Source organism: Rhamphochromis sp. 'chilingali' (assembly GCF_963969265.1).
Source record: "Rhamphochromis sp. 'chilingali' genome assembly, chromosome: 9".
Lineage (NCBI taxonomy): Eukaryota > Metazoa > Chordata > Actinopteri > Cichliformes > Cichlidae > Rhamphochromis > Rhamphochromis sp. 'chilingali'.
In genome coordinates this window covers 16,584,030-16,864,446 of record NC_137936.1, presented here as the reverse complement: position 1 = coordinate 16,864,446, position 280,417 = coordinate 16,584,030, and the positions used below count along the sequence as shown (strand labels likewise).

The window sequence follows — 280,417 nt, the reverse complement described above, 5'->3', positions numbered from 1 at the left end:
GCCTCCTGCGCTCCGCGGTCTTTGTAATACACTCTGTTTCAGCCTAGGTGGTTTTTTGTTCCAAATGAAGGAGGAGATTTGACTATTTAGATTATTAAAAAATGACTTAGTTAAAAAAAATTGGAAGACACTGGAAAAGATATAGAAATTTAGGAAATATAGTCATCTTAATGATATTTAATCTACCACCCAGCGAAAGAGGCAAGGACTCCCACTTTCCAAAATCCTCCTTTAGCTCAGACAATAAAGGAAGATAATTAGTTTTATACAACTCTCTATGGTTCTGCGTAATCCAAATGCCCAAGTATTTGAACTTGTTATAGCTGAGCTTGAAAGCTGCTAAAATAGACGAAAGTTCCCCGGTTATTGTACCTAAAGGCATTGCCTCGCTTTTCCCGAAATTCACCTTATATCCGGAAATTGTCCCGAATTCCTTGAGTACATCTAAAAGTTTAGGGAGGCTATTTGAAGGGTTGGAAATAAACAAGAGCATGTCGTCGGCATAAAGAGAGACTTTATGCTCGATATCCCCACAACGTATTCCCTCAACCTCAACACAGTGTCTCAGAGCAATAGCTAGCGGTTCAATTGCAATGGCAAAAAGGAGAGGTGACAAAGGGCACCCCTGTCGTGTGCATCTGTCCTACCTTTAAGATTAAAATGTACATAAAATATTTCAATTTACCAAATCAGACTGTACCATTAAAACATTTAAGACTAGAAGACCTTCTAATGTTTAAACTCATTGCTGCTTAATATCTGCAGTACACTAAAAATAAAAAAGAGGACGAATTTATTGCAGACTATTATGCAAATTAACACTTGAAGGAGCCCAAATAATAGACTAAATTCAACATATATGTGAAAAAAAAATTGTAGGTATAAGTGCATTACACAAGCATGATGAGCTCTACCTTTCTATTCTGGCAGCATGCTGTCTAGAATGGGTAAAATTATGCTAACCTAAACAAACACTTTGTCTTAGAACATTAAATTTTATGTTTATAATAGTTTTAAGAGAAAATTCTGTATTCAAATCAATAAAATGATCATTTTAGATCACATTTCAAATGTGTCAACCATTACTTACTTACTGTACAGTCAAAGTCAACATTTACCAACACTTAAATGAAGTTGCAGGTGGAAGTTAGACAGTTTAGGGTTAACTAGGGTTAACTAGCTAACTTGTATCCGTTTGTGTTGAGTTTCCTGCTTTATTTTGCTCATGTTCAATTCTCATCATGAGTCAATGTGAGCTTTTTATGCTCATAGCTACATAATATTTATAACCACCTCAAGACTGACTGGACAAATACCTTTTTCAGACTGTACTCACACCAGCCCCCCACCCCCAACTGTCCTGCTCTCACAGATCCAAGCCAAGTACACTTCTGTTTGTCACAGCATCTCAGCTCCTTTCCTGCTCTTAGCTCTCTCACTATGCATTCGTGAAAAGCACTTTCGCAAAGCACAATGTGGTTCGTGATTTTATGCATTTTGTGGCTTACTTGGGGAAGCTGTGACATACTGTCCTGTCAGATATTTGCTGTTTATCTAACAAGGAGATTTTCACTGTGGCAGCTCTCAGTGAGGAAGCCTTAAGATGTAATTACAGCAGTTATGCATAGCATGTCCGGTACACCGTCATCACACTCAAACAAACTGAACTCAAGCGAAGAACTGAACCCCTGGTGTTAGCGCACCATTAGAGAGGAAATGACAAATATTACATGAAATTAACCATAAAAGTAAATGTCTTATTTTCTAACATTATAAACATTAAAACAATACATGCTAACAACGTTAGCCTGAACATTATTTCACATTATTATATAGCTTTTTTAATTTGTGTTTTTTCAGGAAGTTAATGATGTTTGTTAGTCCTGGAGTTCACCCAAAAGCTTTTACAAAATCTGTTTTAAGGGGGGGGGGGGTTGTTGTTGTTGTTGTTGTTGTTCTTTTACTATTGAAACCAATTTTATACATGTTCAACAGTTCAGAGTAGACTAAACATTTGCTCTTGTTCTTTCTCTTATCTTTCTCCTCACCCGTGACCAAACGTGGTAGATGTGTGCCGCTGCCTGATCCTGCAAGTTTTTTCCTGTGAAAACAATATTTTTCCTTCCCAAAATCACTTAATGCTTTTGCGTTTTTCTCTCTAACACTGTAGGGTGTTTATCTAGCAGTATAAATTGCCTTGAGGAGACTGCTGTTGTGATTTGGTGTTATATACGTAAATTGAATTGAATGGAATTGGATAAGCTAAGTGTAAAAGCAAAGATTACCATTTAGTTCTTGTTTAAAAAATGGTGACCATTTTAAATTAGATCGTAATATTTTTTGGGTTTGTTTATGTTGCACTTACTATACATGAAAACTATAATTGTAATAAATACTGTCACCCGGATGTCAAGAGGGAAAATGCTGATACATTTATTTTTCGTATTGTTGTCCTAAAACTACTAAATGTAACCAAATTGAAAATGAACCTTTAAACTTGCAGAAATTTAAATAGGATAAATAGATGGATGGAAGTTCTTAAACGGGCTATGCAAACCTAATATATAAATAAAACAAATACAGAGGACAGGACCTGCTCAGTAGTAACAAGCAAACACACTCCTGTCTTCCTCTAATGCGCACACACACACACACACACACACACACACACACACACACACACACACACACACACACTTGCTTGAGCAGCTGGTGGCATCCTAATTCTTGGTTCATAGTGACAGGCCGCAGAGGTGGCAGGAAGCAGATTCACTGCGAGGCTAATTGGTGAAAGAGAGCACTTGCAGGACAAAGGTTTAGTGTTGGGGTTCGACTTGCCATTATTTGGATTTCATATAAAATCCAGCCTGACCCAATTAATATGCCACCTGATAGGAGGGCCTCTCATCAACCTAATTTAGAGAATCAATAGGGGACAAACGAGAGTGAGAACGAAGCTTTTTACGGATGCAAACAGACAAAGACCACCCAGTACAAGCTCGAGGAGCCCGATGCCAGCAATGACATAAACCTTTTGACAAATCCTCACTCGACATAAACAAACATTCACACAGTCCCCTGGCCCTCAAGTGCGTCAATGCACCGTACACATCATCAGTCATAAGCGCCCTACATAGACAGGGACATTGATGGATGTTTTTATTGTTTTGGCACATAAGAAGGGGTTGTTCAAGTTGGACATGAAGTGTTAAGGGCTGAATGCTGCACTTAGAGCCTTAAACCCGCTAACATGATGAACTCTGACCCAGCTTCATTAAATAAGAACTAAAGTATGCCATACTGGCTCTTATGGAAGGAGAAGAAAACGTACAGTACAATGGGAGTGCTGAACATGTCACAAAGATCTCAGGGTGGTGGGGGCTGGGAGGGTTTAGGAGGAGTTTTATGGCAATTATAGCCATAAAGTTTAGAAAGAAGGTGAAGTGGGGGCAGCACTCAACAACTTAAATTGCTGGACACAGTTATCAGTAACACCTTTTTGTCTGGCTTGGAGATGGGCTGCTGTTTAGAGAGGGGGCCTGTTCAAGAAAGGTCACACACTCAGAGTCTCACGTGACAATAAAATGAACGGTCACACTGAAAAATCCTCATTAAATGTTATAATTATCAACACTGCAATAAACCTGACTTTTCAAGCTGATCATAAATATTTTTTTCTTTTTGGTTTGGTTCAGATTTTGTCATATGGTTCACTTTTATGAGCTGTAAATCACCCCTAACCTCTCTAAATGCAGAGAAAAGAATAAAACCGAAACACTTTTATTGTACATTTATCATCTTTTAATATAAAGCTCACACTTAGTCATACATCGAACTCCTGAGTTTGTACCTTTGCATCGATTTTAGTCTGCTTCACGTAACCTAACCCTGCCACCTTTCTATTTTGATGCAGGGAAACACAGTTACCAACTTCATTTAATCTATTTTATTCTCTCCTCCGGTGCAGCTTGCACACATTAACTCACAGCTCACTACAGAGACTCTTTCATTCCCATGAATGACAGCTGTCACTCTTTTGTGCTCCCAGCACACCATCTGGTTCAAAGCAGACAATTGCTGGCCCTGATGGTGAGATGGTGGAGGTGAAGTGCAGCTTTGCTCGGGCATGTCGCAGTACAGTCTCACAGACCCACAGAGTATACCTGGGGACAAGATGACCAACCCCAACCCTGAAGGATTTCCTTTGTTTAAATACAAGGCACACGTAAGGAAGTCACAAATGTTTCAATTATAAGTCTGAAAACCCTCTGCAGTCAGACCCTCTCATTCTCCTGAATTCAGCAAGTGAAATGTCAGTGAGTGAAATGCATTTTACTTATAAACCTTGGGAAATTGAAGGTAATTAATTTACTATGAGTTAATTATTTGGTGTGACCTCGGACAAGCTGTGGCTTTTTAAAAAGTTTATTTTTACGTTTTTCTCAAGCTTTTGAAAACTGCTGATCTCTGGAGCTGTGAAACTTTTCAATGTGTGTATTGTATTGTAAAACAATACACACACGGTTTTAAATGTTCTACATAAAAAATACTTGAGCTTTCTTCTGAAAGCTGCTTCACCTCAATGTAGGACATGAGAGCATTTTTATTCATCAGTTGTTTAAAAAAACGGGTGTTTTTTTAAGAGCACACAATACAAAATGCAGGCATTAATTACATATGCATCGATGTGAAATATCATTTTACATTTCACACAGAAATTGTAGGTTAACTATCTAGTAAATACTTAACAAATTACTACCTGCTGATGTTGTTTGTTTTCATTTTATTCCCTGTTTTTCCTTTTCTCCTCATGTCCTCATTTCACCCCTCATCCCCCTAACCATAATATGTGTTACAGGATTTTTGCCAAAATGGAGACAAATGCTTAGAGGAAGGTGTATCTATAAGAAAAACACATAAAAAGCAGATAGTTTTCTTTCTAGTCCTCACAGGTACGACGTCTTAATGACATCCTCCTCTGCCAGTAAACAGCAATCAGCACATTTGCTCCATTTATTTTGAATGCTCCTCACAGCAGCGTGTGATTGCTTGAAAGTCAGTCGGACATCTCTCTTTTGGCAACAACAGGAATCAGCTTAAGAGTGAAAAACAAAACCCCACACTCTTGCCCCTGCAGTACCACGAGTATTAATCCTATCACTGCAATATCTTAAATCTGTGGATCAACAGGAGACAAAAACCCAGGAGTAAGAATCTCAGAAATATTATGTAATACCATTAATGAATCCTGCAGCAAATAAATTCAATAACATAACACAAAATACCCAAAACACCAGGATGCCGTGTCTCTATAATCAAGAAAACGTACAAAAGTTGTTCCTCTGTTGAGTTGCTTCAGATGAATTTCACTGGGATGATAAAACAGGAATAAAAAGAAGGGGGTTAGATGAGGACACAGCTGCACTCCCTCTCTAATGGTAAGGCTGGACACACCAAATATTCCAGGTCACTGACCAAACCTGCAAAAACACAACACTTAATCAACTTCCTCTTAACTCTCCTTTTACACCAATAGCTAATGTGGGGGAAATACAAACAAAATAAAGGCCTCATTTCAGGCTCTTGACAACTTAAACTGATTGCTTCATAATCACAACATCTTAAACATTTTTGTTTTTATTTTTTTCACATTTGCTTTATGCAGTGTGTTCTGCTGATGTTTTGTTTTTTGCTCTAAAGGGTAGCATTCTCCTTTGGTTAATATGTAGGATAAAATGTGAACGGCCTGATAAACAGTCGCATGTACTTATCTATATCTTTTTATCTCCATGTTTTGTTTGTTTGCCAGTTTTAAAGTACATCCCTTTAATATACTAATATATAGAGAACACCAAAAGGGGCAGGGCTGTTTGGATGAATTTGAGCTTTAATGCCACGGGTCAGCCGACCTTAAGAGTTCACACGGGATGAAGTGAGGAGGAGTGAAAGGTTAAAAACGTGAAGGAATGCCCCCACGTTTATTTCTTGAAGATTAAAATCCCAGAACTTCAAGTTTTGGGGTGTAATGAAGCCAAGTACCAAACTGAAGCATTAATGAGCTGCCAAAATATGAAACTCGGGGGAAGAGGTGCCATCGGTTACAGTGCCGACCAATAAAAAAGGCTTGAGGATTTCTTTGGGGCTTGAGCAGTCAGTGAAAGGCACTGTGGGGTCTCCATAGTTCACATGGCAAACTCTCAAACACCCACAGGGGGGTGGGGGTGAGTGGGGTGTGCTCCCTCCCTCCCCCTGTCATGCCTTAACTGAGGCTAGTGTTGACACAGTGCTGGCCAATCTAATTTTGATTGTCAGGAGCAAGGAATGGTGATCCTCCCCCCGCCCCCTTGAGATCATCAAGTTCATTTCTCTGGTTGCATAGGGATTTTTTTTTCCTTCCCTCAAACCCCACCACCACCCCACCAGCCCCTTCTCCCCACCACTAGAACAATATTCAGCCGTTCCTGGGCCTCTCAGAGTGAGCTCACTGGAGTTAATCTCTCCTCTCTATTGCTGCCTCTCTCTCTCTCGCACTCTCTCCCTCTCCTTCTATTCAAAAAGCCATTCGAGAACAGCTTGAATTAGTGACAGTTATTATTCAGGCTAATGAGTAAAATCTCAAAGGCAACAAAAGTGGACTGTGACATCAGCTATACCAGCATTCATAAATCATTCATTCTCAGCGAGAGCGATTTATTGATAAGTGGGTGACAAATATAATTTTCTGCAACTTACAAAATTCTAATTATCACACCCGACAGCGGTGACAAGAAAAGCAGATGTCTGTTGTGGTGGTGTGAAACGTTTAGAGGCAAATCTGTGAAATGTCACGAAGCCTTCATTGTTATCCCAGATCTGCAGCATCAGAAAAGACAGATGGCCCACTGCACATTTGTGTGTGTGTGTGTGTGTGTGTGTGTGTGTGTGTGTGTGTGTGTGTGTGTGTGTGTGTGTGTGTGTGTGTGTGTGTGTGTGTGTGTGTGTGTGTGTGTGTGTCCACATCACTCACACACTGAGGAATAGAAAAAGGTGTGATTCATGACAATGTTATTTTACATTTGAATGCGTTTTTGGGCATAATTCAGCGTTTATTTAACATAATAAAAAAAAACATAAAATCTTAATTGATTTACTTTTTTATTAATGAATAAATGACTGATAACTATGGAGTTAAATATATTCATCCATTATTCATGCATACAATTATACACTAATTTAGTTCAATGCTTTCCATCATTTTAGATTTAGGTATGCATGATGAGTTAATGCAAAAAAGGGTCATTTAATATCGTTTGTGCAGCACAGAAAGTGGGGGAAAGCGCACAGTGACAAGCCGTGACATTTGGTGGATGCCTCTGAGCCGGTGTAATCAAATTCAAGCAGTTGGAGAGACATTAAGACAGATGTTAATTTTCTCAATGAATTCTGTGCCAATGAGATGCATCACCAGTCTGTTGTCAGGAGTGGATGTGTCAAGCATCAAAGAAGAATGGAGATGATGGTTCATAATGGTGCGCACCAGTTTGCATGATCTTATTTAAATGTTGGCTTTCAGATAATGATCACGTTTGTTGTTAATAAATACGTGTCAAGTAAAGGTTTTTAATTGATATGTGCAGTTCCTGTAAAGGTTGCATAAACCAGCAGGAATAGTTTTAGTTGCAAAAGCTGCACATGGACGATTTTAAATGCAGTATAACAACTTGACCAGAGGGGGGCACTACAACTAAAGGTCAAAGTTTAGACTTAACACAATCAGTCTTCATACTTACTTAATCTTACTGTTACTCTACCATAATGGTTAAAGCATTTTTATCAATCTATTTTATTCTGATAGATAGATAGATAGATAGATAGATAGATAGATAGATAGATAGATAGATAGATAGATAGATAGATAGATAGATAGATAGATAGATAGATAGATAGATAGATAGATAGATGAAGAAAGAAAATGAAAACTAAGTAACTAACAAGAAAATGAAGTTCTTGTTAGTAACAAACCTTAAGAATAAATTGAGGAGTGGTTGCTGTTGGCGTGCAGGAATCAGTATTGTGACTTAATGTGTAGTTCTACTTATGCAACAACCTTTAATACTCAAATATATTTCAAATCAAAGTTCGGAAATGACTTTTAGCTTCGCCGCAGTCAGAGTTACATAAATCACATTGATGTTTGATGGTGACATATAACATTCATCTCTGTATATGACACAGTGCTCAGTGTCATATAAACCACTAATAGTCTGACAGCGTGCTGATAAAAAAAGTTGCCCTAAAGGGGATTAACTGCTGAGACAAAACGGAACTTTAAGCATGACATAAAAAGAAACACTCAAGCTGTGAGTTCACACAGTAAAACAACATTTTGTTGTTTCCAACATTTCTGTCAGTAGCATCTACTCAAAACAGTTAGGTACAAATTTAGAACACATGACAGGGGGGCTGCTTGTAAACCTTAAACACTCATTCCTTAAAATGACATGTTTGCACTTGAGCTGAGAGCGCAACTGCAGCTTGTCAGAAGCAATCTTGACATCATGGAAAACTTCAAATTGAAAGTTCAAAGGTGAAAGACCAGAATTGCTCTGCCAGGGGTGGTAGGCTCACTGAGGTGAAAAACTGACCAGACCAGACCTTCAACCTTCAAAGAAAACAGAAAACACATTTTATATCCCTCAGAAACTGGACGCAGCTCTTTTGTGATTCAATGAAATGCATGTTTAAAACTACGGATAGGGTGGAAATTAAATGGGGGGGGGGGGGGGGGGGATTGAGGGGTCGAGGTGCGTGATTTGCAAGCTGTCAGATGATGGCCTTGCGGACGAAGAGCAGTAGGCCCCCATTCTCTGTCCAGTGTGAGGTGCTCCCCACCCCCCTCACTCACACGCCTCTCCATACCCCATGGGAGGAGGTCTGTTGCGCTGTGGCCACACTAAATCAACATCGTCCTAATGAGGTGTCACACTTGACCCCCAGCAGCCTCAGCCCCTCACACGGGTGTCAGAGCCACAATGAGCGACCCTCCATCTCCAGCGACTGGCTGACACATTTTGATTCATGAGAGAGCCTGGGCCCTGTCAGGTCAAAATTACCCCTATCAAAATGCCACCATCAACACATTCATCAACCCCACCTATGAATCCACCCCCTTTCTCTTCAGAAAACAATTCTTCTGCAAAATCAACAATGCATCCATGCTTGTGCATGTCCCCGCCCTCTTCCTACCTAAAAGCACACATTTGCTCACATTCATGCCAGGGGCGCCTCCAGAATTTTTTCATATGGGGGCCACTAAAAATACTGGCACAGCACACTAAAAACAAAAAAAAAAAAAAATGGCAAAAAAAGAAGGAAAGAAAATAATTATAAGCCTAGTTCACTGTCTGCTATTAAAGTTGATATCACTGAAAATAGGTTGACATAAATAATAATCTGTTCTAACTGGCTGAGTGGAAGTCCCAACCACTGCTTTAATAAATTCAGAAGCAGAAGCATTCACTTTCCCAGAATGGAGTTAAGTTTAAGAGCAAACTTGTTCAGGAAAGACGAGTAAGTATCAGATCATGTAAGAGTGTGAACTGTTGCCTGTCTCTGTGTTGGCCCTTAGATGCACAAGTGATCTGCCCTGGGATTGGCACCACCTTTTCTACAGCCTTATCACATTATTACCAACATAGATCAGTCTTGCTGAGGGGGGGCAGCAAATTGTGGGGCGTGGCAAGTGCCCCCCCTGGCCCCCACTTGGTGGCGCCCCTGATTCATGCCTCTAGACAAATGCATGTTCTCTCTGATCACCCCCTATACAAGTGATAGGTCTGTCTTTGGTCTTGTTCAGACTTCTGTTTCTTAATGGCTCACTGAGTGATGAACTCTGTCCCCCAGGTGTTGGGGGAGCCTGTCCTCTGACCTTGTGACCTAAAACACTCTGGAAATGAACAGGTCTAAACAGCTAATGACAAAACTGAGAATGAAATCTGTTCTACTGACAAAACACAGAGTGGGAACGGTCCCAGCTCATAGAAAGTGAGACACATTATCGCCTCACCGGGAGGCCGGTAGTTCTGCCAGCTCAGATGGTAAAAGTGCTCATACTGACAATAATGATAAGGAAAACGCTTATCATTGATTTCAGAAGGAAAGTGCTTGCTCCAGAGGTGGGAAGTAACGAAGTACAAATACTTTGTTATTGTACTTAAGTAGAATTTCCAGGTATCTGTACTTTCCTTGAGTATTTGTTGTTCTGACAACTTTTTACTTTTACTTTCTTAACTTTTAAACAAATATCTGTTCTTACATTTTCAAAACAGACTAATTACTTTAGGTTTGATGGCATCATTTATAGGGTTTATACTCTGGAGTCAAAGTAGGCCGGACGAGTGCAGGTGTCCGCAAGTTGTGGTCGCAGTACTTCAGAATAGCTAGCATTACAGAAGAGGAGGAAGCATGAAGATAGTGACAGAATTATAGGTGTCAGGTAACTTCAAATTTAGTGTATCTATCATACAAAAAATACAAATAAAATACAAAAAAATACAAAATAAATAAGATAATACACTACATACAACGGTAGCATACACCGTATGTGATTATGGATAGAGGGTTGTGGAAATATGCAAGAAATAAATTTAACTATTGTATCACTACTATTACTATAGATATCTAAATAATAGATATCTATAAGTATCTATGAGTATAGACATGTACACACACACGTACACACTACATATACATATATATATACACATATACATACGCATATATCTGCAAACGTCCATACATATAATTATGCATTTTCATTTTGTGAAACGTCCTGCAAAACAAACTAAGCTATACTAACTTTGTGTTATTGAAATGTTGCATGAAAACTCTGGTTAGTTTTACCCTGGATAAACTGGTTAGCTTGCATTAAAGCACTGCGTTGGTGCACAGTGTCTCTGGTGCTTATGGTTAGATTTAGATTTTATGAATTTGCATGTAATTTGCATTTAAGATGCAAATGCTTAGATTAATTCACTGGAAACGAACTTTATACCAACCATATACTGTCTAGTATGAAGGCAGTATAAACTCTATACTGTCAGAGTAGAGGATAAACATCAGTCAAGATAGCTTGTGAAACTGCTGACATCTTGCTCAGATTAGTTCTGTGAACCCACAAAGAGCAGCAGGTCAGCTGATCACAGCCTGTACACCGAGAAAATCTACTGAAGCTCATTTTTTTGTTTAGGTGTGGAGGAAAGCCATTCTCTTCAATGTGGGTAAATTGTTATTGTTTAAAATTCTCTTTCACTGTATGTGTCCTACATAACAGATTCATTAGAATTAGAATATTATTTTATTATTGTAATAATATAGCGCAAGGTTCAAGGTACCTGCAAAAATGTCAGGTCAAAAATGGTTAGTAAAATTTTCCTTCAAAGAGCTACTTTTTACTTTCTTTCATTCAATTTCATTGCTTGTACTCTTTCACATTTACTTTAGTATAGAAGTTGAATCAGTACTTCTACTTAAGTAAAGAAAGTCTGTACTTTTGCCACCTCTGGCTGGCTCTGTCTCTATTATCATGACCACAGCTCAGGCTTTCATCGTTCTCGTATCACCCTGGGATCAGATTGGGTTACAGGTCTCGTGACAAATGTCATCGACCAATCGTGGCCTGTTTTGCTGGTCAGTAATCAAAAGCATTGTCACATCTTTTGTTACATTTAGATAAAACCTTGTTCTTCATTTTACAAGGGCAAACTATAGCATGATGGCCCCTTGCTGAGAAGATCATCTACTGTTAGCTAACACTCGTCCACTCAGGCAACCATCTGCTCCTAAAAATTTCCCCTGGGAGACGAGGCGAAACCAGCAGGAGCACTATACCTGTAAGCCAACAAACATCCACAATCTCATTGCTATTATCATTAGGAATGAGATTGCAAATCTGTTGCTTTTTATTCCCTTAATTATCACCAATCTGCTTGAAGCTGATTGAAGTTTACACAACATAATGACTAGATTATAAAGTGTCTAAAACAAACCGATTAGGGAATATGCAATATGTCTCCAATGGACTCATAAACTGGACTTCATGCAGAACTTAAGTGAAAAGTAATAAAAGTTACAACTTAACACCAATAACATTAATTTAGTCAATAAAATGTTTGTGTTTCTGACTTCAACCAAGGCTTAACTAGAATAGCACAATAATTAAATCAGTCTAGAATTCATTAATAACTGAATCTTTAATCCCTTTTTTTTAGGTTACTTTTAAATGCTAGCTATACTTTAATTGTCTATTATGTTCTTTGGGATTCCTCCTGGGATTTTTATTTGTTTTAGTCTATTTTGCTGTAGAGCACTTTGTGACCAAATGTGTTTTATAATTAAAACACTGTGAGACTGTAGCGAGAGATCAATAAACAAATGCACAAATGCTAATTTTCTTTTGCATTATTTGCACATTTTTTAATATATGCTCATCATGACAACATGACATGATGTTGTATGCACATTATGAAACTGCTGAAATAAAAATGTGATCCGGCTGAAAGAGTTCTTTGCTCCGTCCTCTCTCGTGCCTGCTTCTTATGTCAAAAGCAGATGAAACATGACTCCCTGAGTGATTCAGCAGCATGTATGCTAAATGCTGGGGGATGAAAATCTAACCTGTACACATTTAAGCTTCCAGTCCATATCAAGTCACCTTGAGTCATGTAGCTTATTTCCCGTTTTGCAAAAACAAGCAGGTGGATTAGCGTCATTAGTCATGTTCCTTGAACTGATCAAAATAAACAGTGACATGCATGGCATGATGAAAAAGGTTAAAGCAGATCTTGCAAAATCAAGAATGAAAAAAAAATTCAAATAGACGGCAGTCTTCTTTCCATTGCATCATCATGAAGAATAGCAGTAATAGTGTTGTATTCCACTTGTGGTCTTTTTATTGGTGTTTAGTCATTACATTAAATTCAGCCACAATACAGTGCCATCAAACTAATGACCAACAACTTCAAAAACAAACCAAAAAAGTCCCTCATACATGAACCAATATTTACTCATGCAAGGTGCCTTTGCTAAAATTAAATTAAATACCAAAACCTCTCTGGAATGTTACATATAATGACCATTTTCACTGCTTTAGATACTGTGACCAAGATAGCAACAAGGTTTTGGGGGGGGGGGGGGGGGGGGGGTTGACAGATTTCAGTAATTATGTTTTAATGATTGTGATAACTCACACATACAAATACACTGTTATTCTAACATGTATTCTTTTTTCTACACAGTTTATAGAAAGGAGAAAATTCCCATCCACATTTCCCTGTCACTACTACTTTGAACCAACTTCTTTGTTGGTAATGAATAAGTGACTGTGGGCACAGCTTCAGTGTTCACCTAATGACACACTCACACTAACCGGGTATCTTCAGATATTTACCACCCCAGACTACATCGCCACTAATACTTTCAAACTAAAAACTAGAGTAAAATGTGGATATTATATTAAAAACCTAATTAACCACCTACATGACCGAATTTATGGAGCCAGAAAATGATTAAGGGCCAAACATTTTGTAAGTGTTAGTAGTGTTTCTATTAAGATGATGATGGTTTCTCTTCTCTAATTGTCTTTTTTTTTTTTTTTTATCTTTTTCAGCAATCTGTGTTGATGGGAAGACATTTCAAAGTAGGGCATTTGCAGGGCAAGTTCTCGCATTACTATTTGTTGGAGCAAGTAATGCTGAACATTCATTTAGCAGTTCTACAAATCAGTTAGCTACTTTGTCAAGCAAACTATCGCAAATGTAACTGCATGGTTCTTTTATTGTGGCCAAAGGAAATCCCCAACACATTCACGATGTAGGCTTTGTAAGAGTGTATGTTAAGGTCACCTAGCAAGCTGGCACAGAGGGCAGTCATTGCACTGTGGAAACATTCACATTATTTTACAACCAAGCAGCTCCACTTCAAATCTGAGGAAGTTTGTGCACATTAAGAGCAGATACACAGCATGGGCGTTGAAGAGGAGAATGATGCTGGTACCACAGCTATCTTTTAGATGTTTAAAGATGTCGCTCAGGGGAAAAACACGTTTTGCTCATTTTTTTATGTGGTGGAAGAAATTCTACTAGCGTGTATGCAATGAGGTCAGTGTGCTCAGAGGTAAATGTAGCTACAGCTGGCTACACAGGAAAAAAAATAACCAACATGTACAAGCTAAACTGATTTTCTCTAATACCTACCTCTCACTGTAGGTGACATTGTAATATAAAACATTATTTCTAAATGCTCCAATTATCAAGTGACTATTAAAAGTAACTTTAGCCAACTTTGGGAGTGTGACTAGTCTCTAGTCTGCTGTAATAGTGGGAGAGAAATGCACTACTCGCGATATGACATGAACTGCTGATAAAGAAAATGCATTCTTAACCTGCTGTGGGCCTGCAGGCCTCACTTTGACAGCCCGGGGAAAAACATCTACTGTTGTCTTCTGTTACTCACATTGCCAACTCTTTGCTTGGGTCGTGAACTCTTAACAATGACAGAGGAGAGTCAGACACCTGGGAATTGTGCTTACATGACATTTAACCCAAGTTTCACAGGAATGACTCTTTTAGTTGTTTTTGACTCATTTATCCCCCACACTTTAAATCTACGTAATCACGTATATGTGAGCATTCAGATGTTATTCTGCGTTTTGCATCATTTGGTTTTGTACGTAAATGAGACAAAAAGTGGGTTAAAACTGTGGAGTATTTCAGACATCAGGGATCAGGTAAAATAGAGCACTGGGGCTGCGCAACCCTTTGTGTTGGGGGAACTTTTGATTCAGTTAAACTGCTAAAACAAGAACCTTTCACACCCAAACAATGGACTCCCTTCTTAAACGTAACACTTGACAAATGAGGAGCAAATTGTACATCTGTGTGTGTGTGTGTGTGTGTGTGTGTGTGTGTGTGTGTGTGTGTGTGTGTGTGTGTGTGTGTGTGTGTGTGTACAAGAGCGCACATGTGTGCATGTGACCCCCCACCACCACCACCATGTCTAACAATCACCCTGACACATACCACCCTTTCTCTCCTCGAATAAAAACAGAGTAAAAGGAAAAGAGAAATCATCCACTGTTGAAGTACTTTACGAGATCCTCCTCCAAACAGAAAAAGGACTGAGTATCCATGGGAATCTTAGCACGTTAGGGAGGCCTTTTTCCCTTCCTCTCATCCGCTCTCCCCCGCTGCACCCATGGACCAATGCAATTGTTTATTTTCTCCTATTGAGGCTGCTCCATTCACTGGCTCTCACATTTACTCTGCTCAATTGGAGTGAGACAGCACTTATTCGAGGAGAGGAATGTAGCGTTCCACTGACAGAGCAGCAAGAATGCAGGAGAAATAATTAAAACTTTTCCATGGAAAAGGTACAGCTGAGTGTGAGGGAGAACAACGTCGAACCAAACAATGAGCACTGACAGGATTTTCTGCCGTGATGAGTATATCCACACATCACCTTGACACTACAAAGTGAAGGAGTGTTTGAATAACGTACAATGCTAGAAAGTGGAGCAGGGATCCCATAAGAAGGTCATTCACTCACTGCGCTTTCTTAACTGAAACTCTCCGCAGAACAATAACACATTCTCCAGGCTCCTATAAGATGTGGCCAGCCTCACTTTTTCTGGCTCTAACACAACAGCAACGAGCCAGACCAGGGACTTCGTTTCACCTTTGGTCTGCCCTGTCGTGGTCGAGGTAGTCGTGATGACAGTTTCCTTTCCTGTAACAAGGGTCCACTCAAATTCCAAAATCAAACTCTGAAGTCCATTTATTTGACAAAAGTGATTTTCAGTGTTGCTCATGGTCGTTTTTTGTGGTTATGCGTGGAAACATCTGTGCACAATGTACACACATCTCTTTAGTGTCTGCTTGGTTTTATGACTAATATCCTCTGCTGACTCTGTTGGTATTCAGGCGTAACCGAGTATATCTCTGGTTCGCGAGATACATGTTTTCGTTTTTGTTCTTCTTCTTTTTTTTGGTTTTGAGGTTTTGGTCATATACATTTCCTTGGCACTCTGAGGGTTTCACACAAATGTGTTTACAGTTGTACAATGAAGAACTTCTATATCTAAGTTCAGACATGTAGGTCAGCTGCTTCCTAAAATTCAACAGTATAATATGCTGTCACACAATTACAAATGTGTGCACTTATGCAGTCACATTGTCTGAACACAGCATAACTGAAATCATGATCACTATACTGTTTAATGAAAGATTTGGACTTAAATAGTAAGAGTCGTGCAGGCAGGTGTAAGCAGGTTAAAATCCGCAAAAATCTGCACAAACAAAGATGAATGCACCGCTGAATTTTAAGTAATGGAAAGCTTACTTTCTCTATAAAACAAAATAAAACAGAGGTGAGATCAGCAGTTCAAATATCAAGTCTGACAGGAAAAAGCATAGAAACAAGAACCAAACAGTGTATATCCTGTCTGTTTCTACTGCTTTGAAGTAGATCAGTGGCATTTTCTCAGGAATCACAGCCCCTGACATTAAGTGGGAGGTCACCACATACAGTATCAAACTGCCCCCTACTGGTGTGGCACATCAATACACAATTTCTTTGATAAAGGAAAAAGAAAATGCGCTCATGTAAAGCAATTTAAAGGTGAAATCTGTCCTTTTTTATGAATATAGGCACCATCGTATAACAATCTAGAGTAGAAAGTTGCATAAATATGTATAAGACTTCAAAGTTTTTCAGAAGGAAAACATTTGTAGGAGTTCTATACTTTAAATGCAAAAGTTTTGCACTCATACAATCTGCTGTACCCATAATAATGCACTGTAATATTGGAACATCACGTTATTGTATAGCAAGTTTGATTAATGTGTGTCAAGTTTTTTTGTTTGTTTGTTTTTGGCAGACGGAGAGACGGAGAGACGGAGACGCAGCACAGTAAAGTGAGAGGAAGAGAGCTGAAATAGGATTCTCTGTGGTTAGCACTTGTAATATCAAGCAGCTGCATGCTGACATGGTTAGATTAACCACTCTGCCACAATACAACGGCTGCACTACAGAGCCTCTGTGTGATCTTCCAGAATGGACGGATACACAACTCCTGTAGACTATTTGTACATTTCTGAGAACTACACTGACAATTTTTCGCTTTATGATCTCCAGGAAGAGTGTGAACAAACCCTTAATGGCTCAGAGTACTTTTTGCCTACAATTTATTTCCTGATATTTTTCACAGGATTTGTGGGCAACCTCCTTGTGATCCTAGTGGTGGGAAACAAGAAGAGAGGTGGTCGTCTCGTGGACACCTTTGTTGTCAACTTGGCCCTGGCTGACCTCATCTTTGTCCTGACGCTGCCACTGTGGGCCATTTCTGCAATGAAGAAAAATTACTGGAACTTTGGGCAATTTAGCAACTTTCTCTGCAAGATGAGCAGCTACATGATTGCTGTGAACCGCTTCTCCAATATCTTCTTCCTTACCTGCATGAGTGCTGATCGCTACCTGGCTGTTGTGAAGCTGATGGATTCGAGGTACCTCAGGAGTAGTTTGTGCATTCGTGCCACTTGTCTTGCAGTGTGGGCAAGCTCCTTGGTGCTTGGCATCCCATCTCTGGTGTACCGGAAAGTAGAGAAAGATGGCAATTTCTGTACAGAAGATCGAAGTTCACCTTTTTTTCTTGGAATAAGCCTGGTCATGGCCTTACTCACCTTTATCTTCCCAGTGTTTATCATTATGCTCTGCTATGGCACCATCATCATGCACCTCAACAAGCACTGTGCTGCTGCGGGAAATCCTCGTGCTGAAGCGCGCCGCAAGCACTCCCTGAAGATGGTCCTCTGCATCATAGTGGCCTTTGTGGTGTCCTGGCTCCCCTACAATGTTTTTAAATCCATCACAGTTATTTTACGTCTCGCAGACGTTGAAACCAGCTGTGAAGTTAACTCACAACTTAAAAACGGGCTCATCATCTCCTGCTGCCTGGCATTCCTCAACAGCTGCGTGAATCCAGCCATTTACTTTTTCTTGGACCATCACTTCAGACGACGTGCTGAGATGATGTACAAAACCTGCTTGGGAAAGTCAAAGATGCTGCAGAGCTTCAACTCTTCAGCTTCATTCACCAACGGCTACACTTCAGAGAGCAATGGAACAACTGGTGGGAGAAGTCAAACTCAAATGGTTTAGTAGGAGGAAGATTGATATGGTGAACTCTGGAGGTGTTAAAGTAATAATGTTACTGCCACCCTTAAGATCAATTTAACATCTTGTTTGTGCATCATTATATGTTTTGTTTTTTGATTTTTATGATACTATACTTTCAAATTTGTTTTTGGCCTTTTATTGTATTTAACATATCAAGCATGCATATATTACTTGGAAAAGTATGATATGGATTTTTCTTAAATTGCAATTTTCCCATAATATCTGCTTTGTATGAAATGTATTAATGTTGTAAATATTTTGCATTAACAGACAATATCCTACAGTTGCATTAATTTAGAAATGTAAATAACATTTAACATTTGTAGCTGAACAGATCATTTGGAAAAGTGGAAAATGAAAATCAAAAAATATTCTGTGTCTTCTGTGTATCATTTTTATAACTATTATAATTATTTTCTATATTTGCATAATATGGTTGCAGTTAATAAATAAAATCTGAACAAAAATGTTGTGGGACTTAAAACTGAATCCTCTTTAATAAAGCCTCAGATTTCTCTGATGAATTGATACTATGACTAAAAATCTGCTAAAAACAGTAGTTAAATTTAGTTACAGTTACACTTAATTACAGTAGTTACAGTAGTTATGGTTAATAGCGCTAAATGACATAATTTATTATTTTGGTTTAATTTAAATATAAAATTAAACCAAAATAAAATTAAATTAAAATATAATGATCTGCAGATGTATTTCGTAACTTAATTAAAACTCAACAAAAAATTTGTCATCAACATAAAAGGCTGCACACTGAAAACTTTTATTAAAAAAACTCTCCCCAGAGTTTTATTTAATTTTCACAGTTAATTACATAACACTAAAAATAACAATAATAACTAATATAAGTCACAGCGGTACAATTTCAGTTGAGCCAGTTCACTAATGAAGAGTAGATAAATAAGAGATGTCTGTGAAGGTTCTGAGAGATGAGTTCACTGTAGAGTAAAAGTTTGTCTTGTCCTTACAGAGGAAGTGTGTGTTTTCACACATTATTTCTCACACGTTTATTAAAGCTGGCTTTGTTTTGGTTTGGGGGTTTTTAACCTATAATGATAACGCATATTTTGGCACAAAGAAATTACACAACTGCATTAAAATGTGAACAAACAATACTTCTCTAATTGCAGCAGAGCAGCATAGTTCTGCTAGGTGTGAAGCTTAGGGTCTTACAAGGGACCCAACTTCCTTGTCTTGTTATGTTATACTTTGTCTTTTAACTCTACCTAAACAGTTTTATCATTTTAGTACTGATATGAATCAATATCTTCTTTTTCATGGAGCCCAAATAGGTGATAATATATAAAATAAATTTTTAAAAAAACAGAAGTGATGTGGGATTCTCGCTAAAATATGAAGTATAGGGTCAGTGATCTCCATGTGAACTGCAACAGAAACCGAACAGAGATGAGAAGGTGAACATGAGAAAAAAGTGCGCTGACACATATAAGGAGGCACTGAGCTGGCAACCCGAGGTCAACCAACACAGAAAATTGCAACAGGAAGCAACAGTTTGGTTTTGTTGAGTGAGTGGGGGTTGCTTTTTCCTTTTTCTTATTTTTTTCAAATTTTCTTTTACTTATTTATGTTCATGTGTGGTGGAGAGGTCAGGTTATCTGTAACACAAATGTTTAAAAGTTGCATATTACATATTACAATCGTTTTTACATTTACATTTGCATTGTAGCCCCTCACCCACACACACACACACACACACACACACACACACACACACACACACACACACACACACACACACCCTTTTGACCCCAACTCAGACATAATGTGCCCCAAATGCAGTTTCTCAGAAGTCAAATGCATTCGCACGATGGCAAAGGGGACGTCAGGTGTGTGAAAGTTCAAATGTTCATGCTTGCCCACTTGTTTTTCAGTTGTATGAGTGATTTGAATCATGTGAAAAAACAGACTCAGTGCTGGCTGTGAGAATAGGGAAGTCACGAATTCCCCTTTCCTGCTTTTAGATATATCTTACCAGCTTTGGTTATAATGCTGGCACAAATATTTTACCTGCTGTTTCTGGCATATAAAAATCACAGCTGTTAGACAGCTGTATCTTGTGTGTGGAGCGCACATGCACACACTTGAGAAACATTAGTCTATTCTATTCAAATATATAGACACAGTGGACATGTATGTTGCCTGATATAGATAATGGTCTTTACTAAAAAATAGGTGTATATATACTGTGAGTGAATCATGTTTAGGTGGTTTGCGATCTAAAAACAGTCAAAATCCAAACCCTTTATGTTAATATGCAGTTATTTCTGTGTTTTTTGGTTTGGGTTTTTTTTTTTTTTTTTTTTGTTGCACCAGTTTGCCAAAGTCATTTCAGTTAAACTTGTTTTTGCATTTATTGCACAGGTTGCTTTGATGAAATGTTTGCAGATAATCACAGACGATGTGCAAAGAGGGAACCAGAGGTGCCAAGTGCTGCAGCTCTCGGGCTCAACGAACAGCTCTGGGACACTTAGTCATAATATTTTTCTTAACTGACTAAATGTGAAATGTTTCACAAAGATGACATGTGTTCTTGAAAATATATAATGATTCATTCCCTTTTTTGTTGTCTTATTTTTAAAGATGGCATGGGTCGTGTGGGTAACAGGAGATGCTTCTCACACTTCGCCTATGAAGTCAGCATACAAATGCTAAAGCATGCTAATGATGGAAAAATGTTTTCTTCAAAGATTAAACTTTATTTGCAAATAATTTTTTCTTAAATGCAATTAATTCAGTGCAGCCCATGTTGTTGTTAATGCTAAAAGTCACGTGGACTTAACCTGTGAGGTCAACGCTAACTAAATGCTATTTTCACACAGCCAGATTTTATCTCTAACCCAAAACTAAAATACATTTCAAATACGAAATGTTATCAGATTATTTTGTCTACGCTTCAGTTAAAAGCTGTGAACATTTTGCAATGTATCACTTTTATATGACACAACTATAAAAGAAAATCATAAAATAACTTTTACAGGCAATGTCTGCTACCTGATATCTACCCCCAACTGATTTAATTCTGACACTTCTACATTCACAGCAGAAAATCTATGGAAGAAATGCAAATGTTAAAGCTCAAACTCTTCGGGTAAGGAAATGACTTAGTCGTCATTCTGCCAGTCAAGCACACGCAAATTGAAAGGTGAGACCTTGGCACTTGGTTTTTATCAAACCTTTCTTACGTTTGAACTGCCAGTTTCTCTTTCTAGTGTTGGCGTGACTATGAACTTGCAGTGTTCTCATAGCATTATTGCAGTTCTTTCCCCTGCACTTGTTACAAAACCCCTATGGGCTAAAACAGTCGTGCCCTATGCCGTGTGAACGTTTCTGTTCGTTTTTAAAATTAAAAGTAAGTTTATTCTTGAGCCGTTAAGTCATTTTAAGAAAAGAAAATATAATAATAAAACAGTGGTGTTGTATTTTAATGCTGACATCAAAGCTAACTAGAACCATTGTGGCTGTTGGTCCGTGAGTGTAATCTTCAAAATATTTTTGGTTAATGTTTCAGTCTTCACAAAAAGGCCATTTATGTAACTTCTGCAAGTATCAGATTGATTGATTACTCAACACAACTTTCTACTTATTCTTTCAATTATGCTGGATTTACACTTAATATTAGTTTTTATTTTTACTTTATTTTTCCTGTAGTTGTCCCTTGTTTTGGCTTGGATCATAGTTTCTTTAAAGAGTTTTAATGAAAGAGGTTTCAAGGCAAAAACGGCAAATAAATGCATTTCATTCAAATATTAATGTTACTAATTGCAAAAACAAATATAAAATGAGTATGAACGTAAGTACATGCACAGTAGTGTCAAAGTAGCCATCACTTTTTTTTCTTTCTTTTTTTGTTTTTGCCCCACTTCAAGCAGTACCGCAAAATAACGGTGAGCAGCTAAAAAATGTTTACACCCCCTTTCGACCACAAACACATACAACATTTGCAATGAGATCATGCCAGCATTGTAAGCCTCAGATGAGACGACTGGCTGTGGTTTTTATAATCTCATAAACGAAGCCTGCATGAGCAACATTTGATAAACAAGGCGTCTCAAATAAACACTGAAAGATTTAAAATCATGCACCTGCACAGATATGCCTTTGAGACTTTCCTGTAAGGAACCCTGATTAAGATTTAGCAACTTTCTTTCCTTTGCTAACAGGAATAGATCATTTGGCTTATACTGAAAGTTTTCATAATAATTCTACATGAACTGTGTTTCTGAATAATGTGTATGCTATGTTTTTAAAGATAGCTGCTGTTAGAATAAAAAAAGAAAAGAAAAACAAAGGGTAGATGTTTCAGATTTTTTCTGTCTACCTGAAAAATGAAACAACACCTCAACTGATGTGGTTACATGTTGTTGATTACAAGAAGCAAGGAAGTGCTGAGGAAAAAAGAAAAAAAAGACAGACAGACGTTGTTTACTATTAAAAACTGGCTATATCCTCTTTCAATAACACATCCAGATGAAAACATCATCTGCTTTACACTGACTTACAACTCAGGATTTTATTGTGATTATGTCACTCAGTGTTCAGGGCACATAATGGCTTGATGTTTGGGATTAAAAACCACCTGCAAAATCTGAACAAAAACTTAAAAAAAAAACTATAAAAAATCGACTGGTTACATCAGTTAATATTCAGAATTATGTTATTTAGCAGCGCAGTGGTTAGCACTGTCACCACGAAGCAAGAAGGTCCTGGTTTTGAAACCACTCACTTGTGTAGTTTGCATGTTCTTCCCACGCCTGAGTGGGTGCTCTGTTGAAACTCCAGCTTCTTCACAATACAAAGACACACACGTTAGTTTACCTGATGATTCTAAACTGGCTACAAGTGTGAGTGTCTCTGTGCGATGACCCGACAATAGACTGATGGCCTGTCCAGCATGTACTGCCTCTTGATCTGTGACACTGATGACCCTGAATTTAAAATGTAGTGGATATTCAGCTGGAGATTTTTATTGTGGTTGTCCTAAACTGTCATGGTCCTGGGTCGGTGACCCAGCGCTTTTAGTTTATTATCATTTTCTAGTTTATGATGATGATGATGATTATTATTGTTTGAGTTCTATGTATTATATTCGGTCTGCCTTTGAGTCTGCGTCTGTGTCTCTGTCTGTCTATGGTGTCAACCCGTCTATTTGTGAAGCTGTCTGTTTAGTTCTGTGTCTTGTTTGGTTCCCCGTGTTTGAGTTTCCTGCTTTATTGTGAAGGTCTCTGTCTGATGTGAGTGTGTTCAGTTTACGTTTCCCCTGTCCCGTCAGCTCCGATTCCTCCCAGCTGTGTTGCCCTCCTGTCTCTCATCCCCTGATTACTGGTGTGTGTATTTAAGCCCTGTGTGTTCTCCTGCCTGTTACTCGGTGTCAGTCTGTGTTACTCGGTGTCCTGCTCGACGTCTGCCTCTCTGCCTCTCTGCCTCTCTGCCTCTCTGCCTCTCTGCCTCTCTGCCTCTCTGCCTCTCTGCCTCTCTGCCTCTCTGCCTCTCTGCCTCTCTGCCTCTCTGCCTCTCTGCCTCTCTGCCTCTCTGCCTCTCTGCCTCTCTGCCTCTCTGCCTCTCTGCCTCTCTGCCTCTCTGCCTCTCTGCCTCTCTGCCTCTCATCCCTTTGTCGTATGCTCCCAGGTCTGTTATTTTAGTTCTCCCAGTTTAGATGTTTTCAGTTATTTGTCATGCCCCCACTGCTTGTTTGCCACTACACCTTGTAAATAAACTTCACTAGCGTTTTCATCCACTGCTTGCATCTTGGGTCCTCCTTCCTCCACACCACACGGCTCGCCTTCCCAGCCGTGACAGTAACATTTATTAGACTTACCGGAAAATTGTCTTCTTCGAATCATTCCTTTTTTTTAAATAAACCTCATTTGTTGGCCTTTGTTAGTTTTGAAACCTGCTACGCAGGCATAATATTTTCTCCTACACGGAGGGACTCATAAGAGGAAATATGTTATGAGTGTAATGTAGAGTGATAAGAAAAAGAAAGCTTTCACAGGACTCTATGCGGTCTATACAGTACAGGACTCTGTGAAAATCGACGTTGCCTTATCATACAGTAATAACTTGACGCAACGTGAAGTTTCTGTATGACTTGAACAGTCTCTCACATCATTGTGAAGGAATTTTGTTCCACTATTCTTTGAGCGTTGCTTCAGTTCCTTGAGGTTTGTGGGTATTTTTCTATGCACAACTCTCTTAACACACCACAGCATCTAAACAGGCTTGAGGTCTTGACTTTGAATGGGCAACTCCAACATCTTCTTTTCCGCAATTCTGTTGTAGATTTGCTTGTAGCACAAAGCTGTAGCTGTTGCACAGCTCACATTGGATTCTAGAATACTTTGGTATGCAGAGAAGTCCACGCTTTACTCAATGATTGCAAGCTGCCAAGGTGCTGTGGTTGCAAACAAGCCTAAATCATCACCCCACCACCATCGTGCTTGACACTTGGTATGAGGTGTTTGTGCTTATGTGCTTTTGCTCTCCCCAAATGTACCACTTTGCATTATGGCCAAACATCTCCAGCTTGTTTGTGGATCCAGATGAAACTTTGCAAACGTAAGACATGCTGCCAGGTTGTGTTTTTTTTTTTCTTCCAAACAAACCATATTTGTTCAGTCTCATTTTCTTATCAACATGCTGAGTCCTGCAGCGTCTTAGAAATAACTCTTGCGTTTTTGCAATTTCTCTGAGTATTTCAAGGTGTCATCTTCCAGTGAATTTGCTCAACATCTATTCCTGGAAAGACTGTGGCATTGCGTTAACACAAGCCTGAATGCTTCAGGCCAGCAAACTGACAGAACTTCTGCAGTTATAGAGGTGGTCACACTTACTGTTGATCAATGAATGAAGTGCATTTAATTAGCAGCGGCCACTTACCTTCTTAACCCTAGAACACTATCGTTATAAATAGTAACACAATCACTAATGCCAGGTGATTTTTACCCGATATAATATGACCAATAAAAAGTACTTTTCATCAAAATATATCAAAATATGACAACACATGACAAGTTAGAGTTGTCTTCTTTTACTTTCAACTGTACCATGTCTAACAAAATGAAAAAGTGTCATGGGTGGACCCTAAAATAATGCTCCAAAATTACAGAAAGATTAGGAATTCAAGAATAAAAAAATTCCTAAAAAAAAATAATGACACTGGAAAGCTGGTCTTTGGTCCACCCATTAGTGGGGATATTTGAGACTTCCCTGGTGAAGGCACAGTCTCTTTGACACGCTAACACCTGTGGGAGAGAGAAATCATGTAAATGTATTTGCTCGGGTGAAAATCACCCAGCGATAGTGTTCTATCGTAAGTACACTCTCTTAAATGAGAGCGTACTTAGTTTTTCACAGGACTGCATTGTTTACAGGGAACTCAGAGTAAGGTGCGGGTGACCTCTAGTGGACGTTTCGATAGAATTCTAATGTATGTGTATCCTACCTCTTATTAGTCATCCTAATAAAGATTCACAGTGAGAGTTTTGTTGTTGTTTGGTTTTTGGTTTTTGCTTTTGTTTCTTTGTTTGTGACTTTAAAAAAAAAAATTTGATGACCAATACATGATTCTTTATGAGGACTCATGCATTGGTCATCTGTAGCTCACTACCCGTAAGTGGTGCTGCCTTCACAATCCTATCTAACATTCGGAATTTCTTACATCCGAGTGGCTGACACAGCGTGTAGGCCAGTGGCGGCTGGCCCATAGGGGGCGCTCGGGCTCCGCCCCCCCAAATGTGGAGGAGTAAAAATATATATTTTTAAAAAATTCATCAATGATAGTTTTACTATGTGTGTGCCCATATACAGCCAGGCGTATTTTAACATTTTCACCAGCTGACTCATTAAAGTTCAACCAACAAACGGTGTTTTTCTTCTTCTGGGGCGCTCGTCAAAGCGCCCTTGATATGCAGCGAAATAGCCTATCATTAAATGGTTGCCAGGGGAAAATAATAAATATTTGACCTATCAGCGTCGCTGAATTAAATGGTTTGGGGGCGCTTAAAATTGCGCCCCTGCAGAAAACGCGCGAAGATTTGCTGTTCTAGAATTTTACCTCAGTCAGTAGCCTAAGTGAGCTATAAGGTCAGAGAGAGACGATGGCAGCGGTATTGTTAACGGTTGAGGCACAGCCTCCCCCAAATTCGGTTAGATCGCTTCTAACCTACCCTTTTGCCAGAAGGACAATGGCAGAAAAACTGCAAGTTAAAGAGTTGGGACCTGACAAGCCCGAAATTCAACTAACCCAGGCAACGAAGGAGAAGTCAAAAGCATACAACAGGACTTTTTGTCGGAGTTGGTTCCAGCGCAAGTCGTGGCTGACAGGCTGATAGAGAGACAGGCTGCTCTATCAGGTTCTGATGGAAAACAACCTTCAAGACACATTCACCGAAACTGTAAGTCTTCTTAACATCCTCATCACCACACCAATGACAACATCAGAATCGGAGAGGTGTTTCTCTACTTTAAAGAGGATAAAAACTTTCCTGAGAAACAATATGGCTCAGGATCGGCTCAACGCTCTGGCTATGCTGTCCATAGAGAAAAAACTCACACAAGAACTTCCTGATTTCAACACCAGGGTCATCGAGAAATTTGCCACTCAGAAAGACAGACGAGCAAAGTTCTTGTACAAATAAGAACCCTTAACCATATTTACTCTCTTTCTCCATCCCTCTCTCTTTCTCTCTTTAGCCCACCCCCCCAATCAGTTTACAGTTGTTGTTTTCAATAGTTATTTTTCATTCATTCAAAAAAAAAATAAAAAAATCTGTTCATGTTCATTTTTACAAATCTATACAAATGGCCAGAATATGGTTGTTCATTTTTACAAATCTATACAAATGGCCAGAATATGGTTGTTCATTTTAAATTTAAATTAAAATTGTGTTGTTTGATGTACTCATTAAATGGGTCATTTTAGTCGATATCATAAAAATTGCCCCCCCTGAGATTTTTTTCAGGAGCCGCCACTGGTGTAGGCCCTTTATTTTTATTTTATTTTAGAACATGTAAATACTGTGTTTCAAAGAAACATTTTGCATCATCTTAAAAATTTTATTATATGTTTCTTATCTTCTGTCCCTTTAAGTGGACATCAGGTCTTGGTTGATCACTGGATGAAAAAAGGCAGAAGAATGTTTTATTTTAGTATCGTATAAGTTTGGGCTCTGGCGTTGTGAGATTTGGTTTCTCAGCTGCCGCACAGGACACTAACCTGTGAAGGGAATCCGTATATGTGAGCCTTGTTTCATTATATTTGAGAGAGTTCTCACTTTCCAGATGACACTACATTCATTTGATTTTTGTTGTTGTTGTTGTTGTTGTTGTTGTTGTTGTTGTTGTTGTTGTTGTTGTTGTTGTTGTTTTGGGGGGGGAGGGGGGGGAGGCGTTACTTAACTTTCCTTGCAGCCACAAAATATGGAAGCTGTAATTTCCATCATTTTGAAAAACTCTGTGTGCTATATTAGCCCAGTCCCTACACATTTGGCATCAATAGGAAGCCCAGGATGTCCCCGTGACAACACAGCAGGAGTCATGTAAACTGCAGAAGTGTTGCTGGACATCTCAGACTTAATTAACTGCTGGTGAAGGATTGCTCAACACTGCGGCTTTTTTTTCTTGCTATATTGTTTCATGTAAGAAACACCAAACCAGCAGGGCTGAAACCACGAGTAGTTCGTGGCTCGAAAACAACACGTAAATGTATGTGAATCATTGGTAACCATATTACCAATGATTTCCGGTATTTGCCAAAAAGCCATTGTCTGTATTTAAAGTGGTATAAATAACTTGTTTGGCAATAATATGTAAAACAAATGTTAAACGTATCCATCATGAATGATATCGAATCATCTTGAGCCACAAACAACATTTCTGTTGCAAGGTAGAAGCCGAAATCAGTTTTTGGCAAAGTGACTGTAATATATCCTTTATTTAAAAGCCACGTAGTAAATCCTGTTTATTTAGTCTATTTACCAATATAAGTAAAGACATTGCATATAAAAAAAAAAACACAAATGGAAACACTGGAAATCAGTTTTTAGAAGATGATCACTTTTTGGCACAACGCGGTTACCATGGTATTTACTTGTTGTTGGCTCGTGTGCTAACTGTTTCCGACGGTACCTGAAGGCAGCTCGGCGTTCCTTTGCCTCAGTGAGCGCTCGGTGTATGCTTTCCAACAAAGTTAGCGGTTTGAGAACTCAGCTTCAGCTTAATGGTTGTTTTCCTGTTAATTCAAGCGGCTAGACTACACTGACGTAACGCTGGGACTCGATTCTGTTTTCTTCCACTCCTTTTTTTTCACTGTAGCTAAAGTAAACTTCCAGCTCAAATCTGGGAGGCTGCGAGCCAATGGAGCGCAGATTGTATGGATGTAGATGAGGCATGCTGCTAGCAGGCTAACTAGCTACGAAGGTAAGAGCAAGAAAGCTAAGAATTATTATCTTACTTTAACTAGTTTTGTGAAGCATGTTGTTTATTTAGAACTGCTGAACCTAACTTAATGCTGGGTAACAGTGAGCCGAGGGTGAAAGTATTTTTGGGGAAGAGCTGACCACTGAAGCGAAGAAGTTCCTAAACTTTGAGAAACTCTAAAGATGAGGCCCAGCAAACTCAGTGCATCTGACTGAGCGAGTGGATGATACAGTCACACTCTCCTTTCTCAGTTAGATTTACTTTTATTTGTTTTTGTATTCAGTGTGTGTGTGTGTGTGTGTGTGTGTGTGTGTGTGTATATAAACCAGTGATCCTGAAACACTAAGTATCACGGAGTCTGTTTATCTTCTTTTTTAAAATGTGAATTAATTTTTTATGTGATACTTATTTACTTTAAAAAGCTGTTTAAAAAAAATATTGGTGTGTCAATTGTTTGCAAACGAGAAGTCAAGCTTGAAGGTGAACCATAAACTGTCTACAGATCCCTGACTGTACACAGAAGTTGTCGGATTGCAACATCCTCTTTGACTGGAAGAGTAAACATGTCTGATCATAAAATGCAAGCCTAATGAAGTACTTTTGCAAGCTTTTTGAAATGTGCACACAGTTTACAGAATTGTTAATACTAGGCATACTCCCAAGTTTGATGCTATTATGCTCCGATCCATGCAAAGGTTATCTCCTGTGCAGTCGTCCCATTGGTTAGTTTCTCATTTCACTTGATTGAAATTTTACCGCAGTCACACATTCCTCAGCATTGACCCAAGGGCAAAAGACAGAAGTGGCTTAACCCCTACTACTTCACTGACCCTCCAGTGCAGCAGTAATTACAAACTCATGCTGTGCCGCCCAGCATTGTTTAAACCCACATAAAACCTTAAAGTTTCCTGATGTGTCAGTCACCCCTAGTTGAGTGTTAGAGAATGAGTGTAAAATTTACTAAATGTGTGAGGCCATAAAAAACGTGTTTGGTATTTGGTGTAAATATAATATAACACTGGGATTTAAGAGATAAAGAAAACTGAAACAGAATATACTGTCATGGTAAAACCACCTTTACCAGAAGAAACACCTTTAATAGTGATAACTTGAAGTAACTTCAGGTTTCTGTATGACTCGCACCATTGAGGTTAGCAATGATCCATTTATATACAGCTCTCTTGTATTCCGCCACAGCGGTTCAATTGAGTTGAAGTCTGGACTTTGACTTTCACAAACACCTCCACAAACACCTCCACTAGACATTAGCTGTCAAGCACAGTGGCGGAGGGGTGATGATTTGGGCTTGTTTTGCCAAATAACTCCAAATAATCCAGGCGTCTAGCAGTCACCAAGTTGACCATGAACTCCTCTCTATACCAAAGTATTCTAGAGTAAATTATGAGCCCACCTGTCTGACAGCTGAAGCATGGTGAGCATTGCAGCAACACAGCAGCAAATCTATGTTAGAATGTTTGAAAAAGAAAAGAATCAAGGTTTTGCAGTGGTCCAATCAAAGTCCAGACTTCAAACCAATTTAATTAATCTAGCAGGACCTGGAGTGAGGAGAGCTGTACATAAGTGTGGGGGGGGGGGGACTCAATGAACGGAAGCCACGTTGTAAAGATTGCAAAGAAAAGTGGGCTAAAATTCCTCCGCAACGATGTGAGAGACTGATAGTCATAAAGAAACTAAAAGTAATTTCAGGTTACTGCTACTAAAGGTGCTTCTGCCAGCTACTGAATCGTGGGTTGAACTTCGTTTTTCCACACATTGCTTCTCAATTTTGATTTGGTTTTTGTTAAATAAATAATGACACTGTGTAATATGTCATTTGTTGCTGGTTGTTTTTACCTGCTAAGGGTATACGTTTTTCCCTCTTTAACCATAACTGTATACTCATCTTTTTAATTGTAGTTTTTAATGTGTTAGGCTTGTTCCCTCTCGGCCACAATTTTAATGCTTGGTTTGCATGTGATAAACAAATTGTTCAGTGATCAAATCAGGGACTTTTCTTCTGCCAAAGTGTGCATGTAGTGTTTTGTTTAGGGTTTTTTGTTTTGTTTTGTTTTTTCTCACATGTACGTTAGTTTGTTGGAGTTTGAACCAACATGAAGCTTAAGTTGGCTGCAGGCAGTGAGAAGTGTGAAGGTTTGAAACAGGATTCTCTTCCTGTGCGTTTTATTTTTTTGATTTTCTTTTTTTTTTAGGGTTTGTGGTTTATTAGTGCAGCTTAAAAAGTGTTTCACTGGCACACATTTGTCTTAAGTTTTAAAGTATTGAGGACTGGCACTTAATAATTCTGCATTGGCAGCGGCGGTCTAGCCCATGCACTTATAAAAAGGACTCAAGAATATTTAAAGAATTTGTTTTGCCAGCTGCTATGTTTCCTTTACAAAGCCTGCTCTCTGTCTCTCTGGGACTTCTGGTTTATATAAACTACCCATGATGACATCCACCAACTGGCTACCATAACTCTGGATGCTGTGTGTTTGGTATCTTTGTGGGAAACAGTTTTACTAATCATCACATCAAGCATGATGGACTTAAACACACTGTTGGTGGACAGCTGCGATGTGACTAATGCGCTTCTGACTGTGAAATGTTACACTATAATTGCATCTTTGACTAGTTGTTAAAATGTGGCTAAACATTTCTCATTTACAGCTTTCTCTCAGTTCCTCTTAACTGTAGTTTCCCAGATCAGTGCGGGGTATTATATGGGCTCAGACGGTCTTGGAAAACCTGTGAGAATCCTAGAATTTAACAGTAGCGTTTTACACGAGTACTTAAAAAAATATGAATTAATTTCTTGTATATGATTTGATGCTGTTTTGTTGTTGTTTTGTTTTTGTATAATGTGCTGCTGTATTGTACTAACAGGCGCTGGTAATAGGTAGGGATGCTTCATCACTACTAATTTGATCATTATTCTCATGGCATTATTTACTCATTAACTATGGATGCATTCATTTAACTTTATAACTGATCTTTGATTTTCCTTGAGACTTAAATATTGTGTATTTTCAGTTGTTAAGTGAGTAAATCTTAACTAAACATGCAATAGGGAAAAAGCCATTTCTATAAAGAAATGAGGTGCACACATATAAAGTAAAAGATGGGCGTACCCACTGTAGGTTTGACCAAAAAAAAAAAAAATCTAAAGCCTCATATTAATAGATACTAAAATTAATATCCAATTAAGATCGCCATTTGCAGCTGTACAATTTCACCTCACTGCTGCTGGATGACAGACACAGGAATTTCAGTGATCAGTAAAGCTTCTGTTTCAACAACAGTGAAGTATTAAACTGTTATTAGAAATGTTAACCTGGCCTGTGCACACTTTATCCATTTAACTGTTAGCAATTGCCCGATAGCGACATTATCATCATGTTGTCATTGGGAACCTGGAGGGTTGCTTGCTGTGCAGAGCAGCGAGGAAATCAAAGTAGAAATAAAGAGTGAAATCCAGAGCAGAACAGCAGAATCAGACAGGTTTCATGCCTGAAGAGCGGAGCTGAGGATGTAAAAAGATGCAGACTGAAACAGAGCAATGTGAACGGTGGATGACAGGCTGCAGGCACATGTGGACAAGATGATTAACTTTGACTTTTTTTCCTTTACAATAATTTATTAAAATGTTTGTTATTTTGTTGTAGCCAGCTGTGAGGTCAGTTTTAAAATGCAGGCAGTGGCCGGTGGTTCAGTCTTTCACAGTGAACATAACACAACTAACACCACACTTTAAATGTTAGGTGTTGTGTTGTTTTCTGTACCTTTTTTTCTAAGTAGGTTCTAAAATATATTTAACTTCATGATCTCTAATGAAGTTTTCCAATTTTAAAATGTAATCTTAAATACTAATTTTGTTCAATCTAACTTATAATTTGGATAATTAAACATTAAAAAATGAACACTTTCTAAATATCAGTTCATTCCTTCTGTTTTTGCTTAAGGGGAACAAAATCTTTGTCGTGGTATTGAAAATGCTGTTGAGTGTCGAGTGTTTTCCTGTGTATCGGTATCGAGTTTGTAATTCTAGTATTGTAAAAAGCTAACCCTCTATGACATCAACCAGTGGTTTCTGAAGCCCTGTTTTAAAGCCTCGAGATGATGATGTCACTATTTTGGTGTTTTGAAAGCCGATTCGATGAGAAACCACACACTTATTGGCTTCTCAGTAAGTAAATAGCCAGGGGGTTATTTATTCAAACTAAACTTCGTGCTTTATTCAGTATGACATGAAATTAGTGACTTAACCCATAAACTCATATGTTTACTGATGTTGGGGTGATGTTTTCCCATAGATGTCTATAGGAGTCAAGGTCACTGGTGGAAGTTAAAATGAATACATATTTAAGGGAATTCCATGTTGCCTTTACGTTGCAGACCTGGAAGCTATGCCCATGTTTAATACTGTTTATGAGTGCGCTTTGAAAAAGACAAAATCTCAGCTGACTGAAGTAGGTGGTAAGCACTGTTCCCAACTACAACCTTTATTTGCATTATTATTAGGTCAAACTAATGCATCTAATATAGCTTAATATAGTCATACAACTAATACATCTAGTGCTATAATAAACCATAAAAAAGGCTGTTGAACTCATATTTATTTAGCCTTAAAATAAATGGGATGGGCAAACTGTCAGAAAGACCTGTCTGATCAGTTGAGCCACATGAGAAACTAGATTTCCTGAAATTCCCATTTAGAAAACATTTGAAGTCTATTAGGCTGCATTACCTAATAGGCTTAAACCTTTTGATACTGCAAATTCTAATTCAAATTTTATTTGTCACGTACACAGTCATACACAGTACGATATGTAGTGAAATGCTTGGACAACTGCTCGTGACCTAAGAAAAAAAAGGAAAAGGCTATGAATAAGATAGGAAATAAGAAGAATTGTGTTTTAAAAATCATTTAGCTTTTGTTTTTGAAGGAGACACCAAATATCGTCTGTTTGTGTATGCAGTTTTCCACGTGAAAGGATAATTACCACTTATTTCTTAAATAGAAATCTATGCATTTTCCTGTTATTTCTGATGATTTGATATACAAAAATGTAGATTATACTTGATTAAATGAATCCTAAATGAGCAAAAGCATTTAAATGGGAGGAGGGTATTTTTCCTGGGTCTGAGTTGCTCAGAAATCTTCAGTGCAGAAAAACCCACCTAGTCAAAGGCAAACTTGAAAGTCTGACATGGCTTAGTATCTGTGAAATGTGTTGAGTAGTGCTCACAGTGTGAAGTCTTAAGTGTAGAAGTCACTGAACCAAAACCTTGCTGCTTTCTCGGTGCCATGTCATTTGAGATCTGATCCCCGAGTGTCTGGGAATTGCTGGACCTTTTTGCGGGTGTCTGAGCACCAACATTCCTGGAAAGCCAAACTGAATATTGAGATTCAGAATGAATGTGAACCATGCAAAGCAGGTGCTCTGTAAATCACGTGAACTATGCCAGTACCATTTGTTTCCCTCTTTTCAGTGCAGGAAGAAAGAGGTGGATGCAAAAAAGCCTCATGGGTAGACCGGAAGTAGGTAGACAGGTGGGGGAAGTTTAAGGGGACACACGAAAATCTATGCTAGTAAAGTTTAAAATTCATGATTGCGTGTTGTTGTTTTTTTTCTCTGCTTTTAATCAACCAGGAGATGGCAGTAAACATGCACTGACTCTGGTGTTCTCATCTTTGGTCTGTACTACCTCAAACTCTCACAGTTATTAGGAATAGTTTATAATGATCATAGTGAGAAAATAGAAGCCCAACTCTGTGAGCGAGTCATTTAAATGCAGTTATGAAGTCATAGAGTCATTTAAACCAGATATGAGCTCTGTCCCACAAACAAATTTCCAGCCCTTAAACAAATCACAGTGAACCAGGATCTTTGACTGCTGCAATCCGGCTGCTGATAAAGATAAACTTACTAATAAATAATGAGCTCATGATTAATCTCTTCAATGACTTTGGTGCTAATTAATCTTTTGGTCTATAAAATGTGAGAACAGAAATTTGCAATCTTTTGAGCATGAAAATAGTATTTTTTTGCTTTTTTGTTTTGGCTAATAACAGTCTACCGTCTTTTTTTTTTTTTTTTTTTTTAACAATTTGTTTATCAATGAATTAAAGTGTTATTGTCAGGGGGCCAATCGATATTGCATTTGTCATGAGACGCACGTTTCAGTCAAAGATGGCCCCACCCATCTGTAAGTGGACTGATAAGAGCATGAAGTGACTTGTAATTTCTCGGTGTGTTGGTCATTGTTGTTGACACAGTTTCAAGCTCACACAGGAGTCGAGTTATGTGATACCATCTCAAGTGTTCAGCCCTCGCTGTCCGAGGCCACACCTCTTCAGCAAGCAGCGCTTTCTTAGCGGTGAGTCTCTCGCTCCTGCCCAGATTCTGTGCGGCTCAGGTTTTGTGTATCGCCGTTCAAGTTGGGAATTCTGTTGGACACTTTTCACTGGTTGGATTTTTGAGTTTTCCATGAAGTAAAGTAAGTTTTTTTGTTTTTTTGTCCTAATGACATTCTTCATAAAACCTACAAACGTCCATGTGCGTTAACTTGGATTAATGTAGAATATCTGTAATTGTACTATTAATGTGAATGCTTATACACAATGAAATTCTTTTACTGAAACTGTTAATTAGTTGTCCTCAAGGATGTAAAGTTGTTCAAAAAATATTACAAACAAGAAAAAGATGTTTTACCGGCAGGTAAATCACACCAAACCAAATGCCTACCTGTAAACACTTGACAAGTTTCAGTTCGCTTGCAACTGAGAATGCAACTTCATCCATGCGTGGAGGATAGATGAGTGCAGATTATTTCCTGGGGATTTTAACTTGACTTCAACTTGCCATGTGGGAAACGGAAAACTCAAAAATGCTCCAAGGCATATAACTGGACTCCCCAGATTTTAATGTAAAGGATATGCTTTGGTGTATTGTTGGAAATGAAAATCAACGTTGAATAATCATACCGTTGATTAAAATGTCTCAGAATAAAGCAGACTAATTGTTTCAGTAACTGAATTGTTTGTACTGACATTATTTGGGCTAATAGAATTAGTGGTGGCTGTTAAGGCTTCATTGAAAGAACATTGATTGATCAGTCCAGTGGTTCTGAAAGGGGCGTCTTTGGCATACTTTGCTATAAATCTTAAAGTTTTGCTGCATCATTTAAGTCCATTTCCACAGATTTGGACCATTAATGTGTATAAAATGAGAATGCTGTGTTCGTTGCTCCCTCCTTGGTTATCTCTGGGCTAGAAACTGATAAGATTGTGACACATCGCTTTAGTCTCGTTCACTTCTCTCAGGGATGTAACGAGCTGTTCCTGCTGCTGTGCAGCGTTGTTTATTAGTCAAACAGCTAAATCAGTGTTAGGATTATGGAGATATCCTTGGCAAATCTTCTTCCCAGTAAGGGGTCTGTTTTGAGGCCCAATTAGAAGTGGGTTTATTTATCATTTTGACTTGCATGTACTTTAACAGTATGCAAGTGTAGTTAAAAACAAAAAACTGTTGTGTACTGTGTATGATTATGTTGGTCCAGACAGTCGCATGAAATTTGGTGGCACTCCTGACCTATGGATTTTAAAGATTGTGTCGGTGTATCTGCCAAAGATGTGTGGCTGCGTCTATTTATTTATTTATTTTAATTGCTTGGTTTGAGATGTCAGTGCTCAGTGATGAGGTGGCTTTTTACTGTTTTGCTGTAACTGTGCAAAAACACCTGGCAGTTATCTGTGATTCAGAGGTGTGGAGGTAACAGTCACAGGTTTGTGGATGTATGTCATGGTTATGTCATTTTTAGAATAGGATAAGATAATGGGATACTTTTATTTTTATTTAATTATTTTTGAAGATCTCTGCATGTTTCCTGGTGTTTACCCAATAGATCGACTAACATTAAACTGGTTCTTGTATGACATAGCTGACTTTACCTTGGGTAGTTGTTCCTTTGCTTTCTAGTCTTAGCTGAAGTTAACCAAGCCTGTGTGCTGGAATGCAACCACAGTGGCATTCCTCTGTTCACTCAGTTAATTATTAAACTTCCCAGTTTTTATTTGCCACCAGATGGATTTATAACTCATGCATTGTGAGCCAGCTATGACACGGAGTGAGTTAGTGGCAATCATGACATCAGAGCTTAACAAACAGGCCGTCACAGGAAACACCCTAGACTTGACAACACATATGTGTACTCATGCTACACAAACGTGTGCTGTGGAAGACTGTGACTACACCTAAGAGTTCAAAGAGGCAAGTCACACCTGAATCACTTAAGTAACAGGTCACAGATTACGTAATGGGCGGTCTTTGCGAAGCTTGTGTGTTAATGATGTTTTCCTTGGTTTTAGGTTTTTTGTTTGTTTTTAATTACGCTATTGGTTTTATTTGAAGCATAATGTCTAGTTATTTAGGATTATTCTCAGTTTTTTCTCCTTGCTGTTGGATTATCTTAGGTCGCAGGCTTTGTGAATAAACTCCCAAATTCTGTATCAAATTTGCCAACACTTGCTTTGTCCAATTCAGGGCTATGACACTAAAAAGAAAAAGAAAAAAAGAGGCTGTCACTTTAAATTAAATGAAAATGAAATTCTTACTTACGTAACAGAAGGACATGGTATGTGACATTATCTTTTGCCTCCACTGAAGAACAGGAACAGGAAGACCATCTACTGACATGGAGGGGAACGGGGAGATCAGCGACACTGACAGCGGCATCATTCTTCATTCAGGTAAAAACAAACAAAAAATCAGTGTTTCAGCATTTATTTATTTTTAAATGTCATAGCACGCTTAGTAAAAAAAACTATGCACTCTAATCATTGCACATTGCAATATGATCATTACATTTGATATAGAGTTGAGATTTCAAACTGTTCCCCTGAGTCTGTGTCAGTATAGAACAGCTACAGGCAGGAGGAACAAACTGGGCAACTTTAACAACCTCAAATGCTTTCATTAATGTGAAAGTAGGAAGTAGAGTTAAGTGCTAGACAGAGATGACAGTTGTAACTCAGCATGAAAAAGCCATGTGAAAGACCACTTTTAATTTCTTCACCTTTTTTTTTGTTTCCTCGCATTTCAAAACAACTAACATACAAAGAAACTAATTTCAGTAATGACTCTTTGTTGTTCTGTCTTTTAGTTTTTCACTTGTTTTTTTTTTTTTTTTTTTTACTTGAAGATGTCAAACCGTGTCCATTCTTTGAAATATTGTGGTTTAGTAACAATGCGAATACTTAAAACTATACAAAACTGTCAGTCAATTACAATCCACACAGCTTTATTTCCACAGGCTGAAGACTGAAAAGTCATCGGCCTCACTAACTGACTAACTAGTCCAGGGGTGTCAAACTCAAATACACAGTGGGCCAAAACTCAAAACTGGAACAAAGTCGCGGGCTAACGTTAATATTTATTGAAATATATTTATTCCTCCAGATATAAGAATGAATCTTTTCTTATGGACTCAAACACGTTTTGCTGAAAAACTGAATATGGAACAAGCAAAGCTTAATACTAAACAATATATATATTAGCTGTATAATACCAGTAGGCCAGCTCTAATAGTAATTTGGTTTGGCTTCGCGGGCCAAATGTAATTAGGCTGCGGGCCAAATTTGGCCCGCGGGCCAGAGTTTGACACCTATGAACTAGTCAGGTCGTACTCCTACATGTGTGTGACTACACTGAGCACTGATGTTCCCCTCATGTCCAGTTTGCTGGGCGAGGACCTGTAACACAAGAGTGCTTCGTTTGCAATTTATACGGCAGTAAACTACTTTTTTTTGTGGGGGGGGGTAATTGAGAAATGCAAAAAGAATCATCTGATTTCAAAGGTAATGGACCTTTGCAGTAAGATGGAGTAAACTTTGTTTGACATACAAGGTCAGGATCTATGTCAATCTATGTCCATGCAAACTCCATGAATCCCCTCTTTTTAACGGTGTGTTTCGATCATTACCAGTGAACGGATGCAGAATTAAAGCACTTTGGAAGATTCTTTTGATACACCCTGTATTGCAGACAGTTAAAATAAGATCAACACTGTAACTACTGGAAAGTACGGTTGTTCTTGATTGCATCATTGCAATGATTCTCATCTGCGTCTTTGCTTGGTTTTTCCCATGCAGTGTGTCAATTATCAAAATGGTAATAGACTATTTCGATTTGAAACAGGCATTGAAACCCACATCTGACCTGTAAAGCATAAAGTCATTTTTCCCAGTAAAGCCTTGCTTTTGCCGTAAACGAGTGCTGAAACTGAGCAAACACATCAAACCAGATAAATTTATCACAGCACATGCTTTCAAGTCACTCTTAGTAAAACCTAAAGTATATTGTATTTTTAAGCAACAGTGTCGATGATTTCTTGAGATCACTGCTAACTTAGCAAAACAGTATCCTTTTAGAAAATAACAGAATTCATCCAAACATGGACTTATACCCTGGTAGCAGAAAAATCAGTTATGTTCTCGATAAAATAATCTCCACTAACTTTTCACTTTTAAGAAGTCATTCCTTCCCATTCAAGGTCAGGTAGATGTTATCTACCAAGTTAAACAAACAACAGGATGAAATCAGTGCAGCAGAGACCATAGTTTTCATTCTTCCCATTCATGGAAACCTTTTGCTGCCTACAACCTACACAATGCAACCGCTGCTGACACTTGGGTCAGAAATTTGGACGGTATGCTTGTAGTAGCCATTGTATTCAGAGATGTAAACAGAGATGAGGAATAGCTAAAAGAGGTTATGTCTGCCTAACTCTATAACCACTTTTTTGTTTTATTTACACATGAAAGCATCTTATTTCAGTTGTTACAGTTCCATAACTTTAGGGTCAATTCAAACAACTTTGTGAGTTTTGAAATATGAGTAATGCCCCTTAGGAGGACATAATGATATGTAAAAACATTTTCACTTGTCAAGATCTAATAATATCTTGTAACAGTGAGTAAATAGACATTTTTGTTATTGAACAACTTTAATAAATATCCAGCTACAGCTTTCATGAATTTGGTGCAGTAGGAATGAAGTCCAACAATGCAGCGCACATACTGATCATAGCAGAGCAGGGCGAGTTGCTTGTTGGTCACAAATGCAGGGTGGAAGAGGTTAAACAATTTGCCTGCCCAAAGGCGCAACTGGGCATTTTAAGTTCAGCCCTGGTAAACATGCGGGTCTTTGTATTCTGTCATTTTTGGGGGGAGGATTGCCACAGTTTACTTCAGGGTGTCAGTAAAGTTGCCTCTCCACTTTGGTTATCTTCCTCACAGTATCATATAATTAACGGCAAACATTAGCTGTTTTGTTTTTGCACACACATTAGTTTCTGCTGATTTGCTGTGGCCCCTCTGAAATTCCTCACGCCCTAATTGAGCCGCATGATCTTTGTTCTATACAATGAAAAAATGTCACACCAGAAAGAATAGGGTGATTATGACTGTGAGGAAGAGGAATTTCTCAGCCTATTGTAGTGCTGTCACTCTTTTTTTCTTTTCTTTTTTCTCCTGTCGCGCCTCATATGTTTGTCAGTACCTGCAGGGATTCTGTTAATAATCTCTGAAGGTATGTGGTGCTTAATGGATGATGCCTGAAACCACTCCCATAAGCCGGAGACCTAATGGCATTAGTCACCAAGGCTACAGACAGCACCAGTCGAACGCTCGCGTTGTTTATAGTTACAGAGAAGCTGACGGTTATTTTTCTTCAGTGTTACTAATTAAAACAGCAGATAAAACAAAGGATTCGTTCTTCTGTCCACTGTTATTGTTGCTTTTAGTTTCAGTGGCCTCCATTGTTAATCTGCTTCAATGATATGACTGAATAGATTTACAGACATAAAAGTATACATCATAAACAACCCTTTTATATACACACCAGGAAAAAAACTAGATTTAAACGGCACAGTACAGATAAAATATGTGAGTACAATTGAATTTGTATCTCCATAGTAGTCTGACTTCTCTGTAAGTATGACATTGAATGATTTTTAGTGTCTTTAATCAGTTTCTTGTTTTTGTGGTGAATTTCTTTTAAGATCCAGGCATTTTTGTGCACACAGAGTTGTCACTTTAGCACAACACATTTCAGAAGCAAAATGAGGATAGTGCTGAAACCACACATCTGCAACACAATGTCAACAGAAACTGAGCATGTTAAGCTTCACAAAGGCGGGAGTTGTTGCAGGACTCTTCTTTGGAATCGAATCAAATTTGTCTTGGTTCAGCCAATGAACCAGCAACGTGTATGTGCTTTGGTATCTTTAAGAAGAGCTGACTGTTTTTTGTATTTACCTTTATGAGTGATGTCAAATATCAGGTGAAAATAATTAAATATTGTGTGTTTTAGACGATTCACTGCTTTTCATCTATTTTCCTTTAGTTTATTTGGACAGGTTTATTTGAGTTCTTTAGCCATCCATCCATCCATCCATCCATCCATTCATTTTCTGCTGTTATTCCGTTTTGGGGTCACAGGCCCACCACATTTTATGAAATTAAATTCAAGATGTTTTAAAAGTTGGAGGCTGACTCATCAGGCTGTGAATCTTATGGCTGTCCCTGTTTGACCTCCATTGGAGTTGGACAGTAGCATGCTTAGATGTTTCTTTAGCTCTGAAGTTTACTATTCCTCTCCCTGCATATGTGTGTAATTATTGTACATGTTGTGTAACCGCTGTTAAGATTTCAAATCTCGGTCTAAGATTTCAAATCTCATTTTTCTCGGGTGTTCTTGGTAGTGTTTCTGTCATCTTGCTGATACACAATGACAATCATCACTGAGTTTCTGCTTAAGTTACAGTTGTCACAGGTGCTTTTAATTACTTTTTTTTCTTTTGGATTTAAGTGTCATTGGAGATTTAAGCTTTTGCTTTACCTTGTAAAGTCTTAACCATCAAGTAACTGACAGAAAATTATTTTTCTTTGAAAGTGGAGTGTTTATTGAACCTTTTAACACATTTTTCTAAAAAAAAAAAAAAAAAGAAATTAAATATATCTCAGATTTTTCTGGGGGGGAAAAATCACATCGATGATGCTGAGGTCCCAAAAACACATGCATCAAATATAATATATTTTGTATTTATTATGTATTTAAATAAAGAAATACATGAATGTCACATCATCTCAGATTTGTTCATATGCTCCTTTGCTATTGCAGGGTCTGACAGCCCAACAACCCACACAAAGGATGTGACCACACACACACGGGCCATAAAGATCAAACACCAGGAGCTCCAAGAGAAGTTAGAGATGTGCATACATGAGCTGAGGAAACTGTGCATCCGAGAAGCTGTAAGTAACGCTTACTCCACTGGTCATCCACAGATCAACCGTTTAAAACCTGGCGAGGCTGCATATCACAATGAAACATGTCACAGAACAAATGAGTCACATCTAATTCATCTCTTCATTAAAGTCTTAATGGTTTAAGTAGATCTACACAAAGTAAAGACAATTGTTAGGAAATTAAGCAAGCTGTCACAAGTACAGCTTTTGCTCACACTGGAAGCACACTGCAGATGATTCAGCCTCCGTTTATGAAGGATTAAAGTGGTGGGGCAGTTTTCTTGTTATGTTTTCGTGTTAAGTGACCTGCAGGAGGGACATTTCGTGTTTGTTTAATGACAATATTGGTAGCACAAGTGGATGCACAAATATGTATGAATGCAAAGTGACTGAGGATGGGACGCTAATGCGAAATCACAGGACAGTCATAGGTTGCAGTTTTTACATGCTCCATTTCCAAATCAACCCTTCCATCCTTTTTAATCACTTATCTAATACATGGTTGCAGATGAGCTGGAACTGATCAACAATCACCTCTGGTTTTAAAACCAGAGCGACGGGCAGTTAGGAGACCCTGGTTAGAGGATCACAGCTAGTTTTTGTTAGCAGCCTAGCTGCTATATTTTGCACCAGTTGGAAATAATCTATGAAGGACTGAGAGATGCAAAATTGAAAAGTGAATTGCAATAATCAAGGCAGGAGAATATTAAAGTGTGAACTAAAAGTTCCAGGAGATTGAATGACAGTAAAGGTTTGATTATTTTTTTTTTTTTTTTTTTTTTTTTTTTTTTTGTGAGTTGAAGTAAACAAGATCTGGTACACTCTGGTCAGGTCTCCAGTCCATCACAGAGAATTTTCAAATCACAGGAAAAGATATGAAATTTTAGCCGATTTCAAAAGTGAGTCATTCAAAATAGTTCAGTGCCGCAGTGAGACTGAGACGTCATCTCAGCTATTCTCTCTTTTCCTTTTAGGCCATTTAAAAGGAATAAGGCCAACACCAATTCTAACTAATGCATTTTCAAGGTTATCTCCGTTATCCATCGTACCTGTTCTGTTATCCCATTTCCTTTCAGATAGACCGTGGAGAGAAATCAGTCCATGTAATGTGGCTGTAGTGTATGAATGCATTATAGCTGTTAAAGACTTTTAAGCAGTTTCAGCCTCAGTTTGGATCCAGCATGAGACTTTTTTTCACGTCGTTATTTTTTCACGTCGTTATTTTTCATGTTAAGTCTTTTCTCTTTTCTATGAAATGAAATCTAGAAATTTCCCAACTGGACACACAGATTCAGGCATGTTCATGACGTGCATGGGTGCTCCGGGGTAAAATCCCAGGCCAGATCATTCTTTCCTGCTGACACTTGGGCAAGGCAGTCCTGTTGGGACATGCTCTAGGCGAACTAATGAGAGTCATGATACCTCTCCCAGAACTCGGTGACAAAAGAATAAGTAAGCTCATTGGCTACACGTGAGATTTTGTCTGTCTGTAAAGGCGGTTGACTTTGAGTAACTCAAAGTACGAGCCTCTTTTGTCTGATCTTTAATGAAATCGGAAACAGTGCTTTGCTTTTCTCTGGGTTCAGTGAAGACACGGGTACTTAATACAGTGGGAAAGTGAAACCCAAAGAATGTGTTGTGAAAGAAAATCTCTGCAAATGCAAAATTGTGCAACCACGTCTCTGCACCTATAAGTCTGAACATGTAAAGAGATAAGAGGTAGATACTTGTACACCATTTCAGAACTACAACATGGAGATGGTTGAGTAAACTGAATGGGGAAAAAAAAACTGCCAGGAACAAAACTGAAGAGATTTATCGGTGTTGATTTTTAAAAGAAGCCTTGTTTTGATTGACCATTTAACCAAGCTTCTGTGTATCCTTATAAAAATAAACTTTCATTCATGCTGAGATGTTGCTTTAGGGACATTTGGATTTTAATTAGTTACATATTGTTTAGGAGCTGACGGGCCGGCTGTCAGAAGATTATCCTCTGCAGCCAGGAGAGAAGGCCCCGCAGGTTCACCGCCGCGTTGGAGCTGCGTTTAAACTTGACGAACTCAAAATCCCTCGAGGAGCAGAGGTATAAGCCAAATTTGGAGACTGCACAATGGAATAGTGTCCTCTTGTTGTTGTCTGTCTCTCTGCTAAACTGCCGTAACCTTTGCAGGATTCAAAATTGAGTTCAGTCGACGCTTCTCTAGCGCTTCAGATGAAGATATATGAAGCTGCACGGAAGCTCTGTGAAGAGGAAAACTTGAGCAAGTCTGTGAGGAAGAGCCGCCTGCAGCAGTGCAAAAGAGAGGAGAAGAAACTCGAGCATCTACAAGAGACGGCCTTCAGCCTTCGACTGGAGCATGGCCGATCATCACCACTCCCTGCCCTCAGTGTTACGCAACAAGGTAAGGTGACAATTCAAATCATAACGGCTCTTCATAGAAATGTTTAATTTTAATACTGAGTGTCTTTCGGTTTTGTTTTTTTTAGATCTTGGCACATCTGATGACAGCTCTCTATCTGATTCTGTTGTGCAAGATGAAGGTAAGGTTTTTGCTTATTTCTTTGAAAGCACTTTTTTCCTTCTTTCATTTTCTTTGGTTTAAAACCCTCACAGAGTTTATTAGATGACTAGTTAACCACAGAAACTTCACGAGAATTCAAATGTTTCCTAAATAGTGTCATTCACAAAGGTAGAGAGTCTGTGGTGACAATAAATGTTATCCATGCAAAATTCTTTACCATGCGCATCATTTGTGGGGGGGGTTTGTTCTGTTTTTTCCTAGAAGTCACAAGTCAGTCTTCACAGCCTTCTTCAGGACTCCCTTATCCAGCAGAGACGGATCCTCCCCAGCTGCTCCCTCTGTCCACGCAGTCTTGCGTGGATGGCGCCTACATTTCTCCATGTGTGACTCCGCAGTCCCTGCAGCTGAACCTGAGTCACTCTCCCCATCCAAGCGTTGACTTGAGCTTTACCTCGAGGCCAGCGTATGACCTTCCTCCCATCGAGCACTCCCCATGGACCGAGTCAAGTCTTGACCAGCCCTACCAGAAGAGCAAGAAGTCGCACTCGTCCGTCAAGATGAGGTAACCCAGGCTATCCATTATAACTCCTTTCCTGTTTATCAAGTTGTGAGGATTGGAATTGGAAACACAAATTATGATTTGTGATGTTATGTAAACGAACGTTGGATTCTTTGGAAGGAATCCAGTTGGATTTTTTCCAAAGAACCCGACGACCAAATGAGATTTAAAAAAACAAAAAAACATCCTTTCACTTCTAAAATCTAAAAGGAAACTGTTAATTAACACGTTAACAGTGTAAGAAATTCCTTTACTTCAAAACAGGTCATCTTCATCTACTTTAGAGAAGCCATTTTTAAAAAGTAACCTTGTTTTCACTACAACCATTAATGCTCTGAATTAAATAGAACATGTCAATACTGCCATTTGTTTTTGCAGCAGTCAGTGTGCAGAGCCAACTGTAACTCTTTACATAATTATATATAGAAACTCCTGCCCCTGATAATGTGTATTCTTCTATTTGTTTTCATTTCTAAAAGGAACAATTGCTGTTTGCCACAGTATTAAATCACTCAATGTTTGACATGTCAAAATGCATTTATCAAAGTGTGTGTGCGTGTATATGTCCACACTGTCCACCCTTCATGTAGTACCCACATTAACCATTCATAAGATATATTGTTATATTAATTAATTACTCTCCTATGTTGTGTGTTCAGCAGCCCAGCCAAACCTGAGTCTTTGCCACCCTTGGAAGCTTGTTTAGCACAGTTGGCTCTGCCTGTTCAACTTTCCCATCTAAAGCTGAGTCGCACCCAGTCAAACAGTACACCCTCCACCCCAGAGATGCGAGTGCACAGACAGCTCTCCCTCAGGTAGCTATACCTCACACACATCTGCATGTTGAAATTGCACCCTGTGTGGTGCTCCTTTACAGAATGGATTATTTAAGAATATAGTTAAAGTTATTTAAGCCTCACGCAGTTTCTTTGCAAAGTAGCTTTGTTATTGTGTTTGTTGGGGCAGGGATAGCTCAGTAGGTAAAGTGGTCGCCCCATGATCGGAAGGTCGGCGGTTCGAATCCACTTAACGGCTACCCTGAGGTACCCCTGAGCAAGGTACCGTCCCTACACACTGCTCCCCGGGCGCCTGCTTAGTGGGCTGCCCACTGCTTCACAGAGTGAATGGGTCAAATGCAGAGAAAAACAAGTAATTTCCCCATGGGGATCAATAAAGTATCCATTATTATTATTATTATTATTATAATTATTGTGGTTTGCACAGGCTGTCCTCTCCTGACTCTGCATTTGAAAAGGAGCGTGGTCGCCCCCGAGGCCCGAGGAGGCGGCTGACCGAATACTCAATAACTTTACCAGAGACTCCATCTCCTACACTGAACTACAGAAGCCATGCTAGCTCTGAGGACAGCAACTCTGAAAACTCGTTTCCTTCTTACAATAGCTCCCCGTGTCGGGAATTGACCGGTGATTTGCCCAAACAATTTCCATCTGCATTCCTGCTCCCCAGCCCAGTTGGCAGCTATGGACCTCAAGCTTTCCCGCATGCTGGCTTTTACCGTAATCCCCGGCAGCAGCCCAGTCCTGGTATTCCAAAAGCCTATTACAATGAAGAACTGATCTACAATGAGATGGATATACCACGGAGCTATTTCCCCCAGCAAGCTCCTTGTTCCTCGAATAGATATGATTATAGATATAAAGACACTGCAGTACCTCACCAGCGAGTACAGAGGCCTTTTGCTCCTGATATTAGAATCACCCCGCCAGCAAATTGGGACCATCCACACTGCCACGCTAATGGTCTCCCACGACAAGCAGTGAACGAACAGCTAAAGTCGTGGCACAGACGCAGTCAGCAAAGAGCGCCCAGGTCTCGTTCCCTTGACAGACAGGGAGCAGTGCGGATGAAAAACGTGTTTGTCGGAGAGTCGCCCTGCTACCAAACTCAGCAGTACCATGAGCAGGTAAATGAGCTAAGCTTATTCTTGTTTTCAAAGCATTTCATTCTGCTTTCTTTAATAGAGTCATAAGTAGGTGAGAAATTGAACAATACGTAAATGCTGATATGATACAGACAAAATGTTTGCATTGTGATGATCTGACACAGTAACACTGTTCACCTGTCTCAGTTTTTAAATGCTGGCAGCTGTTTGAAGTGAAAGTGAACAATTACTTTGTGTTGCTGCGACAGGGAGAATACGCTGCTTTTCACTGCTGTACGTACGTCTCAACATGTTCATCTTTTCTTTCTGTTGATCATTTCCAGGTTATTCAGAGAGGAACTCTCCACAGAGCTGTAGAGGGTGCTCAAGGCCGCTGGTTTGGAGAGGACGCCTCTCACTTTTACAGCCAAGTATAAAGAGAAGAAACTTGGATGCCAAACTTAACTCTGTTAATGTAAAGGCAGCATATTTTCCCATTATACCAAAGTGAGATAGAAAATTGATATAGAGGAATTTTTTATTTCTAAAAGGACTTCTCATGAAAGTTTTTGTTATCCTGGAGTAAAAAATTGGAGCGTCTTACAAAACAATGTTACATGGCACAGCACTAACTATAGTTTCCAGGTTACCATAAATCAGACATCCTCAGAAATGTGAGTGCAGTGTTTGTTTGATTTTCTTTGTTTTTTGGCCATTTTAATATTTATAGGTTAAGCATTGATCTGAATGCCAGTGAATCACTATTAATGAAGCAGCCAGCTAAATTTAGGTCAATCCATTGATTAAACCTTGCAGGTTTCTTATCATTCCTTCACATCTGAAGCAATCGAACAAAATGAAAAATGGAGGAAGAGATGACATGAGATCCTACAAAGAATCAGCTACCAAAATGTGCATAGTGTAGTCAGATGTAAAGTTGTATTAGAAATGAATCTGGGATGAATTGATAATGCCAGATTGGTATTGAACTACCTTAGGTACTTTAGATCCACACTAACATGTTTTTGTTTTAAAACACAATGGATGTGCGTCCTGCATCTATAACATGCAGAATTAAACAGGGTTAAAAAAAATAATGCTTTATGGTGCCTTAAATGCAGTAATGTGGACATGATGTATAAATGTATTTAAAACAAGAAAATACACGTGTTAGCACGGCCTTAATGTAACATAGATGTGGTTATCTCTAGCTTAAAACAAACCAAATAATTAATCATTTTGAGAAATGTACCCCCAGACAGAGAAACTAAGTTTCTGCTGTTTGCTAGTTGGAAAACTAATATACTCATTTTCATTCTACCTGTATGAAGGAAAGGAGTCTACCGTCAAAATAATGTAAATTAGCAACACATCCTTTAATTGTGTGTTTGGGTTGTTGTTGTTTTTTTTTTTATCATGATGCCTGAGATTAATGAAGTCACAGTTTTACTGAACTTGTGCTGCTTTATTTCAAGATCCCAGGTTTGACCTCTTTATCACATACTTATGCAGGCAAATTTGTCTCAGTGTTATACTTGTTACAACTGGCACAGCTACAGAAACATTTGACTTGAATTAACAGACTTAATCAGCTAGTTGAAACTAGACACTAACTCATCCATGTGGGATGGTGGCAAATTGAGCAGAGGCTTGAGGCTTGGCAGCTATTAGTGTGCCAAATTGTAATGTTTTGAACTTATCCGTGCCTTTACCTGCGTCTGAGAGAGCAGCTCACTAACCTTTCTGTTAGCAGCAGTAATAGTTTGACACTGAGGTAGACACAAACACTCCAAGCCCACCACTCTCAACCAAACAAACTTCAAATAATAGATATTTGAGAATCCGAGTCATGTAGAGCGAATTCAGCTACAGATACACACTGACTGGTCTCTCACAGTAATCTATTTATCTTAATTTATTGTGATTTGCACCACTGGACCTGTGAAAAGTCAGACTTGAAATTAAATAAAATATGGACCAGAGTTTGCAAAACGAATCAGGTGTCTAGTTTACAAAAAGAAAAACAGACCACAATCATGTTACCCTTTGTGTCTCTTTTTTTACTGTCTTTTTTATTTATCATTTACAGTAGTTTAAGTGGAGTTATTGTGTTATGTTGCTGTTTTAAAAAGAAATCTGTGAAAGTGTTTTCCCTGTGGAGATAAATAAAGATTATTGTTTGAGTATTGTTGAGTTTAATTAGCTTATATTGTGTGTTGTGACGGAATCTTTGTAATACAAATACTTCCTGAAGACATTCTGACATGTCAAGGTAGAAAAAAAATTGATGTAAATGTACGCAATTATGGCCATATCGTTGCTTGAATTATTAATTTTCAAGATGCTGGCTCACTATCACACTCTCTGGTCGTCCTCGGACACAACTGATCATGTGCCTTTTGTGCCATTTACCTTTGAAAGAGCAAGGATGGCATACGATCATACAAAATATGACTGAGAAATAAGAAGAGGAGCTAACAAAATATTAATTATGAAGTTAAGTGTTTTGGTTTTACATTTAGAGTAAATGTGCTGATGCTAGAATTTTTATATAAACTTCACAAATACAGAAAACGGTGTGAGATGAAGTAACACACTACTTAGTCATTTATGATTAAAGACATCCTCATTAATGTGAGTGGAATGTTTTTGTTTTTCTTTGTTTTTTGGACACTTTAATATTTACAGGTTAAGCATTGATCTGAATACCAGTTACTATTAATTACTATTAACATTAATTATTATTAACATTGAAGGGAGAAACCCAATTTGATAAACTGTAAATAGAAAATTTTGCATTAATATTTGAGACATTACCCATAACAGCAGGTGTTTTATATCTGAGATGGTAAAAAAAAAAAAATATTACCATGTATATTCTTAGTGTTTCCAAAAAGCTGCACAAGTCTACTTTTAATCCCTCTGTCATAAAAGGCTGATGGGTTATTATCATCACCGCCTGGCAGGCGGCGTGGACACCCACATTTGTGGACATGATAACTGGTAAACGAGGCAACGTTAGGATTTTTAAATTGCTACTGTAGATGCAATAACTGAAAATTACAATTTTGGTTAATTGAAATAAAAATAGATACTGACCAATATTGTACACACAAATTATACAGAAATGTCCTTATATTTAGTGTTTGACACAACACTTCAAAAAGTGTTGTACAAACAATAATAAAATCCTTCCAAAGTGGAATAATTATAAAGAGTTAAATTATTGCTGAAACGAATAAATGGCTAAACTCAAAACAAAAGCTAATTAGAAGAAACGAAAGTGTAATAGTTATACACGATAGTAAATTAATTTTGATATCATTTAGATTTAAGATTAAGATTATTTATTTGTAATTTTAAAAAAATGCAACAAAATCACGTTTGGTGACTGTCAACGGACGACGTGGGATAAAATTAGATTTTAAAAAAGACAAGTAGACAAGTATAAAAAATTGCAATAAAAGAGCTATATGCAACAACAGGAGCATATAAAAACATTTTCTTGACTGTTATGGCAGCAGACCGCATCAGGACATCGGGACTTATTTTGTGCAAAAATATCGACAAGTCGATGAACATCATTTACAGATATATTGGGTAAATGCCCAAGACATCTACAGAAATGTAAATCGCCAATGCAAAGATTCCAACACTACGCATTCGCCTATGTATCATATCAGTCCTACCAGTTATTGTGTAATGGGCTGGGGGTCTGCACTATTGTCTGTTTTACATTTGTAAACATTTACATTTAAAAACAATATTTTTACATTGTTTAAGTCATTTTGGAATTGCACTGACTAAAATTAATAATTTAAAAACCTTTTCTGACTTCATGAAGACGTCTGACTTGTTCTCGACATTCGAATGGATGCTTTTATTTTGGAAGGAGAACTGGATTCGGCTTACAAAAGAGATTTCAACTTCCGGAAAGAATTGTGTTTCTTGTCGGTAAATAATTCACCTTCCTGGTTTGAAGGCTACCCTGCCAGGTAACTTTTCTGCTTTAAATGAACTTGTCATAAAGAATCTTGGGACAGTAAAGCTTCTAGATAATACTTCAGACTGATGAATTCGTAAATACTTTTATTATTAAGTTAATTCTCTGAAAATTGTCCCCTCCTCAGCGACAGCTCGGCGCTAGCTTAAAGGAAACGTTAGCAACCTGATATTATAGCACCTCAGACCAGCTCATTATAAGCGTTGTCGGAGAAGGTTACAATTAATGCTTTACTCTTTAAAAAGTGTAAGAAAGCGTACTGATACTGAGAATTTGTATCAAATCCTCTGTATTTTGGTGTTGTTTACATTTTGTTGTCCCTGTTTCGTCTGACGCTGTGCTAACGTTAATCAACATCCGTCTGGGAGCCTGGGCTAAACAGTAAAATGGTTAAATGTGTTATGTATGCAGTCAGTATTAGGGTTACATAAATCGTTATCCTGTCTGAAATAAGAATTGCCGTCGTGCTGTACTTGTCCGGAGACGTACAGCTAAACAAGTTTAGCTACTTCTTTTGTTTCCTTGTTGTTATTTTTTTGGTCAGTAACACAGGGGTTTCATGCGAAGCTCACATTAATGTCCTTTGTTTTCTTAGAAGTACTAGACGTATTAATTTCTTCGTGAGTGCTAATTATTGAGCTGTTGAAGCCCTATGAAATGACAAGTAGATGGGTTTATGGCATAGATGAGTTATTGAGAACCTCTTAAGAGGTTTCATTTAGAGTGAAAGTAGGAAATCAGCAGCATTTATCTGTAATAAAGTGATTTTTTTCTAACCAGTTTTGTTAAGCGGGGCTCATTTCCTGAAGCACAGGACATTTTGTTTATCAGAAGTGCAGAAATAACCGTTAAACTTTAATCAAAAAACAAGGCATCACAGACAGATTGCGTTCATTGTTCACTTTGTTTTTCTACAAAGGCTTATTCTCAGTTAGGCATAAACCTGAAGCAAGGCAATGCAGACTATTTATACTAAATGTTTTATAGTAATATAATATAGCAGCTTACTAATAGTGACACAGTAACATGGAAAGAGAAACTTCACTTACAAATGAGGTCAATTGAAGCAAATTGGACTGATGGCTTTATTTTACTGCAGGCACAAAAAAAAGAAAAGTGTTTAACATCAGCGTCAGCGTTCATAGGATATACCCTTCATTTGATAAATGTAAACTTAACATGTTACATTCAAATCCTGCTTATTTAAATATGTAGGTTAAAGTCAGTCACCTCTTTTCTCCTTACTGGCAGGCTCTGCTTTTGTGTTCTCAGTTACTTAAAGCTGATCCCCTTTCAGACCAGGTTTTAGGTGACATCCCTGGTCTAGAGCTCCATATTAGTTGACATACTTGTCAGGTTCTAAATACAAAACACAACATATCCTGATTTTCTTTGTTTAGTTCTTTTAAATATTCCGAATTCAAGTCGTGGACAAAGCAGTTCATTTTTATTTCTTCCGGTTGTGCTCTGGGTGCTTCGAAATGAGTCTTTTATCCTGTACAACAGAGATATCAGCCAATAATACTGTTGGCCTCTTGCCTCCACAGTTATCATCTCATAATTAATTCTAGCTCATTTGCATTGTGAGGCATTTTTGTCTGTAGATAACGTAATATCAGTCTTATCATAGATATTCGTTATTTAATTGTGGTTGTTTTTACTTTTCTTTTATTAGTTTATTATTTTTGTTGCAGTCTTTAGTTGTGTAGTTTTAATCACTGAGTGTTTCGAGGACTGAAGAGAACTGGAGTCAGACTACATGAAGGTGTTGACATACTTAGATTGTAAAGCTGATTGCAATTCTGGTGCCCCCCAGGAGGAAATTCAAGTATACCATCTGAAGCAGAATACATCGACTGTGAGTGGATCATCAGGCAGTCTCCCTATGTCAGGCCGAAACGGGTCTGCCAGTGATGCAGACTGCCGGATCTCTGAGGACTGCCAGGTCCCAGATGTTGAGCTGATGGAGCTGGGGCCATTGCTGGAAGAGGGAGGGGCACGGCAGGGAGTATCCAAAAGTGTCCATTCTGAGGTAGGACTGTTTCAGAATAAGCAACAAAGAAAGAAGCTGTTATTTCTCTGTAACTTCAGTAGTGTCATAACCTCTTTAAAGGGAGCCGCAATGCTTGCTGATGAGGAAGAGGAGGATGATGAGGTGGGTGAGGTTCTGACCTTACCGCTACAGGCTCACCATGCTATGGAGAAGATGGAGGAGTTTGTACATAAGGTAAAACAAAAAAACCAAAATTGTCTTTTAATGCTTAAACAGAACTCGTTGAGGGAAAAAGACTAATGAATTGGCTTATTAAGAATATGTCAGTGTTCTTAATAAATCACAAGAAACTGTGTTCATTAAGTAAGTAGTCCACACAAGAGCAATGATGAGCACTTCTTTTTTTGTACTGAAAAATGTCTTTCATATCTAGGTCACAGTTCTGTAACAACACATTTACAGAGTTTTTTTTTTATTTTTTTTTATAATATTGGTCTGTTTAATTTTGCCTTCAAACTCTCAGACATGTTTCCATATTTGGTTTTTGTTTTTTTGTTTTTAATTCATACACAATCTTTAACATGCTGAATATAACTCCTGTATTGTTTTTCATTTTTCTGTGTGTTTTATTTGAAGACCCTCACAATAAACTCAGAATTTATGCCTCTCTGAGCAAAAGTTATTCTTGTTTTTCAGGTCTGGGAGGGGCGCTGGAGAGTAATCCCTTTTCATGTCCTGCCAGAGTGGCTGAAGGACAATGATTACCTCCTGCACGGACATCGACCACCCATGCCATCCTTCCGGGCCTGTTTCGGAAGCATCTTCAGAATTCACACTGAAACAGGAAACATCTGGACTCACCTGTTAGGTGAGTGTTACAAACTGATTAGCAGCAGATAAAAATTTTCATTATGGTCAAAAATATTTTCATCTGAGTCATTCTGCATATTTCCTGCCTGTTTTGTCTTTCTCAGGGCTGATCTTATTCCTATGTCTGGGCACATTAACCATGCTGCGGCCCAACATGTATTTTATGGCCCCACTGCAAGAGAAGGTTGTGTTTGGGATGTTCTTCCTGGGTGCTGTGCTTTGCCTCAGCTTCTCCTGGCTTTTTCATACGGTCTACTGCCACTCTGAGAAAGTGTCTCGCACATTCTCCAAGTAAGGCCTCACACTGTCAAATGGTGCTTTGCACATCATGAACGATTAATTTCTGTCAGACTAAATAAAATTTCATTTGTTTATGGAGGCTGTTAAAGTTCAGTCGCATCTTCAAATCACACATGCAACTCGTACTTGTCGCCTTGAGTGTTGTGTAATATTGATTAAATATTTATAACGCTATGCTAAATCCTCTATAGTTTTTGTTTAATCATCAAGTGACTTTAGTATTTATTTTAAAACATGTTTCTGTTTGGATGTTTAACTGATATATATATACACACACACACACACACACACACACACACACACACACACACACACACACACATATTACTGTAAGAACAGGGGGAGCTAGTTATTTGATGCCAACCCTTTTTGTCCATGTTCCAAGGGTCATTTAACAAGAACCTGACCCCAGAGTTTGTCAGTGCTTTTATTGATCTGTGGTTAAAGATGCAGAGTATTTATTGTGGCAGACTTGAAGCATCACTATACTTAATATACCCACAGCTCATGTTTACATGGCAGTTATCATATTTCAACAATATGTTTTGAATAGACCTGGAAACAAAGTTCTGTTGTTTTCCTTTTTCAGAAACATGAAAAAGTTTTTAGTTTTTGCTTCTTCTAGATTATGGGTGTTGCAGCTTAAGGCCTGGGGCCCAGAATCAGTCCGCAAAAGACTCCAATCTAGCCCACCTGATGGCTTTGAAAAATGTGAAGCACAGAATGCATTTTAGACTTTTAACTGTATTTTCACAGGTTTTACATCCTTTCCTACTGATAAAGACCTCCACTATATCCATTCATACTACACCAAAGTAACTAAGTAATAGATAAACAATTAAATGACAGAAAGTTCCTGTTTTTTCACTGTCTACTAACAAAATGTATGATTTTGTTTGAGGGTTTGTTTGGGGATTTTTTGTTTTTTGTTTTTTTACATTGGGTTCACCGTAAAAGGAAAAAAAGAGGACATTCTCTCAGTTAACAAAAATTATCTGTTTTATTATTGCAGGACAGTCTGCACAGTGAGCTAACAGAACTTTTTCTGTAATTTTACAGATTTATTTGTTACAATTTAAGACCAAAGCAGCATTTCGTTCTCATCTAGAAAAACTTAGAGGCATTTCTGAACTTGCACTTTTTTTTAATATTAAAATATTTCAAAACTTTCTAAACCGACAGAAAGAGGAGTGAAACTGGTGCGTTCCACTTAAGATCAAAGTGGGCTGTATGTGGTCGGCAGTGTAAAATGAGTTTGATATTTCTGTTGTAGGTCTTCTATACAAACACTCATTTTCTCTCCTCAGGCTTGACTACTCGGGGATCGCCCTCCTAATCATGGGCTCCTTCGTGCCCTGGCTGTACTACTCATTCTATTGTTCCCCTCAGCCTCGCCTTATCTACCTCACCATTGTATGTATCCTCGGCATTGCCGCCATCATTGTCGCCCAGTGGGACCGATTCTCTACACCTCGGCACAGACCTACAAGAGCAGGTGGGCGCCAGTAAAAGAACATACACACTGTTTACACTTGCAGCAGTTTGTTTTGGTTGCAGTTTTATCACACCTCCATTTATTCCTCTTCTGAGCAGTGGGGATATTTTCAGGAAACTAATAACACGTAACTGCAATCCATGTTTCTAGGCGTCTTCATGGGTCTCGGACTAAGTGGCATTGTTCCCACCATGCACTTCACCATTGAGGAGGGCTTTGTTAAGGCAACCACAGTCGGCCAGATGGGTTGGTTCTACCTGATGGGGGCCATGTATATCACTGGCGCTGGTCTGTACGCAGCCAGGATCCCTGAACGCTTTTTCCCTGGCAAGTGCGACATCTGGGTAAGTTTTTCCTCCCTCAAACATGCACGCAGTCAGTAGTGGTCTGAGCAAGTTCAAAGCTCAGTATTTACAGTCTATTGTAGGTTTAGAAGGGAGTGAGTGACTAAAGGAACAGTTATACTCAGCAGTAGCCTCTGGATGTATCTTTGGTAGTTTGTTTAAATACCAAGCAAATGATAATAAATGCTGCTAATATGCACATCTTTCTTTCTGTCAGTTCCATTCTCATCAGATTTTTCATGTTCTGGTCGTGGCAGCAGCGTTCATCCATTTCTATGGCGTTTCCAACCTGCAGGAGTTCCGATACGGCCTCGAGGGAGGATGCACAGATGACTCTCTGCTCTGAGAGGCTTGACTGTGACTTAAACTTTTCTCTATAGCCCCCTCTTTCTCTCTCTCACACACACACACAAACACAAAATGCTGCTGGAATTCAAAACAGTCACTTATTCCTCCTTCTATACTTCTGATGTTTTTTAACATCTTGTTTGGGTTTTTTGTGATCTTTCTGCTTTGGCTCCTTTTTGCTTCAATAAAGTAGCATTAACTAGCCAATGTACCATGGTGGAAACAGGCGCTACTTGTTAATAAAATTGTTATTAAGCTTAAAATCTGCATTTTCAGCTAAGATAAAGGTGGGATTTTAGCCCAAAAAAAGTCATGTATTCCTGAAACTGCAGCTTACTAGTACCCCAGCCACTTTGTCATTTATCACCAATTTGTGCTGTAGAAGAAGGCACATACTGTAAACCATTCCTTTCCTATTTTCCATGGAAGCTAGTAGATGAATGTGCTGTCCAGCAAGAGTTTGGTGTAGAGCAACTGAAGACAGCTTAGCTGGTTGGGAGCATCTAGTTTTCGGCATGGTTGTCAGCACTTGTTTTTTGTTTTTGTTTGTCTGTTTTGGTGTGTGTACCGGCACATATTCATTTATCTGTTACATAAGCCCACTCAGCAATAAACCACAAGTTTATCTGAAAGCCCGGTCAAAGCTTAAGTGTTACGTTCTTGTGTGGTTTTAGGGTGACTTTGAACCATATGCCTGGAGGAGGAAAACTGCCTCTTGGCTAACTCCAGCTCATCCACAGCTCATTTGTTCATGTGGAGACTCCCTGCTCAGCAAACGGATAAATAATTTTTGAATAAAGCTTAGAGCTTAGGCCCCATAAATAAGAGCTACGCACAGTAAGTGTCTGAATAACACATGGATTAAAGCTAATCAGATCCACACAGGGTTGGATGTTTCTTTTCTGCTTCTGTTGCGTCATTTAAATCAAGAAAAATCCCAAATGGATCATTTTCAAATCATTTAATGGCACAGAAAAGCCCTAAGAGTTTGTAGCTGCTGTATAAAAATAAATCAGCTTAGTTCAGGTTAAACTAAGATGCTTGAAACATTGAGGTGACAAGAACTACCCAGTCATTATTTATCAGTCACCCAGCACTTCATGGATTAATTTCTAGAGTTAGTTCCTGGGCTACGCACAATGTACAGATATGGATTGGTTCAATTGCGTTTTTGTCAGAGGTTTTTCTTTTGTGCTAGATCTCAAATGAAATGAGAGGTATAAATATCAAATACACCTTAGCGTACATTATTAAATTAAAAAACTTAGAATCCATATGAGGAAACATGCTCTGTATAAAGTTTTAGTATTCCTGTGCCTTAGGCCAATGGAAATGTTTTTAAATAAAATGGCCTATCTTAAGAGTCAAGGGAGTATCAAGGATTTCCAGATGTTGATTTTTCTTGTTTTTCCTTGCCATATATATATATATATATATATATATATATATATATATATATATATATATATATATATATAAAAAATAACAATTTTTGTTTTTCTTCTTCTCCCAATCGAATCATTACTGGATTTGCATTACACTTACACTTCCATTGATAGGTTGTATGAACTTCAATTTAAGACTCCTTTTTCTAGATGAACTTATTCAAGCTTTATTACAAAGACTAAAACAATGTGTATTCTTGACTTTGTGTAATGTCCTGTGTAGAAAGTGATAAATCATACATTTCACAGAAATGTAAACCTAAATATTTATTAATGGTAATCTTGGAAAATTATTGTAATAAATTCTTTTCCACACGTGAAAATGTGGTGTCCAGTTTTCTCCAGTGTACATTTTAAAGGTTCAGGGACTACAAGCAGCTGATTACATTAACATACATTCAGCAGGTTCAGCATCAGTCACAGGAATGTATGACTTGAAAATTCAAATGACACATCACCAGTTTAAAAAATGAAGACAAACGCATTCATGGTCTACTTCTTCTCAGTTATGTCGAGAATATAATCTGTACCATGTTTCAGTGCTTTCCTTTGTGGTTTGATGTTTGTTCAAACATAATTTGATTGTATCATGTCGTCAGTGGTACAAATTAAATGTAAACTGCTGTGTTAGCAAAACTGCACTCCTGAACACACTTAATATTTTTAATTCACAAATGAAGCCTCAAACTTACTGAAGGTGATAAATGTTTAGCTATAAAGTATATGCAGTTTGACATGTTTTGTTTTTTTTTGGGGGGGGGGGGGGGTGCGGGTGCGATATTGTACTACGCAGGAGCCTAAAATATTAGTTCTTTTTCTCAGGTCAGCTGCATGTCAGCAGGGATACTTAGTAGACGTAATTTGTTTACTTTATAGTACTCCTACAAATATTTTATATGTAACCCTCTTTTTTATTTTATCCATCATTTGCTAGCTATAATTATACTGCAGCACTGACTCAAAGAAAAATACACCTGTAATAACAGAATATTATTTTTGTGTTCTGATTGTATTTTTTAAACCCTGTGGCTTGACTAGTTCAGTTTCTTTTTACAATGTTAACATTTCATGACAATTTTAAACTGCATTTCAAAACACAAGTCAAAACTCCATTGGGATTCCTAAGGTAAATTTGAGAGCCAAAGGATTTTATCCTCATCTGATCTTATAAAATTTATTTCATAAGGATTGTCATTTGATTCAGCATATATGAGTGCATCTTATCCCATAGTTTTTTTTTTTTAAAGTTATAGTACTAAGTACTACATAAGATCTACAAAAGTACTACATGAGATGGTAATAATGTGGTAACAAAAAGCATTCATGTTAAGGAGCAGCATGAAACTGCATGTACATCATCGTGACTTAGCTAAAAATAGGCAATATTGCAAAGAGAATTCGAATCATTTGAAGATATTGATCATTAGCTGTGATATTATACACCAGAGAAATGATTGCAGAAAGAGAAGGTGGAGGTGGTTGAAGTCAGTGTCTATTGAGGTTCAGTGTTAAGGTATTCGTAAAGTAGCTCCATCTCAGTCTGTTTGTCCTACCACAGGGCAACACACATGGTGAGAGGGATTTCAGGCAATTGAATTATTTATACAGGAAATTACCTCTGACGGCTCACTTGCAAGATCGCGGCCCACACATTGGAAACAAGGTTATTATAGTTAACTAAAATAAAAACTAAGTGAAATGATTTGGGGAACTTTTGGGGAAAACTAACTTGGGCAAGCAGATACTTGTTAATTTGTTATGATAACTGATGAGGCTTTATTATAATACCTGTACTGATTTTCCTAATATTCAATACTCAAGTAGGCTCTGGTATACATATGAAGGAGTATCATTTTGAAAATAAAGTCAAAATGTGGAGATTACAGTTTTTGTTTTAAGACAAACTGCCACGGCTGTTATACCCTCTACAAAATGCCTTGTGTAGATGGGATAGTGAAATCTTACTTCGGATTCGGTTTTAGTTACAAGGAAATTGTGGCGGTAAGTATAAAGAAACTGAAGAGAGAAAGCAGAAAGCTGCATCTGGTGGCCGGATTTATAGAAAATGAAATGGCTGGCAATGGTCAGATGCAAGGATAGCCATAATCCACCCGCTTTGGACTCGATGATCACGTCCTGTATGTTGTAACACAGGACACGATAAGACAACTGATCATTTTGTTTCACTAACTCATCTACACGTTTTGTAGAGGGCATAGGAGCCGTGGCAGCTGTTTGGCTTAAAATGACAAATGGAATCTCTACAGTTCGTGTTTGTTTGTTTGCTATTTCGAGTTTAATCTCAAAATCTTGACTTTAATATTTAAAATGGACACTATTTTTTAATGTGGTCCTAATACTTCTTCGTACGGAAAGTAACCTAAACTAAGCTGATTTTGTTTGTTTGTTTGTTTGTTGGTTGGTTGGTTGGTTGGTTGGTTGGTTAGGTAAACAGTGAAGAAAAAAACAACATAAAATAAAATCTAACTGGGAACCAAGTCACAGCTCCGTGTTTCAACACGGGAGCATTTACTGGTTGGCACACAGAGACCCAGATTGTTTGCCTAGCTTGGGCTAGCTTGCTTGTCTCATGCAGTTTTGTTCAGAGCATCTTCTGCAGCATATAGGTACGCGTTATTTGACTTAATTTAAAATGCATGTGTCTAAAACATATGTCTCTGCTCTGTAGCTTTATGTCTGTCAGTGTCAGATCCGGAGTTAGCGCACATGAAGATACAGGTCATCCCGTTGGACTGCATTAGGTTAAAATTATCTTTTTAAATGTATTTTTTAAGCTGTGGTTTAGGAATATGTGTGACCTGTATTTGGAACGTAAAGAAAAATGAATTAGGATTAGGGACTTCCGCACGGCTCGTAATTCCGGTGCACCCTTTCTGTTCGTTCCCTCCCTTTATTCTTTTTTTTTGTTTGTTTGTTTAAGATCGCACTTTAGTTAACATCATCTCCTTAACCGTTACAGTTAACGGAGATCTCTTGGACCAGCCTGGTTTTCTTGGTGGAAGTCTCCCCTGAGCCTCTTTGTGCTCGTTCGTCCGAGTAAACCTGCTCTTCTTTGGGGATCGACATGGATCAGGAATCGAAAGAAAGCACGGACCGATCCAGCCTGGTTTCTGATGACGGCAAAAACAGCAAGTCTGTGCTGTGTCAACGCTGCGGGTCCAAGGTGCTCTGCCCCGGTACGGCCGTGTTAGCGGAGAAGGAGGTATGGCGCATGCATTCAGTCTCTTTTGACATTGATCGTTTTAATATCAGTGAGTTCCTGTGTGCTTCAAAGGATAATAACGCCAAACCAAAGTGCTGCTGAAACAAACCAATCAGAGGCAGATATGCACTCACTGGTCATTTTATTAGGTACAACTTGCTAGGACCAGGTTCGACCAGTTTTTGTCTTTAGGACTGCATTAATTCTTTGTGGCAGAGATTCAACAAGGTGGAAAAATTCCTCATGAGATTTGGGTCCATATTGACATGAAAACATCACACAGTTGCTGCAGATTTGTTGGCTGCAGATCCATGATGTGACTCCTGTTCCACCACATCCCAAAGGTGCTTTTTGGGAGATCCAATGACAGTGGAGATGATTTGAGTACAGCAAATTCATTTTTATGTTTAAGAAATCAGTTTGAGTTCATTTGAGCTGTTACCGTACATTGAGTGTTATCCTGCTGTAAGCCACAATCAGAAGATCGGTAGGTGTTGTGCGTTCAGATTCTCTTCTGCATTCTTATGCTCAGTTTAAACTTCAGCAGGTTGTCTGCTGCCAGGTACATGTGATTGGTTGATTAGCTATTTGTATTAATGAGCGATTGAACAGATGTACCTAATAAAAAATGACCAATGATTGTAAACACCAAAGTCATTACGGTACTGTAGTTCTTGCTAATTTTAGACCTGTTTCCAAGCTTCCGTTTCTGTCAAAATTTTTAGAAAGGATTGTATTTGAGCAGCTACAAACCTTTCTAAATAGTCATAATATTTTTGAGAAGTTCCAGTCGGGCTTCAAAACCCACCACAGCACAGAAACTGCCCTCCTAAAAATACTTAATGATATTTTATTAATCACTGACTCAGGAGACCCAGCTGTGCTCCTGCTCCTAGACTTAACTGCAGCCTTTGATACTGTTGACCACATCATTCTGAACTCCCGTTTGGAGCAATGTGGTATCAAAGGTATCCCCTTGGAATGGTTTAGGCCGTACCTCTCCGAGAGGACTTTTTCCGTGAGCCTTGATGATTTTATTTCTTCTCCAGCTCCTTTTACTTGTGGTGTCCCGCAGGGTTCCGTATTAGGCCCAATTCTTTTTTTCAATCTACATGTTGCCCATAGGCCTAATCTTTAGGAAGCATAACATTTGCTTTCACTCATATGCCGACGACACCCAGATTTATCTTCGGTTTAATAGAAACACCTCCACGCCCATGGAATCGCTAGTCAAATGTCTTGACGAAGTTAAAACCTGGATAGCCTCAAATTTTCTTACCTTCAATGAGGATAAAACTGAGGTAATTATTTTTGGACCGAGCTGTTATTTCAATGCCCCAGATCTGGACTTATGCAACCTAACATGTGCTGTTAAAACGCATGTAAAAACCCTGGGGGGTTTTCTTGGATAGCAAACTTACATTTGAGAAACAAATTAATTCAGTTGTCCAGCGGTCCTTTTTTAAATTAAGGCTCCTATCCAAAGTGAGATCTTTTTTTATCTTTTAGAAATTTGGAACGAGCAATTCATGCGTTTGTTTTATCTCAACTGGATTACTGCAATTCACTATATGTGGGTGTCAGTCAGTCCAGCTTGGCCCGGCTCCAACTTGTACAGAATGCTGCAGCTCGCCTTTTGACTCGTGTGAAGAAACACCAACATATTACTCCGGTGCTTGCTTCCCTTCATTGGCTTCCAGTGCGTTTTAGAATTAAATTCAAAATCTTACTTTTGACTTATAAAGTGCTAATTGGCCAGGCACCAGACTATTTGTCTGACCTATTGCAGCTTTATACGCCCTCTAGAGCCCTTCGATCAAGCGATCACCTGCTCCTTACCTTACATAAGTCTAGGATGGTTCATAGAGGAGATCGGGTATTTGCGGTTGTGGCACCGAAAATGTGGAATGATCTACCTCTCCACATTATAAAGGCCCCAACTGTTACTTTTTAAATCGCATCTTAAAACATATTTTTTTACTCTGACTTTCGAAACTGCATGAGAGTTACCAATTCTTTTATCTTAATTTTCCTTTAATTTTCTTACCTGTCGTTGTTGTCAATGTCATTGTTTACCTGTTACTCTGTACAGCACTTTGGTCAGCTCCCTGTTGTTATTAAACGTGCTTTATAAATAAATAAATTAATGAAATTACTGATTCTTCAGGGTGCTTTTCAGTAAATATACTGCAGGTGCTGCTACTGAATTAAGAAAGGAAACAGATGTATTCTTTAGGCCTTAGTTACTAAAGACAGACTTGGCTCTGCAGATGTGTGAGCAAAAGGCACATGGATATTTAGGATATGCTGACTCTTTGAAGAGCAGAATACAACTGCAGGTGCTGGAGGTTTTTATTAAAAAATTTTCATACTCGGCTAATTCTATGCAAAGAAAAACATCCTATTTACGCTGAAATGCAAAGTAGAAAATCAGGGATTTAACTCTGTTTCTTCAAGATGAGCTGTATTTGTGCTCAACAGATGAGAGAAACTTAAATCTGAGCTGGAGGCTGACACAAACCCCTTCATGCTTACCCTGTTTCACTCCTAATTTTGTGCTGTTTCACAAGTTTTTTTTGTTTTGTTTTTTAAATCATCTGTTCCTGTGTTTTCTGCCACCAGCTGTTCCTGCCATCCATGCGGAAAAAGAGTGGCCTCAGCAGCACAGAGGCCTCAGTGGACGGTGACACACTGACTGCCCACTGGTTCGTGGATGACATGTACACTTTTGAGAATGTAGGCTTCACTAACGACGTGGGGAGGATCAAGTACCTCATCTGTGCAGACTGCGAGATTGGACCAATCGGCTGGCACTGTTTGGATGACAAGAAAAGTTTCTACATTGCTTTGGACAGGGTGAACCACGCATAGTTTGAGTGCATATGTAAGTGAGTGCACGAGAACTTGAAAATCATGTGTTGGCAGGCAGAGCATCGGTTCATGGATTTACTCCCAGAGGTGACCCCAACTTCATCCACCACACATGCTTACAGATACTGGTGTGTATGTCTTTAACGGTGACAGGACTGTGTTGTGTTCATTCTCATGTTTCATGTTGACAAGTTTCACCATCTTGTTCTAATAAAAAAGGTTTTTAGGAAATTGATGTTGAATGCAGTCTTTTGCAGCTTCCTCCTGAAAGAAAATTTGGTTTCATCCTTTATTTTAGCATATTCTTTTATAATCAGTTAAAAGATGCCAGTTGAACACTGAAACATTATGGAGCACAAAAATGCAGGTAATCACTCAGTTTATCCTATGACAGTCCTGGGAAAAGTACACTGATGATTCAGTAGCTTGTAGAAGCACCTTTAGCAGCAACAACTTTAAGGAATCTTTTTCGGTCTGACTTTGTCAGTGTCTCACATCGAGGAATTTTGTCCCAATCTTCTTTATAGTGTTAATTCAGTTCATTGTGGTTTACAGGCATTCATTCATGCACAGCTCTCACAGTTCCCATCACAGCATTTAATCAGGTTGAGTTCTGGACTGACTGGACAATCGCAATACCTTGATTCTTTTCTTTTCTTTTTCAGCCATTCTGCTGTAAATTTGCTGTTGTGCTATTGCTCATTGTCGTGTTGCCCCAGTGTCGGCCAAGCTTGAGAATACTTTGGTATACAAAGGAGTTCATGGTCGACTACAAGATGCCTGAGTCCTGTGGTTACAAATCAAGCCCAAATCATGATCCTTCCACCACCATGTCTAACAGTTGATATGAGCTACTTGTGCTGATAGGCTGTGCTTTTGTTTTCTCCAGATGTGGTGCTGGTCATTATGGTCAAATATCTCCACTTTGGTCTTGTCTGTCTAAAGGACATTGTTCACAAATTCTTATGATTTGCTCAGATGAAACTTTGCGAACCTAAGCTGTGCTGCCATGTTTTTGTAGAGAGAATAGGCTCTCACATGGAAGGCCTTTCAAACAAGCCACACTTGCTCAGGCTTTTTCTAATTGTACTATCATGAACCTTAACATTTAACATGATAACTGAGGCCTGTAATGTCTGAGATGTAGCTTTTGGAATTTTAGTTTCTCAGTCTTGACTGAATGCTCCAGAATAGCAAACTGCCAAAACTTCTGCTTTTAAATAAGTGCACACACATTTATTTGGCAGCACCTGACAAATATTTACTCTCTTAATACATCTGGAAACTGTAAGAGTGTACTTTGCTTTTCATAAGTCAACACAAAGTGCTGCAAATACATTTTTTCCATCACATGACTGCATGTAGGTTTTAGTGTATTTCACAGTTTTGGACTTCTGGTCCCAAAAACAAGTAAAACTGGAAATGCTAAGTTACTTGCCATCTGAAATTCAGTTTTGTACATTATTCATTTAAATCCACAAACGAGGTGTTAATATGTGAGCAAGTCTGCATTATCGATATGGTGTTGGAAGCATTTATTACATTTGCATCCAGTCTGATCCTCCTTGCAAAGCAAAGTTTTAAGTTGTAGATTTTATAGTTCTGAATATAATTTTGTTCAACCCAACTGTCTCCAGTTTCTCTGTAATAATTTATGTTCTGTGGTTCACGCTATGAGAGGTCTACTGTTCATCACTAAGGGTCCTGATTTTATAGCTGCCAGCACATTTTCTTTGTGATGTGGTTCCAGATGCTCACACCTAGTAAGATGAGTCCCACCATGTGAGTTTCAGGGGTGGTATTAGTTGAAATAGCTTGTGTGGTGGATGTGGGTTTGTGAAGAATGAAAAGATTTGTGTTCTGAAGACTACCGCTGTATAAATTATGTATTACTATGTCATTATGAGTTCAAAGGTACCAGAATGACGTAAAGTTCTTCACTTGCTTGGGACAGAAGGGAAGAAAATATCCAGTGCTAACAGCAGTTTTTATTAAGAGTGAGCATACATTAAAAAACACCTGCCAGTTTACCGTCCAACAGGAAGTTTAGGCGAAACAGAAAACAGGGACATTCAAATCAGCTCTATACAGTGCTGAGAAAAACAGTATTTGCCTGCTTCCTGAGTTCTTATTCTTTTTTGCGTATTTGTCACACATGTTTCAGATCATCAAACAAATTTTAATATGAGAGAAAAATAACCGAAATAAAGGCAAAGTCCAGTTTTTAAAATATTTTATTCATTAAGGGGGAAAAGCTATTCAAACATGCCTGGTCCTGTGTGGAAAAGGAACTGCCCCTCTTGTTAAATCATGAATTAACAGTTAATAACCACAATTTTTAGAAAACAGTTCATTTTCACTAGCCTCACCCATGCCTGACTACTCCCTGAAATCGCTTAAATAGAACCTGTCTGACAGAGTGAAGTAGGCTAAATTATCTCAAACAGCAATGAATCATTCCACGATCTAAAGAAGCAACTGAGAAACTAAGTCAGTGACATCTCAGTCTGGAAAGGGTTATAAAGCAATTTCCTAAGGCTTTGGAACTCCAGTGAACTACAATGAAAGCCATTATCCACAAACAGAAGAAAACTTGGGACACTGTTGAACCTTTCCAGGGGTGACCGGCCTACCAAAATTACTCCAAGAGCGCATTAATGACTTCTCCAGGAAGTCACAAGAGAACCCAGAACAACATTTAAAGAACCGCAGGCTTCACTTCCCTCAGCTTTGGTCAGAGTTCATGATTCAACAATAAGAAAGAGACTGGTCAAAAATGGCATCCTCCATTTTTTTTTTTTTTTCCTTTTTCAAACACTGCTGAAAATAAACAGGACAAAGTCTTGTCTCATATTTGCCAAAATACCAAGACTTTTGGGATAATATTCTGTGGACTGATGGTTTGAGTCCTGTTACATCTGGTGTAAAACTAACATAGCATTTCATAACAACAGTCAAACATGATGGTGGTACCGTGACTTAACGGCCTGTTTAAGATCATGACAAAGCATTTCAATCGGCTTCAAGACCTCTTTAACTACCCCAAAACCTTTTTTTTTTTGGGGGGGGGGTAGTCAAAGAGGTCCAATTCAGAGGTGGACTCGCTGGTGTGTTTCGGATGATTGTCCTATTGAGTAACTTGAGTTAGTTCGAGTTTCAGGGCTTGACATTCTCCTTTGGGTACAGAGCTTAACCCTTTTGACTGCCTCACCAAGAAAAATACAATGAAAAAATTATTTGTTCATATTTTCTATTCCTTTAGGTCAGGGTTGTCAAACTCAAATACACAGTGGGCCAAAATTCAAATCTGGAACAAAGTCGCAGGCTAACATTAATATTTATTGAAAAAAAAAATCTTCCTCCAGATATGAGAATGAATCTCTTCTGATGGACTCGAACACGTTTTGCTGAAAAACTGAATATGGAACAAGCAAAGCTTTATACTAAACAATATATATATTAGCTGTATAATACCAGTAGGCCAGCTCTAATAGTCATTTGGTATGGCTTCGCGGGCCAAATGTAATTAGGCTGCGGGCCAAATTTGGCCCGCGGGCCAGAGTTTGACACCTATGCTTTAGGTCAATAATGATCACAAAAATACAATGAAAAAATTATTTGTTCATATTTTTTTAATCCTGGAAAACCTTCCAATGTGGCTGAAAAGAAGAGTGAGACAAAATGAAAGATTATTGCCAAACCCAATTATTGGGTTTAGAGAGCAATTACTTTTCCACATAGTCCCCCAAGTTAAGATAGCCTTTCTCTCTTAATAAATGAAACAATCATTTAAAAACTACATTTTGTATTTACACAGGTTATCTTTGACTATCACTAAGATTTGTTTTTGTTGATCTGAAGCATGCAAGTGTGACAAATATGCCAAAAACTGAAGAAAAAAAAAACTTTGTTGTTATTGTTTTTTGGGTGGTGGTGGTCAGTTTTTGGCACAAAGAGTAGCCTTTCAGAGCCAAAGGCTACTCTTTGTGAAGTTAGATGTTTAAAGCAATTGTAGCACACCCAACAAGCTATCGATAGCATAAAAATAATATATCGTATAATTATTATTGTTATTATAAATTTGGCGTCAAACAAATGAAAATGTTTATTTTAAAAACACAAACGGCTGAACTATCAACATATGACTCCTCTCTGCCAATCAACGAGCTTCTCTAGACCATTTAAAAACAAAGTGCCGGTCAGCGCGCAAAGATCTTCAAGGTGAGTTCGATTAGTAAGCACCGGGTAATGTCTGCTAGTCTTTCGCCTTAGCCGGGCGGAGTGAGGCTTCTATCTTTATTTGAGAAGGGGAGAACAGGAGCATTGTCTCACCACAGGGTGAGATAACCAAACGCACCAAACAAGGGAGCAATCATCTGTGAGGAAACCACTGAGCCAATAAGCTATATAGTCCTAAACTGTTCGCTACTAAAGTATTAACTACAGTGTATTTTTAAAAACGCTGTGAAAACTGAAATAAAGTTACTCCATCTTACCACAGATTTGCAGCCATGTAAGTCCTTTGTGTTACGAAAGCACACCTTAAATTGGTGTAATAAAATGTCAGTTTAGACACAGTCCGTTTTTTACTTCTATCTCGGTAGCAAAAGTGCATGTTTGCGCACGAAAACGGCGCAAAAATGACGTTAGCCTAAATAATTCGTGGGTGTCTATTTGTCGAAGCGGACGTGTACTTCCCCTCGCTGTCAGAGCTCGTCTCCAACTAGATAATTCGTCTTTGAGTTCAATGAGTGGAGAGTGGACATGAACTGAAAGACTGGAGATCAAAGCAAGCACAGACGGCTTGGAACCCCCCTTTTTTTTAAAAAATATTTCAGCTGGAGTCATAACGAAGATGCAACGATGACTCAGCCGCAGGTGAATGAGTTCATTCCTCCTCCCGAGTGCCCTGTTTTTGAGCCCAGCTGGGAGGAATTTGCCGACCCTTTTGCGTACATCAACAAAATACGACCAATTGCAGAGAAAACTGGTATCTGCAAGATCCGACCACCGCCGGTGAGTAATTCTTTTATTTTTTACAATTATTCGTGGTGTTTGCACGGTGTGCTGGCCTCTGCCGCTGTGGCTAATTTAGAAGGCAAAGTTGTGTTTTTAAGACAGGTTTCAACATGGCGGATTGCGCCTGCGAGTAAGAATAGTGAGCTAGCCCGAGCTGGACTGTGTTGTGTTTGTAACGGCAATGGGAAGCTCTCAGACACATGCCATTCAAGAGGAAACCTGTGTCCTGGTCGGGCTTAGTCGTAAAAACAAACCAGCCTGGATTCATGATAGAGGGTCGCCCAACTTAAAGAGCGCTATAAAAAAATAATTCAAACGCAAAAGTTTGCCTGTACGCAAAATATGATGCAAATTGTTTACGTTAGCGCAGAATGAAGTGCTTCCTGGAGTCTGCGCACGGAAATGGCTCGCCTAGACTTGACCTACTAATAATTTAACAACCATTTCTGCGCACTTGGTTAAATGTAAAGTCCAAGTATCTGAGCAGGATTTGACGGATTTAGACAGGGTGAATTAACCTGACTAGCATCAGTCGGGGCCCGTTTAAAGCCGCAGTTTTCTGACATCTCACGCTGGCTAACGTACGTGCTCGGTGGCCAACTGTTTATGGAGAAAAGGGTCGTAGAAACACGGCACTCAGTGGGGGACACTGTTTCTCTCTTTCATCGTAGTTTTATCAACTTTATCCACTCAAATTACGGTTATTCTCGACTGCTACTAGCGTTAGTTTATTAACCAGATAGTTTTATACTTGCTGGCTAATCTTTATTTCGCTATTATGGAAGCAAATCCAGGGCTATTTTTTAATAATAATTCTAATTGGACGATTAGCCTGGCGTAATCTACACCTCTCTAACGTCTCAGGGGTCAAATATCAAAGTCTGTAAGGAAATACTGACAATAAAATGGCTTTCCCCCCCTTAAATATCTTAGAGCTAACATAATGCAAAAATAATGTCCCATTGACCTTATTTCTGAGACATGTGACAGTAGTGGGCATATATTTTATTCAAGGGTGTGTCCATGCGTTAAAAGGGTAGATTGAACTGATTTTTTTTCTTTCTTTCTTTTTTTTAAATATGCCTGACGTAATTTTTTCCAGGTATTCTCTATGTCAACTTAAAAAGATAAAATATATATTTATTTTTTGCAAGGTCCTTGACATGGGTGGAAATGTTTTAACATGTGTGCATGCGTCTAAAGCAGAAATCAGGAAGCATGAAAAAAAGGAGAAAAAAAAGCTTATTTTGCACACTTTAACCCGTTGGGTATGAGTACAAGGGATTGAATTGTCATCAAAAGCGGATGGGTGGGGTGACTGCTTTCAGTGTTTGCTGGGTAAATGGCTGAAATGCACAGCTCATGTAAACAAAAGAAGCCAGTGGGGTAAATGTGAGCAAAGATTAGCTGCTGATAGTAGTTGGATTGATATTCGAGATCTATTTGTGCTGTCTAAACTATGATTTACATTTCACAATTATAAGTCAGCACCAGCAGTTTATTCTGGAATGTTTTGATCAAAATGTGGCTCAGGCAGACCAATAAATAATCTTAAATCCTTGAAGTGATGGAAACTGGGCTCTTGAGCTGGGTTTTCTACCAGGACAAATTTATAAGTTTGTAATTTTAATGTGTTTTTTTTTTAAAAACAAAAAAAAACAAAACTGTTATTAATGTCTATTTGTGAAGAGAGAGATCCTGGAGTTTTATTTTTTGTCTGCAAATTGTGTGTGCAAATGGTGTATACAATTCAGAGATTATAGATTGGCTCTTATTTGAGAGCCCTGTTTCTTTGTTTCATTATTCTCTTTTAACCCTTTCCCATGTACAAACGGTTCAGACAATGTTTGAAAAAGGAAGTAAACACTGCACCACAACCTGTTTTCGATCAGTGATTTTTATTTGGTGCACGGTATACAGGTAGAGTTTCCTTCAGGGTTTTACATGGATCACATTTTGACTATAGAGGTTAGCGCACATGCAGATGATTTTCGGGGACATTGCCAGGCCTGTTTGTGGTTAATTTCTCACAATTGTATTTGTCATTTTGGATTGAGATTGGAGGGCCTGAGTCATGTAGAGACCAGAATTTGTGCTTGCAGTCTTAACTACCATGGTCAGACTTGTGGAGGAGGGTCAGTAAAACAGAGCACATTTCTATTTGTTTTCAAAAATGATTGTTTTGCTTTGGTCCCACAACATTTGTTAGACTAATCCAACAATAAGGTGGTGTTAATGCAGCTGTTGTTATCTCTTCTCTGGCCAGCATTTCACTCATTGTCCAGGCCCAGTAAATCTTGACTGTGACATTTTAAAGAGCCTCTGGTAACGCTGCACACAGTAGGCAGTCAGCCTTAACAGTAAATGTTTGTGTTCATTTTTAAGAAATGTTGCAATAGTTGAAGATTGAAACACATCAGGAGCGTTAGACTAATTTGCAGGTCTCATTATCAGCCTGTATATGTAAATTTGCCACATTTCCTTCTCATTACAGTACTGTTTCAGTTGGTTTGGCATGTAAATGTAGTCGTCTTAAAAGAGAAAACGGACCTGTTTTGTTTTTGTTTTTTAAGTAAAAATGGCTCCCCTTTTTGTATACTTATCACAGGTTAGGATGTTATCACAAATGACTAAAAGTTACAAAATCATAATCTATTGATATTAGATCCTACAGTGCAAACATTGCTGTTTACAGCATCTGTTCATCTATTTTCCATCAGTATTAATAATATTTAGACGATTCAAAAAATGCTAACAATGCCATTGAAACATTAAAGAAAATGTAACCTGCATGTTTTGTTTAGTTTTGAATAACAATGATAATTTTCTACCCGAATGCTTCATGTTCTGACTCTAAGAATCCCACAGACTGAACATTTTGGCCTTTTTGACTCCAGAATAGACAAAACAGTACATTGGAAGACGTCACTTTAGGCACAGAAAGTTTAATGGATACATGTTCACAATGTGGAAACTCTATCGACTAAACATTAGTCAATAATAAAAGGCACAATGCAACAACAAATAACTGAGAGAAGCTGTGGCTGCAGATTTATTGGGAGGTTTCTGTATAGTTGTTTTTATGAGTGCTTGTTACGCTATAGAAGAACAAATGTGAAACCTGAAAAGCTTATCTCCACAATAAACTTTTTTTTTCTTTTTTTTTCTTTTTTTTTTTTGTTTACTGTTCTTTGTTCTTAGGAAGCAGTTGAGACTGTCCTTTAACTGTATGACAGCATTTACCATTATCGGTTTGATAATATGTGAGAATAACACAGTTATAATAACACTGTTTTGTATCACACATTGAACTGTACAAAATTGAGATCATTTTCCTGAATCTTGAACTTGCACTTACAACTAGTCGTACAGGAAGTTGTGCAGTATAGCATGGTTAGTGTTTTAGTTTGTAAGACAGTTGTTTTGCTCAGTTGCTTCGCATGCGGTTAGACATCGAAGTGAAGTTTGTGTTTTTAAGTGAAAGTGGGGACAGGTTCTGTTAAATAATAGCTAATTAGCAGAAATAAAGAGAACCTATGTTTGACAAATTTACTACCTTTTTGTCATATTTACACTCATTATATTTAATAGCATTAAAATGTTGACTTTTCTGAAACAATGGCTTACTGTTTCTCATTATGCAATTGTCTTTGCCTCATTCTTATGTGCCAAGCTGCAGTACTCGCATCTTATTTTCAGGTATTGAAATTGAAGTATTTACATGGAGCTCAGATGGGTATAAAGCCTGAAAGACTAAAGCCTAATTAATTTGGTAACATCAGCTTTTTCCTCTATGTTGGTTCATTTGAGTGTAATGATGATGATTACTGCAAGTAGACTTGGAATCTTGCTGTATATGATGATACCGCTGAAACTGAAAAATGTGCAAACAAAAGCATGTTTCAGTGAGTCTAATCGTCACAGCTTTAGTCTAATCTTGCTTAAAATGGTCTGTCTTTTTATTTTGTTTTTTGTTTTTCCTTTACTCATTTCAGGATTGGCAGCCACCGTTTGCTTGTGATGTCGACAGACTTAAATTCACACCGCGAATACAACGGCTCAATGAGCTTGAGGTACATTTGTCATCTTTATATATTTACAAAATCCAGTTTTGCTCATCTCTTGTATTCAGGTATTGCCTCACTCGCTGTGCTTTTGTTCATTGTCCTTCAAAAAAAAAAAAATGGCAGCATCGTCAAAATATCTGATTCACTATCATGTCATGGTGAGCCGTGAAAAGACTGCAGACATATTTCCCTCTTTTAAAAAATGTTAATACTAGTAGGAGAGAATCAAAAAGATAGTAACTCAGTCATTTTATTTCTTTATTTTTTTGTACTCTTCTTTTTGGAGCACTTAGTACTTCTCAGGTTATTTTCTTACAACTCCAATGCTTATTGTTTGAGGAGCTAAACAATTTTTCCTTTTTCCTTAAGGCTCAGACCAGAGTTAAACTCAACTTCCTGGATCAAATAGCAAAATTCTGGGAGCTACAAGGATGCAAACTGAAAATTCCTCAAGTGGAAAGAAAGATTCTGGATCTGTACCAACTGAATAAGGTGTGAAAATCCCCACTAGTGCTACAGTTATGAATCTAAGAGGGTGATCATGAATACGTTACAACTGAATTACAATTGATTTTTATGACTTGTGAATCAGCAGATGGGTGACAAATTAAAGGAAAAACCTGAACATTTAAGTACTACAGTGAGGAGCTGTGAGGCTAAGTATAAGAGGAGGGGGGGATCATTTAGCTCAGTGGCCTCAAACTAGGGTTTGTGAGCCACAGATTGGGTAATTACATTAACACGTTATGGTACCTGGCATGTAGTGGCACGTAAATGCATCATCTGCGGTTGAGCTAATTAGCACAATGGAAAAATATTTAAGTCAGTTCACATTACTAAGTAATACAAAAGCCAAACCAGCTAAAATTAGAAAGTATGACAACATTTACCTCAATCTTGGCTTTATCGAGAATGGCAATGGAAGACCAAAATGTGTTGTTTGTCTTCGAGTGTTAGTAAATGAAGCCAGCCAACCTAAAGCGGCATCTCATCACAAAGCACCCAGAGTTTTATCAGCATGAGGATTTTAAAGGGGTTCTTAAAATTTTTTTACACCCCTATAAGGGTGCTTAGTTAATCTGATTTAACTAAGATTGTTTGGTTTCACTTGTCCTGGTGAAAGTAACACCCTCAATAGTGGCTTAGACTCCAATCTGAGCTGGGAAAAACCTGCACCCCAGCTGGGAGCAGAGACTTGGAAAATGATTTTCCTACTAAGACAATTCATCTCCATTATTTATTTTTTTATTTTTTTTAATTTGTCACTTGTCAGTACAACAACTTTCTACACCAGTGAACTTGCCTTACTTGATATTTAATTTATTATTTCACTTATTTCACGCAAGTTGGTGAACGAAGAGGGTGGTTTTGATGCAGTCTGCAGAGAACGCCGCTGGACTAAGATTTCCGTCAAGATGGGCTTTGCTCCAGGAAAGGCTATTGGCTCCCATCTGCGGGCACACTATGAGCGAATCCTCTACCCATATAACCTTTTCCAGACTGGAGCCAATCTCCCTGTACGTACTCTCACCTGTTTTCTTTTTACAGAGTAACAGTAGGCAGTCTGGTTCACAGCTGGCTGGATGTTTATTGGAAGACTCTGCAATCCATTAGTTTCTTCCAAGATGTACACAGGAGATGAACTCGGGAGCAATGACCAGGGACTGCTTGTTTGCAGGCTAAATGCACATGAAATTATTGGTTGGATTATAATGACAGAAAAATAATTATTTTAATGGAATAAATGTGGAATATGATGGAAACGACAGCCTGGTCTTAAGCACTTTAGTGTCTTATTGAGTCTTCTCACCCACAGTGATACTGTGCACAGTTATCAAAGAGTAACGGGGGGTTTATTTTGTGATTTTTTTTTTTTTTTTTTTTTTTTTTTTTTTTAATTAATTTATTTATTTTGTGCTTCAGAGGTTAGATCAACCAGAAGCCTGTAGTACAAAGCAGGCATGTGAAAGTAACTCCAGGGTTAACCCTGGGTTTTCAAAATTGCAATAGCAGTTCAATTCTTGCTGGAGTACATCTCCATGGTAACTTATACTGCAGACCTAACTGCCTCCTGAGTAAGCTATGTTCTAGTTTAGAGGTCAGCAGGTGTGAAATCTACACTTAGTGACTGATCAAATCTCTGGAAAATAGCGTCACAATTCCCAGAAGATTCCACACGGAATCAGTGTGGATGGTCTAAAGAACAGGGCACCTATTTGTGCTTGTTGACCTTATATAAAATTTGCAAGTAGAGTAATTCTACATGTGAACGATGTCTCTATATTTAATCCTTACACTCATATTGTCAAATACCACTGCAGCTGATGGATTGAAAAGGAAAACTATCATAAGCACATCTAAACATTAATTTAATGGAACAACAATTATATTAACTGTCAGACACTCCCACGTCTTAATAATACAGCTGTGATACTAAGAAGGTTGTTAACTTGCAGTGTCAGCATTTTTGCCAGCTTTCCTTCCTGGTTTTAAATAGGCTAAACTTTATTAATGTAGTAGACCTTTTCCAGTCTCACTGGCCAAAGAGCTTTTCGGTGCTTATCCTGTTACAGACATTCGTACCACTTATTTGTAATATACTTTAAGCTTGTTTTATGTGTTAATTCTCCATATTTTTCTAATAGATTTAGCTTTCTTTGTAAAGCCAGCCATTCAGCCAGTGGACCTGTCCATGTTTGTTACTGGTCAGATGCCATTCATGTCACCTCTTTCATGTTAATGTGCTGGTAGCTAGATTGGGGAAACCCTGGGTTATACTTACTGAGTTATGCGCTCAGCTTCATGTGACCACGTAACCTGATTGTTGATCTTAGGGTAAGTGAAACCAGATAACAGACAGGACATCCTGGTTATGTTAAATTGGCCTTGTAGTACAGACCTCAGGACTACAAAGCATGTAGTACTGTTGCTTAACCTTCATCCAGTACACACCAAAAACGGTGCAGTTCAGTCTCTTGACAGTGTCTTGAAAGCAAATGAGTATGAAGGAATTTTATTTGCACTTGATGTGCTTTTATTGTAAAAGTTTCCACCATGTAAATTCAAGTGTTTTATGACCTTCCATTATGCACACACCAAAATAAGGTGTTGTCAGAGTGACTTTTCCAGTGTAAGAAAGACTGATTTTATCCAACACAAATTCCTAAAAGTTAAAACTGACAGTAAAAATTCACTGGGAACAAATTTAGTTGCAGGTATCTTGCAAGTTTGACTTAAACTTTGAGATCTGTTGACAGATCTACACTCTGACTGACATTTCTTTTTTGATGTCTTTAAATAGAAGCATCACAACGGTAAAACTTTTGACTTTTTGAAACTCATATACTCAATTCTGGTACTTTCAAATGTTGACAACCATGTTTGAATGTAGAGATCCTCAGATATTTGATAATTAAATCGTTGCCAGTTTTTAATCTTTTGGGGGGGGGCAGGGGGTTCTGTGTGTTTAATTTGGTGTCATTCACTTCTTCCTACAGGCAGCCACCTTGACCAATGACACTAAAGATAAGGAGTACACCCCTCACGACCTGCCGCAGCGCCAATCTGTCCAGCCCCAGGAGACCTGCAGCATTGCTCGCCGAGCCAAACGAATGAGATCTGAGGTGAGTCTGTCATCTTTGACATTTCCCTCTGAATCATAACTTCTTTGTGTTATGGATTTTACTCTGAAATTCTTAAAACTCTATGCTTTGATTAACTCATTTTCACCTATAAGGTCAGGTCAATAATTGTTACTGGCTGCTGGCAGTAGAGTTTGTTCTCCAGATTTGTGGTTACTTTAAACAACGATGGCCTCCTTTAACCATCTGATCTCCAGCGAAGCTAATTGATGCCTTTGAAGCAGGCAAAGGCTATAAAAAGGTAGTTTACACTGACTGTAATGGAGGATAAAGGAACTGTGAAAGTTGCAGCAAAACAGCAGGAACCAGAAAACCACATGTCTGCTGGGCATTTAGGCAAAACACAACTCCCTGTTGACTGCAGAAGAACTGCAGGAAGGCTTAGCTGACGCATGAGTAGTGGGCACTGTTCCAGTGTGCAGCATTCTTAATGACTCTGCTGCATGCGTTTTTTTGGGGTTTTTTTAATTTATTATTAATTTTTTAAAAATAAAGTGTTGTGCATTTGTCTTGACAGGCTTTTGTTTCAGCTCTAAAACAAGATGTTTCTATGTCTTGTCATTATGACAGCATTTTACTAGTTATATTCCCACATTAGTTTTGAAAGTACAGCTGACTCTGTTTCTGACTCTTGCTGCAGAGGGGCTATGTCAAAAGTGAACCCAGAGAAGTTCGTGAGACTCGTCCCAACCTGAGGAGGAGGATGGGAACATTTGTTGCCAAGCCAGAACCTGGTAAGAAAAATAAACCTGACCTGTACTGATATATTTATAAATAGAAATAATTGGTTTGTGTAATGGGTCTGAGTGTTATTGGGGACTCCTGAAGCCTCCAATCAATCTTCGTCCTTGTCTTTCAGTGAGAATGGCAGTCACTGAGGTGAAAAAGGAGCCCATTGATCACAAGGATACAACTGAATATGAAGAAACTGTATTAGATAAAATTATCAAACCTCCAGTGAATAAAGTAAATGTTTCCCTATGTACTAAATTTATTGGCCAACTACTTTTTGTTACATGATTCAAACATGGATCTATTTTGTACACAGTACATCCTCATAAGTGTTCTGTCTCATCAGGTGGACCACTACATGTGTCTGGTGTGTGGCAGTGGAAGCGCTGAGGACCGCCTGCTATTATGCGACGGCTGCGATGACAGCTATCACATCTTCTGTCTCATCCCTCCGCTCCACGATGTTCCCAGAGGCGACTGGAGATGCCCCAGGTGCCTGGTTGAGGTGAGCTATACCTCCTGCCCCCTCAGGAAGCTCAAGTCACCGTGAACTGGAGTGTAGTCTCCCATCTGACATGTACAATTATAGTATAATCCCAAGTGGCTTGTTTTAACTTCATATACAATCTTTTGGTTTTGACAGGAATGTGGCAAACCAGCTGTTGCATTTGGCTTTGAGCAGGCCAGCAGGAGCTACACCCTCCAAACTTTTGGAGACATGGCTGACTCCTTCAAGTCTGATTATTTCAATATGCCAGTTCATGTGAGTTTTCATCACACATACACTGAGTAGCCTTTAGTCTGTTTTGTTGATACTTGCAGTTCATTTTAGTCAAAAGTAAAGTCTTTAAGTTCCAGTTTCTTGTTTCTGTTTATTGATGTCAGCAGCTTAATAGTTTAGAAATGTAAGCGTGAAGGTTCTCTATATACAACAAAAACGGGCTAAATGGACACTCTCTGAATAATTCCTCTTTTTCAAACCATTCTCTATAAACAGAGGTGGTTTTGTGGGGAAGATTTCAGCACATGAAATCCTCAAACCAGTCAGACTGGCACCTACAACCACACATGTTCAGTGTCATTTAAATCACCTTTCTTCCTCATTTGCGATACTCATTTGTGATAGCTGCTGCCATGTGATTGGCTAATTAGACACCTGCATTAATAAGCAGTTGACCAGACCTATCTAATGAATTGGCCAATGACTTTATGCTATAATAATGTCTTTTAACCAACGATCAACATAAATGAGAATTTCATCATATTTTTCAGCTCAAACATATGAGCACTAATATGAAACACATACTAGATTAAGTTATTACTAAGTACAATTATGATAAGTTGGGGAAGTGGAAGGAATTTATTTAAATTTATTTCACTATTCAGAAATTTTAAACACACACATACAGGCCATGATAGAAATAGAATAACAACAATCAGAAGTGAAAACAAAACAAATTGAGAAATTCTTTAATATGCTCCAGTTTGCTTCTTTTTTTTTTTTTTTTTCTTTTTTCTTTTTTTTTAACCACGTTGTAAGCAACTTTGAGTATTTCTTACATTTCTTACCAGAAGTGATGTAAATCTAGTTTTCCCACAACTTTATTTATTTATGCTATTGAATGTCCTCCAGATGTGACAGCTTGCACAATCAAAACAGAGGCTGCACTGGCTCTTACTAACTGCTCTGTGCGCAACACCATAACAATGTACAAAATGAAAGTATTCCAGTGCACGAAAGTGCCGTTTTCATCATAAACCAGTTTTTTTTGGTTTTTTAAAAAAAAACTGGTTTATGAAAACGGCCCTGGATTCCATTATGATTATAAATGCTTTAATATAAATCCTTCATTTATTTTTTTCTTAATTCTATTAAGATGGTGCCTACTGAGCTGGTGGAGAAGGAGTTCTGGCGTCTAGTGAGTACCATCGAGGAGGATGTGACTGTGGAGTATGGAGCAGACATCGCCTCCAAGGAGTTTGGGAGTGGTTTTCCCGTGAGAAACGGCCATTTTGAAGTTTCTCCTGAGGATGAGGTACAAATTGTCTGTCATGGGAATGTATTGTGCCTTCTCTCTGTGAAAATGCTTTGTCTCCTTTTGTTTTCTTTAAAGCATTAAATATCAATAAACAATAGAAAAAAATATATAGTTGTCTATATAAGACTAATATTTTTATGTATATTAATGTTTTTAATTTCTCAAAGCATGGTAACTTTTACAGCTGAATTATCACCAAAAGTGGTGTTAGATTTCTGGCAGGCAACAGTAAAAATAAGCGTGACTGATGTTTGCAGTCGCATATTAAAAGTTTTCTGGGCTATATCTGAGTGAGTGGAGTATTTAGACCTGTGTCTTACCCGCAGCATTACCTGACCAGCGGCTGGAACTTGAACAATATGCCGGTCCTCGATGCCTCGGTGCTGACTCACATTACAGCCGACATCTGTGGCATGAAGGTACCCTGGCTGTACGTGGGCATGTGTTTTTCCTCTTTCTGCTGGCACATCGAGGACCACTGGAGCTACTCCATAAACTATCTTCACTGGTACAGTGGACTTTTTAACTCTATTGTGTAACTGTGATGATGATGATTTTTAATTTGGGAGTTTGGATTTTTTTTTTTTTGATTTTTTTTTTTTTTTTAAACTCTAAAAGCAGTTTTGTGTGTGTGTGTATATGTGTACATTAGAAACGCATCTCATCTGAACTTCAAAATCAAGGAAAAACCAAACGGACAGGAGCGTGTCACTCCATTATGAAACTTATTTATAATGCATAAAACTGTGTTACATGCGGGGTTACCGTGATTGGGGTTTTTTTGTTACTAAGAGGTTTGTCCACATGTGCAGGGGTGAGCCTAAGACGTGGTATGGGGCTCCTGGTTATGCTGCAGAGCACCTCGAAGCGGTCATGAAGAAACTAGCTCCTGAGCTGTTTGAGTCTCAGCCAGACCTCCTTCATCAGCTGGTCACCATCATGAATCCCAACACGCTGATGAACAACGGCGTCCCGGTAAATAAAAACAGTGAAGACAAATTTGCGCATACATGATTTTCTCACACAATTATGGAAATCAAATTAAAAAGATTTAAATGTCAACATTGTTTAAACTGTTTTACTCATTTGTTTTGAGATTGAATTCATTTTAAAACGACTTCATGGAACATTTCTTTCTTGTATTTTCACCTGTAGATTTATCGCACCAACCAGTGTGCAGGTGAGTTCGTCATCACTTTCCCCAGAGCTTACCACAGTGGATTCAACCAGGGTTTCAACTTTGCTGAAGCGGTCAACTTCTGCACAATGGACTGGGTAAGAAATGTTTTATTATGTATCACATAATACTGTACTTAGTTTTCAGTTTGTTTCACTAAGCTTAATCCAGGATTAGACCCTAAACAGAAGCTTGTTGTTACTAATATTACTGTTTTGGCGCCACATGATTGACTCATTCCTCTTGAACACCCCTTGATCTCCATGTTTTCTGATAGATGCCCCTTGGCCGTGGCTGTGTGGCTCACTATCGTCAGCTGAACAGATACTGCGTCTTCTCCCACGATGAGATGGTTTGCAACATGGCCATTAAAGCTGACACGATAGATGTCAACCTGGCTGCCACTCTGCATGAGGATATGGTTATCATGATCCAACAGGAGAAGGAACTACGAGAGAAAATCACTAAAAAGGTGAGGAGCTTCATCCTCAGTATCCAGTGTTTTTAAACATGCACATTACAACCATCAAAAAAGAAGCACAAAATAACAGATTTCATCTATCAGACTGAAATAAGGGAGAACTTAAAATTTTTAAAGATGTTTGTCACAATATAAGTTTCCACTCGAGAGATCTTGTTTTTTAGGTACACATATGTCACATTTGGCTCCTCTGTCTCTTGTGCTGCTCTAACGACTGAATCTGTGTCCCCAGGGTGTGATGCAGTCTCGACAGGTTGATTATGAGGTGCTCCCAGACGAGGCGCGGCAGTGTTTCAAGTGTCTGACCACCTGTTACCTGTCTGGCATCACCTGTGCCTGCAGTCCTGACAAGATGGTTTGCCTGTACCACACCCAGAACCTCTGCTCTTGTCCTCCTATCAACCTCACACTCCAGTAAGTAATTAATCAGAGGAACACTGCATACTCATTTTCATATTCATTTCTCTTCTCATGTACTGTCACAGCTGTGTGGCCTACTTTAAATGTTACGTGAAGTAAAAGTTGGAGCAAATTTTCCCTGAAAGCAAAAACATAAAAAATTAAGCACTGTTTCACAAAAAAAGTAACTTATACTTTCACCAACTACTAGTCAACCTACAAATATTAAGCTGTGCAAGGCCAGCCTGCCTTTTTTATAAAGACAAGGTTTGGAGCTTGCAATGTTTGGCAGAGGCGATTATGACTTTCTGCTGAAAACTGACATGGCAGTTACCAGTTTATTCACCAAGTTTTGTTTTTCTTTTTTTCGTCCAGTTACAAGTTTACACTGGATGAGTTGTACCCATTGATGGCATCTGTGAAGCTGCGTGCCAATTCATATAAAGACTGGGTGTCTAATGTCCAGGACATTGTGGAAAACAAAGGAACCAAGAAAAAAGGTGCCACCACAGTGATGCACTTTCTGTAATCTCAGCGAGTTACTCAAATGTTAACGTGTAGTTTGGACTCTTCTAACGAACTCTTGTTTTTCCTGGTTAGGGTTGGAGGATCTTCACATCCTGGTAGAGCAAGCGGAAACAAAGGCGTTTCCTCAAAGCAGCCTCCTGGATCAGCTGCGTACAATTGCCTCAGAGGCCGATAAAGTTTCTGTGACGGCACAGCAGCTTCTCAACGGGAAGAGGCAGACGAGGTACTGAAATCTGATTTGAAATGTTCCACGCTGCTCGTGGCTCCATCTTTAGTTCTGTGAAACGGCCATGTTGATTCAGTTTCATATAAGGTCACACAAGATATTACACAATTATGTCATGTTCTTGTTATTTTCTGGAACAACCCGTTTTGTGGGACAGATTTCCAATTTGTGCTAGTGTGAGCTTACTCACATTTATGCAAATTGCTGTTGTTGAGCTTATCTGCTCGGCCGTTTTCTTTATTTTTTTTCTTCTTTTTTTTTTCTTTTTTTTTGCCAGTCAAAGTGCTAAGTGGTGTGTAAATCAGTTTTAATCTGTGTTTCAGGTACCGCTCTGGGGGAGGCAAGTCCCAAAGCCAGAATGAGTTAACTGTGGAGGAGCTGAGGTCATTTGTCAAACAACTGGATAGCCTGCCATGTAACATCCGACAGGCTCCTTTACTGAAGGTTTGTTTATTTAAAAAGTAAATACAATTTTTAATTGTATAAATTTAATTATTCCAAGCTATTAGTCTCTTGAGAAAATTGCTTCAACTTCAGTCCTTATGTGTCCAAGGTTTGGCAGTATCTCTAGACTTTAGATTTGTAAGGTGTGGCCGAGGTAATATTGCAACGTCATACCTGTTGGATGTGATCTACAGGATCTTTTGACTCGGGTGGATGACTTCCAGCAGCGCAGTGAATGCCTCCTTTCTGATGAGTCACCCAGCGCGCTGGAGCTGCAGGACCTGCTGGATGTGAGTCTGGGCCTGGACGTGGAACTGCCGCAGCTACCCCTTCTCAGAGAGAGACTGGAGCAGGCTCGATGGTTGGAGACCGTTCAGCAAGCCAGCAGTCGGCCGGACAGCTTGTGTCTGGACACGATGAGGAGGCTGATAGACCAGGGTGTGGGCCTGGCCCCTCACAGCTCTGTGGAGAGGGCCATGGCTCGTCTGCAGGAGTTGCTGACAGTGTCAGAGCAGTGGGAGGAGCGAGTGCTCAGTCTCCTGGAGGCCAGGTGAGATATGACGGTTCACATCTTCTTTCATGCTCACATCATGATGACAGAAGGCAGAAATGAAGAAAATCCAAGGTTATTGCAACTAATGAACTCTATGAAAATGCAGTAAAATTCACATTTTGTGTTGTGTGAAAGTGTAAAACCAGCTGAAAACTTCAGACGGAGTGAAATGTGCCACATCTGTAGAGCTGGGTCGTGGTGGATAAAAGTGGATTATGGTGCTGTGACAGGCAGGCGAACATTTTTCTTGTAAAACAAAGGGGGGCCTAGCAAAAAAAGTTTGGGAACCACTGGCTTAACCCATTAATAGATAAACATAAACCAAATACTACAAATGAGCTTATGGTCTTTCATTTTTAGAAATGTCTATTTTATTTCTTTATCACTTGTATAAAACCTAAACATCTACACTGTTTTCTAACCCTGACGCCTCTTCACAGGCCATATCAGGGCATAGAAACCCTTGTAGCTGCTCTGCAGGAAGTAGAAAACATCCCTGCTTATCTGCCCAACTGTCTGCAGCTGAAGGATGTCGTCACCAAGGCCAAAAAATGGCTCCATGAAGCTGAAACACTGCAGGTAAAAATCATACTTTATGCTTTCAGCACTTTAGTTTGAGTAATGGGTGAAACTGAATTATTAATCTTGTCTGTGCTTACAGCTTGGGGGACGTATTCCTGTGCTCGACATTCTCTCTGAGCTGGTTCTCAGAGCAGAGGGCATCCCAGTGAAGCTCGACCCGCTCAGTCGACTGGAGGCCCTTGTCAGTGATGTCAAGAGCTGGAAGGAGACGGCCGCAAAGACATTCCTATTGAAAAACTCCCCTTTCTCACTTCTAGAGGTAAATGCGTATGCAAATGTGGCTGACCAATTTAATCATTATGCATCAGTATGAAAATTTAGTGCCAGATATCACAAAACTACAAGTGTGGCAAATTACCTGAACTTGAAAAGCGCCTCTAATAGAATTTGTCATCATGTTTTCAGGTCCTCTGCCCAAGGTGTGACATCGGATCTGCACATCAGAAGTCAAAATCTAAAAAAGTGAAAGAAGCTCCACAGATCATTAAAAAGACTTTAACAAAACTGGACTCTTTGTGTGATGTAGAGAGAGCTCTCTCTGAGAGTAAGGACTCTGCCTCTGCTGTAAGTATGGCTGCATCAAATTTTCTTTTTCTCTGGTAACTTTTTCAGTATAGTTAGGACTAAAAACCAGCTCTTGTATAGTTTCCTTTACTCCAGAATCCTTCTTTGTTAAGAAGTGCTGGTTTTTTTTTGTTTTTTTTTTCTTTTTAACTTATAAACAGATAAAAACGGATCTTTTTATTTATTCACTTGTTCTTCTTTACTCTGTCAGTAAATATTGTCTATGAATGCCATTTCAACCATTTAACCTAGTATTAGAAGCAGTGACTCTGACTCTATCTTGGTCACCTTTAGTAGGTTAACCTAGCATTAAACAAGGTTTAGTAGGCACAAATCTGTGTAACGATGAGTGGAGGGTTCCTCAGAAAATGAATGGGGGGGGAAAAATATGATTTCCTTTATTAGAAGTCTCATCAGGGAAAGTTCATATATTAATAGAGACATTGGCATTAGGCTTCAGATTAGTTTTTAATTTCATCTAATTTTCTCTCCTCACAGATGACCACTCTCGCCGAGGTCCGACAGAGGGAGATGGAGATCTTACTGTCTCTGAGGTCTTCAAACGAGTCAAAGCTCCTTCCTGCTGAAAGCTGTTGTGCACTTAGTGTTTGTGTTTGCCAAAAGGCTCCCTCAGGAGCCATGATGCAGTGCGAGCTCTGTCGAGACATTTTCCACTGCGGGTGTGTTACAACAACCGCAGAACTTGAGTACGGTCAGGCCTGGCTGTGCCCGCTGTGCCAGCGGTCGAGAAAACCACCTCTGGACAAAGTCCTGCCCCTGCTGGCCTCCCTTCAGAGGATTCGGGTCCGCCTGCCAGAGGGCGATGCTCTGCGGTTCCTCATCGAGAGGACTGTGAGATGGCAGCACAGAGTCCAGCAAGCCTGCGCAGATGGAGTACTTGAGAACGTGTCAAAGATGGTCAGTGTCTTTTATTTTGTAAACATTGTTGTTGATTTAAGTTAAGCGTTTGTGGTCTGAATTATTGTGATTCACCATCAGGAGTCCCGTTTTCTAGACACCATCATGGAAACACTAGACACTGAGCATTTACAGTCACTGATGGCGTTTTTAATTGTTTCAGGTGAGAGTTGGACCTAGAGAGTCTTCACATTTGCCTCAGGAAAAAAATGGGTCAGCTTTTTATACAGAGCACAAGTCTGTTCCGCTCCACGGTAAGTGTCAAAGCTTTTTCATTTAAGCACTCTGTGCAGTTTCACTTTTCAGAGCAACTCTGATGCTCATTTTGTTTTAATTTTTCACAGGACTTAGTCCTGAGCTGGAGGAGCTGATGGTGGAGGGATTCCTGCTGCAGGTCACTCTGCCTGAGACGGAGCAGCTGTACAGATATCTACTCTACAAACTGGTCCCCCTGCCCTCACAGAGCCCTCCCTGTGGGAACAGCACAGAACAGGACCAGAAGTCTCCAAAAGGGAGCCCTCAACACAAGGTAACAGCTCCTACTAAGTGTCACACCAAATGCATTATGCCATAATGCTCTTGTTTATTAAGTCCACTTTCCGTATGTTGTGCTTAGAATGGCGTGTCGAGCCTGAAAAAGGAGGCCGTGAACAGTCAGAGCAAGCGGACCAAGCGACGTAAGGACAGCTCCGATTCTCAGCACAGCGAGAAGGCCAAGAAGTGTCGCAAGAAAAAGCCCAAGAGAAGCAAAGAAAGGACCGAAGAATCGAAGAGAAGCGGTTCGCCCACGCACACGTCATCTGACCCTGCTCTTTCAGATTCAGAAGAGGACTACTCGCTGTGTGCTGCACCGTGGTGCAGAGAGCCAGAGGGTGATGAGGTGAGTTTCATTAGTCTGCTGCATTTACGCCAACTTATGTAAATACTTATGTGCCTGTATAGCTGAAGTTTAAGTGTACAAAGTGAAAATTTATTGTATCTCGTCTTGTCATTTGTAGGTAAACTGGGTCCAGTGTGACGGCAACTGCAATCAATGGTTTCACCAGATCTGCGTCGGCCTGTCTGCTGAGCGTGCGGAGAAGGAGGATTATGTTTGCATAAGCTGCACACAGCCAGAATACAGCAGAGCAGAATAAAGACCAAAAAGTCATGTTGAAGGATGAGCAGATTTACTGCAGATGCTGCAGCACTTAAGTGCACACCTGAACTCTGTGTGTCCTGCGGCTTCTCCCCTTTACCTTCTGGCTTGCCCTCAGTGAACATGGTGCTACTTCTTTTTCCCCAGAGTTACTAAAGACTTCTGTCACTGTTTTGTTTTGTTTGTCACATGGCTGGATTTTCAGCCAGTCAACTAATCCTTTCTGAAACTTTCCAAGACTCGATGCAGATGTGGTAACATGTTTCAAGAACCAACAGCGCAGGGATTTTTCAACCAAAAAATGTCAGTTTGGCATTTTAGAACAGTTTGTTTTTCTTTTACATGCATCTGAACAATGTGAAACTTATCTTTTTTTCTTGTAGATTAAATATTATTTATCTAAGCAATAGCTGAACAGATTAATTGAAGGTTCAGTTTTCACCTGAGCTATATTTGTGCGTAGAAAAACTTTGATAAAATGCCTTCCTAAAGCAAAAACCCTGAAGAATTCACTTTATGACCCTATGATACACAGTTCACTTCAAATTTGTGTACACGTCAAAACCGAAATGGATCAACGATCCTTTCACAAACCACTGACTTTGATATAAAGTCAGGTTTTCCTTCTGTGATGTCTGCAGAGGAAAGTAAAAGTCCTGGATCCCATATTCCTGCTGTTGGGTGAGACTCAATTAAAGCCACAAAGTAAGAATGAACTGTCCGACATCAAAGGAATGTACATGTTGTTTTTTTGGGTGGATTTTCCCTTTATGGCTGAGGCTGATATATGTGTTGGACTTAGATTTAACACAGACTGTGTGATTTATTTTGCCACGGGTATATGACCTTTTTCCTGCTCCTTTGGGTAAATAATATAATTCATATGTTGCAGTTTGCATTATAAAATAAAACGTTTGTTCCTGTACGGCTGGACTCCTCAGTACTCGGCGTTGAATACCATGAAAGTTAGTTTGTGGATTTTCAGCTGTTTTTTGTTTGTTTTTTAAAGTGTGTGTGTGTGTGTGTGTGTGTGTGTGTGTGTGTGTGTGTGTGTGTGTATTTTTTTTCTTTTTTTTTTTTTTCCCCCCCATCCATTTTGGAAGAGGAAAAGATGTTCGGTGATCCTCAAGTCGACAGGAAATTAACACAGGTCACAGGTAAACTGATCGCTTCAGAAACAGAGTCACTTCAACCTGTTGGGGAGACTTCAGAATTTATTTCGTCTCCTTTGCTTAATAACTGTGGGCTTGTAGCATACTTCATTCAATAGAAAACACAAACTTGAGTGGGGGGGGCATTTATTTGTGATTGTTTAACAGACACAGGTATTCATTGCCACTAATATAATTCCTCACATGTAAATTCAATTAACTGCAGAAAGAGCTCAGCATACACACACTATCACAGGCTCCAGTGTCTGCTGGCAAGCCAAAAATGAAATTCACTTGTTCTTTCTCAAGCACAACTTTTGACATACTATTCTTTTAAAACCCAATAAAGGGTTGTTTAGTTGGCTATCCTGTTTATTTGAACCGTTCGTAATTTAAAAGTCTATACTGTACTCTGTGGCTCATATGTTTAGATACACTAACTTTGTAAAAATTTATATATAGCCCTAATTTGTGGTCAACGCTAACGTACAGGGAACAGTATGCCACAAGATACAGGTAAGAAGGCTGCTGACCAAAGAGGAGAGGAGTTGTGCATGAGTCCGATGGCTGAGCCAACAGGTATACATCACGGGTGGTCTTACTGAACATTATGTGGATGGAGTCTCCACCAGATTTATTAATTCTATTGAATGAATTATAATAATAAAAAGAGTGATCTATGCACGTTTTCAGCAGAGTCTGAACCAATCTTTCAGAATTAAAAACAAAGTACTAATTTCTGCAATGTAGTATATGACCAATAGAGGGCGTCAAAGTAAAGGCATAAATTACATCGTCCATTTCCCAACTCTCTGTGAATGGTACTCATGGCCTTTCATCAGTGGGCCTTGATCAGTGGTTGTTGATCAATGGTCATGAGAATTTGCATAGTTAGGATGAAGGAACTGACCTCACAAGGATGTTAAACTCGGTTTTTTTTTAGTTTTTTTTTTTTTTTATCAAGGGCCACATACAGCCCACTTTGATCTTAAACCGGCCAGACCACTGAAACCCTCCTTTCTATTGTTGTAAAGACGATTACCTGCACATTTAACCCCTGAAATAGTTTAATATAAGAAAAAGAAGTACTATTCTGACAGTATATCCTACATTTTCCACATGATATAGAAATTCTGCTGGAGGAAATGAAAGAAATCTTTCAGTGCTACACTTTGGGCTTAAATTTTAAGAAATGTGTAAAATTACAGAAGAAATTCTGGTAACTCAGCCCAGACAGTCTGTGTTCTTCTCTAAAGTAGACAAGGCAGGACGTGGATACTCTCAGTTTTGACAGACTCACTTAGTGCACACTTAAAATAGTTTAGGCCTCTGTAATGCATGCATGCAAATCTAAAGAAACTATTTTCACATCCTGTAAAGCTTTACCATCTGCACCTTCTGTAACATATTTTCACTAATCTAAGAGATCATTTTTGTTGGTCTAATGCTATTTTACTCGACAGTCCTGCTGTCGGTTATAATGTGCACAATGTAATATGTGGACTTTTAGTGCCTTCAGAAATGCCTTAAACAGTTGTGCTAATTATATGAACTACTTAGTTTATATTAGTAAGAAGTAAATAGTAAACATTCCTCTGGTTTTTACAAAGGTCTACCTGAAGATAAATTGGTCACATGCAGTACTATGCAAATATTTTAATCACTCCTCATTTCTTTATATTTTGTTTACAAGAAGCCAGAGTTTCTATTGTTTTATTTCTTTTAAGTGCTCTTGAGCAATACTTCACAAAGCTTTCTGAATGTCTTCTTTTTACCTGACCATTTTCAAAGGAATGGGTTTTTTTTTGTTTGTTAAACCACTTAACCCTGAACCATGCACTTCAAGAAGGCTGCAGAACTATTCCTAAAGACTACTTAAAAAATTATGAGAAAGCTTGCCTAAGACATCTGAGATTCCAGTGATTGTACCAAATAGTGGCTTTCGAGTTCATTAGCATTGCAAAAACTCAGTTTTTCCCTTATATGTTGTTATTTCCATTTATGTTTTTAAAGTTTAAATAAATCACTGCACCCTTTTCCAGTTTTCCTTGCAAAAGTTTACCATTTTAAGTACTAAACAAAGGAAACTCCAATCGGTTTGAGCCTGAAAGTCTAAACTCAGGGAGAAATCCCACGAATAGGGCGTGGCCTACAGCCTCGCCATTTTCCTCCTGTGTTGTTGTTAGCTTGCTGGCTAAGCTGACTGTCAGCCCGGTTTCTGCAGTTAAACGAGTCAGTGCATGATTTAAATACAACAGGTGTGTTATTGCAGCGGTTACCAACGTCCCTGCTTTCCCCGTGACCATGGACGAGGAATATTACAGCGGTTCCGGAGACTGGGAAGGCACGGAGGGTAGCATGGTGAGATCGCGACTTGTTGCTGTTTGGCTCTCGGTTAGCTAGCCAGCATTAGCATCGCTGGAGTCACAGCAGCTGATGATTAATTGTCAGACCCTCGTTATCTTTAATACAAGAGCTGATGTGCTGAGACAAGTGCTTCCGGTACTCTAAAGATGCATTGTATAGTCTAAACTCTGGCTTTGTTAGCCAGCTGCAGGCTAACTAACGACACAGCTGCTTCATGTTCATGTTACAAACTGGTGATCAACTCGCTATAGGTTCAAGTTTGTTTTATTTCTGACTAAAATATCTGATAAAATAAATTGATAAAACATATTTTATCTCTGATTTGGAACAACAGAAAACAGAATCGACTGTTTTGATAGTGTTCACACAGTCGTGGTTACAAAGGAGAAATCGCACCTGTGTCAATTCTAAGGTTTTGTAAATCAGGACATGATAAAAATTGACCCACTTTGGGCCAAGCTTTAGCTGTTGGACCATTTGACTCTAGAACACTTTGATATACCGAGGAGCTCATAGTTGACTCAATGTTTACAAGACGCTCAGGTCCTGTGGCTGCAAAACGAGTCCAAATCATCAGCCCTCCACCACGAACTTTAACCTTTAACATGATAACTGAAGTCTGTAGAGTCTGAGATGTAGTTCTTGGGTTTTTGCAGTTTTTCTGAGCATGGCATGCTCTGACTTTGAGGTGAATTTGATGGGATGGGTTCTCTGGGGAACAGAGACACCTGAATGCTCCAGAGCAGCAAACTGCCAGTTAGGGCTGCCACGATTGGTCGACTAGTCACGATTACGTCAACTATCAAGATCGTCGACGGCTGATTTAATAGTCGATGCTTGTTTGAAGCTTTGTAAGATCCCAAAAGACGCAAGAAAAAGTAGTAGAATTTAAGAGTGTAATAACGGACTGAAATAGAAGATGGTAGCACTGCATGTACAAGGATGCCAGCTGCCGTTAAACCCTGAAGAAGAAGAAGCTGTGTGTGTAATCAACATCGTGAGTGAAGTATTGTGATAACGCATCGTGCAGTGTCTGGTGATTGTCACTTCTAGGAACGGATGGTTTTTATTATGTCCTCATATATAAACTATGACTGTAGAAGTTAAGTTTGCCTTCAATATGGCACCTTGTTCCGTTTTTAGTGTGCATGTTTTTCAAACAGTAGTAAATCAGGATAAGGTGATAGTCACATAGACCTGTATTCAACTAGAAGAGACAAGAAAATAAGCTCAAATTGTTAGAGCTGTGTGTTTTAAGCGAAACTTCTGCTTAGTTACTGAACTGAAGCACAAACCTGATGTCTACATATCCGTGTCTTTTAACTTGGATGATTATTAGGAAACCTGCTCAGAGTCTAATAATAACATCTTGTATAGCACCTGTCGATTCTCCTCTACCTTGTAGCTACACCATAATATGTCACTATATGCAAATGAGAACCAGAGTATTACTTATTATTCCCAAGATAGATGAATCACTTTAGAAGCATCTGCATCACTGTGTATTTCAGGAGGATGGTTACGGTGAAGGAGAAAATGATGGGAAAATCCAGGAAGCTTGCCTGGAGAAATTCTCCAGCAGGGATTACATCATGGAGCCTGCTATCTTCAGCACCCTCAAAACGTAAGTGTCTGCACTCTCATGTAAATGTAATATAAGTTTTGTTAAAAAGACATTTATTGATTAACAACCATGTTGTTTCTGCAGGTATTTTCAAGCAGGTGGCTCTCCAGAACATGTCATCCAGCTTCTCTCTGAAAATTACTCTGCCGTGGCTCAGACTGTTAATCTGCTGGCTGAGTGGCTCATCCAGATGGGTACCTGTCAGACTACTCGTCTTACTGTTGTTGTGTCAGAAAGCTATTTTTAGTTTGTCTTACTGATGGCTTTTCATTAATGTGTAATGTAATTATTCAGGTGTGGAGCCTGCACAGGTCCAAGAACGAGTAGAAAATCACCTCAAGAGTCTTCTGATAAAACACTTTGACCCCCAGAAAGCTGATTCCATCTTCACTGTTGAGGGAGAGGTGAGATCTCTAAACACCCGGGGTAATTACATATATGACAAATGAAAGTGGTGAGAAACCTTGAGAAACCAGTCTCCTGCCCTTTTAGACTCCTGCTTGGCTTGAGCAGATGATAGCGCACACAACGTGGAGAGATCTCTTCTATAAGCTGGCGGAGGCTCACCCAGATTGCCTGATGCTCAACTTCACTGTAAAGGTATAGTAGTAGCTGTGGAAACAGTAAGAGCAGCAGGTGCTGAAGATTAGGACATGAACACAAACTAACCAATAGAAAGAGTCAAGTTAAAGATTTTAACTTTAAATTTGTTTCTGATGTTCTGTCATTGTGGTTTACACTCATTGGACACATTATTAGGGACACTTTGCTTGGAGCAGAACTGCCTTAACCCTCTGATGCATAGTGGTCACTGGAGTGGACAGCTACTAAAACGTACATATCTCTTTAATGCATTGGTTTCTATGGTGGAACTGCATATTAGCCTCTAGAGTGCTCTCTGCTGCCATGCTCCATTGAGGTCAATTCAGTGTTCAGTTAGTGCAACTGCAAGTAAATTTCCTCTGAATCAAAGATGGCAGACAAACTGTCACCCCTGCCGACCACTGCTGGCATATCCTGTCAATCCTTCTATGCTAAAAGAGCCCAACAGGTAAAAAAAATATGATGATATGCAGTAACATCTAGGGAAGGATATTATCTGTTTGGAATAAGAAATTGTTATGTCTAATATGTAGAAAACTACGATTAACCATGTGTCCACTGTAGTGGACATCATGCATTACCCACTATATTTTTTTAACATAAGTCATAAATTGTCTCACTGTTTTTTGGGACTGTTTTGGTTATAAGTAAGCATATAATTGTTACATTTATAAGCTACTCATTTAAAATATATATTTCTGTGCAGATCAGCTGTAGTTTGAGTTACTATAATAATTATTTTATCATATTTTGTAGACTTCAAATGCAGCAAAGAATAAGGCAGCGTACAGAATAGTCCAGGAAATTCCATCCAGCTCCAGTGATGATGATTTCATTGATGAGTGCAGTGATGATGAGTTCAGTGATAAGTCCAGTGATGATGAGAGTGGCTGCCAGAGCAGAACAGAGACATAGGAACTACGGACAGCCTAGGTGTGATGAACACAGAAGTGTTTGGAGATGCAGAGACTAAGATGTCAGTTTGTGTTTTCTTCCAGCATGCTACTAAGGGCTTGGTAATACTGTCCTGCATCGTTATAGAACTGTGTAGACTCAAAAATGTTTCTCTTGTTGGAGATAGTTTGCCATATTCAGGTGTAGGATTCACAGCTAGGACTGTTGATTGGTTTTGTTATTTACGTCTAAACATTGGGGCCTTATGAGTTGAAAGTTCCAAAAAAATTGCTGAGATGTTTTTCAAAGGATACAAGCAAACAAGTGTTTGTATATTTACAATAGAACACAAGGTAATTAATTTTTATAGTAAATTCACAGTATTTCATGCTAAGTGCTCAGGCGCATGTAGTCCACTGGAGTGGACAAGTTTATAACTTTATAAAAAAACATATTTTTGGGAAAAAAAGAGTTGAACATTTTTTTTCATGTCCTGAGAAGAATAAAAGCACTTAAGAAAAAAATCTTGACCAAGGCTTTCATAATTCATGCATCAGAGGGTTAATTCTTCATGCTGGGAAAATTCCTCAGATTTTGGTCCACATTGATCCTGTGCAACGTTCAAAGTCACTTATATCAACTTTCTTTCTCATTCTGATGCTCGTTTAATCTTCAGCAGGTTGCCTTGATCATGTCTACACACACTGATCTGCCATGTGACTGATATGATTTGTATGACCGATTTAAGAATCAGATATTCAGAGACATTTGCATCTAATTTTTTTCAGACACATGAAACACAGACAGATTTATCTGTGTTTTATTTTTTATGTGTAGTTTTTTTTATTTATTTGTATATGCTCTGTCCAACTCTTCTTAGATCAGTTAGATTTTGTTTTAGTGAGATCCCATGTAAGTATTGGCAGCAGGGAAGTTGCAGAGGGCCCTCCGGTGGACAAACTATGCAACAGTTAATGCCAATACCAATAGATCAGCAGAAAAGGTAATGTAGGCCTGCCAGTAAATCAGTCTGGCTCTGCATGGGTTTGACTCATTAGTTATTTTTGTTAATGTGCAGCTAAACAGGTGCACATAAAAACATGGTCAGTAAGTGTATTGTTGTAATTGTAATTCACACGATTATGAAAATTCACCTTAATAGAATCATTTTTCTTATTTTTTTGATACATTTTTGCAGCTTGATGACTTGGACTGTCACTGCTTCTTTTCAGTATTGTGTTTGTGTTTGTTTAGCTCATTTCAGATGCAGGTTACCAGGGCGAGATCACCAGCGTGTCCACAGCCTGCCAACAGCTGGAAGTTTTCTCTCGGGTGTTGAGAACATCTTTGGCCACGCTGCTAGACGGAGGAGAAGAAAACCTGGAGAAGAACCTGCCCGAATTTGCTGTGAGGATTACTTTGCGTGTCTGTTCTGTCAACCATCAAAGATCTGTAAAATATGTATCTTTTTGTCTCTATGTGCCACTTTTTTAAAAGTGCTGTAAGTAATGGTCTCTGATGAGCTGCGCCCGACTCTTTCCAACAGAAAATGGTGTGTCACGGCGAGCACACCTACCTCTTTGCCCAGGCAATGATGTCCATCCTTGCTCAGGAGGAACAGGGAGGTTCAGCTGTCCGCAGGATCGGCCAGGAGGTGCAAAAGTCTGCACATGAGAGGTAACGTTGTCAACGGATGTGGTCAAAGTGATCAAGCGAATGTGATTAACTGTGAGATTAGAGTTTTGTGGATGAGCTTGAGTAATAAAAACGATGCAATAAAGGTGGTTTATATTGCAGAGGTCACGATGCCAGTCAGATAACCCTTGCGCTTGGTACAGCGGCAGCCTACCCTCGAGCCTGCCAGGCTCTCGGCGCCATGTTGTCCAAAGGAGCCCTGAATCCTGCTGATATAACAGTTCTGTTCAAGATGTTTAGCAGCATGGACCCTCCTCCTGTCGAACTGGTGAGTTCAGAACATTCTTCCTGCTGTTTATGTCCAGTGTTTACTAACTAAAGCACTCTGAATTTAAGCACTTGTCTGTCTTGTCTTTAGATCAGAGTGCCAGCCTTTCTCGACCTGTTTATGCAGTCGCTTTTCAAGCCTGGATCGAAGATCAACCAAGACCATAAACACAAATACATCCACATTTTAGCCTATGCTGCCAGTGTGGTGGAGACCTGGAAAAAGGTACAAAAAACAATGATGCTGTGTGCATTGTTAATTTAAATCATATAATAATGAAAATATGCTTATTTTATCCCAATTCCAGAACAAGCGAGTGAACATTAATAAAGATGAGCTGAAGTCAACCTCTAAGGCTATTGAGACCGTGCACAACCTGTGCTGCAATGAGAACAAAGGAGCCACAGAGCTGATTGCTGAGCTCGGCACTTTGTACCAGTGCATCAGGTGAGTGTTTGACAAGAGCTTTCAAATATGAAATATTGGTTAGTTGGTTTCATCGTATCTAATGCGACTCTTCTATCATCTAACACACTAATCTTAACCCCATCATGCAGTGAATCTTTGTAAAGGAGTGTAAGGGTTATTGAGACATGTTGCAATGGTTGTTAAGCACCGTTTACCAGGAAAAGATGCACTTTTAATCAGTGAAAATGAACAAGGTTATTTATTAGAATACAGCTCTTTCAGTGCTCACTGCACCATCGTAGTTACTTTCACCTCTGTTTTTCTTTCTGAAGCAACAAATCTAGTGATGTTACCAGACTGTGCAGTTAATTTTGATATTTTCATAGGCACTGAAAACAGTTCAATATTTTGAAGCAGAACCCGTACAGTCGGATTTGTGTGTCATAATGTTTTCATTGTTGTAGAGTAAGGTCTGTAGTAAGAGTAGGAAGTATATTGTGTTAAAGAAGAAACAAAGGGGAAACTTGAAGCAACAGCATTTTTAATATGTTGATCTTCAGTTAATCATTCAAAGCCTGAATACAGCCGAGCTCGAGCTGATGGGCTTCCAAGATTTACCAGAAGAAATGTGCAAATGAAAAATCTATTTACATGTATGATTATTTAGTTTTATACCATTAGAATCTATTGTGTATATATACGGTACAGAAGGGTTCAAATATTGGTACTTAAAGTAAAACCGGAGTTTGAGAGCCAGACTTCCACACTGACTGACTGTCTGTGTGTTCAGGTTTCCAGTGGTTGCTATGGGAGTTCTGAAGTGGGTGGACTGGACGGTGTCCGAGCCGCGGTACTTCCAGCTGCAAACAGACCACACCCCCGTTCATTTAGCTTTACTGGATGAGGTGCGACACTGCTGCAAGATGAAAGACTAAATTTGCGGAGCTTGAAGTTCAAACATTAAAATTTTCTCTGCACAGATCTGTACGTGTCACCAGCTGCTGCACCCGCAGGTCCTCCAGCTGCTCATCAAGCTCTTTGAGACCGAGCACTCTCAGCTGGACGTCATGGAGCAGGTGGGCGTTGTGTGCCTCGCATGCTTTTAATTCCAGCTTGTTAACAGACGCCTGTGTGTTGTAGCTCTGAGCTGACAGCATGTTTGTTTTATTTCCCCCTCCAGTTGGAGTTGAAGAAGACTCTGCTGGACCGAATGGTTCACCTGCTGAGTCGTGGCTACGTGCTGCCCGTCGTCAGCTACATCCGCAAATGTCTGGAGAAACTCAACACAGATATCTCCCTCATTAGATATTTTGTCACTGAGGTAACAGCTGCTTATGGAAATCTGGTTTATGTGTGCACTCTTTCCTGTCAGGTCTGTTCTCCTGTTGTTTGTTCAATTTCAGCTTTGCACAGATTAATGTTCACTGTTTCCATTCCTATTATTGGATAGTGACGTCTTTACCCGAGTAGTTGGTATATTTGATCTAGAATCTTCATAAAACACCTGAAGTTGATGCTCTATAATTGGTAAATGTGGAAATAAGACACTGTTTCAGTACATCAGACCTTTGTGAACAGAGCTCAGTGTGAGATATTTCTCTTAAAGGTGCTGGATGTGATCGCTCCTCCCTATACGTCGGACTTTGTTCAACTCTTCTTGCCGATCCTTGAGAACGACAGCATCGCAGGAACGATCCGCACAGATGGAGAACACGACGCTGTTGCTGAGTTTATCGGTAAGTGGCGAGAAAGGAACGTTTATAGAAAGTCTATTATTCCTTTAATAAATAAAAGGAAGTCTTTGGGCTCTCATCCGTCTGAAGCACTAACGTGGGTGATTGTTTTTCAGCCCACTGCAAGTCAAACTTCATCATGATCAACTGATGTGGAATTGACACCCAAAAAGGGAGACGTAAAGGAGGTGGAAGATCTGTTATCTGATAAGCAGGTGCTTGTGGCTGAAGCACATAGCTTGGAGGTGGATTTTTCATTTTGGCAAAGTGAAGTGGAAATTAGTTTCTGTTAAGGAAACATGAAAGCAGATGTGACTGTCGCTGAGCTGGCTGAGTGGTGTGAAAGTAATGACCCAGATTTATCTGACGATGCAGCTGAACGTTGCTTTTTTTACCTGTATATTTGATTTTCTATATTTTATGTTGGTCTGAGCTCTTTTAAAATAAACTTTAAAATGTTGCTTGTTTCTGTTTTTGTTTTTCATACAGTCTCAGACTGCGTAAATATAATCAGCTCCCTCTCATGCATTTTATTTGCATGAGAGTTTGTTTTAATATGGAGATCTGTAAACCTCAAAAGCCGCATATTTAATTGAAGGAGGTAATTACACGCCACTTTTATTTGAAGTTTTTGTTTTCGGTTTGTTTCCAGGCTGACTTTGACGATTTCAGGTTAGTTCTTATAATTTTCATAGTCTTCTTTAGTCTTTTAATGATACGAGATATTTCTCAGATGCAGATTTAAGAAATTTAAAATACTAATTGCAAGGCAAACAGTACTGGAGGTAGTGAACTCACAATCTCAAAAATACATCACCAAAGCCTTTGAAGCTGGTTGTGTAAGACATTTAAATACATTGTTTTATTTTTCCCATTCGGTGTATTGTGACCTCTCCCTCTTTTTAAAGCTAGGGGTCATTAGCATCAGTGGTCCCCTGCTAAGTCCTAGTGAACCAATGACTGTTTAACGATGCAAATTAGACCTCTTTAAAACATATTGTTTAGTTCTAGCTTTCTTTTATTCTTTTGTGTATGCTGACAGCCTTTCTGCACTCCTTACTGTCTTAAGAATTGTAAAATTGTCACTTATGTAGTTATCTAAATACTTACCATTGGCTAACAATGACAAATGGTAGAGGAAGTGTTCCTTTAGGAGAAGCAGCACCTGTGTAGTCAGGTGTATTGAAACACCTGACTACACCAGCAGACAGGCAATCACCACTGAGAGAGGATCTGTATCTATTAATCTTTATCACTAAAAATGTGTGTTCACAAATGAACATGGGTTCAAAGAGAAGCAACATCTTCCCTGCTGGCGTGTAAGAATGTTGCTCTTCAGATGGCTTGAAGGAAACTGCAACTTTCTGATAAAGGCCATCACCGGGCTGTGCATTTCACCTGCACAGGCTCTTGATTTACAGTTGGTATGTAGTTCATTCTTTGCAGGTCTGTCCCATTAATAGAAAATGCAAGATCTGCTTTTCAGTCTGAATTTTCAACTCACTTTAATTTCTGCTCTCAGGTCCTACACTCTCTCTAGCTTTACCCAGGCCGAGCCACCTGATAGTTTTTCCTTCCCACTGTCGCCACGTGCTTCCTCATAAGGAATCACCCGATTGTTTGGCTTTCTCTGTAAACGAGAGAACTCAATCAGGTGATGGTATAAAGGGCCGTGAGGCGACAGTGATTCGATACTATACAAATAAAATGGAACTGATTTTAATTAACTAATAGAAAACTTGTTTTTACCTTTCTGTGCCTTTTCTCCTTTTGTGTATCTGCTGGTATGAAGACTGCTTATTTTGAAAAAAGCTTCTTTCAGTAAACTTCAGAAGCCTCTGAAATGTACTGGGCAAACTGCATCTTCCAAAGATCATCACTGTGTATTGGAGGAAATCATCTTCACCTGACTGACATCAATTAATGACGTGTGTATTAAAGTAAAGACAGTGGATGGTAAAATAGAAAAGCCTGAGAGGTTTCTATAAAACATTCTAACTCAAAGGACAGATGAAGTGTTTATTGGTACAGTTTGAAAACAAATTGTCACAATGAAATATTTTGGGTTCAAAGTGTTGATCATAAAACAAATTACAAGAATCTATATTTGACTCAAACTGCACACAAAGGCACACAAAGTATGTTTATTTCAGTTTTTGCATTCATCCCTGTGTAGTGCAACATTTTCAGTAGCAGTAACGCCACACACTGCAAACATTTGGCGTCAGAGCAGTGCAGCAGAAAGTGTGATAGTTGTGTTCTTTGGCTGAATCACTGTGAATTTACAAATTAAAACTAAAAGCTTTCCTATGCTGTCTCAATACTGTAGGTTACAAAAACCCTCTTTATTTACTGTGATGACTGTTGCATGGCCTGAATTTTTCTGCAGAACAAAAACTTGCATCATTCTTCTTTCTGATAAAACCCTTTAAAAGTTTAAATCTGTAAAACAGCCTGCACACCTCTCTGTGGTAATCAGACAGTTTGAATCGGCATAAACAGTTTGATATTCAGCTGGAAGACCCTGATAATGATTTAGGTTTAAAAAAAGAAAAACCTGAACTTATTCCCTTCTTAACATTAAAACACAAAAAGCTTTTCTTTGGAAGGCATCGGAGTGTCTGCCCACAATCTGACACTGGGCTCCTCTAGAGGTAGTCCTTGGGTACGATTGGGTCTCCGTACATGCAGTCCTCCTCTACTGCCAGGTTGTACTTACTGCCACTTCCTCCCTTGTAGGCACTGGTCACGATCCTGAGCCAGCCCTTTTCACCCTGAAGGCAAAAATAAAGAAGCCAAGACTTAAATAAGAAAGTCATTCTTTTAAGAAATCAGATACAGGATTTCTTTCTCAAATGAAATAATATTCTTGTATTTGTGACCGCGAAAATGCATTTGATTTGATAAAACCGGCTGCAAATTAAACAGCAACAAGAGGACATTTCATTAGCTATCTGGCATCGACTCACCCATGGCTCTCCCCAGGAGTTGCGTACGATCCAGTATTCGACATTGTCTTCCACTCCCCATCCTGCCACTGACACGATGTGGTTGATGAAGGCCTCCTCCTGGTACTCAGAGTAGAGACCTCCAGTGTACGCATCCAGCTTATCTGTGGCCATAATCCCGCAGCTAAGAAATTAAAAATCATTAAATACCACAGGTTACTTCCTCTTTCTGCTTAAAAGTTGCAGCAGTCACTGATGAGTTTAATGCTCTGCTGCACTGACAACATTTCAGCAGCAGATGATTGGATGCTGAAATGATGAAGCCTAGAGAAGCTACTTTAAACCACAGATCTTCTTGACTGCAGATAGAATTTAATAAACATTTATTTCCAAGACAGAAACATGATTCAAAGAAACTACAAAAGCTGCTCAACCCACCACCTTCTAAACAGAGTCAAAATGGGTCAGGGTTGTCAAACTGCCAGGGACAGGCAAATACACTTTACTGACATCACACTATAATGATTGTAGCTTATGTATGTACAGTACGTTCCCCATCACCCCCTAGACGAGCAGACCGACCTTGATGAAACTATATCTATATTTCGCATTCAACTATTTTATGCGATTCCCACAATCGTATATATTGGTACATTTGCTAGTAATAAATAATACAAGGCCCACTCTTACAATCAAACCTTCAACAAAAACTCAACTAGCTGCCATCACACAATTCAGTAAGTGAAGCACAAATATATACTTTGCTCACAAAAATCCTTGTGTAAAAGCGAAACACTATGCCTTTCATTGGGTTTTTACACATTTCCAAAAATCTCAACATGACAACTCAATGACTGGGAAATGTCAATAAAATTGGATGCTTATTAAAACCTAAGAACTACAAATACTCTCATCTGTCATTGCAATCACTTTATAATCTGCAAATAATGAGGATTTGCCCTCTGAGGTTTAAGTTTGACATGTGCCTATAATGCCACAAATGACAATTCACTTTCACTGCAATTGAAGGCGGTATATAAAACTACACTTCTGTCCTACTGAAGCTCAACCCAGAGACAAACGGTTTCAGTATAATCTTTATGTAGCTCCAACAGCTTCACACCTCAGATTTCAACTAACAGAAACGAGACAAGAGGAAGTAGGAGTATTCTAGCTGCACCATATTTAGTACCCGATCACACTACAAACTCTCGTGCATCATGTGCTTATTGTCATCACATTCATATACTGTATTTTTAACAAAATGTGAGTACATTTTGTTGAGTGAAAACTGAGTGGATAATGGAACCAAACCTTGAAAGGGAGAAATGTCACATGAGTCATACTTTTGATTCTTTTAAAAATCTGCGGGTGGATCGATCCAAATATTAATTTTTATAGATACCGGTGCTAGTGTTGCTATCAGATCAATACTTGTGTGTTGTGATCCATTCAATATGTAGCCCGCGTCATTGTTTTAAATATATATATTTTTGGGAATTGAAAAAATGATACCTCAAACATGTACTTTGTCTCGACTGTCACGTCTATTTATTTATAGCCTGTACCACATTTAAACAAATGAAAGTTGGCCCAAAGAACAAATTAATTATTAAATCAGCGATTTCATGTTTACAGAATTTGTATATCGATGACAATTTTTCCCATAAATCATGACACACTGCTCTCCCCTACATAAGCTGCCTTTATAGTTTGAAAGAATCGGTAACAGTAGTGGCAATACTGCACTTCTAGTTACTTGGTATTGGACAGATACCAAAATTTGTAGTACTGCATAGCTTTTTTCAAATCTACATTGTTATAAATATTTTAAAATTCACTTTGCTAGAACAAAATTATTTTTTAGAGATTTCTTTTTGCCTTTTTAGCAATTATTAGAAAGGAAAGTATGGAATGACAGGAAAAGGTTTAGGGTGGAAATCAGGATTCTAACTAGTGTCCTATGTTGGTTTGGGATATCTGCTTTATTATTAAGATTGAATTATCAAGTAAAACAAAGCAACCAGAATGGACTATTTTATAAACGTATGAAAAAGCTGCAAACCTGATCGGCCCATGCGCGTAAATCTCTGCCATCATCTTCTCTCTCCCACTGACGGATCCGTAATCTCCCACCTTCCACAGAGTGTAGTTACTCACAATATTGCACACTCCAAAAGTGGTGCAGGTGCCACATTGGTTGAATTTATTGCAATCTTTAGAGAGAGAGAAACAGAACATACATGGCTCAGCCTCACAGGGACATGCAGCAGCCAGCCAGGGGAACATTTTGACCTTAAAAACACAAATGTATTGTCTTCTAACAAATTCTGATGAAGTCCTTTAAATATATTTACTAATCTTAGTTGTTGCATATTTGAAAGAGTCTGTCTACTCTTGCACATGTGGTGAAATACAGTAAATCCTGTGCATTTTAGCCTACACTGTGTAAAAACCTTTTAACGTCAATAATCATATTCCCCTAGGTTATCAGAACAGCATTCATCTATCTTGCAGGAGTGTCCTGAGCCAAAACAGGGCCTCTTAGATTAGCACTGAGTAAACATATGATGTTGAAGCATATGATCATCACTCTGGTCACTGTGTACACTGTGAAAGTCTTACCCTGGTCTTTAGCCTGGTAGTTATTACAGGTCTCATCTGGGATCCCGTGATTGTTAGCATATTCCCAAACCCCAGTGTGGTCTCCTCCGTGGCACGAGCCGGCATCACCGCAGTCGATCACATTCTGGACAGACAGGTAGGCAGATGGCCACGCTCCTTTCCGCTTAATGTTGATTCGATCTGATTGAATGCAAATAAGAAATAAGTAGCAGCCATTACTTTCTGTTCATCAATGTCCCTTCTATGGAAAGAAGAAGTGAAAGCACACCTGTGTCATAGACTTGTGATGTACAATGTGACATAGTTAAGCTTTGCTGAGTCATACCTGCCATCGCACTGGTGCTGCCATGTGCCCAGCAGGACCCACAGTACTGGGGAATGTGCTGGTTGCGAGTAGTGCTGACGTAGTTGGTGCCATTGATGTTCCTCCAGTCCCACGACTTCGGCAGATCAGAAATGTTCAAATACTCGTGAGGACGAGGTGCGGTCCTGTGAACATACGTGTCATTGCACACAGTTACTGGATCAGTCTGATGTTTAAGTTTAATGTCCCCGCTACAACATATAAAGTCTGTTTGAAAATCTTCTTGCTCTTCTGTTTCAGTTCCTCTTTAAAAAAATAACTTTTAAAGTCTTGATACAAGATGCAAAAGAATTGTCCTTCTCACTAGTCTGATGTGCAAAACCTCACATTACAGCTGCAGTATTGAGAAGAATACACAGATATCGTGTGCTCTGTCAGTCCATACCATATAGATTACACATATTACTGGTATTACACAAATGTAATACCAGTAACATACAAAATGAGTCTTGAGCCACCCCTCATTTCTTTAGATTTTGCTCAGAAAATGGGAAATTGGTGCAGTACTTTATTGAAATACAGTATATTAAGCAAAAACAGGGTTTGCACAGTTCTAACTTATCTTTCGGGTCTTGTGTCTCAGGTCTTTTTTTCACTATTTTAAGGACATTGTTTATCTGCTGCAGAAAGTTTTTTAAGCCCTGCAACATTTTCATTGTTCCTCTATTTTTCCAGTTTCCTTAATTTTTAAGGACACACTACACTACATTAGGGCTGCCACAAACGATTATTTTGATAGTCGACTAGTCACCGATTATTTTTGCGATTAGTCATTGGACGTAAAACCTACAGCTTATTGCACCAGCATGCATGTGCTCTTATATAACTATCATTCGCTTACAGCTTTAAGTGTTTAAGGTATATCCTAACTAAAAATAAAGTCAAGATGATAGTTTATTAAATTTTATTGAAATCAGCAGATTGTCTCGGTGGAGTTTAATAAACTCCTTGCTATCTAAAATATAACAGGACACCGGAGTATATTCTCCAGCATCTCACACTTCTGATAATCAGCTGTCTGCTTGACGTTTATTCAGCTGTGTAAAAACTATAACTTTAATCTCAGCCAAACCGATTTACTCAAGAACAAATAAAATACTGAAAAAAAGCCAAACAATAAAAAAAGTTATCTAAGTGACTCAAATATCATGTTTAACCTGAGTAGCGAAAGACGGCGGTGGGTTTGAAAACGATTTGCCGGGAGTCCGGTGCTCTCACGGGCTCTAGTGAGCCTTGCCCCCGGCTAGCTATCGAGCTAGTGGATAACAGACGTCTCTGAAAACGTCGGAGCGCTTTTGAAGTTTACACAGCTACCTTCTCGCCTGAAAATATGTTAAACGTTGATTGTGTGACCCAGAAAGAATAATAAGAGTAACATTAAAACTAACTAGCTGCCACCATTGTTGGAAACTGAGCACGGCTGTGCTGGGCTGTGCTATGAATTCTGGGACACAGCTTCTTCTTCGGGGTTTAACGGCAGCTGGCATCCTTCTACATCTAGTACTGCCATCTTCTGTTTCAGTCCGTTATTACACTCTTAAATTCTACTACTTATTCCTGCGTCTTTTGTGATCTTACAAAGCTTCAAACGACGCGTCGACTATTAAATTAGTCGTCGACGATTTTAATAGTCGATGTAATCGTGACTAGTCGACTAATCGTGGCAGCCCTACACTACATGCTGTCATATGCCAACTTTCCAGCCAATAGCACAGCTTGTTGAAGAAAAAAAAAATACTATTTTATATCTCTCACTGTGTGTTTCATAGATTTAACAGAAGAAATTGGAACAAATAATTGTACTTATGCTAGGAAAAATGGTTCTTTATTTGTAGACACAACACTGGTTAATCCCTTGGTCAGGTCAGATACAATGACTAGACTAAAAAGGAGAGAAAAAACAGACAATGTCCAAAGAAAAGCTGCGAAGACCTTTAGAGAGCCTGAAGAACTACTTTAAAGATCACATTAAAAAAATTACAAGGCAAGTCTGGCTCCTTGGAAGCAAAATATAAAGACACGAGGGGAAGTTTGAGAGTTTGCAAAGCACTGCAAATCCTTCTTTAACATACTGAATATCTATTTTTGCACTGGTTTCAGAAATATGGCACAAATCAGTTCAAGTTCAAACTAAATAGCTCTCAATTTTATTGTTTTTATTTCACATAGAAGCGCAGATTGCACATAAAGACGCCTTGTATTTAATATTTGTTCTGACGGAGATTTGGGAACGACACGTTGTTATTTCTGAACTCCTGGCTGTTTAGCAGCTGTTTTTGAATCTAAATGAGTCTTTGGGGGCTGATGGTTGAGCTGCAGGGAACTTCCGCAAAAACGGATCCGCCAAATCCCGTGACTTGTACCGACCGAGAAAACAGGTTTTTTTCTTTTGTTACACATTCCAAAAACAAAGCAAATAAAACAAGGGATTTAAACGGTCTGATTTTGACTTCCAGTACATCTGTGTACGGCTTATTTAATTCTTTTATATTGAATTATTTATTCATATAAATCTATTAAAGAATAAATAACTTCTTAGTTAAGGTTATTTACAATAGCCAGTTTAGCTAACAGACGGCTGTCGCGAGCCTCGGTTAGTTACTTAGATACTTAAACCCGCTTCTCTTTATAGTTTAAACTACTTGCTATGCTTTATGTAAAAAAGCGACATAAGCTTTTGTTGAACTTACCGCAGTCCAAAGCCGCCTCTCTTCGGTGAGGGGACATAGCACGGCTCCTTCTGCTTAAAAAATACTCCAGCCGACACCTCAGACAGCACGGCCGAAAAAAGCACAAGAACCGCGGCTTTGAGAGCCATCTCTGACACCGAGCAGTGCTTTAGTTACGGGACCAGAAGATACTCACTTCTAGAGTTTTAGTCCGCTGCATAAATAACCTGAGAGTGAGTTGGGTGGATGCATGCAGTAAAGATTAACCGGTGCCGATACTAGTCACATGACCCCAACTACGAAAGCCCACGTGATTTACAAGGAAATCACAAGTCATGTTGTGGCATGTGTGAGAATGCTCTTAGTGTCGCACTGTCTGTGCAGCTCAGTTTTAATAATGTTGTAATGACAGTGAAAAACTATCCTAAACTACAAGAGAAGAATTATTAAGCAATGTGACAAGATAAGATGAAATTAAACATATAAGATTCGTTTTTACAATTCTTAAGACAGTAAGGAGTGCAGAAAGGCTGTCAGCATACACAAAAGAATAAAAGAAAGCTAGAACTAAACAATATGTTTTAAAGAGGTAAACTCCAGAAGCCTCTGAAATGTACTGGGCAAACTGCATCTTCCAAAGATCATCACTGTGTATTGGAGGAAATCATCGGGTAGCATAAATATAGTCTGGTTAGCTAACGGGGCCAAAGGTCATCACTAGATTCTGTTTCCTACCTGAGATGCTCTGCCAGCATCTTCATTTGCAGCTTTCTTGAGTGTCTTTCTAACTTATGTCAAAAGCACGCTCTGCTGGGTGAGATCAGGTGATTGTATTGTTATGGAATAATAAAAGATCGCCATGAAACTGACTGTCAGTTCATCTTCACCTGACTGACGTCAATTAATGACGTGTGTATTAAAGTAAAGACAGTGGATGGTAAAATAGAAAAGCCTGAGAGGTTTCTATAAAACATTCTAACTCAAAGGACAGATGAAGTGTTTATTGGTACAGTTTGAAAACAAATTGTCACAATGAAATATTTTGGGTTCAAAGTGTTCATCATAAAACAAATGGCAAATTACAAGAATCTATATTTGACTCAAACTGCACACAAAGGCACACAAAGTATGTTTATTTCAGTTTTTGCATTCATCCCTATGTAGTGCAACATTTTCAGTAGCAGTAACGCCACACACTGCAAACATTCGGCATCAGAGCAGTGCAGCAGAAAGTGTGATAGTTGTGCTCTTTGGCTGAATCACTGTGAATTTACAAATTAAAACTAAAAGCTTTCCTATGCTGTCTCAATACTGTAGGTTACAAAAAACCCTCTTTATTTACTGTGATGACTGTTGCATGGCCTGAATTTTTCTGCAGAACAAAAACTTGCATCATTCTTCTTTCTGATAAAACCCTTTAAAAGTTTAAATCTGTAAAACAGCCTGCACACCTCTCTGTGGTAATCAGACAGTTTGAATCGGCATAAACAGTTTGATATTCAGCTGGAAGACCCTGATAATGATTTAGGTTTAAAAAAAGAAAAACCTGAACTTATTCCCTTCTTAACATTAAAACACAAAAAGCTTTTCTTTGGAAGGCATCGGAGTGTCTGCCCACAATCTGACACTGGGCTCCTCTAGAGGTAGTCCTTGGGTACGATTGGGTCTCCGTACATGCAGTCCTCCTCTACTGCCAGGTTGTACTTACTGCCACTTCCTCCCTTGTAGGCACTGGTCACGATCCTGAGCCAGCCCTTTTCACCCTGAAGGCAAAAATAAAGAAGCCAAGACTTAAATAAGAAAGTCATTCTTTTAAGAAATCAGATACAGGATTTCTTTCTCAAATGAAATAATATTCTTGTATTTGTGACCGCGAAAATGCATTTGATTTGATAAAACCGGCTGCAAATTAAACAGCAACGAGAGGACATTTCATTAGCTATCTGGCATCGACTCACCCATGGCTCTCCCCAGGAGTTGCGTACGATCCAGTATTCGACATCGTCTTCCACTCCCCATCCTGCCACTGACACGATGTGGTTGATGAAGGCCTCCTCCTGGTACTCAGAGTAGAGACCTCCAGTGTACGCATCCAGCTTATCTGTGGCCATAATCCCGCAGCTAAGAAATTAAAAATCATTAAATACCACAGGTTACTTCCTCTTTCTGCTTAAAAGTTGCAGCAGTCACTGATGAGTTTAATGCTCTGCTGCACTGACAACATTTCAGCAGCAGATGATTGGATGCTGAAATGATGAAGCCTAGAGAAGCTACTTTAAACCACAGATCTTCTTGACTGCAGATAGAATTTAATGAACATTTATTTCCAAGACAGAAACATGATTCAAAGAAACTACAAAAGCTGCTCAACCCACCACCTTCTAAACAGAGTCAAAATGGGTCATACTTTTGATTCTTTTAAAAATCTGCGGGTGGATCGATCCAAATATTAATTTTTATAGATACCGGTGCTAGTGTTGCTATCACATCAATACTTGTGTGTTATGATCCATTCAATATGTAGCCCGCTTCATTGTTTTAAATATATATATTTTTGGGAATTGAAAAAATTATACCTCAAACATGTACTTTTTGTGTTGACTGTCAGGTCTACTTATTTATAGCCTGTACCACATTTAAACAAATGAAAGTTGGCCCAGAGAACTAATTAATTATTAAATCAGTGATTTCATGCTTACAGAATTTGTATATCGATGACAATTTTTCTCATAAATCATGACACACTGCTCTCCCCTACATGAGTATGGAATGACAGGAAAAGGTTTAGGGTGGAAATCAGGATTCTAACTAGTGTCCTATGTTGGTTTGGGATATCTGCTTTATTATTAAGATTGAATAATCAAGTAAAACAAAGCAACCAGAATGGACTATTTTATAAACGTATGAAAAAGCTGCAAACCTGATCGGCCCATGCGCGTAAATCTCTGCCATCATCTTCTCTCTCCCACTGACGGATCCGTAATCTCCCACCTTCCACAGAGTGTAGTTACTCACAATATTGCACACTCCAAAAGTGGTGCAGGTGCCACATTGGTTGAATTTATTGCAATCTTTAGAGAGAGAGAAACAGAACATACATGGCTCAGCCTCACAGGAACATGCAGCAGCCAGCCAGGGGAACATTTTGACCTTAAAAACACAAATGTATTGTCTTCTAACAAATTCTGATGAAGTCCTTTAACCTCCTAAGACCCAAACTCTTTCACGGCATGCATTTTTAATTTCTTTTTGATATTTGGGCCGATTGGGACCTGATGAATGTAAAAACAAAGAATTACCAGATCTTTTTTTAACTAATTTTTGTTTCTAAGAAAAATGAAAGCCACATATGAGGATATTCGTTTAAAATTTCGATAGGACAGTGGCAGCATAATGTCCTCGTAAGTGGATATCAGGCCCTTGTAGAGCAAAATTGAGTATTTTGGTCTAAATAACCCAAAATTTGATGTCCACATATGTGGACGCCAGGTCCTAGGAGGTTAAATATATTTACTAATCTTAGTTGTTGCATATTTGAAAGAGTCTGTCTACTCTTGCACATGTGGTGAAATACAGTAAATCCTGTGCATTTTAGCCTACACTGTGTAAAAACCTTTTAACGTCAATAATCATATTCCCCTAGGTTATCAGAACAGCATTCATCTATCTTGCAGGAGTGTCCTGAGCCAAAACAGGGCCTCTTAGATTAGCACTGAGTAAACATATGATGTTGAAGCATATGATCATCACTCTGGTCACTGTGTACACTGTGAAAGTCTTACCCTGGTCTTTAGCCTGGTAGTTATTACAGGTCTCATCTGGGATCCCGTGATTGTTAGCATATTCCCAAACCCCAGTGTGGTCTCCTCCGTGGCACGAGCCGGCATCACCGCAGTCGATCACATTCTGGACAGACAGGTAGGCAGATGGCCACGCTCCTTTCCGCTTAATGTTGATTCGATCTGATTGAATGCAAATAAGAAATAAGTAGCAGCCATTACTTTCTGTTCATCAATGTCCCTTCTATGGAAAGAAGAAGTGAAAGCACACCTGTGTCATAGACTTGTGATGTACAATGTGACATAGTTAAGCTTTGCTGAGTCATACCTGCCATCGCACTGGTGCTGCCATGTGCCCAGCAGGACCCACAGTACTGGGGAATGTGCTGGTTGCGAGTAGTGCTGACGTAGTTGGTGCCATTGATGTTCCTCCAGTCCCACGACTTCGGCAGATCAGAAATGTTCAAATACTCGTGAGGACGAGGTGCGGTCCTGTGAACATACGTGTCATTGCACACAGTTACTGGATCAGTCTGATGTTTAAGTTTGATGTCCCCGCTACAACATATAAAGCCTGTTTGAAAATCTTCTTGCTCTTCTGTTTCAGTTCCTCTCTTTAAAAAATAACTTTTAAAGTCTTGATACAAGATGCAAAAGAATTGTCCTTCTCACTAGTCTGATGTGCAAAACCTCACATTACAGCTGCAGTATTGAGAAGAATACACAGATATCGTGTGCTCTGTCACCATACCATATAGATTACACATATTACTGGTATTACACAAATGTAATACCGGTAACATACAAAATGAGCCACCCCTCATTTCTTTAGATTTTGCTCAGAAAATGGGAAATTGGTGCAGTACTTTATTGAAATACAGTATATTAAGCAAAAACAGGGTTTGCACAGTTCTAACTTATCTTTCGGGTCTTGTGTCTCAGGTCTTTTTTTCACTATTTTAAGGACATTGTTTATCTGCTGCAGAGAGTTTTTTAAGCCCTGCAACATTTTCATTGTTCCTCTATTTTTCCAGTTTCCTTAATTTTTAAGGACACATTACACTACATGCATATGCCAACTTTCCAGCCAATAGCACAGCTTGTTGAAAAAAGAAAAATACTATTTTATATCTCTCACTGTGTGTTTCATAGATTTAACAGAAGAAATTGGAACAAATAATTGTACTTATGCTAGGAAAAATGGTTCTTTTTTTGTAGACACAACACTGGTTAATCCCTTGGTCAGGTCAGATACAATGACTAGACTAAAAAGGAGAGAAAAAACAGACAATGTCCAAAGAAAAGCTGCGAAGACCTTTAGAGAGCCTGAAGAACTACTTTAAAGATCACATTAAAAAAATTACAAGGCAAGTCTGGCTCCTTGGAAGCAAAATATAAAGACACGAGGGGAAGTTTGAGAGTTTGCAAAGCACTGCAAATCCTTCTTTAACATACCGAATATCTATTTTTGCACTGGTTTCAAGCGACATAAGCCTTTGTTGAACTTACCGCAGTCCAAAGCCGCCTCTCTTCGGTGAGGGGACATAGCACGGCTCCTTCTGCTTAAAAAATACTCCAGCCGACACCTCAGACAGCACGGCCGAAAACAGCACAAGAACCGCGGCTTTGAGAGCCATCTCTGACACCGAGCAGTGCTTTAGTTACGGGACCAGGAGATACTCACTTCTAGAGTATCTATCCTAAATTGCAAGAGAGTAATTATTAAGCAATGTCACAAGATAAGATGAAATTAAACATAAAAGATTCGTTATGTGCTGCTGTTTTGTATGCACATTTCTAGTGTATTACTGTCAGTGAATACTTTATTAGGTACAACTCCTGGTTGGTTGGAACCTTAGTTGTCATTTGAGTACAGTGACCTCGCTGTCATGTTCAAGAAACATGATGATCAGAGTGTTATAACATGGTTTATTATAAGATGGGTACACTTTGGTCATTACATAGCTGACAAGGTCAGCAATAGGCTGTGGTGTTGAAACAAAGCTGAGTTGGTATTAAGGAGCCCAAAGTGTGTGCCAAAATGTAATCCCCGCACCATTACACCACCACCGCCCTGAACTGTTTTGGCAGGATGGATCTGAATGTCGCAAGAGAAATCAAGGCTCATCATTCAAAAGTTCATCTTTCACATCTTTTATGATCCAATTTTGGTGAGCCCATGTGATTTGCACCGTTTCCTGTTCTTAGCTGACAGGAATCACATCTGGTGTGGTCTTCTTCTGCTTCAATGTTCCATGTGTTGTGTATTCAGAGATGCTCTTCTGCTTATCTTGATTATATTATAATGAGTTACTGTTACCTTCCTATCTGTTTGAAGCCGTCTAGGGATCCTCCTCTGATCTCTGACACCAACGAGACATTTTTGCTCAGAGAACAGCCACCCCCTGGATCTTTGATTCTTTGTTTATTCTTCTTGTGCAGGAAAATCCTAGTAGTTCAGCAGCTTTTGGAATAGGCCACCCAGCAACATCAACCATGCCACATTCAATCTCACTTAAATAACTTTCCTTCCTCTTTCTGATGCTCAGTTTGTCTGTTTGTCAGCTCATATGAGCTGTTCGCACTAAAGTAAAAAGCACCATCACTTCATGTGCGGATACCCTTTCGGCGCCAGCTGCGGTCGCAAGGCTGGCACGGAACAAAAACTCCCTGATAACGACTGTGTTTAGTCTGTTCCTTCCCATTCCATGCAAGGCCACCTGGGTTGGCTGGAAGACTGTTTACTTAGCCTAGCAGGGTGAAGGACACTGTCTCAGCTGAACTCTGGACACGCACACACTCATCCAACCTCCCTTTCCAAACGCCTTCAATGCTTGTTCCCTCCTGGGAACACGGCGGGTCTGAGCCCACGCTGGAATGGTAGCGCTGGGCAGGACGGCTGCTGTGTTTGATTACTCCTCACTAGTGATGGGACGTTCTGTATCGAGGCTTCGGAGCTTGTGTCGAGTAATGGAGGGGGCGTTTCCGCGAAGCGCGTATCGAGGCTTGCTTCATTTATGGGAGGAGCTGAAAATGATGACGTCCGAAGCCTCGCTGCCCGGCTGTACCACGTGACTGGTTCATGAAGTGGTTCGAACTTTGCCGCGAGATATGACAGCGATATAAACCCCTCAGACTTCATTCAAAAATGTGGGTGTTTGATGGAGAGTTGCGGTTAGTGAGAGTTTGGAGACCGTATGGAGGTTTATGAGAGTGAGGAAAGTCAGGAGAGAATGGAGCCAGCTAAGAAGAGGAGGATGTCCTCCCCTGTGTGGGAACATTTTGATCTTATTCCTCCCAACAAGGTATTTCTACAGAAGATGTATTTTCATGATACTGATGGTGCAATACAATTTATGTTGAGCTGTCTTGACTTTTGTACAAGGTGAAGTGTTTGCTATGTGCCAGGGAGCTGGGATATAACAGCAACACCTCATCCATGCTTAGGCACTACAGAGCTTTGCATGAGAATAAGGGGGACACCGATCGTGGAGCAAGACCAGGTGAGCCATCAAATGCAATGATAATATAGGATGCAGTAATGTTACTAAATGATATAACAATATTATACAACTGTTATAAGTTACGTGTGTGATATTTATATTTGTGCTTTATCTTTATTGTCTTTCCTCAGGAGAACAATCTCAAATAGATGAAGACCTGGTCAGCATGGTGATTGAGGACTCCCAGCCATTTAGCATTGTGGAGGACAAAGGATTCAAAAGATTTGTTAAATCATTAAATCCTAGCTATGTTCTCCCCACTAAAAAGGTCATAAAAGCAGTGAAAATTTAGTTTTTACAGAATAAAATGTGAACAGGCAGGACTGAGGCTCAAAGCCTCAGTGTGTAGCTGTCCATACCTCAACGTTACAAAAGCACAACCACTGTCCACACCCCAACCACACCTCACCTCACAGTAAATGATCATTTCCATTTCAAGCATTTCCAAATAATCATTTCCCATACTGCCACTATAAATATACACAGTATACTGCCATCACTACAATATACATGTTTTACACACTCCTTTTGTTGTTGACATTTACAGGCTGTGTGCAAAATGCCACACTCTTCAAATTCATGCCAGCTATTATTTTTACGTCCAGTAGGTGTCCTGCTAGAGCAAATGAAGCTTCATGAAGCTTCGCGTTGGGGTGAACCAATTGGATGAAAAGCTTCAGTGCTTCATGGGGCTTCATCTGCCCATCACTACTCCTCACCCCCCACCCGACCTTGTGGCTTGTCATGTGTTCCATAAGGTTGTGCTGTGGACATTTATGTGCTTTTTTGTGCAGAGGAGTTTTTTTGTTCTCTGTTCTCATGCTGTCCAGCATGAGTAGAGGTCTCTTTTTTTCCTCTTGTACTTTCCCATTGTAGTGTATATTTCAGTGTTTTTTTTTCTGTAACGCTACCGATCTCCGACCTGTATCCCCATGTGATGTCTGTGTTGTGTGTGTAAGGTCGGGGGGGGGGGGGGGGGGGTGTCCTATTTCACTGCAGGGCAACCTGCACGTGGCGAATAAAGCCTTGATTGATTGATTGATTGATTTATTGAGCTTTAGTCATACCAAGGTTTAAGCCTAAAAACACCCTATTTTTTGTGACATTATCCAATACAAGAGGTTATTACTCACACACACACCACAAATCTTTAGACACAGAGGGATGTTTTAACCTGGAGATGATTAGGACAATGCTTAATCATCTCCTACTTAATCAAACTACAATGAAATCAGCGTGGTTAATTAAAAAGCTGTAATCTGATGAGAAATTGGTAACAGTAGAGAGTAGATTTGCCTCAGAAGTGTTCTTATGAAGCCTTGTGATGACTATTGCTGTGAGTAACATACACACACACATATATATATACACATATAAATAAAATAGAGTTTCACTGAATACTTTTTTTTTTAGGTGTTTGGCTATTTTGAAATTTTAATGACAGGGAAAGATGATAACTGGGGATCTGCTACAAGACACCAGCACAGCAAACCGCACTACAAATAAAAGCACTTGGCATGCCAAGTTGGATAGACATTGCTGAAGTCATGTGAGGGGATAAGATCATTTTGTTTGTTTTTGTTTGTTTTGTTTAAACAAACAAGCCTTCAGCTTATTAATTCTGTAGTGACTGAATCTACATACACAGATGACAGATGGCACCACCTTTATTGAAGGACAACACGATTGTCATACGAATAGAAGAAGAAAAAACAAACTTGTTTGTGCTGGAAACGAACACTTCAACTTACAGTTAACGTCTGGCCTGTGTGTTTTATGCTGACAAAGCATGTCAGCAGTCATGTGACAGAGTGAAACTGTTAAAAAGTGCAGTGAGCACTCATTTTGGTCCAGAGATTAGGCAGTCCAAAGATACAAAGCGTTAACAAAGTGCAGTTGTTACAAAAGATAACACGTCTATCTTCACTGATCTTGAGCCAGTGATTTTCAGAACGTCTAAGTACAACATGTATGGCGTTATTCTCTGTTTGCATAAAGCATGAAATTACAAAAATTTCTGCTGATGAAATGGACACTGGAAAGCAACATTTGAGGTATGGGGTTAAAAAAAAAAAAAAAAAAAAATTCAACTGCATTAATTGTAGAATCTGGTAAAAACACAAGAAAAAAAAAAGGAAGAATGAATCAATAATTAATTTAACTCGAAGTTTGCTTACATTTTAATATAACCAATGAGAACTGAATAATGAAGAAGCTATTGAGGCAATCAGTGCGGCAAGTGCCACGTAACGAGCACAAATGAGGGCCTGTGCTTGATCACAATCATTTATACCACATCTGATTGACTCATTTTTATCTGGTTTATTCGGTCAAGTCAAACACAGAACACAGACTCTAAAACATTTTTATCTCTAAATTGGACAAGCACTTGCTTAAACAGTTTGAGTGTGTGGTGGCACAGGAGCAGTCGGGGGAGTGAACCGTGGGGTGGTGTTTTTTCCCCCCCCTTTCCCTCATTAGACCAATCTTCGCCGTTTGCAGTCGCGCTCCATGTGGTCTTCGGACGCGTTGGTGGTTGCACCCAGAGGAGAAACTTGGTTCAGCATGGAGTCATCGGATGCCTGACCAAACAGGGCCATGAGCAGAGCAACACCAAAACCTGTGGCACGCTCTCCCTGCAAGAGAGAAGAAAAGCTCTTAAAAACCAATAACCTTATCCTCCACTTTCCATTCAGTTATTGCTGCCATAATCTCTTGTTGGAAACCTGATTCAGCATAAAAGTTGCCACAACAAAGCTGTTTAAACCAATTTCTAACACAAGACAACCACAAATATGGAGATTTATTAGAGAGAAAGCCTGCGTAAGGACTGTTGTTTATGAACTGAATCACAAGACCATGACAGAGCATCAGGAAACCACCTGCAGGAAAGTTATAAAACCAGTTTATTTTAAAGGTTGACCAGTCACAGGCAGTAAGGTCAGCTGATCTTGTTTTGTTCAAACACAATGGGAAGTTTCGCAGTGATTGAGGAAGCATACGCCAGAAAGCAGCTCCTCTAGTCTCTGTGTAGCAAGGAAATCAGACAAGTGTATGCACATCCCTGATAGAAAGAACGTCACGGCATTTACTGGCAACCACTTTATTCCTGTTCTACACGTTCGTTTTTATGCACTTCCGAATACGCTCTAAACCTAAACACCACTGGATTGACACAGCTGGACAGTTTGGTCAAATAACGGTAAAGTCTCATTTTAAATCAGTGCTAATTCTCCTTTCAGCTTTACTCACACAGTCTTTGCAGATTGTGTTTTATAAGCTCAGTCAAAGGTTTCCTTAATGTTTAGCTCAGAGGTGAGGCTTTACAGTGGTGTTTGGTGCCAACTTCCTCAAACATTCAGCAAAGCCCTTTACTTCTTAAGAGTCTTCACTCAATATTTACTTGACTTGGCTGGGAAAAATTACTAAAAATTAAAATTAATTAAAAAATTACTGGCTGGGAATCCATAAAACTTTGTGTGAGGTTTTTAAGATAAAATTTGACATCAATTTTGTAAATTTGTACTTGGGCTTGGTTGCTGGCTCGGTCCGGGGAGGGGACACAAAACTCTTACAAGCGCTATTAGCAGCCAGCAAAAAATCAATAACCAGAAAGTGGTTAAATCCAACTCCGCCAACGCTTGAGGATTGGTTTAATGTGGTTTTCGAAATATTTAAAATGGAAAGATTGACATTCTTTTTAAAAATTCAGAAAGACAAATTCTACAAAATATGGAATAAATGGATTAGCTTTGTGTCCCCCATCCGCCCTGAATTTAGGTAAGACCAGCCCTGAATTGGTGTATCTTGGTGTATCTCCCATGTATCGAACAATGTCAGGTTGACCCTCAACTTCATAATATGTACCTAATGTAGTTTTTGTAAATAAGTTAAACATGCTGCATTATGTAACACATTGTCAAGCCAATGAGTTAATTTTATTTTTTTGCTATCAGAATGTAAAACAAAAGGACTAAGAAAAAGGGTTTTGCTTTTTTCTTTTCCTTTTCTCTTTTTTTGACTAAATAATGTCAATGCACTTTATTGTAACAAGTCCCTTTTTTTTTTTTTTTTTTCCTTTCTTCAATAAGAATATAATTAAAAGACAAAAAAAAAAAAAAAAAAAAAAAAAAAAAAGGACTTGGCACAAATTTGTAGGTGTGATTAAAGCCAGTACTCTGAACAACTTCAGTGATGCACTACAATTTCCAACTTGAACCTGAAGCAAAAAACACGCTGCACTCCATCTGAAGCAGGAAACTGGAAATTCAGAATCGAAATTTCCTCCTCAGAAAGTCAGAAAATCCCCACCAACCCTGACTTCACAATCCAATAAACGTAAACAGTAGTAAAACTGAAAACCCTGCACTGTATTATCACTGTTGTGGATTGGTGACTCACTAAATAAGCCATACGAAAAGCAGCAAACAGACTCTATCCATGTGCGTGCTGCAGCGGTGTTTTAAGTGCACCGCACTGTATTGCTGGTGATGTATGAACATGAACAACATAATGATTTATTTTAGTTAACAAAAATGTGTTCATAGGCTTGCTTTTTAAAAATCACATCCACACAGTGAAGCATGGGATACTCACAGCATGAACAGGAGAGGCAATGTCAACATGGACCCAGACACCGGGCCAATCGAAGCCCAGGTGAGATGCAATAAAGAGGCCAGCACAGGAGCTCTGCGCGTTCTCCCGATCCTGTCAATGCAAAACACACACGCACCTCAGCAACCAAGCCTGAATAAATTATAACAGCCATTGAAAAAAATACTAATGCTGTCAGTGTTAATTTTGTTAAAATGACATTAACGCCATAACCGCATTAACGCGGGAAATCTCCGTTAGTGAGTTATCACGGATCGCCCTAAGCTTGGATATTTTGGAAAATCGTCACACTTATTATCGACGAGTCTGACGATAACAAGTCTGCACAAAATTCACAAAACCATACAACTCATAAAATCTTCTGTTTCTTTTCTTCTCTTTAGCAGAGATCAGTGGTTTTATGTGCTGTAAAAACTTAAAAATGGTGAGGTCACATCTCTTCATCCAACCGTGTCAGGTCACTTTCTGGAAGCACATCTCCCAGATTTTGTCAATATTAAAGGACTTAATGGGGGGCAAAGATAGCTCAGTAGGTAAAGTGGTTGCCCCATGATCGGCTCACTGAAGGCTACCTGGAGGTACCCCTGAACACTGGGCGCTGCACTGGTGGCTGCCCACTGCTTCACTGGGTGAATGGGTTAAATGCAGAGGAGTAATTTCCCTACGGGACTAACACATACACACACATTATACATTAAGTAAGGAATATATAATGATTTACACAACAATAAAATAAAAATTTCATTGTAATTTATACTGTGCAAAATTCCTGAGCCACCCATGTGATAGTACCAAGATGAACGAGCTAAACTGAGCTTGTTTGAAGTAGGTGGTGAAATCCCTGTATTTTAAATTCTTCCGTGTCTGATATGGATTGTGTCTTGCCACGCGTGTGGATTTTGCCACTTACTGCCACAGAGTTCTTCATGTCAGCCATAGCAGAGGTGAACTCGCTGAAGTGCAGCTCGGGGCAGTAGACCAGAGGGTGAGCGAGATCCCCGCTGCTGCGGCCCGCACGCACAACTGCAGCTTCCCACTGCTCACTGTTTGTCATCACAGCTGCGTGGTGCTTTCCTGTGGAGATTCCCTGAGCAACAGAAACAAAGAGACTTCAGCTATGAAGCAGCACCTGCCTCACAGTACAGAATGTGTTGATCTGGGCACCTGCAGTGGTTGGTTTAGTGAGAGTCACCCACCTGTGCACCTGTCAGTGTAGCCATATCCAGAATAATATCAGCAGCCAGGTCTTTGCTGGCATACACTACTCCATCAGCCAGCACCAGCCTGCCCTCTGCATCAGTGTTGTTGATTTCCACTGACCTTTAAAGGGAGAATGGACATTTTATACCACTGCCCACATTCATTCCTCTCGAGTTAGCGTGGAAAATGATATCGGACGCAGTTTATGTGCAGTCACACCTTGATGGCAGAGAGACATTGAATACAAACCACACAGGTAATTTGATACCAAGTGTGTCAAATCAATTTCCAAGCAAATGATATATTACTACTTAAAAATAAATAAATAAAAAAAGTCTCACTTTCCAGAATAGAGAATGTGGATATCATCAGGTCGCGTGGCTGCGGGTCCAACTGAGTTCTCTGCGAGGCAAAACACTGCATGGAGATTATCCTTAAAGCCCTGAAACAAACAGAAGACAGAGGCTGGTATAAAGTGCTGCACCTAAAACTTCCTTGTAACTGCCAATGTTGCTAGCAGATTGTCACAGTTGCACATACTTTATATGAAATAATAATAATAATAATAAAAAAAATACAAGCAGCCAAAACAATCAAAAAGAGGTTTTTAGTGCAGCAGCCTCTTTACGACTGGCTTCATTTAGCAACAGCCAGCAACTACTTCCCAATTAGTCATTTGAGACTGAGGCCTAAATGACAGCCGTGAGAGCTGATGTGGGATCCTTCTGTCACCTCACCTGTTTAATGGTGGCCTTGAATGCTCCCAGAATGGCAGCAGCTCCACCACAATCTCTTTTCATCCCTGGCATTGTGGTCTAGAAGAAGGAAAAACCACAACTTATTTACATGTAATGGATCTCTTCTGCAGTGAGCAGGACAGCAACCCAGTTGTCTATAAATTCATTTACAGTAAGAAAAGCTTTTTGGCTGAACTAGTGAATATAAAAGGTGCTGCTTGCTAACAGATTACTGAGAATAGGCTTAGAGTTTATTTAAAAGATCAGCGTGGAGGTTTCCAGGATCATCCAGACTGCCCAGACAGTGGATGAGCTTACTGAAAGTTGTCAAACTTAAGAGATTACAGCAGACAGAGACTTTGGAGGTGCAACATGGTCCACAAGATCACAGTGAAGATTAATGTTTGGGGTACACACAACAAATTCTGTGCTAACACACCATGACTCAGTGCACTGTTAAGGTGAAATACATGAGTTAAGCCAAATATTGTTGCATTTTTCCACTTGATTAACATAATTTTCTATTCCTGTTAAATTATATTTCTATATACAGACAACTCATCTATCAGCTATCCCAGTAACACTGTAAAATATACTCAAGTGAGGGATGCAGGTCTGTTTTTCTAAATAGATGATTAGTTATCATCTCCACAGGAAACAGAAGCATACCTTTCCCTTAATGCTAAGTCCACCAGTGTCATACACAATTCCTTTGCCCACCCATGCAATTGTTTGGGTAGCGCCTTGAGGAGTGTGACTAAGTACCGCTAACGCAGGAGGGTGCTCTGCTGCCTTTCCAACACCATAAATACCTGAGAGGGTGAAGAAAGAAAAGCATTTTCAGTGATCTGAAATGTTCAGACTTTTACACAATTAAGCTTTGACTTACAGGCACAGTTTTCTATAGGTGCCCATTTTAGTCCTTAAAGAATAAGTCAATTTTTCATTGAGTGCATTTTTGCTACTACAGCCTGCCACTGATTTGTCCTTTTAGGATCATATTTTAGCTAGCACTTCATTACGGCCTCTTATACGCAACACTAAAACACTAAAACAATATATAGCCTAGCTTCAAAATATGCTACTAGGGATCAGTCCCAAAAATCCATCACTCTGGTGTCCCTAGGGAAATCTCAACCAAGTATTTCCTGTATATATGCATGTTTAGTATTTGAGGTGTAAAAAGAAATGTATTAGATTTTTTTTCTAAATTCTCTCCATGCTTTAAAGCTTGTTGGCGTCTTCAGTTGAAACCAGACACAGTGAACAGCACAGCTGACTTTCTTGTTTACCATTTCTTTCCATTAGAGTTGCACCATGAGTCTCTCTAGCTAAAGCACACTCAACAAAAAAGTTTGACATAGCAATTCTGGAGAACTGTGACAATTCAAGCTAAAAATAAAGCACACAGGCATGCGCAGAGGTCGTACCTCCAAACCCTTTTTGTTTCAGTTCCTCTCCACGAATGATAACTGGAGTGATTCCAAGTTCATTCCCCACAGCCCTGATTTCCTGAAACAGAAATTTATGGCTGTGATGAAAAACTGCAGTAGAAATATTAAAACTAGTTTTAACAGATTTCAACCCTCCTTACTTCTAAATTAAAAATTAAAAAGTATTAAAGTGTACATAAAAAAGTATTGTCGATATGTAAGTGATGCAATGGGTTTGCGAAATTAACTCCTGATATTGTAAACAAATATCTTAAGATATTCACTTTCTGTTACTAACATCAATAAATAGACGACAGTTTGACTTAACTTTATAGCCTAATGTGAGAATGGGCAAACTGAAATGAGGACACAGAAGCTTAACAGGTAACGTTTTCATGGAAACGTGTTACAGGTTAACAAAGTTTATGCAAATCAGAGAATTTCACTAACATCTAAGAAGTGATCTGTGTTCATCTCATTGCATGGAGTGTCCACAATGCGAGCGCTCAGTCGAACTCCATCAGCAGCGTTAGAAAGACACTGAACATGGGATGAAAAACAAAGGCCATTAAGTGATGGCAGACCACCCACACACACAAAAAAGGCAATTATGAGCAGCACTAACAATTAAAACCCAAAACTTTAAAGTACCTCAAGCTCTGCAGCCTCCAGAGGATTGGCATCTTGCCCAACAATCACAAACTCCACGGTCACATGCTTCTTCTCAGTTCTGCGTGAGGATGCGGAGCGGCGAGAGAAGATGGGGAAGGCCCGGGCCATAGCACAGCAGGATGCAAACACATCTGAACGCTCACACACCATCTGGAGAGCAGATGTGTTAGCCACTTCGTGAAGCAAACAACCTCACCACTGGATGACCCAGATTTGAGTGCCATGGGACTCCCAGAAGTCCCATGGCACAGAAAGCGGGCATCTATAAAGAACAGATTTGCTCTGTAGCTTAAAGTAACCTCTGACTTCCCCGAAGAACAAACAGGAAACAATTCTGATTGAAAATACTGACCACAATGCAGCGGTTATTCCCTCCGGGAAGGCAGGAACGGACCAGGCGGGACACAAAGTGGGCAGAAGACGGGCTGTTGTGCCTGCTGACCCTTGAGGGAATGGCGGCCACTGTGGCATAGTTGAGGTACAGGGGGCAGCTGTCCGTGGGGTTTGGGTTTAAAGCACTCAGAGCTGCCTGCCAGATCTGAGAAAACATGAGGAAAAATTGACATTTCTGACTCACCACAAAGATGTTAAAGCTTTGAAAAACATTTTTTGTTAAATCCTCTAATTCTTTTACTCTTTGTAAACTAAGTACAAGCAGTCTGGGAAATCAACAATCTCTGATGATGTAATAATAATCCACTATTAATATTAAATATGTTATTCCAGATGTTTATGACAGGAATCTACAAAGCGGTTTTGGGAATGTTTTGGAAAGACTATAACCAGTCAGCAGTATGTACACAGTGCTTCCACCAGATTAAAATAAGAGGCAAGTGAACCAGTAGGTGATGGGAATTTGAGATACTGGGTTTGAAAAATTCCTAGTGTCACAATGTTTCCAGATGCTTTCACACTTATCACCTTAGAAGGTACATACACATGCTCAGAATAATCAGAGCGCTTCATGGAGCAGGCCAACAGTGTCTCAGCAAATCATTGTACACAAACAGTCCGACGCTGATTGGAAAACTGTCACACTCAATGACTCTGAGCGTATTAGTCTGCCCACCAAATCCACCACCAGTGATCTAATCACTCACCAGGAGCACGTTGGACAAACTCCATCGACAGTATGTCGATTATGTTGAAAATAAGTTTACACATATGCGATATGCTGCAGTAGTACGGCATTAGTTATCTGGATACTGAAGACTGGGACTTTAACCTCGTCAATGCTCCAGTTGCAAAATCCTATTCGGAGACAGGTTAATGACCACTGTCTGGGTTTAAGTACTGCTTTTCTAACCTACAATCATCCAGGAGTTATGTGACAGCCGGGCAACCGTGGAAGTAAGCAAAATACGAATTACTGGTGTTGTGAGATTTACTTCTACGGTCATACTAATAATAATAATAATTGTGATTATGACAATAATAATGATAATGGAAAAAAACCCCTAAAACAAATAAGACCGCAAACATCTCTTGACTATTGTAGCTCTTAGCTTACTAAGTAGCCTACACTGACACCGTTATAGCTTTGCCCTTTGGACTCTTTTTCGCTAGCTGTGTCATGAAATAACTTAGCTGTGCTAGCTTTTGCTAACTTTTGCTTAGCGTGACGCTAACATTAGCCGGTACCGAGCTTTTGTTATCATTTATAAGATTACCTCTTTGCTAACGACCGGCTGGAGTTTTCCTTTGATCTGGCTCCAGCTGACCTGCTGCAGGTTGGTGTGCTGCCCGATGATCAGGACAGGGCGACTCTGTGGCTCTGAATCACCGGCAGAAACCTTAAACTCCAGCACCACATTCGCCATTTTGGTGACTGAAGGTGCTCAAGTGGACGGCGACGGACACCCCGGACCGGCGACGGCAGCCGGGTGAGGACAGGCTTTAGTGACGTGCTGCGATTTTTATCGACCTCCAGGCACCAGGTGGAACACTATAAGAGCAGACTGTAGTGATTTACACCAAAGTTAATGTAGTAGTAATAATAACAAAAGCTAAACCAAAACGATTTTTCTTTGAACAATTTAGTCCTATAAAATAAAATAAATAATCCAGGAAATGAAGGAAGCGTGTTTCCCCCACTTTTGTTTTTTTTTGGCCATCCACAGGTCAAAATTTTATTTGAGTTACCTCAAAATGTCCCACTAGGTATCATAACATTTCGACTTAATCACAAATTTCAAATTTTGGCTCTAAATACAAGATTCATGGAGACCATTTAGAGGGTTGGTGTGAGAGAGGAATAGTGTAACACACAGCTCCAGATTAGCTAAAGATCAGGCTATAACAAATAAACAAAACTAAAAGTAATATTTAATACAATAAAAGGGTAACAAGCAAATTCATTCAAGAAACTAACTGAACTGAAAACCAAAATTAAAAAGATTTTCATATAAATCTAATCTGATGTATTCAAAGTTTCGTTGACAAAAATGAATCGAGCCAGCACAAAAATCTGTTTCCTTACACAGCGGGCATCATCTCTAAGGAAGAACACAAGGGTGCAGACAAGACGATGAGCCCAGATCGGTGCTTCCGTTTATCAAACTCTAATAAGATTTTGAAATAATAAAATAAAGACAGCAAGACTTCTTCAGATGGTGGTGATTCATTTATTCCGGCCTATTATGAATGCCAGCCACAACCAAACCACACTTTCAAGCTGTGACATCCTCAAATTTGAGTAACTTGTACGGAAGACACAGTTTGCTCACATGAAACGCTGCAACAGGGAAATTCCTGAAGTTATTCACAACATTTCATTACACATTGTGTTTAGAAATGCCTAACAGATTTTTTTCTCCCTATTTTTTTCTCCAAACACAACACCATAACCCTAGGAAAGATGCCCTCATTAAATTGTAAACTTTGATGTCAGAGTGCAAATAGTTTAAAGGCATTTTAAGAAAACACAGCGGCTATAACTAGGAAGAAAATATCTTTTGGATAAATGGCATCAGCTGAGCTGCAGGTCTGGCCTTTGACTTCGACTTAAAAAAAAAAAGGCAAACATTTGATGCACAACACTATTTATAAAAAGTTTGATCTTTAAAGAGAGAGGCAGTGAGGCTTGTTTGTAGCAGCACAGATAATTTTATGTATCTAAATTAATTTGTCGTCACCAATTTTCTTTATAACAATGACAAAAGTTTGCAAATGTTTAACAGGAACAGATCAACGCTAGCTCCTGAACACGTGCTGTGACTCTGGGTTTCTTCCCCACTGAGATCTTGTATAGAAAAAAACAAAACCCCTTATAACTCACCTAACTGTTCATGCTTTACTGATTAAATCAAACACGAATTTTGATAATACAGCATGTCATTAAAACAAACAAAAAAACAAGCTGGGTATCTGTTAATTCCAACTTCTCAAATGTGTGTGTTTGTGATAGATTATAATCATCTTTGGGTCTTTAAACGTTTATGAGAAAAAATAATTCAAAGATGCTTTGGGACTCGAAATTAATTCAACAATTACCATTTCTACTCGACATTTAAAGCCTTGTGAAATTTTTTAAATGTATTTAAAGTGTTCACAGCAACTAATGCGTTGATTATTTATTTGACATTTCTCTGTCTGGATTATTGAACTGATATACTTTACTCATAGTTTATACGAGTATGTAACATCCAGTCTGAGCAGTGCTTGTTATTGCACCGGGATTACAGTACACACTGACCTGAGGTTAATCCAATAATTTGGGATTTTCAAGGTTAACTTCATTTTAAGAGTGCTATATACACTAAAGTTGTTAAATTCTCATTTAAACTATAAACATGCTTATGGCTGGTAGGCTAACTGAAGTTTTAAATCATGATAATATCAGAATAATAGGTGGCTTTTTATCAGTGTAGTGTTTGCTACACCGTGCGTAGGATAAGAAAATAGTGCTATTAATTGCATAAAAGGTTTACAGCACCTGTTAGATATATTAAAATATTTATATTTAGAAGCAGCATCTAGTAATATGAAAACTAAGCCAAACACACACGCACACACACAGACACTAAACACCTGAGCATCTGTGCACTCGTATCAACTGAAGACAAACATGGAGTTTTGAGATTATGTTGCTTAAATAAAAGTAAATACTGATAGTGGATGAGGTTCAGGTGGGGAGGCTTGTGTTGTGTGCTTATTTTAAACCTTCCATTCATATCTAAAGATTAGTACTTCATTAAAATAACTACACTCTTAATAGAGAGAATAATGTGAAAGCTAATATTAGAGTAAGACTAGGTTTTATGCTACTGGCGAGCAAGCATATGCTGTCATGTATAGAAATGCCATGACACGAGAGACAAAAAGCTATGCATGACCACAGGTGTTCATGGTGACTTTGGGTTACGCTGGGATGAAGCTGCATTTTTGTCACAAAAGTGGCTTACAGGCTAACACTGACTGACAGTGTGAATTTGGTCCTGTGCTCAGGCATGGCACAGGTTTCCACTGGCCCCGCAGGAGGCAGCGATAGTGCAGTTCTTCAGGATGGGGCTGAAGTGGGAGGCTGTGTTAGGACCAGCCTCTCTGGGAGGGAAAGGCTTCATGGTGGAAAGGATGAGGGCCAGACACTCTGCTACGTTTTTGTTCGGGGCACAGGCCAGAGCTGGCGTGTGGCCTGCAGAGGATAAAAAGGCAAATCAGTAACCCACACAATCCTCCGCAGGTTGAACATACCTGCTTTGGTATTCTTATCACAGAAATATAATCCCAACCTACCTTCCTCATCTACAGCCATGACTGCTGCTCCTCTGCTCAGTAACACCTGCACAACAGTCGCCAGACCTTTCCTTGCTGCAATGTGAAGCGGCCTGCATGAGAATAAAAGGTCTGACTACAGTGCACTGAGGACAGATTAAACTACAGTGAGATTTATGTTTTTCAGAACAGACATTCAGATTTGTCACATTTTCTCTTTGTCTGCAGAACAAGGCATGACATCGTGTTAACACACAACTGAATGCTCCAGACTGGCAAAACTGCCAAAACCTTCCCTTTTATAGAGCTGCTCATGCTTGCTGAGAAGCAGTTAATCAATTTTATTTGATTAGCAGCACCTGGAAGCAGTAAGAGTGCACTTTGCTGCTTGAAGACCTGCTAAGGATAAGACTATTTTTTTATTTTGTCAGGGAAGGTGTATTTTCTTTTTACCATGATTATATGTTTCTGGGCTTCCAGTGTGGCCAGCCAATAATACTTGGACAACAAACAGAAACCAGAAACCTTCTTGTGTCTCTGCAGATAACTGTTTATGGAGATCAGCTGACTGCTACATCAAGACAACTCACATTTGGAGAGCGTTGTTTCTTGCATTTATGAGTGAGGAATCGGTGATCTCTCCCAGGATTAACAAGGCACACATCTCATGACCCTGCAGAATAAAGCATGTTAATGTTGTTAAAACCATCCGCTTTATTCACTGAAATTCAAAACAAGTACTTAGTATTATGAGCCATGCATATGCAGGTTTCATATAAGAAAAACTACTATTAGAATTAGTTCAAATTAAATCAGAATTATACTCCAGACAGGCCGACAAACAACAGTTATGATACATATTAAACTTGATTTTCATGCATTACATTTCTAATCACCTTCTGTGACGGATGTTAAACTGATCTCCTGCTACACTCATGCAACTATTTGTGTGACACTGCATGCATTTAGTGCACCCATTTGTTTGTGTGTATGGGACCTTGCTGCAGGCTAAGTGAAGGGCTGTGTTGTTATTGAAATCCACCAGGGTCAGGTCTGGGGTCGCCTTGTTCAGCAAGAACTCTGAAATACAGGAAGTAAACATCAACAAACCCAGACTACTACACCTCAAGCTGTTGGTTGGTGTTTTCACATGACAGTGCAACAGTGGAACAAAGTGGTTTATTAAAAGAAACCATCACTGAGGGATGTGAGAAAAGAAGCTCTCCAGCTCTAAATAGTCTAGATAGTTTTTAAAGGTTTCCAGGTGCAGAAAGAAACAAAAACATTTCAAAGGACTTCCTTGTTTCACACATACCAACAGCTCTGGTCTGTCCACAGGCAGCAGCAACCATCAGAGCAGAGCATCCACAGTGGTCCACAGCATTAACCTGTGCTCCCTGGGCCAGAACCAGCTGCAGCCCAGCAACGTTCCCTGAATATGCAGCAGCATGCAGTGGGGTCCTGAACTCAAGCAAGGAACACATCAAAATACTAGATGAGCAGAAATGTTCACAGCCCACGAAGGAGAAAACACTGTCCAGTTTGGGAAAGGTGATGCAAAAAAATCCATTAAAACCGAATCATACAAAATAACTTGTAGCTTTAGTAGTAGCCCGAGTAGAGCCTGTTTATGTAATATAGAGAAAAAATAAATAAATCACACTGTACATTTCAAATTAGGCCACTTTTAAATGAGTAGCAATCATAAAAAATAATATGAGCAGTGTATTATGACTGCTGGGAAATGTATGCCACATGTAAAATAAACCTAAAACTATTACATTAACTTTACTGACACCTGCTGGCTGTGTTGTATGAAACCGTCTGAATGAAAGTTACCTACCTTCCTTTGGCGTCACTAATGCTGACAATTTGAGGGCCAAAAGTCTTCACTAGAAGGTCTGCTGCAGCTTCGTGCCCTTTAACTCTGCATGTGGCAAACAGAGGTGTTTAAAATGTGAAGAACTACACTAAATTTATTTAAGCTGACTTCTAAAAAGCATGTGTGCGCACATAATAACTCACAGAGCACAGTGCAATGGGGTGAAGAGACTTCCTTCCTGGATGCTAAAAAGTTTGTTTTCAAGTAAAATGCATAAACATCCGTCATGACCTAAGAAAGGTTGGAAACAAATAGAGACATAATTGATGTTTACATTTTTATTTAAATGACTTAATGCACAATAAAACGCAGTGTCTCATGATACACAAAAATGATGTATGAACAGGCAGGTCTATTGTGTTAAAACGGCTTAATTATAAACTGCTCATTTGACATGAAGTGCTGCTCTGATGTCTCACCATGGTAGGCAGCCCAGTGAGTGGGTGTGTAGCCTTTGTAGTCCAGCATGGAGTCCAGAGGGTCAGCTTTCTTTGCAGCCTTTAGCAAAGAGCGGAGCAGCTCCGTGTGACCACAGGATGCTGCGAGGTGCAGCGGGGTCCTCCCCCTAGAGTCTCGGCACAGAGCAGAAGCTCCATGTTCCAGCAGAGCAGACACACACTCCTCACTGCCCATTATGACCTGCAGGATGAGTACACAAGATATCATGTGACAGGAGGCACGAGGGTGGTGGTAAAGGTATAATCTTCTATTTGCAATAATTATTGAGTGCAATGAAAAGAAGTGACGTGCGACATGCACACACTCACAGCTCGGTGTAAAGCAGTGAAGCCTTGTTTGTCTGCAGCATCAGGCTTTGCATTTTTCTCCAGCAGTATGTGGACACAGTCGGTGTGGCAACCGAGAGCTGCCAGCATGAGAGCCGTCCTGTACAACAAGCAGAATTCAGTTGTAGGCATGATTCTGTCACTTCAACTATCTGCTGATTTAGGCTACGTTCACACTGCAGGCGAAAGCGCATCAAATCCCATTTTTTTGACCCTATGCGACCCAAATCCGATCATGGTATGACAGTGTGAACAGCACAAATCCGATATTTTCAAATCTGATCTGGGTCACTTTCATATGTGGTACTGAATCCGATACATATCCGATGTTTTAGAAAGCGACTGCTGTTTGAATGGTCAATTCGCATTAAATCCGTCTTTTACGTCACTGACACAAGACAAGGCGCCAATTATCAGCTCCGGAGAAGCGCCCGAGAAGACATCGTGAACGCTTCCTGGCCATCCGGTGTAGATGTCAGTGAAACTGTTGGGAAGACAACGTTGGAGAAACATGAACATTTTATTTATACTGTATAATCTGCAGATTCTGACAGAAATCTGCAACTATCCTTTGAAACACCGCTCCTCTAAAACAGCAATAAGGATAATTATTAGGTTATTTACATTATTATGTAAATAACAAAATAACTTAAAGCAAAAATTGGGAAACGTAAAGTCCGAAGTCTTTATATTAACGGCCATGAGTCAAACAATATAGTTTGCTCTGGGTCTAAACAGAGCGCGTTGTGTGTGACGTCTTCTTTTGCGCATGCGGCCACTTTGAGGGTTCACACTAGAGCGCGTTTGCTGTCGCATTTTATTTGTAGTGTGAACAAGCAGACAAAAATATCGTATTTGATCAAAAAATTGGAATTGAGCATTGAGACCTGCAGTGTGAACGTAGCCTAAGACTCATGTGGTGAATCTTTGTAGAACCTAAGAGGCTGTTTTATAATCAGTGCCAGCCCAATAAAAACTAACACAATACTGGGACTATTTTCTCCTCACAGGTCTTCACTCCTTGTGGGGATCAATGTTCCCTCTAAGCTGCGCACGTGCGCAATTGCGCACTGCTGGCACGGTCTCTGCGCACAGAAAATCTGCGTTGCGCACAAAAAAAAATCTAACCTGAAATGAAATTAATACTTTAACAATTCTGTTTTGCAGTGTTAGTCAGTGAGTGACTGGCTGCTCCAGTATGGGATTACAACGATACCACCTTATCCCATAGTCCAGCCAATAACGCGATTCACATTCGTATATACGCAGCTAATCAACGTCGTTGACAGGCTATGACAGCGTCCTTATGTGCCGACACCGGTGTTTTAGCTAGCAAAGCGGCTGATGAGGAGTGAAGCCACGTTAATGACGTGTACAACCATTGGAGATGTGAGCAGGACTGACAGAACAATTGACGGAAAAAGTGTGGACTTTATACCAGTTTTTAAATTGTGTTGATAGGCCACGTAAAACCAGAGTTATGATAAATATTATCTGCAATGTTTGGTTTTCTTCCTGAATACTATCGTTGTTTATATTTACTGCGGGAAGAAACAGTAAAAACGGCATCTTATAAGGAAAATGCTTGAAAGCGCTCTCCGCCTGTGAGCGAAAACAACGCCAGAAAAACAACAGAACAATGAGGCGACTGCTGAGTGCTACAGGTGTTACAGAAGTGATACATCTCCTGTTGTCAGGCCTGCAGGTATCAGCCTGTTGTTCTCCTTTTTATTATAGTGGATAGAAATAATTTTTTGGAGTGGCACAAATCATTTGTGTGGCATCAGATTTGATGCAGAACAGCTGATTGTTCTGTAAATAGTTTGAAATGTTTATTTAAAAAAAAAATGCCTTGGCAGCATTTTTAGGTAAACAGCTGCAAAAAAAACTTTGCTGTTTGCAAAACTCAGTAACTTTTTTGAAGAAGTAACTATATAATTAATTGCCCAACATTGGTCATTATATACTATATTTTGCAGACAGAGTTACAGGACTCTCTTTCAGACCACAGACTCATACTCATAATACAAGTCAGAGCTTTATAAAAATAAAAAAAAAAGAAAGAAAGTTGTGTTTCAAGTTATTTTCGCTCATATGGTGTCTGAGCGAACACACTCAGACACATTGTGTTCCCGTGGTTTTTTGTTTTTTCAACGAAAGCTAATCATATTTGACACTCGAGTTTTTCACTTCTTTTTACATTCCCTCACATATGTTCCAGTAGTTTTTGCAAAAAAGTAGCCAGAAATGCACAGGAGGAATCGACGGTAAGAAACAGGCCAATCACAATAGCCTCAGACTGCATGACACGATGACTTTTGCTTCAGCTTTTCACAGAAGCATAAATCCCTCATGGTTATTTGCATCCTTTTGCGGTTTCTCGTAGATGTTCAATACTTAATTGTTTATCTTCTTATTTTATTTTACTACCTTAAAAGACAATTTATTATCAATATACACAACCGTTGCTTTAATGCCTGATAAAATCTGTTCCTTTCTGCGCTTACCTTGTTATCACGCAATCAGTATCAGTTTAATGAAAATTTAATCTGGTTGGACCATGACACACACTGCTGAAGACTATTTACTTTATAAGTGTCATGTCACAATAAATAATTAAAATCGCCCACAAATAACCATGTTTACGTGACTAATAAATAAATAAATACACCGAACACAAATTAAAAGATGCAAAGTGACTCACTGTCCCTGTGTGTCTGGGCTGTCAATGATGTCAGCACTTTGTTCCATGTTAACTAACAGGAGGATACAGTCCACTTGGCCCTCAGCAGCTGCTCGAGCAGAAGGGACACAAAGATAAAAACATAAGTTTAAAAGAAAAAACAAATCTTAACCAAAAAGCTGCATTGTTTACTTTCAGAACAAAATCAACCCAAATCCATCAATGGGGCACTAAAAAATACAAGATAAACACACTTAAGCATTATTGTATGGGCACAAATATGTACTGAGATGCACACACCTGCAGTGTGAAGAGCTGTCCACTTGTGCTTGTGCTCCTTCAGTGTGTAGGAGGCTTGATGTTTCAACAGTACTTCTACACATGGGGAGAAGCCCTTCTGAGCAGCGAGGTGGAGGGCAGTTTGGCCTTCAATGTCCCGCACATCCAGACTCACTAATGTCTCACAAAGCAAACGCAGAGCTTCACAGTGGCCAAAATATGCCTGCAGTGACAAAATGCATGAAGACAATACAGTTGAAAGCATGTAAACTAGCAGGACCTCTGCTAGTTGCATAATTTTCAAGGTTTTTACTTTATACTCACAGCTAAGTGCAAAGGGCTGACTGGAACATTACTTTCAGCCTCCTCAAGACAGTTGAAAGAAATTTCCAAGAGCTGGAAAAGTAACAGAATTCCAAATAGGTCCAGATTGCAGTCAGTTAAAAAGAAAATGTATGAACTAAATGAAAAATGAGAAGACACCACTGACCAGCTCTAAATGCTGTTTGTTCCCATAAGCAGCTGCATAGTGAACGGCACTGTATCCCTTGCTGTTCTTCAGAGTTGGGTTCGCCCCGTTGTCAAGCAAGTAGTCTAAACACCTGAACGAAACAAGTTCACAGTCTCAACACTTAAACTTTACAAGAGTTTAATGTACGTTAATGTACAAGTCTGTGTCTTTATGAACTAACGTCAAGTTCCATTAAAGTCATTTTTCTGTCCTCTGATTTTGTTCCTATCAACTCTTTAAATAATTCCTGATAAAGAACATTACTAAAAGTTACCCAAACTACCTCCAATTGTCTGTGTAATTTTAATTTAAAATGATAATTACTCTAGATTCTGCATGGTAAAGCACAAACAGTATAATATATAAATGTGACGTATATGACTTACAGAGAGGCTTCATGTTGCTTTTCCACGTTGACGTCTGAGTCAGAGTTTGGACCCCCTCTGTGGAAAAAAAGATGAGCACTTTTTAAGCTACTTCAACAAAGTGCCGGAAACATTCCTCATATTGGTCCATAACAGCATCACACAGTTGCTGCTGATTTGTCGCCTGCACATCCACAGTGAGCATCTCTCGTTCCACCACACTCCAAAGGTGCTTTACTGGAAGTCGTCTGAGTGCAGTGAACTCATTGTCATGTTCAGGAAACCAGATTTCAAGCTTTGTCACAGATTGTTTTATCTTGCTGGAAGGAGCCATCAGAAGATGAGTATAATGTAAACATCGTCAGGAGCTATACTCATGTAGGCTGTGGTGTTTAAAAAATATTAATTGGTGCAAAATGGTCCAAAGCGAGTCAAGAAAATTCTGCCACACGTTACACCACCATCAGCAGCCTGAACGATTTATACAAGGTAGGATGGATCCATGCTTTCATGTTGTTGAGTGAAATGTGCAAATTTAAAATGTCAGTAAAGACTCTTACCCAGAGAAGGTGTGTGAAGCAGCAGCATAGTGCAGGGGGTTGCAGCCCGTCAGATCCAGCTCATTGACATCTGCACCAGCTCTCACCAGGGAGATGGTGCACTGGCTGTTCCCATTTGCTGCAGCGTAGTGCAGAGGAGATCTGCAAAGCAAAACAGGACACATCAGGTAACACCAAAGTTCAGTTCTTACCTCCAGCCATTCAGGACTGCTTACCTTCCCAAATTGTCTTTTATATCCAGCTCAGCACCGCTGCTTAACAGCAAATTAACACACTCGACATTCCTGCAAAATAAAAAAAATAAAGACTTCAACTGAGAACCAAGTGTCTCACAAGTGCAGTGCATAGCTCACAAATATTTCTGAAGTTTATCATTTAAGCTCATTTTCTGTTGATTTATTTCTGCCTCAAACCTTATGACTCGGAAAACAACACAACAAATAATTGGCATTACGATCTTTACAATAGTTTTACCCTCCTTTGACATTCGTAGTGTATCGCCGACTGACCTCTGTGTTGTGGCTGAACAACACAGAAAATTCACAACATTACTATGTTCTGAAATTTACACAGCTACTGATGACTAATAATACTTGTCATACATGGATGCACTTATAATTCAGACTTCTATTTACAAGTGCACGAGGACAAAATTGTGCCAGCTATTAAAAGCATTTACTTAGAGTCTGCACCACTCACCCTCCAGATGCAGCTGCATGCAGGCACGTCCTTCCATGATCATCTAACATGTTTATGTTGAACCCCACACTTTGGTCATTCGTCAGCATTGGCGCCATGTTGTAAAACTGGCCTGAACAAAGACGAACAACAGAAACGAGCTGGTGTTAGTAATTAAAATGTAACAAGAAAGAAATGTGATTCTGAAACGGGGTGACTCAAAACAGATTCTCACCGTTAGACAGTAACTTGCGACAACAGTCTGGAAAGCCGTAGAGCGCCGCCAAATGCAGTGGAAGCATCCCATTAATTCCTTGTCTGCAGAGATGATGACATTGTTACGTTTGGTAAGTATGTGCCAAGTTGGAAAGCTACTTGACAGCGACAGAGTCACTGCAAGGGGGTTGCGAGGAGGCAAGGATGTCATAATTTTGAATACATTTTATACAACTGATCAATGACTCACAGACCTACCTGCCTTTATCAGCACCGTTTGTCAGCAGAGTACTGACCAGCAGCTCCTGACCATGTCTGGCAGCAACATGAAGAGGAGCGTTTCCATTACTGTCAACACAATCGATCTCTCCCCCTGTGTAAGTGGGAGGGAAAAAAAATGCGTGGATAGGTGTCTCTCGAGCTTAGATATTTTAAGAACCCTTTTCATTATCAGTCACATTACACAAAATTTTGCACTTTGTTACCATTTTGGATGAGAATCTGCGAGCCAGTGAAGCGTCCGTGCATTGCAGCCATATGTAAAGGGCTCATGTCTTTCTTATTCTGTTTATTAGACAAAAAGAAAACATTCAGTCTTCCAGCCAATTATCCCCTCAACCAATAGATGATTATTTTCTTATTTATCATCCTTTTAACCTGTACGCTGACATCAGCACCATTGTTGACTAGGAGCTCAAGACACAACACCCCGCTGGAGGAGGCAGCTGCCAGATGTAATGGTGTGTTGCCGTTGTAGTTGGGTTGGTTGATGCTGGCGCCACTGTTCACCAGTTCAGTGGCCACAGTGTCTTGCCCTGTGTGACAGGCCATGTGGAGCGCTGTGTTCCCAAAAATGTTGGGCTCATCAATCTGGAAGCAGATATCAAAATATATAGACAAATACATAAACCAATGGAGTATAAAACAGTTTGCTGTAAATAACAAGAGCCATATGCCCAAGAAATACTGCAGATTATATCAGTGGGCGGCTGACGTAGATCATTATATGTGAGGTTTTAAAAAAGAAATAAAAAATGTAAAGAAGTATTTGCCCCCTTCCAGATTTCATATTTCAGATCATCAAAAAATGTAATATTAGACAGATAACCTGAGTAAATACAAACTGCAGTCTTTAAATTATGATTTAATTTATTAAGCGGAAAAGGTATCCAAATCTACTTGGCCCTGTGTGAAAAACACTATTATAGCCATTTATAAATGGCTAAAAATGGAAATGTTAACTCTTTCCAGACTTGTCATCAGTTGTTGAGTTTCTTTAGCTCGCTGCATGATGCCTTTCTTTTTGAGATCTTTTAGCCTGTTTCACTTTGTGAGACAGGTTCCATTTAAGTGACTTGATTCAGTGGGTCTGGCACTAATTAGGTCTGGGTGCAGTAATGAACTTGAACTCAGCTTTCCAAAAAAACATGATTATTCAGTTATTTCATAGTGCAACAAGGGCGGGCATTAACTTTTTCAAACAGGGCCAGGTAGGTTTGAATAGTTTTTTGTTTCTTCATAAATGAAATCATTATTTAAAAACTACATTTTGTATTTACCTTGGTTATTTCTGTTTAATTCTGTCTAATTAAAAAATTTGATGATCTGAAACATGTAAGTGTGACATATGTGCAAAGAAAAAAAAAGGAAATCAGGAAGGGGGCAAGTACTGAATTTATGCATCTATTTTGGATTCACTCACAATGCAGCAGCATAAGTGTTGGTACAGCCTGGAAAACAACATAAAGCCAATCCTGGAGCTCCACACAACACAAGTTATTTATGCCTCACCTTTTATCAAACCATTTATTACCACTGACTGTCTGGTTTGGGGTTTAAAATTGAGCAGAAAGTGTCTCAATATCTTAATTCTGAAAAAGAAACTCAGCAGAAAGCTTAAACATATTTAAAACTTTTTGTCCTGCACATAATAAACCAAACATTAAAAAAATACCAACTATATCCTCCTGAGATCCAGCTTATTCTTTTATTCCTCTGTAATGGAAATTTGTTTTGATTATCTTTTGATTTATTTAAGCTAACCTACTAAGTCCTGATGTGCTGAACAGAGGACATCCTGGGCTTTTCATTGACATCTCATGGCCTCTTTTAGCGCCAAAGAAGCAGCAAATCACAACAAAAAGTTAAACTGAAAGATACTTTTTTGTCTTCGGTTCTTCGGAGGATATATTGTGGGAAAAGCAATGTATCCCAACCACAGTAGACTTTACCTCCACCCCCAGTCTCAGCAGATATTTGACTACGTCTAAATGTCCGCCGGCAGCTGCAACGTGGAGTGGAGTGTAACCACGCTTGTCTTTGCACATCACATCTCCACTGTGAGACAACAGCAGCTTCACAACCTCCAAATGTCCTTAGAAAAAAAAAAGAAAAAAACAAGAGCGAGAGATTCATATTTACTACAAATATTTGTGACGCTAGTACATCTCAACACTTGCTAGTTACACAGCTGGATTAAACGGCACACAGTCTGGCCAACAGCTGGTCTCATTTGAATACACTGGTTATGTGTTTGGTAGCATTTGAATGCATGTGTGTTATCTTGTCTATAAACAAGAAAAGTTTTGAATGAATTCTGATAAAACTTCAAGGTCAACTGAATAATTTACTGGTCGAAAGTTGACAGAAAGACTTGTAACTTAGAAACTATGATTGTTACAAGTGTGGTGTGTATTGTCAACATATAGAAACTACTGTATAAAGATTTAAAATATCTCACATTTAAACCTCTGACCTCTCCTTTCTGTTAAAGGACTCTTGCACACTTACAATTGTGTTTTCAGCCAAGCACAAAACATACACTGGTGATGACAACAGAAAGTGTTATTTTATCCCAAAAGCATCCCACTGTTAAGGTCAAGGCCAATCCCTTCCAGTTTGTACATACTGTTAGTTACTAGAAGACTTCTGTTATTCTTTAAAACTCATAAAAGAAAATTACATTCAAGATACATTTGTGTCTGTTAGGAGCGTCTCTACTCACCGAGGGATGCAGCCCAGTGGACTGCTTGCCTTTCCTTCTTGTCCTTGGCACATGCATTTGCACCTTTACGCAGGAACACGTTCACCATCTGTTAAAGGCACAATATCAGGATGTAGCCACTTCATCTATGTAAACTCATCTATGCTGATGAATACAACCTAACAGGTAATTTTTTTTAAACGTGCTGCAACAATTACCCAAACCCCAGAAACGTATCATTCACTTTCCTAATGGAAATCAATGTAAAATGTTATATATAATAATATAAAATATCATAAATGTTACCTATTAAAAAACACCAAATAAAAAGATAGCTTTTAATAGTTTTAAAATAGTTAAACGTCAGTAAGAAGACTCTTCAGCTTACCTCCCCATGACCACTGTGCGCTGCATGATGTAGCGGTGTCCTTCCTGCCTTGTCAGTTACATCCAGGCTGCAAACATGTGGTATCAGGGCTTTGGCACAACCTGTAGCCCAGTTTGCAGCTGCCATGTGCAGGGGTGTATGCCAGAACTTGTCCCGTGCATTAACCTCTACTTTGTGTTTCAGCAATAGCTCCACAGCCCTCTGACAGGAAAAACAAAATAAAAGGATAAGTCTAACATTAAGAGCTAACTGTCACTGACTTTTTAAAATCCATTTGACAATAGTAATTTACTTCATTTCTTGAGGCAGCTGCTCGGTGTAAAGGAGTCAGCAACCCCTGGTCCTTGGCGTTGACATTTGCACCTGTAAGAGAGCACAAAAAAGCAAAACTAGGTTTTATTGCTTGTGCAGTTTTGAGGTATTACAGTTCTTTTGCATACGACTAATTTATATCAGTCATTACAACAAATATTTTGTTCTTACAACCACACAATTTTTTTTGTCTTTTACCTGAACTAATAAGTAGGTCCATAACAATGACATCGCCCATATAAGCAGCAGCATGTAGTGGTGTGCTTTGTTCTTGGTCCTGAGATTTAAAAAAAATATATAAAATTATAGTCTAAATACAAATTTAATGTGCAATCGCAAGTAGCCTTCAGCATGTTGTAATTTGTAACACAACTCCTGAATTAAAACTGAGTAACACTACCAGTGAGTTGACATCTTCTTTGTGGTTCAGTAAAAATGTCACATCTTCTGTGTTCCGGCTGAATATGGCCTGGACCAATGGGGACTGAAAGAAAAATTAGTACAGGTAAATCAAACAACTTTTTTGTAGACATATACATATAGGACCAATTCAACATGAAAATCAAAAACTACAGGGACATAAATACATACATGCACAACCTCTTTCATCAAAGCTATATTTTTAACGCTAAAATATAAGTAATGTGGTTACCCACAAAGTTTCAAATTTACTTTTTTACAAAAAAGCTGAAAAAATTGTAAAGCACATCATTAGTTTTTGATTAAGATACCAAATTAAAGTTATTTAATTTAATTATTAATTAAGTTATTCCAAAATGGAAAAATTTGTTTTAGTTGTTGAATGACCTATCTGGCTTCTCAGATAAATGTGCAGGCTCAAATTTAGGTAGAAAAATGTGAATTCAGTTTATCTGCCTAATGACCAACTACATAATTATTTTGACAGATTTCTAAAACTATATCTGTGTTTTCTTGTTTTTATGACAGTTGGTGTAATAAATTTGTTATGCACTGTACAGGAAAGATTACAATGACTCAGTTGACTTTTGTAAAAAATATAATTAGACTTATGAAGCCTGCTTCAAAGACAACCGAAGAAAAAACAACAAGCATTTTAATTTGTCACATGTCACTAAAGAAAAAGAAACTGAACTGTCTCAAGCACGTCCACCCACACATCCATTTTCTTCCTACTGGGAATATTCAGAATGCAGTGGCACATAATTAAGTGTGGACTAATCAAATCTAACCACTGTACAAACGACAAATATATGTGAAATGTATATTTACAATAATTTTTGTGGGTTTTCAACTGTATTTACAGGAATACCAATGATCATAATGATACAGTTTCTAAGTACATTGCAAAATTAATGCATTAGACATCTAACTCTACAGAAACTCCAGCTTAAACTACATGTATCTTTACGGGGTGAGGAGTCTGTGACATTAGCCATCCTTGCAGAAAACTTTGCTCGTCACGCCGCTAACATGACTAGCCAGCTGATTGCAGTTGTGAGAACCGACAGGTTATTTAATGTTAAGTTCAGAAAAAGCTGTATTTACTACCTGGTCCTTGATATTTCTTAACTCCATATCCCAACCACCCGTGAAGCCCCTTCACTGATACTTGGTGTGAACTTGACTACATTGCAATCAATAAGTAGCAGCTAATTTAGCTTTAGCTTAGATAGCAGCTGGGATTGTATACAGCAAAGCTCCCAGAACATCGCGAGAAAAGTTAAAGAAACGTGATTTAAGTGTTTTTTTTTCTTTGGCTGTCTTTGACGTAATGTTAATAGTAGTAATGTTAGTAATGTAAATTTTGGTCAGATATTTGTTCTCGTATTTTTTTATAAACATAAAAAATACGATGTATTTATGTAACTTTAGTTAGTTTGTTTCTAAAATCCTGGGGAAATATTTTGCCTTTAACGCAACTACATTTATTTTACTCATTAGACAGTCCCTTTTTTTTTTTTTTACTACAGATAATCATTTTACTTACTGATAACTTTTTAAACCTGCCAGGTTTCGCTCAGGGCAAAAAAAAAAAAAAGAGTAAAATCTAGATGACGTCACTACTTACAACATTTGCGCACATGCGCAGTGTGACTATAGCCTGCTGTTAACATGGGAAGATACTTTGCCGGATTTTAGCTTGGTAACGTGCTCAGCTACTCTCAAGATCTAAACACATGGAACAACTTTACAACCAGCCTTAATTTTCACGGTCAAAACGCTGATTTTTTTTGACCCGCACAGCACACGTAGGTACGTTTCGTTTTTGTACTTGGTTGAAGTAACATTGGCCTAGCCATGCAGCTAATATATCATGGAAACTTGTTAGCTTGGTGGCTCATAACAGTAGTACAGTACTGTAGATTTATATGTTAGCGGATTTGTCGGGAGGATAGATGCCTGAACTTGTTCTGGAGTTCTGGGTAGTGTTAGGCAGTCATGTTTCTCTCTTTTTTTAATAGCTTCCAGGTTCACCTTGATGCAACATAGTTTATATTTAGTGTGGCTCACTGGCATGAGTATCAGGTGGACAGTACACTGGTGTCAAGCCAGCCTCCAATTCGAGACTTGCAGTCAAGCCAGCCTCCAGTTTGTTTTACGTTCCCTGTGTATTCAAAGTATTACGGGAATGGATGTGGAAACCGGATTTCAAAATAAAAGCCAACTTCGAGTGAATTAACAGATATGTTAAGAACATAATAACATATAATTTAGGCTTCTTTTTTTTTTTTTTACAAACTCTAATGTTAGATCTATATGACACAGCCTTGTACCCTAATTGTGCCCTGTCACTATCAAGGCCATCTTATTTTGGATTTCAAAGTAAAAGCCCTGTGAATCTTCATTTTTGAACTACTCTTTCAATGACTTAATAATGCTCTTAAAAGCAAAAGTCGTATTTCCAAATACTATTTGAACTTTATATCAACACTTTCCAACCACAGTCTTTTTACAGTGATACAATATCAATATCAAGTCAGTCTGATTTTGCCTTTCATAGTAATGGCCCTTTGAAATTGTCCATAATTGACTTAATCTTCTAACGATTCAAAATGCTCTAAAATGGAAAATTCCTGTTTCCACAGGGTAATTCCACCTTAGATCAACAGTATACAGCCCCACAGTGATACCATATCAATATCAAGTCATTCTGATTATGCCTTCCAAAATAAATGCCCTTTCAAATTGAGCATATATACGACCTACTTTTTTAACGATTTCAAAATGTTCTTAAAAAGAATTTTGCTGTTTCCACAGGATAATTTCACTTTAGGTCAACAGTATACAACCTCACGATGTTACCATATCAATATCAAGTCATTCTGATTATGCCTTCCAAAATAAAAGACTTTTCAAATTGCCAAGATACGACCTACTCTTTTAAAGATTTCAAAATGCTCTAAAAGTGAAAATTGCTGTTTCCACAGGATAATTTCACTTTAGGTCAACAGTATACAACCTCACGATGTTACCACATCAATATCAAGTCATTCTGATTTTGCTTTCAAAAATAAAAGCATTTTCAAAATGCCCATATCTGACTTGATCCTGGAACAATTTCAAAATGCTCTAAAATGGAAATTTCCTGTTTCCACAGGGTAATTCCACTTTAGATCAACAGTATACAGCCCCACAGTGATACCATATTAATATCAAGTCATTCTGATTTTGCTTTCCAAAGTAAAAGCCTTTTCAAATTGTCCACAATTGACCTAACTTTCAGTGATTTCAAAATGCTCTAAAATGGAAATTTCGTGTTTCCACAGGATAATTCTACTCCAGATCAACAGTATACAGCCCCACAGTGATACCATATTAATATCAAGTCATTCTGATTTTGCCTTCCAAAATAATGGCCTGTTGAAAATGCCAATAACTTACCTAACTTTCAGTGATTTCGGAATGCTCTAAAAAGGAAATTTTCTGTTTCCACAGAATAATTTCACTTTAAATCAACAGTATACAACCCCACAGAGATACGATGTTAAGATCAAGTCACTCTGATTTTGCCTTCCAAAATAAAAGTATTTTCAAATTGCCCGTAGACGACCTACTCGTTTAACGATTTCAAAATGCTCTTAAATTGAAAGATGCTGTTTCCACAGGATAATTCCACTTTAGATCAACAGTATCCAACCCGACAGTAAAACCATGTAAATTTCATGTTGGTCTGATTTCGCCTTTCAAATTAATGGCCCGTCGAATTTGTCCATATGTGATATGTCATTCTAAATAAAGAAATTACAAAACAGCTTGCAAACCAACCATGACATCTTTCCACAGACTTAAAATATAAACGTACTATCAATTACAACCTAGTGGCAATTTCAGCTTCCTTTTACATCATCTTTATGATTCAATTCTGTCATAATCAATTGAGTCTGATTTTGCTTTTCAAAATGAAAACCCAATATGTGTTGAAACAGCAATTTTCATTTTTAAAACATTCTGAAATAATTGAAAGAGTATATCACATATGGACAAATTCGACGGGCCATTAATTTGAAAGGCGAAATCAGACCAACATGAAATTTACATGGTTTTACTGTCGGGTTGGATACTGTTGATCTAAAGTGGAATTATCCTGTGGAAACAGCATCTTTCAATTTAAGAGCATTTTGAAATCGTTAAACGAGTAGGTCGTCTACGGGCAATTTGAAAATACTTTTATTTTGGAAGGCAAAATCAGAGTGACTTGATCTTAACATCGTATCTCTGTGGGGTTGTATACTGTTGATTTAAAGTGAAATTATTCTGTGGAAACAGAAAATTTCCTTTTTAGAGCATTCCGAAATCACTGAAAGTTAGGTAAGTTATTGGCATTTTCAACAGGCCATTATTTTGGAAGGCAAAATCAGAATGACTTGAAATTGAAGTAGTACCATGGTGTGGATGTACACTTTTGATCTAACATGGATTCATCCTGTGGAAAGGGCAAGTTTCATTTTTAGAGCGTTCTGAATTCTTTAAAAGAGTAGGTCGTATATCGGCAATTTGAAAAGTCTTTTATTTTGGAAGGCAACATCAGACTGATTTGATATTGATATGGTATCACTGTGGGGTTGGATACTATTGATCTAAAGTGAAATTATCCTGTGGAAACAGCAATTTTCACTTTTAGAGCATTTTGAAATCTTTAAAAGAGTAGGTCGTATCTTGGCAATTTGAAAAGTCTTTTATTTTGGAAGGCAAAATCAGAATGACTTGATATTAATATGGTATCACTGTGGGGCTGTATACTGTTGATCTGGAGTAGAATTATCCTGTGGAAACACGAAATTTCCATTTTAGAGCATTTTGAAATCACTGAAAGTTAGGTCAATTATGGACAATTTAAAAAGGCTTTTATTTTGGAAGGCATAATCAGAATGACTTGATATTGATATGGTATCACTGTGGGGCTGTATACTGTTGATCTAAGGTGGAATTACCCTGTGGAAACAAGAATTTTTCATTTTAGAGCATTTTGAATCGTTAGAAGATTAAGTCAATTATGGACAATTTCAAAGGGCCATTACTATGAAAGGCAAAATCAGACTGACTTGATATTGATATTGTATCACTGTAAAAAGACTGTGGTTGGAAAGTGTTGATATAAAGTTCAAATAGTATTTGGAAATACGACTTTTGCTTTTAAGAGCATTATTAAGTCATTGAAAGAGTAGTTCAAAAATGAAGATTCACAGGGCTTTTACTTTGAAATCCAAAATAAGATGGCCTTGATAGTGACAGGGCACAATTAGGGTACAAGGCTGTGTCATATAGATCTAACATTAGAGTTTGTAAAAAAAAAAAGAAGCCTAAATTATATGTTATTATGTTCTTAACATATCTGTTAATTCACTCGAAGTTGGCTTTTATTTTGAAATCCGGTTTCCACATCCATTCCCGTAATACTTTGAATACACAGGGAACGTAAAACAAACTGGAGGCTGGCTTGACTGCAAGTCTCGAATTGGAGGCTGGCTTGTCACAAGTGACAGTACTATGGTGATATAAATTTTGTAGCTAGGAAAAAGCAAACAAAAATAAAATAGCAAATAGTGAGTAGAATAAAATAATTGAACTGATGAGAAATATTAGTAGATAAAGAGAGGGAGACTGACTGACTGAATGAATGAATGGCTCATTACTGCACTTGAAGGTGAAAACAAGGTGCTAACAGGATAATTACCAACCAATATCCGTAAAATCAAGTGAAAGCAGCATCCCTAATTAATATAGTCACTGGGTGACAGTTAGTGGAGTTACCCCGTTAATAAGGATCATTGTATAACCCCAAAGTGTCTTAAATGAAGAAGGATCATCATCTCTTCTTACGACTTTTAAAATGACAAAAGATGCCATAATAACCTAATAAATGCAGTAAAAACACACACTAAATTACCCCTGTTTTAAAGTTTAAGCTTAGTATCTTAATTTTAGTTGATCTTCAATCCAAACTAGGGCTGCCACGATTTGTCGACTAGTCACGATTACGTCGACTATCAAAATCGTCGACGACTGATTTAATAGTCGACGTGTCGTTTGAAGCTTTGTAAGATCGCAAAAGACGCAGGAATAATAGCAGGATTTAAGAGTGTAATAACGGACTGAAACAGAAGATGGCAGCACAGCATGTACAAGGATGCCAGCTGCCGTTAAACCCCGAAGAAGAAGAAGCAGCTGTGTCCCAGAATTCATAGCGCGGCCCAGCTTAGTTTCCAACAATGGCGGTAGCTAGTTAGTTTTAATATTACTCTTATTATTCTTTCTGGGTCACAAAATAAACGTTTAACATATTTTCAGGCGAGAATGTAGCTGTGTAAACCTCAAATATCTGCTCAGTTTATCAGGACACCACATATTTTCAAAAGCGCTCCGACGTTTTCGGAGACGTCTGTTACCCACTAGCTCGATAGCTAGCCGGGGGCTAGGTCACTAGCGCCGTGAGAACACCGGACTCCCGGCAAATTGTTTTCAAACCCACCGCCGTCTTTCGGGACTCAGGTTAAATATATATGAGTCACTTAGATAAATTAAAAATGTTATTGTTTGGCTTTTTTTTAGTATTTTATTTGTTCCTGAGTAAATCGGTTTGGCTGAGATTAAAGTTATAGTTTTTACACAGCTGAATAAACGTCAAGCAGACAGCTGATTATCAGAAGTGTGAGATGCTGGAGAATATACTCCGGTGTCCTGTTATATTTTAGATAGCAAGGAGTTTATTAAACTTTACCGAAACAATCTGCAAATTTCATTAAAATTGAATAAACTATCATCTTGTCTTTATTTTTAGTTAGCACCTTAAAAGCTTAAAGCTGTAAGCTAATGATAGTTATATAAGAGCAGATGCTGCTGGTGCAATAAGCTGTAGTTTTACGTCCAGTGGATGATGATCTGATTAGTCGACTAATCGCATAAATAATCGGTGACTAGTCGACTATCAAAATAATCGTTTGTGGCAGCCCTAATCCAAACTCAAACTGGGCTTTTCTAAAGTAAGGATCACTGGCTCAGTTAATACTGCACGTGAAGTGTGTGCGTTTCCTTGATAGACCGGGTTTTTGCAGTAGTTTATCCTGGTTGAAGAGTTTAGCTCTCATTCGACCAGACAGACCTGTGTGCTGGCATTGGATTTGGATATATATTTGGATTTTATATTTTGGGAACAGTTTTGGTTCTGCTTATTTTTCATATTTTTTTTAAATTGTCATGCGACAGAGAGGTTGGTGTACATGATCATTCTTTTTTTGTTCTTTTGTTTGTTAGTTTTTTGCTTATTGTGGCTTATTTATGTAAGATCTTTTTCAACATAGGGCGTAAAAGTCCTTGAGGGCTGTGACATTAGAGACCAGTTTCTGTTTGGGAGTTGTCTTGTATGTAGTGATAGGAAAAGCTGCATCTTGCAGATTAGATTCATTAATGTTCATTGGGCTAAGTTAACAAATGGCTGACTAAGCAATGTGAATTTTTACTACTCCAACAATTTTTTCTTTTTCAAAATTAATTTAGATGAAGAAAGTAAATCCAACTTTACAAGGTGTTCAAATTTTAATGTTTGACAGAACTGATGAAATAAGTTGACGTCTTTGCAAATGTCACACTGGTGACATTAATAAGTCATATTTATATTAAATGCAGAATCACGTGATTATGATTGAAATCAACTCACTACTGCTGGAAAGCTGATTTTCTTTCTTTCAAATGTGTAACTGAAAGAGTTACACAATCTATGATTCTAATCAAGGTCACGCTGGGACTAGTACAGCACACATCCACACCGGAATGTGAGGCGTAGGGCAGATAGCTTTATTTAGTTTACTTTTTTTGCTGTGTCTGTCCCTTTTTGCAAAGCTGCTTCTAGCAGTGAGCGTAATAATAAAGTTGTTGACGTGTAGCAGTCTGGTGTCACACATGACTGTCAATGCGCAAACTGAGATCTTGGCAATAAACAGTGGACCTGAGTGCGTCAGTGCAGAAAAAAATAAGAAAACAAAAAGTATACACACACACGTGCACGTGGAAGTGACAGGACAGTTAACTGAAATTTCTCTTACTGCTGTTTATGTGGAGAAACAGAACCTTTGCTTTAAGACATGATGGCGTGAGATCAATTTTATGTTTAAAAACTTGTGCAATGAGTGATGGGAGAGGGGAGTCACATGGTCATTAAGCTCAGGACAATGCATGAGTGAGAGTGAGGGTGGTCTCTGTTAAGGGACTTGCTGTGCTTTTGTAAGTCCAGAAAGTGATCCCTATGTCAATAGCATGACTTTGATCGTGAATTGTTTATTAGCAATTGCTTGTTCATATTTCATGGTTATGATAACTACACAATAATGCCACTCTGCATAGTTGCAAAGGTATTTGAAACCTTATTTTCAGTTTCTCCAGTTGTGGCTTCTGGCTTTGACCACAGGAGAGCACATGAGGCCGGAGAGGCTGAAAATGAAGAAAGTGTTTTGTGGCCCAGAAATCAGCAACTTAAATCCTGATGGTTAGATCTAGACAATTACAAGCTTCATTTAAAAAGTTCATTATGTATTTATTTATTTTTTGATTTCTTCATTCATTTTGTGCAGTTTCACAAAGGTGTGAAGAGGTGCAAAAACAAGTAAAAATAAAAATATTTAGCAGTCTGTCTCCAGCTGTATGGCATGTCAACAGGAACGAGAAGGATCGTGGACAGCTTGATGTGGAAATCTGATAATTTTTCCTCCCAGGGATACAATCATAAAAAAAAACTTGCTGCTCTAAATGAACTTTTTAAACAGAAAACAGGTGGAAACTAAAGGCTTGAGGTAAAAATTAGATCGTTTTAATAGCTTCAGTAGAAATGTCAAATCACATTGTCCAAATAAATACATTAAAAAATATTTTTGAATTTATTTAGTTTATGCATTCCCTTTTACGTTTTGTTTTGTTTCTTAGCTTTCTGCCACATCTTTAAGACTGTTAATTTAAATACTGCTGCTGAGGAAACATGTCGTCTTATAATGCGCATTAATCAGGTCACATGATCAGGTGAAAGAAGTGGCACTGGAAACTTTGGTGGTTGGAAAAGCTGCCGAATCTTCACCATCTGCTCCTTGTCACATGGTCCTGCTGTGTGTCATGTGCTTTCCGTGGCCCTTTGCTCCCTCTTTGTCAAACATCACGTTGTTATAAAAGTTATTTTGCAAGACTGAGGTTTCACATTTCATTCCTCAGTTTCCGTTACGAGCAGCACAGAGTGTGTGGTAGAAGTGAAACTTGGCTGACAGTGGTCAGCTCAGTGTTTCCTGTTAGACGATCCCATTAATGTAGTGTCCTTTGACTTGCTTTTAATGTTGCTTAGTCATTGTTATGACCTTCAACGTTCAGTGTTTTTCAATTTGTTTTCTTAAAGAGGAACAGAAATTGCTGCACAGTCATGTCTCGTGTTAAATAGTTTGTTCTTCCTTTTGAAAAATGTGTTTTGTTATAAAATTTTTCTTTACTCATGTTTTAATTCTCAGATTATGCAACTGTTGTCTTTTTGCAGGGAGGCTGATATTCATCCCTTATCTTCCCAGGGATCCCTCAGCCTGCCCTGATGAAGCCCAAGCAAGACGGAGACCTCCTGGAAGGTACACGTTTAAGATGACTGAAACATGACCCTTAAAATACAGACCCACTCAACATGTTGTCCAATATTAAACACTTTGGACATTTGGCTGTGGCTGGAGGCATATTCTAAGTCACAGGGAGCTTAATATTCAGATTATAATCAGCAAAAAATCTGAACGAGAATAAATCAGAAGAAGAATTGTAAATGACCCCGATTACTTCCTGGCTGACTACTTTATGCACACCTGTGGTGATATCTTGTCTTCCCAAAAAATAGCTTCCTCCCAGCTGAAATGATTCTCTGTGAAGAGATTTAAGAGCAGCACAACAAAACCTGAACAGACTGCAGATATTCATGTTCAGAAATCTGAACCAACAGGTGTCAAAAAACTGACAAGAAAGCAATTTAAGAAGTCAAATGCATTTTTCCGTGTAATCCCCACTCTGTATTATAATTACGCCAATTATGACCGGTAACATGAGCCAGTCAGTACACTGATAGCTGCTGTAACAGTGTTTTCCTTTACGACTTTAAATTATTTATCTTAAAAAGATAAACATGGTCCATCTTTTTAAAAGGCACACAGTGTGTTTACTGTGATAAACAGTAAAAACTCTGATGCTAATAAAACTTTGTCGCTAACTCAGATTCTTTGAAAAACTGTCTGTGCTTTTTTTCCCATGTGTGAGAAAGGGCGGGTTTTGTAATGTATTGACTTCCTCGAGCACATAGTGCGTGCGCCATATTTACTTCTCTCTCTGTGTGGGTCATTTTTAGAAAGGCGGGGTCACAGTGTCCTCGTAACAGCTCATGTCTAAAAAAAAAATGATGATAAAGGCAACGTCATATAAAAGCTAATACTTAGGCAACTGTGGACTTTAGGACCTTAGTGAGTTGGAGATGGAGGGGGCAAGACATGAAAAGTCCAAACTCAGTGAGTAGCAGTTCTCTGCATTTACATGCACTTTGAACAAACTATTATAGATCTGTTTCTTATTTTAATCTTTTTTTTAGTTCTTTTGTTTTCTGGTGTTTTCATGTAGTTCTTTTCTTTTTTGCTGGAGTTTCTGAGGTTAACATGCAAACAATGTGGAGCTAATTACAGGTTACTGCTCAGCGAGTAAAGGCTTGTAATTTAAAGTCTTAGACCAAAGTGCTTGTGTTGCATGTAGATTAGAAGCAATGAGTTTTGTTTGCCTTTTTCCAGAGGGTGTACTTGTGCTGTTAGAAAGCCCCTGGATCCCAGACAAGTGTTAGATTGTGTGTCTCAAACGTTTTTCCAAGTGCAGTTAGACTGACAGAGTCAATATTTGATTATTTCAAGTATTTTAAGCAAGCTGCAAAACCTGCCAAAAAAACCCTTCCCTTAATTGTCAGAATTTTATGCTTTATGTGTGAATTAGTGAATTTAGCTGAGATTTTTTTCTATCATAGTGATTATGCCACATCCATAAATCAGAGTTTCACAATAACTATACAGAGTTTAAAACAGCGCTTACGTCCAGATATAATAATGCGTCGCACTGGCACAAACTGGGTTCTGGCTTCATTTTTCTCAATGCGTAAAATATAGGGAGGAGAACATTTAAATCAAGCAAGTGTTCAGAAAACAGCGCAACCTTTTCAAATTAACTGCAAAATTAACCACGCCTATGACCGCCATTTGGGGATTGTGCTCACACGCTATTTTGCCCTCTTTAGTAAATCTGGCCCTCACAGTTGTTTTTTTTAACTACATCTCCATTGCTGCAATGTGTTTGGTCAACAGAAAACACGGGAGGATGTTGATAATGAATGAAAAGACGTGTAACGCTACCTAAGGGTACTCTGTGTGATGACTAATGAGAGTCCCTCTGTTTGTCCTGCTGTGCTTTCATCAGAGGACTCCCCTCAGGAGAATGGAGTCCACACAAACCAGTACAGCTCCATCTCCCCTCCTGCTTCACCTGTGGCCCAGGATGAACCCTTCTCCACATACTTTGAAGAGAGGGTGCCCATTCCAGACAGTGAAAACCAGGTACCACTGCCATCACAAATAGTGTGTTTCATTTAGACACACAGGAAAAATATTTTATTTGTAAGTATATGTTTTGCATATTATTTGATTCAAAAGGAAAATTCTGTTTCTGTTCAGTTGTTCAGTTTCCGTAAGCTCTGGGCTTTCACTGGACCGGGGTTTTTGATGAGCATTGCTTATCTGGATCCGGGGAACATCGAATCAGACCTGCAGTCTGGAGCTGCAGCTGGCTTTAAGGTGAATGAAAACGTTAATCCACCCAGAAAAATAAACTGTGGGTGTAGTTTTGCAGGCAGTGGAGGTAGATTTAGGAAAATAACAACTATACTTCGAATGTTTCAGGATTCAATCCTTTCACTTTATATTTCAGGAAGTAATTCTGTCTTCAGATACTTTCAGATACTTTTTCTTTTAAAAATATTACTGCCTTTTTGTCTTCTTCTTTTTTTTTTTTTTTTTTTTTTTTTAAGAAACCAGGGTCATATTTTGTCTCTAGCTCAGTACTTCACTTGTATAATAAGCTGCATGATTGCTCTGTTGTCTGCATCTATGATAACTCCCTTTTATTAATAAATAAATAAATATGCTGTGTTGCAGATAAAATGCTAATTTGAAATCTTAGTTTTAACTCTTTACCCCTTGAAAACTGATTAGAAGTAACTCTCGAGGCTTTTTTAAATCTGATCTGAAGGGTTTATGTCATATTTCAGGCCTGCTTATAAAACAAAATGACTGGGTTTGCATCCGACGTGAGGGAGGGTGATCTCTGCCCTTGCAGCTAAATCTTTGTTCATTATTTATTGAAGTGTTCAATCTCGTCATTAAGGGTACAGGGGAGGTTGTCAAAGGTCATTTTTATGTTGGAAAGTCTTAATGCATCTCACTGTATTGAGCAAACATGAACTCATACAAGAAATCTAGGGGTCTGTGCAGATGTGGCCACATGTGCTGATTTCGTGCTTCGCCTTCTTCAGCTCCTATGGGTTCTCCTTGTATCCACTATCATCGGGCTGCTGTTGCAGAGGCTGGCTGCTCGCCTCGGGGTGGTCACAGGGATGCACCTGGCTGAAGTCTGCAACCGCCAGTATTCCACCGTGAGCACCCCCCTCCACCCTCAAGACACATCTGAGTCACATCTTTCTTGTCTTTCATTATTTATAATACATTCTATTTAATTTCAGGTTCCTCGCATCATCCTCTGGCTGATGGTGGAACTGGCCATTATTGGCTCAGACATGCAGGAGGTCATTGGCTGTGCCATAGCTCTCAACCTCCTTTCTGTGGGCAGGTAACGTCTTTGACACTTGTATTGGAAAAGTTTATATGATTTTGCAGATTTACAAAAAAGGATTCTTTCTCGCTCAGGATCCCACTGTGGGGAGGAGTTCTCATCACCATCACAGACACATTCGTGTTCCTCTTTTTAGACAAATATGGTATGTGATTTGTTGATGCAGATATGCAACTGATGCAACCAGATTGGAACCCAAGTGATTACATATGTTTATATCTCTGCAGGACTGAGGAAACTTGAAGCTTTCTTTGGCTTTCTGATCACTATAATGGCTCTTAGTTTTGGTTATGAGGTACGTTTTGGTCACCTGAAGCATTTGTCACCCAGTGTGTGGCTGCATCACAGGGTTGATTTTGTGTTTTCTCCCTGTAGTATGTGCTGGTAAAACCGGACCAGGGGGAGTTGCTGAAGGGTATGTTTGTACCCTACTGTGCCGGCTGTGGGCCTGTGCAGCTGGAGCAGGCAGTGGGAATTGTAGGTGCTGTCATCATGCCCCACAACATCTACCTGCATTCAGCCTTGGTCAAGGTTAGAAACATCAATGTACTGTTGTGTGTAGACTAAGAGAAATTAGATTTTCCTAAATGAATGTGAAAACTGTTTCATGAATAACCTTATGAGTGGGAAAAAAAACATTTTAAAGTAACGTTTTTAAGCTTATTGTTTTTTATCTCCCCTCCTTATTCAGTCTCGGGAAGTCGACCGCAAAAATAAAAAGGAAGTCAAGGAAGCCAACAAGTACTTCTTCATTGAGTCTGCTATCGCCCTCTTTGTCTCCTTCCTCATCAATGTGTTTGTCGTCGCAGTCTTTGCTCAGGCCTTCTACAGTAAATCCAACATGGACGTGGTGAGTGTCCATGGCGCCATACTGAGGACTGTTGAAAGCGTGTGTGGGTCATTTTGAGATACAGTAAATTATAAGTGAAACAGTGGTGATCAAGTTGTTGCTGACTGTGTTCCTGCAGAATGCAATGTGCAATAAAACTGGCAGCCCTCACACAGATCTCTTCCCTCTTAACAACAACACACTCGAAGTGGACATTTACAAAGGGGTAAGTCCACAGTCTGTAAGTCTCTGCAGTTCTGATGAGCAGGTTGCATAATGTCTCATTTTGGAGCTACTAAAATAATACAGAATAACATCAGAGTAGAAAGGGAAGGAGCATCTAGCAGTTTATGGCTTGATTATCTAATTTTTTTTAATTAAAAAAAAAACAAATGTTTTCCCCTTGTGTGACATTAAGACAGTGTAAACATATCATAGAGGTATTTTCACAAAATGGCTCCTTGGGTGTTTAGGTGTGTTTCTAGAGTTGAATCAAAGTGTTTTTACTCTTTACTTTCCTATTAATAATATCTAAAAAGGCTAATTTACACATTGTGTGAGTACCAATTTATTTTACCATTCATCACTTTGAAATGGCTGTTTGTCCTAGATTAGACTTTACCCAGATGAACATGTATGTTGACACTTAACTTTGTTTGATACATGTGTTCAGGGGATCGTCCTGGGGTGTTTCTTTGGACCAGCAGCTCTCTACATCTGGGCTATCGGTATTCTGGCAGCTGGACAGAGCTCCACCATGACGGGCACGTACTCTGGACAGTTTGTGATGGAGGTAGGAACACATGTTGGCACAGTGTATTTTACTTAGATACCACTTTCCTCTGTTTAAAAAAGGAAACAGCTCTGCACTGATGTTTCTGCTTTCGTGTTTTTAAGGGTTTCCTGAACCTGCGGTGGTCTCGTTTTGCACGGGTGCTGCTGACCCGCTCCATCGCCATCACGCCTACACTGCTGGTCGCCATTTTCCAGGATGTTCACCATTTGACTGGGATGAATGACTTTCTGAATGTGCTGCAGAGCCTGCAGGTCAGCACGAGTATCTTCCCCTCAGTGCAGTTTGTACTGAAACATTTTTGATGGTCTTTTTGTGTTCTTGTTAAAAATATTCACTCTTCTCATCCTTCAGCTTCCATTTGCTTTGATCCCAATTCTGACCTTCACAAGTCTGAAATCCATAATGAACGACTTTGCTAACGGATTGTAAGTGAAATAAATGTTTTAATAGTTTTTATTCTCTTCTTTATTAAGTACAAACTGTATGCATTTTACTCATAACTGACAGGATAATTATCTCAAGAAGCAAGCTTTTCTTGGCCCTTCATGTAGTTGAAGTCTGTGTACGATCAATGAATTTAACACAAATGAAAACATTAGCAGCACAGTCCAAAGCATCTCTTCCCGTAGCCTCGGAGTTTAGGGAAATAATGATGGACTGAGGCCAAGGAACAACTGATTTAGCGAAGTCCATTGTTTGACCCTGTTTGGTCTTTATCCAAATATAAAACCAAGCAACACAAAGTCCGGACCCCCAACTGTATTCTCTGGATGTTTTACTCAGGTCAGCATAAAAGGACTGGACTGACTCAGGTGTAGACGTGGTGTCATGTGACATACAGTCGACTCTGCTCAGAGTTGTCATTGTGACTGTTTACTTATCTAATGCACAGACGGGTCATTTATTAAATCAACCATATATTTATATTTAAGCTGTCTAAAATGGAGTTGCGCAAAATAGGAATTTATGCAGCAGTGTGACTAACTAACAGAAGTGAGTCTGTGTGTTTCTGGAAAAAAATGTGTTTCTGGTCAATTTGCAGTGTTAGGAAGTATTTTGAGGACTCTGTTAGTTTAGAAAGCACAGGATTTCCCAATTGTCTAATCCAAAGTCTGTTTCCTCTAGGGGGTGGAAGATTTCGGGAGGTATCCTCATCCTGGGCGTTTGTGCAATCAACATATATTTTGTGATTGTTTATGTGACGGCCCTGAACAGCGTGGTGCTCTATGTTTTAGCTGCTCTCCTCTCTGTAGCCTATCTGGCCTTTGTGGCATACCTGGTGAGTTATTATTGCTGTTTCATGTCTAAATTGTTGTCTGTTGATGCCTGTAGTCTAATCTCATGTTGATAGGACTGCAGAGCATGTTTTCACACATCTTATTTTCTAATAACCAGAATTAGTCCTGGGTGGTATAACCAAAAGTCTGTCCATCCATCTATTTTCTGCCATTGATCTGGGTTCTGTTCATGGGAACCCAGATCGCCAGACCTCTCTCTCTCCAGCTCCTCTGAGTGAGACCGAGGTGTTTCAAAGCCAGCTGAGAGAAGTAATCTCTCCACTATGTCTCGGGTCTGCCCCATAATCTCGTCCCACATGCCCGAAAAGCATTACCCAGGAGGTATCCCCGTGAGATGTCCAAGCCCCCCTTCAATTGGCTTCTTTTGATGGGTGCCACAATCATTTCTTAAAAGATTTCTGCCTTTTTCATTTTGTATTACAGAATTATCTTAAATTTTATGCATTTCTTTTATTTTTATTTTTTACTGGTGTTTTTTTTTTTTAGTAGGTTTACAGTGACATGCTTCTATTGGGATTATAGATCAGAAAACATTTGAATGTCATCAGAAAAATAAAGTAAAGAATGGTAAAAAAAAAATCTATTTTAAAACACCGTGTGTGCCCACAGCACAGAAGCAACATGACAAGAAATGAAGAAAGATGAGTCTAAACTTCATAAAACCCTAAATTCCAAAAGTTGAGATCACAGTTGTTATACTGGCAAATACAATATTACACTAAATCTTTCTGGCTGTGTATTGATGGCTGGAAAAAGCAAGATAACCCACCCAGCAGTAATCAGAACATATCGGTAGCAAATGAATAATATTTTTTTCAAAAATTTGAATGCTTCACTTTCTAGACATTGAAAAGGTGCACACACACAAAGTCTGTAATGTCCTCTCGCTTCTTCCTCTTTGCAGGCTTGGCACTGTCTGGTTGCCCTGGGCGTCTCCTGCCTGGACTGTTGTAGCAGGGTAAGCAATCGGCCCGCTGTGCTCATAGAGGAGCAGTCAGAGTACGACTCCTAAAGCTGAACACGACTGTAACCAACAGCATGTCTCTTTACTCTGGGCGCCCCGTACACAGCCGGGACTCTTTAGGATCTTGAAAGCACATTTGACTTTTATTTTTTAAAGGGCTGGATATCTTGGGGTTTTTTTTTAAGATATCTGTCTGGGAGCCTTTTTTTAGGCTCTCAGACATTCATATGACACCAGCACAGGATGTTATCTTCCAGCATTTGATACTTCAGCCAAGTAGAAATGTGATGATTTTTAAACTCTAATTTAACCTATGATTTGTCCTGCTCTTAATCACCCTAATCCTCCCAGTGTGAAGCCACACTGCACATTTTATGATTCCCACTCAGTCTACCTCAATATCCTTTATTTTATTTTTTTAATCTCAGAGTCAGCTCTCTTCAAGTGTGACTCATTAGCTTAAAAAACAAGTCTAATACTGCTAGATAATGTCTAAAAATAATATTATGACACATGAGAGTCAAATGTCCAATAGATATCCAGCCCTTATATTACAGGGGTTTTTTTTGTTTTCAGCATTCTTGTCTAGCATATCGAAGAATTTACAGTGGCATTTTTGAGCATCATGCACATCTTTCACTTGTTGCTTCTTGTGTTTGGAGTCCGAGCTTAGAGTGCACGTGTAGTTAATGCACAAGTCTGTAAAAATACATTTTAAATCAGAGCCAGAAAACAGAAATCTGACTTGAATGGAGGAAAGTCTGAAAGTCACCTTATCATTTCCAAAATTGGTGTGTGTCTGGCCCCTGAAAGCTGCTTTAATAATGTTTTTAATGCACAAATGATCGATGAAATTAATTCCTGAGTGCACATTAGTGACACAGGCAAGCAGGTGAAGCTTTGTGTGACTGCAGCATCATCCCCCGAGCCTCTGTTAGCGCCTCTGTAGTTTATGATGCCAGAGACTCAGGTTGAAGTGAGCCCATCAGTGAAATCATACTTGTGTTTTTAGCAGTGTGCAGAAGCGTCCTTTGCTTTCAAGCTTTTATTGCATGTGCAAAAATAATGATTTTGTGCATTCTTTTTATTTTTGTTTGTTTTCTGCGATACCAAGTTAACCTCAGTACTATATTTGTTATTTTTTGTTGAACTTCAGGTATACAATAGTAAGATGTGTATAACTGATGGGGAAGGTGGATTTATGTGCATGTGCTCTAGTACAACACTGTAATCATTTAAAGTTGTTAGGACTGTGTTTGAGTAGCAGCCATGACAAAGGATGTTGTGTTTATGTATTAAAATCCATAACCACAAGTTTGTGTGTGCGGTACAGTGTGTAGAGCACACAAGTCATTTATGAACAAAGTTTAGAAATCTCACAGCTCATATTAAAATGCAGATTCACTCATGTGTATACATTATACAGTTTCCCAAGCTAATGACTCCACTCTGAGACCTCCTAATGTTTTACTGTGAAGTTAAGTAGTCACATGATAGCGTGATTATCAAGTGGGGAATAAAATAGTTTGTTTTTGTTGCCTTATTTATTTTCTGTCCTGGCTTTGTTAGTCAGACCAGTTTGCAGGACAGTTGTATACCCTGTTTTTATAGAAAAACAACAGACACATTTTTAATAAAGCAATAAAAGATTATTCAGGTGAGGAAAGGTGGATTTAATTTTTTTTTATAATTGTTTATGTTTCGGCTGTCACCATTTGTCAGTTCAGTTTCAGCTGTGACTGATGTTAGCCTTCACACAGCCCTCACTCAGCTGCTCTTTGTCCCGGTAGCATGCTCAATATCAGTAAAGTGACGATGATTAGACTGTGAATGAGTTTTAGCAGCCAACACTGACGAGCCTCTTCTTCCAGTTTTACAACAAAGAAGATTAAAATTGCTGTGACATTGCACAATATAATAAACTGTATTAAAGCTCCTGACTTGGCAATATCCAAGTAGCATGTACATACTGACCAATAAGATGAGAGTACGATGAGCTGTGTGGGGCACTGTAAACACAGTAAAGGCCTCGAGTTTTTTTCAGATGTTTTTGTGTTAAAATTCTCTCTCTGGCGTGGTGGTTCAACATTTCTGCTCTTGTATAAAGTTCTCAAAAGCTTTTCTAAGATTTCTAAAGCTGTTCTTGGACGTGATAGAAATATGTTTCAGGTGAACGTGAGTTTGTCTTATATAAATAACTTCTCTGGCAATAAAACAAACATGACAGACGAACATTTGAACTGTTACAGAGAAAACTGTGTCTACTCTCAAATTATATCATGTGGTTCTCTGGTCATTTCTGTTTTCTTCCCTCTTTTGGAGGTTGAATGAAAAGCTGTTATTTTTCTGCTGCTGGATGAAGCCGCTGTGTCTCCGAAATAAATTCACATTATGGATATAAGGACATTTGTTTGCGTCTTCTGTGTGAAAGTCCTAACATGGACTCAGGATTACTGTGTTTTTAACTTTTAAGTAGCTGAGTAAATGATAATCTTAAAGCCCATCTTTGTTTTTTAAAAGATAACTCTCCTCACTGTAAAACCCCAAACAGTAGAGTAAAGGTGTTAAACTGATGTGTTTAGAATAGTTAGCTAAATTACAAAAATCTTCATTTCTCCTTACTGGTGCTGTTTGAGGGTGTAGCACCTCCTAGTAGGCTATAGAAATGTTCTTTTTCAGGACTTTCCAGGATTAAATGAGGAAAGTCTGACCCAAGGTGAGCACATTTTAATGAATCTGCAGTCATAAAACAATCAATATCAAATCCTGAACTGATTTAACTCTATTAATCACCAATTACAGTGCATTGTTGATTGCAATGATTTAGTTTAAAACTCTGACATTTCATCCTGTTTGTAAGTAAAGAACCAACACCTGGCAATCCATATTCTCCAGATTTATGGTCGAACTAAAAAAGAGTGAATAATACGTATGTAGAGTAACATAAAAAGGATTTGGTAACACAGATGGTTTCCCGAGTCATCAGAAGAAGAGTGTGTGTGTGTGTGTGTGTGTGTGTGTGCGCGCGCTTAGTTTACTATATTTTTATTTAAGCCGATGCTGACTCTCCACTGATTTCTCTAAATGTTAACATATTTTAAGAGCTTACATTTTCTATGAAAACCAAAACAAGTTCTGGCAAAATCAAATAAAAATGCTTAACAATTAAATCATGCTCAGCTGATTTGTCTTCAGTGTGTGACTGTTCCTCTGAGTAATGAGAGCTCCATGTCCTCTTCTCTTCCAGATGCAGCTGGGTGTGTCGCGTCACACAGACATGTACTTACTGAACGATATGGACTCTAATGCATTGGTGGACAGATGAAGGACACTCAGAGCAGGTGCTTGACTGTGGTGTAGACACCGTTAGATGACCCGACTGAAGCGTGGGACCACTGAAACTCGGCTAGTATGTGTTAGTCTTCACCCCCTCGGTGCCTGAGGTGTTTTTAAAGTGTCCTTACAGAACGCCCACGGATGATCGTGACGTTTTCATTCACAAATATCTCCGGCAGCTTCGGCTCTTGCAGAAGAATAATGTTTAAGAAAGCAGTGTTTAATTAGAAGATGTGTTTAAACAGTTGCTGTGGCTGTAACTATATAAGGTTAGACGCTACAGCCATGAAGCAGACAAAATAAACTGACAGCGCGTGATGTTGAATTGCCCGAGTCGTAATTCAGAGAAATAGTGCGCTCGAGGCTGCACGCTATTCCACATGAAGGTGCTCGTGGTTTTTGTTTTAATTACCCGTTTAACTTGTTCCTGTTTTGCCTCACATGATCTTAAAAAGAGATCTCATTGGATCTTTTAGATATCCTCACATAGTCACAACAAGAAGGCAGAAAACCAATCACACTCGAGCGCTGTAGGGTTAATTTATATGATGTTAAAGTCAAAAGCTGCTGCATTATGGGTTTTTTATTTGTTCAAGACAAAGAGATTCCTGCAATAATGAGATTCAGTTAGATGTTAATATTAGACCAATATTAGACCAATAAATTGATAGAATATATTGAATATGTACATAACCCTTGTTGATCTTATTTATGTGTCATTAGTCAACATTTTTCCCCATGTTTAAGTCTCTTTTAATATATTGCATATAAAAGAGGTGACAGTTTTATGTCACTCTCATTCGACAGCTGCTTCGTCGTTGAGATGAATCCCTCCAAACTTTCTTTTTAAAATTAATTTATTTTTTTAAGTATTAAGTATTCAAGATCTCCTTACTGCAGTGGGATTTAATAAGTGTCCAAAAATATTTTTTTTAAAAGATGCAGACTTTAAATTAAATATTAATGTGTCCAGTTTTAGCACATTTACATTCCCATTAAATGCATCTATGAATTTTCTGTCATAGCAGTGGTTCAATATGACTGATCAGTGCAGAGATCAGAGTCCAGTCAGCTCAGTGTTTCTCTTTTGTTAATTAATTTTTGTGTTATTCATTCTTCCCTTTTATTGTTCTTAGTTTTTCTTCAAAGTTAATCTTATGGTCAGTTTATTCCAGTATTTTATTTATGCTATTTGTTTTAAATGCTTTTTTTTTTAGCTTTGGCTTTTGAGAGTGTTAGAGCTGCCTTTTTTTTCTTTTTTTTTTTGATTATGCCAAATGTGTGCAGAGGTGTGATGTTCACTGTGTTATCTACAGAGAAACAAAGCGATTGTTTAATTCTGAAATCTTACTGGGAGAGTAAAATTGGCAGCTGAGGGGAGCCGGTGGAAAATGGTGTATCTCCAAGCCATCAACTCTGGTATTTCTTGTTGCTGAAAGCTGGTTTTCAAGTCCTGGTGGAGTTTGTTTCCAATATCAGAGAAGACAGTGCCTAACATCAGAGAGCTTATATGAGAAATTGTGATCAACTGTGAAACACAGATGCTTGTTCGTTTGCTCCACAACAGTGAAGATGTAGTATAGAGAAAGCACTGGTCAAGACAACGGGGAACTGGAGAAAATAATAAAATGAAACTATAAGCAAATCTGAAATAGGACACTTGAGAAGCAGTTTAATGAACCGAACCTTTCCACTGACCAAATATGAACTGTAGGTTATATTTACTGTGCAGATGACCACAGTGCCTCATGTTTTTACCACTGTGCCTCATTTAGGGCATCCTGAGCACAAAAAGAACAAATCAGCACTTGATTGCAAAAGAAGCGTATAATTGAAAGAATGGAAATTACACTTTAAGCTGTTTGTTTGAGGGTTTATTTAATTTGGAGGACCATTAATGGGTTAAATGCTAGAAACGTGTGTGGTCTTTTATGCAAATGTCACTGAACATATCTCCATGTTGAGTTGTATTTGTTAGAATAAGATGTACGTCTCTCTATGCCACCTTGGCAGTGTTACGAGGTTTTCTCTGATTGGTGCATCACGTTTCACGTTGTAAACATGATTTGAATTCAGAAACACCTGCCGAAGACCATTTTTAGGTTTCATGTCTAGACAGAAAACTGATGCTGTATTATATTGTGATTTTTTTCTGGAACTCTAAAACTGTTAAGTGTGGCACAGTATTGGAACGTCTATCTAAAGGGCCACAGTTTAAATTACCTGCTGTCTGTATGTTTTTTGTTTTTGTTTGTTAGTTTGAATGGTGCTCTTGGTAAATAAAAATAGACTTTATTTCAGTTTCTGTCTTTCCTTTGTTAAATTCATACTTGGACTGAATGTTGAACAACTTCTTACTCTTTATCCCTCATAACGTTTTCTCTGTATCGTTCTTCCTGGTGTTGGACTTTTTTTTAGCATCTAAGTAACAAATATGAAATTAGTTCATGTTGACAGTCACAGAATGTAAATGTGACCATCAATCAGAGCATTCAGAGATATTGCGAAATTGAAAGATTTAATAATCACCTAGGAAAGGAAGAGAAAGTTATTAGATTTGTGAACGTGTTTCCAGTATGTTCCGAGAGTAACTTATAACTTATTACAAGTAAAAAATTAAGTGTTTATTGATTTTTATTTTATTTTTAAATCTTTTACATAGTTTGCTGTCTGACAAGAAAAAAAACTAACATTAGTATCAGTTGCTCATTATTCTGGTGGTCTGCATTTGGTTTTATAGGAAAAGAGTAGGAAGAAAAAACAAATAAAATCAGTGCTTTTGTTCAGTCTTACTGTCCAAAACCACCAGCCAGTTGTTTAAGGACAAATTTAATGTGTGAGAAAAAGAAGTGCAAGTCTCAGTTTTTTTTTTTTGCATGATAAAGAAATGTTGCTGCATTACATAAATAAAAATGTACCAGCATGAATAAATTAATGTTTAATATTACAGATTATTAAAATTAAATAAAAATCTATCGTTAAGTGATGACGTAATTTCCGTTTCCGGATCCAAACACCCGTGTTCAACATGCCGCAGTGCTGTGTTCCTTTTTGTTTTAACTATTCTGGATCAAAAAAAAACACGAATTTGTCATTTCACCGCTTTCCTTGTGACGAGAAAGAGAAGCAGAAGTGGCTGCACGCGATAAGGTACGTTACAATTCCAAAGTGAATGAATAAACTTGTAAGATGAACGCAAGTGTGGTCTTACTTTAGTTAGCTAATATAGCTAGCGTTGAACAACTAAAACCCGCTAATAAAAAAACCATCCTACTTTGGCACACCGTCCTACCGTACAGTTTATGAACATTTCTGCTCTCACACAATAATTCCAGCAATTATGCAATTAATTTTACCCGTCAAATTATACTTCTAGCTCATATTCACAAACAGGACTGTTTGCCACTTAATTTTGTGTTGTGCGCATGCGCAGAAACAACCGGTAGGACGGATTCCCAGAACATCCTGGCTTCTACGAATTTTACATAGGCTATGGATTTTATCATGTTTTCTTATTACGAAGATATCAACGCGGTTTGGATGTCATTTTTATTTCTCTAAGCAAAGATTGAAAGCTATGGGTCAATTTGCCATAACTACACAGCTTTCTACTCTTGGAGGATTAAAAATGACACATGAAAAGCGATCATGTCTTCATAGTAAGAACACCCACTAAAATCCATAGCCTACGTGAGAGTTAATGACCAAAACAGAGACTTAACTACCAAATGGTTAGCTATATGTGTCAGCATTTATCTTTCTGGTAAGCTTAAAAGCCAATAATACACAAAAAAAAGTTGTGTAAGATTATACTAATTACGGTCACTGTTAAACATAAGTAACAAAGGGCTACCATGTGATGAATAATTTCTCTCTCCCTTTTTAAACACTTCTACAGCCGTCTTAACTTCACCCCAAACTGCAACTCAAGAGTCTGCAGCTGGCATTTCCCTGAAGGAAAAGCTGCGGGGCCAACAAGATTTGCATGGAACGAGGAGTCTTTTCACTTCTCAGATGAAGAAAAACACCCTGTGCATAAAAAGAAAAAAGAACAGGTCCCAGCTAGTGGTGAAAATGAGTGTGAAAGATCAGATGAGCTACATCACTCCAACAATGCAGATACACAGACAGCTACTGCAAGCTCCTCAAGTTCTTCCAACAGTCTTGTGGTGCTTGAGATTGAGAATGATATGCTAAGACAAGAGAATGAAAAGCTAAAAAAACAATTGGAGAAACAGAAGCAGACGTTCTCATTCAGTCAAATATCTGACAATCCTGAAAGAGTCCAGTACTATACTGGATTGCCCGATACTGCTACTGTCCTGTTTTTAGAATCCCTTCTTTCCAAATTTGAGCTCAAATATCATTCTGGTTGGACTGTCCAAATGTTGCCCATAGTGGACCAGTTATTACTAACCCTAATGAAGCTCAAACTTGATTGTGGCCATGTAGACCTTGCAACAAGGTTTACCTGCAGCACAGCCACAGTAACTAACATTTTCACAACAATTGTTAGTGCACTGCACGACATTTTGTATGTTGGCATGTTGGAAAAAAACATTGCCTCGAGAGCCAAGAATCAGACATCGCTGCCGGATTGCTTCCAGCCATTTCCTAACTGCAGGATTGTGCTTGACTGCACAGAAGTTTCTGTTTCTGGCAGAGAGAGTCGTGACACACAAAGTTGTTTGTATAGCCAACGCAAAGGACGGATCATACTCAAGGCTCTAATTGGTGTGGCTCCAAATGGTGTAATAACCTTTGCAAGCAACTTGTACAGTGGAAAAACCTCAGATAAGGCGATAACAGCTGACTGTGGAGTACTGCGACATTTACAACCAGGTGACATGGTCATTGCAGGTAAGGACTTCACAATTCAGGACATCCTCCCAGAGGGGGTCTCGCTGAACATTCCGTCTGTCAGCGGACAGTTCGCACAGCAGGAAGTGAACAATAACAGGCTGATCTCCTCTGCAAGAGCACATGTAGCACATTCCATTCAAAGACTGAAACGTTTCTCAATTTTGAATCTCGTCCCACATCAGTACAAAAAAAATATTAATAAGATACTGAAAGTATGTGTGTGTCTTACAAATTTACAGACACCCGTTATCCATGAAACTGAATGAATTAGACCAGTGAAAGTGCAGAGGCAAAATTACATGGTGTCACTGTCTAACTACTTGTGGACCCGACAGTACAACTGTTGAATATGTTTATTCTTATTGTTTGTACCTTTTTAAGTATTTTGGATTGTTTTGTGGATATAGTCAGGATGTTACATCATTTTTAGTTGCATAGTTTAAAGTTGAAAATTCTCAGTTGTAATTGGTAAAATGTTTAATTTTACTCTAAGTGGTTTTTGTTTCATCAGTGGCTTGTTATATTGTTCATTTCATTCCAGCTTCCTGATTACTGCCTAGTTGTTTTGCTGAACATTTTCATTAAAAATAAGGAATACAAGATAAATGTGTTACTCTTTATTTTCAGAAACAGTTTTTGTACAAAACATTTTCTTGTTAAAATCAAAACTTAATTTTAATAATTTATCTGAATATAATTACAAATGTACAATTTACAAATATTTATAATTTATTTAAAAATGAACTGAAAAGTGCTGGACCGATGCATCGCTTGTGCAGATATGAATTCATAGCTGCGATAGACGGTTGGGTAAAAGAACATTTCTAAAGTTTCAGTGTTAACAGCCCAAGTTTGTTCTCTATCAACAGGCAAGATTACAAAGTCACATGGAGTCCAACCAATAAAGTGACAGCTGTTGGTCCCCTGTGAGATGTAGATAGTTGTGATGCTTTTTTAATACCAGGGAACCACTTGCCTCATCCAGCTGTAGGAAAAAGTCCTTCCTTTCTACAGCCTGCAAGACAGTTTTGGTTCTGGCTGACCATGGGCATTTCACCTCAATCGTGCAGTCATCAGAGATTGTCCCATCTGGAGAACTGCCAAGCAGGCCACTGTTGGTTAAAAACAGTCCCCTCTCAACAACTGCACCAGTACAGTCAGTGTACAGCTGCCTTTGGGGATGAGACTATTACTTAGTTATAAATGCATTATTAGAAGCACAGACCCCTTTTTACTGACAGCCTACTTTAGATCCTTCTGTCAGGTTGTACTGGCCAAGCAGAGTCTTAAATAAGGAATGGTATGAGCTCTGCTGGACTACACCTAAGTTGCTGGCCATGATTCTCTTCTTGCGATATGCTGCCCTTTCATTAAGAAATACAAATTAAGAGAGATGGTTCACTCAAATTTCTTGCTTAACACCTAACAGAATTAATTTCAAGGCCCCCCCCCCCTTTTTTTTTTTTTTTTTTTAACCACAATACGTTCTCTGTTTGCCCAACTGTTGCTTCCTCAACCTGTTTCTTCTCTTACGCAGTCACAGTGAGTTATGCCAGTACATAGCAAGCCTTGTCTTCTGCTTGGCAAAACTCAGGTTCCTCAGCAATCCATCAAATGTCTTGGCTGGTAAAGTCTAGATTTAAAGCAAAAGGAAAAACAAATACAATGTGAAAAGTTTTTAATGGGACCAAGAATGTTTGACCACAGAGTAGAAAAAGTAGAGTATACAAAATACATATAAAATTAAAGTGGGGATAGTGAAGACAGACAGTCTGATGTCTGTAGTTTACAAGAGTTTACATACACGTATAATTTATACTATGTATTAAGGTAAATATCAAATTACCTTATGGCCTTCTGGACTTATTTAGGAGTATTCACTTAAAGCACACGTTTGACATTTTTTGATGAAGACTACATGTGTGTCTCAATATAAAACACAATGCTTTACATAAAATTAAGAGAATAATTACAACAAAGACAGAATTTTAAATAATGACCGACCTTGTGTAGTTGATGGCGTCATCTCAGCAATTTCTTTTGCTTTCACACATGTTCCACCTAAATCAACATTGCGATATAATGGCACTTATCTTTGCCAATCAGACACTCACGGGAGCTGAACCTCACTGACTGACCCTCAACATGCACCCATATTGAAAGCAAATTAATGCTTACCCCAAACATTCTAACAAACACCAGAAGTGCTGCTGTGTGTACCAGTACCCCTGTAGCTAGCCAATGGGCAGGAAGATAATCTCAACTAGGCTAACATAACTAACTCTCCAAAATCTCCCTGTTTTGTAGATTTCCATCTTGGTTTACTTCCACTGTTATAGCAGTGCTGTATGCATGCGTGTTTTATGAAATGCATCAGCCAGTACAGGACATATCATGTTTAATCATCCGTTAGCTAGCTTACTCCTAACCCATCGTTGTTTATTCAAGAGCATTTGGACCCGGAAATGTCAGCTATGTCACCCGTAACATCAGACTTAACAAGCAGATTGTAACCAGTAAAAAAAAATAAAAAAAAATAGGAATTTTATTGGGTTTTAATTGTTATTGTTTATCTATTAATTAAATACTTTGGCATAGTATGTATGGCATTGATGGAAGTCAAAACAGCAGGACAAGCTGTAAAACTTCTGAAAACATAGTTAAATGTCAAAAATATAACACTTCCTTCATATATTCCAAAAACCTCCAGATAGGAGTCTACCGGGCCGATTTTGGGCCCCGGGCCTTATGTTTGACACTCTTGCTCCAACACAAATGACCCTGGCTGCAGAGTAGGGAGCCAGCAGGGATCTTCCCGCCCACGTGGGGGCGCTGCACGAGCTGTCTCACGCTCCACGTACCCGGTTGCTACGTCACCACATTTCACCGAATACGATGCAACAGCGTGGAAAAGCGTAAAGGTGTTCTCCTGGCGGCCCACAGAAACAGTAAGTTGAATGAAAAGTGGAATAAAGTGCATCTCTGCGTCAGTATTAGTAACCCGGCTGCTGAGCTGCAGAGGGTTTTATAGCAAACGGTGGCTGAGAGCCTTCCGGCCGACTTACTTGAATGTTTTTGTTTTTTTGTTTGTTTTCCTGTGTGATGCTAAAATGTGCGCGTTTAGAGGCAAAATGAGGGAAGCTGCTCTCCTGCTCACACACTGCCTGCTTGTGTGTCTCCTCCTGAGCTCCAGCCAGGCGGCCAGACAAGGACAGGACCTCAGATGTGGAGGTGAGTAACCGATTTGACGCGCAGCCTCGGCCGCACGCACAAAGAAAAGTCCTAATGTAATCGGTGTCTGACCTCTGCTGCACCTCCCCTCCCCTCCTCAGCCTGCAGGGCTCTGGTAGACGAGATGGAGTGGGCCATTTCCCAGATAGACCCGAAGAAAATGATCCAGACGGGATCTTTCAGGATCAATCCAGATGGGAGTCAGTCCATCAGAGAGGTGAGGCTGCAGTAGCATAGCCACGTTGTAGTCTGGGTTCAGCCCCCACTGTAGACTGCATCATAAGTACACAGTGTTGACCACAAAACAGGGCCATACTTTTATAGAAAGCATTGCCTGCCTCTGAAGGTCATTATCTCATTTTAAAGATATCAGTTAGTTTCAGTGGGTTGGCAATAAAAAGAACTTCTGAACTCTGACACCACCAGGTTCCTCTGGCACGCTCAGAAGGAAACCTCCTGGAGCTCATGGAGAGCATATGCGAGAGGATGGGGGACTACGGCGAGCGCACGGATCCCTCCACAAACAGGAAATCGTACATCAGGATCAAGTCTCGGAGCGGCGAGGCCATGGACCTGTCGGAGGCCTCGCTGGATTCAAGGGTTACAGCCAGCATGAAGTTTGCGGTGAGTATAGTTTTTCCCGCTTAGACCTCCAGCACACCCCAAGGAGGAGCACAAAAAAAAGGATGTGGTTTAAGTGTGTATTTTTCCTTTTTTGTTCAGTGTGAAACAATAGTGGAACAGCACGAGGATGAAATCATCGAATTCTTCGCTCACGAAACGGACAACGTTAAAGACAAACTGTGCAGCAAAAGGACAGGTAGGTTGAGGCCAAATGCATCAAAATGCAAACATTTCTTTCTGTTCTGATGTTCCCCATGCGTTCAGCTGTTAATTCACCGTGTTGTTTCTGTGCTGTGTGTCCCGCAGACCTCTGTGACCACGCTCTAAAAATGACCCATGATGAGCTTTGATATCCTCTCACCATAGCGACTGTCTCTCCTCAGCTCAAATGGAGACTTCTGGGTGCTGTAGTGTTTTCTATTGCCACTTATCACCTGTTTGTGTCAGGGCAGTGGGACAATCTGTATAAAAATCCTTATGATAAGAAATAAAAACAAAAAGCATTACTCCTGTGATCATGGACACTTTGAGGACTACTCTGCTACTCTTTTTTTTTTTTTTTTTTTTTCCCTTTTGGGGAGTAATATCTCATTTTATGTGACACTGTAAGTTATTAAAAAGGCTCTTATTGGTCTCTGGATATAAACTGTGAAACTGTAAAAATGAATTTGGACTTTATGCGGAGGCTAAATTTGGTTGGGTGGTCCTTCGAGCCCTCATTCACGCATGATGGAAAAATTCCTGAGGTCGAATCAAAGTGATGCTGAAAGAAGTTGGCCTGCTCTTGAATTACACCGCTATATAATGATAAGTGTGACTTTCAAGTTCAAGCTTTAGAAGAGTTTTTTCATGCTCGTCAGTATTTATTTAACTGCCCATGATCACAGGATTAACTGATACCAGCTTGATTCTCCTTCTTATATTCCCCCATGAGATACTCGTTCAGGTAAAACGAAAAGTTGAGGGCCTCGTTTTTAAAAGTACATCGTGTAAAAATAACTTCAGATAGGGTTTCAGTGTAGTTCGAACGATAACGTGCCTTCATCACCAAACAAAATTTCCCAGGTAGTTTACCCCCTCCAACAGCAGCGACATGCTCTCAGCAGTATGCTTTATTTATCCTAAATAAATTTGGCTAAAAGACTCATGTTCCTAAACTGTTGGATTATAACCAGAAATGTCTTCAGGTGTTAAAGTGCTTAGTACACAACATTTGCACAATTAGTATCCACATTCCTGTGCATTAATTTACTGTTTAACCTCCAGTGACTTTAAAACACTCCTACTGCTAAATAAACTGCCTGCATCTTCTCAAGTTAAACCTCTCACATGCTGCTGACAGAGCACAACAATTATCCTCACATGTTGGAGCCTAAACTCGCGCACACAAAACTTCTTTGCTCATTATTTCACATTACCTCAGAGTTAAACACTACCGAAACCAGCTGCGATTTACTTGAGCTCGAGAATCGAGATTGTAGCAAAGTTTAGATTTCCTGGCTTTGTAATAAAACTGACCTCCTGCGTAACCCCACCAGAGTGTGCTGTAGGCAGCAGTGCGAGCACACCAGTACAGCCACAGTAGAAAGATCAGGAAGTATTTTTGGTGTTATTGTGTGAAAATGAATTTTCCGTTTTGTGATCATTCTCCTGAGATGTCTTTTTAATATAAAATTTGTACATTTTCTGACTCTGCTTTGTCTTCAGTCAATGGAAATGTTTGTTTTTGTTTGTTTTTCTTAATAACATCAGCACTACTCGATCCTTCCAACATCTACTTTGTTTCAAGGATGATCTTATCCTTAATTTTCTCTTGAATTTTGATGATAATCATCTGTTTGACTCCATATAATCCACATACAGTTTGAGCTTAAATAGTGTTGAAATTTGGGAACACACAATTAACCATAAAAGCAGTTCCTGAACTATTTGTCTTTTTTGTTTTTGTTTTAAAAGCAGCTATTATTATTTAAAGTTTTGATGCCTATAATTACAAAAAACCCACACAGACACACTTTTAAATGTAGTTTCAGTGACTGCCAGTCTAAAACCTGTTTGTCTTTATCAGGTTCTAACTACATCAGAGATTTGTGTCTCCTCCCGGGATCAGCACTTGCTAACATGTATGTTAACTATTACACAAAATGTAAAACGAATATTTAACAATTAGTGGTTAAAAATGGCTCCGGTAAATATCCTTGGAATATAAACCTGAATAAAGATCATGAAAGATTTTTTGACCTGGGGAAAAAAGTAATCAGTCGATCCATTTAGCAGCTGTTTCAGAAATTTTATTCATATCACACAATCATACTTCACAAGTTTGTCTAGTTGCAGTAAACATGCAAAGGTTTGAATTTATTTATGATTTTGTAACTCTAGAAAAGTATTTTTTTTTTCATCCCATTTCAGGAAGGAAAAGTTCTTCTCCTCTTCGCTGTCTTCCATTAAAGATCTGCGAAATCTTTAAAGGAAACAATCTGAACATGTTAGTTTTTTATGCACTCCAGTGTCTATTTACATTCAATACACACCTCTGTTATGACTCTATTATTACCATAAAACCACTCCTTTTAAATCACCAAATATTACCGTCTTTGCTTATGACTATTTTCATTATCTCACAACTGCACAAAGCCATGGAAATAGAAACAGACAAGGAAAAGTACAATAAAATGTACTAATCGTTTAAAGGTAAACTGTAGTAAAATAGCCTAAATAAAGAGCTTTTAAATATTACTGTCAAATAGAGAAGTCTCTGTAACAGTGGTCCTTTTTGCTCCTCAAACATCCAAGCTAAAATCTCCAAGCTGATGTCGAAATAAAGAAAAAAACCCATCTGTTTCTGAAAATATGTGCTGTGAAGTGCCATGGAAATACGGATTCATGTTTGAGTGTTTAACGCACTGGACCAGCTCTTTGATTACCGTACTGTCATGTCAGAGCTCTATAACCTCACACTCGACCTCCTTTTCCATGATCTCTGGTGCACACTCCGAACTCAAAAAAGGCTCATTTATGTCTGCCTCATCTTCCTCCTCCTCTTCTCCTCCCTCAGCCTCGACGTTTACTTCACTAGAGTAATGCAGCTCTGCTTCAGCTGTCTTAAACACCTCGCTCTCCTTCTCGGTTCTTTGCTCCATCTCTGCGTCACGTGCTGCTTCCTCTGCCTCGTTCTCATCTGCTCCAATAACAGTGTCTCCAGAGCCGTGGCTGCTGGTGCTGCTGCAGGACAGTGTGTCTTCCTCTATGTCTCCTCGTACCTCTTTGTGATCATGCTGGATGTCTCCCACCTCTGCACACTCCTCTGAAACCTGTTGCTCGACTTCATCAAAAGCAGTCTTTTCAGAGGTCGTGTCTGCTGCCACATTGTGGGATCCTAAGTTCTCTGGATCCCACAACTCGGTCACCTCTTCCTCTTCATTCTCGGAGTCAGGTGCTGTGTGCTTTCTAATGCGATTTACCACATCCCACAGCGATTTTGGATACTGTAACGCTTGTTTGTGTGCCTCAGATTGGAGAAAGTCAGGGGATAGAGTAAAACTTTCCTCTTCGTAAGGAGGAGTAGAGCTGGGAGGCAGTACAGGGGGTGATTCAGAGAAAGAGGAGGGTGAAGCCTCTGGGGAAACTGGAGGAGGGAGAGTTTCGGGGATGGCACCAGTAGCAGCAGTGTCAGGATGTAAGGGTGAAGTATCCAAAAGACAAACACACTCGCACTCAAACGTTGACTGATGAGGAGAGGGAAGCTGAGGGAGGAAGAGCTCATCTAAAGGTAACAGAGACACCTCACAGTCTGCAGCCAAGGGAGGAGAAGAATTAGACAGATCAGTCTGTGGGTCAACATCCTGCAAAATTTCAATCTGTGTTTCACTTTGAGAGTCTGAAGAGTTGTTTTTGCACAATATCTGTTCCCTAATCTCTACAGTAAGTTCATCTGAGTTTGTCTGTAACTCATTTTCAGTCATGTGACTCTCTTTTATACAAAAAACATCCTCATCTTGGCCACAATCAAGTTGTTGAAGGACTTCGGCCTCTGTTTGACCTGCATTTTCCTCACATTCTTCATCTACTTCAGACGACTCTGCTGGAAGGCCTGCTTCAGGTTGTTCTTCACTCACATGACTCTCCTTTAAGCACAAAACACCCTCCGTTTGGACACTTTCAAGATTTTGCTGCAAACTGTTGATGTCGTTTTCTTCCAAAGGCTTGATCGACTCCTCGTCAGCTCGATTATTTTGTTGCTCATCATTGACGCAGGCATCATCATCCAGTTGACCACATTCATGCTGTTCCTGTGACATCAGCACCTCCGGCTCATTAATGAGGTCACTTTGAGTTACATGTAATGTTTGTGCCTCTTCCTCCTCTGGGCGAGATGTTTCTACAGCTGGTTGATCAGTTAAAACAAGAGGAGGAAGAAGACACTGGGAATCTGCGTGGGGACTGGATAGTGAGGAAGACTCACCATCCAGTGAAAAAGATGGCAGCTGTTGCAAAGGAGAAGGGGATGAAGTTGCAGGAGGAAGTGCAATATCTGCAGTATTAAGAGCAGCCAACTCAGGATCAGGCTCTGCCTCTGCGTTTGACTCTGAGATATTTGAGGGAGAATGATGATCAGAAGGTATTAGTGAAAGAAGGTCAGAGGGTTTAGGAGGCTGAGTCTCACGATCGTCTTCCCGACCATGTTCACTTGTACCCTTTTCATCAGTGGATTCAAGCAGGGCATCCTCAGTCTTTTCAGTTTCACTTAAAGTTTTGTTGCCTGTTTCGAGCGGGACATCTGTGTCACTCCTTTCATGCCTGTCTGATGCTTGGTCCTGAGATCCCATAAAGTCACCACCATCTTCACTTGCTACCTGATCTCTGGAGTCACTGTGGTCGTTTAAAGTTACGCTGTCCTTGGTTTGGTGATCCTCCAAGGGATTCTGGTACGGTTCGTCCTCTGCTGCGTCCTCTGGAGTTTGTTTAAAAGCGTCTTCAGTATCTGTTTTAAGTGGAGAAGGCTCACCCCCCTCATCCTGGTCCTCTGCAGACGACTTGACCAATGGCATGCCAGTTTCAGGTTCAGTGATGCAGTCGTGTAGAGGGATCCCTAGTATACGTTCTGCACGCGCCTCTAAGGTTTCTCTTTCAGAAACATGAGATGACAGTAAGCAAGGCAAAGAGATTAAACTTTCTTGTTTGCCTTCCTCTTCCTCCAAAAGTGTTGAGTCCACATCGGTCTCGGGTTTTTCAATCTTGCAGGAGGAGGCTTCTTCTGTGCTTTCATCAGTTGTGACATCTTGATTTAGCTGAAAGTTTAGTTCAGGAGAAATATTCACTTGAGCATCAAGCTGACTCTCTTCAGCGAGTGCTGCAGTGCTTAAAAAGTGAACCCGCTCTTTTGTAGGCGAAGGAATCTGTTCCATTTTCACAACAACGCAGGTTGTGTCGACAACCAGCATGCTTTTAATGTCCTCAGCATTCTCCTGGTTGTCCAGCTGCATTACTTCAGTATCTACTGGAGGACTGCTTACATTAACACAATCGTCTGACAGTTTATCCTCACGGTTTCCTTTCAAACAGCATGTGGGGGGACTCTCAGTTTCAGCTTTGCTTGTGAAACTAGGCTCCCTCCATGAAGGATATTTTATTGACACCGGCTGCACTGACTGACCTCCCTGTCTGCAGACATCATTTGCATTTTCTTTTTGGGGGGGAACAACATCGGCCTGTGCTTTCTTTGCTTGATTATTTTCAACCATGTCCTTCTCTGTGCAGGGTGGCGTCTCCCTCTGTTTCGTTCCAGCACCGTTGTCTGACTGCTCTGTGAGAGTTGGCGATTTGAAGTCCACTTCGTCTGGAAGTTTTTGAGTAGCCTCAGTCGTGGCTCCCAGAAGTTTAGAAGCCTCTCTTACGTCTGTGTGTTCAATGTTCATTTTGGAGGTGCAAACGGGCAGAGATGGGGTCTCGGTGGGGCCGGCTATTCGAGAAACCAAACAGAATATTGTCATCCCTCCTGTCTTTTTGCTTAGCCTGAATTTCCTTCCTTCTATGACCTTTGAGGAGGTTTCCCTGTTTATTTCTGAATTCTGAAACACTTGTGGATGTTGCAGATGCAGTGTGCCATCATCCTGTATGAGTGTCGGCTGGACACTGATGGGGCAAACCGCCTGTAAAGCATCTGCTTCAAATCTTTGGCGTTTCAATCCTTCAAACTTTGGGCAGGTTTTACTTTCACACAAATTTGTCAGTTCTTCTTTTTCTCCCTTGCTCTTATCTTGCAGCTCTGCAGACACATGCTGCTTTCTGCGTGTGGGCTGCGAGTAGCAGTGTTGCTTCTTGGTGTCCTGCTCCCAGACCGTGTCACTGCTGTGTGTCACAGGTGAAGGTTTATGTGGGCTGTTGTAGGGAGGAGGAGCAATATAGCCAGGAGGTTGGTTATATATCTTCCTTTGGTAGCTTGCATTTTCCTTCATGTCCAGCACGTTGCTTGCGTCAGGAGCAGGAGCTTGTGATGGATAGTAGGTGGGAGTTTGCTGTCTGCCTCCTCTGTCCCACATTCCAGGTTGTTTGACATGTTGGGGATCCAAACCTATCCTGGTGCTCTCCACCAGCCCCTGAGAGGCTCCCCTTAATTCTGCTTCTATACGCCTTCTTCTTGGCAGGGAGTGACTGTAGCGAGCCGCCCAGGCCTCCAGCTCTCGATAGCTGCTGTCGCTCCTCTTGGTAGAAACTTCTCTGTTGTAGCGGACAGGGCTACAGGTGTCCCACCTCCTCTGCCACCCCTCCCTTAGAAATCCTCTCTCATGATCCCTCACGGGTCGATGGGTTGCTTTCCACTCTCTGTCTCTGGCTTCTTGGAGCTGGTACTCTCCCAGATCTTGGTGGTGCTGAGTGTGGCGTCGCAGAATGAAAGGGAAATGGGAAGAAGGAGGAGGGGCACTGAGCTCTGGGTCTGTCCAGTTGGTGTACTCTTGTAGAGCTCCTGCTGATCTTGATCCTGGTACAGTCCAGTATGTGGACTCCCTGCTTTGATCCTGCTGCTCACCATAGTACAGTGGATAATGGGTTGGCTGATGTCTGTCGTGATAGCTGGGAGTAGAATAGTAGAGAAATGATAGCAAAATTTAGCAAGATTACATAATTTCACAGACCATTTTAAATTAGTCTACATGGTTACATTTAATAGATAACACAAAACGTTCTGCAGGATTATGTGGAACAATATTCCCATCTTTTCAGAGCTTTTTGCAGAGTGTCAGAGGTAGTGGAGAGCTGGATAATCTTGGAGAGAGCAGGCAAAGCAAATACTTTGTGTCAGCCGGAAGTTAACTATCATTTTTGTGCACCTCAAATGTAAACTTGCCAAACAAGCAGTGATAAATGCAAAGATTATACTGGCCCAAGCAATTTTCATAGCATCCAACTCACTTCTGTGTATAGTTTCTCCCAGGAATGGTACCATATTTGGAGTACAGATTGGACTGCCCCTGATTCTCAGGCCAGAACTCCATCATTTGGTCTCATCCACAGATCTGAAGCATGAAACTTAAAAAACAAAAAACAACTTAAAAATGCATTTACTTAGATCGCCTTAAATGAAAGGATTAAAAGCATGTAAACACGTACCTCCAGCTACTGTTTTGAAATTCTTGTCCTGGCTGCTCATGAGTGACACAAGGTCTAATGAAGTCCAAACAGGACAACTTGTTTTAAGAGGACAGTGGTTTCCAGCACCCCCTCCCACTCTTCTACCACACACACACACACACACACACACACACACACACACACACACACACACACACACACACACACACACACACACACACACACACACACACACCATTGCCACTGAAAGCCCGTCCTCTTTTCATCCAGCCAACACACAGTTTAAATACCACTGAGGAAGTTTTTAATCAGCTGCTTTAGAAGAACTAGAATCTCTGGCTCAATCATTTTCTCTCTAAACTCACTCAAATTTAAAGGGAAGGCAAAGTGTGCGTCACAATTTTCAAAAGTGTCTTTAATTAACATGTATTTGGGTGTAAAGCTTGTAAAATTTAATGCTATTGCTTCTCAAATTGAATACAAGCATCAGGTTAAAATACTTTTAATATTATTTTACCTTATTAACAGTGACTGACTGACAACAGCCAGTGCTGACATATAGTGGCTTCATCTACTTTTAATGAAAAATGAGGTGGACAATAAAGTTCCCATGGACTAATTCAGATCTTATGCAGATCGCACATTTTCTTATGTGTCTCTACATCATCACTTCCTTGCAGCACGCAGGTTTCTTGCAACAGTCAATATCAACCAAACCCAGCTATGTGCACAGTCGCGTGGGAGGTGCTGGGGCGTGAGGGCGAGCAGACTCTGCATGGAGATAGGGATCTGTTGTTTTGTCGGCTGAATTGTGGCACAGAGAGGGACGGGCAGCCGTTCGGCCGTCTCCCTTTTATTGAAACTCTCCAGCGTAACAAACAGGCTTTCCTTTCCTGAACAGAAAATCTGTACATCAGCAGAGTGCAGCAGAGAGGGGATGAAAGACGGGCAGACAGCAGGCTGCGGGAAGGGCGGGCTTTAACAGAATAGCTTGGAGTGAGATTTATTTTGGATTCAATAAAACCAATGTTCTATTTATTGTCAACAATCATATGTCACATGGTGAATGTTTCCATGCCCAGTTAAGACCTTCTTTATTGCAACAAAATTATACAGAAAACATGTTAATAGTAATTAAAATGACAGTAAGATACCAACAACATCCTGTCCATCCCTTCATGACAGTGTACCCATCATGCGTTATGTCACAAAACTCAAATAATCTCAAACTGGTTTCCTTAACATGATAAACAATTCAATGTATTCAAATAACTGCCAAGGTCTCCAGACCTCAATCTAATAGAGAGGCTTTCGGATGTGGTGGAATTGGAAATTCACATCATGGAGGCCAACAAATCTGCAGCCACTGTGTGATGCTATCATGTTAATGTGGACCCAAATCTCTGAGGACTGTTTCCAGCACCCTGTTCGTAAAACAAAAGGGGGTCCAAGTCAGTACTAGTAAGATATACCTAATGAAGGGGGAGTGAAAGTAGGTTTTCATGAACAGATGTTGCTTTTGGAGATTTTATGGTATATGAAAGATTTTTTTATCCACTGCACTGGGAGAGAGGGATGTGATAGCTGGTTTAAAGTTTTTTTTTGACTTTTCTGTTATAACCATACAGAATATTCATGACTAAATCAGCAACTATTAAAATTAAAGGTGTGATAAAAATCTAAACTTAACGACAATTTAACCATTTAATACATACATTCAAACTTTTAATTACCAAAATGTCTCAAGGAAAGAATTACTCTGGCAGAAGATATTAATTCATGTCAAAATCAATAATAGTAAGCACTCTATAAACAAACATGGTTTTCAGGGCTTTTAAATCTGTGACTGTTTTCAAGGTAAAGATGCTGCTGTGCACCCTGTACTGACAACATGAGAGATCAAAGTGTTTTCCAACCAGAGGATAATCAGAAATATTGAAAACAAATACGAATTTTTGAAAAAACAGTTCTGGAAACGCACCTTCAAGCTCATCTTGGTGATGCGTGACGCCTGCAGTGGGTAAAGGTTAAAAAGAAGAACTGTAACTTTAGACCTGATCTTCATCTCACGGTAAACATGGTGAAAACACTTTAGTCCAATGACTGAATTTCCAATCAGACAAAACTCATGGCTGATTTATATAAAATCATGCTGTTTTGTCTTATAAAATGCATTCATAGTGTGTGTATGTTTGTGCTTGTATGTCATTAAAGTTCTGAAGTTCATTTTCTTCCCAAATCTCAAAAATCACAGGACACATTCTGAATACATTCGCTTTTAATTAAAGACAAATGACATGTGTAACTGTTTAGAGATAAATAAAAATAATATGATTACATTTAAATTCATTTAAAATAGCTTTAGCTTTTATAGGTTCTACAGTTAGTGGGATGTGAAACTCAAAATAATTTAAATAACAGACAAACTCATAATTTTATTTATTTATAAAAAAGCAGTAGGCCGTCCCTCCTGTCGTCACTGGCCTGTTCTTAAAGACGCCCTGTAGATATTATTGTTTTGTTTGTCGTCTCGGTGCACAAGCTCCACATTGAATCTGCTCGGTAGATGCTTCTCATAGAAAGCTGCCGTTTCGTGCTCATCTCGCATTTTGGATGAGAGATACGCTGCGGCTCCTTTACCACACAGGTGAGCTAGTGTCTCCACTAGCGGGAGGTATGTCTCTGGCAGGTAAATGATATCAGCACAGAGCACCAAGTCCCAGTCAGAGGAGAAGTTCATGTGATCCTCACCCCAGGACAGAGGGAGGACAGTGGGAGGGAGAGAAGGCCACCCGCTGGAAGGCTTGTTAGCAGAGACATTAGCATCAAGCTGTGGAAGAGCCAAAGGAAGGTCTGTGAGAGTCACCTCTGCTCCTGAAAGAAGAGGGATGAAAGCCTGATCCCACATGCTGCTGATCAAAGTCTTAAATTAAGATCAGAAGAAATTAAAAACATGAGCATGTGAAATAACAGACATGGAACAAACAACAAACTAATTGTTTGTTTTCTGTAGTCAGTTTTCTGACTACAAATTAAAAGCTACTGATGTGTAGCTGTAATCAAAACACTGCCTGCCCCCCAAAAGAGTAATGACTTGGATTTAACTAAGCTAAGAGATAGATAAGGAGCCTTCCTTTGGAGCATTATTTCTGTGATTAATATGGGCTTGCAAGAGGGTATTTAACCTTAACTGATAAGTGGGTTCTGAGTTTAAATAGAGATCACTTACACATTTGGTGAAATTTCATAACTATGTTTAATAGTTAAAGTAAAAGCATTTCTATCCGCACAATGGAGCAACTGAAAAGGGTCATGTGGTCTGATGAGTCCAGATTTGATGGCTGCAACATAATAAGAAGACAGGTGGATAAGGTGGTGCATCAACAGGCCTAGTGTCTACTGTACCAGCCAGTTTTGACAGTGTTATGATCAGGTGTTTGCTTCACTTGATCAGGATTATATTGAGTGAAAAATTAGATGAGTTGACCAGCTAAATATACTTAATGACCAGGTTTTTTTCTTCAAGGGCAAGGGCATATTCCAAGAAGACTGTATGGGCTCAGACTGTGGAAAAGTGGTGCAGGAAGCAGGAAAGATGTTTTCACAGATTCATTTACCCCTTTCAGAATGCTTTGAATAATAACAACGTGGGCATTAAAGTTAGAGGTGACCCAAAGAAGTACTGTGTGACTTTTTATTTATTGGGCTAGGAGTTTATTTTATTTGTTTTGTTTTAATTTCCCACCAAACAATGCTTTAAAAAATATTTATTAGAATAGCATTGCCTCTTATTGTCGGTATAGAACGAAACTGAGGGAAAACAACCCTTCACACTGCCGAAACCCGGGATCGAACCAGGGACCTTTAGATCTTCAGTCTAACGCTCTCCCAACTGAGCTATTTCGGCGACAACATCGCTGCAGGCAGGAGTTGTTATGGATTCAATCATGTTTTACACAGCAGAAAACGCTATATCTATTTATATACACAAAAAATAAACACATGAGTAAGTGAACTTGATAATGAACACCATGTGGTTCAGAAGCAGCTGCACATGTGTGGGGGTATAATGTGACACTGAGCCACAGGAGAATCCCACTCAGAGACACATTAGTTAGTAGTTAGTTTGTATTTAATATTAGTTACACGAGTTATTTTACAAACTCCAAATTTACCCAAGCGAGCTGCCACAATACCGACCACACCGGTGCCTGCTCCGAGCTCTATGAGCCGCTTTCCCCTCAGCTCCACAGACTGATCCTCCAAGTAACGGCATAGGTGTAACGCCTGCGTGTGTACACAGACACACACATAGATTTCATCACTGCACAAAGCCCAGGTTTACGAAGATCATCTAAATAAAGTGAGTGCCTGTCTGCTCCTTACAGCCTCCCAGACCGGTGCAGCCACGCCGAGGTCCGCACCGAACAGCTGTCTGATCTTCACCTCCTCTCCCATCAGCGTGTACACGGACTCCAGAGAAAACGTTTCCGTGAACAGACAGTCATCTACAGGAAACGGGTCGTCTTCGTCCTCGGTGTGAGACATGTTTATTGGCGCTAAAGTCTATTATTGTTGGTAAGAAAACCGGATGTTCTCGATGCGGGAGGGCAGCTGCTTTTAACTTCCGGTCAAGTAATAACGTTATAGCGAATGTTTTGTTTTTGTCATAGACACCATAAAAATGTTGTTAAAATGTTTTAGTATTAATGTTAAATATTTTAAAATAAAATATTTATTTTATTTACTTCTTCTCATTTTTTATTTATCGCAACAGAAAAATAAAAAACATAAAATTCGTAACTTCACAAAAAAACCCACAAGAAAACTAAAGTGTTTTTTTCATGTTGTATCAAGCTAGTAGTACTATAGATGTAAGACTACGAGAGGCTTTTACTTTGAAATGTAACACGCATATGCCAAAAGAGGTGCACATCAGAGATTGCGGTCTGAAATGCAGCGGGTATAAAACAATCTTAAATATATTCAAATTATACATTATTTTTGCTTTTAAATAGTGAATTAATACTTATTATTTTATCAGATATTTCATTATTTTCATTTTTATACTTCTACATGTCAGCTTGTTGATATTGTTAAAGGAAAATAAATGTTGTTGACAGTATCATGACTGGATAATACACTACAGGATTGTTTCTTTGTTTGTTAGTTTGTTTCCTTCTCATCACGAAAAATCCTTTGGTCACTGGTCTCTAGTAAAGCTATGGCTGCATCCAGCAGTTATTTATATCATCAATTAATTCTTCTTCTTTCTTTTTTTTTCTCTTTTTAAGGCTCAGCACAGCAGATCATCTGCCTCGATCTGACCCTATCCCTGCCATCCTTCTCTGTCACACCAACCCTCTGCATATCCTTCTTTGCCACATCCACAAATAGTGAATATTCTCTGTGGACTGTCATATCCACTGTATGAAAATCTTAACATCTTATTATATTTTGTTTTATTCAGCCACTATTCCGCATACGTTTATCCAAAACATTTTCTTTCCAAGTATCCAGGATATCAGTACACTGTGCCACGGACATTAAATTAAATACCAGCAAAAACCAGTGTTACCCCCCCCAAACAGAACTAGGACATCAGTTTCAAAATCCTGTGTGGTATCTCAAGTTATTGCAGTCACATCTCCAGAAAGCTTGACCCCTGAACTCGAGATCTGAGCGGTTGGTTGAAGTTTTTAACAGAGTTTAGATGTTTTTCAGTCCTGAACATTACATGTGGCTCAAGAATGCAGTTAAAAAAATAATTTGAATATCACAAAATTTCAACCCATTCATGTGTACACTCCAGGAATTTAATAACATCCCACTAAACTGGTTTGTAAATATAGTGGTGTAGTTTTACTTGTATGCAAATTACCACTGATATATTGCATCTCATCACCTTTTATTGAATATCAAAACCAACAAAAATGTCAACAAGCATAAGCACCATACACTGGTGAAGCGATAAAACTGCAGGGTAGTGTCCCCCCGATCTTCACTGATTATGGAAGTAAGTGTCTTCCTCATGGACAAGCACAAGCTCTGAAAATCATCCTGTGGGACCTCAGCCCACTTATCAGTCAGTGCCACCCGGAGATGCTCCTGAGTCTGTGGAGGAGGATTGCGATGTCTGTCTGTCATGCCATGCTTTCCATGGCGTTTATATCAGGGACTTATTGTCCTGCAACTTATCCATGACACTATACCAGTCAGGTTGTCATGGCATTCTTACAGAAGTCATTTTCTCCAAAGCTGCGGTGCCTTTTTCCAAGGTTGGTTGTGTTTGATAGAGGAATGTTAATTTTGGTTTCTCCCCCAAATTGTGTTTTGAGAGACAAGACTACTCACAGTAATGAGTCGGGGATGACCAAATCCCACATGTTGGGAATTATCCCCAAGCAAACCCTACATGCACATGGGAAAAGCTCTTCCAAAATCAAACTGAAAATAGAGCAGTGCATTATTAAATCCCTTGAGTGGGATTTTGGGCACCTGCAACTCTGGAATTTTAGTGTGAGGTCAAAATTTTCATGGCTTCATTAAATGCGCTAAAGTTTTAAAAAGAAAAAAAAATCGTGTTAGGTAGGTGATTTTTCATGGAACAGATGTTTAAATTAATAGTTTTTAGTGTTTAATGTGACCTTTGTTTGCAGTTAGTACCATTTGTGCAAGACGTGAACACACAGATACGCACCGACTCATGTTCCAGGTTTATTTTTTTAAAAATTAAGCTGCTGTCTCCTCACCCGTTTGGTTTCCAAAATCAATACTTAAGTAAAGTACCACTTGGACTTCTTCTTTTTTACATACAATTTCACATCAATGACAAAGATGATTTTACATGTAAAGTGTAGAGTTGAGTACATATATTTAAAAAAAGCGCTCCATTGTTTCAGCTCATCAGACAGCCAAATGAAATGTAATGTGTAAATCTGAACAAAGAAGAAACGGGGAGAAAAAAAAAAAAAAATCACAATGCGGTCTTCAAATGTCTCTTCATTGTGTTGTACTACATCCATTTCCTCAGTGGAGTGATTATTAACTGTTGTGCTCAGACTACACATACACTCTATTCAATTTACAGCAAACCTGACAGAAAACAAAAAAAAATCTCTGGGTTATATGAAGTTACTTGAAAATAAATAATTTGCTTATCATACAAATGACAGTAGTATTACATCCACGACACCCCGACCCATTCCTACCCCTCAGGGCTCAATATGTGCAAACTGCAAGGGTTTCTTAAAAAAAGGTAGCACTTTATGCAAAGACCATGGAGAACAAAAACGAGTGTTTTTAACATGAGCACTTCATTAGAGCGCAGCAAGTGTTCAACAGGTATGAAGTTAAAATGAAGTGGAGGAGATGTATGGCTGCATAAACCCTCCTCAGGCCAACCGTGTGGTAACAAGGACCTTAGTATTATTATTCTAAAGTGAGGAATAAACTGATAAAAAACAGATGGTCCTTTGGTACTGAATGGCTGTTCTGATCTTAAATGGTACTGCCCTCATTTAAAAAAAAAAAAAAGTTCTCAAGTCTTTCACAGTAAAATACTGAGCTGGGATGTAAATATAATGCTAAGATGAAAATGTCCGGTTGAACAAACCTCTGTCAAAGTCACTTAGGAAAAATAGACACTGTTGATTGTTTTGTTCATTCAAATCCGTCAAAAATAACAGAAAAAAACAAAACAAAAAAATCTAACTCTCCCATTAAAAAAACCCCCATCTCCACTAACCCACAGTGTCCCCACAAAGATTTCTTCTTAGCATTTCCCGGTTGGTGTGAAAGACGGTAGAATCAAGTCCAAGTCCACACAGTTGCACAACAAACACCCAGGCAGAAAACAAAAACGGAGGAATGAATGATTAGAACTTTGTTCCAAAAAGAATAATAATTAGAACAATGACTATGATGAAAAGGATCAAAATGACCAGCATCTTTCGGTTTTTCTTCTGATACTGTTCTGCCTGAAAAGAAAATAAGAATAATTTTACATAACACCATTCACTTTTAATGAATAAGTACAGATGGGGTCTTTTTACACCACAGGACAGAAAAAACATCTGGTCAACAGGCTCTAAAATTTCCTGAAACATTACATAACAAAACATCCAACAGCTTGTAGAACGACCTTTAGCAGCAACTTGGAAGTAATCGTTTTCTGTATGACTCTATCAGTGTCTCACATAGATGTGGATCAATTTTGCTTCACTTTTCTTTGCAACGTTGTTTCAGTTCTTTGAGATTAGCAAGCCTGTCTCTGCACAGCTCTCTTTCAGTCAGGCTGAGGTCTGGACTGTGATTGTGTCATTGCAATACCTTGATTAGGATCGCTGTCCTGTTGCATAACCCAGTATAGGGCTGTTCGATATAACAATATATAGCGGATGACGACATTTTCATTTTACGCTATCGTTTGTTTCATGGTGTCGCAAAATAAACGTTTACGGCAATATTTTTTCATGGTTTTGATGGTCACTGTAGTGGCTATATTAATTTCTTAAAGTTCTCTCTTTCTCTTATATTTAATATAACCACACTACGGACGGACAAGCGCCTGTTTTTATGCATTGTCGTTAGCAACAACGACGGTAAAACCATCGCGTGTCCGCTGGTTTAGTTTCCACATAAACCTTTGACAATAAAGCTCAAGATCCTGTTGAGACTTTTCAAAATAAACTGAATCACGTGAAAGAGGATGCAGAGTATTTATGGATGAGAAGCAAAAAAAGAGCCGTCAGGTGCTAAAAAATAAACCTTGGACTCACACGTTAGAACTGTTTTTTTCTCGCAGCACGCCGTGTAATAAATACTCACAAAGAAAACGGCGGCCGTTACAACTTATGTCTAAAAATATATAGTTTCATGCATCAGCTCAAACACTCAACTCCAGGTTGGACGATAGACGTCTTATATCGGGATATGAGATTTTGGTCTCATCGCACAGCCCTAACCCAGTATTAACCATACTTTAGCTGTTGGACAGATGACCTCACATTTGAGTCTAGAATACTTTGGCATACAGAAGAGTTCATGGTCAATTTAGTGCTTGCAAGGTGCCCAAATCCAGGACCTCTTCTCCATCGTGCTGACAGCTGGTATGAAGTGTTTGTGCCGATATGCTGTGTTTGTTTTTTGCCATTATGGTCAAACATCTCCACCTTAGTCTGTCCAAAAGAACACTGACCCTCATTTGCTAACACTGTGTATATCACACGCATGAATGTTTCAGGCACAAAACAATAGATTCATTTTTTTGTACTTTATAAATACATTTAGAAGTGCCTCTGAGCATGTGTATGAACAAATCACAGCTTGGCTTTCATAAGAAATTTAAACAAGTCTTTAAAATAATTTCTACTACTAATACCGCTACAAATAATTATAATACCTATTATTTCACTTTGGTCATTATTTACAGTTTTCATTCCATAAGCCAAAAAATGTTTTGAATTACTTAAAAAAATGAAATTGCCTGAAAAAAAAAACAAGACACTAAATAAAGAAATTTAGTGTTTACCTTTTGTAACTGTTTCAATCCGTCTTCTGTTTTAACACAAGCCTGCTCCACATTGAAGTCGATTCTATCAAGAACGGTGCCCTGGAAGGACAAAAAGAGTGTTTTTTTGGTTTAAGGGAAGAAACTCATTATAATTGTAGATCGTGTTTGCAGTTTTGTAGCAAAACTCCTCACAAGTCTATGTATACTCTTCCTTAAAGATCAGTTCAAAGTGTTTTTTAAAAATAACATCTTAAGTTATTTTGTTCAAATACTATTTATACAAACAAAAGTAATCTGAAAGCTCCTGCCGAATAGGATCAGAATGAGCTTAACTTAGCTCCTTTTTGTTATTAATGATTGATAAAACTGATCTTTTTTCCATTTTCACATGTGGCTGAAGCCTGTGTGGGCACGTTTTTCCTGTGGTAGCTCAGTGAATTTGCTTCAAATACCTGCTCCACCACCATTCCTGCCAAGTCCCGGAAAATCTCATTCAGATCTGAGATAGACTGCACTATCTGTCGGATCTCCCGCTCTCGTTCTTCAACCATGACTGTGTTCTGCTCCACCAGCATCAACTGATCGTCCGTGAACCCCTGAAAAATGACAGATTCAAGAACAAGGCTGAATATACAAATGTTACAGACTAGATGGACAGCGGCAGGGTAATGAGCTGTTTTTGTTTTATTCAGACCAATTTCCATTTCAATAACACAGAAGATTTTACAGTAGTGTGGTGTAGCCAATGTGTTGCATGGCCAACACACAGAGGCCGACAACCATTCCCACTCACATTCACACCTACAGTCAGTTTAGAGTCTCCAATATAACCAACAACATGCGCATCTTTTGTAGAGACTCCACACAGAAATGGGTGACTTTAAACCCAGGACCACCCATTTTATAAACAAAGCATTTATTTAATTCCTCCACTGAGGCCATTTCCTGTCCGTTAAGAAGTACCTAAACTCAATGTAACTATTTTGAGTACAAATTGGGAGTTAAATGTGTAAACATTGGTAGATGTACTGATTATTTTTTTGTTTTTTTAAATCTTAATGGTACTGATAGTCATGGATACTTCTGCTTTTGGTTCACTGTATACACAGAGCAGCTGTGTACACAGTGTCAGCATACATGCATTGTGTTCAGAGATGTAGGCCAACAACCACTGGATTTATCTCAATTACTGTGTTTTGTTTTAAAATATCCTAAAACTCTGAACTGGTGACTTTATCTGAGCCAGAATCAATTTTAGAGCCTTCTTATTGACAAACGCATCAGGCATCCTGCCAGGAAACACCAAAGAAAATAAGGAACAGATAACCCAAAAAATAAAAAAACAACTCAGTCTGGTTTGCTGGACTGAGACGTGCTGATGGGTTTCTTTGATTTACTGCTTATAATGAAGAAACACTGTTAAAAAAGCTGTTTTCTTAAACTGCTCATCATCTGGAAAAGGCGTTTGGTTTGTTTGTTATGATTATTTTGCACCCGTTTTACCGGTGTGTTCCATTTAAACTTAAGAGCAGCTCTCTGTGGACACCCCAGCTCTAAACATGCTGTCCTCACCTTGTCATATAGAGCTAAATCTTCATCCTCTTCCATTAAGGGCCCCGAGTCAAAAAAGTGCTTTGATCTCTCCTCTCGATTCTTCATACCTGTCAGACAAGCCAATGGCACAATGCTTAGACGGCATTAAAACATCATGAGGACAAAAATACTTAATAACAGTTAAAAAACCCAAACATGTAACATGCCATGCAGTCCTTACGTTTTAGATAGCTGGACTGTGTGTGCCTAAAATTGGTTGACAGCTCCTGCAGGCTCTGTGCCAGAGAGGAGACCACGTTTCTCAAGAGTCGCTCCTCCTGCTCTGTGCAGTGACCACAGCGAGACTGCAAACCAGTCACGGCTCGCTGGCATCGATGGAACATCTGCAAAAACAACAACGACTCTACTTGTTTCATTTCTAAATTCACTTCAGGCTCCATACTAGAGCGTGCTCTCACATAAATACTTATGTTCAAATAAAAACAACAGCTAAAACATATCCACGCAGATTTTCAGCTGAAAGAAAAGAATCAGCATTTCAAGTCTAAAAATAGGCAGCATACATATGCACAGTGCTGCTAAATTATCTCACCTGCGTGATCTCCTGAGTTGTGATTTCTATGGCGTGCTCTTCTTCACTGCTGTCATCCAGTGTGGGACGATTCATGTGCTTGTCATGAAGCAAGGCCAGTTCCTTCATCTTCTGCTGGATCCTTGTGATTTCATACTGGATCTGAAGACAAAATGTATTAATTTATTTGCTGAATTTCACTTTAAAGAGACACTGAAGTAGCTGCAAATTTCTACTACAGTTTCAGTTTACCTCATCTACTCCATCTACCCATTTGGGGGGCAGTTTCTTGGTGACCCCAATCGCGGCTTCGGGATCCAAACTGATCCCTGAAACCAGGGCCATCCGATCATCGGCCAACTTAAAGACACAAGAGGATCCATTAAAACGTTTTACGTGATAGAGGGTGAAGATGACGGTGTTCCGTCTTTTAGTAAGAGAAATGACAGTACCTCATCAAGCTCCTAATATGATTGGCAGATATCAGAGCGGTCCCATCCAACCGAAAACAAGCAAAAGGAGAAAAAAAGGAATAGAAAGTGAGGCCCATGAAATATAAATATCCATCCACTCCCACTGTTAAATTACTTTGAATTAGGAATAATAATCACTGTAAAAGAGGCTGTTGACATTCATTGTACATTCAGTGTACAGTTAAACTAAATATAGAAAAATATCGTCCAGAAACCTTTTCCAAATCATTTTACTTTAAATCAAATGATTACAAGGAGGAAACAGTGTGAGAACAGAGAGAGCAGAAACCTGTGAGTCTAAGAAAAGGAAAATGAGTTTAAGAGTTTTAGATTAAATAGAGTTCATTGTTAGTTGCTTTGTCTTCTTCAGTGATTGATTTGTCAGTAAAAAAGCGAGAGGCGACTTGGTCTGCTGCCTTCTTATTTCAAACCTGAGTGTTCAGCCAGCAGCAAAATGTTCTTCGTTTCTAACAGCTAACGCAATTTTAGACGCAGCTCTAAGCAACTTAATGGTCCTGCTGCAACAAAGCAACTAAAAACCACCTGAGCCAAATATTCTAACAGCTTCAACGTGATGGCTTGATAACGGCCGACTGGTCTAATCAGTTTAGCCCCTCATAATTTTAATGACCAAGCCTGTGAGACATTTAAATCAACTGTGTTTATCCCCTATATTGATGAAGCGTAACACGACGCCAGTGTCAAACAGACGTTTGTTACAGTACAAGAAGGAGACTGAACCTGCACTTCACACTTCTACCTGTATTTTTTAGCCATTTCAGACATAAGATAAAGTGGTTGGAGCAGTTTCATTGAAGAAGAGACTAAACAATTTGAACAGATATTGAGAAGATGCTCATTCGGGCACAAGAGATCGTTTGTAAATCCAGAATTTCGATTCTGTTCCAAGATTTCACTCATTTCTTTACTGTTCTTCACTGGCAGCTAATATCCTGCTAGGTAAAACACTCATTACAACATTTTCACTGTGAATAGTTAACAGGGAACTAAATCTATCTGAGAAGAGATGATGGACACAGAGATAAAGTCAAAAAAAAGGTGTGCAGGCATGCAGAGGAGGTAGGGTTGGGATGGGAACCGTTCCAGTTGAGAACCACTATCAAATTTTCTATTCCCCTGGAATCTTGTGCCTCAGAGCTTAACAATGCCTTTCATTAATGCTGACATGTTTTTCTGACAGCTGACAGCAAAGTCATTGGGCTGGAGGGTTTCCATTAGTCTGTTTCTACACTGTGTTTGGACTCAAGAGATTTTTCAAGCAGAAAATTAATAAGGAATGAATATATAATAAGAATCAATGATGGAATTGGTATCAAAATTTTTTTATCAGTGTATGACCCAACACATGTGGGGAGTGTAACTATCCAAAGCCAAATTTCTGGGCTCTTTTACACCAGCTGTTCTGTAGATGAAACAAAATGCCAAGAACCGACTGAGTAATCTTTTTTTTTTGTTTTGGTTCTTGGAAGGAAAAATAACAGACAGTGTATGACTAGCTCATGTGCCCTATTAGGCATGAATCACCCTCCCAAAAAATGAAGCCACAGCAATGCTTCTATCTTCCTCACTCTGAGCTTGCTCGCTGTTGATCCTGATCTAAACCCAAACAGGACACTCTTACAGAGAGGTAGTGTTGTTCCAGGAGCCACAGCCATTTAAAGGGCTCCACTCTGTAGATGTGCCTGAAGAAATCACTTGTGTTACTGAGGATACGTCCACACGTACACGGGTATTTTTGAAAACGGAGATTTTCCGTTTTCGTTTTAAAAAACAATCCCATCCACACGTAAACGCAGAAATGAAGAAAAACGCTGCTAGGAACATGCCAAAGCAACAGGTGGCGATATATTCCTAACCGTGTAGAAATGTTGGCCAATCAGAAGTCTAGAAGTCTCGGCGGGAAATAGTAAACAAACAAAGATGGGGCATAGAAGCAGAACCCAGTCATATGTGTGGAGGGACAGTAGCTGTGTGTGTATATGTAAGCATTTAAACACTGCAGAGAGTACAAGTAACAGTGTTGTAGAAATTCATTTCACCGAAACAATAACGTGGCGCACAGTGTGACGTCAAAAAAGGAGCACACCTTTGACCCCGCGTTTTCTCCGCTGTTTCTGTCCACACATAAATGCAAAAACTGAGTTTTCGAAAATATCCACCCTGGCAGGCGTTTTTTAGAAATCTCCATTTTCAGTGACCGAAAACGCCGTTTACGTGTGGACGAAAGGCGCAAACGCATAGAAAAATCTGCGTTTTCAAAAATACCCGGGTACGTGTGGAGAGATCGGCATTTCCACTTCGCTCAGCGCCATGAGGAGTGGCAGCTAAGTAACAAAGGCCGGTTTTGTTACTAAGAATTTTCCCCAAACAAATGCAGAATGTGTTAACCTTAAAAGTTCATGATCTCTGGGCTTCCAGCGGGAAGAAACTAATCTACACCAGCGTGCAGGTAGCACGATAAAATGTTCACAGCAGAGTGTGAATATTCACGTGTGGCATACACCTGCCCGCTTGAAGAAGCTTCAAAACTGTGTCAGGGAAAGTAATAACTTTTGTACTGTGGTGGAGTTTAACCTAAAAATATAAGTAGGTCATGGCAGGATTTTAATTTCTTTCTTTTTGTTTTTTTCTGCATCAACATTAAATTCAGTGTTTTATCACTGCTAGTAAAAACAAAACATGCCAGCATTTGATGTTTTAGCTCTCCAGCAATAAGCTCCATGCAGCGACTGCTGTTTTTAGAAAAAAGAAACTAAATCATTATTCAGTGTCACGGAAATCACTATCAGAAAGAACAGCTCTGCTATAGAGGAACATATAAATATATTCTTCTTGTATCGTGATCACTAAAAAGCTCGCTTGTTTTTAATTATATCTGCATTATATAGACAAAAGTATCTGGCCACATTTCTTAATCATTGCTTTTATGTGCTTTGGTCCTGAACTCTTACTCTTAGGGAAATCTGAATGCCCCATCTTATCATTAATTGGAAAAATCCAAGTTGGAAGCTTGGAATTGTGCAGCGTGGTAAAGTTCATTTTCTGTTTCAGTATGATTGTGCCCTAGTGCACAAAGCATGGTTGGATGAGTTTGGTGAGAAAGAACCTCACTCGTCCACCAACACAGAGCACACTGAACAAGAGAGACTGCAAGCAACCAACATCAGCCTCGGACGGCACAAGTGGCCTTCTGTTTAAATGGGCAAAAAAAAAAAAAATCCACGTGTTGAAATGGAAAAGTGTGGCGAACAATTTAGAATGGGGTGTTATAACAGCTACGGTGACATGCGGGTGGCCCAGTACTTCTGTCCATATAATTTAACAATTAAAGGATAGGTAGTATTTCTTAGTGACAAACAGTTTCCAGGAAGCTTTACGAGCATTTTCATTGCCTTTGCTTTTCAAATTACTGTATTTATTTTTAATAACTGCAGAAGAGAATCAGCTACACTCTAGATCAGTTACAGGTCACGACTCAGTATGATGCGGGCTTTTGAAAGGCCACAGCAGGGTTTTTTTTTGTTTTTTTACAGTGAGGCACACGAGAGGATGCGAAGAAAATGAAATCAACCATAACCCTCAGTTAACCTTGACCTAAATATATATATATATATAAAATATATATTCTTGTCATTAAAAAACGGGCGGTTATAGACATTAACTAGCTAAAAGCATGCCTGCAACACTTCTTCATCCTCCATCATCGCCCCACTGAGTCACATCACTGTGAACCACTGAAACACTAACGTCGTGGAGGTCATCCAGGATAATAACTAACAGCAGCTACAGCTATCACACACCTGGATCTAGCTAACAGGGATCGGTGACTGGCTATACGCAAACACACACAGTAAAATGTCAAAACGATGCAGACCACTCACCGCAGCATTGCTACGTGTACTCAGACGGGGGTCGTATGTACTCACTTGCTCAGCCAATATCTGCCGGTTTTGGATTGCATTGTTCCGCATTAACAAGAAGGCATCTGTCAGACGCCTAGTGGCCATGACTGCCTTGCGTGATAATCTAAATTAACAAGGGGGCAGAGTGCGGATCGAAAGATCCTTTATTAAATTGAGCCAACTGCCTCTGACCAGCTGCTAACACGGCGCTAGCTTTAGCTTTGCTTTGCCTGCGATGAATGGTGAGAAAAACTCGCGATGCAGCGCCTACAGCGGGAGACACATGGCCTGAATCATGTTGATCCGCTAAGCCGCTCTAATACTGAGGTAAAGAAAACTAAACATGACCGAGATTTTCTGGTGAAATGTCCGCTTTAGCGTCACACTGGTAACGTTACTCCGCTTTAGGTAGCTACGGAAGTAGGAGAACGTAAACATCTGCGTGAAGCAATTCTTCTTCTGCTCATTAACTGCGCTATCATCTGTAACGGAAGTGACTCTTCGCCACCTACCGCTTCAGCTGAGAACATCAGACAGAAGCGTTTCCAGGGCGGTACCAGAAGGGCCAAAACCTGTTAGGGAAATTGGAAATAAAAACCAAACAAAAGCGCTTGAAAACTGGTTGTAAATTCAGTGAGTTTACATTAGAATACATAACAGCCTAGTTGTAAGATAGCGGCCTCCTTGAAACACAAGGTTTAACCGTGTTATACCGGGCTCATTGAAGACATAACAAAGAAGAGACAAACAAATTAGAAATTTTTACTAAGCCAATTTATTAATCATAGCCTGAGAGAAGATGAATATAAGAAAGCTAGGTGCTAACCTATAGACTTAAAATAGGAAAAACTATGACACAATGAAAAGAACACCAAGTTAGCTGCCTGAAAGGCACCAGCCTTCCTAGGCGAGGAGAGCCTTCTTGGAAGGAAAACAGCTTATATATGCCATGTTCCAGGCACCTTGGAACTTGAATGTCAGGAATCTCAGGAATTAATGTCACTCCCAAGTTAGCAGTTTTCAGAAATAGTAAGGAAAAACAGGATTTGTTTTGGTGTTAGCAAGGTAGAGTCATTCAGGTATCAGCAGCATTATACTGCAGCATATACTTGGATAGAGCCAGGACAATGCTCGACATATGACAAATACACAATACTGGCAGTACAGATTAAACGTTTTACAGTTTTACAACTATTTACTTTCATCTTTCATCTTGGATTGTTAAATTAGGCTTGCTAAGGCTGCTCTGACTTTCCAAGTAGGAAATCCAAGTTGTTGGTGTTCAAGCTTTCAAAAATCTAGAAACGTTTTATTTTCTATCCAGAATATAAGCAACATAGAAAATGGGGTGCTACACCTCCTTATCCGGCTTTCAAAAACAAGAATTGGGTGCACAAATTTAAATTTAGTTTGGCTTTTCCCTTATCCACACGTTAGGCAATTTTTTAGGCAGTTTCTAAATGTCTCTAGTAACGTCTTTTTCCCCACATACTCATTTCAAATTGAGCTTTTTTTTTAGACTGAAAAGGAGAAATACTGGAAATGTGCTTATGTGGAGATTTACATATGTTTATACAGAATAGAGTGTTCTGCATCACGATGCTACCAAGGAATAGATTTTCCTCAGTTTGCAAACCTGAAAAGAACCACGCAACTTAATTTTGTTGGCTTCATGAGGGCACCTGTTTAATTCATCCTGAGGTACCATGAGTGTCTGTACCAACCTTTGAGTCAATCAGAGCAGGACTGATATTTCAGAATGGCTGATAATTGTCAAGTACTCCTTTACAGAGCACATTGTGAAAAACAATAATTTCAGCAGTATCTGCAGTACATGTAGCAGAATAGCATCAACCAATCACATGGTGGTGGAGAGGCATCTTCACTAAATAACTAGCACTGTGAAATTCATTGCTAGAACGTAAAAACAATGCCTCTGTCATCTTTTCAATATAACTTTAACAAACTGTATAAATATAATAAATATAAATATATAAATTTATATACTCACCCATTCACTGCACTACTGCTCTTTTAAACAAATATGTAATCATGCAATCACATGGCAACAACTCAATACACTTAGGTATCCAGACATGGTATGGTCAAAATTTGGTGTAAATAATCTGAAAGCATGGATCCAGCCTTCCTTGTATTATGTATAAGGATTTTATTATTCTCTAAATATTGGCATTGACTCAAAAACCCACTGGTAACACCAACGAAAAAAGAACACAATTGAAGCCAAGGACATTTAACAGTTAAACAGCTGTCCCCCTCAATAAAAAGATCTCTCGACCCCACCAACGTCTGTCTGTGGCATAATGTCTACATGTGAGAGGCAACAGTCACGTTTTGCACCAGAAGTCCCGACTTACGATAAAAAGTCATGTTTTGCACCAGAAGTCATAATTTACGACAAAAAGTCAAAAGAACATTCAGGGTGGAAAACCAGTATACTGTGAAGAGTCCACGCACAAGTGGGACTAAACTAAAAAACGACACGTGAAAGCCGCTTCACCGGTTCGTACTCTGAGTTTTCATTCATTCGCACCTGTTCATGCATTCCGCTACATTCCAGCGTCCAGGCTGAGAGCCGCAGTGTTTAGATAATTGTGTTGACCTGTTGTAAGGGCACAATAGCGCTAACGAGTGTGCGCGCGTGCGCCTTTCTGTGCGTGCACGCGCTAGGCGGTGCCACTATCTGTAATTATGTCGCTAAAAGCTCCTCCTCCGCCCATTCTTAATCCCTTATCCGCTAATACCGCAGTAGACATTCACCCACAACCACCAGCTGCCATCAAACAGCATAGCAGCGGTGTATGCTGCTGGAGAAGCTACGAGAGACTTTATTTCCCCCCATCCTCCGTCCCAGGAGAGAGAGTCAAGGTAAGAAGCCTGTTAGAGTTCACAAGCCCTCCTCCTTCTGTCCGAGCACCTGTGCAGCACTTCGAGAGCCGAACAAGTTAAAATATTATGTAAATGTGTGCCTTTGTGTGTGGTGTGTGTGTGTGTCAGCCAGGCTGACATCCTGGCTTCACATTATAATCCTGTTTGACGGATGCCCCCTTTTAAAAGGGGTCTTAATTGCTGCTTTGCTCATTAAACTGATGGGAAGTTAAAAAGTGGTTTTAGCCGGACAGGTACACCTGCACAACCAGAAAATCTACAGGCCAGTGTTACATCTACTCCTCCGCTTCTCTGCTGCTGGCAGTTGATCGTCAGTAGTCACAATCTGGAGCTCTTGATGTTATTACTTGTTACTCCTCAGCTCCATGTTTACAGGATGATACAATCTGATTTTCACTACTCTTTCCTTAAAATCAGCAGTGGTCAGTGAAGCAATGTTGTTTTAATAGCAAGTTTTTAGATTGGTATCCCTTAAGAAAAGTATGCTCTGTTCATTAGTGGCAGTCCCAGGAATGGAGGCAAACCAGTTCTGCTGACACAAAACACAAAACATGACGTAAAACATGTTACATGTATGGCTGCCTCCTAGTTTCTGCAGTCTCCTTGGCCAGGTTAGTGCTTTATCTGGGTGTTATTGACACCTCTGTGAATGTCCAGTCACTGTTCCCTCATTCTTCAGGGAGCAGACCAGGATGGCCTCCTCTGATGATACAGAAGGGTCTCTGACTCCTGTGGATTTTATCCAGCTGCAGCACTACATGGAAGGTAAGTTTCCATTTTCTACATTGTTTTTTAACCTGTAAGTAAAGTAAACTGGAACAATAATCGTAATAATAATAAAGTTGACACGTTTATTACAGATTAAAAATGTATATACAAATCCCTTTACACCAAGCACTTGATGCACACAAGATACACTGTTGTGTTTGTATCAAAGGCATAAAACTAAAGCAATGAGTGATTACTGAGGCCAAAGACGACAGCGTCCAGGACAGAATATAAAAACAATGCGTGCATTAAAACTGTAATTAGAGCCACGCAAGTCTCAAGTGCATTCTCACTAACAAAATGCAGTGTAACTCAATACTCTGGCAAATTTCTCTGTTAAATTAATAAAGCAGCGGTAGCTCAATATGCCATTTATTTCACAGTGTCAGTTTATGACTGTAAATGTATTTTTTAAAAACTCCATCCATGTACACTGAATTCAGGCTTTCACCTTTCTGAGGATGAACTGGCCAGATGTGTTATGATAGCTCCGCTCTCGATCTGTGTAACTGTCTTCCATCTAATCTAACACTAACACTAACACTCTTCTTGGCTGCACAGACACTGGAAACCACATCACACATTTACAAAAAAGTGTAATTTTTACTTTACTTTACACTTTTGTTTCACTCCTTTTTAATGAATTAAACATCTGAGCACTGGATAATGTCAGAATAAATATCGGAAGTCTTCAGAACGATTTATGAAGGCAGTGAAAAAAAAAGCAAGATAAGTGGAGACGGGAGTGTCGCAGGCAAAGTCCAACAAAAATATGAAAAGTTAACTTTGTAGATCCTAACCTGCAACACATGTGCACTCTGCTCCTGCATGTAGGCGGAAACATTTCAGTTAAAATTGCAGTCGGTATCACTGCCTTACTTTAATGCTACTCATTCAGCAGCCACCCAAAATCACAAGCGGCAACTCCCAAACATAAGTGCATGCTGCCCCTTCGCTGGGGCTGGAGCGAACGCAGAATTACATGCACGTGTTGACAAAAAAGTGTGTGCTAAAGGGCTGAAAATAATCCACTGTCCACTCAAAGGCTTTAGAAGAAATGAAATGGGTCTGTAGGCTTTTAGTGTTTGCACGCTGGATAATGGATGAATGGATAATTACACTTGCTCCTCTCCAGACCTGGGAAAGGTAGTGTGTGCATTACCTCACACTGCAAGGCCCAAACCCAGATTTAATGACTGACAGTCACAGTGTATCCACATCTACAGCTACGTTTTGACCTCTCTGATCTTCTCCCTGCAGAGAGCAATTTGAGGGTGAAAGATGTGATTAAGGAGTTTCATCCAGGCGGTCGATTCTCTCAGCACAGCTTTGGAGAGGTAACTTTTTTAGGCAATCATATACTATATTTCCCGTGTCAAATGTTCCTAATACTCTACTTATTACAAACAAATCAAACATGAATTTATTCATTTGTATTATTAGTTGTAAAAGTTTGCTTTACCTCTATTTTTAACAATGTTCTTGATTAAAAACGCACACGGTCTTTTTAGGAAGCTTTCTACCACTTTTTTATGACATTTTCTAAAAATCGTAGTCAGACTGTTGCTCTGAATGTAAATGTTTTATCCTTTTGTCTCATTTGGAAATAACTTCAACTTCTCTCTTTAGTGCGTCGATGCCGAGGGCTTCTGTCTCTTTCTCAAGACCTACTTAGAAGTGGACGACTTCCCTGCAGATTTCTGCCAGCGGCTTTTTCGTTATTTCCAAAACGTGGAGCAAAACGGCTCCTTGAAGAGCCCTCAGCCCAAAGAAGGTAAAGACTTTTTATATTCTGACTTTGTTGTCCTTTAACAAAACTGTGCAGCACAGAGTTTGGGGGAAAAATGTTCTTTGCACTCCTATTCAGTCCTGGATGTGGCTGGAAACGCTGCACAAAACTCCCAGAAAACTATCAAAAGAAAGACTGATCTGCTAAGGTAGTATTTTTTCAGTGACCACCTGTTTGTGTGCTTATTATTTTTTTCATATCTTGCTGTCTGGTCACAGTAATGACGCTGAAGGCCGAACTTTGCAGATTAGTGCACCTGGTCCAGCAACAAAACTATGATAAAATACTTACTTTGATATCCCACCAATTTTCATCTGCTGTTTTTTTAAAAAAAACCTCACTAAATCTGAGGACTGTGTTCGTTTCTTGTTTTTCAGGTGGAGTCTTTCTTCGTGATGTGTCCTGTTACTTCTCAGTGTTGGAGAAAGAACAGCCGCGGGAGAAGCTCGAATGTTGGTTTGACTTATCTTTTGATCATATTGGGAGTTTTTATTGTAGTTGCAGCTGCATTTAATCCACATTTATTGCTGAGGTCTTAAAATTGAGGATATGCGACTGTAAAACCCACGGTTAGCTAACTGACTAACTGACTTTGTTTGGTTCTAGTTACATTCAAACTTTACGACAAAGATGGCAACGGACTCCTGGACAGCTCTGTAAGTTACTCAAAATTACTGACAAGGGGATAGATATAGATCTATGTGTATAGTGTAAAAAAACCTGTTGATTCATGTTGAAAAAATTAAGGTACTGAAATTCATCTCTCTAGAGTTAGACTTATATCTGTACATGTGGACTCAGTTTTGGCCAGTTCTTCGCATATATAACTTCTCTGGCTGTAGCATACATAATGTTTTAATTTTGCGATGTTTTAAGTGCATTGCACTTGGCGCCTCGCTGACTGTCTTAGATTACTTTTGCGCGCTAGTTTGGATGGATACAGTTACACCCAATCTCACCAGAACTCTTTTGTCTCTCTTTCAGGAAGTGGATCGTATAATCACTCAAATGATGCGTGCCGCTGATTATCTGGGCTGGGACGTGACTGAACTCAGACCAGTATGAGTCTTTTTTTCTGTTTGTTTCTTCTTCTTATTCTGCATGGCTTTTGAACTTTTTTGTTTACCAGCCCACATAAAGTGTGGCACCTGAAAACACAGGCTGAGGGTGTGACAGAAGATTCGTATAAATTTCTGGTGTTTTGTGATGGAACAGGTGCTCAAAGACATGATGACAGCGATTGATGTGGATGATAGTGGCACCGTCACTCTGGAGGAGTGGCTGAAGGGAGGCATGAACAATGCACCTTTACTTGTTCTGCTGGGGCTGAAGGTGAAAAAAAAAACATTTTATGCAATCCTTCCTTTCTTTGTTAAACTGCCTTGACTTAACTAAAAGATCTGACCAACTGCTGTTATTTTCTCTTATTCCCAAAAGATGACGGAAAAGGATGGGCAGCACATATGGACGATGAAGCATTTTAACAAGCCAACCTACTGCAGCGTGTGTGAGAGCATGCTGCTCGGCCTTGGGAAGCAAGGACTCAGCTGCAACTGTAAGAGCTCACAACCGCCACCAGGGGGAAGCCAAGCTCCTCTTACACTGTATAAATGAACTGGTGGAGACGTGCATTTTACAGTGACACCTGTACACTCTGCTTTCTATCAGCATCGCTGCAGTTTCTGATATTAAACGTTAAGAACCTTTCTCACCCACTGCATTTTCTCCTTCTAGGCTGCAAGTACATCGTCCACAGCCAGTGTGCCAACAAGAATCCCGAGCCCTGCGCTCGTACCTTTGTCAAATCTAAACAGGAAATTGGTGTAAGGAACACAATGATTGCTTTTAATTTCCCTTTGGTTTATGTATATTTCTGCTTTTAGATATCCGGTTACATTTACAACAGCACTTACGTTTTATGCAAAATGCTATTTTCAGTGCGTTTATGGGGATATAGTCGCATCTTCTCTCTTCACCTGTTCTCTTTTTAAAAACCAAACGGCAATGACCACAAGCACATTAAGAACAGGGAACTTTAGAGTGCATTAGTCAGTAAGTGCAGCCTCTGTTTTTTTCACTGTTTTTAAAAAAAATGAGGATTACTGCCTGCACAATCTGCTCTGTACATCTGTTAAACGTCCCACTTTTGCACAAGCACAGATAGTGGCCTGGTCACTTTCTTTCCTGCAGCAGCAGACACAGTAAAAAAAAAAATCCATAATGAGCTGCTGTGGGAGGTGGAACTGGTTTGTTTTTATTCGATCTGCCAGTTCAGTTCAATCATGAAGCCATAAATCTGCAGCTATTTTCCACAGCTGCTTAGGAGCAGGGTGTATTCTGTACTGAGTCCTTTAAAGTCAGCTATAACATAATTTTTCCTGCAGCCATGCAGGGATGGGTTGCCACATAAGTCGGCTCGAACAAGCCAGCATGAATGAATGAATGAATATGTGAACATAGCGCTACCCATCCATGCTGTCAAATTAGTTGTTTTTTCCAGATTTCAAAAAAGAAAAAAAGTGATCCCAGTGATTTCTTCTGTGATGTTTATACACTAGATTAAAGCAGGTAGGTTCTTTGGTTCACCCGCATCTGCTGGTTGAACTTATCCACCTTTAAAACTGAGTATTCACTTTCTGTAAATATTCATGACTCACAATGTGAAAACAATACCAGACAACGTTACCGCTGGTGCTAAGTGGCAGTTTGTGCATAATGCCTGTTTCGTGCCTCCTCTGCATCTCAGATACCAGCTCATGACTGGATCAGAGCTGATTGCGGTGCCAGCAAGTGTGATGTCTGCAATAAGAAGATCAAAACTTTGGCCGGGAAGCGCTGCGTGTGGTGCCAGGAGTTGGTGAGTACGTTAGTGAATACAGAGATTGCATGTGATCGGGCCTGCTTAGTATCATATCACTGTGGAATCGGAGGTAGAGTGGGGTCCTCCACCAACTGGGTGGCTACCAGCTGGCTCCTCCAGTCAGTATGTCGAAGTATGATGACTCCATTGGAGTGCGAGAGTGTGTGTGTGCACTCAGGCATGGAAAACGGTGCTTGTATGAATGTGTGTAATTGGCTGAAAAGTATTGCTCTGTCTATATAGCTGAATGAGTAAGAACAGATTACCATTTTTAATTTACTGAGTATTGTTTTGTTTTTTTAAGCGTCACGATGAATGTGTTTTGCGTGGCTTATCGAACTGTGACTGCGGGCCGCTGAAAGATCATATACTGCCTCCGTGGGCCATTTACGCTGTCTCAAAGGTAAAATGACTCTAAATTACTCTATGAATGTAGATTTTTAGGCCATCTGTCTGTGAGCTGGTCACTAAGTTTTTGTTTCTGGCAGGAGGAGGACACCAGCCTGTTGAATGTCACTCTTGATGGCCACATCCTGCAGGTCTCCCAATATCAAATCTCACTAAATAAACTGAATTTAGAGCCACCAGAGCTATTATATGTATATAAAACATATAACTCAATGTCTGTGTATTTTGCAGATGATTTACATAATCTAATGGATCCTAATCTGTGGGATTTTTTCAGATTGTTCCTGTTCCTCGTACCCACCCTCTGCTGGTGTTTGTAAACCCAAAAAGTGGAGGAAAACAAGGCGAACGGTAGGCAGCACAGTCCTATGGGATCAGAAGTTTCACGCTCCATACTAAAAAATCTGACATTTTGGAGATGCTTGCTTCCATATCAATACATAGGATAATACTGTGTCATTGGCAGTTTATAACAGCTTTTGCTTTGTCTTTGCAGAGTGCTCAGGAAGTTTCAGTACCTGTTGAATCCACGCCAAGTATACAATCTGTCCGATGGAGGCCCTGCTCCAGGGTACAGCAGTGCACATTAAACACATTATAGGACTCTATAGGATTTCAAATGCACATGTCATTTGAGTATATTTATGTTAATGCTGACTCTGTCTTTCAGTCTGCACTTCTTTCGTAATCTGTGCGACTACAGGATCTTGGTGTGTGGAGGAGACGGCACCGTTGGGTGGCTTCTGGATGCTTTAGGTAATGCGTGTCCTGCTGAGTTTCAGACAGCAGGTTGAGCTAACCGTCTGAAGCACTAAATAACATCTCTTGTGATTTTAGACAAAGAAAACCTCCAGGTGAATCCTTCTGTAGCTGTGCTGCCTCTGGGCACTGGGAATGACCTGGCTCGCTGCCTACGCTGGGGAGGAGGTAACAACAATCAAAACAGGAACTTTAATGAAAGTGTCAGATGTCAGTTACATATTTAAGCTGTTTCTATCATAATCCCATGAAAGGATACGACGGGTCAGATTTGAAAGAAATCATGAAAGAGATTGAAGGGAGTGAGTTGGTCCCCATGGACCGCTGGAGTATCCAAGTGATACCGAATGACCCTCATGAGGCAGGAGACCCTGTGCCCAATGAGATCATTAACAACTACTTTTCCATTGGAGTGGTGAGTCACGAACTCTACAGGGAGTTTGTGCATTCATCAGAAAAATGAATGCATTGCATGAAATATGATTCATGATCGTTTTTCATGTGATTGCACTTTCATCCTTGTGTGCAGGATGCTTCTATTGCTCATCGTTTCCACTCCATGAGAGAGAAACATCCCCAGAGGTTCAACAGCAGGTACGAATTTATGTTAGCAGTCTGAACCTTTTCTCATAAGAGGTGTAACAGAGCTCAGTCTACTTCACAAATAAATTCATGGCTTTTTTATTTGTGTGTTTGTTTTTGGTCAAATTCTTGTTCTCTGTCGTTTTAAGAATGAAGAACAAACTTAAGTATTTTGAATTTGCCACTTCGGAGACCCTCTCATCGTCCTGTAAGAGGCTGAAGGACTGTCTAACGATTGAGGTCGGAATTTCTGCCACAGTCAGGCTGTTTTACCAGAACTATGCATATTTGTGAATAATGCTGAAATGTTTTTATTTTGTTTTGTTTTGTATTTGCAACACCAGTGCTGCGGAAAACCTCTGGACCTAACTCGTGTCTCTCTAGAGGGCATAGCTGTCCTCAACATACCCAGCATGCACGGAGGCTCCAACCTCTGGGGTGAGTCTAAGAAGTCTGATGGCGTGGCAGGGCTGGAGCAGAGTGAGGTTATCACTGACCCTGAAGCTCTGAAAATAGTTTCCCAAGGTGAGACTCAGCTGTTTACACTCCTGAATCCTCACATATCATTGTCATAGATTGTAGTCCTGATTTGACATTTACAAACACTGTTAAATTACTCTGCTTTTTAACAACTCCTCAGATATAAGCGATAAACGATTGGAGGTGGTCGGGCTTGAAGGGGTTATAGAGATGGGACAAATCTATACTGGGCTGAAGAGCGCTGGGCACAGACTGGCACAGACCTCCCAGATTACCATTAGGTTGTGAACTTTACCTACTAAACAACAGGAATATTTTTCAGTACCATACAGTGTGTGTACATGTAGTGCAGTATAATTACACATTGCTGTTATTGCTCCCTATGTGCAGGACATCTAAAGCATTTCCAATGCAGATCGATGGTGAGCCCTGGATGCAGCCTCCTTGTACTGTAAGCATTATTAAATAATATGATGAGGGGGAAGAGAAGAGACAACGGCAACATAATGCAATCTAAAACATTTATAAATGTCTTTTGATCAGAAATTGAATCATGTTACTTCTACAGCAAGTATAACCAGAATTGATTGTGATTAATATAACTTAAAAGAGATACTTGAAGCAATTTGGAGGTCAAGTCCAAGTGTCCATCTTTACTGACCAGCAGATATTAACACAAGATCATTGGCTCTCGCTTAGAACTGAGTGGCAGCGCTACTTTCAGACCACCTCACAATTGTTATGTGGGTAAGACAGAAAGAGGCAATCATGTGCAAGTATTATGGGGATGTTCCAAACTGTTTCCTTTTTGGAGACATGTTTTGGATTTTGTGGGCCAATATTTGAAGTGCAATTTGCCCTGTTCACAAAAAGACTGTGTCCCCTTGGGGACAGGGGTGTCCTAGCACAGCTGGATAAGTCTGTAATGAGAGTATTAATGATTGGTTTAGTGACTTCTGCTAAAATGTAGACAGTTAAAGAGCAATGGGAATGGTTTCTGTGCGTTCATATCCAAAGACAAATTAAAAAATAACTTGATATGAGCCACATAGTATCTACTGACAGCTGGGCAAATGAATAGTTACCCAGCAACAAAGAAGGAGCTCTGTGGCTAACCTAAACTAACCTAAATTGCATCTTTTATGAATTTTAGATCCACATAACTCACAAGAACCAAGCTAGCATGCTAATGGCTCCACCTACCAAACCATCCAGCTTCTTTCACCTCAAATAGAGTCGTGGCTCCTACGTCCTCTGGCCCTCTGAGGATCACTGCAGCTCACCAGCGTTGGATTGAGTGTGTAACCGTGTGTTGTCATTGTTTACTTCCTTTGCCCCCAGTTCCTGACATCATTTTAAGATACTGCTTTCATAGAGAGATGCCACACTGACAAACCAATATCAAAAGTGCAAACTTGACAAGTTTGACTGCTGCTTTTGTGTGCCAATTTTCATGCAATGCATTATGTTTCTATAGATAAAGGATCAGAGCACATTGTGTACCTACAGTATAAGCACAAGGAACATGCATGTACTAGCTGTATTTTATGTTGTGATGTTTTGTTGTGCTAAATCATATTTACAGTAGTATCTGTACTTCCTTGTGCAGCTTGTGACAAAAAGCAGTTCACCAAATAAACTGTCCTGTGTGTTGACATGTATTTCATTGCCAGTGTTCATCCAGTTGAGAGACAATAAGATAGATAAGAAGATATTCATGTGAATGTTTTGACTGTTTCTTAAAGAACTGTTGATAGAATAATGCAAGGAACTCTTGATTGAATGTAACTGAATATGTGTTTTTTTGGGTTTTTTTGAGTTATGAAAGTGATAAAGAGAGAGGCATTCAATACAGCCCTCCCATATTTAACGAGTTTAATGGCAGCAGCATTCCACTGTGTCTAATACGCCCGGTGTACATACCTGAAATCATATTTAATGTTAGCTTCTTTACCAATTTTGTCCTGTAACCTCACTTTGTCAATTTAATTCTTTGTGTCAACACTTTTATTAGACTCCTTCGCACTGAAAAAGCTTCTCAAACACACAGACATGACTGATGAGGTCATGCTAACATTGGGTGGAAGCTAGCCAAAGTATTCTACTTTGTGATTGAATAAATAAAGTTTAAAGCTAAGATATTGTTTTGGCAATGTGTTTTCAACTTTCAGTAGTCTTGTGTTGGATATTGAGTGTACTTGTTTACACTTGTAATGTGCTTGTACTGGGCTGCAAACACTTTTTCTTTCAAAAATGCCTAAATTCTTCTTGGAACTGATTCAACAAGTTGCTGGAAATATTTCTCAGAGAATTCGGTCCATGCTGACATGATAGCATCACAGTTGCTGCAGATTTATCAGCTGCACATCCATGACATGAGTTTCCCGTTACACCATGTCTCTAAGGTGCTCTACTGAATTTAAATCTGGTGACTGCTGAGACCACATGAGTGAACTCATTGTCATGTTTGGGAAACCGGTTTGTGATTATTTGAACGTTGTGATGAGGGATGTTCACTGTGAAAGATGAATACATTGTGGTTGTAAATGGATTAGCAACAAAACTCAGGTAGGCTGTGGTGTTTAAACGATGTTCAGTTGGTACTAAGAGGTCCAAAGTGTTCCAAGCCACTGGCCACTCTCCTTTGACCTCCGACATCAACAAGGCTTTTTAACCCAGAGGACTGCTGCTCACTGGATACTCATTTTACTCACCAGATGATTGTGTGGGAAAATTCCAGTAAGCAGCAGTTTCTGAAATATTCAGACTGGCACCAACAATATTAAAAGTTGCTCAGTTCTCAGTATGAACTTGAGCAGTATGTCTTGATCATGTCTAAATGCACTGAGTTGCTGCCATCTGATTGGCTGATGAGACATATGTGTGTGGTTGTTTAAGTCTATTCAACAAATACTTTTTGTTTTCTGTCCTTTGGATGTGTGTCTACACTATAATGTCTCCCCATGAAGGTCTTGCAATAATTTTCTGAAGATACAAAAGAAAAATCTCTTTATTCTTATTGTAAATGGGAGGTTAATTGAGATATGGAATCTGCTACCTGTTATTGTTATATTAATTCACACATTTATTTACCTAATAGGCATGACTATGGAGCATTTCCCTTGTACTAAAACAGGTCAGCCTGGAGTGGGGCAGATTTTGCGTTGGCGTGGGAGGAAGAGCACGAGGACTAATCCCAAGGTAGGCTACGTAGGTTTGGTGGAGAAAAAAAAAGGGCAACAGCGAAGTTTGGTGTGACCTGTTTGGCATGTTTGGGCAGGAAGCGTCAGGCGCTACCAGAGAGGAAGATAGCGGGTATGAAAGATTAAATAAATTTTTTTTTGCCATTAAGCCATTTTAAAAACATGTTCGCAATTACAAATGATACGAGCAGTAATCTTATATTTAGATATGAAATCCTCTTTGACTTTATTTGAATACACAGAGATGATTTAACGCTGCTGGCTCGCGTTAACAGGTCAACAAAAATTCATCGAAAGCACAGCAGCAGTCACTATTTATCGTATTTATTTTCATAAAATCTGGCAAACGAGAAAAAAAAGTTCATTTTTAATGAAACCTATTAAGCATGCTACGTAAAGGATTCAGAAAACTAACACTGGATGTGATACTCTCCCTTTTTATTCGCGTGTGTGTTTTCCACCGTGAAAGATAAAACACAAACCCCCGTAATTATCTCTGGTAACTGCAGGCAGCATCTACAGCTGCGTCATCGTCAGGTCTCCGGTCTCAGTTGCTTGAACAAGCCCCCTCACTTTCTTTACACAAGCTGGATCATGCCCAAGTATCCCCAGAGAGGGTTCAAGTGTTCAAGAGCGTGCTGGTTTGCAGTGGGCGGGTATTAAGTGATGTTTAAACTAATGCTGACAAATTTACAAAGTAAATGTAAGTTTAAATTGTTGGTTTTGACAATAGTTTATACAGGACTCGGGGTATTTATATTCTTGTAACAGAAGTGCTTAATAAGCACAGACGAAGAGATTTAAAGGTCATTTTTGATCTCAGAAACATCAATTACAAAAACAAATCTAAACAAATTTCTGTTTGAATATTACATATCTGTAGAGTTAACTGACAGCTCCAAAGAAGTTTACAGAGTTAACAGTCAATATGCTTCAGAAGTCACTGACATATTTGGAAATGTGTTTCATAGTCCCGGGTTTGGACATGGAGTTTTGAGTCTTCTGACTGAAGTCTTGCTATTTGATGTTCTGTTTGGTTCCTAATACTTTTTACTTCCTTCTTTATATTTCGAGCCTTTAGCACTTTGTTTCAGTGTATTCCCATTTGTATTCCAGTTATTTATTTTAGTACGTTTGCTTGTATTATTTTTCCTAGCTTGCCCCCCAATGTTCTTGTACGCAACATTTGAATATGTTAGAGTCATTGTCTCATGTTTTTTATATTTACTTTTCCTTTGTATCCTCATCCCTGATTAGCCTCACCTATCCTTCTTCACCCAGCTGCCACTCAGTCTTATTAATAATTATTATTAATTTTGCATTTGTAATTAAAAATTGTAATGGACCACGCTCTTGAATAATTTCAGCAATTAAAAATGCGAGTAAAAGTATGAAGTAAATATAAAAACATAACAAGTAAAAAGTATATTTCCAGTTAAAACGTTTAAAAGTGCTTGTGATGATTTCCCCCCCAAAGCGTTTAGTTGCGAAACAGTAGAGACTTTCTATTTTCTGAAAAATTGAAAAAAATATGCAGGTGTTTCCCGGTCTGATACCTGATAACACACCCCGCTGGTGTAAACTTGTATAATATCCACATTTCCAGCCAAAAAACGTCTGCGCCTCCAAATTGCGGTTATTTTTAGAATTTTTCATCCAGTAATAGCCCCACGTGAACGCCGCTTTCGTTGCGGTGTATTTTTAGCAGGTACGCTCCCTCGGATCTTGCGTCAATGGAATCCCGTGCGTGCGTCACACGGAAGAACGTCTGCGTCGAGCCCAGAGCTGATTGGCTGCCGACCCGGAACGTTCCACCGCCCCAAAACCATGTTTGGGCACAGGCACGCCTTTTTGTCGATGCAGCCCAAAATAAAACAAGAGTGTAGCGGAGTGGAGCCCGTCTGCCTCGGTCTGACCCGGAGTGTGTTGTGTGTGAATGTGCCTGAATGAGTGTGTGTGCTGACAGAAGCTAACCGAGGTGACATTTATCTTTTTTTCTCTAATTTGGAATAAATGAAAAACGTCAAATTCGGGATATTTGCATAAACCAGGTGAGTAAAAAGTGGACTTTTAGTGAGTTGTTATTGTTTTTTATTTATTACTGCTGCTGTTAGATGCGCATGTTTGCATCTTTACTTCTAAATAAGTATCTCTGTCATAGCTTAAGCTCATAAGGCAAAATGGTTATCAGTAGCTTGAGGTTTGCATCAGTTTACTTACTAATATAAAAACTAATTTTTTGATGGTGTCATATTTGCTCTAGTTCAACTACCTGCCGGAGGTCATGATTTTAAGTGTCCACTTGATTTGGCTAGACCCTCACTGGTATAAAAGAAGGGATATGAGTGTTATATTTAGCCATAATAAACTTAAACAGTGCAGACTGATATTTTTCTAATTCTTATAATATGATGAAGTGAATTATGGGAGTGTATTTTGATATTAACGTGGACATTTTACGGTATCTGCAAGTACTAATATGACTGCTGTGATTCTACTATTTCCATTTGTTCAAATTTTGTCCTCTGTTGTCAGTATGTGCTTGTGTTAATGGCCTTCATGCTCTATAACACTGTTGGGAAATGAGAAGATTCATAAAATTGTTTGCATTTACATGCTGAAAACTATTTGGGCCCTTCGGCAGTTTTGTTTCCACACGATTCAAATATAGCTGTGCAAATTTAAGTTCAACTTTCAAAGAACATGCTTCAGCTTCTGTATTGAGAAAAAAAATAAAAAGCTATAAAATGAAGAAGTAAGGACACTTGTAGATACACGCCCATCCACCCATGCACATAAACAGACTTTGCCACTATTCCCATTTCAGCTGGCAGTCAGCCCACCCCGACATACAATCTGCAACACGCCCCAGTACAGGCGTTGTGAAAGAGGGGTTGCCCTCTACTGAAGGAGGTTTTTAGAGCGTTAACAGCCAGTAACACAATATCTGACAATACCTGACTGCTCTGCTGGACCACCCTCTGCATTTTTTTCAAGGGGACGAATAGGCCCCTTGATAAAGTTAGAGGCATGTTGGGGAAATGAGATGGACATTTCAGGTGTTAATGTTGCCCTCTGTTTAGATTGTTATAGAGGAAGCATTAAGAAATGCTGACCATTATATATCCAGTAGCAATATCTAGTTTCTAACACATGTTTAAAGAGTCAGCTCATTACTGGGGCCATTTGTCTCGAGTGATTTAACTCACTTGGTTTTATTTCGAAAAATGATCACAAAGTCATATTTACTGCACTAATTTGAGATGGGAATATCTGACTTAGACTGTGTTGCTTTAAATCTACCTCACAAAGATGCAGTGTTCAGATAGAGAATTTAATAAAGTCGTGTTTGTTACCCAGAAATGAATCAGTATTTATCTTTAAGGATTTATTTTAGTTGTTTTAAATGTTGGTTTTCTCTTTCCTAGCAATGCCCTGTGTACAAACCCAGTATGCATCCCTGCCCCATGACAACTACTTCAGCTCTGAGTTCTTGAATCCTGACCTCAGTGCCACACTGGTGATGGACTTCAGTGGCCAAAAGGACCAGCTGTCCACATCTTCATTGCCCAGCATCAACACTTTGGTTGGAAATGGCTATGTCGGGGAGTTTGATGCATATTCCTGTAAGATTACCACCTCTCCTCCTGCCTCTACGGTTTCATTCAGCCACACAGGAGTAGCTGAAAGCACCAGCTCTCAGATGCACAGCCAGGCCTTCATGCTGGATGATCTCCAGGTGTATGGCTGCTACCCAGGATCCTTTGCACTCAACTGCCTTGACGAAACGCTGTCGTCATGCAGCTCTGACTACTATGGCAGCCCAGTCTATGCCACTGCTTCTCCTCCAACACCAAGCTTTCAGACAGAGTCTGCACCTGTCTGGGATTCCCCTTTCAGCCCCTACCCCTCAGCCCCCCTGACCTCTGTGGCTGACAAGGCTGCCATAGCTCAGCAGCTTTCCTTTTTCACCTTCAGCTCTGCACCAGAACAACACTCCCCCATGGGGCAGCAGCACCAGGATGCTCAGCCAAGCCAGGAAGACCACTTCTTCCTGTCTCCTCAGCAGCATGTTTCCCCACTTCACTGCCCCCCAGTTTCTCTGGAGCATAGACTTCTAGAAAGCCCCAAGACAGCGGAGGGTGCCATGATGTCTCCTAAAACGCAAAACCCAGGATCCAACGAGAGTCGCTGTGCAGTTTGTGGTGATAACGCTTCCTGCCAGCACTATGGAGTCCGTACCTGTGAGGGATGCAAAGGTTTTTTCAAGGTAAAAAAAAGAAAAGAAGATATTTAGCAGCTTTAAGATTACAGATTTGTTTGACTGAGTACATGATGCTGCAGTCATCAAGGAGAATAAACCTGCAGTCATAGCTGATATCTCAGTGTGTGTGTCATGTATGCAACAAGTAACAAAAAAACTGCAGTAATTATGCATGTGTGCACATATGTTTCATATATTTAAGATGATTTAGATTCACTGACAAAGTGAGCAAACCACATCCACCAGAGAGCAGTCATGTTATATTTTTTAAACTGTGCAATCACGGCGATAATTCTTCAGAAATATATTTATAAAGTGAGTTTGTGTGTGCTAACGTAAGACACAAGTGCACAGCTTCAGTATTGGCAAATAATAAAATTATTACATTGTTTTAAAAATATTTTTAGCACTTATACTGAGCAGTAATGTACCAGTTATCACTGTATCTTTGTTTAAGAGAGGCTCACAGTTGATTGAGCAGAAATCCATCAATCTGTTTTCTTAACCACTCATCCAAGTCAGGGTTGCTGGTGATCAGAAATTGATGCTATAAACAAAAATAAGACTTGTGCATTTCAGTCACTTGCAGTCGTATATGTTTGCCACATTATGATTCCATATTAATGTGTTTTCTTTGTGTGTTTGACAGCGAACTGTCCAGAAAAATGCAAAGTATGTGTGCCTTGCCAATAAAGACTGTCCAGTAGACAAGAGGAGGAGAAACCGATGCCAGTTCTGTCGTTTCCAGAAATGTCTTGCAGTGGGAATGGTCAAAGAAGGTAATGCAATGTGATACTCTTTCAAAGCTCGCAGTGGCTAATGCATGACAGCCACAAATTGGGGTTCGTAATGACAGTTTTGCAGCAGCAAAGCCAGGAAGCTCAGAGACATATGTAACCAGAGCTTTACATTGACAGTTGAAGAAAAAGGGAAACGTCAGCTGATACAGCTTTTGTTTTTCAAATGCCGAAAGAGTCATGTAGGAGTCATAAACATGTTCCTCGCCTTGTCCTCTTTTAGTTGTTCGTAGGGACAGCCTTAAAGGTCGCAGAGGTCGCCTGCCCTCCAAGCCCAAGATCCCAGTTGAGGCTTCATCCACGACCCCCAGTGTCAACATCATAGCTTCGCTTGTCAGGGCTCATCTAGACTCAAGCCCAACCATCGGAAAGCTTGACTATTCCAAGGTAACTCAAAACTTGTAGCTAACCCATGTCTTCTTCATCTGAATTTACACTGGTGACAATGTAGAGTCAAACCAACAGCACTAAATAGCCCTCTGAAAATCTCTTTAGCTAACTAACCCTTTTTTCCCCTCCTCAGTACCAGGAGACAGCAGACAGCTCGAAAGAGAAGGAGGATGCTGGTGATATCCAGCAGTTCTATGATTTACTGACTGGTTCCTTGGATGTGATAAGGAAATGGGCTCAAGCCATCCCAGGATTCACGGACTTCTGCACAGAAGACCAGGAGCTGCTCCTCGAATCTGCTTTTGTTGAACTCTTTATCCTCCGCCTGGCTTACAGGTCAGTGTTCTTTCTTCTGCTGTTAAAAAAAAAGTGTGGTTCACTAATATTTTGCTACATTCCTTCACGTTGGTCAATGCTCTCACTGACGTAATGGTTTAAAATAATTCAGGTCAGATCCAGAAAAGAATGAGCTGATCTTCTGCAATGGCGTGGTGCTCCACCGACTACAGTGCGCTCGCAGTTTCGGTGACTGGATCGACTCCATAATGGATTTCTCGCACAGCCTTCGCCGCTTGAACTTAGACGTCTACTTGTTTTCCTGCCTCGCAGCCCTCGTCATCATCACCGGTAAAGAAGCTTTGTCTGCTTTTAGTGAATTTCATCGCATTTCAAGGTTGTCGTTATATTTGGGGTTTCTCATGGAAACTTCTTTTGCCCTTAGATCGTCACGGCCTCAAAGAGCCCAAGCGGGTCGAGGACTTTCAAAGTCACCTCATCGCTTGTCTAAGGGAACACGTGAGTGGAAATGGATCAGAACTGAGCCGGACGCAACCCAACTATCAGTCTCGCCTTCTGGGCAAACTGCCTGAACTGAGGACTCTGTGCACACAAGGCCTGCAGCGCATCTTCTACCTGAAACTGGAGGACCTGGTGCCTCCTCCTCCGATAGTGGAGAAAATCTTTATGGATACGCTGCCGTTTTAAAATGAACAAAAGAGTTCAAAAGCATCAAACGTGAGGTTTTTCACTCCACTCTACTAAACCTCCTTCTAGCATACGGAGGTGTGCTAGCATAGTTAAAGAGACCATTATTTTTTTATCTTTAAGTGCTATTAAATATAGTACCTGTGTGAATGCTGTAAAAGATTGATATTTCATGACACTGTTTATATATATTTCGTGTGCATTGGTAAAGGTGACTTTTTTGCAGTGCTATTTGTGAATCCTGTCCTGCTATGCAGCCTATAACACATGGATATCATGGTAGATGCCATGCAGTGTTAAATACTCAGAAACACACTAATTTTTTTAAAGCATGTTTTCAGAATTGCTTGATTGGCCCACTCAGAGGCCGAGATTGGAGATGACAGGCAGCTGTGAAAGAGTCCCACTTTTCCACAATAAAATACTTACTTATATCTTTCTATGGAAACTATAGCCGCAGTACTAAACATGCTCATGTGGAAGGTCTTGGACCAAAGTTTACCAAAGTTTTTATTTTGATACTACCAGTTAAAAACCTAATTGCCTTAAGCTGAAGAAAAAAATCTGCCATATCACTTCGCCTGTCACTTTTCAGCACCTTTTAAAGGCTGATTCAGGCGGCTCTCCTGTTAAACTGCATACACCTGTGACGACAGGCTTCTCGGGCTTTATGTAAGAATGAAAATTGACTTGCTAAGTGAAAATACAAAGTGCCTTTTCATAAAACCTCACTCCATCAACCACACTAAGTGAACCTTTATTCCAAACATCACATATAGCAAAGCCCTTTTATCACAGGCATGAGTCACAGGCTGTTTAAGACATGTAAAATTAAATTGTTCTGTTACAGAGGCACTGAACGTTAGAACCACGGTGGCGCCGTCCAGATCGAGTCTTGTATGATTTGTATAAATTAATGCCAGAAAATTCAAATTCGCAGGCAGACATATTTCTTGTCTTAGGCATCAGATACATTACATGTTGTGGACCTCAATTCTGTGACTGTAAATCTCTCCACCTGTCTTCCATATTTTTCAGAATTGTGCAGTTTTGTTTTGGTTGTTTTTTTATATACATGTTGGATTTATATTTTGATTTCAAAATGACCGAAAGAAAATTCTTAAGGAATCACGGTGAAACGTGATGACGTGAGCAGCTACGAGCACTTGAGTGTTCAAATGGTATGAAAAGTACTTCTTCTGTATGAGTTTGTGTGCGTGCAAAATAATGCCAGGCCTTTTGTAAAATGGTGCAAAAAAAAAAAAAATTAAAAGGCAGCGAATACTTGATATTGAATCTTTTGGAAATCACCTTGAATTGACTTTGTTTAAATGTTAGGAAATAGGTAACTGCACAGATTAGAGTTTCTACAATTATCTAAAAAATGGTTGAAAGATAATTTAGCAGTTTTCACGTTCACCTAAAAAGCAATACATCTGCCGTTTATTCCACGAGAAGCAAATGGGATTGTGTTAAGAAGAGCATGTGATGTTAAAATTTGCCACATCAAAAGTGTGGAGCTACTGTGCTGTGGTGACTTCTTGTGAATAAGGGAGCAGCCAAAAGTAACTTTTAAGCCTAAAGACAGCCCAGGAATAAACAGTTATACTTATTGAAAAGGCTTAAAAATGACCACAAAAATAATTAGGAAGGTAGTTTCTAACAGTTCTTAGCTATTTTTTAAATGATGGGTTTGTTTGTGTCACATGGACTATCAGGATATTGACAGTCAATTATAATTAATTAATAATTGTGGGTTCCTTTCTTTATTCCTCATCATATGCTAAAGTAAGATGAACGAGTAAGAGCTCTATGCTGTGGTGGGTTACACATTTACTTAACAGCAAAAGGTCCCCGGTTTGATCCTGGCAGGAGACATGAATCTCTTAGTGGCTCCATCAGGAAAGGTATCCGGTGTAAAAATCTGCCAAGTCAAATATGCAGAGCTACCTACACTGATGATCCCATGTGACTAAGGGAGCAGCCAAAAATGGCTTTTAGGTTACACTAAGATTGCTAGCATGGTTGAGATCTCTTTACTTCAATGTACATTGAAAATTTCCACCTTAAAATAGCAACCAAAAGTCATGCAGTAGCTGTGAAACCATAAGCATTGAGGCCCATTAAAGAGACACTTGAGAAAGAGAGGCCCGAACGAGATTTAAAAAATGTAAGCAAAATGCTTTCCTCCCTCACTGAAATGGAAATTAGAACAAATAACAGGGTTATGACTCAAAGGTTCAAAACCTCAAATTTGATGCAGTAAAATTAAGAATTACACATTAGTTCTTGTTGTACCAGTACGTGGCGGCCTCCTCGCTGACTCTGCCAGGTTGCCCTTGTTGCATTTTTAGAACAGCACGGCGGGGACCTCCAGGACTGAATGCTAGCATGCCAACACTGTTGATAAGTTAGCAAGCTGCTGTTAGCATTAACTTCAAAGCATAACTGTGTCTAAATCGAGCCTCTCAGAGCTGTGTATTTAAAAAAAGTATGACAGACATTTAAGTAGATTCAATGTTGTTGTGCTATAAGAACAAAACTGTCTAGTTGGTGGTTTCAGTGCAAGAAACAGCGCTTAGACTTTATTTAAGGCACTGTCCACTGTGCTGCTGCTTGCTACATATTAATGATGTGATGAAAAGTGACTAAACAAAGTCCTTTTCACCAAGTCTATGTTGTTTTGTCATACATGGTGTTAATGTTGGCAGCACCCTTGATGGGAGGAAGACGACACCGCGGCGCTCTCAGCCACAGCGATCTGTAGCCGCGGCTGCATTCAGCCAGTCGACACCTGATCCTACTGTACACCACGTACTGGTCAGCTGGATTTTGGTGTTGGCAGACACAGTGGAAAAAAAGTGACAAGGGAAGAAAAGAGGAGGGGGCAAGAAGTGTTCATTATGTTACAAAATGGCAAACGTGCTGCCCAAGTCAGGCGTAATGAGAGCAGCAGGCGATTCGTTTCATAAGGAGAACTCAGACAAACGCGGCGGCTCTGAGAGTTCCTTTAACTGTTACGAAAAGTATAATCCTTTTATCTGACTTGATAATCTGTTTTGACTTTCAGTGTTTCTTTTCAGTTTGACTGGTCACATGTCCATGTTGACTCAGGCATGCTGTCCCTTCAGATTACTCTAACCCATGTTGAAAAGATATCCTCCTGTGAATATATCTCAGTGTTTCTTGACACCACCTTTTTCCAAAAGTGGAAAGCTACCCTTTGGAGATGCTATTTGCTCCTTAACTTTTGACCTGACAGACTAAACGCCGCCTTCAGCCTCTGCCTTCTGCCCCTCACACACCCTTGTCATGGTGATTTGCTATATGGGTGCCAAACTCCAAAAACCTTCTTCACTTTTGCTTCTGCATCTTCTGCAGACGAAAGGCCTTTTTCTTGATACGTGACATGCGTTATTGTCCAGAATGGTCTTGCATAAGCTTTTTTCATGGCAATTTAATTTTGAGTATATCCATTCAATAACCTGATAGTTACTTTGCAGACATATAACTACTGTATAGCTGTGGCCACATGCTGAAGTTTTCTTTAGATAAATTTGGCCCGTGGCTTATTGTCAGTGGCACAAAGAACTACATTTTGCCATACTACCTTCTGTTTCATACTATGACTAATTTTGCATAATAAAGAAATCAGGTATAGTCTGCTATTTATAATACTTGCCATCTTAGCTCATTATACCATTGCCAATTAGCAAAGTTAGGAAAGACTTAGTTTAAAAGATTTTGGACAGATTAAATTTTTAACTTAAAAATGGAGAGTTAATTTGTATCTATTTTTTTCAGTAGCCATCGTCTCCATATAAGTAATGCACAAAGGCACTGGGAAGTCTCCTGCTGTTCTGGACTTTAGCTTTTGAAAGCTCAACATTAAAGCTTAGGCTGCTGCCAAATACATTTTTGGAGTCAGAAAGGACCGTGTTTAGTCGAGAGAGTAAAGTCTTTCAGTCTTTAAAGAGTCTTTCAGTTTGCTTGGCCACATAACATAAATTTTGTCATCAGATGGTGAGGAAGAGGCTATGTGTGGACACCGTGTGCCTATAAGTCTGTGGAAACTTTAAATTACAATGGACCAACTGTATGTGCAGCATTCAGGTGGATTTCAAATGAGTTTAACAGAAATGACAACTCGTCACTCGACAACTGGCTGCGTACAGCGGAGATGGGGGAGGGTCTGTGCTGGCGGACGTTGGTTACTGGCCTGGTAGCCTGGCTGCCCCTGGGAGGGTCCGGGACGGGCGTGGAGGCTTGGGGGTCTGGGGGTGCTCCGCCCCCCGGTCTGGGGTGCTGGCCGGGCCTTGGGGGCTTGGGTCCTGGCTGTTGTGTTGCCAGAGCAGTGGGCGGGTGGGTGCAGGGGGGCTCAGCCCCAGTGCAGGGGACCTCTGGTGCATCGGCCCTACTAGGGGCTCTCTAACTGGTGGGGAGGTTGTTATATCTTTGCAGGTGGTCTCCTCACTACAGGAGCTCACTCTGCAGGTGGGGGGAGAGATATAGGAGAGGTGGAGAATGAACTCAACCTGGGTGTCTATTGTCTTGTGTAGTTTGGGAGATGATTGGATGATGGGGTGGGTGCAGTTTTCTCTGGGGTGGAGTCGGGTGGGCTGCCCCGGACTCTGTGGGGCTGGGCGGTGCTGCTGCTGCGGGCCCCGGTCCGGATGGGCCTGGGCCCCCTTGCCCTGGTGGGTTCCAGAGTGTGGGGGTGCCTACTGGGGTCAGCGGGGGAGCTGGCCCCAGGGAGGGGCCGCTTGCCCCTCCCTTTCTTCCCTCCCCATCCTCAGCTGCCTCCCTATTCCCGCTCTACCACACCCACCCACACACGCAGGGCTTGGGGTGCAGGTATGTCACCAGGGTGCAGGGGAGGCACTCCCCCTCTGTCCCCTTCTGGCCGCCTGTGCCCCAATTTTATTCTGCAACCTAGACATCCACATTACTCACACTCTCACATAACACATACATATAGGGCCTTGGGGGTGGGCACGTTTTACAGCATCCAGAGGATGATCGGTGTACTCCAACCCACCTCTGGCGCTGGTGCCCTACCCTCAACTTTAAATGCATTTAGACACTAAGGGTTTTCGGGAAGAGCCGTGCTGCTCTTTGAGAGGAAGCTAGTACCATGCTCTCCTGAGTTTTAAATGCACTTTAGAACAGCACACAGCAACACTATATATGAGCGGGTGTAGGGAGGTTTGAGGTCTTCACTCACCCCGGTTCTGTTAGCCGTCAGGGCTGGGGGGCTGGGAGGAGGTGCTGGCCATCAGATTGGGGTCTGGGATGCGGGGCCTCCCTGCTACTGCAGATAAGGAGGGTCTAGGTGGGGGTACCTGGACCTGTTGATATAGAGTATGTTTGGGGAGTGCGACTGTCTGTGCAGTGTCTATTTGTGTCTGTCTACACGTTGGGTGAGTGCCGAGTATTTGGTTGTGCATATGGGGTGGGAATGCACGTCTGTGTCCGCGTGTGCCTGTTCGTCTGTGTCTATATGTCAGGTTGGGTCTTAGACTCAACCTCTCTGGGTACATCTCAGGCCCTCTAAAGTACGGAGGCCTATCTCCCCTCACCACACTCCCTGCCGGTGGCTGATGCCCTCAGACGTTGGTGTGTTGGTGGTCCTTGTCGTCTGGGGCTGGGCGCTCATGTATGTACCGGCTCACTCCTGGTGGCCGATTGGCGGGGCCGGGCGCCTGTGGCCCGGCTGGGCTCCTTCCAGGGGGTGGGATGCCCTCAGGCCTCTGGCCTCTGGGCCTTAAGCTCGGTCCTCTCTGGCACAGCTGGCTGCCGGCAGAGCCCGCGGGCACGCCACTGCAACCCCCTCTGGCCTCTGCTCCGTAGCTGCGGGGTGACCTCTCCTTTGGGGCTCTACTCAGCTCTTCCCAGGAGGGTGGCACAGTTCCCCCCCCTTTGGTGGTCCTCCTCGGGTCCTTGTACTCTGGGACCTCTGGATATCTGGGGCCTGGATCTCCTCCATACCTGCTTCATACCCTGGTGGACTGGGCTATGGCTCCCCACACTCCCTAGCAGATCGTTACATGGAGAAACCTTTGGAATACAAGCATGCTGATCCACACAGGTATGCACACAGGTGTACACACGGGTGTTCACAGACGCGGACTACAGCTTTCTTGGCTGCTGCCTCAAAGCACATTGTGCGCTGTCTATCTTGCGTGCGGCACAATATCGTTTAATATTTAGTATCTACTGTTATCCACTGCTAGCTTTATTGTGATGGTGCTGTTTTTTTTTTAATTATTATGTTGCTCTTTGTTGTTTGCTTTCTCTTCTTTTTTTTCTCCATACAGGTGATCCAGGTGTTTTGTTTGTTTTTCTTTCTTTTTTTTTCTTTCTTCCCCCCCTTCTCACCGTCTCTTCTCCCCTTTGGTTTTCTTTCTCTCCCTCTCTTTCTTTCATTCTTTCTCCCTGTCCATCCCCCAGTCATGTCTGTCCCGTTTGTAGCAACTGAAAATAAAATAAATTCATAATTATAATAAAGATCAATCAAATGGACCAATATGGCAAGGCCATGATGATCCACTTGGTAAAATAAATCTGCTTGGCAGCTTTCTTGGCCTTAAGACAACAATTCTGATGGCTAAAGATCCAAACGGGACACAAAAAAAAAAGAAAAGAAAAAAAAAGAAAAGAAAAAGAAATGACAACTCGTCCTTGGTGTCTACGGCTGTCCTTGTCCATATCAGACTATAACCACTGGTTTATTTATAAGCTAATTGCACCCCCCCCCCCCCCCCCCCCCCCAATCAGAAATCCATATCCACTCACTGGCAGCTTTGTTATAAATTGCTAGTTTCTGCTTGCCGTCAGAACTGCCTTAATCCTTTGTGACACAGATTCAACAAAGTGCTGAAAACATTCACTAAGACTAAGCTCTGATGATTTTGGTCATGTTCAAGAAGCCACTTTGAGATTATTTGAGTCTGTGACATGGTGTGTTATGCTGCTGGAAGCAGCCATCAATAGATCGGTACACTGTGGTCATAACGGGGTGGACATGGTTGGCAACAATTCTCAAGTAAGCTGTCGTGTTTAAACAATGCTCAGTCAGTATTAAGTGGCTGGAAGTATGTGAAGAACATTTCCCCCAGACCATTACACCACAAGCAACCTGAACGTTTGATACAAGGCAGGATGGATCTATGCTTTTATGCTTTTTACAACAAACTCTGACCTATCTGAATGTTGCAGCAGAATACAAGGTTCGTCAGATGAATCGTCCAACAACCATGCTGCGTTCAAAGTCACTTAAATCACCTTTCTTCCCCATTCTGATGCTCGGTTTGCCTTTTAGCAGGTAGTGTAGACCATATCTATACACCTAAAGGCACTGAGTTGCTGCCATATGATTGGCAGATTAGATCTTTCCATAAACAAGCAGTTGAACAGGTGTACCTAAGGACATGGATCGATACTTGAGCAGTGTTTAGTTTAGTTTATTGTTCTTAGTGACTTACTCTCATGCTGTTTATACAAAATTAGATGTTACTATTCAACTGGTCGTCTGCACTGCTTCAAGGTTTGCTGTTACTCAAACTCAAAGCTGCCTAGCCATTCTCCTCTGACCTCAAGAAGGTGTTTTCACCCCGAGAACTGCCGCTCACTGTCTGTTTTTGGACGATTTTCTGTCAATCGTACAGATGATTGTGTGGGAAAATCCCAGCAGATCAGCAGTTTCTGAAATACTCAGACCAGCCTGTCTGGCACCTATGAGCATTAAAACATGTTTCTTCCTCATTCTGATGCTTCATCAGGTTTTTGACCATGTCTACATGCCTAAATACACTGAGTTGCTGCCATACTAAATAAATTCTAGAATTTCTCTCACCAAAAAGAAATCATAACACAAGCATATTTAATGATCTATATTAGAGGAAACCATATTATTTGTCAGATAAACCATTGAAAAAGCTCCAAAAAGCTTGAATTACTCCTGGAACTGCTGGAAGAAAAAGTCAACGAATGAATCAAATAAAAACAGGAATTAACTTGCATTCTCTTTTTTTTAATGTCATTATAAAATCCAGCAGTAACATGACTTGGTTGCATTGCTGTCATAGAGATGTTTGAGAGAGTGAGTGTGTGAGAGAGGGAGACAGCGGCCGGCTGCTAGAGATGATATTGTTCCAGCGGGAGGAAAGCTAATACGTCTGTTTGTGAGGATGCTGCACCTGTCGTTTATTGATGGACTGAGCTGTAAATAACTTTCTATTCAGTGCTCCACGGGGGCCCCTGTGTGCTTCCTTCGGCGTTCTTCCTTTTATTCTATACCTGTTCATGTACACACGCCTACACACAGGTGCACGCGTCACTCGCCACATTTCTGCACATTTTCTAAAGAGTCTCAGAACGGAGCAGAATCTCTTAGTCTTACCTCCGATAGTGACAAAAATAAACACTCCAAGCGAAGATATACATACATGTATATTGTTAAACAGTATCAGGTTGTGTGTGGGTGTGCTGCTGAGTGTGGAAAAGCCTCTCTGGGTGTATTTTTAGCAGACCATTGTTGAGCCCATAGAGACCTCTGTAATTGGATCTGGTCTCCCTCACTAAGAGTGTCCGGTGATAAATGTGGTGGCAGACGTCATTGCTCATGCCATCTCTGTGATAACTGTATGCTCCACATCACCGCTCTAAAGCTCTTAGTCGCGGCTGGATTAAAATCGTAACTGATTGGTGAGCCGGCTGAATTATCATTCTGAAGCGTGTGAAAAGAAGAGACGGTGGAAACCTTCTTCCTCTGTGTATTTGTTGCTGTGTCCTTGGGTATTAACTTTGCTGGGTGGCAACTTAATAAAGGTGAAAGACTGATGAGATCCTTGATGGACTTGATATAATAAACTGAAACTAATGTGCTCAATTTTTTTGTTACTATAAAGGAAACTGAAAGCAACACAGAATCATCTTGGTAAAGGTTTAAATGGCCTTTCTGCCTAATCATGAAAGGACAGATTTAGTTTGAATTATTGTTAAATAAAAGAGTTTAAAGGGTAGATGTCTTTCTTTTATGATGGTTGCTGATGATTTGCAATGAGATTTAAGAAAAACTGACTCCATCAGCACCAGCAGAAGCTCTTCAATTACTGCACTGCAGTGCCAAAAAGGGGACTGTGATGAAAAACAGGCTGTCAAAAAAAATGTTGTTCTTTCTCACAAAAAGAAGCTTTATGAGAATACGTCAGACTTACTGTACTGTTGGAGACAAATCAATGAATATAAGCACATTACTACTACATTTAAAATAGAGCTATTTTAAATACTTATGCTAATAAATGACGAATAAGATGTGAATGTTGTGGAGAAACACATTTAGCGAAGAAGTGTGTGCCTTTGTGTGTGTATGCGTGTGTCTATGTTGGAAACTTCTCTCTGCTCAGCCGGAGAATATGAGAATGTTACAATTATAAAACAAGATTGACAGGATGGATAGTGTTGCACTGGCAGATGACAGTTCCTGGCTGCCTGCCTGGAAGTTATTCACAGCAAGACCCCCCCCCCCCCCCCCCCCCCCCCCCCCCACACACACACACACACTTCAGAGAGTCCCAACTTGTAGATCAAGTAGTTGTGAAGGAGGAGGAGGTGGTAGAAAATGAAAGGGTGTGGTGTGTGTGTGTCAAGGTCAGAACAAGCACAGTGCAAACCTGAAAACACACACACTCACACAGACAGTTGGGTATACCTGACCAGCATTTAACAACTGCATCAATCAACATTTGGCTGTCTGATGGAAAAGCAGTGCCTAACTGTTAGTCTGTTTTAAAATTATTGATTTATTGGATTGTTTTGAATGCTTTCATATTAATAGCTTCAGAAGTGATGAAGTATCTCATGTGTCCTCAGAAACGCGAAAAGCTGCCAAACATAAATAACGTATAGCCCTTCATACAGTGTAAGTGGAGCCTGGACATTCTTCACATTTGCACAGTGTGCTTCTCACTGCCCAGCACTGTCATCTTTTTATTTATTTATTTATTTTGGCCTGAAAACTGCTGCTGGAGTAATTTTCTTTCCTGGATCATTTATTTTTATGCAAACAACAAATTTCCATGACTGGTTAGTGTTCCAGTGAGTACGACGAGCTCTTTTACCATTTTAGTCGTGCAGTGATCGATAGCCATGCATCACTTTTTAACCATCTCAGACACTACACCCAGACTGGAAATGGGGAAAAATAACAGCCTGTATCCAAAAGCATTTCCTTTTTAAAGTGAAATATGAAATCAAGATTTTTGTGGGGAAAGTTAGGGCATCTAAAGTGGTCTTAGATGACACACAGCAAACACTAGATAAGCTGGGCAAATGCAAAATAAAAGCTAAAAAAGGGCAACAAAATCTTCCTGGAGCCGAAGTGACATGACAAAGACATGATTCTCATAGCGATGCGAGTCCCTTGGCCCTCACGCAGGGTTACATAAGAAGTCTGAAGTCTGAGTTAGTTGGCACCTCTCTAAGAGCACAAGCTGCTGACCGTAAAGTCGGCTGTCAGGAGCTGACTCTAAGGGCAAGCTCTCGCCGCTCCTCATAACTGGATGGGCAGTAAGGAAGGTAGTCTGCTTCCAGGACTCTGCTGTCTTAATGTGGATCTATTTTTAAATTGATATCAGCCACATTCAACAGATGGCTGAACATCTCAAATGCCAAACACACACGTTCAGAATAGACCTGGAGAAACAGAGACATGACAAAGCTATTACAGAGCTCTCAGCGTAATGCTGGTCCTGAACAGTAATGATGCAGCTCTTATCAGCTGGACAATTTTTTTTAAATTTTGTATTATTGTGATTCAGACTGAAAAAAAAAACTATGCCTTTGGGGTTGTATCAGGAAGGGCATCAAAAATGAACTAAATCAAATATGCAGAGCTACCGGCTGTGGTGACCTCTTGTGAATAAGGAAGCAGCTGAAAGTAGCTTTATTGTTGTTCAGACTGACATTTGTGTTAGGTGAGTTACAACAACGGCTTGCACAAGAATGAACAATATCCAGGAGGAGATGGTGTAATGACCTTGTTGACCCCCTGGACTTAATCTAGTACCAACATCAAGTCAAAATGATAGTTTGCTATTACATAACTGTCGACGAGTAATAATTAAAATTTTCCCCGATGGTTCATTGTTTCGTGTTGTGCAAACTTGTACAGTAAATGTTTTTTTTTTGATAACACAAACTTTAGGAGTATTTCAAAATAAAAGCCGTCCAGAGCGTTTCCATGTCTTTTATTTTGAAGGCAACCTGGTTGGACGCGTCAGGTTGTAGTGGAAGGTTCACGGGCGATTTGCGCAGGTGAGTGCAGTGACGTCATTGCGCAGAGAGAGAGAGAGAGAGAGAGAGAGAGAGAGAGAGAGAGAGAAATGCGGATCTTGCCTACTTCTCCTGACATCAACATTTGTGTGTGAACTTCCTGTCTGGAATGGCCGATCGCTTTATGTGCAAGTAAGGTTCAATTTCAAATGTAATTCATAAACTATCGTTACGTGATTTGCGATTATCGGGGGTTAAAGCGGAATTAGATTTAGACTTGCATGTATTTAGTTTCTATAATCAAGTTACACAATTATAATTCATCCAGTGCAGAAGTTGTTTATAAACATACCTGAAAAACCGACTTCTCAGGGACCTATTGGAAAATGTAAAAAAGAAAACCCTTTTGTTTTATTTTCTCAGTTTTGCTCCAGGCCGGTTATGTTCTCAGTGCTCAAGAAGGAATTGATCAGACAGGTTTTTCTTTTTCAGAGCCAGCCAAACAATCAGCTGATAGCAAAGCTGTTCTCGTGCTTCTTTATGCACAAAATGCAGCTTGTCTCTTTCCTCTTTCCTCAGTCTTTATTTAAAACTACTTTACAGCCACTCATGTAACACTGAAATGTTGAAGTTCCTTATATACCCAGGAGGTTTCACTTCCTCCTTTTTTTTTAACAGTTACTTCCTTATGTTTAGCAGTTCTCAGGCAATCTATATGTTGTTAGACTTGCTGAGCATAATATACATTAGACTCTTATCATACCTGTGGTGCTGCGTCATCTGTGCTTAGTAAATGGGCTTTGAGGATTGATGTAAATGGTGAGACAGTGTCTGATTCTTTGAACATGAAACAGGGGGCCTGTATCACATGGAAAACTGCCGAGGAAAATCTGGATGTAGCTTTACATAACAACTCCTGAATTGCTAGAAGAGAGACTGCAGAGGGGTAAGCAAACCAATATAATAAGTTGTAAATGCAGTATAACTCTATTAGGAATTATATCACATTGTACACTTCCAGATATCAAGGTTCAGAAAAGATCAGAATTAAGAAGTTACCTTTACTGTTGTGTCTCTTTCTTTCCTGTATTTTGCATGCTGGGTTTAAAAAAGTGAAACAAGTCAAGACATTACTTCAGTGTTCAGCAAATTAACATAAAAATATATAGCATAGAGTTTCCTCCCAGACCTTTTTTTAACCCCTCAGCCATAAAAGGCTGATAGGGTATTGGTGGCATGGACACCCAAGTTTTTGAATATGATAACTTGAGAACAAGGCGACATTTGAACTTGATACCGTAGATGCATCTACAAAAAATTTTGGACGAGTTCAAATCTCAGTGACCTCAACCTCAAGGTCAGAGGTCAAGTTTTCGGAAAATCTCGTGAATGTGAAAACTCAAGAAGGAAGTCACCTAGGATTTTGAAATCGTCTACTAAAAATCTCGGACGAGTTCAAATGTCAGTGACCTTGACCTCAGCTCTCATCTTTTTGTTAGCAGATGACACCTGACCTGTAACCGGACTAATCTCGTCTGTCGCATGCTCGTTTCTTCTTTTTGTTGGAGTGTCATTTTTATCAAACGTTATAACTTCTTTAGAGGTTGACAGGTCAGAGCAAAATTATCTAGTGAATTAGAGCTGCTGCATTTTTTTTCCACATAAGTTTTCAATCCTTCATATGTATGATTCATGTCATTCCCATTAGCTTCAGCTTTATTTTGTCTTGAGTGCTAATTAGCAATCATCCTAACATTGTAAATCACGGTGATCAGCCTACCCCAACTTTATTATCATAGCAGGTTTTCCTGCTTTGCATCAGCCTTAGATTAGAGTACTTTTACTCAAAGCACTGTGATGTGAAACTCACATGTTTATTTCTGTAGTTTGCATCTCTTCTCAACAGCCTATTTAAGATTTGTATACATGTCCATTACAGCTCAGACTTAACCCTTCTGTGCAATTCACTACATGCACTTCCTGGAGCTGGTGAGATGGAGGAAGCTTACAATGAGCTCTACCAGCAGTTTCTTCGCCTGAGGTCACTTTGTCTGAAACAGGCAGCTCTGCTGCAGCAACTCACAACAGCCCTGCAGAAACAGCAAGGTCTGCATATGAAAAAACACTAATGCTCTAAAACAGCTTCTCAGTCGTAATGCTTCAAACCTTAAACAACTATTTTTGTGCAGGTGCATCTATTCCTAATGGAGAATTAAGTAATGTGATGTCCGTTCCTGTTCAGTTTACCCATGAAATCCCTACATATCTCCTTGAGAAACCTCAAACATTAACATCCGTGACACAAATCCCTGCAGCACAGTGTGGCGCTGATTACCATTCAAGAAATACAAAGAGCTTCCCCGATCTCCTTGCTGATGATATGACCAAGCTCTGCGTTGATGTGCCCTCTCAAAGAAAGGAAAGTGTTAAGGCGGAGAACAAATTCCCATTGTTGCTACCACTGGACTCCTTGGCGTGCCATGGAGCCTCTTACAATGAATCCAGAAATTCAAGGCAAAATCATCCTGCTGGAGACAGAACTCTACGCACAATCAGGGTAAAAGACGAGCCACGACTGTAGATATTTACACTGTGACTCTGATTTACTGCGCTCTTCACATACATCTTCTCTGTGGTTCTGTTAGATGCCTGTGATGGACTGCTGCACCCTGATTAATGACTTCCAAGGTGGATCTGGTGGGGCGATGTTGTCGGACGTGGCTCTGCAGTCTCATATTTGTGAGTTTTGCCAGGCAGTTTTCCCTGGACACACAACTACAAGAGGAGAGTTCCTACGACATCTGAACACTCACGTCACCTAGATTAAATGAAGTTTCCTCTTGACGTATGACTGACAGTATGTGTTAATATGATAGTCTTTGATGGTGCATGCATAAACCAATCAGTCTGATCCCAGGATTGAAACCTGCAGTTTAGCTTTTTGTCTCTGAATGAACTGTGCAGATGCTGATACAGCTTTTCGGTCTCTTTCATCTAAAATGAAAGGCAGAAATAGACTTTAGAGCTTAAATGATCACAAAGTTCTGGGAATGGGCATATTAAATACATAACTTCATCTGATTTAAATGAGCAAATTTGCCCTGGTTAAACTGCAGTACGCATGATGTTGGTGGTCCACAGAGTGACTTTTTAAAAAAGCAGCTGTGATGGAAGCTGTCTGAAGATGCCCAAGAACTGACCCTGAGGGGGAGATCAGTCAAATTTATATCGGGTTTGCGTTTTGATTTTTATCAGCCTCTTCCTGGAACCTACTATAATAAAACCACCATGACGTCACTCACTCACCCATTCAGTCTGTGGACTGTTGAAGCCTCATTGAGCATTTTGGCTGTCACCATCTGGGATCCCCCAGGTGGGTCTTACTGAAAAACTGAGGACAGTGCACACCAATGATACCGACTTACACAAACCCCGCTTCACTGTCTGTTTTACTCTAAATGAGACCATAAATCATGAAACGAACATAATGTGAGGCAAGTGTTTACCGAAGTCTTAAATCAAGCAACGTGGCAACATTTTCTCAAAAACTTCTATATAATCTCTATTTATCTGTTCAGAGCATTCAGTAGAAGCAGTCTGTAAAGTCCATAGACTTTATCACTCGCTATTAATCATGGGTACATTACACCTAAGCTCTCTGTGTTTCTGACAAGACACCAGTAGCGTCTTTTCTTTAGGCTATGTAGCGTCAAAGTCAATTTAAGGCAGCTGGTCTTCTTGTATTCTGTGATGTTTTAATGCAGCTAGAAAACACAAACTTTTGCCAAATAAAAGAATCCACTGGATTTTATTCTAAATAAATCTAAGTGTTCAGGGGAATAGGACCCAGAAAAAAGATAGAATAGCCCATTTTCAATTAAGGTTTCTCCCAGTCCTAAAAGCTAACCTTTACCAATAAATAAAATAATAAATATATAAAATATATAAAATAATAAAATCATGGGTTCACAAATTCATGTTTATCTACTTTTGTTGGTTATTTAATTTTTGCATTGCTGATGAAGGCACGTATGGAAAATAAAACCCTGTGTTGTTCATGATCTCAAGTAACGGCTAGAAAAAAAGCAAGTAACTCTCCACATGGTGTCATCCTCTTCTAATCTAAAGCAAACCTGTTTAGATGGGTGACTAACCAGCTGATGGTTTATTGTCTGCTGGTTATGTGATGCTAATTTTACATACATCCGTTCTGGATGGAAATGTATTATTTTTTCTTAATTCTTATTCCTAAAAATATGCCACTATTTTAAACAATCTTTTTAAGCCTGGATGTGTAAATGATATCCATTAATAAAAAAGGTACTGATGATTGATATGAAGTTTTCTTGGTTATTCTTTGGAACCACATGTTTATTTGGAACTTTGTGATGTTGCCAAATAAACATGATATGCAGAAATGGCTCATCAGAACTATTCTACTAATCATCACGTCGCAAAAAATGTGAATGCTGATAATGTGAAGTCTTTTAACTTTTAACAGACAATCTGCAATTATTTTATGCCTTTAATCGGATCAGCTGTCTGTTGCTAAGCCGAGTAACAGAGGAAAAAAGACAGATCTAAGAATAGCCTAAAGATTTAACTCCCTAATTAATGGTGCTGACAGCTGATTGATGATGCAGCTCCCTTCATCTGTTGCCACATTGACTGTCTCTCATAATCACACACTAACTTGGATGTAATTGCTATCTTTTAAAAAGCTAAATGCATTTTTTTTAACATAAAAAATCACTATTTACTACTTTAGAAGTGGTCCAAATGGTAGAGGGATTGTAATTCAATAACAAGACTGTAGCTGTGCTTTGAATGTCAGCACTCTAGCATGCTCAGTGTAATCCAAGCCATGTTCATCCTCTGAGTGTGTTACCATGATAATATTTGCTATTTAGCAGTAAACCACAGAGCAGCTGTGGCTGATGGGAATGTCATGAACATAAGTGCTGGATAAACAGATCATTTGATCAGATGGAGGCAATTCATCCTATGAGGAACATGGATGTCTTGAGGTCAATTTCATTACTGTGTAGACATGGATTCACTGGCCACTTCATTAGGTACATCTGATAAACAGCTGGTTAATAGAAATATATAATCATCCAATCATACAGCAGCATTTATGAATGTAGACATGGTCTAAACTTTAAATGAGGAATGGTTTTTAGTCCCAGATAGGTTGGCCTGTGCTGATCTGCTGGGATTTCCCTCCATAACCATGACCTAGGGTCAACAGAAAATCGTTTGCAAAAGAGAAAATATCCATTGAGCAGCATTTCTCTGGTTGAAATGCCTTGTGGATGTCAGAGAAGAATAGAAAAACTGCTTTGAGCTGTCAGGAAGACAACAGTAACTCAAACAACCACTTACTGCAAACCAAAGTATGCAGAAGAGCATCTCTGAATGTGCAACACATCAAACCTTCATAGAGTAAAGCAGCAGCACACAGGAGCAGGTGCTCTTCCTGCTAGCTAAGAACAGGAAACTGAAGCTACAATTCATACAAAGACACCAAAAGAAGATGGGAAAAATGTGGCCAGGTCTCCAATTCCGCTGCAGCATTCAGATTAATTTAATAAGTCTACCTGAGTACTGTTGCTAACCATTTCCACACCTTTATGACCACAGTGCACCCATTGTCTGATTTCTGCTTCATAAAGAGAAACATGCCATGTCACAAGGCTCGGATCATCTCAAAATAGTTTCTTGAGAATGGCAATGAGTTCCCTGTACTCAAATGACCTCCACTGTGACCAGATGTCAATCTGGTAGAGCACCTTTGGGATGTGGTGGAGCAGGAGCTTCTATTCATGGGTGGGGGGTTTGCAGTAACTGTGCGATGCTCTCATGTCTATTAGCAAGGTGCACCTAATAAACTGACAGGTGAGTATATTTCAGTCTGGATAACCAACTGAATGAGTCCCTGCACAGTAAAGCTCAGTTCAACATATTAAAACTGCAAATTCTTTTGATTTTTGTTACAGCAATGAACCTCAAAATAATTGAAAATAGCGAAGCTGATCCCTCCAGGTGGTCTGATTCTTGTGTCTGTGTGGTCTCTGGTGAAAAACAGCCGCGTGGAGGAGCAGTGTTGACATCACTGGCACAGGTGAGTCATGCCGGCATCGAGGCTTGATGCGGAGCGTCAGTGCAGCTAACAAGACGACAGCAGAGGTGTTGCTGGCTTTGTGACGCAGCTCCCGCAGCCTCTTGCTCAAACAAGAGCTGCCAAGAAACAACTGAGTCTTTGTGGAAAACGATGCAACACACTGTAGCCTTAATCAGTAAAATAACATTTATTGAGATCTAACAAAATAAATAATCTGTTTGCAACAATGAACTGAGGAGGTTACTAATGCTGAAGAGACGAGCAGGTGTAATGATGCACAGCGGCCTCCCTCTACTCTGAGATTAGAATACAAAATCATAAGACTGTTACACATTTTAACACCCTGTGTGGGGCCCAGAGGTTGATTTCGCTTGTACGAGATGCTCAAGCTCCAGTAGATTTCTCTCCGTAAATTCCTGCCTGTGTTTTAATTCTCCTAATGTGAGATTAGGTATGTGCCTCAGATCACAGAAGAACTGACATACGGTTCACCTCGTTAATCTATGACTACAAAAAATATCATCCCAAAGACAAACTGCCATAGTGTGTTTCCAGTACACCTACAAAAAAAATCCAATCCATAAAAAAAATTATAAATCTTACAACTTAGTTTTGAATGTAGGTTTTTCAAAGGCTATACAATGGTGCCTTTAGTGCACGAGATTAAACTGCAGATGACAGAGAGGAGTAGCTGAGCTCAAAGCCGAATTCTTCCCCCCGCTGAAGGAACCTCGAGCGAGACGCTGTAACCAACCCTGAAAGCTGATTTCACAGTCTACACTGCTCCTGTTTCATGCCACGCAGCTTAGAAACAGTGCTCTGTGTACACTTTCACATAACGAAAGAGGACGAAATGTTGCACCATCATCACTTCAACCATGTGTGCAAGAGAAAGTTGTGAGCGAGGTGTGTTTTTATTTTTTGTTTGTTTTTTAAATCTGATGGGATGTAAGCTGATGCAGCAAAAGACAAAAGGCATCTCGTCCTCATAGCTGGGTTTGCCTGCATGCAATCTGGATGAAAACATGTTCCCCCAAAGTCTCTCTTAAAAATATTCTGTCTTTAACACCAGAACATCCGTCTGTTTCCTGAGAGTGAGGAGCTTCAGGGGGGGTTAATCCTACTGCTTTTATGCTCTAACTTGCTGCAAGTGTTATTAAGTACCTCTGCTAAACACAACTACAACGAGTCGCTCAGTGCGGAGGAACTGGAGGATTAGTTTCCAAAGTTGCAGTGCCCCCTGCTGTGGTGAGCCCGTTTTGTCTCAAGCAGGTGGCACATCCAACACACAGCAATGATCACAACAAAGTAATTCAGTTCTTTTTTTGAGCATTTTTTTTCTTATATCAGCTCAAATCTGTGGGACATTTTGTCCATGTGTTAAAAAATAAAACAACAAAAGGAGTCTCTTCCCTGTGTATTCACTGAATATAAAATCAAAAACATTTTCAACTTCATTCACAACCTCAGGATTCAGAAGTCACTGCAGATTTATAATATCAGTTGCTGGTAATTTCTCACATTTCCTGTACTGGCTTGAAGTCAGTAAGCGTCTTCCTCTCCATCAGATGTCAGTGAAGTAAACGTGGCCTGTTTACAAGTCTCTGATTGGAGCTCAGTGGCAGGGCAACGTTTGAGTTCCCTGATAAGCTCCTGAAGGTTTCATTTCCCTCGGTGGTTGGAGTCATCTTTGGTGACACAAGGGCTACTGCTCCTGCACGTTGCTATCGAGCTCTGCCTCTCCACTTTAATGTCATGGTCTGTGGAGAGATGCAAATTTGAAGAGAGGAAAGTACACCAGTCAGCCCCAACATTAAATAACCTCTGACAGGTGAAGTGAATACCAGTGATCACGTCAATACAATCTGGTGATCTGCTGGAAAACTTTTGTGTCTAAGCATTCATGTAGATGCTACTTTGACAAGCACCGACTGACTAAACAGTGATGCAGACCAAGTGTGACACCCCGAACCCAACACGCTGTAAAAAGGGATCAGGAATTACTATAGAAAAAACTCAGAGGTGCTGGTCTGATAGCCATACTCCACAGATTCCAATCTAACTGAGCATTCATGGGAAAAACACATGATTCATGGGGGAAACCCACTGGATCCAAACAAACCTGCTGCTTAAGTCACAGCTCTTGACTCCACATGATACTCCTACAGGTTCACACCGTGACGGATCAGGGATGTTTTCCCAGTTTTAATGCCCTTGCTGATCAGCAAGTACATAAAAAGCACAGAGCGTTAAAAACAACTCCAATCCAAAACAGTTGGTTTTTGGAGGATTAGATTTATTCAGATTGCCTGAATTTTCCTGATTGACGTAAAGGTTGAGGCTCGGTTAGAATCAACAGCACATCACTTTAACAAAAGACAGGCAGACGTCACACGGATGAGTATGAGTTAGGACTGCACAGCAATCAAGAGTCAACTAGTGATTAAGGGCGTTTAAAAAGCCGTTTGGGGAATTCACCAAGAAGTTGTCCCACAGGGAGTGAAGTCATCACGGTTTGTATGACCGAGCAGCTCAATAACAAAATGTCTCCAGAGTTGCACAGACAGAGATAGACTGAGCTGAATTATTATTTTTTGGCTGGTAATAAAGCAGCGATGAAGTCAGCAAATCAAGTGAGCAAGACAGAAAAGACATGAAGAAATAAAAACAGAAGAGGCCGATGATCACCGTGTTTTTGTAGCGAGCCGACGACGTAAACACACTCGTAAATCTATTTCATTTACTTGCTCCTCGGAGTGTGTGTGCATGTCTGCATAAGACATAAACAGCATTATTTTTAATATGAGAGAGAAAAAAAAATCACACCATCAGTAAAACATTGTATCATCGTGAGGATTTAAAAATAAATTATATACATGTAATGGAGTATGTGAACCCATATCCTGACTAGATAAGACGACAGCAAAAGATAAGAAAGCAGAAAGGAGCCAGTGACGTTGAGGGGAAGTGAGAGAAAGTTCTGATTAATGAGCGAAACACAAGAAGGAAACTTGGACGAGTGAGCGAGCGACAGGGAGAGAGAGAGAAAAACGACAAAGTGAGTGAGATCTGTGCCAGAGATGAAACATATGTCATTTTTTTTTTGTTTCCGCAGTCCTTTTGGTAGAGGGAGAAGATGTATAAAAAAGACTGTGCCATTTCCCTGCCCACAGGTTTTTATTTTTGTACACTGTCGCTTGGTGAGTCAATGCAACGCCCCTCCAATTACCTCCCACTCTTTCGCCCCCACGCCCCATCCATCCCGCCCTTCAGCCCACGCACCTAACACACTCTGACGTCAGCAGCTGCTGAGAGTCGGGGGGGGGGGGGTCCGATTCTGCCGCCCACAGAGTACTTCCTATCCCCCCCCCCTCCCCCCCCCCCTCCCCGCCCCCTCATGTCTTTACTGGCTTCCTTCTCCTCGCCTCATCTCTTCAGCTGGCTATCACAGCCCAGAATGACTAACTTGCCCAGATCACTTTTTTTCCCTCCTTCTTTTCTTTTTCTGCGAGAAACTGTGATGCATCAGAAAAAACGCTTCACTAACAGGGTATTAAAGAAGTGCTATAACAGTGTAGCAGCCCCCCCAACCAGCTTCCCCCCTCCGACTCTTTTCCTCTCTATATATCGCTCTCCACCTCCTTCTGTTTCCCCTTCTAACTTCTATCCTCTCTAATTTACAGTCTGCTGAAGTTCAGATGCGCATGGTGGGAGGCACCTCGGAGAGATTGTGACTCACTAGAGTTCAAACTGTAGAGCTTTAAAATATTAATTGTTAGGAGAGGTTACGGAGTCTCTGTCTGTCATTTTCAATTCAACCCCACCACCACCATCATCTTCTGTTTTTTATTTTATTGTCTGTGTACTCACAAGATCAAGCAGGAGTTTGGCATTTTATTTATTTTTTAATTTAATGTTTTGGTTTATACTTAGAGGAACATGTAGATGCCTCTCTCACCTCTCTGTGATGAATATAAATGAGCAAACAGGACAAAAACAAATTAATTGGTGAATGTGCTAACTGGCACCCATACCTTCCTGCTCGCCACATGAGAGTGGATTAATTTAAAAAAAAAAAAGGAAGAAAGTAAATAAATGTGTCACTCAAAATGTCAATCTCCTCTTTAACTGGTACAAAACTGGGCAAATATCACAAAATTTCCTTTATTCTCTGTGCAGTTTCAAATACATAATACTTGTAGGTCATTACTTGAATTGTCACCTGTGGCGTGAGCTCCGTCTGAACCTAGGCTGATCTTTCCCGCCCGGTCATGTGACACCATGCGAGCCAGTCTCAGCCCTTCGTCCATGAGCGTTTGCTGTATGAGGTGGCGACTCCAGCTGGCGGGGTTGGAGGTTTCAGTGTGAGGACGGGGAGATGGAGACTGGTTGCACTGGGAGCCCATGTCTACCAGAACAGACAGATCTGGGTTTTATTGCTGCCTTTAAAGAGTTTTTATAAAAACAAAAACACTTTGACAGATCAGTGCAAAAACCCCGCAAAACAAACAGGTTTTATTACTTTACAATTTATTTTGCTAACATCAGTCTGATTCTTCTGTTTTTTACCATGTGATACACTGTCCAGGCTTTCTGCAGATAAACTGTCGTCATCTGCCCTCTGAGTCAAACTCTCGGATCCCTCCACTCCGAGGAGTGATGACACACTCTCGGGCACGACTCCCTAAGATACATCACACAAGCAACACTGTCAGTTTGGTGCTGATGAACCACTTCAGATGACTGCCAGTGCACCCGACACTCACCTCGAGCCTCGCTCTCTTCTGGGGCAAAAGGCTACTCTCGTCCGGGTTCGTCCTGCAGTGGGGGGGACACAGTGGCGGCAAATGAGTGTGAAAAGCACATGGTTTCACCCCTCACAGAGGTGAGGGTTCTACCCACAGAGAAAGCTAATAAATGATCACTGCAAAATCAAGACAAAGGATTTTTTTCACTGTGAATAAGTTAAAAAAAATTATTTTTATGTGTAAGTAAAAGGTGTCTATTGTTAGATGAGCAGACTGTGAACTTGGTATCTATTTTTCAATCATCAACAATCGAGTATAATAAATTATGATGCTGAAAAACTGAAATATAATTACAAAACTACTCCTGTTTAGTTATGGTTTGTGTACACTGACTCATTCTGTTTGCCCTGCACGAGAAACGTATGTAAATGTTCTGTGCAGGTTAACAAACACAAGTAGTATTTGTGTACTCTTGCAACGGCTCAAAAGTTGGCTCATTTAACTAACAGTACAGAGGTCGGAGTTTGATTCCCACTGAGACGTGAACTAGGTTCACTCTGAAAATGAATCCACTGGTTGGTTGATGACTCACATAAATCACCTGTTGAACATGCTAAACACAAACTATAAAATCATTTCATTCAAGTTTTTTCACATGATGCTCCTGTCTCCTGTCTGAAATAACCATTGTATTCACTGCTGCGAATGATCTGGTCTTTATGGATCTTTCAAGCTACACTCCTGATTCTGTAACAGTTCTTTTTCTTTCTTGGTACACAAGCTCCATTAAAACACAGCAGGCGTGAGGTGTTTTGCTCTTCTCTGCAGGCATCTTCTTACCTTGCATGCTTTAGTGTGGAGGTGTAGGCACATTTTCTCGCCACCTGCCGAGCCAGAGAAAAGAGCTCCACCCGTCTCAGCAAAAGGGCATTGTCACGCATGCAGAACTGGGCTGCAGCTTCATTGATGATCAGCTGAGAAGGAAAAACACTGAGTGAAGAAGGGATGGACACTGATTGACATCTGATTAAAGCTGCACTCTGGTATGAAGTGCAGCTTTAATCAGGTATAAAATGTGTTGCGATGCATTAAAATCTTCTTCGATTTGATGCTTTTACCTCATGATGTGTGAGTTGCTTGCCTTCCCTCCTCTTGGAGTCAAAGCGCCCATAAATAAGACTGTATTTCCGGATCTCCTCTTCCTTGTTCACGTCCTGGGACCCCATTCTGAAGATGTGTCCCACAGTCTTTGCCATCTTCTTATTCATCCTCAGCAAAGTCTTCACCTCTGCAGGATCTGACCTAGGCAGGGTCGTGAGGAGCCTCTCCACAGTCTCCACCACGGCCCTCGCTGTCTCTCCATCCAGCTGTCCTCCGGGCCAGGCAGACGGAGTTGCCGGGGTGAAAGATGCAGAGGGGCTCGGAGATGTGGAAGGACCGGGAGGACATGTTGACAGTAGAGGTGGGCTGGATGGCTCCTCTTCTGTTCCAGGTGCAGAACCCAAAGTGCAGTTCCCATCATGCTCTGGGCTGAGCCAGTGTGGATCCATAGGAGAAAGTTTTTCCCTGTAGTGTGTGTCTGGGGGCTGTGGAGAGGCCTGGGAACAGGGGCTTCTTGGACTCCCGCTGTGCATTGGTGTAAGACACATCCGATCCTCTCTCTCACAGGGGGATCCTGGCTGCCCATTACTCACAGACTTTCTGGGCCCGCCAGCTGATCCACTTGTGCCAGTGCCATCAACTTTAAAGAGCGGGATGCCCCCAAGAGGAACATTAGCAACAGGCTGGCTGAAAAGGGCAGGGTTCGCCGCCCAGTCTCGGAGGGCCTTTTGCAGCCTACGCACATGCAGTGGCTTGGTGGCCATGCCAACTAGTGCCATGATCTCCAGGAACTCCTCCTCCGCTGCCTCGCAGAGCTGCTGGACATCGTCACCACCCTGCTGGATAAAGGTTTCATAGTAGGCCAGCAGGTTGGCCCTCTGGAGGACCCGATACAGCTGCAACTCACCAAGTGTGCGTGGCAGAGACATGGCACACAGCACTGGAAAGTTTAGGCAGGAGAAAGGAAAGACATGAACCTGCAGATGGAGAAATCCTGTACAAGTTAATTATTTAGATAAAGACTTTGGCATCTGGACCACACCTAGTATATACAGAATACAAAATACAAATATAGTCAAATAATAAAAACTGATAAACAGTTAAAAGCAAGTTTAAGCATCCCTTGGGGCAGAATAAGCTCCTATCTACTCATTATATGTTTCATGACTTAATCTTTGAATACACATAAATCGCTTTTTTCTTACCTTCTTTAGGTCAGGTTTACAGATGTGTAAAGAGGAAATCGGCGTGATTTAGCAAGGGTGTCGCTCCAGCCACCGATGTCACGGGTCGGATCTGCCAGAGCAATACTGACAAAAGAAATAAAACTAAAATCTCCTGATCGCAGACAGAACCGCATTCAGACTGCACTAAAGTGAAAACACTCGTTTTTTGGCTCCATTTCAAATAAAGCCATCGACTGGAGGTAATTGTTTACTATCCAGATGTTAAGAGGCGAGCACCCGAAGACGACGCAGTTATTATCCCATTCGTTTCTTACCGTCTTACCTATTGCCGACAGCTTCCTCGGCGCAGATTGGCGTAGTAAATCCCCTTTGCGTATCTTACCTCGTCTGAAATCACTGGCAGAAATCCTCCTCCGGCGCACCGTATTGGTTGCTGGCTGCCTTTTTGCTGTCTGTGTGGGCTGGAGAATGACGGGGGCGGACTGCAGCACGCCATCTGACCGAAAAAGAGCCTTCCTCTCCCGGTAGAGAGGCGGCTTTCAAATTGGAGATGTGGGTGGTGGTGGTGGGGGCTTGAAATTAACCCTCTGCGTCTTCAAGATTAGTCCTTTATGCAGAAGCTTTAGGGGGTTCCCACCGTTTTACTATGTCAGAGACTCCCAAAACAAGCAGCCAGCTATACACTATGCAAACCTCTATAGATAATAAACTGACGTGACAGATGTGGATTTTTACTGAAGACCAGTTCTGTTATTTCCCCCCATTTTATGTAGGAGGTGGTAGAGTGGGTGAAGCTCCAGCAGTTTTTAAATGCTAGAATTGCATTTTGTTTTGTTTTGTTTGAAAGAATAAAGGACCAAGTCACCAAACCGTGGCTTTAAATTCACTAACAGTATCTCCAAAGAAGTTCAAAGTCCAACACCAGCATCTCCAATCCTTTTTTTGCCACATTTTATGTGATTGTTCTATTGTACAGTGATGGCCTGTAAGATATGTATTGCGTGCCTATCCATTTCCAGTTTTAAGTGGCCTTTAGGTACATCTACACCACGCACTTTAGAAATAAGGGATTTATTCATATGTTACAAATAACAACCCAATTACCCTTTTAGTGTGAGCAAAAGATGGAGTCTGAAAAAATAAGCCAGACCGAAGCATCGTGGTCATTAAGCGTGGGCTTCTAACAAATCTTAGTATTAAGGAAAATGTGTTATCCATTTCCCCCCGAATTTGATTAGCAGGCTACTATGAACTAAAAACTCACGTAAAAACACCTCGGCGTGGGGTTGCTGGGTTTCTTAGCCCGAATTTCTAAAGTTAGCCGCTTACGGTCAGCTTTTCCCGAAACATTAGATGGCAGCAGAGTCCCGCTGTTGTGTTTTAACCGCGCGCAAACCGCGAAGAGGGAGCTGGAGGCGGAAGAGGAAGTAGAAATAAAGTGGGAAAAGGAGCCGCAGAAGAAGAAGAAGTGGCTTAAAAAAAACAAAACAACACCGACACTTGGATGTCTGTTAACAAACAAGGTTATACAGTTATCCGAGAGGTATATATGACATTTCATTTGTTTTAATACAAAACGCAGAATTATTTGCCTTCTTTGTTGCACTGGACGTCCCGGTTTTTAAACACGTCTTTGCGTTAGTAGCCAAACCAACCACACAGGAAGGGGAAACAGGCGTTTATATTTCAGTTAGTCCTGCTAGTAGCTAATAGTTCACTGCTGGCTCGCTAAAAGCATAAACAGTCGCCTGTTTTGTCTTCGTTTGTGGCCTTATTTAGTCGAAATGTTGCCAGGTTAACTATCCAGAGGCAAGCTAATTTTAGCCCCCGTAGCGCCTGTCTGTCATCCTGCTTGGCTGCTTCCTCATGCTAACACCAGGGCTGCCTGCTAACATTGTCCGCCTTTTAAAACATCTGGTGATTTGAACACAGTTAACATGTTAAGGGTCTGACTGACTTCTTTATACTTTTTTATTTACTGTGAAAGGTTAAAAGGTTGTTTATTAAAGGTCGGGTTTTACACACACTGCGTTCTTGTTTGGCTAACTGGATTAGCAAACAACAAAGCAGGGTAACTGCATGTAGTCTGTGTTTTCACATCTGTGTAAATACGCGTAAAAGTAGCTTCAAAGAGGGTATTTGTAACTACTTGATACTTATACAGTTGTACCGATGAAGTCGTGCAGCTACATTGCTCACTGACTACGTAACTCGTTAATTTATAGTTACCCCCTTTTGTTTCTTTTAAAACTTATAGTTTAGCAGTTATCATGCGCTCTGGTGTCAAAGCATTTGTCTTAAAGTAATGCTCTTACTTTTCAGTTGTCTGGAACGTCTAAGGATTTTTCCTGCATTTAACCCAACACATTAAAAAAAATCACTTGGAAACAAAGTTAGAGAGACAAAGTGGAGATGTGCAGAGGACGGAAAGTGGATGTTAGGGATTCTAGGGATAGTGTGAGCTAGAGAGACATGGTTTATGGCTATATATTAAATCAGAAAGCCAAAAATAACAGGAACAAGGATTCACTTATATTAAGTAGGGTGACACAGACTTGTTGTGATATCAAAACCTGGAGATTGATTCATATCTGTTGCTTTTCAGGAGCTCCAGTGCATCATGTGAGTTGTGCAAAAGCCTTTTGATATGTACAAGTGGCTGCTGATGCGGTGCACCTGAACTTGACCCACGGGAACCCCCAGTCTCGCTTTTTTATGAGAGCCTGGGGAAAATGTGGCCTCAAATTCTGGATTTAGTGAAAATCAGATTTTACAGCGCTTCAGTCAAATTGCTGTAAGGAACATGGAAAGAGAAGCGTCTAAGAAAGAGATGGATGTTGTGGACACTGACGAGGAGTTCCCTGATGGTGTTTCGGCCTCAGTGACCAGTTCAAGTCAGTGTGAGGTTGAGGATGAGTGCGAGCAGGAGGACAAAATAGCCTATCTCAAATCTCAGGAAACCCCAAACCCAGCCACTCTACAAGACGTTGGGGCTGGTGAAGCAGAGGCCAAAGATGATATTGAGGAGGTTTCAGAAGAGTTTGAGCATGACAAGACTACAGAAAATGAGAACTCACAGGTTATAAACCAAGAAGAGGATGATGCCGCAAAGGAGCAGCACATGAATGGGGAGTCTGGTTGGAGGAACATAGGAAGTGGAAGGAAGTGCAAACTGAGGAGCAGTGGGTCAGTTTTAGAGCAGATTCAGAGAGGCAATGTTATGTCAAGTGGCGGTCGGCACAAGCAGACCCGCAGACGTAACCACCACCACTATCAGCAGAACCGGGGCCGGCGGAGGACAGGAAACCAGCTCATCTTAGCGTTTAAGGAGATGCTGTCAGAGTGCCTGAGCTTCTGGTGCATCTCCTGCATCCACATGATGATTGAGATTATTGTCACTTTAACTCACAACTGTGGAGTTGGAGTGGAGACTGGAGTTGTAAAACTTTACAACCTTGGGCAGCAGCTCCTTGTGAAGATCACTGATGTTCCTGCAATGAAGGCAGATGCGATCCGGATTCTGAAGTGGGCAAAGTGCAAAGGAGCTTGTGTGGTGGATAAAACTGTTAGGTCAGTAAAGTGGATAAAGACAGTTGCCTTATCTTGTTTCACATTTTTCTGTGCTTTGGCTATTCTGGGATTGCAGTGGGCCAAGGGGGTTTTCCTTCGTATTGGTGGGGATAGGGGAAAGCACTATTGGACGGCTTTTCAGGAGACACGCATTTGGAAAAGGATAATGTCCTTGCTGGAGAAAGCCCGAAGCCTATTCAGGAGGGATGGTCATGTACCGCCATCCGCACCGGGGTCACCTGGCAGAGCAGGAAGAGCTCAACCGGGCCAGGAGTTGGAGAGACTGCTAGCACTGGTTGAGGTACCAGAGGATGAGCTCGATCCCTTTACAGTTCTCGGTGTTGAGGTGCATGCCACTGACACTGAGCTGAAGAAGGCTTACAGACAGCTGGCTGTCCAGGTGTGAGAATCAGAAATACTTCAATTTTTACTATTACATGGCTGCTGTAGTGACTAATTTTGATTCTTTACTCATGCAACCTTTTCCTCTGTCCGTTCTCTTTCAGGTCCATCCAGACAAGAATAAACACCCACGAGCTGGAGAGGCGTTCAAAGTGCTCAGGGCTGCATGGGATATTGTCAGTAATCCGGAGACACGACGAGAGTACGAGTTGTAAGTGCACGGGGAAAAAAAATCAACAAAGTTACAAAAGAAAGAAATATTTTAATCACAATTATTTATTGTATTTTAAATCATCTTGTCAATTATTTTAATGCAATGATTTTTCTTAAGTTATTTCTGTAAGTTCTTATTGGTAAAACAACAAAACCCACTCAAGTACAGTTTGATAAATAACTGTACATTTCACTCATTATCTCCGATCAACAACTTCTCTTACTCGTTCTCATGCAGGAAGCGCATGGCAGCGACTGAGCTCTCAAAGTCCATGAACGAGTTTCTCACTAAACTGCAGGATGACCTGAAGGAAGCCATGAATACTATGATGTGTACCAAGTGTGAAGGCAAACACAAGTATGGTGTTACACATCCAGCATCGCCATCACATCATACAGCTATAAAACTGTAGCTAATCTTGTAATCTTGTGTTGTAGGCTTTCAGCACAGGTGTGTTTTATTTGTTTCCTGTGTGTGTATGAAGGCGCTTCGAGATGGATCGTGAACCCGCTGAGGCCCGGTTCTGTGCTGAATGCAATCGTTGCCATAGCGCCGAGGAAGGGGACCTGTGGGCTGAATCGAGCATGCTGGGCCTACGCATCACATACTTTGCCTGTATGGATGGCAAGGTGTATGATATTACAGGTGAGCATCAGCTGTTGTTTACCTGTCCGGCTCGTTAGTAACAAACCAGTAGTGCATCTCAGAGTTTGTGTTTACCAACAATCTTTGTTGATATTTCGACAGGCTACTGAAAAGGTACGGGTTTTTCTTGCTGATCATTTTACTCTCAGTCATGTGACCTTTTATGATACTATCTTGTTTTCAGAGTGGGCAGGTTGCCAGAGAATTGGAATTTCTCCTGATACACACCGGGTCCCGTATCACATCTCCTTTGGTTCAAAGAACAACAGCAATGCCACACGACACAGGTACATCCCTCTGGGTGAACGTTTGGATACTGTATCTAATATTTATGATGTAAAGCAGACCTTTTCTTGTCAATAGTACCTTGTCACACTCAAGAATTTAAAGCATGCATGGCTATGGGAAGTTTTTTTAGCTCAAACTTGCAATGTACACCTGGTCGTTGGTTCGACTCTAGCTTGGATCATGTTCACAACATAAACGAGCTGATCTGGAGTTCATTTGGAACTACTGACACCACTAAAGTGTCTTTTTGTGGTTGTTTTGGTCTGCACCTGAGTGCGATCTGAACAAACAAACCACACAAAGGCTCAGGTTTATCCCGCTTGTTTTTAAACATCTGCCCTTTGCCAACGGCAGACTGAGAGTTTTCCTTTTAAATGTGCAGAGAGGGGAAAATGCAAACGTTTTGGCACTAGAGAAGAAATTTAAACAAATAAGCTTTAAAATGTCTGACTTTGCTCAAATTAGATTAATGTAAACATGTTTGATATTAGTTCTTTTTATTTCTTTCTTAGTCTGCGATCTGCATTATGTTGGTGTGTATTTTACATGCATCTGGCTGTGTATGGCATAGAAGGAGCTCCCCCTTGTGTATTGCGGAAATAACAACGTTTACAATAAAGAAAGCTGTACTATTCATTTCAATTATAGTCAAAAAGGTTCCTCTCCATGCAACGACATTATTTCCCTCGACAAACTTAAATTTCCATCTTATCTTTCAGGACGCCGTCGGAGCAAGCGGCAGGTCCGACCAACCCAGCTGATTTGCAGGACTTCTTCAACCGAATCTTTAAGGGAGGACCTCCTAATGACATGGCTGCCAATGGAAGCTTCTTCCACTCAGGTTCGCCTCATCACCCACCTGGTGCTGGAGCGCCTCCCTTCTCCCCTCCTCCAAGTCAGACAGGTTTTTACATGTCGGGAGGTCACCGGCCCGAGTCCAGCGAGACGTGGGCTGAAAGTGGCAAACCCCCCAGGAGGAGGAAGAAGGTCCGCAAACCCTTCCAGAGGTGAAGTTCGCCGACTTATTAGTGTATGAAAACAGCAACACAGGGATACAAAATATAATGGCCATGTTTGTCTCTCGCCTGCCTGTTGGCATGCCAAGATCTGAACTGGAGAAGATTCAAGGGGGTCAGATCAGCCAGAGCAGAGAGAGACTGGATCACGAAGAGGAGTCTGTCAACTGAATACAAGTATTGAAGGAGGTTCTGAAGGAGGTTGCAGTGATGGTGCTTTACCTCTTAATCCACCTTACTTTTTTTTTTGTTGTTTTTGTCATTTTGGTCTTAAAGACGACTGTAGCCTTGGCATTGAAGTTCTTATCAGGATGCCGTAATTAAACCTTTTTCTTTTTTTAATCACGTCCTGCCAAATCCTTCACTGCATGATGTTTTCACCTGCATTTTAACACTTCAGTTCTCTCACTTTTGTTAACGTTTTATATAAAGTTAGCTTAAGAAATCGGCTTTTTAGGAGGGTTAAAGCCGGTGTGTACATGCATCACTGTGATCGAAAAATGAAGATACTAATCTGGCCAGCTTCACAGTCTTTAGTGTTATTGATATTAGAGGCATGTGGCTCTACTACTGAAGCTGCACATCGCCCACAATATTTCAGAAAGGAATCTAACCTAACACATCTGAGCTTAATTATTTATAAAATGGGGAGTGGTTTTAACTCACCAAAGCAGCACATTTAAGTATTTCTTTAGTGAGAAGTCATGTTGTTTTATAAGCAGGTCTAAACAACTGCTAATCTGCTTTTCCATTGAAATCAAAGGCCAAGCTGTGGTTCTGTGTCTGATTTGTAAAACAAAAAAACAGAAAGAAAAGACAAAAATATCTTAGCATGATAATTATAGAGATGCACCTCACCCCTTAAAAAGTTTTTTACCCTGAGCTTTCTGAAGTGGTAACGTTGCAATATGCAGATACTGCAGGATGTGTGGAAATGTAGCACAGCCACGTAGATTCACACCATGGTTCACACTGTTTAGACCACTTTCTAAAAATGTGAAAGTAACATCTCAAAGAGGAAATAAAAAATTTGTAATTGACTTTATTAAGCTAATCGCACAACCGAACATTTAACAGCTGCTTGATTCTAAGTAAAAATGGTTCTACTTTTTGTCCATTGCAAAGTCTCTTTTTCCTTCAGCACCGTTGGACCTTATTTTGGCTATAACTGATGTAACACTAGACAATATCTCACTATTGCAAGTAATTACTTTGCCTGGTCTTTCATTCTGGACCTACTTGTTCAGTGGCAGTTTTTGAGCCAGTCGTGCTGTTACAGAGCATCTTATAGCCGCCGCCCAGCTCAGGACACGTCAGATCTGATTCTAGTCCAAAGCGATTGCTCTTATGTCTGCTTGTTTCAGGGTGCGCCGTCATCTCAGCGACTCCTGACGGGTTTTCATAGTTGTGTCGGACGAGGTTCACGTAACCTCTAATCAGACTCTAAACGACTGATGTCCTTTTAATCCCCACGGTATTACTGTGTAAAAACAAGAAGGTGTCAGAAAAATCCCAGTTAGTTGCATTTTGTTGTTTGGTTTGTTGTTGACATGTTTCATGGTCAGAAATAACACTTTAACTTTTGTCAAAGCTTAATGAAAGAAAACCGTTGTTATTGTTTACACCTGACATGAAGATTGTGTAGTGATATGGCAATTGTATGCTATGAGGCATCTGATAAAAGCATTTCTTTTTAACATTGACAGTTGATCACGTCCATTGAGTACGTCCATTGTTGGTGATTTTATTTTTTTCCCTTTGTGTTCATTTGCACACCCACCACTGTAATAACATGAGAGGGATTTTGAACTGTCATCAGTGGTTTAGTCCAGCCAGCAAGGCTCCAGCTGCAGCTGAGTAGGAGGTGTAGCTCACTAAGCTAACAGCTCATCTACAAATCAAGATTTATTATATTATTATTATTTTTGTAGAATCTGAAAGTTAAATGAGTGACATTTGATTGCACATCCGTTACCCTCTTGACAAAGTATGTGAATGCTTTTTGTGATGCAAGGCGTGTGTTCGCCTGGAAGCTTGAAAGAAGTCTGTGTTGCAAATATAGTTTGAGCTCAACCAGGACGATGCGTTTGCCATGTTTACTTCATGTGTCAAATAGTTTTTTTTGTTATATGTATTTGACCAGTTTCCTGGACATGGGAGTAAATGAGTGTCTATCTAAAGTGTCCCTTCCTTTTTCTTGGTCCCAGTTGAAAACAAATCTAGTCCTGGTTAAAGTGAGAAAATAAAAACAGATTCCAGCTGAATTGGGGATTTGCTTCAGTTCCTGTTCAGGAAACTGGATCCACAGCTGTGACCGCTTCATGTTTGATTTGAGAACGTGCTGTGACGTGTGTTAAAGGTAGCAGTTCAAAGTCCAACAAGTTAAAGAGAGAGCCAACACAGTGACCTTTTTTAATTATCTTTTCCTTAAAGTTTTTTAACAGAATATGCAGAATTATTGCAAAAAATATCAGACAATCATCAGGGTTTTTTGTAGGGACTACGGAGGCGAGTTCCCTGGCTGGTTTTAAAATATCACTTTTGGGTTTCTTCCCCCCCACTCCCCCTGCCGCTTTCTCTGGTTTCCAAAATAAAGAGGATTTCCTATATGCACAATGTCTGTTCTGTTCCCTGTTTATTAAACTTTAATTACACCTCAGATACAATGCATATCACCGTTATATCACTTTAAACATAAACAAAGTGAGGTTACACGGCTCTGTATGGCAGACATATTGATAAGAATCTGCTGCTTGCAAGCCGGCACAGATCCCGTCTTTCTGACTGGCTTAATATTTAATTTTATTGTAAACCCACACCGAGAAGGACTCTGTGGGTTTTACCTCATATGGCTTTCCCACTCTCTGACCTTTACCCCTGTTATGGCTACGAAAAAGAGGGGCCTTACAAGGAATCATTTCAGAGAGGTGCAGATAACTGCATGCCACTCAACTGTAGTCTGATTCGCTCATTTATAGCCTGTTAGATATGAAATAACGATGAAAGAAGAAAAAAAAAAGTAGATCTCACTTGCCTCATTAAAGCAAAGAAAAATCTTGTTTTCAGAAGCGACCCTGCGATTACCATTACCTTTCCTGGAGTGTTCCTCAGCTGCCCAGCAGTGAGCACTCAAGCTCCTCGCAGCTATATTAAACACTCTAAATGCAAAACTTAATCAATGCATGTCTGAGCTACATCACATTTACAAATATTTAGCCCGGAATGACGCATCAAAACTGATTGTTGCTCATCATCCTCCGTCTATTGCACTCAATGAACCTGAGGGGGCTATTCTAAAGAAAAAAAAAAAGATAATAACGGGCAGCCCATTCTAGAATATATAAATTCAGTGCATTTCATTAATTGATAATAGTATTACCTTTGTGGTTTTGACATAAAATAACTACCCTACATGGATCTTTTGATAAATTGTCAACTACCTTAATTGCCAGCATGTTATTTTCTTCCATTTACCTGATTGATTCATAAACATCACATTTGTTTTGCTTTCTCCTTTTTCATAACCCAAGTGCCAATTGTCCTGCAAGGATCGTGTCCCTCTTGCTTCTTTCACCCCTGTGTTTATTTTCAGTTCAAAGTTAACAGTCTGAAATAAACCTCGTTTATGTTGTATTCACTGTCAAACAAGCCAAATTAGCTCCTTTCCCTTTAAGCCAACTTTATCCTGATTGGCTGGTCCTCACAAATAGAAGGTTTGAACAGTAGGCAGGTGGAGCTTCTTTATTCTCAAGCACCAGCTTAATCAACCTTTGATGACATCATAAAGATGCCTGGAAACTAAATGTTTGGAGCTTTTAATCCAAACTTTATTTTCCTTTACAAAAGTTGGAATCAGTCTCAGCTCCATCTTTGACTGAAATTCAAACATTTGCAAATATAATTTGGCTCAAAGCTGATTGTCACTTTGCGATATACACACACACACACACACACACACGACTGCATAAGCATCTGGTTAAGAAGAAGACTGTATCATTTATGAATTAAATATTTCAACCTCTACACCCATAATTTTCCTTGCCTAATATCGAAAACATGATCATGTGTATAAATGCTTCAGATCGTGCCGGCTACATCTGCTCTTCCATCATCTACAGCTTGCCCTTCAGAGCTGCGATGACAGTGTTGAGCTTTGAACAGTCTCGATAAGCCACCAGGCCGCCACGGTTAGCCCAGCGGTCAGCTCCTTTGCACTCAGTGTCAGGCTCATGATAGGTCAGTTCTGCTGTGTGATCCTGTCCTTCACTGGTCATCTGTAGACGCTTAGTCAAGTCCACCACCCCCCCACCGAGTGCTCGGAGCAGGGCGTGAGGAGCGCAGGAGTCCCACTTAAAGGTGCTTCCCTCTGAGAGGATGTAAACATCAGCCAGGCCCTCAATGACACACAGGATCTTGTAGCCGGCTCCAGAGGCGTACATCAGCTTGTCAGAGCTGCAGAGCAAGGCTAGCACACCTTTTACCACCTGCTTCTCACTGGAGCTCAGCACCACAGACAGCCCTCGATCCTCTCCATCTTTCGGCTGGGACACAGAGCAGATGTTAATGCCGTCCCAGGACACGCCCCAGAAATGCCTTCCCTTCCACCTGCAGAGAATCGGGAGTAAAGTGAGAATATCTTACTTTGAGGCTCAGAAGCTTCATCATGTCACACCATCACCTAAACACAGTGTGAAGTTTCCTGTGACATGCATGGCATCTGCTCAAACCCGTCAATCTGTTAATATTTAGCTGCAGTAGGGTGAGGTTAATATGAAATGTGTAGTTTTTCTGTAATCGTCTAATCTGCTGAAGAAAGTAAAAGGTAAATGTAGAAAACAACCTTCATAGAGAGGGATGGAAATGTAGGGAAGATTATGCTTATGTGGGATAGAATAAAAATGTTTAAACCTCAAACTATGCAGGTTACAGGACGGCATTTCCTGTGCATTCTGTGTGCACAGGAAACTAAAGACTCATGCATTTCCCCGTTTCTACCATCATTCTACGTGAATTTTATTTTGTTGAATCGAATTCCTCTGAATTCTGCATCATGCAAGCTTTGGTGAAATTTAAAGAGGTGAGCTTTCTACAGCAATACAGCTGCTGTAGCAGGGGGAATTATAGAGATCAAATTAATTTATTGTAAGAGCCCGTAAAGATACTTTTTTTTTTTCTTAACTTGGGCGTTTTAATATTTACTGGCTTTTCACCTCCAGAGGTTGTTGCATAGATAATATAAAGTCCAGCAAAATGTAGCAACTTAATGTTTAACCCTGCCAAAGTGGAGATAGAAGAAGAAACATTGCTGTGACTCGAGTAATATAGTATACGTGGTGAAGTGCCAGAAGGATTGTCGACTAAGTGGATGGCACAACACGGGAGAGCTGTGTTGTGCCATCCACTTAGTCCAATCCTACCTAATCAGGCCTGAACTCGGCAGTCTATTTACACCTACAGTCCAGAGACCACTCTTTAAATGATGAGGAAGTGCACATCGCAGACAGGGAGGAACGCTGGTTTGAGCACGGAGCCAAGGAGGCCATTTATGGGTAAAGAGAACGACCATCACCAGCAACCAAAAACAACATTAACTTCCTTACCAGGGTGTGTGAGCATGCATCGCTTTTTAGTGATTACTCACTAGGGATGGGTATCGAAAACCGGTTCTTGTTGAGAACCGGTTCCCACTGTTTCAATTCCTTGGAATTGTCTGCCATTTTTGCAAACGATTCCTTTATCGATTCCAGTCGCCCCGAATGACGTCACCACGTTGCGGAGCGTCATTTACCTGGCAGGAAACATGGCCGCTCAAACGCTCAAAAGTTTGGTTATACTTATCGAGAACAGATGACAACAGGGCAACTTGCAATACTTGCAAAGTAGATATTTCATTTAAGGGAGGAACCACTACAAATATGCAAAAGCATTTGCTCACAAAACACACGATGACCTTAAATGAATGTCGTGTTTTTAATTCCGCTCCGGACTCGTGAATCTCAACCCAGCAGCAGCGGTAACGTTTGCACGTCCTCTCCCGTTAATGCGGCAGGTAAATAATCAACTAACAGTGCATATTATGTTAGCGCGATCTGCCTTATTACAAACCTGCCATTACTGTGCATTTAGGTGACCATGATGAGAGAGACAGAGTCTGGCTCAGATGCTGGCAGTTCTCGCTGCAGTCTACCGGTAGCGTCTCCTTTCAGGCCAGGATAGACGAATGTCACCGAGCAGTGACTGAGTTTGTGGTAAAAGGCTTGCACCCATTTGCAGCAGATGCCCCCGATTTTCGGTAAGTGAATGTGTTTAATTGTAGGCAGGGACATTACTGGAATTCTTGTGTAATTGCTACAGAATAATTTATGTTATACTTTGATATTGCTACAGAAGAATATTTATTTTATTATTTTACATTTACAATTTTTTTTCTTGGGGACCCTGTGACACCCCATTGAAGAGCCGTAGCCTGTGGATCTCTTAAGATCTCACTGTTGGGTTTGTAAGGCCATGTTACTCAATTTCTATCTTGTTCAAAGAGAAGATATAAAACAAAGTTCTAAGCTAATCGACCTTAGTGTTCTCCTTTTTAAAAAAAGAATCAATAAGAGAATCGATAAAGAATCGAATCGTTAAACAGAATCGAAAATGGAATCAGAATCGTGAAAATCTTATCAATACCCATCCCTATTACTCACCCCCCGCCTGCTGGATCTTTGTGGTGAAACGGCTGATTGATGACGCCCATGATGGGCTCGCCTGTGCTCCGCAGGTAAACGCCGATGAGAACCAACGCACAGTGCAGACCCGATGGAGACAAGCGGCCTTCCTCCAGCTCCTTCTCTCGGCCCTGTATGTACTGGCTGGTAGCATCTAGAGTATTTAAAAAAAAAAAAAAAAGCACAATAAAGACAAACTGAGCTCCGACATGAATGCTGAATGGGATTGTGGTAAGAGGTGAGCTCTTCACCTATGGGATCGATCCAGATGCCGAGCTCAGAGGGGCTGAGGGAAACAGTCAGGCCATCAGTGTTTGCCTCGACGGTCGCCGGGTCTTGGTGGATGGCTTTAGCCAGCAGAGAAGCTGCTGTGTGGTCACCGTCAAGCACGGTGGCCAGCAACGCCGCCGTCTCCTCCGCTGTGCTACAAACCGTGACTATCACACTCTCTCCTGGTGGCAGAGACAGAGACTTTGATTACTTTACAACAAACCACTTCAAATGTTTCTAATGTGCAAGGTGCAGCCATGGTAAATATTTAGACAGCAACATATTAATGTCTTCACTATGTACTCATAGATTAAAGTAAAGATCATTTGCCAAGTGTATATTTAGCTCCTCTAGATTTTAATATGAAGGTAGGCTGATTATCATCATGGTTATTATTACACAGCACATCTTAATGCTGGATGTTATATTTATGAATCTGCACTCCTGAGACAAAAGCACAGCTGGGGCTCCCCCAGAATAATCCTGAGGCACACCTGACAAACTCATACACAGGACTCATTAGAGTGCATGGAGGATTCAAGGTGTGCACATCTGTAACAGCACAGCATTGGATCAGATTGTCCTGAAGTAGACACTGTTGCTCTTAAAATGCTTTTTAGAAACAAATATTATTATTTTTTAACAACTTGTAGACATCAGTGGTTCCAATTTTGGGAATTTTAAGGTGCCCAGCCCAGCTTTAAGTAACTCTATCTAATGTAGGGAAGGAGTTCTAGATCTGGCAGGTGAAAAGAGGCATTAGTGATGCTCAAATTAGACTACAAAAGTGCCCTAGAGCAAAAGCTGTTGTTCTTGGCCCAGGGTGTAGTGTGTTATGTATAATATTAAGAAATTACCAAGCCCGTTTTCAAACTTGTTAGACTCCTCGCCATGAATGAATTCAGCCATGTCAGGGAACTGGACAAAAGAAAAATGACACAATTACAATGCAACATGCGGTCTGATCTTGGCCGGCTTCACAAAGACTTGTCCTTACCTGAGCGCCAACATCATGCCGGATCATCTCCTGAATCACCACATCGGCGAGCGTCTTGAAGTCTTGGACGAACTTCTTGTTCTTGTCATCTCCGGTCTTTTCTTGCACAAGGAGCTGGAAGAGGGGAGCCTCCTGCCTGCAGACCCGAGCCACGTTAGCAGCCTTTTCAGCCACCTTGAGCAGCAGCCTCAGCAGATCAGCCATGCCTGAACAGAGAAAGAAGAGCAGAGAGTTCAGTGAAACCGACCAAAAGAAGGAAAGTGTGTGTACGAGTGTGGGAGAGAAAAAGAGATGAGGGCGGTCACAGCTTGCACACTAGGCTAATTATAGACTCAAAATGAAAACGGGGCACTTCTGAAAGAAGTGAGTGTGAGAGAGTGATGTGACTATGCAGCAAGTTTCAGGGATAATAAGGCCAAATCTGCAGATTACGACTTCGAAAGTATGAAACACTTAATAAAAAACAACAACAACAAAAAACAAAAACACCACCACAAAAAAAAAAAAAAAAAAAAAAAAAAAAAAAAAAAATCAACAGTCACCATCTTAGTCACAGTCTTAGGAGGGAAATACCAAAAAGCAGCAATTAGGTCTGCATTAATCACTACTCAGTGCCAATAAGACACCTTTGAATGCTATTAGTAATCTTAAACAGCAAGACAGCCTCTTTTCCGGATATGGGGAAAAAAAGCATCAGTTTAAGCTCAATTATATAAATATTTACAAATAAATATAATTGTACAGAGCTCTCCGATAAACCGCTGCCAAAAAGGTCAGCTGAGGTTTAACGAGGTATTTACGAGCAAAGGAATACGAATGCGAAGAAAAACTAGAGTGGAATAAATGAAAGCCTACTAAACACCAGGTTAAAAACTGCCTCTTTTCCTCTCGTGTGTCCCTCTTCTCATTACCTGTGGGGTTTTTTTTGTTAGTGCTCCAGTCACCAAACGAGGATGTTTCCAGGAGACAAGAAGCAAAAACGAAAAAAAAAAAGGCGTGGACTTGGTGTAAATTACGGTTTTAAAGCTCTTAATTAACCCGTAGAACTGCCTGCTCTGGCTTCTTTACGTCAGTGCGAGTTTCCGATCGAAGAAGGGCGGACGGCACCCTCACATCTAGGCTGACAAATACAAGGTTCAGACATGCGCGCAGCTACGTGACGCACGGCGTGTAGGGTTTTCAAGGAGCGGACAACAAGTTGGGGGGGGGGGGGAGCGGTGCGTTCAAGTGCAAATGTAAAACTCGAGATCATATTTCGGGAATCATAAATGCATGTCAAAACCGCAAACCAGAGTTCTACAAAGAAAATGTATTACTGTATAAATCAAAAATACGATGGATGAGCAACCTACGCTCTGACCAAGTGCTGAACAAAGAAATAAAATGAAAATAAATAAATAATGTATAATAAATCGATTTCAAATTCCAATACAAAATAAAAGTATCAATGCAATACAAGCCACAAATAAATACGAGTAAAACAAAAATCTGAAATCAACACCTCAAACCGGGTCAATTTTTACAATTTAAAACTGATTCTTTCGTTTCATCCCTTGATTTTCGTCTTTTTTATTCTGGAATGACACATAAGTGAGGGTTAAGTGGCTTAAGAAAAAACAAAACAAAACAAAGAGTCCTCTGACAGTGGTCGGAAAAATCAGCCAGCGTGCAAAGACTTCGAAAGGCCTCCAAAAAACTTGAAGAATTATTGCTCAAGACCAATTTAAAAAACTGCTCCGTGGAAGCAAAATATAAAGAAATGAGGAATGACTCAAGAATTGTTCACAGCACTGTAAGTTGTCCTTTGTGTATTTTTGGACAAGTATTGTTGAAAAAGAGGTACTCAATTTGCATGTGATAGGTATTGATAATGGAGCTTTATTTAAACATCTTCTTGAGGACGTTCTTGTTTTTTTTTAATGATATTTCTTAAATAATGTGAAACGAGGTTATGTTGAATCCAGGTCATTAGAAATGAACTGAAACTACACTGTTTATGAACATAAAATGCTTCTGTTTTAAATTAATATTTTTTATATTACTGACTAATTCGCTGAGTGTATTCAACATGTGAATAATCTGGACCTTGTTTTTTCTTCCAGGAGGTACAAGGGTGGAAAATCATACTGATATACTAATTATACTAATATACTGATAGGAAAAGCATGTTGTACATTTCCAGACCATATTCGCTACAATATAATGCAATTTATTGATTAAGCCCCAGCAATGCCCCCAGTAATCATGTCTAATTTATAAGAAACTCGCCCCCACCACCCCATCTGCCTTTGTGGAGCACATTAGTTCTCTGTCATGCTTTTTTTTTAATGCTGTATCGTATAGCCATATTCTTACTGTAATGAAATGGATTTCCATTTGAACTCTTTAGAGCTCCTTTAATGGGAAGGCACAGGCAATTCCAGCATCTCTTCCTGTTAAGACCCCAAACACAGTACTGAGTTAAGAATACAACTGAAGCTCTTACTGTACTATCTCCATGTGACACGTATGGCAGTTCACTGGGATCGGTTTTTCACAACTGCTTTAGAGCCTTAAGACAAATGCAAATAGTTGCATCTGTAAATTAGATTACATCACATAAAGCAACTGAATTCTCTCTTTTGCATAAGGACAAAATCTTGCTTGGTGACTAATAATTATTTACTCTTATCAGACACTGTCAGATATTACTGGCCTTCATTTGAGCTCAAAGAAATCTCACTGAGATGCAGATCTGCAGATATTTAACACTTTTAAAGTCTCTTGTAGTTCTTGACTTTCTGTTACTTGTGACCTCATGGTTCTCAGCAAAGTATCCATTATGTGCTCATCTGAGGTTAGCCTTCATTTAAGCCTCATGTTAAGCTAAGTGCTGAAAAAAATAAATAAATAAAAATGCATACAGTATATTGCTCACATAAAGACTACTGCACACACACTTTACAGGCAAATGGTTCTTGGTTGAAGCTTTGACCACTAGGATCCATTAGTTGTGCATTACATGGTGAGTGTGAGACGATTGATCAATACAGTTTAGTGTGCGAGGTAATTTGAGCGAGGCAGAGAAGTCGCAGCTCGAAAAGCCTTCAGTCACACTGAAGATCCCTGGAAGACAGAGGAGGTTCTACAGATGGAGGTAAGAAAGACAAAATGCTCCCTATGCAAAACAGATTTTTCTTTAAATGTTGTCCTACAAGATCAGGATACAAATATGCTGTTATTAATGCATGCTTATAGTGTATTTAATGAAGAAAATCCAACAGACGGACAATTAACTTCTTTGTGTGGCGAGACAAAAGAACGGGAACTGATTCAAATTGTTTGTCTCAGGCCACAAAGGATGCTATGTCAGACCTGGAGAGCAGCATGATCACTATTATCCAAACTTTCCACCAATACTCGGGTCAGAAGTGCAATCTGAAGAAAGCAGACCTTAAAGAACTTATCAACAATGAGATGAATAATTTCATAGTGGTAAGATATCTTCTGCAAAGCGGGTGTGTTTATGACAACAATAATAAGCATGCATCAATTTGTTGGCACGCAGCACAGTGTGTATTTAAATAAGAAAAAAACTGCACAGAATTTCACAAACATTATTGATGGATTTAAAATTTATACGAGCAAAGCATGTACAACTGACTAAGGTTGCTTGGGGCTGTAGTGGATTTTTATTTGCTTCCTTTTCAAGCGTTGACACGCTGCACAGCTGAGTCTCAGAGATATTAAAAATATATTAGATAACTAACAATTTTCCTTCTATTCCGGTGTAATTAAGATTTAAGCCTAGTAGAGTTAGTGGTGATGCTACAGATTTATCAGTGTTATTAAATATACTGTCCATTTACTACTAATGATGAACTTTAATGCAATTTTCCTGCTAAACAGAAAATCAAGGAGAAGGACACACTGGATAAACTCTTCGCTGACCTCGACCAGAACGGAGATTTGGAGATCGACTTCAAAGAGTTCATTGCCCTCATCGCCATGGTCACCTCTGCTTGCAATGAACTGTTTATTCCAAAGCAACAGAAATAGTTTGCATGCACATGAATTACTCATTTAAAGAAAGTATGTTTTGTTTTTTGTGAGACTGGGAGACTCTTATTAGTCATGCAGTTTGATACTTTTTGTTAGTATGGAAATGTTTGCTGAATACACTTACCAGTCACTTTATTAGGTACACCTATTCAGCTGCTCATTAACACAAATATCTAATAAGCCAATCACAAGGCAGCAACTCAACAGATTTAAATATGTAGACATTGACCTTTTAAGTTCTGTCAGAGAAGAATGGCCAGATTGATTTGCGCTAACAGGAAGGCAGCAGTAACTCCCTCTTTACAACCAAAGCACAGCATCTCTCAAGGCACAAAATGAAACCTCAAACCTTGAAGCAGATAAACTACAGCAGCAGACGACTACTCCTATCAGCTGAGGCCACAATGGAAGACTGAAAAATGTTGCCTGATCTGATGAGAGTAGATTTCAACTGTGACATTTGGACGGTAGAGTCCGAATGTGATGTAAGCAAGATGAACTTTTAGATCTATGGATCCTGCAGTTCAGGCTGGTGGTGGTGAAATAGTGTGGGGGATATTTTTTGGCACAGTTTTGGCTATTTAGTACCAATTGGGTTTAAACACTACAGCATACCAGTGTATTGTTGCCGAACCTGTCGATCCCTTTATGACTGCTGTGTACCCATCTCCTGATGGCTGCTTGTAGGAGGAAAACAAAATGTCATAAAGCGCAGATCGTCTCAGACTAGAATCTTGAACATGAGTTCAGTGTCCTCAAAAGGCCTCCACAGTCACCCGACCTCAATCCACCTTTGGGATGTGGTGGAACACAAAATTTGCATCATGGATGTGCAGCCAACAAATCTGCAGCAACTGTGTGGCACTATCATATCAAGATCTCTGAGGCATGTTTCCAGCACCTTGTTGAATCTGTTTCAAAGAATTAATGTAGTAATGAAGGCAAAAGAGGGTCCAAACGGACACCACCAATGTATACCTAATAAAATGGCTGGTGAGTTTCTAATATAGCATGTGTGGAATATGTATTTGAGAAACAAAAATATATAAACGTATGATACTTCCACATATTTGTCTGTCATTACTAAACATTTATGCTCATCTGACAGAATCGATAAGCTACAGCAGTACTGAGACATGTTTAACAGATGCTGCTTCACAACATGCCCTCTGAAGCAAGGACGTCTTTTTTTTTGTTTTGATTACACACTCCTCTCTCCCCTTGTGAGGAGTCAAAAAGGTGAGGAAAGGAAACGAGGATACACAAACTGAGAAATAGGAGGAAAGGCCAAGCTGACTGGTTCCATCTTTTAGAAAGACAAATAACAGACGTGTGTGTACATGTAATGCAGTCCAGCTAAGAAAATTAACACCTATACTACTTGTTGAGTAGTATAGGCACAGCTGTACCTGACAGCCCAACATCTGTGGGTCTAAACTGCTGAAAGCTTTCTTTTCCTTTGTACGGTGCAGACTGACTCATACTGAACTGGCTGTTTTGATAGCAACCAAACAGCGACCTCTTGTGGCCCAAATAGTTTTTAAATGAGTTTTATTTATTTATTTATTTTTTAAAACCCAAGTTGCACACCAGTCGTTGGACATCTTTCACAGCTCAAACAAATGCAGGATTTCAGAATCATGTTAACGATGGATTATTGTCCATGTGGAGATTCACCGCCTCAGATGGGTTTCCATAAACTCTAGGATCCTCTTCCAGGAATCTTCTTGAGCAGCAGCGTGGGGTGCGGGGTGACCTCCCCACAGAGTGAATACTGCAGGGAAGAAAAACAAACAAACAAAAAAAAACAAAAACAACCAACTGCAAATTTATTTACCATTATATATTGTATTCTTAATAAAATACAATGAGAGGAAAACTTAAGCTCACATTTCTCTGGTTTGGCTCTCCATAGAGACACTCTTGCACACGGTGCGTAGGGTGGCTCGATCAGGTGACCGGCACCGGGATATGACAAGCGGGTAAACAGCTGGGATTTACCTGCAGACCTCAGGGCCTCCTCAATCTGATGACCAGCGATCAGAGTAAACAATGAAACAGTGTGCAGTCAGTCCACACAGACAATATACAAAACTGCATTCAGGTGACTATAAATGACTGTTGTATTCTTAGAGTGTTTTAATACATTTCAGTAGACATCAAGAGTCTCCAAATAATATATACAGGACAACATAACATTTAAAATGTAATCTGTAATTGTAATTAAAGTAAAATAAGTTAATTTACCACATCTGCATTCTCTGTGCTTGCAGCACACAGATCGTCTTCACCCACTATGTACATGAGAGGACAGGTGATGTTCTTTACCTACAAAAAGAAAATAAGAGAAAACAAAACAAACAAAAAAAAAAAACAATAAAGAGCAGAGATTACTGAGCTCTATACACATGTGCTTCTCTATGCATGTGTGATGGGCAGAGAAGAACCTTCTGTTTGTTCTCAGCGGGCAGATTATCCGGCAGAGAGACATGTCTGAAACTCACACGGCCTCGATCATCGAGCTCCCAATGTTTCTGGTCACTTAAAGAGCAGAACAGGACAGAGATGGTACTGTTTGTTAACATCTACTCGTGAAAATCTTAAAAACAGCGATTACTATGTCAGCCCTGGAGTAGACGGAGGACCCTGAACTAGATAAAAGTCCAGGTTACAATTATGTTTTTGGACCACAATATACTTTTGTAAGGTACATCACCACACTGGAGTTTAAAGACTCAATATGATTGAAGTTAAGACTTTCAAGTAGAATTCATTAGGTTTTACGAGAGCATTTCATTAACTGTTGCAAAATCAAAACAAATTTACGAGAGAGGTAGCAAAAACCTGCAGCTAAAGTGCATCACAGAATTATTTCCATGGTTAAAAAAAAAGAACTTCACAACACCTAACCAAGTCAAGATCACTCGACAGATACAGTCGTATCACCGTTAATGTGTGCAATCAGCAGATGGCTTTTATGGGTCAAGATTATTCTGTACCAGAATGACTGGGAAAGAAAAGCATGGCAAGGAAAAGGAAAAAGGTCATGAAATTAAGTACAACATATCATCTGTAATTAAATGTTACCCAGGTCTGACACACTCCACACACCCAATAAAGAGTTTGTTGGGTGCTTGTTAGTTTGTTGCCACAGCAAAGCCAAATTAGTTTAACTGATTTCAAATGATTGTCAACAAATACCCCACAAACGTAGCAGAGTAATTTTCCTAATATGAGCCCTTTCCTAACATTTGAGACACAGCGCTGCTATCAAATTCAAACAGACTTCATATTTTTCTCAGTTTAGAGATTTTCTTTGCTCCATTGTGACTAAAGTAGGAGTTTATGAAATGTGCAAATCATTGCACCAACTGTTTTGGAATTGGGGCTGTATATTGCACTTAAAGCATACTGTAAACACATAATTTCACTGAAACTCAACATAACCTTGCCCCAATCAGGTTCACCATAAGTTACCACCATGATTTATCCAGATTAAAAGAGAGCCACAAAGTACACTATTATAATCAGTCCTTATGTTTAAAATTTGTTAGACTGCCCATCTTAATGTGGGATTTTGTTAAAAATCCACTGGAGAGGTGTACAGAGGCCACGCTATCAAAATAAAAAGCATCACTGTCCAGAAATCAAAACCAACATTAAAATAAGAAATATCTATAAGTACTCTGTACTTATAAGTGACACCAGAAGTGAACGGTTCAAATAGACTGGATCCGGTCCCGTACCAGCAGACTGAGAGACAGCTTTTTCCATCAGGCCATCAGACTGCTGAACACGTCATAGACACCTCAGCTTCACTACTGGAACTTCAACATTATGCACTCCACACTGTATATAAATGCCACTTGTTTTGCACATATTCAACTCTGTATATTTTATATATTTTATTATTATTATTATTATTATTATTATTTTTATTATTTTTATTTTTTTATTTTTTATTTTTTTTTACTATTTAATTTGTAAAAATGTGTATACACACACACACACACACACACACACACACACACACACACACACACACACACACACACACACGTAGGAAAATATTTAGTATACACATCCAGAAATGCATACACTATTATATATTGTACATATATTTATTAGTTTCAGGTTGGCCATTCTTGTATTTTGCTCGTTTGTGTTGTTGTGTTTGCACACCTCTGTTGCTTGTGGGGCTCGCACACAAGAATTTCACTCGCATGTGCTGTGCCAGTGTGCCTGCACATGTGATGTGACAATAAAAGTGATTTGATTTGATTTGATTTGATTTGATTTGATTTGATTTGATTTGATTTGATTTGAGAGTAGAATCTAAAGTAACCAGCCATTACCTCTCAATCGTTTTGGTCTTGCCATCTTCATCTAACAGCGGGCTTCCTACTGGCCCGTTAATACAAATCAAACATGATGGCTGGAAAGGGGAACAAATGAATGTTAACGTCATTCATAATTGCCTGTCTATCAGATTTGTATTTTTCATATGCAAATAACAATGTGATGATCATACGGCAGATTTCAAAACAGGTGAGTTTGGGACGCACTTTAACACCAATCCTAGTGGCGATGCGAAGGGTTAGACAGACTCCAAAGGAGAGGCCAATGACCCCAATTCTGTCTGCATCGACCTGACAGTGATCTTGAAGTAACTGGAAGGCTGACTGACCAAACAAAACATTTTAAGAGAGTGACAAAAACATTACAAACAAATACAAGGCTGTTAGGTTAAATCCAGTGCTTATACACTGAAACTCGGACAAAGTTATCCTACTTTGAAATACAAATCGCCAACACTCATTATGTCTGGTGGTCCAGGTAAGTCTTTGTGCCCCATGTAGGCAACAGAAAGACTCGCGAATCCCCTGGAGGCAAAAAGTGCAGAGCGGTCCTCCGACAGTCCTCCACCCATTCCCCACAGATCCAGCATAGCAGGAAAAGGGCCCGGGCCTGCAGGAAATCAGCATGTGAAGTTCAGTGACTGCTGACTAAGGCACTGCCAATAAATGCCACTTCAGTGAACGCTCACCAGGGGGTAAGAATAATGTTCCTACAATTTTGTTCTGACGAATCTCTATTCTCCTCACTCCTGGCGCCATGTACCAGCGCTCAACGGTTACAGCTGCCAGCTCAGTGCTCTGCCCCTCACTGGGTGAAGTGTGGCCCTCCAGTAAGGAGATGTTCACTATGTATGGCGTCTCCACGTTTCTTTTCCTAAGCCTGTGATCAGCATTTATATTTACACAGAGAAAGAAGCAGTCAGTGAAGCCAGAAATGTAGAATGAATGAAAGAATCCTTTAGCTGTATTTTTAAGTGCGCAACATAAGAGGCAGCTGGATTTGAAACCTGCCTCAAACCTTCTCTGCTTCTGAGTGCAGGCTCCAAAGCCCAGAAGAGTCCCATCGGCTCACAGCCTAAATAAGAACCTCCAACTGAATGATCGCTGGTCACTATTCAGGTAAGAACAGAGACAAAAATAAAATGAAACACTGCCTGCATAAAAGCCTGGTTAATATCTCTTCACACAATCTTTACTGTCTCCTTGTTAAAACGGAGTCTGATTATTTTCTTTCTACAATATAAAGTGCCTTGAAGCTACTGTTGATAAGAAATGGCGTGCACGATATAAATAAAATAAAATTGAACTGAAGTGAATTAATATAACATGACTGCCACAGGATGTCTCCACAGTAAACACATTAAATATTAACCTGTGACTTTTATCAATAATTACTTGCAGCTTGCAGATTAAAATGACAAACACTTTGTTCAATTTAATTTCAGCATGTTTGTTTTTTTGCTCCATTTTGTTTTTAAATACAATAAAAAAGTCAAACCCTGCCACTGGCACAGTGAGCATCTCAACATTATTGCCCTGCTTATATGTCCCACATGCCAGCTGCTTTTATTTATGTGGACATCTATATATTACAGAAACTGTCTACTATGTCACCCAACAGCACTTAAGAGTATTTCACTCACAGTTGATGCTCCTGCTCGCATTTGTTGTATAATGAGCAAACGCCTCCCACAGATCTCCCTCCTCACTGTGCATTTGTGCGCATACTGTGACAGGATAATTTTGAGACAGGAAACGCCCTTTAATGCTGATCTGTTCATCTATGAGCGCACGAACAGGAGCGGCTGACAGCAAAGGGCTTTGTCTAAAGCTGCTCTTCCTCCGAACTTCACCTGTTAAAAAACAAACAAACATATATATACACACACATACAAATAAAACCGAGAACTTCTGATACAGACACTCTTCAGGCATGTACAGATTGAAAAAAATGATACTGATCATCTTTGATATTTAAAAAAAAAAAGAGACCCTCAAATATTATTCTTACCAACAGCACGCTGAAGCCCGGGCAGTTTCCCACGCACACTGATGCACGACATCATCCTCTTTTCTATGAGCTGCCATATTCTTGTCACACTCATATGTGCCCTAAACATTATGGTCTTTCTTGACACTATAAACACAAAGTAAATATCAAATACTAAAACACTTAAAATCAAAGTAAAGGGTTAAATATCAATAACTACAACTAATCCAAGGTTGGACAGCATGCTCTGCTGTCAGGTTCTGTCTAAGACTTGCTCTTGTGTTAGAGATTAACCTTAGACCTTTGTCCTTTTCACATGTGCACTGTATTTTTAAAAACAAAACAAAACAAAGAACTGCAAAGCTTTGTAACTTGGATTTCTTTTAAGTCTGCCTTACTAATGTGAATTAATAATGCTGTTACAATTACTGTTTAACTTGAGTTCTGAATTCATGATCAGAATCATCCACCATACATTCAGGTTTCACCCACATGTGACTATTTCCCGTGAGCGTCAAGCTAGTCTTGATCCACCCATCACTTCTATACATTTTCTAAGGAAAACTGGGAAATAGGTGCAGTGATTTACTAAAACATGCAAACTTATACAGAAATATGAAGCAAAAGCTGAGTTTATACCAATCTAACGAGCGTGAACGTCAATATTCTCCAACACAGTCATTTCTTGAAGTAGTCTTTAGGAATACTTCTCCAGGCTTCTTGAAGGACATGCAAAGCTCCTCTTTGGATATTGGCTGCCTTTGGAGGCTAATCCATGACTGCTACATTGTGTTTTCTTTCCAGGTGTGTTTTTACTGAACTGGCAGTGTGTTTGTGATCACTGCTGAAAAATGTAGCTGTTGCCAATCACATGCTTTCTGACTGGCTAAGGCTGACAGCACATTTCGACATTCATAATTCCTTCAATTTTCATTTCATTCATTTTCATTTATTTATTCATTTTCAGGCACAACAAATACCTATATTGAACATAAAATACACAAAACAAAAACAAAACTTGCCTGAAAAAGGAGTGGGACGAAGAAAACTTATTAAATCCCATATATATATATATATATATATATATATACATATACATATATATATATATATATATATATATATATATATATATATATATATATATATATATATACATATACATATACATATATATATATATATATATATATATATATATATATATATATATATATATATATATATATATATATATATATATATATATATTAGGGGTGCAACGATATTCGTATCGATATTGAACCGTTCGATACAGTGCTTTCGGTTCGGTACGCATATGTATCGAACAATACAATTTTTTTAAATTTTTATTTTTTTTATTTTTTTTATTTTTTGTGTCCCGTTTGGATCTATAGCCATCAGAATTGTTGTCTTGAGGCCAAGAAAGATGCCAAGAGGATTTATTTTAAGTGGATCATCATATTGGTCCATTTGATTGACCTTTATTATAATTATGAATTTATTTTATTTTCAGTTGCAAACGGGACAGACATGACTGTGGGATAGGACAGGGGGAAAGAATGAAAGAAAGAGGGGGAGAGAAAGAAAGAAAACCAAAGGGGAGAAAAAAAAAAGAACAATACAAAATTTGTAATTTATTTTATCAACTTTCCTTCTGACCATGCTGTCTGTGTTGAGCGCTCAGTGAATCTGCATTTGACTACTCCGCCTAGGCTCGAGAGAGCAGCCTAGGCGGAGTAGTCGAACGCAGATTCACTGAGCACTCAACACAGACAGGATGGTCAGAAGGAAGAGCGCAGGGCAAGCTAGCGAGACAGAAGTGGACCTCCCCACCCTCATTCAGATCTGGCGTTTGGAATTATTTTGGTTTTCATGTGACATATGACCCTGAAGGTAAGCGAGTCATGGACTAAAGTAAAACAGTATGTTGGATGTGCCATGCAATGCTCAATTACATGGGTGGGAGCTAGTGTGTTAGCGCAGTTAGCTCCTTAACGTGTTGGCTGTCTAGCCCCTCTGTATAGGGTAGCTCGTTAACGGAGATTTGCCGTGTTGTGGCGTTAAGGTTATTTCAACGAGATTAACCTGAAAGCACTAGTGGGAACACAACGAATATGACTGCACATTTACACCGACATCATCCTAGTGCAAAGACAAAAACAACAAGCATGCATGCTACAAACTTTAGCCGAGTCATTTAGACAGCTGTTAGCACAGGATTCTCCTTATGGAGACCTGATATGTTTAATATGCTGCTGAGAATATAGCCCAGAAGAAGCGGATAGTATAGCTTTTATTTTGGAAAGAGACATTTCTCTGTAATAAACTCTCTTTTCCAAAGATGAGTGATTCCTCAATCAGATACAGGGCTCGCAATATCGCTAGCCCGACGTCCCGGGGCTATCTCTGCCCTGCCTGTCGGGCTATTGTAGGAAGGAAAAATATATGTCAATGCTTTTGCATTCTTTCAGAAATGTAGCTGGGTAATTATGTCATTGGGTGAGCCACTGTCAATATGTGACATATTGAAATCGTGTTTGAATTTGCGCTTGTTTTTTTGCTTTCACTTTGCAATCGCGGGAACTGTGTATAGAGAGCGACAGCACTGATCTGTGAGTGATGATAATTTGTGCACCAATTCCTCTGACATCGTCTTATTAATTGTTAGCTTACTATGCAAACATGACAAGTGAAATCTCCCGCAGCTTAAACATGTGAGAGGTTGATCGCGCAGAGAATCGCTGAGCTTATGTGAGTGCGGCAGGATATATATTTCACTACGATGACCTGGATGACTGAGAACCTTCACAGACAGATATATATTTTAGTTCTGCTGAGCCAAATAAGACAGGTCAGGGTGAAGAAGTGACAGCCAAAGAAAAGCTTACCACAAAACGGAGAAGTTATGACAAATCAGACTATAAGGCAAAAAGAAAGTGCAGCTTTATGTTTTCATGGACAAAAGAATTTCTGTGGCTGCAATATGACGAGCTAAAAAACAACACGCACAAGGGTTAGGGTTAAATTTAAAAACTGTACTTTTGTGTTAAAATATATATTTATAATTTTAATAAATGACAAATTAAAAAGGCATGAACATTTTTTTTGTATCGAAAAAATATCGAACCGTGACACCAAAGTATCGAACCGAACCGAACCGTGAATTTTGTGTATCGTTGCACCCCTAATATATATATATATTTAAAAAAGCAAGGCCAAACAACATTACCTTACAAACGCAGCGGCAACCAGTGCACACAAAGCTCCGACTAAGAAAAAGGCTAACTTTAAGTTAAAAAAATCAGGAACACCTGGCAAGGGGGGCGTGCCAGATCTGGTCACCATGGGTTGTATAATGTTTTCTTTTTAAAATCATTAATCACGAAGTCAGTCCTTTCTAAAGCTCAGAACTCACCTCCCAAAAGCTTCACACATCGACGAGCCTGAAAGTGGTTCAACTTGACCCCAACCAGAAAAAAATAAATCCTCTTATAGCCTGATAAGTTCCAGAAAAAAAGACTTTTTACTTGATACCAGACTGAATTGTCCATTTCCATTTCCTCCTATTTTAAATAAGAAAACTTTATTATTAGTGAAATACAGTATTTCTGAGCAGAGATGGGCAGTAACACGTTACTGTAATCTGATTACTTTTTTCAAGTAACGAGTAAAGTAAGGGATTACTATTGCAAAAACGGCAATTAGATTACCGTTACTTTCCCGTAGGAACGCTGCGTTACTGCGTTACTAAAACCGTGATTTTTTGCGAGAATGTCTCACGACAGTGACGTAAGTGAGTGCGCCGTTAGTGACAACAGCTGTGTGCAGATCAACAATGGATCACATATTGATTGCGGGAGAGAGTATGAGCGTGCAGCGTTTAAAGCGTGGAAGTACTGACCTTACTTTGAGTTTGATTCCATAAAAAGTGACAAAAACATTAGTGTCCATCGTGCGTGGGAAGAAAACTTCTTTTTACAGCGAAAAAAACCCCCTAAACTTCCAAGCAAGTACTGAGTGCGCAACGACATAATGGGAAATTCACAGAGAAACTCGCGGATTCTTCAACTGACCGCGGCACACCTGCACCAGGGTAAACCTCAGTCTACCTCAGTCCTGCTTTACAGGTGAAAATAGAGCAACAGGACCGCTGAGTCTTTGACTTTATTTATTTACTGCTGTGTTTTACTTGCATCTATTTGAAAGAGTGAGTGTAAACACAAAAAATATTTTATTTTATGTGTTGGAATGTGCAGAAAATAGGTTTAAATGTTAAACTAATTTATTCAAGTCAGAGAATGTTGCATATAATTAAATTTTTGCTTGATGCATAAAGTTAAAAGATTAAAACTGATAAAACAAGTTAAAAAAAGAGACTTTTCCATTTGATTACATTTTGTATGATGGATTATGTAGAAAAAGTAGAATTGGGCTGAAAGCTCTATCGCTTTATCATCTATTCAGGTTGTAAATCGTGTTTTTACAAAGTAACTAAGTAACTAAGTAATTAATTACTTTTGAAAATAAGTAATCAGTAAAGTAACGGGATTACTTTTTGGGGGAAGTAATCAGTAATTAGTTACTGATTACTTTTTTTAAGTAACTTGACCAACACTGCCCAGGAGGCATCCTTGTCAGATGCCTGAACCACCTCAACTGGCTTTTTTTGATGTGGAGGAGTAGTCGCTCTACCCTGAGCCCTTTCCGGATGGCCAGACTCCACAACCTATCTTTAAGGGAAAGGTCAGCCACCCTTCGGAGGATGCTCATTTCCGCTGCTTGTATCTGCAATCTCATTCTTTCTCATTCTTTCACTACCCAAAGTTTGTGACCATAGATAAGAGTAGGGACATAGATCAACCGGTAAATCGAGAGCTTCGCTTTTAAGCCCAGCTCTCTCTTCACCACAATGGACTGGTACAGCATCCACATCACTGCAGCCACAGAACCTATCCATATGTCACCAAGGAATTGCTTAGCTGCCACAGTGACCTCTTTCTCGGTGATGGACGACTTGTCCCCGCTCGTCTTCAGACTTTTGGTGCTGTAAGCCAGGGAGATGGCTCCACAATCCAATGAGAGACCCCAGGTTTAAACGGAGCCCTAACTCTGGCTGGATTAGCAAAGCAGACAAATAACTGGTCAAATAAATACACATTCTGAATTAATCAACATAGAAAACGCAGCAGACACAGGTAATGCAGCCCAACTCCCTCAGGGAGGTGTCTGTGAAGCCATGGATTAAAGACTGGCGACCAAGTGCTCACCCTTGGGCAGTCACTCTGCACCAGGGAAGGGCCCTGGTAACCCTATCCCAGGCAGGATGAACTGTTTTCTAGAACTTCTACTTGTAGGTGTTTTTAAAATGGTCTTGTCTGGTCCCTGACCAAGGACTAGGGTTGGCAACTGTCCTGTTTTAGCAGGGACATCCCGTATAATCAGCAAAATTGGTTCATCCCTTATTCTACTTTAAATGTTATGTTATGTATGATCATTACATGCAATGTCACATATAGTGCATATTTACACTATGCCCAGCTGGTTGTGCATTGTGCTTCTGGCACTCCAGAGTGTCCCTTATTTGATAATTAAAAAGTTGGCAACCCAAACCAGGACCAATTTGCCATGGAAAACCCTACCAGGGGGGCAACCCCCTCACCTCCATGAAAACATAGCCGCTGGGAGACACAAACCCCTCCACCACTATAAGGTGGTAATTTTTTAATATCAATAGTAAAAAGACAAAAAAAAAAAGGAAAGGAGGAAAAAACCCCAATGAAAACAATTTAAAAAAAAACCCAACATGTTAATATGCCCTTCCTCCTTTGTCTGTCTGGATATTTTAACAGCTTCTTATTAATTATTATTTAAACGTTTATCATTTTATTTCTTTATCGATTTAGATATGCAAAAAGTAAAATTCATAATTTTTTGCAACCGTTTGGAAGTTTTAACTTGGTAGATTTTCAAAATAAATGTAGCTAGTTCATCAAAAAAAAAAAAATTCCGAAACGAAAAATAACCTATTATGAACAAAACAATTATAGACGTTGCTTTTTGATGAATTACGAGACATTTTTATTACACACTGTTGGCAAATAATTAATGTCGCAGGAGTGACAGTACATGGGTTTTCAGGAATAGAACGGAAGTATTTTACTTTGGCAGTGACTAGTTGGTCATGAAGTTTTCTTTCCGGGCAAACTGTTCTGACTTCCGTGTTGTTAACAGGGTTTAGCTAGTCCAATGTAGTGTACGATGAGGCCCGGTTAAGTAACGACAGAATTTGGGGAACTTTGAAGAGCCATAGGGATTATCGTTGATCCAGCATCCTTAAGACTTTCTGACCCGCGGGCAGGTCCGTATCACTTCCAGACCGCTCTCCTTCAAACACGATGAAGCTTTAACTTAGCGCCGACTCACCCTCTGTAATGTTTACAGGTTTTAGGCTGGGAGATAAAAGCCTTCGCGAGTTAGCCTTCGTTTTTATGTTTAGTTGAGCTTAATATAAATAAATAGATTTGAGCCATTTAGTCTCCCGCCTGTGAGCGATCACATGATATTACATTGGCTTTTGCTAATCTGCGAGTATGTGTTGGTCGACGGCTAAGCTACCTGTGCTATCGGGTTTCTCTGTGTTCACCTAACCCTAACCTACCATCACCATAACATTACAACCCCGATTGTTACTGAGCTACCTCGGTGTTTATTTAAAGCAGGATATTGTGGGTGTGATTTAACTGAGATCCGAGTTAAAGCAGAAGCGGATGTCTTCATTAAAGCCTCGATGCTGTTGTGGAAGTTTCAGGTCAAAAATGTCAGCATTGGTGTGTTCACCTGAAGACAAGTTGGATATATTATTGGATTAATTCTTAAAGCCATTAGTGGTCATGCCATTAAAATCGCTAAATGTGACTTGGTGTGTCACTCCATCTCACATCATCAGCTTTGTTCAACATTTTCTGCTCGACCATGCCCGATTTGCCAGAACTTTGTCCAAAGTTTGGACACATGTAATGATTGCTATGAAATTTTACCCTCATATATCAAGTATTAGCAGTCCGGGATTCGGGTTAGGGTCTTACAATGCACTATTAGTCACACCTCATGTGCATCACATCCTGGTCTTGCAAGGCTACTCTAGTGAAATGGATCAATGAAAATGAAATATTTCATATATTTAACACAATTTATTATCTCTGTTATATTTAGAAAGCCATCTGGAAACTTTAGAACTGTGTTTTGTCCGGAATAGACTGTTTTTGTGATAAAACTTAACATGTTTGTGTAATCCAGCACGAAAATTGGATGTAAATGGCATTAATTTAGCATTCTTTTGGACATCATCTACAATTCAATTCAATCTACAGTTCGCAAATGATCACTAATTGTCTTTTGCAATGTAAAGCTTTTGCTCAAATGTGCAACTTTATTGGGCTGCTTGATGTTTTTTTTGTCTGTCTTTCTTTCCTTCTGAACTAGCCAATACTCAACATTTTTTGATGTATCTCTCTCAAATTACAGATACTGGTTTACTAGTACAAAGCTCAGGCGTTTATCTTCAGTGGTTTTTCATGTTCAAATATTTCCTCATTTTTTTAATGTATGGAAAAAACTAAAAAGTATCTCATATTTCATTTTTTTATCGTTGCCCAAAATTATACCGGTATTACCATGAATGGTATGATATGGCCCAGCCCTAGCAACCATTATATATGTCCAAGCTTTGGACCATAACATTTTTTGGGAAATATGAGCTGGTCAAGCAGAAGATCTACGGTGAATTGAGATGGAAATAAATGCTTACACATGCACAAAGATGAAAGATAAGACAACACTGTAGTGATCTGCTGACCTGTTTTTAGTGATTATTAACTGCTGCTGATGTGGGTGCAAAGGTCATGAGGACTGCTTTATCCTCTGTTGTGTAAACCGATAACAACATAAACTTCTACACTTTACTCCTCACACATTTCATCTCATCTCCTGCCTTTTTACCCCCCATTTGTACAGGAACTATGAATGCAAGCACATAGTTTACCTAGACTGACTTTTGCGAAAGCTTAAGTCAACCGGACTAACCGTGTTAAGTGCCCGAAGTGTACTAAACACTTTGTTCCGGACATCTGTTTATTTTCTACTTAAGTGCAAAGCAGCTGGCTGTAGCTATAATCTTCCCTATTTCTGTCTAATAAATATATTAAAGCAGGATTTAAAACCAAGCTTTGTACTAATCTAATCCTTTTTTTCCCAATGTAACTTTCTGTGTTTCAGATTTTTTATTTTTATTTATTTTTTAGATCACACCCACAAGTCACATCTGATGGGCCAGCAGTTAACAGTTGTTAGCAGTTGTTAACGTCCTTTGTGTCTGTACGTGGAACGTCAGCCAGCAATGGCCACTCATTTCCGTAGCTACATCTGGGACCCGGTCCTCATCGTGTGCCAGATCGTGCTGATGCAGTGCATCTACTACAGCTTTTTGGGCCTGTGGTTGGCTGGAGTGGACAGCCTTGTGCAGAGTAGTCGGTCATTGGACCAGATCTTCAGCTATCAAGTAAGTTTTAAGATATGCGTGCGTATGCATTTTTGTGTCGCATATTCGCTCTCTTAAAACTGTAAATGTTAAATGTTTTCTTTGCTTTGATAGGCTCTCGGTTTTGCAACCGTGCAAGGCAGGCTCTCAATGATGGCATTCATCTTGAATTCTCTTACCTGGTGAGAAATATCATCAGTCTTTTTTCTATACATCATAAATGGATGAGATTTGTGTGACAGCCAAACAGCATCCTGTTTTTCAAGCATCCCATGAGGCATTCATTATAAAAGGGTGTTTAGACCTTATTTACATCTGTGCAGTTACACATTTCGTTAAGTGTAAAGGTTGAAAATTTTAAATGTTTACGTAGAAAATGGTCGACATTTAATGTACAGTGATACTCAAACTTTGGCATCTTTTCCGTGTCACTGTTCCTGCAGCGCCCTCGGTCTGTGGTTCTTCATCCGCCGAGGGAAACAGTGCCTGGACTTCACGGTCACCGTGCACTTCTTCCACATGATCGGCTGCTGGATATATAACGCTCATCTTCCAGCTGCCTTGTCCTGGTGGCTCGTCAACATAGCTTGCATGGCGTTGATGGCTGTAATTGGAGAGTACCTGTGCATGCGGACTGAGCTCAGGGCAATTCCAGTCAACACTGGACCGAAATCTAATCTGTGAATTTTCTTTGGTGATGGGCTGAAAGATTGTGAAGGGTAATCCTTGAGGGACTCACTGAGGAGGGTTTTTTTCCACCCTCCACTCTTGGAAAAGAAAAAGAACATGAACCTCTGTCAGCACGCATGTCGGATTTTCGTGCTTTGTCTGTTTCCATCAAGTGGTTCACCCTCCCGGACCTGATCTATTTATTCATAGCTGCACATTAAATATTGGACAGTGCAAATTTGTAGCATATTAAGACACCTGTTTTAAGTCTTTTGAAAGCACATGCCAGTTTACATCCTCCTCTAAACTAAATGACTACAAATGTTTTTTAAGTAAATTTTTATGTTGAAATTCATTATTTTCATTCCTTAATTTTAAGACATTTTTTTCTGATTGTTGTTAAATTTAGCAGACATACACATACGCAAATTAAAAAGCTCTGTCCTAACAGCACTTTAAAGATGACATCAAAGTTTTAGTTACTGCTTCTTAAAGCTGCTTTTAAACGTTAAATATGGGGAGAAATGTGTTTTTAGACAACAAAAAGGTACAGTGCTTAGCAGATTTATTAGATCATCTGTCACAAAGACAAATATTTTAGAAATCTGTCAAAAAACTTCACCTACAAAAACAAATGTTTCAAATCTGTAATGGATGTAAAACAACAACTGTAATTTGGCACCTTAATAAAGAAAAAGTGCTTTTGCACCATTTTAGCTCTTTTCTTTGGTAAAACTGTAAATTTGAAAATAATTGATAATAATTATATTTTAGTACTAAAAATATCGTTTCAGCTGCACATACTGGTGGATTAACCATTACAGAAAAATAAAAAATTATTTTTATTGGTAATTTAGGGCAGCTGTGGCATAAATCTTACACTGGTGGTCTAATAAATTTGTTAAGCACTGTATGCTAATCAGTAGGTCATCATGTAAATCCAAATATAGGAAAGATTTTATGCGTCATAATTCGAGCTCAATAAGTGGTCCAAAGTAATAAAAACCAGGCTCAATTTGATGTTTCCTACATTCAGCCTCCTAATCCTTGTTAAATGCTTTTCTTTTTGAGTCTGTACCACATTTTGCACAGCAAGCATTGTTGGGTTCTGTCTCTTTATGGCATGATGTATTATGCAAACCATTTGGCCACTTCGGGGACAGTTTGTCAGCCACCAGCTGCGTTCTGACAGCTGGCTTTGTCTGTGCTTCTGAAAAATTGCTGTTCGGGGAGGATGTGATGGGGAAAGTCCTAAAATGTGCGGCTCTGATGTCTTTTTTTTTTTTTCTCCTTTTTGGAGCAGTGTCAGACTGCTCATTTCGCTGGTGACGTTTAAACTCTTAACAGAATTGACTTTTTGTCTTTAATGTGTTACAGCTCATGCTACACACGCTCGAGATGCTTTTCTTTAGACTATCAGTTTAAAACCTTTGCAGCTTTGATGGTGCGGATGATGCACTGTCTTGTTTTGCAGTCACGTTTTCCTAAGGTGTGAAATGAGTTTATAATTATGATGCAGGGGGCGATATTGGAAGGTGCAGCCTCAAATTGGAAAGCAGCTCCCATTCAAGCAGCTTTGAGTAGGAACAGAAAAAGCTAGCCTGTCCAAAGAATGTAATCCATCACCTCTCAAGGTAATTAGCGTGGTATATCGATGACTTGTTGTCTTAAATATGCATAATATTATAATGAGGGAGGTCTTGCCTGAGCTGCTAGTAAGCAAGAAGTGAAAAGTGTCAGGATTTCTTCCCATCCTCCCATTTAAGCAGTAGCTTCATATTTACTCCACAGAAGAGATGTCAGGCTTAAAGTCCACTTTGATCTTATGTGGGCCGAACAAGTAAAACTCCAGTTTCTGTCCGTGTACACATTTCATCTTAATGTAAGATAAAAGTGCAATTTTAACAGTATGACTTGGTTTTTTTTACATGATAAAGAAATGCAACGCTATTGTAAATGAAAGAAAACCTGTCAGTGCAACCTGTTGGGCTTCACTGTAAGAAGTAAATGTGTAAAATACAGGAGTCTGTAACTTAATTACTTTGGTGTATTGTGAATGGCAGCGGGGGAGGTCTTATCAGTTGGAAAAGATGTAAAACTTGTGGGGAAAAAAAACTGTAAAAAGTTTAACATTTATGTCCTCCTTCACTTTCAAAGCCATCCAATCGGCCGGATTGGGGTCTTCACCCGACCCGACCGATTCTGGCTCCTGGGCCTTATGTTTTACACCCCTGCTCTATATAAGAGTGAGCCGACTCTTACAAAAAGGTGAACAACTGTTTCCCGAAATCTCCACAAATTACTTTTTTTTTACTTTGTACAAACTCGTGACTACTCTTTCTAAGTTGCTACTTTGTTATCTAGCAGTGGAACCTCTGAAAGTGTTCACATCACCTTTTGTATCTTAGATTTTTTTGGTAATGTAATTCAATATACAAACTCTGGATAGATCTATTCACATCATTAAATTCCTTGGGGAGAAAAAGAAATTTCTCCTTTCTGGAGATTTAAATGTCTGCACATCTCATGTTGATTATATTAAAAGGGTAAAGTCTTGGAGAGGAAACTGCAGGTGGAAAAACAAAAAAGCAAAAACAAACATTGGCCATCATGCTTCAGACATCAAACATGGCTTCTCTAATGAGGGTATTTCCACATGCATGTCTTTACTTCTCCAAACCTTTTCTGCCCTGGGCCTTGATCCCTCGCTGCAGGAAGTGTCCAGGTGGAAAGCAGCAGATGGGAGAGCACTAACGAGTTGAAAAACGCTGGTTGCAGTCGTCCTTACCCCCACTTTGCTCCGGGGATGACTAAAAACAGAAACTGTAATAGATGGGTTAAAAAGGATCGGCTGCAATCAGTAAATGTACCACCGGTTTCCATCTTAGTGCTGTTACTCTCCTGAAGCCAGTGAGCACACACTTAGGTTTTAAACATTGTGCTTTATTATTATAAACACATTACTTTTCCATATATTGCTTTATACAGTCTTGTAAATTGTGTATTAAACTGAAAAAACCAAACCCTCACATGGATACTGAACTTGGTTTTACATTCAGGAGTTCTTTCCATGTTTGAGCTGTCATTATTAGGATTACTATGGTATCATCATGCTTTGTTCAACAGCAGGGAAAAAAGTCCCCTCTTAAGAAGTGACTATTGTATTGCTCATGCTTTGAGGACATCACAACTTTTTTTTTTTTGTATTGTTACCCCCAGGTACACAGTGGATGACGTAACAGCAGTACAAACCTCTTTCTAAAAAAGCTGTGGCATTAGGCAAAAATATCAATAAAAACAGAGTGCATTGTTTTGCAAAAAATTTAAACCCCGTAATTCATGAAAGTAGTCCAAAATAAACATTCTTTAACTTTGTTATTTTTAAATATGTTCTCGTTTTAAAGATGATGCTGTTAAACTACTGGACAGGCGAGTAAAATGACTCTTAGTAAAGAAAGCGTCCCAGAAAACTATGTCAGAAGTAAGGATGGTGCATAATATCACTGAAAGGTTCAGAGAAAATCCAAAGAAATCTCTGTATGCAAGTGAAACGGCTAAAAGCCAATGTTGAAGGTGCGCCCTCACGTAGCACTGCATTAGAAATAGACATGATTATGTTGTGAAGATCAGTATAGCGACTCAGGACCACTGTCAGAGAACAGGTTTGTCTTGTCATCCATAAGAATAAATTAAAACAAACAAAAATAAAGAAACATCCTGATATGTTGTCTTCTCTGGTAGTTGCATAAACTATTAAATCTTACCACCTACATACTAGCAACCATGATATGGGAAGCATTAGTATGTATGGTATGGTAAATTGCAGATATACTATACAAGACAAAAGTATTAGGCCACACCTCTTAATGTTTGAATTTAGGTGTATCAAATCAAGCACGTAGCCACACCTGCAGTCTGCTTGTGAAAGAATGGGTTGTTCTCAAGAACTCGCTGAGTTCTTGAGAACTTAAGTGCTGCCCTGTAGTAGGATGTCGTTGTTACAACATTAGTTGTTACTTTGGGTTTATGCTTTTTGATCTATGCTCTAATTGTCGCAACCACAAATCCCCCTTAAACCCTGAGCCATAACGTGATTCGACTACATGTCAGCTATTGTGACTGGCCTGTTCAGTCCTGTTGATTTTTCCTTTTGAATTTATCCATGTGAGAATAACAATCATTACCTCATTAAAAGGAAAAATAATCATATCTATATGAAGACTCATAAATGTCAGCAAATTCCTGGAGGAAAATTGCTTAAGCTATTGTAGTGGAGAAAACTGCTTAAGCTATTCTCCCCCAGAGTAACAAATATGTTTGGACCCTCAAAAAAACTGACTTCAATAAGAGGAGGAAAAAAATCCCTGCAGTTTATTTATTCCTATCACCTGGCACCGCATATAAAACACTGAGACATGACCACACATAATACACCAGCACAAGCACAAATGACATCAGCCACTTACGTACGTTACGTTGTAGGCTCTACAAAGATTCCCTGCAGAAGTCTAAATCAAGAGTCAGTGGTATTATTGCAAAGTGGAAGCGTTTAGGAACCACAACAACTCAGCCAACAAGTGGTCACATAAAGATACAGAGCAGAGCTGGCGAGCGCTGAGGTGCATAGTGCGTAAAAGCTGCCAACGCTCTGCTGTCTTAGTAACTGCAGAAAGCCTCCTCTTGCATTAACATCAGCACAAAAACTGTCCACTAGTAGCTTCGTGGCACGACTTTCCATAACCGAGCAGCTCCTGTAGGTGTAACATGTGGGTGGCCCAATACTTTTGTCCATCCAGGCATCATTAATGTTAAACAGGCTTTAAAAGAACGTATGGTGGCATCTTCTGCAGAGAACAACTGAACTGTTGAGCAGGTTAACGAGCATAAATTGGGAAAAAATTGATTTCAGAACTACATTTGGTTTTCTCAGCTTCGAAATGCTTGTGGAGTGTTGTTTCAAGAAGTGATGAACACGCTCTTATCTCAAGTGCTTTTGAGATGTGACATTCGTAACTATCCATCTCATTATATTTAGTATGGTGTGTTATATTTATTTTAAATAGGGGTTTACATGATTTCCAAATCCAAACATTCTGTTTTATTTGGCTCTTCCCACCTTTTTTGGAAAAGGGATTGCACTTTGAAAGATGAAAGAAATAGAAACAGAGCAAACATGCTGATGGAGTCTAGGTAGGTATGGGGGTGAGGATAATACATCTGCATAACAAAGGATGCAGGCACACTGAGGAGCTAGCGTAACTTCATGCACAGATCAAGACCACTGTACGCCATCTCCGAGGTAAAATTAACAATCTGTCCATTTTTCTGAAGCACTGTCACAAAAATCACCGTGCACTTGTGATAACATAAACGACTGAATGATCCAACTTTGTTAAGATCATTTTTAAAGCAAATATGTATATATGGACACAGTTTGGGCAAAACAAACAAAAGAGAAACACTATTTCTCCAACATTTGAATTTACTCCGAACCAAAGGGCTTGATGCTGTTTTAAGAATAAACACCGTTTTTTTTCCATGACACATTCACCAAAATATTAATCACAAAAGACAATTACTACTCATGACATCTCATAGACTTTTGTGCTAAATAGATGCAAGTTATTACACATTAATCTTTCTGTTTCTGAAGTTTGTTATTATTCTCACAATTTGACTTAACAGATAAAAAAATTTTTTTAGAAGAGGAGAACATTGTTTGATATATCAAACACATATCAATGATGTAATCAGTAGAACTTTATGGCAGATTTGTCTTTGAAAAGCCACCCACGTGTATTCTGTCATCTACTGGAGTATGCAGACTACTTTAATGCACAAGGTTAGTAATAGGATGTTAATAGCAAGTGAGCATTTTCTCACAGAAAGTCACAAAAACAAAAATTTTGTTTTTACACAACGATCAGTGGGTTGGAAAATTAAAAGGAGCCGTGGTTTAACTAAAGGTTTAACATGGATCATGTGCAATATACATCCCCTATTTTTTGGTGTCTTTATAGCAGCTATGCAACATCAGCCCTGATGGGCTGAAAGCTTATAAGGAAAAAGGGAATCCAAAGTTGTGTACGAACTGCTTGATTGTCACCTTACTACAACATTTTCTACTCTTCAAAACAAGTTAAAGAGTGAATTCACCTCTATAGTGCATACAAATGTTGTTTAGTCATGTCGAGTCTGATTTGGCTCTTTGTTTGATCGGTAACAACCTTAAATAAACAAAAAGTACAGAAATGTGCGTTTGGTCGATAATTTCTATGTTGTAACAATACGTCTCGGCAATAAATCTGAGTATGAGAGCTGCACCCCTGAAAAACTTGTCAAATCTGGTTTGTCATTGTTAAATTGCCAATATACTTTGTTTCTTCAGACTTCGATCGTCCAATCCAATAAGCACCAAACAAGAGTCAGTAGCAGAATAAGCTGAAGATTTGGCAAGGTTTTCATGGGTGCAACCCACATACTCAACTCTGCTGCTCAACCCAAAAATGTGTTTTCCTTACAAATGTGGCAGCATGTAAGGAGAAATTAACAGGCTTTCCAGTAGTATAATATTTAACATGAAGCATTGTTACAACAGAGGACAACCAACCAAACAATAATTTCCTTGGTTTTCGTACCAAGTTTGTAAGGAACTTAAAAGCGGTAAGATGTTATTCTTCATGACGTGTCTTTTTAGTGTTTTCACAGAGCAAAGCTGTGTTTATACAAACTCAGTGGAGGTCAAAAGGTTTATGCTGTAGCTCATAATTAAAGAGGCAGACTGGCATTGTAGTAGTCTGACAGCCCCATCGTCTGTACTACAAGCAGCAGCTGGTTAGCTTAAAAACTGGAAATAAGAGGGTGGGGCAGAACTGCCAGCACAGATCATTCACAAACATTTTATAAATCATTTCTTCAAATTACACAAAAGTGAAAAATATATATATTTAATGACAAGCTAAGCTAAAACTGGTTGCTATGCCTTTCATATTTACTGGTGAGATCTTAAAGTGGGGTCAGTTTTCTAATTTACTTATTGTAAAATCAAACTTTTTCTTTAAGGAGCATGGTGAAATCAGACTTTACACAAAACACACCATGGATGCAATAACTATCTTATATACAAAAATGTGAGCGATGAATAAAAAGTTATTTGGGCTTAAAAACTACAAAAATTAGACGTTATATTTTCACACAGGTAAACTATTGCAAGCTGTGTTTTACTGCACGACATTGTACAGATATATGCGGCAATGTGCCTGCTCCTTGTACAGTGTTAGTAACCCAGAGCCACAGGTGTCTGATAGTAGAATGAGCTGACCAAATTGAATGTGGAATCCACGAGAGTGTGTGCTTTTAATCTGTTTATAATGCAATTCTTTCTGCCACTCCACCCAAAGCTGGAGTATTTGAGAGAATTTCAAACCTCATTCATCACAGACATCAGCGACTCTAGGTCAAAATAATCCTTTGAAACATTTGTGCTCTTAAATCCTTGGCTTTAAGTTTAAACTCTGGAGGACCGAAGCACGGCGAATACGGCGTCCTCCTCACCCAACCCCTGCTCCATCTATGCAGAAGCCCAGCCGGGCCCAGTCAAGGCCAGCATCAGCGGCAAGATGAGGACAGCGCTAGGTGAACTTAGACTGGGAGAGGAGCTGGGACTGCACAGATCAAACAGACTTCCCTGGAAGCGTATCTTCCTGGAGTCCTGCCTCAGAGTCTCCCAGATGGAGCTGACTTCCTCCTGACAGTCGGACAGCGCCGTGAGCGCACAAGTGTGGAAAGCTTCCCAGTGGCTGTGGCAAATAAAAGGATCATCAGTTCAGCACTGTGTCTGACATTTCACTCGGAAGTCATTCCCACAACAGCATGCAGACATGCACTGGCTGTGCCCGATTAATTTGCTTGCCAAAAATCTATCACTCACACGGCTACGAAGGATGCAAGTAAGTCAAGCTGTGCTTTAATTACCATGGCAACTGTATGAGAGAGTGAAACAATATCACAGATGATATTGCAAGTGGGCAATTTTCAACCAAAGGATTGAGTGTAAATCTTTCTCTTCAGTGCACTGTGTTGGGGTTGTGGAGTGCATGCAGTAACAGTGACAAAGAACTTCCCCCGAATTTCATTACTGCTGCAGCGAGGTCATACATTATTTAGCACAATGGCTCAGTGTCTCAGCACCATTCATTTCTCTAGTCTCCTCTTCTCTGGGATTGTGGCATCTGCTCCCTTTCTCTCCAGTATTTTGTTATGAGATGAATATTTCATCCTGTATATGTCTATATTATTGCTCTCAATTACGCCTTATTTGATCCTAATTGAACTGAAAGACAATTTTGTGCACCAATGGGTTTCTTAATCGACCCATGAAAGCTGGTTTCTCTCTGCATTTCTTGTTCTCTCTGCTGAGGTTATCATTTGTATCTTAGTGCATATGAAAGCTCTACTCACAAAGAGTGATGAGAGCTCAAGCTCACAAAACTCTACAAGGAATGTCTCGCTGCTGCTCGTGCACTCGCCGGTAAAGTAATTATCACCTGCACACAGCTGCCACTCCCCTCTCACTGGTCACGTTCTCCTGGTAGTTGTCCATGCTCTCTCCCAGCTCCAGGACACATTCGGAGAAGTCCTTATAAATGTTCTCACACTTCACATCGACAGAGTCTCCTGGCACCGCTAAGGACAGAACTACTGAAAAAACAGATACAGGAGACAGCTTTCTTTACCGCTTTTGTGATGCTTTGTACACTGACAAGCTACAAATAACCATGAGAGACAAATCAGCATCCACTGTAAGTGCACATAAATCAAATTTCTTTCTTGCTAAGTGTCTGGCTTAAGATTTCAGACTACTTTCAGACTTCACTTACGAATATACAACCTTTAAGCAAAGACCTCTCTATTACATTTATAATAATAAATACTATCACTCTTATTTAATTTGATAATTTAATTTGATCAGAAAAACTATGTGACAGGTTGTCAAACTTTCACTTCAGAAGCTGGAAAACCCCACCCCACACTCCATATTTCTTATCAATAATTAAGAGTGAAAAAAAAAAGGGATCCAAGTTAAATAAAGGTCAGCATCAGAAAACTTTTGTTTATTTTGCCTACCAAAAGATCACATTCATTCGGCTCATTCTCTTCCTGGTCGTCCAGCCCCACAGTTTTGGAGCAACTGCTCTAGACAGATGTAATGTGGTGGAAGGAAAACATTCCTGACCACCGCAGCCCAAAGCTCGCTTTGTCAATAATAAACTGTACTGATTATAAAGTGCATATTTCTGTATTTTAGTAAAAGTGACAGTTGAGTGAAAAAAGAAGAAGAAACCATTCCGTGAGTTTTTGTCTTTAGGTAAGCGTTTCATGTAAGAAAGCTTGCACACTAAGTATAGATACAACACCCAGTAGGCTATCTACCGCCGCTACAAGCAGTTGGCACTGGTACAGGTCTGATAACCATCATGCAACACTGATGGAGATAAATAAGCTTACGGTCACAGCACCTACATTCTGCTGCAGGAAGATTAAAAGAAGAGAAAAAAAAGACAGCTTTCTGTTCCAAACCATCCCAACTGGCTCCCACCATAAAGCGACTGAGATTGAGATACCGTACCGGTGGCAAAGGCAACAATCCATCCGATCTTCGTCGACATGAAAAATCCCATATCATCCCATTTCAAGCCGAGCGGAGGGCGCGGGATGCTGCTGAGGCGCCGAAATAAAAAGATAAAAAGCGTCTCTGAGTCACACGGAGGTGATTAGCTGCCCATCATTAATGTGAGTCGATGTGTATCAGTGATTGAGCGCCGATAAACACTTGGTAGGTGTGTATTCACAGTCCTTCCTTGCTCCGGCCGACTGCTGACGTTACCTGCCCCCCGGCGCGCGCTGAGCTCATCTTCCCCCCTTCAGCACCGGACAGTTCTCACCTCCCCGAGCAGGAACCACGGCCCTGCTTCATCACCCGGTGCTTTTATGCTTTTGTTAGACACCTCACACAGGATGTCATCACAGGATCTCAGCTTTTACACATATATACACATATTCCCTCAATCACATATCTGAGGTTGGGAAAATAAATATTTACTTTGTTCCACAGGGAAAATGTGGAAAGGTTGTGGAATGCTGTGGAAACATGTAGCATTTGTCTTTTCCCTGATTTTTTCTTTCTTTCTGCACACTTTCACAATCAAACAAATTTTTAATATTACACAAAGATAATCTGAGTAAATACAGCCTTTTATTGTTTTTCAGAAGGCGTTGCATCACAAATACTGACATACAGTGTGACAGACCGCATCACTAACACTGACTGAATGCTCTGCTCAGGAGTAAGGCGGCAAAATTGACTTGCACAGACACTGAGACACATGGTTTCGACATTTGCACTTGCAGCTGCCACTGTACCACTTTAAAAAACATAAAATCATTAATGGACGTTATGTGTGAATCATGTGTGGTAATTAAAAAAAAAAAAAAAAAAAAAAACCGGCATTTTTTGCAAGAGACCAGATAAGGCAGAGAAGGGTTTGATGATAGAGAAGACTGTGATATTTTCATTGTTATTATCGGAAATAAAATAAAAAAAATAAAAATAAAAAAAAGGAGTGGCAATAAACTCAAATTCAACCCTCTTCAAGAAGGCAGTTCAAGCCAGCCCTTGTAATCTTAATTACCGATTGTCTTATTTTTCCCATTACATCTCTCTCTCTCTCTCTCTCTCTCTCTCTCTCTCTCTCTCTCTCTCTCTCTCTCTCTCTCTCTCTCTCTCTCTCTCTCTCTCTCTCTCTCTCTCTCTCTCTCTCTCTCTCTCTCTCTCTCTCTCTCACACACACACACACACACACACAGATACAAAAGTCCCTTTAAAATGAGCCACAGTTCAGTCTTCTTAGTGTTTAAATGGTCATGGTCCAATGAGAGCACAGGATCCTCTCAGCATGTAATACCTTGAGACTGTATCGAGCTCCGATTCTCAAACATTTGCATTCTTTGTAAATTTGAACTGAGTTATTGTTGCGAGGTGTTCTGAAAGTTTGATCAAGATTATAACGACAAAGGGAAGCCAGCACGTTTATTGGTCTGTCCCAGCCGCCCTCTTGGTTCGTTTCCGGGGGGATGCTTTAGGGGAAGCCTTGTCTGAAACACAGGA

The 280,417-nt window shown here is 39.7% G+C and overlaps 26 protein-coding genes and 2 long non-coding RNA genes across 59 annotated transcripts in view; 17 read left to right on the top strand and 11 right to left on the bottom strand.

Annotated features, from left to right (window-relative positions):
* Positions 1–16,950: 16,950 nt before the first annotated feature.
* gpr25 (G protein-coupled receptor 25) lies at positions 16,951–18,275 on the top strand. The gene has a single exon (XM_080891414.1). It carries the CDS (start codon positions 17,089–17,091, stop codon positions 18,190–18,192), a length of 1,104 nt encoding a protein of 367 aa, XP_080747540.1. The 5' UTR covers positions 16,951–17,088; the 3' UTR covers positions 18,193–18,275.
* Positions 18,276–28,376: 10,101 nt separating this feature from the next.
* Positions 28,377–49,117, top strand: inavab (innate immunity activator b). 7 transcript variants are annotated; one of them, XM_080891022.1, is made up of 11 exons: positions 28,377–28,662; positions 34,940–35,040; positions 37,334–37,411; positions 41,844–41,977; positions 43,932–44,054; positions 44,142–44,373; positions 44,459–44,512; positions 44,755–45,055; positions 45,712–45,867; positions 46,277–46,976; positions 47,279–49,117. In XM_080891022.1, exons 3-11 carry the CDS (start codon positions 37,357–37,359, stop codon positions 47,369–47,371), a joined length of 1,848 nt encoding a protein of 615 aa, XP_080747148.1. In that variant the 5' UTR covers positions 28,377–28,662; positions 34,940–35,040; positions 37,334–37,356; the 3' UTR covers positions 47,372–49,117. The 7 variants fall into 7 exon arrangements, with proteins under 7 accessions (XP_080747148.1, XP_080747147.1, XP_080747144.1 ...); XM_080891021.1 differs by having other exon boundaries at positions 37,329–37,411; XM_080891018.1 differs by lacking the exon at positions 34,940–35,040 and having other exon boundaries at positions 45,715–45,867.
* Positions 49,118–50,825: 1,708 nt separating this feature from the next.
* Positions 50,826–57,731, top strand: adipor1a (adiponectin receptor 1a). Its single transcript, XM_080890707.1, has 8 exons — positions 50,826–50,929; positions 52,754–52,969; positions 53,051–53,164; positions 53,627–53,798; positions 53,905–54,091; positions 55,408–55,595; positions 55,746–55,939; positions 56,157–57,731. The coding sequence occupies exons 2-8, from the start codon at positions 52,823–52,825 to the stop codon at positions 56,283–56,285; spliced, it is 1,131 nt and encodes a 376-aa protein (XP_080746833.1). The 5' UTR covers positions 50,826–50,929; positions 52,754–52,822; the 3' UTR covers positions 56,286–57,731.
* A 2,493-nt stretch (positions 57,732–60,224) lies between these two features.
* rabif (RAB interacting factor) lies at positions 60,225–64,057 on the top strand. Its single transcript, XM_080891394.1, has 3 exons — positions 60,225–60,359; positions 60,713–60,955; positions 63,578–64,057. The coding sequence occupies exons 2-3, from the start codon at positions 60,818–60,820 to the stop codon at positions 63,824–63,826; spliced, it is 387 nt and encodes a 128-aa protein (XP_080747520.1). The 5' UTR covers positions 60,225–60,359; positions 60,713–60,817; the 3' UTR covers positions 63,827–64,057.
* Positions 64,058–68,378: 4,321 nt separating this feature from the next.
* On the top strand, positions 68,379–87,259 carry kdm5ba (lysine demethylase 5Ba). The gene is made up of 27 exons (XM_080892633.1): positions 68,379–68,842; positions 72,841–72,918; positions 73,282–73,404; positions 74,259–74,429; positions 76,410–76,535; positions 77,194–77,287; positions 77,413–77,519; positions 77,632–77,790; positions 77,929–78,048; positions 79,163–79,321; positions 79,651–79,832; positions 80,137–80,299; positions 80,480–80,599; positions 80,779–80,973; positions 81,215–81,396; positions 81,757–81,881; positions 81,982–82,132; positions 82,459–82,579; positions 82,774–83,129; positions 83,573–83,711; positions 83,794–83,973; positions 84,120–84,278; positions 84,777–85,196; positions 85,360–85,450; positions 85,541–85,725; positions 85,813–86,076; positions 86,195–87,259. The coding sequence occupies exons 1-27, from the start codon at positions 68,690–68,692 to the stop codon at positions 86,330–86,332; spliced, it is 4,461 nt and encodes a 1,486-aa protein (XP_080748759.1). The 5' UTR covers positions 68,379–68,689; the 3' UTR covers positions 86,333–87,259.
* A 2,383-nt stretch (positions 87,260–89,642) lies between these two features.
* On the top strand, positions 89,643–97,537 carry nelfcd (negative elongation factor complex member C/D). Its single transcript, XM_080891346.1, has 15 exons — positions 89,643–89,846; positions 91,364–91,476; positions 91,561–91,670; positions 91,771–91,880; positions 91,969–92,076; positions 94,228–94,380; positions 94,520–94,650; positions 94,771–94,936; positions 95,027–95,161; positions 95,244–95,383; positions 96,135–96,249; positions 96,325–96,420; positions 96,525–96,665; positions 96,951–97,080; positions 97,194–97,537. Exons 1-15 carry the CDS (start codon positions 89,790–89,792, stop codon positions 97,226–97,228), a joined length of 1,740 nt encoding a protein of 579 aa, XP_080747472.1. The 5' UTR covers positions 89,643–89,789; the 3' UTR covers positions 97,229–97,537.
* Positions 97,538–99,082: 1,545 nt separating this feature from the next.
* Positions 99,083–105,983, bottom strand: LOC308402467 (cathepsin Z-like). The gene is made up of 6 exons (XM_080891347.1): positions 105,705–105,983; positions 102,976–103,139; positions 102,651–102,830; positions 102,091–102,241; positions 100,047–100,209; positions 99,083–99,851 (listed from the first exon to the last, which is right to left on the bottom strand). Exons 1-6 carry the CDS (start codon positions 105,830–105,832, stop codon positions 99,726–99,728), a joined length of 912 nt encoding a protein of 303 aa, XP_080747473.1. The 5' UTR covers positions 105,833–105,983; the 3' UTR covers positions 99,083–99,725.
* Positions 105,984–106,669: 686 nt separating this feature from the next.
* On the bottom strand, positions 106,670–111,923 carry LOC308402824 (cathepsin Z-like). Its single transcript, XM_080891922.1, has 7 exons — positions 111,783–111,923; positions 110,972–111,162; positions 109,791–109,954; positions 109,466–109,645; positions 108,604–108,754; positions 107,642–107,804; positions 106,670–107,446 (listed from the first exon to the last, which is right to left on the bottom strand). Exons 2-7 carry the CDS (start codon positions 111,097–111,099, stop codon positions 107,321–107,323), a joined length of 912 nt encoding a protein of 303 aa, XP_080748048.1. The 5' UTR covers positions 111,100–111,162; positions 111,783–111,923; the 3' UTR covers positions 106,670–107,320.
* A 633-nt stretch (positions 111,924–112,556) lies between these two features.
* LOC308402825 (uncharacterized protein) lies at positions 112,557–113,918 on the top strand. Its single transcript, XM_080891923.1, has 3 exons — positions 112,557–112,767; positions 112,848–112,965; positions 113,097–113,918. Exons 1-3 carry the CDS (start codon positions 112,660–112,662, stop codon positions 113,255–113,257), a joined length of 387 nt encoding a protein of 128 aa, XP_080748049.1. The 5' UTR covers positions 112,557–112,659; the 3' UTR covers positions 113,258–113,918.
* A 698-nt stretch (positions 113,919–114,616) lies between these two features.
* On the bottom strand, positions 114,617–123,481 carry npepl1 (aminopeptidase like 1). Its single transcript, XM_080892005.1, has 12 exons — positions 123,292–123,481; positions 121,974–122,159; positions 121,601–121,771; positions 121,400–121,489; positions 120,947–121,028; positions 120,186–120,328; positions 119,517–119,594; positions 119,121–119,221; positions 118,776–118,899; positions 118,490–118,666; positions 117,562–117,672; positions 114,617–115,601 (listed from the first exon to the last, which is right to left on the bottom strand). The coding sequence occupies exons 1-12, from the start codon at positions 123,439–123,441 to the stop codon at positions 115,443–115,445; spliced, it is 1,572 nt and encodes a 523-aa protein (XP_080748131.1). The 5' UTR covers positions 123,442–123,481; the 3' UTR covers positions 114,617–115,442.
* Positions 123,482–124,069: 588 nt separating this feature from the next.
* ankrd52b (ankyrin repeat domain 52b) lies at positions 124,070–139,986 on the bottom strand. Of its 2 annotated transcripts, none has more exons than XM_080891998.1 (28): positions 139,946–139,986; positions 138,377–138,460; positions 138,175–138,253; positions 137,957–138,027; positions 137,665–137,865; positions 137,298–137,385; positions 136,525–136,667; positions 134,951–135,163; positions 134,779–134,857; positions 134,552–134,666; positions 134,313–134,395; positions 134,099–134,210; positions 133,615–133,683; positions 133,400–133,540; positions 132,861–132,917; positions 132,454–132,565; positions 132,288–132,359; positions 131,985–132,186; positions 131,706–131,793; positions 128,984–129,101; positions 128,636–128,855; positions 128,360–128,447; positions 128,178–128,261; positions 127,650–127,795; positions 127,332–127,414; positions 126,925–127,007; positions 126,356–126,447; positions 124,070–126,254 (listed from the first exon to the last, which is right to left on the bottom strand). In XM_080891998.1, exons 3-28 carry the CDS (start codon positions 138,212–138,214, stop codon positions 126,064–126,066), a joined length of 2,991 nt encoding a protein of 996 aa, XP_080748124.1. In that variant the 5' UTR covers positions 138,215–138,253; positions 138,377–138,460; positions 139,946–139,986; the 3' UTR covers positions 124,070–126,063. The 2 variants fall into 2 exon arrangements, with proteins under 2 accessions (XP_080748124.1, XP_080748123.1); XM_080891997.1 differs by lacking the exon at positions 139,946–139,986 and adding an exon at positions 139,507–139,656.
* Positions 139,987–140,044: 58 nt separating this feature from the next.
* LOC308402878 (natural resistance-associated macrophage protein 2-like) lies at positions 140,045–160,846 on the top strand. 6 transcript variants are annotated; one of them, XM_080892002.1, is made up of 17 exons: positions 140,045–140,207; positions 147,996–148,049; positions 149,911–150,047; positions 150,165–150,284; positions 151,022–151,141; positions 151,229–151,335; positions 151,413–151,483; positions 151,566–151,633; positions 151,714–151,869; positions 152,030–152,188; positions 152,307–152,393; positions 152,841–152,960; positions 153,065–153,214; positions 153,315–153,388; positions 154,089–154,242; positions 155,166–155,219; positions 158,473–160,846. In XM_080892002.1, exons 2-17 carry the CDS (start codon positions 148,016–148,018, stop codon positions 158,548–158,550), a joined length of 1,689 nt encoding a protein of 562 aa, XP_080748128.1. In that variant the 5' UTR covers positions 140,045–140,207; positions 147,996–148,015; the 3' UTR covers positions 158,551–160,846. The 6 variants fall into 6 exon arrangements, with proteins under 6 accessions (XP_080748128.1, XP_080748126.1, XP_080748127.1 ...); XM_080892000.1 differs by having other exon boundaries at positions 147,965–148,049; XM_080892001.1 differs by having other exon boundaries at positions 140,045–140,211.
* Positions 160,847–161,570: 724 nt separating this feature from the next.
* Positions 161,571–164,030, top strand: LOC308402500. The gene is made up of 2 exons (XR_013972768.1): positions 161,571–161,711; positions 162,460–164,030. It is a non-coding gene; the product is annotated as an uncharacterized lncRNA (long non-coding RNA).
* A 2,204-nt stretch (positions 164,031–166,234) lies between these two features.
* cnpy2 (canopy FGF signaling regulator 2) lies at positions 166,235–168,974 on the top strand. 2 transcript variants are annotated; one of them, XM_080891561.1, is made up of 6 exons: positions 166,235–166,372; positions 166,549–166,655; positions 166,757–166,872; positions 167,082–167,279; positions 167,379–167,475; positions 167,586–168,974. In XM_080891561.1, exons 2-6 carry the CDS (start codon positions 166,556–166,558, stop codon positions 167,627–167,629), a joined length of 555 nt encoding a protein of 184 aa, XP_080747687.1. In that variant the 5' UTR covers positions 166,235–166,372; positions 166,549–166,555; the 3' UTR covers positions 167,630–168,974. The 2 variants fall into 2 exon arrangements, with proteins under 2 accessions (XP_080747687.1, XP_080747686.1); XM_080891560.1 differs by lacking the exon at positions 166,235–166,372 and having other exon boundaries at positions 166,384–166,655.
* Positions 168,975–177,148: 8,174 nt separating this feature from the next.
* On the bottom strand, positions 177,149–179,478 carry LOC308402653 (EEF1A lysine methyltransferase 3-like). Its single transcript, XM_080891644.1, has 3 exons — positions 179,259–179,478; positions 179,048–179,159; positions 177,149–177,746 (listed from the first exon to the last, which is right to left on the bottom strand). The coding sequence occupies exons 1-3, from the start codon at positions 179,418–179,420 to the stop codon at positions 177,349–177,351; spliced, it is 672 nt and encodes a 223-aa protein (XP_080747770.1). The 5' UTR covers positions 179,421–179,478; the 3' UTR covers positions 177,149–177,348.
* A 2,098-nt stretch (positions 179,479–181,576) lies between these two features.
* stx16 (syntaxin 16) lies at positions 181,577–191,393 on the bottom strand. Of its 4 annotated transcripts, none has more exons than XM_080890514.1 (9): positions 190,887–191,393; positions 186,964–186,975; positions 186,764–186,871; positions 186,533–186,673; positions 186,161–186,323; positions 185,959–186,047; positions 184,839–184,982; positions 184,405–184,485; positions 181,577–182,851 (listed from the first exon to the last, which is right to left on the bottom strand). In XM_080890514.1, exons 1-9 carry the CDS (start codon positions 191,010–191,012, stop codon positions 182,750–182,752), a joined length of 966 nt encoding a protein of 321 aa, XP_080746640.1. In that variant the 5' UTR covers positions 191,013–191,393; the 3' UTR covers positions 181,577–182,749. The 4 variants fall into 4 exon arrangements, with proteins under 4 accessions (XP_080746640.1, XP_080746642.1, XP_080746641.1 ...); XM_080890516.1 differs by having other exon boundaries at positions 190,932–191,393; XM_080890515.1 differs by lacking the exon at positions 186,964–186,975.
* Positions 191,394–193,639: 2,246 nt separating this feature from the next.
* Positions 193,640–203,602, top strand: dgkab (diacylglycerol kinase, alpha b). 2 transcript variants are annotated; one of them, XM_080891366.1, is made up of 25 exons: positions 193,661–193,796; positions 194,316–194,428; positions 194,497–194,582; positions 195,846–195,922; positions 196,215–196,359; positions 196,752–196,826; positions 196,981–197,030; positions 197,359–197,433; positions 197,590–197,706; positions 197,812–197,929; positions 198,109–198,197; positions 199,121–199,231; positions 199,539–199,637; positions 199,723–199,773; positions 199,920–199,993; positions 200,139–200,213; positions 200,313–200,398; positions 200,480–200,569; positions 200,656–200,816; positions 200,931–200,995; positions 201,133–201,223; positions 201,328–201,508; positions 201,624–201,744; positions 201,854–201,914; positions 202,617–203,602. In XM_080891366.1, exons 2-25 carry the CDS (start codon positions 194,388–194,390, stop codon positions 202,695–202,697), a joined length of 2,220 nt encoding a protein of 739 aa, XP_080747492.1. In that variant the 5' UTR covers positions 193,661–193,796; positions 194,316–194,387; the 3' UTR covers positions 202,698–203,602. The 2 variants fall into 2 exon arrangements, with proteins under 2 accessions (XP_080747493.1, XP_080747492.1); XM_080891367.1 differs by lacking the exon at positions 194,316–194,428 and having other exon boundaries at positions 193,640–193,796.
* A 2,975-nt stretch (positions 203,603–206,577) lies between these two features.
* LOC308403312 (putative nuclear hormone receptor HR38) lies at positions 206,578–212,395 on the top strand. Its single transcript, XM_080892616.1, has 7 exons — positions 206,578–206,717; positions 208,095–208,936; positions 209,580–209,709; positions 209,951–210,114; positions 210,251–210,453; positions 210,566–210,744; positions 210,839–212,395. Exons 2-7 carry the CDS (start codon positions 208,097–208,099, stop codon positions 211,099–211,101), a joined length of 1,779 nt encoding a protein of 592 aa, XP_080748742.1. The 5' UTR covers positions 206,578–206,717; positions 208,095–208,096; the 3' UTR covers positions 211,102–212,395.
* A 10,069-nt stretch (positions 212,396–222,464) lies between these two features.
* LOC308402130 (uncharacterized protein) lies at positions 222,465–226,705 on the top strand. 2 transcript variants are annotated; one of them, XM_080890753.1, is made up of 5 exons: positions 222,465–222,567; positions 223,230–223,321; positions 224,315–224,481; positions 224,691–224,932; positions 225,021–226,705. In XM_080890753.1, the coding sequence occupies exons 3-5, from the start codon at positions 224,370–224,372 to the stop codon at positions 225,195–225,197; spliced, it is 531 nt and encodes a 176-aa protein (XP_080746879.1). In that variant the 5' UTR covers positions 222,465–222,567; positions 223,230–223,321; positions 224,315–224,369; the 3' UTR covers positions 225,198–226,705. The 2 variants fall into 2 exon arrangements, with proteins under 2 accessions (XP_080746879.1, XP_080746878.1); XM_080890752.1 differs by having other exon boundaries at positions 224,565–224,932.
* Positions 226,706–228,671: 1,966 nt separating this feature from the next.
* On the bottom strand, positions 228,672–236,895 carry nab2 (NGFI-A binding protein 2 (EGR1 binding protein 2)). 11 transcript variants are annotated; one of them, XM_080892066.1, is made up of 8 exons: positions 235,850–236,895; positions 235,554–235,658; positions 234,366–235,325; positions 234,088–234,221; positions 233,266–233,317; positions 233,069–233,183; positions 232,710–232,907; positions 228,672–230,259 (listed from the first exon to the last, which is right to left on the bottom strand). In XM_080892066.1, exons 3-8 carry the CDS (start codon positions 235,275–235,277, stop codon positions 230,162–230,164), a joined length of 1,509 nt encoding a protein of 502 aa, XP_080748192.1. In that variant the 5' UTR covers positions 235,278–235,325; positions 235,554–235,658; positions 235,850–236,895; the 3' UTR covers positions 228,672–230,161. The 11 variants fall into 11 exon arrangements, with proteins under 11 accessions (XP_080748192.1, XP_080748188.1, XP_080748196.1 ...); XM_080892062.1 differs by having other exon boundaries at positions 234,366–235,288; XM_080892070.1 differs by having other exon boundaries at positions 234,366–235,342; positions 235,858–236,895.
* A 68-nt stretch (positions 236,896–236,963) lies between these two features.
* On the top strand, positions 236,964–244,288 carry dnajc14 (DnaJ (Hsp40) homolog, subfamily C, member 14). Its single transcript, XM_080891474.1, has 7 exons — positions 236,964–237,078; positions 238,141–239,505; positions 239,612–239,718; positions 239,959–240,078; positions 240,206–240,366; positions 240,551–240,653; positions 241,374–244,288. Exons 2-7 carry the CDS (start codon positions 238,339–238,341, stop codon positions 241,663–241,665), a joined length of 1,950 nt encoding a protein of 649 aa, XP_080747600.1. The 5' UTR covers positions 236,964–237,078; positions 238,141–238,338; the 3' UTR covers positions 241,666–244,288.
* Positions 244,289–245,603: 1,315 nt separating this feature from the next.
* On the bottom strand, positions 245,604–250,837 carry inpp1 (inositol polyphosphate-1-phosphatase). Of its 2 annotated transcripts, XM_080891475.1 has the most exons (6): positions 250,565–250,837; positions 249,654–249,859; positions 249,514–249,574; positions 248,638–248,838; positions 248,366–248,540; positions 245,604–246,275 (listed from the first exon to the last, which is right to left on the bottom strand). In XM_080891475.1, exons 2-6 carry the CDS (start codon positions 249,855–249,857, stop codon positions 245,783–245,785), a joined length of 1,134 nt encoding a protein of 377 aa, XP_080747601.1. In that variant the 5' UTR covers positions 249,858–249,859; positions 250,565–250,837; the 3' UTR covers positions 245,604–245,782. The 2 variants fall into 2 exon arrangements, with proteins under 2 accessions (XP_080747601.1, XP_080747602.1); XM_080891476.1 differs by lacking the exon at positions 250,565–250,837 and having other exon boundaries at positions 249,654–250,121.
* On the top strand, positions 247,295–248,577 carry LOC308402555. The gene is made up of 3 exons (XR_013972778.1): positions 247,295–247,719; positions 247,797–247,962; positions 248,440–248,577. It is a non-coding gene; the product is annotated as an uncharacterized lncRNA (long non-coding RNA).
* Positions 250,838–250,894: 57 nt separating the features above from the next.
* Positions 250,895–254,753, top strand: LOC308402554 (protein S100-B-like). Its single transcript, XM_080891477.1, has 3 exons — positions 250,895–252,789; positions 252,984–253,127; positions 253,542–254,753. The coding sequence occupies exons 1-3, from the start codon at positions 252,784–252,786 to the stop codon at positions 253,689–253,691; spliced, it is 300 nt and encodes a 99-aa protein (XP_080747603.1). The 5' UTR covers positions 250,895–252,783; the 3' UTR covers positions 253,692–254,753.
* A 614-nt stretch (positions 254,754–255,367) lies between these two features.
* LOC308403098 (peroxisomal succinyl-coenzyme A thioesterase-like) lies at positions 255,368–260,172 on the bottom strand (the record flags this gene model as incomplete). The annotated part of the gene is made up of 11 exons (XM_080892349.1): positions 255,368–255,468; positions 255,585–255,720; positions 255,942–256,022; positions 256,142–256,235; positions 258,050–258,129; positions 258,260–258,376; positions 258,487–258,662; positions 258,742–258,932; positions 259,064–259,163; positions 259,696–259,905; positions 260,064–260,172. The coding sequence occupies 11 exons, from the start codon at positions 260,170–260,172 to the stop codon at positions 255,368–255,370; spliced, it is 1,395 nt and encodes a 464-aa protein (XP_080748475.1).
* Positions 260,173–263,271: 3,099 nt separating this feature from the next.
* Positions 263,272–271,287, top strand: sys1 (SYS1 golgi trafficking protein). 2 transcript variants are annotated; one of them, XM_080891819.1, is made up of 4 exons: positions 263,272–266,403; positions 268,320–268,602; positions 268,696–268,763; positions 269,025–271,287. In XM_080891819.1, the coding sequence occupies exons 2-4, from the start codon at positions 268,441–268,443 to the stop codon at positions 269,263–269,265; spliced, it is 471 nt and encodes a 156-aa protein (XP_080747945.1). In that variant the 5' UTR covers positions 263,272–266,403; positions 268,320–268,440; the 3' UTR covers positions 269,266–271,287. The 2 variants fall into 2 exon arrangements, with proteins under 2 accessions (XP_080747945.1, XP_080747944.1); XM_080891818.1 differs by having other exon boundaries at positions 263,273–266,403; positions 268,346–268,602.
* A 138-nt stretch (positions 271,288–271,425) lies between these two features.
* On the bottom strand, positions 271,426–280,004 carry LOC308402737 (neuritin-like). Of its 2 annotated transcripts, none has more exons than XM_080891820.1 (3): positions 278,879–280,004; positions 277,797–277,950; positions 271,426–277,049 (listed from the first exon to the last, which is right to left on the bottom strand). In XM_080891820.1, the coding sequence occupies exons 1-3, from the start codon at positions 278,928–278,930 to the stop codon at positions 276,821–276,823; spliced, it is 435 nt and encodes a 144-aa protein (XP_080747946.1). In that variant the 5' UTR covers positions 278,931–280,004; the 3' UTR covers positions 271,426–276,820. The 2 variants fall into 2 exon arrangements, with proteins under 2 accessions (XP_080747946.1, XP_080747947.1); XM_080891821.1 differs by having other exon boundaries at positions 277,797–277,947.
* A 234-nt stretch (positions 280,005–280,238) lies between these two features.
* The window catches only part of LOC308402755 (translocon-associated protein subunit alpha-like), a 5,086-nt gene continuing 4,907 nt past the window's right edge, over positions 280,239–280,417 (bottom strand). Inside the window, exon 9 of the mRNA XM_080891845.1 lies at positions 280,239–280,404. Within this exon, the coding sequence (XP_080747971.1) occupies positions 280,340–280,404 (65 nt within the window). The 3' untranslated portion in view covers positions 280,239–280,339. The remainder of the gene's footprint in view (positions 280,405–280,417) is intronic.

Coding starts and splice junctions, on each gene's coding strand:
- sys1 (XM_080891819.1), top strand. CDS start 268,441: ATGGCCACTCATTTCCGTAGCTACATCTGGGACCCGGTCCTCATCGTG. Junction 268,603..268,695: donor ACCAGATCTTCAGCTATCAA/GTAAGTTTTAAG, acceptor TTGCTTTGATAG/GCTCTCGGTTTTGCAACCGT. Junction 268,764..269,024: donor ATCTTGAATTCTCTTACCTG/GTGAGAAATATC, acceptor CTGTTCCTGCAG/CGCCCTCGGTCTGTGGTTCT.
- LOC308402824 (XM_080891922.1), bottom strand. CDS start 111,099: ATGGCTCTCAAAGCCGCGGTTCTTGTGCTGTTTTCGGCCGTGCTGTCT. Junction 109,646..109,790: donor CAGCACCAGTGCGATGGCAG/GTATGACTCAGC, acceptor GCATTCAATCAG/ATCGAATCAACATTAAGCGG. Junction 108,755..109,465: donor CTACCAGGCTAAAGACCAGG/GTAAGACTTTCA, acceptor CTCTCTCTAAAG/ATTGCAATAAATTCAACCAA.
- kdm5ba (XM_080892633.1), top strand. CDS start 68,690: ATGACTCAGCCGCAGGTGAATGAGTTCATTCCTCCTCCCGAGTGCCCT. Junction 74,430..76,409: donor AGACTGGAGCCAATCTCCCT/GTACGTACTCTC, acceptor TTCTTCCTACAG/GCAGCCACCTTGACCAATGA. Junction 77,520..77,631: donor TCAAACCTCCAGTGAATAAA/GTAAATGTTTCC, acceptor CTGTCTCATCAG/GTGGACCACTACATGTGTCT.
- LOC308402554 (XM_080891477.1), top strand. Junction 253,128..253,541: donor AGATGAATAATTTCATAGTG/GTAAGATATCTT, acceptor CCTGCTAAACAG/AAAATCAAGGAGAAGGACAC.
- inpp1 (XM_080891475.1), bottom strand. CDS start 249,857: ATGGCTGATCTGCTGAGGCTGCTGCTCAAGGTGGCTGAAAAGGCTGCT. Junction 249,575..249,653: donor GGCATGATGTTGGCGCTCAG/GTAAGGACAAGT, acceptor TCTTTTGTCCAG/TTCCCTGACATGGCTGAATT. Junction 248,541..248,637: donor CATCTGGATCGATCCCATAG/GTGAAGAGCTCA, acceptor TAAATACTCTAG/ATGCTACCAGCCAGTACATA.
- dgkab (XM_080891366.1), top strand. CDS start 194,388: ATGTATGGCTGCCTCCTAGTTTCTGCAGTCTCCTTGGCCAG. Junction 196,360..196,751: donor GAGCCCTCAGCCCAAAGAAG/GTAAAGACTTTT, acceptor CTTGTTTTTCAG/GTGGAGTCTTTCTTCGTGAT. Junction 198,198..199,120: donor AATCTAAACAGGAAATTGGT/GTAAGGAACACA, acceptor TCTGCATCTCAG/ATACCAGCTCATGACTGGAT.
- stx16 (XM_080890514.1), bottom strand. CDS start 191,012: ATGGCCACTAGGCGTCTGACAGATGCCTTCTTGTTAATGCGGAACAAT. Junction 186,674..186,763: donor GGGTAGATGGAGTAGATGAG/GTAAACTGAAAC, acceptor TTTTGTCTTCAG/ATCCAGTATGAAATCACAAG. Junction 184,983..185,958: donor ATTTAGCTCTATATGACAAG/GTGAGGACAGCA, acceptor GTCATTTTTCAG/GGGTTCACGGACGATCAGTT.
- npepl1 (XM_080892005.1), bottom strand. CDS start 123,441: ATGGCGAATGTGGTGCTGGAGTTTAAGGTTTCTGCCGGTGATTCAGAG. Junction 122,160..123,291: donor AGCCGGTCGTTAGCAAAGAG/GTAATCTTATAA, acceptor ATGTTTTCTCAG/ATCTGGCAGGCAGCTCTGAG. Junction 115,602..117,561: donor TTGCCTCTCCTGTTCATGCT/GTGAGTATCCCA, acceptor TCTCTCTTGCAG/GGAGAGCGTGCCACAGGTTT.
- gpr25 (XM_080891414.1), top strand. CDS start 17,089: ATGGACGGATACACAACTCCTGTAGACTATTTGTACATTTCTGAGAAC.
- rabif (XM_080891394.1), top strand. CDS start 60,818: ATGGATCAGGAATCGAAAGAAAGCACGGACCGATCCAGCCTGGTTTCT. Junction 60,956..63,577: donor CCGTGTTAGCGGAGAAGGAG/GTATGGCGCATG, acceptor TTCTGCCACCAG/CTGTTCCTGCCATCCATGCG.
- LOC308403312 (XM_080892616.1), top strand. CDS start 208,097: ATGCCCTGTGTACAAACCCAGTATGCATCCCTGCCCCATGACAACTAC. Junction 208,937..209,579: donor GATGCAAAGGTTTTTTCAAG/GTAAAAAAAAGA, acceptor TGTGTTTGACAG/CGAACTGTCCAGAAAAATGC. Junction 210,454..210,565: donor ATCCTCCGCCTGGCTTACAG/GTCAGTGTTCTT, acceptor AAAATAATTCAG/GTCAGATCCAGAAAAGAATG.
- inavab (XM_080891017.1), top strand. CDS start 28,626: ATGAGGCATGCTGCTAGCAGGCTAACTAGCTACGAAG. Junction 28,663..37,333: donor CAGGCTAACTAGCTACGAAG/GTAAGAGCAAGA, acceptor ACTGAAGAACAG/GAACAGGAAGACCATCTACT. Junction 46,977..47,278: donor CTCAGCAGTACCATGAGCAG/GTAAATGAGCTA, acceptor GATCATTTCCAG/GTTATTCAGAGAGGAACTCT.
- LOC308402653 (XM_080891644.1), bottom strand. CDS start 179,420: ATGTCTCACACCGAGGACGAAGACGACCCGTTTCCTGTAGATGACTGT. Junction 179,160..179,258: donor CTGCACCGGTCTGGGAGGCT/GTAAGGAGCAGA, acceptor GTACACACGCAG/GCGTTACACCTATGCCGTTA. Junction 177,747..179,047: donor TATTGTGGCAGCTCGCTTGG/GTAAATTTGGAG, acceptor CTCTTCTTTCAG/GAGCAGAGGTGACTCTCACA.
- nelfcd (XM_080891346.1), top strand. CDS start 89,790: ATGGACGAGGAATATTACAGCGGTTCCGGAGACTGGGAAGGCACGGAG. Junction 91,881..91,968: donor TCTTCACTGTTGAGGGAGAG/GTGAGATCTCTA, acceptor CTGCCCTTTTAG/ACTCCTGCTTGGCTTGAGCA. Junction 94,381..94,519: donor AGAACCTGCCCGAATTTGCT/GTGAGGATTACT, acceptor TCTTTCCAACAG/AAAATGGTGTGTCACGGCGA.
- cnpy2 (XM_080891560.1), top strand. CDS start 166,535: ATGTGCGCGTTTAGAGGCAAAATGAGGGAAGCTGCTCTCCTGCTCACA. Junction 166,656..166,756: donor ACAGGACCTCAGATGTGGAG/GTGAGTAACCGA, acceptor TCCCCTCCTCAG/CCTGCAGGGCTCTGGTAGAC. Junction 167,280..167,378: donor CAGCCAGCATGAAGTTTGCG/GTGAGTATAGTT, acceptor TTTTTTGTTCAG/TGTGAAACAATAGTGGAACA.
- adipor1a (XM_080890707.1), top strand. CDS start 52,823: ATGTCAGGCCGAAACGGGTCTGCCAGTGATGCAGACTGCCGGATCTCT. Junction 53,165..53,626: donor TGGAGGAGTTTGTACATAAG/GTAAAACAAAAA, acceptor CTTGTTTTTCAG/GTCTGGGAGGGGCGCTGGAG. Junction 54,092..55,407: donor GTGTCTCGCACATTCTCCAA/GTAAGGCCTCAC, acceptor TTCTCTCCTCAG/GCTTGACTACTCGGGGATCG.
- dnajc14 (XM_080891474.1), top strand. CDS start 238,339: ATGGAAAGAGAAGCGTCTAAGAAAGAGATGGATGTTGTGGACACTGAC. Junction 239,719..239,958: donor ACACGACGAGAGTACGAGTT/GTAAGTGCACGG, acceptor GTTCTCATGCAG/GAAGCGCATGGCAGCGACTG. Junction 240,654..241,373: donor AGCAATGCCACACGACACAG/GTACATCCCTCT, acceptor CTTATCTTTCAG/GACGCCGTCGGAGCAAGCGG.
- LOC308402737 (XM_080891820.1), bottom strand. CDS start 278,930: ATGGGATTTTTCATGTCGACGAAGATCGGATGGATTGTTGCCTTTGCC. Junction 277,951..278,878: donor GATTGTTGCCTTTGCCACCG/GTACGGTATCTC, acceptor CTGTTTTTTCAG/TAGTTCTGTCCTTAGCGGTG. Junction 277,050..277,796: donor GGAGTGGCAGCTGTGTGCAG/GTGATAATTACT, acceptor TATTTGCCACAG/CCACTGGGAAGCTTTCCACA.
- LOC308402467 (XM_080891347.1), bottom strand. CDS start 105,832: ATGGCTCTCAAAGCCGCGGTTCTTGTGCTTTTTTCGGCCGTGCTGTCT. Junction 102,831..102,975: donor CAGCACCAGTGCGATGGCAG/GTATGACTCAGC, acceptor GCATTCAATCAG/ATCGAATCAACATTAAGCGG. Junction 100,210..102,090: donor TACGCGCATGGGCCGATCAG/GTTTGCAGCTTT, acceptor TTAATTTCTTAG/CTGCGGGATTATGGCCACAG.
- nab2 (XM_080892064.1), bottom strand. CDS start 235,277: ATGTCTCTGCCACGCACACTTGGTGAGTTGCAGCTGTATCGGGTCCTC. Junction 233,318..234,087: donor TCCACACTAAAGCATGCAAG/GTAAGAAGATGC, acceptor CCCCCACTGCAG/GACGAACCCGGACGAGAGTA. Junction 233,184..233,265: donor AGAAGAGAGCGAGGCTCGAG/GTGAGTGTCGGG, acceptor GATGTATCTTAG/GGAGTCGTGCCCGAGAGTGT.
- LOC308402878 (XM_080892002.1), top strand. CDS start 148,016: ATGAAGCCCAAGCAAGACGGAGACCTCCTGGAAG. Junction 151,484..151,565: donor CCTCTTTTTAGACAAATATG/GTATGTGATTTG, acceptor ATATCTCTGCAG/GACTGAGGAAACTTGAAGCT. Junction 152,189..152,306: donor GTAAATCCAACATGGACGTG/GTGAGTGTCCAT, acceptor GTGTTCCTGCAG/AATGCAATGTGCAATAAAAC.
- LOC308402825 (XM_080891923.1), top strand. CDS start 112,660: ATGGAGGTTTATGAGAGTGAGGAAAGTCAGGAGAGAATGGAGCCAGCT. Junction 112,768..112,847: donor ATCTTATTCCTCCCAACAAG/GTATTTCTACAG, acceptor CTTTTGTACAAG/GTGAAGTGTTTGCTATGTGC. Junction 112,966..113,096: donor CGATCGTGGAGCAAGACCAG/GTGAGCCATCAA, acceptor GTCTTTCCTCAG/GAGAACAATCTCAAATAGAT.
- ankrd52b (XM_080891997.1), bottom strand. CDS start 139,533: ATGGAGTTAAGAAATATCAAGGACCAG. Junction 128,262..128,359: donor ACCCCATTGCACTGTGCTCT/GTGAGTTATTAT, acceptor TGCCACATGCAG/AGTTAAAGGGCACGAAGCTG. Junction 126,255..126,355: donor CATGGCTGTAGATGAGGAAG/GTAGGTTGGGAT, acceptor TATCCTCTGCAG/GCCACACGCCAGCTCTGGCC.
- LOC308402130 (XM_080890752.1), top strand. CDS start 224,370: ATGGAGGAAGCTTACAATGAGCTCTACCAGCAGTTTCTTCGCCTGAGG. Junction 224,482..224,564: donor AGCCCTGCAGAAACAGCAAG/GTCTGCATATGA, acceptor ATTTTTGTGCAG/GTGCATCTATTCCTAATGGA. Junction 224,933..225,020: donor GAACTCTACGCACAATCAGG/GTAAAAGACGAG, acceptor TGGTTCTGTTAG/ATGCCTGTGATGGACTGCTG.